The 288,358-nt window shown below is 42.3% G+C and overlaps 1 protein-coding gene and 1 long non-coding RNA gene across 6 annotated transcripts in view; both read left to right on the forward strand.

Moving 5' to 3' along the window:
• LOC141984154 (uncharacterized) overlaps window positions 1-16,968 on the forward strand; it is a 23,075-nt gene extending 6,107 nt beyond the window's left edge. The window contains exon 3 of the long non-coding RNA XR_012638668.1: window positions 16,623-16,968. This is a non-coding gene — a long non-coding RNA (uncharacterized LOC141984154). The remainder of the gene's footprint in view (window positions 1-16,622) is intronic.
• Window positions 16,969-39,452: 22,484 nt separating this feature from the next.
• Window positions 39,453-239,711, forward strand: LCLAT1 (lysocardiolipin acyltransferase 1). Of its 5 annotated transcripts, none has more exons than XM_074949144.1 (6): window positions 39,453-39,627; window positions 124,204-124,372; window positions 132,030-132,228; window positions 146,147-146,293; window positions 170,167-170,283; window positions 235,506-239,711. In XM_074949144.1, exons 2-6 carry the CDS (start codon window positions 124,208-124,210, stop codon window positions 236,006-236,008), a joined length of 1,131 nt encoding a protein of 376 aa, XP_074805245.1. In that variant the 5' UTR covers window positions 39,453-39,627; window positions 124,204-124,207; the 3' UTR covers window positions 236,009-239,711. The 5 variants fall into 5 exon arrangements, with proteins under 5 accessions (XP_074805245.1, XP_074805248.1, XP_074805246.1 ...); XM_074949147.1 differs by lacking the exon at window positions 39,453-39,627 and adding an exon at window positions 40,034-40,079; XM_074949145.1 differs by lacking the exon at window positions 39,453-39,627 and adding an exon at window positions 77,145-77,227.
• Window positions 239,712-288,358: the final 48,647 nt, after the last annotated feature.

The raw sequence follows: 288,358 nt of genomic DNA on the forward strand, positions 1-288,358 counted from the left end.
GGTTGCTTGCGTGCGTGCTCTCTCTCTCTCTCTCTCTCTCTTTCGCTCTCTCTGCAGTCTAAAGAGATAAGGGACCTAGCAGTACTACTAGGAGATCTCCTTAAGCTCAAGTAGTACAGGTCTTACGGTATGTCTTCTTTGCAGAGTTAATTCAAGTTATCTGCACTCAGATTACTTCTCTCGAGTGAGCCTATCTTGAGTGAGCGCTGGTACTACTGTGAAACAATGCTTGTGCTGCTGTGTTCATACTGGAGCTGCACAAAGACTTCTGGGAATACAGGGCTGTTGGCCCAGGCACCGGGGTTAATTCAACTAATTACTAAGTGGATAATGGGATGTTTGGAATAGTCAATGAGCAGAAGGGACTTCAGTTAACAAGCTACCTCAAGCATAGTCTGCTACATAAGACACATGAGGAAATAAAAGGAAGGTTCTACAGGAATGTTTTATCCCCCTCCTGCTTTAAAATATGTGAGGTAGGTTAGTGCTTAGGAGCTTTGAAGAAGCAGCACATTTCAAGGTGGAATTTGAAAGACCATGGCTTCCAGTGGAGAGAGAACCAGGCTGCAAAATGCAGATCTGACTCTGGATTTAAGACTTCCCATGTTTTAGGAGTGGTTGGAATCTGGGGTTTTTCATTGGTCCCATATAAATCCTGCAAAATTAGAATCTGAGCTGAGTTCAGATTTCAATCCACACCCACCTCTGAGCTTCAGAGATGTTCAGATCTGGGGGTTTGGTTGAAGCCCACCTCTTGTTTCCAACATACTGTTTCCAACAAATTGCACTATTTTAATGTCAGTCAGGACTTGCCTTTTCCCATTCAATCATTTGTACTCTAACCCATAGTGAGTTTTTTTCAAACTCACAAGAGCACCCTTGGCCAATTCAATGACTCCCAATTAAATAAAAGCTATCACACGGTATTAGCTCATCACAGCCCAGCACAAAGACTCACCATTAAAACAGCTGGGGAAATTAATCACAAAAACAGAAGTGCCAGCACTGGTTGATATAGCAACGGTTGGGAATCACTGCACTAGATATGTGCTCTAGAGGGAAAAGTAAGCACCACCTTAAACGAAATTCCATCTCCCTCCAGCAAAAATATATATAAAAAAAAAATCCAGTCATCTCTATAACCAAACATGAATCCAAACATTTTTGGAGCTTCTAAATTGTTTCTTCACTTCATGTTTCAGCCACAAAAGGAAATCAAAATGCTAGAGATCAAAAGCATTTTTGCCAGTCTTGTCTAGATCGGGAAAAAAGAATGCCCTTAATGGAGACAGAATTTATGACATTCTAACAAGCGTTCCCATCAGCAGATGTTAACTTCTGTCTGCACTAGAGGCAAAATCATGTCTGACCGCTTGTTGGCTAACATTGTGTCAGACTTCTTTTCCTAATCTAGACAAGGCCAAAGGAAGTCCAGTCCTATTTTTCAGAACCAGGAGTTTCAGAGGAGCTTCCGTTTTCGGATGCCCGTCTGACACCAAAACCAATCTCAGAACCTTTTGAGGCTGTCTCATCGCTGCTTATGAGCCAGATTTCTACCATCGGGGCCAGGCTTCCAGTGACAGGAGAAGGTTCTGGTTATTTTTCTGGTTTCCATAAGAAAGCAGAGTTCAATAAGGCAAGTGAAAGGAGAATTTACTGTTTTATTTATTTTTTTTAAAAGGTTGTACAGTGAGAGAGAGAGTAAAGTTCACCAACGGTAAATATAGCAAAACCAAATGAGTTTAGGTCAAATACTGAGGGCAATAAACATATATAGGTGAAATTTTATGAGCTTTTAAAGGGAGCTTTATGAGCTTGTAGGGAACAGCAGTATAACTTGAACCCAGTAGTGGAAAAACAATGTAATATGAAATGTAGCATATCTAGAAAACCCTGTTCATCTAACCAACACAAAAACGCAAGCAGGATAGGTTGCTATGTCTATAGATCAGCTTAGTGCCTCTCCATGATTCTGATCTGATCACCCTCCCCTACCAGTGTACATGGTGAACCTGACATGGAATGACTCTTGCAGCAGCTGAGGGAGTTGAGATGCAGAAACTCAGTGTGATCGCATACTTTACATGCCACTGTCCCAAACAAAGAAAGAGAGAGAGAGAGGCTCATAAACAGGACTGACCAGAAAAGGGGAAGCTACTGTTCATAAAGGCCCTGTAGTATATTGCCACTGCCAATGAAATCTCAGCCCCCAGCACTGCTTTTCCTGAGGAGGACTGGGGGTTACCTCTCTGAATGCTTGGTGAAAACCATTATTATTAGTAGTAGTATTACATCTTTCTCACGCCAATGTTGGCACACAGGGCGGAAACTAGTCTCTTCCATCTACTTGTCATTTGGTGCTTCCGTCCACTCCATGAGGAACAACAATGTACTAGCTGCTTAAAGATCCAGTCCTTGTGTATGAGACACAAGAAGTCTGCCCCATAGTCCAGTCCTAACCATTGATGAAGTGGTTGGATAGGTGAAATGGAAATTAGATGCCTATAATCTTGCCCTCTCCAAAGTCTGTTTTTTCATAAGTAAATGACATGCCCAGGAGAATGGAGGACTAGTCACTCTGGAAAAGGCCTGGTACCATGCAGACAGGTGCTCCGCAAACTTCTATGCATAGCTGTGTCAATTAGCAGGTCAGGACTGAGGCTTGCTGCTGGATACAGATCCCTCCAGGATTTCCATTCAGCTTTGCTAATACCTCGAGTCTTGATTGATCACATCCCCTGTTTTCAGCAGAGTCCACCAGTCATGCTGAATTATGAAAGTTTTTTGTCAAATAAGGACTAGGATGAGTTCAACAAATGAGGTTTCCTAAGATGATATTTAAACTTAGGTGACCAACTTAGGAACTATGCCACCAAATCCCGCCTCCCTACATGCATGCCTTGAGGTTATGCTAGGAAAAGTCCTTGCTAGACAGTTGACAGTGTCATACTTTGGTCCTCAGTTTGTCCTGCAACCACTTCAGTACATTCAGTCAATACAGCTGCCAGAGGGGTTTGATCCTGAATAACAACCATTACAAAATATTAAAACTGGACCACATTCATCTCTGGTGTGAGCAGGTCTCATTGACTTCAGTAGAGTTGCACTCACTTACAGCAGCAGTTACCTTGACCAGCAGACAAATGAAGGAGTCTTGCAAATCAAAGGAGAGAAAGATGTTGTGACTCACCTGTCCTGTTTGCCTAGAACATAAACATCTGGCAGTGAGTTTTCAACCAGAAGACTTCAGTATACCATAGAACCATAATAAGGGCACAACTTTACTGACTTCTCACTGAGGCAGCATTCACATTAGGTCAACGGGCATCAACACCAAGTACTGGAGTCAAGATACAGTCCTCCTGAGTAAGGACTTCATGATTTGGCCCACTGAAAATATTATCCACAAGGTTACTGACAATGCCAAGCAGGGTCACACAGGTCGCCATGCAAAACACCTCCTGTGGTTCTAATATTTAAGTCTTGCCTCACTTGATTGCATTTGGGTATTTATATCAAAACTGGTTATTGCTAATGCACCACGTATGTACAGGCAGTTAATGGAAGATCATGGTTAATTATTGCTTACAAAAAAAAAATCTCCCGAGAAGTTAGTGTTCGTTGCCCAGTGAGCAGCTCTTTCAAACATAAATAGCCTTGGCCCAGTGTCAGGGAAGCCATGGAATTAGTTTAAAAGAGGGTGAGTGGGAAAAAAAAATCTACATATCCACTTCATTTTTTGCTGGTGATGATATATTTGGCAGATTCCTGTCCTGTTACGAATTCAGATACTGCTCTGTAAGTGCATTGCTCTGTGGCAAAGTAGTACTCTCAGGGTGGCTTTAATGACAAGCTAGAGAATGATGCTTGGAAAATGTGCATCGGTATATGCTAACAGATGTTTTGTGGCTCTACAAAAGTGTAGGATCAACTTAATGGAGGTCTGCCATATTTCATCAGGCGCTTTCTTGGAACAGCATTTTTCCATAGAATCATAACATGTTAAAGTGTTCCTGAGCACGTTCACTAATGCACATGATCCAAACTAGCTGTATAATGGAAAAAAAAATCATCAAATAGATTTACGATTAAACTGCTCAAATGTGGGTTGCTGCTGTTTATGGGGTCATACTCTTTGTTCTTTGTGAATATTCAGAAGGATGTCATTGAAAATGTTTGCAAACAAACCAGCCCACGACTTATTCCTTATTCACTATTCTTTGCTAACTAGTGACCCTTGGATAGTCCCCTCGCTCCAAATATAAATAAAGTTATTTATCCAAATAGGGAGAAGAACAATATCATATGACCTTTAATAATTTAAGTGAATGTTTTCCCAACAACCCATAGCCTGAATATTATTTGTCCATACTATTTAGCGAATATGGCCATATATGGAATATGTCTGCAGTTAATATGACTGCAATGATGAGAATGATTCATGAACCAATGATGAACCCAAAGTTCACTGAATAGCACACACTGAAGCAAAAATTGAATCAGGTCTAAATATGATAGAATGTACCACGTTTGTGTGGGATTGAGTCATTTTAAGCATACCTTACACAGTAAGATTTCTTCTTCTAGTCTCACTATTTTAGATTTGATTGTTTTTTTTTTTCAATTCTGTCCTATTATAAAGAATAGAAGGGTGGCAAAGAAGGAAGGGAAAGTCTTGTGATGAAGACACACATTTGCATTCTGTTCCGGGCCCCTGCCATGGTCTTCCTGTATGATGACGGACAATTATCTCCCTATTAGTTTCTGTCTTAGTTTCCTTATCTCTACAAAAGAGGCGAAATTCGAGTGACACTAACTAATTCACCAGGGCATTTGGAGCCTAAATGAATGATGGGAAAGTGCTTTGAGCACCTCAGATGGATGACACTACGGAACTGTAAATTACTAGCAAAAGCAAAAATTGTATATCAGACATTGTTATGTAATAATCAGACTACACACTGGAAAATTAAAGATTGCATATTAGTAGGCCTTAATTACCCTTTTAAGGATAGTACAATCACTGATAAGAAATATGAGTCTAAATGAGCAATTGCCGTCATGCTGTAACTTGTCTGTCTCTCACAATATGCATATAGTGTTATCTTTCCCCTGTAAAGCAGTAGTTAAGTGGTTACTAATATCTGTTTGGGGTCCTGACTTTCACAACTGCATGACTGTTGTATGACTGTGTTTCCCTGAAATGTTTGCACCATGATACTGGTCAGTTTGGAGCAACTCAAGGGGCAGAAGGATTAGGACTTGATTCAAAGTCCATTGAAGTCAATGGGAATCTTTCTTTTGATGTCAACGGTCTTTGGATCAAGTCCTTACTTATAGCTATGATAGATATGCAGGAATGAGCAGAGAGTTCTTGTTTAGGCATATGATTTGAAGAGTTAATGGGAAAAGTCTACAGCATATGCCCAGTATGTCGTTTTCAAAGGCTAAGTATGCAGTCAAATCAAAACCAATTTCTCTTAGAACAAGGAAGAACACTGCTCCACAGTAAGACCTATTTCCAGCCCAATCTTAGCCTTTCAGCTCCCAGCAGTTTTAGCTGGAGAGCTGTATTTCCTCCCCAGGTTCTTGTCACGGAAAAATAGATGAGCTTATACTTTAAAATAAAAAAAAATAAAATAAAAAAAAAGATACCTTTGTCAGACACCAGAAAGTTTTAGACCAATTGGTGAACATTTCAGAAAGCTATGAACAACTGAAAACAGTGGGTTTGAATGGAAACTCTTATGTAGCCTTAAAGCATATCACATCCAGAGTCTTGATGCAATTATTCTATGTTTGGGCTTTTTTATATTTGATTTCTTTTGCACCTCAATCAATACCCTTGAACTAGAGATGGGTCTGAAACAAAATGTCATATTCAAACACCCCCAAACTTTGGTAAAGTTCAGATCTGGAAGGGATCTTAACCCTGGCACTGGCCTGTATTTTGATAATGGATGAAACAAAAACCTGGATCCAAAATCCCCTGAACTCCAGAAGAGTTTGAATCTGAATCCAGATCTGAACTTTGGCTTTTGAGTAGGACCACTTCTTGCTTGAACTCATGACATGCACAGTGCAATGGACTAAATTAGGTGGCGCAGACAATGTGACATAGAATACAATACAAAGAAAAATGCTAATATCAGTAATTATTGCAGTATGTCACTGTGCTATTTAAAGGCTGCTCACTGCATGCCAAAAAGTGCTCTGGGCAGAGTTTTCATTACAAAATCCTGCCAAAGCACTTCCTAAGGGGATAATGACAAATATAGATAGCAGAGAGCCAGTCTCAATCCATTGCAGTGTATAGCAGCAAAGCACTTGCCTTAGGGTCCATAAGTCTCATAAACCAGCAGATACTTGGGTTGGCTCAACTCCCTGAATTGTTTCTGAATAATTTGGCAGACTCCAGTGAAGGATTTTCAGGTAGCCTTGTGATATCGTATATAACTCTCACTAGGGAATTAGCCACAATCTCACAGCACCAATGTGGCAAGGTTAACCTTTATTTCTAGACCTTGATTAATCAAGATGGACTCTTGTCACATGTCATAGGTCCAGTCAATTATTTTAAAATATATTTTTTTATTGTTTATCCAATGTATAACTTGGCTCTTTGTACCTCATCACCACAGGAAAATCAACAGCAAGAAAAATGTTGTAAAAACTCATCCTTTGTAATAATATCCAGCACGATTCCCACTCATTTGCATGGGCACGAGTGCTGGTAGTTTTGTTACTGGTATTCTGGTCTCTTCTCAATCCCCACGTTAGTGATCTGAGCCCTGCCCCTGCTATTTGATCTGATAGTGCCAACCCTGGCCTTATGCAGAACCTTAAGGGCACAGGGGTTCTGTGCCAGCAGCTCAGATTGTAGGACCAGGGCCTAAGATTATTTTCTTCCCACAGAAAATAGTGCCAGTACTCATACAGCAAAATACTAAATGTAATGGGGCACCACTGCAGTCATAATCACTTATTTTCATGGCCAGTATCAACCAAACTAGAAATGCTTCCTTACGGAATGGCGGAAAGAAAGCAGAGGTGGTATAGTCCTTGCATTGATGCAGTGGCAGAGGGATAGAAGGGAAACAGATTGTGCATTCTCTGTTCAGAGACTAATGGAGGCAGGTGCAGTACCTGCCACAGATGAGTGCAGCTCTGAGGGCTGTTGTAACTTGTGCCATTGCTTCATTGCCCCTGATGGGACATTGCCAGGGTGCAGAATCAGTGGGGCATAAGTCTGCCCCTGAAACACATGCTCTTCCACTCTGATCCACCTGCACCGTTCTCTGCTCTGCCTGCATCCCAGAATAACCCCTGTGCCTCAGGTTGCTGTGGAGATGGCCCAGAACTGCCTCTGCACCTGACATGTGGATGGGCCTTTTCATTTGGGAAAATTCCCAAGGGCAAGGGCGTGGAGGAGGGAGGATTATGTCTGCTCTAACGCCAGCCTACCTGAATACAAAGCATCTCTAGGGCAATGGTAAATCTGGCCCCAAGAGTTTTCATTCACTCTTTAGCTGGACAATTCTTTATTCTGAAATACTCTTACTTTAAAGTCTGTCAGGTTTGTCTCCAGAGGTTTGTCTCTGTCAAGAAGGGTATCCAGAACCTACCTGACCTGAGGAGAACTTATTCAGAAGTGTGGGGAGAGGACCAAATACTCCTTTCTTATCCTCCCAGCCATCCAGAGAAACCAGAGGAGGTTCCCTTTCTCGGAAGTCCTTGAGTTTTTTAACTATACAATTTCCTGCCTTATAAGTGGTTTAATCTTCAGCAAACAACTGAAACAAGGGATCTGCCCTGCAGACTAGAACACCTAGCGCAGAAAGAGGAGGAAGTTAAAGAAAATACAGACGTGTAGAAGAAAGGAGCCATCCCTTCTCCAAGCAAAGAGTGCTATTGCTTTAGGAAAGGCAGGTCCCCTTTCTCCTACATTCTTGTGTTTTCTTTTCCCTTCTTCCCACATTACACTCAATAATGTGGCCTGTAAGGCTCAGCATGAAATAATCCAAGGGAAGGCACAGCAGGCTTCAATCAAGACCCTTCTCTCATCTGCCTCCTCTCCTCCCACTCCACTCTTGTCGCAAGGTAGGTCAACACTTATGGCAGCATGTACAGTATAGACACTGCATGTCCAACTAGCACATGTCTAAACAGCAGTATAGACGGTGAGGGACTGCTTAGGCAAATAGAATAAAGTGACACCAGAACCTTAGGGTATTTACCTCATGGGGCTCTCCACAAACCCAAGCCATGCCTTGCCTGTCTACACTGCTGTTTTTAGCAGTATTGTGTCCCATGGCCTCCCCACTGCTGGAGCCTTTCCCTGCCTCAGTTAAAGACTCCAGCAGAGGCAAAAGGCTCTGGCAATGGAAAGGCAGCGAGGAAAGGCTCCAGTAGCTCCCAATGGGAGCCTTTCCCAGCTGCCGGAGCCTTTCACTGCTACGTGCAGCTGCCCACAGCAATGTGGACACAGTCTGCCTTTCACTATGGCATGTAGCTAAACATACTCTACATACTGCTGCAAGTGTAGACAAGGCCTCAGTGAGATGGATTGCTCATCATATTTGTATTTCAGGCTTCTCTCTAATGCATGCATTGTGAGCAAAAAAATGGTAGAAAGTCAAAATTTCACATTTTCATGGAGATTTTGTTTTTTAAATGTATTCCACAAAATACATCATTACTGTGAAAATAATAAAGCCATAATGGCCCTAATTGTTTGAGAAGAAAAACTACTAGTAAGTGTTCTGAAGGGAACAATTTTGCATTGGCAGGGCATATGCTGGATGACTCAATAAGTCTTTTGTCTCTCTTACATCTGTGATTTCATAGACTTGGGGGCTATAGAGAAAAGATCTGAAGTGTACTAGTTCCACTCGTGTAATCTTGGGAACAAAAACCCTGTTCCCTTGACTTTAGAGGGTAAGATAGTACCTATAACTTCATATACTCAGTAACCTATGTACTGTAGGGAGTGTGTGTATATTTTTATTATTATTATCTTACTATCAGTGCCCAGAGGCCCTGATCAGGATCATGGTCAATTGTGCTTGGCTCTGTGCAAACACAGAGGTAGACATGATCCGTGCCTCAAAGAGCTATCTATATAATCTATGAGAGATTATAAATTGCCCATAAACCTGCCTAAGGGCAATGTATGCAGAATACAGCTGAGTAATCAGTCAGGACAAAAATGCAATAGAGGATTTTTTTTGATGAGCTGATGATGACAAATTGCGGCACCTGCAGTGATTTAAGTATTATGAACAACAAGAAATTCTCAGCTGGGAAAATGTCTACTGTAGCAGTTCTGACATTAGAACTCTATAACAAATTCTTTGTACCTTCTGAAAGTCTGCCAGGAGAGCTGGATTAGTTGTCTGCTACTTGCTTTATTAAATCATCTGCTTTTCTGAGCTCTTGGAGCTGGAAAACAGGAATAACAACATGTTTAGAGGTGTGATCCTTTCTCATGACCTACAAGGATTGTTTCCACCACTCATTCCAGAGGGAGTGTTGCAGGTAGAGGAAATGGAAAAAGCTATCAGGGGAGATAGCTATGAAAGTTGGTTTGGACACATTGATTTGAGGTAAAAACAATGATAATTTCCACTGCCCTACCCTTCTGCTCAAAACAGCAAGTGGACCCCTCAATTAAATTCTAAGATATGTCCTTGATATACTTCTTTCCCTTCATGTTCATGACAAAAGGTAGGTCCCATCCTAGGTACTCTGAGTGAAAAGGGGATCTGGTGTTCCCTACTAGTCCCCATTCACCAACCCACCCAACCCCTGGTCTCATTTCGGCCTCCAAAATGCACTGAAGCTCCTTTGCATTGTGCTTCAAAAGAAGCATCCTTGCAGACAACACAAAGGATTCCTGGTTATTCTAAGACTCAGAGGCCCCTGACACCCATGGCTATGCAGAAACAAGGATGACACATTTTGTGGGGAGGAGAGGACTAGATGAACAAGAACTTTTGAGCTAGAAAAAATCATCCTGATTCACAGCTGGCTGTGTTACTCCAGTTTTATGCCAGTATTCCTTTGATTTTATATAAGTGGAGGAAAGCTGTGGTGACTTAGGTCGGAGATGCGCAGAAATGGTTTTGGTGAGAACCACGGCTGTCCCAACGTGATTCTGGATGTGGTGGTCTAGGTGACTTATCTTGTACATACGGACATCAATGGCCAAGTAACCTCCTGAAAAGGTGACCCCACCATTGATCTAAGTGGTGCAAAAAACATGTTTTTGTGGGAAAATCTAAATATGGGAAGCAAAATCTTGAATTTTGGTGATGGGGAGAAAATAGGGCAGTTAGCCAAATTCAGAATGCTGCCCCAGGAGAATGTGATCATTTTTGCCACACAAAGCTGTGTATTGGCAGATCCCAGATTAGTGGAGAAGCATCCAGACTTGAGGTTACTTGTGTAAACCAAAGGGCACATTTTGAGTTTCGCCCTTCATTGGATAGAGTGCCACCCAAACTCCATTGTCACCTGCCTGGAAGATGTTCACATTGCCCAAGAGCAAAGGCTGAGGAAGCAGCAGCTGGTTGTTTTTTTTTTCCAGCTCCTGAAAGCTCCCAACGTGCATAGAGTTTCTGCCCAGGTAGAGTGTGAACTACGTTTGAAATGAGATCTTTGGCCATTTCTGATCCTCCTTTGCCACAGCAGTGCTTTTTTCCAGGGGCTCAGCATCAGGATCATCTACCAGTTTTCATCCTGCTTTATCACATGTTCAAGAATTTAAAAAAAAATGCTTTCATTAGTTAAGCAAAATGTCTAAAGCGTTTTATGCTGTCAGAGTTGACCTGGTGTATTTGAGTCTGAAACAGCATCAAGGTCACTGTGACCATTAGGTAGTCATGCTAGACTGATCACAGTCACTTGGCTTTTCCTGCTTCATTGACATAGAGCCAAGGCAAAGCAAATGAAATTCATCTTGGGGAAAATGCAAGCTAATACAGTTGGAGAAAAGTGATGTGAAACTCGCAGACTAATGGAACCAAGAAACCCATCCCTTCTGGAAGCAATGAACTGAATACAAGGCTGGGTCTCTTATGTTCGAATCTTGGCCCTGCTGATGACCTACTGAGTGATCTTGGGTGAGCCACTCAACCTCTCCAGGCCTTTATTTCCCCATTTGTAAAAGTGGCATAACCATAGTTACCAACCCAGAAAGTTGCCCATGGAAGAGCCAGTACATTGCTGTCAAAATTTTGATCCCTTCCGGTTCTACAAATGTAGCACAACAACCCGTTTCAGTAGCTTTAGGGAGCTGTGAGGATCAGTGAATATTTGTTTGCATAACAACTTGAAAATGTTACACACTATTCAAATTCTAAGAATGATTATTATTAATTGTTATTATTCTCTCCTCTTCTCCTCCATCCTTCATCTTTTTTCCTTCCCTCATTTTTTTTCTTATCCTCTCCTCTCTTGTCTAGTAAAACCCACCCAATAAGTCTAGGAGAAGGACCACAAGATGAACGGAGCCTCTGCATAATTACATTCTTTGTGCACTGTAGTGATCCAAATGGAGCTTCATTTGCAAACACTAGGTTCTGTCAGCCTTTGATAAATTTGGAATCTAGTTCATTACTTAGCACACGTTTGAGGCTACACAACTGCATAATAAAGAAATTGATTCACAGATTACAGCTCTAAGGCACATGCTCAGAGTTAGCAATTTACAAGCCAAAGTCTGTGGTAGCCTGTGGCTTGAGTGCGGGTTTCACGCCTTCCCCTTTTCTCATTTAGAAAGCAAGTGCCAAAAAGTCATTCTGATAACAAAAACAGAGGTGAATCTGCAATTGCTGCCATTCTCTGTATCTAGCCTGCAGGCTTCATTTTTCGTAGGCAGCTGATTTGCCCACAGTCCATGTGGTTTTTCTACAGCGACAGAAACTGGCCATTGCTTTGTCAAATTGCATTAGTACACCACTGTGGGGGTGAAGGTCAAGGTCAAAGTGTATCTCGCTGTGTCAATTGTGGAAGCAAAAGTAGGTGTGGGACTAGGATTCCTAACAGGGTAGGGGAGAAAGACAACACTCAATTTTAGATCCTGGATAACTCTGATGTTTAGGATCCCAAACAGCATTCAGAATGGCATAGAGTTCTGCTCTGTGGAGGTCACGGTAGCACAGATACTATAATACTCGCTTATAGAAATGGGAGGATTTATTGGAACACTGCACGTAACAATGCAAGCACACACAGGCAAGAATTGACTTCCTCCTAGCCCCTCCTCCCCAAATCAAAACAACATCATGCCAAAACAAGACAACAACTTAACACTAAGAAAAAGATACAACACTGCCTATTGGCGGGGGTGCTGTCTGCATTGATCATTACAGCTTTCCCCCCTTTCGTTTAATAAGCGTTTGAAACTAGTTACAAAGATGCCTATAGCTGGACAGATGGATAAGCAGAGACACCCTGTTTCATAAATATTATCTAATTAATCTTCACCGCACCGCTTCAAGGTTGGGAAGTGGATATTATCTCCATCTTACCAGATGGGAAATTCAGTCACAGAGAAGTTAAGGTCAAAGTTTTTGAACTTGGAAGTCAGAAATTAATTGCCTACTCTACACATACGAACCTAAATCAGCAGCCTGACTTTCGGAGGTGATGAGCACCCACAGCTCCATTGGTTTCAATAGAAGTTGTGGGTGCCCAGCACCCCTTGGGTGTTACCCTAAAATTATTCAACAAATTAATCAGAAAAAGAGAATCAAAAATGCATTCCTCACATTAAACATTGACTCTGTAGTTGATCTGACCACACTCTCTCCTGGAACTTGGGCTCTCGGCCACATGCAGGAGTGTTGGAAGCAAGACACGAGGAGTAATTCTTCTGCTCTACTCTACACTCGCTGATTAGGCCTCAACTGAACTGTGTCCAGTTCTGGGTGCAGCATTTCAGGAAGGATGTGGACAAATTGGAGAAAGTCCAGAGAAGAGCAACAAAAATGATTAAAGGTCGAGAAAACATGACCTAGGAGGGAAGACTTGAAAAAATCGGGTTTGTTTAGTCTGGAGAAGAGAAGACTGAGAAGAGACATGATAACAGGTTTCAAGTACATAAAAGGTTGTTACAATGAGTAGGAAGAAAAATTGTTCTCCTTAACCTCTGAGGGTAGGACAAGAAGCAATGGACTTAAATTGCATCAAGGGCGGTTTAGGTTGGACATTAGGAAAAACTTCCCAACTGTCAGGGTGGTTAAGCACTGGAATAAATTGCCTAGGGAGGAACTGACAGCTCTGCCAACTTGGAGTCTCTGTGTTCCCATAACTCCTGGATTTCTCCCAGTTGTAGAATCTGTTTTGTGGTATTAAACCTCCACTTTGCCCACCTCCCCCTACAGGGCTAAATGAATAATGGGAGGCTCTTGTTCACCCTGTCTATTTTGGGATCTCAAACAGTTCTACTGATAATCACTGCACTAAATGTTTACACTGATAGGAAGCTGGCCCATATTGTCTGGAGATAATAACAGCACGATTTGATATTCAGGAACTGCTGATGATCTCTAAATATAGAAATAGAGTAATTATTGCTGACATGATTGGTTTGAATTCAAAAGCAGATAAGAAGAATATCCATTTCTCCATTTATTTGTAGCAGTTTTTGTGGGGGGTGGGGGGTGAAGCCCTTGTTAGGCAAGCATCAGAGCTGCACAGTGCAAGGGTTCATAATGAGGGGGTTGTTAATGATGGGGCATGATACTTTGTCACTGCAAAAAAAGCACAGAAGCCACCAAAAACTATATTTACCAGTGCATTGCACCTTGTGCAAAGTGACTTCAAAACGCTGCCAAATCACTCCAGTGTCAATGATTGCACGTGGTGCAAGGCAGCAAGGAATCCCACCCTTACACTGTAGGATGTATTGGATCTACTGGAAAAACAAAATGTTGACATTAACTGTAGAGGGAGTTACAGAAACCCATTGTACAAATCCAAGTCCTTGGGGAAGTTGCATAGCCTTGTGCTTCAACACGTAGGTCTGCAACTGGATGAGGACAGCCAGGGTGTACTAAGAACACATCAGACACAGACCGATGCCCTTGAATGCTACTCACTCACAGGGGTTGCAGATGGTCCCTCAGTGCTTCTGAAATGCCACACAGTAAAGTATTATCTTATCCCTCGCTGCTGTGGGTGGAGTACATACTCACTGTCATAGACGGCATCACATGCACACCATGTGTGTCAGTGGAGGGTTTTTGGGGGAGATAGTCTTTCTGACCCTGCATGCAGTCTTAGATCCTTAGAAATCAACTGTCCTACAAAGTTAAGTCCACTGAATAACACTGAATTGTTGTTGGCTTGTTGTTGTTTTTTAAAGACTCTTCCTTCCTGTAACATTAATGGGATTTTGATGCTCCAAACTTGCATACGCCACTTGTCCCTGCTGCACTGGAAGTAAACACATCTAAAGCTATAGAGATCAGTTAGAGGGATAAGTGGCTTTATTTCAAAGTGATGAGTTTAGCTGCTCTTGTCTTAAATATAACCTTGTGAGGAAGAATTCAAGTTCTGTTTGATTCCATAGAAACCTGCCCCCAAATCTCTCCAGGAGGGCATCAAGTTAAAAGCATTACATCAAACCCCGCATTGGCTGCTCCTACTTTGAGGGTATAACATTGTTGCTGGCTGCTTGTGGTGGCAAAAGGCTTACACCAACTATTCCTTTCATAGGTGTTGCATACACCACATTCCTCTAGCCTGGTCTGCAGGCTCCAATTGTGGTCCGTCCTCCACAAGATGGAAGATCTAGCCTGCATTTATAACAGTTTCCCTGACTCTCAGAGGTAACCCACACACCATCTGCTTTTGCCTCATCAGCAGGGCTGCATTAAGCTTAGCAACTAGGTAAAATTGCAGAGCTCCACCTCCTTAGAGGCACACAACCCTTTTCCACAGAAGTGTTGTCACACATTCAAAATGTGTGTTCTTCTTTTGATTATCTTGGACCACTGATTCTTTCAATAGTTGCCATATGCCACACAGCACTTGTGTACCTCAGAAAGTTAACAGGCCCCTTCCACTGTTGAGAGCAATACAGTTTGAATGAATTTGGCCTGCCTGATGGGTCTTCTATGGTGACTTGAAATTAAACCCTCATCCTGGTTGTGCTCTGAACTCAGGCAAATAGCTGTTTTGCAGATGGGATCATAGTTAGATTGCACTGTTACATTAAGGGTGCGGGTGAACCCCCATGTATTTTGCAATCATCTGCTCTGCTGCTGAAATGGAACTCCTGAAATGTGGTAAGGAGGGTTGTTCTAGGATGTGTCTGTTAAAGCTAAAGCTAAAGCTAAGTAGCAGTGGCAGTACCATAAGAGACCCTGTTCTCAGGTTTCCAGCTTGATTCTCCAACTAAAGAAGTTCTAATTTAAGATGAGGCAGGTTGAGTCTAAAAGTGGAGTGGAGCCTGTTTTCCACATGCAACCCAAAATGGCAACATCTCGCGAGAACACCTGATACTGGGAGAATACCAACATTTTGGGCTTAAATCTCACAAGAAATTGAAACCATTAAATGAGAACACAAGCCCATGCCTTGGCCGCCAACCCAAATCTCCGTCTCTTACTTAAACCTAAGCCAGATCCTAACACCATTTCCTTGCTCCAGCTCTACTCCAGATAGATCAGGATAAACTTTGGATAAAAATCCAGACAGTTGGATGAGTATCAGAACCCTATCTCTGGAACATCTGAAATATACCCCTCACGGCATCTCCATACCAGCAAGCTTCTAGAATTAGAAATCCTTTCAAAGAAACCTACTGCATGAAGAGGACTTGACTATGCAACAGGGGCAGCTTAGCTGCAGCAAAGGTGTGTAATAGCGTGAGCATAACATAGAAAGCATAACCAGCTATGTCTCCGGGTGTACTAGTTCTCAGCCAATAAGTGATCCTGTAAAATAGCTTTTCTAGAAAAACAAACAAAACACCAAAACAGGAGTTAGATGCCATGAACAGTCCTTGGGGTTCTTAACCCTTCCATCTGTCTCATGAGTGGATGTATCTTTCCTCTTAGGGTTGTGTGTGTGTGTGTGTGTGTCTTTCCTCTTAGGGTTGTGTGTGTGTGTGTGTGTCTTTCCTCTTAAGGGGTGTGTGTTTGTGTGTTTTGTAAGAAAGCTTCCTACGTTTAGTTGCTCTCTTGACAAAATCTGAATCTAGCCCAGTAATCCTTCCACACATCTCAATGGCCAGATTGGAGCAGACTGTGGAAAACATTCCTGTCTATTTTCAGAAACAGATAAAAGCATTCAGATTACAGAGCACAAATCTCAGCTCGAAACGGCTGGAAAAAGCCACTCAGCACCGCTGTCACTGACCCCCACAAACCCTTTCAAGTAATGAATTTCAGTTGCCTCGCCCCCTCCTTCCCTCCTTCTTCCCCTCCCCCATCACCAGTCCCGGAACGGCTTGCGCTTCCAACATCTGCAAAATGTCATAATTCTGTCCAATTGTTTACCTCACAGGGAACTGGGTGGGAGGTGTTGTGTAAAAGAGGAGAGTTTGTGGAAATTACTATTGATCCAGCTCTATTTTTAGGGCCTTCAGTGGGATCTTTGTTTTGTTTCAGGTACAACAATAAAAAGGCCAAACAATGTTGATGGCCTATTGAGGAAATACAGACACTCACAAGGATTATCCCAGGAACTGGGTACAATAGAAACCTCTCAGAGATAGCACTACACAATGGAGACTGTTTGACCCAGGTCACAGCAAAAGAGATTTCCAGCAAGTTGGAAGAAGATATTAAAGAGGGGAAGTGACAACATGAAGGAACCTCGCTCTCCCTACAACACAACAGCTGAAAATATCAGAGGAAAAAACTGAACTGAGGGGAAGGGTGAAATTTGTTTTGTTCTGTTTGTTTTGAAATTTCCATCTATCTCAAAAGCTCCAAGGACGGAGTGCTCTTTGCAATCAGAAGATGACTGGAATCTGCTCTTTCATCTGAATGCATCTCATGCTCATAACAACTTCCTGCGCTAGTTCCAAAGTCAAATGCTCCATTGTCATGAGCTCCCATGGCATATGAGCCTTTCGCATCATGTATTAGTTCTTAAGATTCGGGATTCAGTAGAGGAGATTATCCCTGATTTAAATGGGTTGTGTGTTTTAGGGAACCCCTGCTGCTTGACGACTCCTGTTCACAATGGATTAATCACACTAGTAGCACACAAAATATTGCACACAATTGTGGCGAACTTATATTGCACTAGCTTACAGAGTAAGCATTAGAAATTATCACCCAGAAGCAGGGCATCCAGCTGGACTCCAGCCCTCAAAAAATTAAACTGGATGAGGATTTACTTTTTAATTGAAAACTTTTATTTCTTTCTGATAAGTTCTGAATGGACCTCAAATAGAGGTGGCTCTTGCCAACCAATAGCAGTGCCCAACATTCATTCCTGTCTTCTCTTCAGGGAGATTCTCCCACTTCTGCACACACTGCATGCCTATTGTTTCTAATAATATTGGGCCTGTTCCTGACAGGTGCTGAGTAAGCACCAACCCAGAAGCCGAAGATGCTCAGCACTTACCTTCTTATATACCAGGGCAATGAGCATGGTATAAAAACCTAGATTGGTAGCACACTACATGATCATGCCATTAGCAAGGGACTGCATTCTAATAACTGGAGCAGGGATTCTAGAAGCTAGAGCTCTTGATATTTAGTCTTAGCTTTGCCACAACAATGTGACCTTGGAAGAGCCCCCTGTCTTGTCTCTCCTGTAAAATGGATACAATAATACTGGACTATCTGATAGGGCCTTTGAGAGGCTAAATTAAGTAAGAGCCTGTCCATACTACAGGTATAACTGGCCACTAGTACAGCTTTCTGCCATGGTGAGAGGCAGGTTACATAGCCTAGGCTGTACTGCTGATCCCTACCATAGTTACAGAATGTGTTGAATTGATCAAACTAGCAGTAAAAAAAATTGTTAAAACATGAAACTCCCAATGAGACAAGAAACGTTGTGTTACCCCATGATTATAAGTGTGCAATGGATTATACTTGTGATATTAAATGTCTGCCAGACACTTTAAGATCCTTAGTTAAAAGGCACTATAAAGTACGATATAAGCACAAAAAAACCTGTGCATATTATTGTATGGATGTGTATATAGATATGTATGTATAAACACATACACACCCAAATATGAGCCCAGCTGAATATGTGAGTGTGCATGTATAGAAATGTGTATATACTACATATATTATGGATGAAGGCCCCCATGCGCACATGCGCACACACTGCCTAAAAGCCTAATATTGAGGATACATCCTTGTTTTCCTCTCCCTGACTTGCTTTTAATTCCTAGGAAAGCACTATAGCTGGTCAAAATTTTATAAATTTTGAATTTTTATAATATTGGTGGGGGGTGGGGGGACATTCAGCCAGCTATAGAGCTGGTTGAAGTTTTTCAACAATCGAAAAGATTTGTTGACATTTCAAAAAATGTCAGAATCACAAAATTTGAACAATCATTAAAATTGGAAAAAATCTTGCAAAATTCCATACTTATTTTTGACCAGCTCTAGCAAAGACCATTTCTGTATAGCGAATGCCATACCTAAAGCAATGCACACAGCTCTGATTTTTCAGCATATATGGTACCAGTGAGAGATGGTATAGAAATTCCAGTATTGCTTATGTAACATTATCTTAATTTCCTTTAATGTGGACAACAAGATTTGTTGCCCTGAGAGATAAATACTGACACCAGACAATGTTTACCTGTAACAATAAATTAAGATGTTCACCAGACTGTGAAACTAATATATCTGTTTACTCATATATTTTGAATGTTTTCATCAGAAAGATCTGAAGATTTTCTGCATTATGGACATGAATTTCAAACATAGAACAGCTTTTTATATCAGCAAAAAACCCTAATGTACTAAAGGCAAGATGAAGAAAAAAATGAAGAAAAAGATGAAGAAAAAATTGTTTATTCTCCTCTGATCCAGTTGGAAGCTAAAATGTGCCAATGATAGCTGTTGGTTCACTGAAAGAAAATAATACTTTTCACTTAGCAGTTACAGCTAGTCAGGATACATACTTGCTTAGATTAAACTTGCTCTAGACTTCGATATATTGACTTCAGAAGAGATGAACAATCAAAATTTACAACATCATCATTCCCTTTGTGCATAACAAAATTAAAAATGTGTTTGGTTTACATAACACCTTTTCAGTCTAAAAGCTCTCAAAGCATTAACGTGTGCTCCACAGAGAAGAGTCATTTTAACCACTGCAGACACGCTGTACCCACCCAGCATGGAACGTGGCAGCAGTTTAATAGTGCACAGCATCATTGCTCAGCAGGCAAGTACAGTAGGGCTGTTTGGATACGTGCCTTTAAAAAAAACGTTTGTTAACAATCCACAGAAATAAAAACAAATAGCGTAGTGTGGATGGGAAAATGAATCTTGAAATTATCCAGCTAAATCCTATTATCTTTAAACACATCACCAAATGTGTTTGGACAGCCAGGAGAACGGAGTCCCATTGATTTCAATGAGCTCCGGATCAGACTCTAAATCCAGGATGAGGTGGACCGAATAGTGGGTAGGGGAGAGGGAGAAAGGGAATTTCACTCCATGGCTAAATGCCCTTCAGTCTCTGTGGTTAGATTGCTTGGGGCTCTTTGAGTTGAAAGCAAAACCTTGTTCTTCCCCTGGAAATCTGTTGGAAGTAATCATAAATCATAGGGCACAGGTGTAATGTGCTCCTTACAGGAAATACTGCTTAGTAAGTAGACCCCATTCTGCACTAAATGGGTCTTCCGCTCCAGGTCTTCGGTGGCAATTTGGCAGCGGGGCTCCTTCCGCTCCATGTCTTTGGTGAAGTGCCCCAAAGACCTGGAGCGGAAGGACCCCCGCCGCCGAAGACCCCAGGCCTTCTGAATCCTCTGGGCGGCCCTGGGGGCGGGGCCTCAGAGAAGGGGCAAGAGTGTTCCGTTTTCTGCAATCAGAAAGTTGGAAACCCTAGCGGATAGGGAAAGATACAACCTCCTGGACAAGCACAAATGGGGAAAAAATAATGAAAACATTCTTGGCAACTACCGCTACCCTCATCTGTCCGTCTGAGTTCCCAAAGCCTTTCAAACCCTTGTGCCTCCAACATGGCCGTACCTTCTCTCTGATGGATAGTCAGTATTCATCCTAATATGTTAACACATCCTGAATGGTACATTCTAATGAGACAACATCACAATCACACACCATGAAAAACTGGGCCTACCTACACAAGCCTGAATTGCTCTACAGACGTTTCATGAAATGCAACTATTGAAATGTTGTGTATAGTAGGTCTGATTCCTGGGGCCACTGTGTCCCCTTTGTGCTGCTCGACTTGTAGCCATTAAAGATTCCATGGCAATATTTGGAAAAAGGAGGGGTGCTTTCCATATTCCTTAGCTAAAACAAATGACTAATGTAGTTTAATTACATTCTGCTTACTTAAATCACCCTTGCGGTGTCAGCTGAATGCTGCAATTGGCCTGTCCCAAAGAGTGTTGTGTAGGGTTACTCTGTGTTATTAAACTGCCCTTTGGTTCCATTGCAGAGGTGGTAAATGACTTTGGTATCTGTAATATTTATAAGGTATTTTGGGATTAAATACAAACTATTATTATGTAAACATATGACCATAAACTCCAGAGAGGAAAAAGCTCTCCAGTAACCCTTTTGGTGAAAAGGGGAAAGTGCTGCCATACAGAGTTTCATGTGCATAGATTGCCTACCCACAATTCCTCTAGTGACACTTGGAGAATCACCATAATTATACATGAACTAGAATTTTGTGGGCTGTGGGCTCCCAGAGAGGCATTTATAAGTTATGGTGAAGAGCTTATTTCTCAGTAGCTAGGGTTGTAGGTGCTCTTGGGTTCCTTTGGTGGGGGCTTTACTGCAGGAGGTAATGCAGGTTGAGGATTTTGTTATGAGAGATAGTACAGAGGACTCCATGGGAAGAGATAATGCAGACTAACAACTTTGCTGTGAAAGGAAGAATAGAAGATAGCCACAGAGCTGAGCATCAGGACCTGCTCTTAAAACCAGGTTCACTGGGTTTTTGGGAAGTAGCCCTGGTCATTGTGCCACATGGACACATTGGATTACTAGGGAATTCACAGACATGGGTAGGCCAACTTCTAGGGTTCTGAAACCCACTTCCTGATTGGCTGATGATTATATATAAACTTCCTGCTTCCCTTGTGGCTTTGTTTGAGCAATAAGTCGTTGCCTGCTAGTTGCTATTCGTATCTGCTTCCCCCTGCCTTGTTGTCTGACCTTGACCCCACCAGCTGCCTGGCTATACCTTCCCCTTGGGTTGGATTGCCTGGCATGAACTCAATGGCTTGTATGAACTCAATGGCTGATTGGGACTGCCCTTTGACCTGCCTGACTCCTAGGCATTACATTCAGTGGACTCTGGTGAGGTCCTGCTTATCCAGCACCCTAATAAAGCTGCACCACTAAGCTGGGTTCAGTGGTGGTGCCTCCAGGCAGGTCCAAGCAAGCAACTCCCTTGTGACTGGACTGGAGACAGACGCTTGGAGTACTCCTTCTTGCTGGTCCAAACTGTGAGTGGGATGACACAAGGTGCCTCCGGTGCTACCCGGTGTGCCATGCTGCCTAGTCCTGTTCTGTTGCCTCACACTCATAAACATGCCCAGGCTGTTTGCCTTCCACCGCGTGTATCTTCTATTCCTCTGCACTTTTACACGCAGGCCATAACACGGGCATCTTGTAGCAGGAGCTTTCCATGCAGCCTTCCTTCTCAGGACAGCTCACCTTCTGAGTTTCCCCCATGAGCTCCCCTTGCTGCCTGTTCCTTCTACTGATATCCCCCAGTTACGTCATTCGCCCAGTGATTACCACGCTGGTGCTCATAATCCCCCAACAGAAAGTGTGTAGCTGCCCACAGCTGAGGTTGCAGTCTTCTTCACGGTGTAGCAACCTCAGTGATCAGGGTGTTGCTAATAGCACTCTGTCATATGGCGATTGGTGGATGGGTGAGGTGGCCAAGGGCCTATTACCTGTGGGATGTTCTCCCTGGTAGCTGAGAAGGCAGTTAGATGGACTGTGGCTGAAGTTAGTGGAAGGGGAGGTATTTTACTCTCTATTTGCATATATATTCTGTTGCTGTGTTTTCCCAAGTTTCTGACACCATTCCCTGTCCCCTAATAACGATTTACATGTTTGTATACAGCTGGAATGCTTGCAAGCAGGGACGTGCTGCCAGGTAAGGATCCCCAAGGGTGTGTGGTTAATGTTCCTAGGTTTCTGGGTGGAGGTTTGAGTTTAGTTATTTGTCAAGAGGGACCTAGATATTTTGAACCTGGCTCTTTTTGCTGCCATTAACCACCTGGCAGAAGGGTTACAGTAATTGCAGCTGGCTAATTTCCTAGGTTTTATCAGCTTCTGCCAAGAGTGGTGTGCTGATGCAGAAGTTTTTCCGGTTGCTAGGAGATACAGCAGGTTGGGACTTGCCTCTCCTGGTGCCCCACCTTACCCTTCTCTCAGTTCCCAACCAGACAAAGTTGCTTCAGGAGATGAGAATGGGGTCAAGGGAAGAAGTGGCATGGAGCCAGAAGTGGCGGCAATGTAAGATGGGAGGTGATTGTGAGGCGAATGGTCTGACGGGTGGGACATTGTTATGAGAGTGCTCTGGGTCTCTACAGTAGACTTTTGATTATCTGAATAACACGGGGTATGTGCATTTTGTTTGAACAACAATTGAGATGGCAGGAGCCATTCAGCAATGAGGTGGCCTCCTTGGCAGTTGGGGGCTCTTCCTCTTCCTCCTCACAGTCCTGACTGGGAATCTCTGCTTTCCCCCGCTCAGCCCCCAACAGCAGGGCTGCAGAGGGATGCAGCCTATGCTGCTGCAGGCACAATGTGTGGGAGAGCGACTGCGATCTTGGAGGGGCAGAGTAGAGACCCCTTGCTGAGATGGCAGCCTTCCCTGCACCTTGCGCCTCCAGGGATTGGGCGTCACCAGGCCAGCAGCAGTCCAGGGAGAGCTCTGCTCTCACAGACCCACTCACTTGGTTCCGTGACAGTGGGGCTAAGGACGACGTCTTGTGCTGCGCAGGAAACATTCAGCAGCAAGGTGGCCTCCCCCACAGCTGGGGACTTGTCTTCCTCTTCCTCACAGTCCTGGCTCTGCTCTATTATCCAAACCTCTGCAATATCCAAATCCCTTCCTTATCCCCCAGCATGAGCTACATGTCCTCTGCAGCATGGATCTCATGCTGGGGCGGGGGACAAGGACAGCATTCAGATAATGTGGAGGTTCATATAAAAGGGTTTTGGATAAATGGGAGTATGCCGCATATATTAGTTGATAAGGCGCCAGTCGAAGGTGCTCAAGAACATGGAGTATAGTTCTTGGGTTTTGTAGGCCCAGTCAAACTTCTTGTTGTGCACTGCAAATGGCTCTCTCTATACAGTTCTTTCCACCAGCTCGTAATAGATGAGTTCCAGCATTATAGTGGTGGGAGTGATGAGAGCAGTAGTCAGGGGGCTTGCTTCTTTCATGGGACAAAGAAACAGGGCAGGGAGCAAGGGTACAAGAGTCAGCGCTGTGCTTACTGAAGACTTAGAATACTCCTTTAATAATTCAGTGCCCTTGTAATAAATACCACTGTATTCTACAGCAACCGCCCCAGACCTGCTGCATCAGTAGTGTAAGTGGGAGTCTTTGGCTCTTTACTATCGAGTATTGTTGTACTTGTAGGATGCATCAGAGCATGGGCAAGTTAATGCTGTAGACTAAACTGTTAGAGAAGTTGAAGATGCTGGTTTCATTCAGTGAAGCTGCAATGCTAATTTTTATCTCCATCCAAAAATAAATTGCCAAAAGGCGAAAAAGACAAAAGCAATTTGTGGAGGAAACGGAAAATATTGTCATGTTTTGAAGAAGGAAATATAAATAGGTACTGTTAAAAGCGGTGGGGAGAAGAAGAGAGAATAAAAATGATTTGACCGTGGCCTTTTAAGATGAGACTCATGCATATAATTGCTTTGTGGGTTGAATTCTTCTATGTAACGAGAGGCCTTTTGTCTTTGTTCAACTGTCTTCTTATACAGATTGGAAATGAGCAACAGGGAAGAAATATGGTATTTTCTTACATGATGCAACAAGATGTTATTCTTCCTGGCCACATGTAAAATAAATTTATGGCAAAAACATGCCAGAAACGCCTGAGGAAAACATTAGCCTTAGCAGAACACTGGTGTATATATATTCTTTTCAACACTGAATAATGGAATTGAAAGCCATTTTTCTTAAAACAGAACCAGGATGAATGGCTGCATTTCACTGGAGAGCAAGATCAAAGTTACACATGTTTCATATGGTGCATCAGGAAAAAGTTATTAAGAAGTAGAATTTCACATGCACACAAAGATAGATATAGATATATATAGGTTATTCAGTATGCTGGGAGCCCATAGAGAGAGAATTTGATTGTTTCTTAGGTTATTATTATTGATTATCTGCATTACCTGCAGCAACTGGACATGCTTCACATGGTTTGGACTGAGTGTACTTAATGTTCCACAAATAAAGGGAAAAAATCATTACTCTCTGCAGCGTTGTCACTAAAAGAAGACAGAGTTGGAGAAAACCAAAGCCTTAGACTAGGGCTCTGATCCAAAGCTCACTGAAGTCTATGGCAAGACTCCCATTGACTTCACTAGGCTTTAGATTTAACTCAAAAAGCCCAGGAAAACAGGACTCACAGTTAGTGCAAAGACTGGGTAAGAGAGTGAGACATCTCATTAGGAACGAGCTTTAAAATTTGGTCAGGTTCAGGCTTAGATGTTTCTCCCGCAGGAATTAATTCCAGTGGGGAGGGTCCATTAATGACCTGCAATATTCAAGATGAGAGGTGATGAAGAGACAAGAGGGCCAAGGTGTAGGTCTATTACACCAGTGTAAATCTTGAGGTAACTCCATTGACTTCAGTGCAGTTATTCCAGACTTATGATGGTGTAACTGAGAGCAGAATATTGCTCTCGCCTGCACCTTTTAATAGAGGTATAGGTAAAAATAAAATACACTAGAAGAGAGAAATTAAAACAACCCTTCCCAGCCCACTGATATACACATGCCTCATTACCATAGTGCAATCCAAAGCTTCCATGTTGGTTAAAATTTCATCATTCACACTCTGGGAATTCTCATTTCCTCTGGACATGCTGACAAAGCTCATTGTTTATTGCTCACAGCATGTCATAACTGCTGGTTTTGCTTTAGATTGCAGTTCGTTTGAAAAGCCACATGCCTATTCTGAAGCCAGCTTGCAGTTGTAAAGTCCCCCAGCGCCTCACTTGGCTGGTGTTCTCTCTCTCATTCAGGACACTGGATCCTGTATCAGATGAGCTAGAACAGAACTACCTTCAAAGCAGTTCAGGATGTCAGATTGAAACTGACCAAACAAAGCTAGATTTTCATACAACCAGGGTCAAATTCTTGCTGGCAGCTGCATTTATAACTTTTCCAGAAAAGCCACAGACTAAGGGGGGAAAAGATGGATGGAGCTTTTTCTGCCTCATTGTTGCTCCCCTCCAAACCCACACAGAGTCTACTTCAAAGGCCCTTCATAAACTGGACCACGGAGAGGTGATTTGGAGATATGGTCTTCATGTTTTCAGCGTACCATTTTCCTGACCCATCAGTGCTCCCCACAGACATCCCGTGCGGATTATTCCTCCTTCTAGCAAGAATGCTATTCAGAGAGGGGCTATCCCTGGTGGAGACTGCTGCACCCATACTGGTGACAAGTTGGCAAGGGTCCAGAACTTGGTCTTTGGGACTGAGGACAGGAGTGGAAGGGAGCAGAAATTAAACGGATGTGCTGCAGCAACAAAAAAGGAAAGAGAGGGCCATATAGATTATTTTGTCAGTAATAATATAGATACCGTTAAAGCCCCCCCTCCACACCAATGTGTGGGGGCGCAATGCAGACGTTGAGGGCTAAACTGTGCACATCAGCAGATTGATAGCAACCTGCATGCATAATTGCGTATGAAGAGATAAGTGAGCTTGCAGAGCTGGGACTTGGGACCAAGGACTTGCTTTGTGATCACAGGCCAATCAGTTAGGTCTTTCACTGGACTCATTTTTTTTCAGTGTCCAGCTTGAGATAACAAGGACCTGATTTTCAGCTGAGTACCTGCAGCTACTACTGAAGCCCCCTCAGCTCCTTTGGCAGGTCAGTACATTAAAAAATTAACAATAATGTTATACCTTGCCTGATTATAGAGTTTTTAATCCAGGGAGCATCTGGAGCTGCAGGTTATTAGCACCGCTGAATATCAGGCTCTAGGTGTCTCAAGCTGGGCATCCAAAATTAATGGATCCTTTTGAAAATGTAGGCTCTAAGCTCTCTGTGCCTCAGCTTACCCATCCATATATGGGGATAATACTTATCTTGCTGCGGTGTTGTAACATTTAAATCATTTGTGCTTGTTAAACACTTTGAGATTCTTGAATAGAACATGGCAATAGAAAAGTAAAATAATAATAGTGATTTTCATATCTGCCAGGATCTGTATTTCCCCTTATTGCTAATCTCATTAACACCTAAACCTACTTCCTTAAGGCCAGGAAGGGATGCAAAGTGTTTTCTGTTATCAACTTCAGATCTGGATCCAAACTTCCCCAAATTTGAGGACGATTTGGATCTGAGGTTTTGGCTCATCTCTAGTTATCACCTGTTACACAGAAAACACTGAACCCTGAACTTGGGTCTCCACAGATAAAAGCCCTTTAAGTTCGCCCTGAACCATAAGTGCGGGAACTAGGAGTGCTGGGGGTGCTGGCGCATTCCCTGGCTTGAAGTGGTTTCCATTATATACAGAGTTTACAGTTTGGTTCAATGGCTCTTAGCACTTCCACTATAAAAATTGCTCCAGCACCCCTGCGCTGAACAAAGTTTTTCTGCACGCAGTAGGTATGATAGGTGAGAACACTTGAGAGTGAGCTGTAGCTCACGAAAGCTTATGCTCAAATAAATTGGTTAGTCTCTAAGGTGCCACAAGTACTCCTTTTCTTTTTGCGAATACAGACTAACACGGCTGTTACTCTGAAACTTGAGAGAGTGGTTATCCTGATGCAAAGGATATGAAGTCAGTTGAAGGCGAACAGTGAAGCTTTCTGTCTACATAGAAATAATGATGGACACACAGAGTGAGACAGACAAATGGCTCACTAACTGATCTTCCAAATCTAGCTATAAATCAGGCCTACTGCTGCCCTACCTGTTTAGTAGCTTGTTGCGAGGACTGAACAAAATATTGTCAGCAAATCTGATAAAAAGAGGGAAGATGTGCTGTAAGGCACTGAAGGTCTCACTGTACCCAGTAGTAATGCTCACTATCTGTATCACTCTGAGGTGTAGTGAGGCTTCCAATGTTAACTCCTTAAATGCCTACCAGCACAGGATGGCTCAGATGACTGGATATGGGATGCACAGACTTCCATCTCTAGGATGTTGATCTTAATCCAGGCCAGGTCTGTAGTGACCAAAAGCTGTTATCACCAGACAGGTGTTGGATGGCTTTGTGAAATGAGCCAGTGGTCTCATACCTGTTCTTAATGAACGGAAGTTTCCTGATAGTAAACACCTGTATGATTGGCATTAATTCAGCAGTGAAGTTCTGAGGTGGTTGTGAACTGGTTATATTCTAGTGGTGGTCCTTGCTTCAATCACCCTTTCCTAGGTCCTTATTTTATCTCATTTTACTGCCATTGCATGCCATGACTTTACATTTCCTGTCTTTCTCTTTCCTCCAGTAGCTTGTTATCTGATGCATTACACTGCGTCTGCCCTGGTGACTAAACAAAATATTTTTATTTTTATTATTATTGCATGATTGCTTTGTCCTTTGTTATTGCTTTGTCTTTCCTATTAGTATACTCTCTGGAAACTTGGATAGGACACCTTGACGAGTATCATGCAAAGGTAATAAAACCCTGGAAACCAAAGTTCTCTTTTGTACATCACCAACCACCTCTTCCCAACTCAAAATCACTCTGATTTATTTCTGGCCCTTTTGCTAACTTGCCACCCAACATGACAGTTTTCTTGTGTCCCATAGACCTGCACATTTGGGAAGCAGCATGACCTAATGGTTAGAGGGGTCTAGAGCCATGGGTTCTGTTCCCTTCCTCAGATCTCCCCATCTGTCAAATGATGATATGACATTTTCCTACCTTTTTGAAGTGTTTTTAGATTCCTGGGCCAAATTCACTATGAAAGTGCAAAGTATTATTATTTTCCTGGGTGTAACTTTGTTTCTGCAATAACAGTCCATTGTCCCGTCTCTGTTTATTGTTATGGTGCTATATCGTCAAGGGATTATAATAATTCAATTGCAATTTCTCACTACACCCACAGGCCCTTACCTAGGTCATGGAGCTTGGTATTAACAATCCAATCATCTATACTTCTATCCAGGGCTCTCCAGCTCTTGAACTTAATGAACTTTCTGTTTCTATGGCTGCTTTCTGCATCTCTTGTTAATGTTTTTGTGTCTTAGTTTCATATCTGTTTTCGGGTCCTGTGGCAGGATCCAGTCTCTATGATCCGTAAGCTTCATTATATGACATTTCTGGAATCACCTGATCTGCGATATCAGTAACTGTTTCACTTGTAAAGACAGATGCACAACAGTTATCTATTGACTCAGCTGTTTGATTATCTTTCTGAAATTCAGGCTGTAATTATCAAAGAGGATGTTTGTGACTTTTGATCCCCATGCTATCACAGGGTGATATCCAGCCATATGTCTCAGGCTAAGGAAGGTAGAGCTCTATTGGTAGCTAGATAACTACCTACATTCTGCAGAAGGAAGCCCTTTCCCTTCTGTACCATTTCTGAAGAAATAATCCATTCTGGTACTGGTCAATATCTTGACCTCCTAATGTTAAACAGCTGCTATGTTTCATGCCAGAAGTGGCTGCATTTGGGTGATGAGTGAATTCACTCCTATGACCGAGTGCCGGATTCTGATCTCATTTACAGTGGTGTCAGCCTGGAATGATTCCCATTAACTTCAATGGTGTCACTTCTGATCAGAATTTGGCCCATCATTTGTAAAGCTCTTTGGGATCCTGAGCCATGAAATGTAAAGTGACTGTTTCATTATAACGGATCCATTTATTCTGTAACCAAATTAACTCTCTTCTCACACTTTTTTGTTCTCACTCTCACAGCCAATTATTTAGAGGAGAAATGATGAATCACAGAAATGGTTTTATACTGTTCCCATATGACCACCAGTAATTTTCTAATGGTGTAACCTAATCGTGAATATTCTCCTAAAAGGACTGTTGGAAGCTCCACAATAGGAGACCTGAGAATCAAACTTAAAAACTAAACAAACTGCCTCAAAACTTGCATCTGCAAATTGTTGTGTGTCCTGACCCTTTGCATTTGCACATTCTACCATGGGCATGCCTTTTGTAAGGAGTAGTTAGAAGTCTAATTGCTATGCATTTGTGTGTGCAAGTTTGAAGACTGGATTTGAAGCCCTTTTGTAATTTTGCCTTTCAAACCTGACTGGACAAAACATAAAAAATATGTATATACTGGAGGAGCAATCCTGCATTGCCTGGGAGATGGCGTGGAGGACTTAATAGGTCTTTTCCACTTCAGAGTTCTATGATTCATGACAAATGGAATTTCTTAGTATTTGAAACAGGAGAGAGACAGATTTAAAATGACCAGAGAGGACTGCAGTGTAAAGTCTTTGTACTATTTTAAAAAAAGGCAGTGCAGGATTTTAGTGCCCTTGCTGAGCGTCTAATAGCAACCAATTCAAATAAACATTCCTGAATTAAGCCATATTGTCTTAACAGATGTGCGTGTGTGTGTGCGGGAGGTGGGGGGGGACAGTTAAATAAATGATCAGTTATTTTATTGTACTGCCTCTCACATGTATACCTCAAGATACCTTTGTAATCTGACAGCAGAAGCACTAGACTCATATTGCTCTCAGACTCTGGTGTATTCATTATCCCACTGTTTCAGTCACTGGATCTGTTGTACAACAAACAGTGGATTTTATTGTTTGTTCCTATGCATGGTCTAGTGAACAACAATCTTATAGTGTCTCCAGAGATATGCACCTTCCTTATTGGCACCAGAAAGATTATACCAGATTACATTAGTGGAGGCTTCCAGCACAGTAAGGATGGTCATGGCCTTCCCTGTTTTGAATCAATGATGGCTCTTTACTTACTGCTGTGCTGATGTCTTTGAGTCAGTTCTGATGTCTCCAAACTGGTTAAATAAATGTTGGTTATTTATGTTATAGATAGGATGGAAGAACACAATAATTTGATAACTCAGTTTGCACATCCTGGGAGATTAGTTACTACTTTTGTTTTGAAATGTATAACATAAGAAGGGTAGAGAATATTACTGCTTTGTATTGTGGGCATCATGGAAAAGGTGAGTTTTCAGGAAGGTTTTCAGGAAGACCTATTTAAAAAGGTGAGGAGAGTGGCTTCATAGACCAAAGTACAGAGAGTGTTTCACATATAGGGCCAGGTTTCAGAGTAACAGCCGTGTTAGTCTGTATTCGCAAAAAGAAAAGGAGTACTTGTGGCACCTTAGAGACTAACCAATTTATTTGAGCATAAGCTTTCGTGAGCTACAGCTCACTTCATCGGAAGTGAGCTGTAGCTCACGAAAGCTTATGCTCAGATAAACTGGTTAGTCTCTAAGGTGCCACAAGTACTCCTTTTCTTTTCACATATAGGTGACAGTATAAAACAGGCACAGAGATGCCTTTGGGGGAAACAGGTCACAGGCACATCTTTACATCTTTGATTTCTTTGGCAAAGTCAGAGGTAGGGATAGCAGGTGGTGACAAAAAAAAAAAAGACTAGTTTGGAGGAAAAGGTGCAGGGGCAGAATTATGTGAGTCCTTGAAGGTGAAAAGAAGGAATGAAATTCTGGTTCCACAGAAATCAGTAGCAAAACTCCCATTACTTCATTAGGGCAACGATTTCTCCCAAGATTTAATTTAACATAATGGAGAAAGGGGAGGCAGTGGAAACCTTCAGCAAGGGGGCAACATGTTAATTCACCCTGGCTACCAACTTTACACTGCAACTAGAATGGTCCTCTATCTGAGGCTCTCAGGTTTCACCCCAGGGGCGGCGAGTTATATGGGCCTGTGGTGCCCAGGCTCCAGCAATATTCAAGGCCCAGGAGCCCGGCTCCACCAATGTTTGGGACCAGGTCTCTCCCCCGGCCCTGCCTGCTGCCCCACGAACCTCCCCCGAGTGTCCCCCGGCCCCCACTTGCTGCCCCCGCATGCTTCCCCCGGGCCCCAGAGCATCCCTGCCTCTCCCCTGCAGCTCGTGCTGCCTCCACTCTGCTGGCTCCCAGCATCAGCTGCCACCGCAGGGTCCTATTGCCCCCCATCCACTAGTGCCAGGGCAGGCTGACCCTGCCCCTGCCCTTCCTCCTCAGGCCATTCCCTTTTCCGGCAGGACCTTCCACCAGCACAGCCCCCTCCCCCCGCAGTCACCTCTCCTGCCCCACGAGGGCAAGGGGCAGCCCCACCCCCAGTGAGGCTACAGTGAGGGGCAGCAGCAGGGGAGGAGGCACACATGTGATGGCCGCTCCCCCCACCAGCACCCACCACAGGGGAGGCGAGGGGGCTTCCTGGACCTGAAAGGGGCCCTAGGAGCACGTGCAGTGACAGTGATGCGAGGTGAGTGTGCTGCCAGGGGGGTACAGGGGGTCCCCTCCCTCAGAGCTCACTGCTGCTGGTGGGGAGAGGGCTGGGGGGAGTCCTCCTCTCTGGCCCCAGCCCTGGGGCAGCCTGTCTCACTCCAAACGCCTCATCCCCAGTCCCGCCCCACCCCAGAGCCCGCACTCCCAGCCAGAGCCCTCACCCCCTGGACCTCAACCCTCTGCCCTAGTCCTGAGCCCCTCCCACACCCCAAACTCCTCATCCCCCCTCCCGCACCCTAACCCTCTGCCCCAGCCCTGAGCCCCCTCCTGCATCGTGAACCCCTGATCCCCAGCCCCACCCCACAGCCCTCACCCGTGCACCCCAACCCTCTGCCTGAGCCCATCCCACATCCCAAACCCCTCATCACCAGCCCCACCCCAGAGCCCTCACATTTTTACATTATTTTAAAATATATATATTGGCTTACAAGGCAGGTGTGTGGGGTCGGGACTTGGACCTGTTCTGGGCACCACCAAAAATTATACAAACTAGCTGCCCCATTCACCCCTTTGATAAGCTGTAACGCCGTGCCACCTAAACACACAATAGTTCTAGTGTAAAAACTCTCCTTCCCTGTGCTACTAAGGGCATCATTCTAATATACTTTCCATGCTATTTGTTAGGTTTTTTTCATGTGTGGATGGTGAAGCTACAGAAGTTAATTTCATTTTTTATTTGTGGCCCATTTCACTTATGATTTATCATGGGCTAGCCCAATTTGCAATTCAGGATAATTTTTAAATCCCTCCCAAACAAGTTTTCATGGAATATTTTTTTTCAATGTACAGTAAACATGCCCTCCCCACCATGCTCTAATTATGTATTTATTAAAAATTAAACCTAGATTCAGGCCATTAATTTGTTAACCTTTGAACAGGTCTAAAGCTTCCCTTCAGCTCCAAACAGCTTTCCATTTGTGGGGTGAAGCCAGTACCTTAATATTATTGTAACAAAGCGATTTGAATTATGCATGCATTTCCAGTCAGTTGGATCCTTCCTTTTTGCTGAATACCGAAAATTCTTTTCTTGTCCTCACTGTTGTCTTTGGCTGTAGAAATTGTACTTTCCATTTTCACAGAAACCATAGGGGCATTACAAATGCATATATAATTTCTGAGTAGATATTTTGGTTTCTAACGCAACAGCTGCACTAATTCATATTATTGGAAGCTAATAGTTTTTAAATTATTTAGAATTAGCACCGTACATTTACAAGTCATCTAGGTGCTTACCTACATGCCCTGCTTTTTCAGTTGGATATGACATTCTACTTCATTTTCTGTAACAAAGTGCTACTGTAAATTATTAAAAATCTGCCATGTTCTACCTCAGAGGTGGCATTTCAATGTGGTGGATAAAGCAATACCTATACAAACTGTATGACATTTCTTTGGGATCCATAAGGATGACAGAAAGAGCAAGAAGTTATTTTAAATCTTCCTGAACAAATTGTTTTCCTTTCAATTATGGACAAAATCCTGATTTCAGTAGGAGTTTGCCAAGTCAGGACCTTTGGATTTGGCCCTCTAATAAGAAGACATTTATAATACCTTACATTTTCCAGCTACATTATGAACATCAACTAATCCTGACACCACTCCTATCAGGTACCTAGATGGTTGTGTTTCTATTTCACAGATCAGAAAATGGAGACGCACAATCATGCAGTTATTTGGCCAAGGATATGCAATGGGTAAGTGGCAGAGCATGGGATAGCACATGAGAAATCTTGGCTCCCAGCCTTGTGTTCAGAGGCCACAATTGTTAAGATGTTACAGTCGTGATCATAAAGCAACAAAGTAACTTGGTAATCAATTTCTGAGAGATTTATTAACCCATGGGAGCAGGGATCTGTTTTGTCCTACAGGCTTGATCCTGAAAGAGGCTAAGCACTTTCACCCAGTGTCACTCCAAATCAGGCCCATGATGATCTGTGACCTTCCCTGCCTAACAAACACCAAAAATAATACTTAGATATGGATTATAAATGTCCCCACTCCTTCCTCCCTTACATGCAAAGTGAATATCATTTCTAGATAATGAATTTCTCACACTGTTTCATGTTCCTGACTTTTTATAGGCAGACTTTGTCTGCCATAGGTGCACATTTGAACCTGCCCAGGAGGCCTATAATTAGTCACCTGTGTAATCAATGGTTGACACTTGCATTTTAATCCAAAGTGTATGTGCCTTTGAAGTCATTCTGTATATACCACTTCTTTCCCTAGCTATTTCTCTCTACCACTTCTAATACTGCAGTTTGTCATCCTCTCGCTCTTATTTACACAATAAATAGACATTGCATTTAACTCCGCAATAGACACTGAAGGGACAATAAGATCTAATGGTGTCCAGGCTCTTGGGTGGCATTCCCACCTCTGCCACTATCCTACCGTGACTCTGATTCTGAGCAGTGAGGCACCGAGCATCTCTTGATTGATGCTGAGCATCCACAACTCCCTGTGATTTGAGAGGGAGATGAGGGCACCCAGTGCCTTGCAAAATCAGGCCCTGTGTATCTTAGGAACAGTCACTTATGTGGGAATTTTCAGAAGTTTGTGTGTGCATAAGTGGCCTGCTGAGTGCTCCAACTTAGGCTCAGCTCATGGTTAGGCACTTAGGATTTTCAGAACAGCTTGTTAGTCATGCCCCAGTCTCTTGAGAAATGTGAGGACTAAGTGCTCCCAGAAGGCAGGTCTGGAGCATGGTTAAGGGGCAGGCCACTCAATCAGAATTTTCAAAACTGCTAAGAGGTCCCCACGTGCTCCGCCAGATGCTGCTGATCTAGTAAACCAGCCTTGACTGACACGCAACCAAACACTGTTGCTTGGCAGAGAGGTCTTGAAGAGGAGGGTAGTGGCATTGCAATTTAGAAAGGTTGTGTGAGAAGCTGAAGAGGCAGGCATTGTTGCCGAAGAGCGAACGTACAGAGAGGAGAAGACAGGCAGGGGAAGGAAGAGTTGTGGTTGTGTAGGGGAGGACTTGTTATCAGCTCTGAAAGCATTCAGAGACTTCAAATGGGTATTTTGTCAGTAAAAAGTGCAGCATTCCTACACAAAATGAGTAGAGATGGAATTCCAACCATTCCCTTTTTTTGGCTGAAATTCCTAAAATGTCCAGTTACTAGTAAACAAAACTAATATGAACTTCCGCATTGTCATCTGTAGATCTCAGAATGCTTTACAAAGGAAGGGATGTGGCAATATCCCAGTTTTACAGATGAGGAAGCTGGAGCCCAAAGAAGTGACGTAACTTACCCACACTCTCTCAGCAACCTAGATCAAGTTGCTTGGATTTTACTAGATTTATTAATTTTGTAACATAAATATGTATGGATGGAAGGAATAAATGAAGGTTAATTAAGTCACAGGACAAAGAAAGGCACTAAAGGTCAGTACATTAAAATCTGAAAGTATTGGCAGTTTCAGGGAAAGTTAAGAATAACCATCTCCAGTACTTTGTTTTAAAATACTAATGGCCGTGGAAATCATTATATGATGATTTTTATATTTCTTTTATACTTGACAGACTATTTCATGGAAGAATCCATGCCTAATAGTAGTAGGCTTTCCCCACCCCCGCAATACAGCACTATGGGGCTTGATTAATCATGGTCCCCATCCGTTTTAGCTGAAAACTAATTTAAAGAAAGTATGAGGAGGAGGGAGGGTTATTAATTCCCAAAAATTTTTCTTACATTGGCAGGCTTATAGAAACCAGACTGGTTCCATTTTCTTTTCAGCCTTAAACCAAAGCCCATAAAGTTTGAGGATCCCAGTGAAAAACTATAGAAACGTACTTGTTTTTAATGGGATGATAATAAAAATCAGGTGATTCCCTTAGTGAAGAAAACTGTTTCCCGATGAGGTGGAAAATATGGAATGTAGCTTATTTGGGAGGGAGGGAGTGATGGTGGTGGTGGTGGGGAGGTAGAGATGGGAACTGTGAGACAGGCTTTAGAAAAGGGACATACTCACTTTTCAAGGACACCTGAGTACCTATGTGATTCATCTCATATTTTGCCAAATAGGAAAAGAACAAATTAAAGAATATTTAGATAAGATAGATGTACTCAAGTCGGCAGGGTCTGATTTAAATGCATCCTAGCGTACTTCAGAAACTAGCTGAAGCAATCTCAGAACTATTAGCAACTGTCTTCAAGAACTCATGGAGATTGGGTGAGGTCCCAGAGGACTGGAGAAGGGCAAACAGTACCTATCTTTAAAAAGGGGAACAAAGAGGACCTGGAGTATTCTAGACCCGTCAGCCTAACTTTGATACCTGGAAAGATTCTGGTACAAATTATAAAACAATCTATTTGTAAGCACTTAGAGGATAATAGGGTTATAAGGAATAGCTGGAATGGAGCTGTTGAACAAATCATGCCAAGCCAACCTAATTTTCTTCTTTGATAGATAGAGCTACTGGCCTGGTGGATGGGTGGGGTGGGCTGGGGTGGGGTGAGGGAGGGAGGAGTAGACGTGATATATAGAATAACAGAAATGTAGGGCTGGAAGAGACCTGGAAAGGTCAAGTCCAGCCCCCTGCACCAAGTAAACCTAGACCATCCCTGACAGGTGTTTGGAGGCTTTTTAAGAAAAGATTGGACAATGATGGGGATTCCACAACTTCCCTTGGAAGCCTGTTCCTAATATCTTGGTTTTAGTAAGGCTTTTTGACACCATTTTCTCACTGTTTATAGAATCGCCACTGAAGCATAAATCTGACTGTAGTTCCTAATGGAGATCTAGATCATACCCCACCACGGAAATACCTGCATCATCATCATCATCATCACTCCCATAACCACATTGGCCTGCATGGGGACCAGGAAACTCTGCAAAATTCCCTTTGCAGAATTTCCTCTAAATGCTTCTGGTGGGGAAAGAAGGGTGGTAAAAAAAGAAAGAAAAGGTAATATTTAGCCTACCAATTTTATGGATCCCCTGAGATTTTCACAAGTCTGTTAGGGGTACGGAGTCCTATTTACAGAGATGAAGCTCATTGTATGTTCTGGGCTTTCAATGGGTATGTCCCTGCTTCCTAGCAATATGGCTCCTATCCACATGCTAATTTGTTGTTGGAAGGTTGTACCTGCAGGGTGGGCTCCACATGTTGGCCCAAATCCTGCCTCAGGACCATTGAACCATAGAATCATAGAAATGTAGGGCGGGAAGGGACCTTGAGAAGTCATCAAGTCCAGCCCTCTGTGCTAAGGCAGGACCAAGTAAACCTAGAACATCCCTGAAAGGTGTTTGTCCAACCTGTTCTTAAAAGCCTCCAATAATGGAGATTCCACAACCTCCCTTAGAAGCCTATTTGGGACTTAACTATCCATATAGTTAGAAAGCTTTTAATATCTAACCTAAATTTCCCTTGCTGCAGATTAAGCCTATTAATTCTTGTCATATCTTGAGTGGACACAGAGAACAAGTGATCACCATCCTCTTTATAACAGCCCTTAACATAACTGAATACTATTATCAGGTTCCCCTTCAGCTCGGGTCTCGGGGGAAAAGGCAGAGCGGGAGCTGGGCCTCGGGGTGGAGCACGGGCAAGGCCATGGTCTGGGTGCCGGTGGCTCCCCACCTTCTTGGGAGCTTCCGTCAGCAGCGCTCCAAAGGTGGTGGTCCAACATACTTCCAAAGGGAGGTGTGCTGCATCTGACATTTCTTGCCCCATTTGGGGAGGCTTAGCTGCCCTAATGCTTCCGGGGGTAACCCAGGCTGAATCTGTGGGTTGGATCTCAGTAAGGTTTGCTATAATTTTACAGAAGTCAGTAAGATTGAGACTGGCGGGGGAGGGGACGACATACACACACACCATAAAGGAGGAACCACAGACCGAAGGCCAAATATTTTCAGGAGGTGCACTGCATCATTGCGCTAAAGATGTGTGTGAGCCTAACGGCTACACCAGTTGTCAAGTTTTCTTTTCTTTCTTATTTGAAGTTGTGTCTGTGCTCAGTAGTAAGGATGCTGAAACAACTGGCTATGTAATACAACTAAATGTTTTATTTAATTGTCAATACAATATCCAAGGCGACCCTATGTGAAAGCAGAAGATCTCCAATTGTCAGAAGTCCCAATCTCTATATATTTATTTTGTAAGGTGTTGTATATATTTTGAGGTTTAGGCACTGTGTTACGGTCTTCATTTTAAAGAAAAATAACAAATCTTTAGTTAGTGATGTTAGTCTAGTTAGGGTGTATTGTAATGGCTGTGCTGTAATAGGTTATCTTTTGTAGTATTGTTCATAAAAAGGAATTTGAGATCATTGTGTGTGCGCGCGCGTGTGCGTTTGTAATAATCTTACGGTAAAGACTGGTATTGGATTCCTAAGAAAAAAAAGAAAGTGAATTCTCCTGTTATAATATCTACTTTTAGTATGTGATCCCTACAGAAAATCCATCTGTGGCCTCTTGCACAGATAGGAATTCATGGTCTGTGCAATTACTTTGTCAGACAGACGAATTCTGTAGCATAGAATTGGTGAGTAAATTGACTTACCTCCCCTCTACATAGGTAACATTCAGAATGCATATACATTTCAAGGGCAATCACCCCCTTGGTGTCTTGGGGTTGCCATCCTAATATCCTCACAGAAGTCTCATAGGCCCAGATCCTCAAAGGTATTTAGGCTCCTAACTTCCATTTATTTCAATTTATTTCAGTGGAAGTTAGGAACCTAAACAGAGGCGCCGAGTTCCCCAGGTCCCCGAGGGCTGCTTGATCCCCACCCTGCCCCACTCCACCTCTTCCCCCAAGCTCTACCCCTGCCCCTTCTTGTCCCCTCCCCTGCCTCTGCTCCTCCCCCTCTCCCCAGCACCTCTTCCCCTCTGCTGATCAGCTGATCGTGGGGGGCAGGAGGTGCTGGGAGGAGCTACAGATTAGTGGGGCCCACTGGTGGGTGGGAGGGCTGGGAGTGGAGGGGGATGAGTTGATCTGCAGGGCTGCCCGGTTGGCATCTATGAACCTAAAAGCCTCTGAGCATCTGGGCCCTGCCATCCAAATCCATAAACCTGGGCTTGTTTGGACCGTCAAATCCACAGCATGGCAGGGAAGTTTGGGTCTGAATGTGCCATTCTGCTGAGTGGAAAGAAAGGCAACACTTTTCTCTCCCCTCCTCCCCCATGCCCATAGAAATCTATCCCCGGCAGTACCAGTGTCTCCGTTTTTTATATTGAGGCTGCATTGCCAACTCTTGTGATTTGAGGGGGAGTCTTGCGGCGTTGGGTGATTTTCCTAAAGCCCCACCGTCTGGAGTCAGGGGATGACGTGAGACTCCCAGCTTGCATGTAAAATAAATACGGGTGGAGCCCATGATGGCTGTGGAGAAAAGCGGGAAACGGTGACCCCCCGCCCAAGGCCCCCAAAGGCAAATATAAACAGCGCCCGGAGTGTTGTTTCTGACAAGTCTCTTGATCACTTTTAAGCCAGGCCCAGGTCTGTTGCGGGGGCCGGGAGAGGAGGGCCAGGCTCGGCATGTGTCAGCACTTGGGTGTTAGCAGCACGCGGTGGGTGGCCGCCTGGCCCGCGAGCTGGGCGCTGTCCCTTTAAGGAGGGAAAGTGGAAGACCACATCTGGCACAAGTGACCCGGAAGTGACCTTTGGGAAGAGGTCGGAGGTCAGGGGTGATCTCGGGGAAGATGGCGGCGGCCTGGCAAGTCTCCCCCGCACCGCGGCGGCCCGGCCGCTGTCACCAGGCCCCCGGCTCCATGAGGGGTTGAGCCTCCGGCTGCGAGGGTGTGAAGGGGGCGGGGAGCCCCGGGGGCTGCGGCCTCCTCCCGCTGCCGCGGCGCAGGTAAGGGAGCGCCCCGCCCGGAATTGGGGCCGGTGCTGCGGGGCGTTCCTCGCTGCCCCTGCTCCCAGAGCGGCGCCGCTTCGCGGGGCCCCGCTGCTGCGTGGTCTGGCACGTCTGCCCCGCCCCCGGTCCCGCTGCGCCGCGGACGCTGACACACCTAGCGGGAGACCCCCGCGCCCGGCCCCCGGGTGCTCCTCTCCCCGCGCTCGGCTGGCCTCCGCTGCAGGCTTTGTTCGGCCGCGCGCCTGTCATGCTCTTGGCGTGCGCCCGAGTGACTCGCGGGTGGTGTTGCCCTGGGGAAACAGCCCTCTGGAGTTGGGCTCCGTGGCGGGAGGCTTGATCTACACAGTCTTACTGTGTATTCGCTGCTGGTTTTGTCGTCAGTTTTTACGCAGCCTGGGTTTTTATAATAAATTCTTAAAACTTTTTGGACTTCATGCTAAATCTCTGTGGTAGGTTGAGTTTTTGCGGTTTTTGTAAATTTAGTAGACTGAGGGGCTGGTACTTCTGTGTTTTGTACAGCCGTAAGCAGTTTGTCTGTGATAAGCAGACAAACTTTAGCATCAGAGAGTGTATTTCCAGGTAGGTGTCTAATTGCTGAGTTTATTTGTTTCCTTAGTATTTTAGTCATATGTCCTATCATCCAGATTTCCCCTTGTACTTGATTCTTTTTATCCTCTTAGTTTTCATCTATTAATTTATAATTACTGTCTACTTAATCCTCTTATCTGCAGACATATTTTCCTTTAGGCACTTTCTCTTTAGGAAGGCTGCAACCTACAGAGACACCAAATGAAGGAATGTTGAAGGAGAGAGCTTGACATTAAATGGGGATATAGTCTATATTTATGAAATTAAAAAAACAAAAACCCTTTCATTTTAATATTCTTATTTCTGACTGTAGTTTATGGGAATAAATTGAAGTTTTAGGTTTACAATCTTTTTTTATAACGTCTGTTCTTCCAAATGAATTAAAAGCACTGATTGTGATTTACAGTATATATAGAGATGAGTTACAGTTTCCCACGTTTGTGTTGCCTTACACATACCAACACGGAAGAGAAAAATTTCTTGAATACTATGACAGTTATTCATTTAGTTCTGCTCACTTGTGAAATCTCCACTGACTGGGTTTTTGTGTGTGAGGAGTGCTAATCTGGTCCCAAAACAAATAAAGCATTTAAAACAGCTACTTCTGTTAAACACATAAAAACTGTTGAAAATGTTGTTAAGGTTGCAAAGTCAATCACTCAGAAGTTAAGAAATGCCAGTATTAATGTGCAACTTTAATTCAGCCCCCCTTGTGCATATGTATTATGATACAGTTTTAAGTACATGATCACATACTATTTTTTCCACAGGACCCCTCCCTTATACAGTGCACAGGATGGAAGGTTCTTATTCAGTGAGCAGCAACTGAATATTTTGTTTTAACTTCACTGTTCAGTGTGTGGCCTGAAGCCTTATTCACTATGCTTCATCCAAATCCTGCTCTGAAGACGCAATTAATTTCCTTGTAGGCTTTTCTGTGGTGTTTGTCACTGTAGTATCTGAGTGATTCACAAACATTAATGAATTCATCGTCACAACTCCTCTGTGAGGATGGGGTAGTATTATCCCTGTTTTATAGGTGGGGAGCTGAGGCACAGAGATTAAGGTGAAAAGTTTCCACTCCTTTTGAGTACCGGATTTGAGATACCCAGGACTTGACTTTTTCCTAACACTGAGCATTATATAGCACTTAATGTTCAAAGCACACCACTAATTAACTTCAGTTGCTTCTGTGAGTGCTCAGCACTTCTGCAAATCAGACGCTAGTGTCTCATGTTAGGCATCCAGAAAATGAGCTACACAGTTAGTGACTACCTGTGAAAAGTTTGGTTTGAGAAACTTGCCCATCATCACATAGGAACTCTGTCACAGAAAGGGATAGACTCTAGTTCTCCAGTGCATTATTCAATTGGCTTACCTATGAGACTGTCCTTTCTGTTCCTGCAATCTCCTGCCTCATTCACTGCAAACCTTCCAACAGCTCATATTCGCACCCTAGCTGTGGCCCCACAAAATTGTGGGAACTCCTCGTCAGGCTTCTCCGGGCACTAACCAAGATGGTCATCCAGCACTCCAGGCGGAGGAAACCTGGACGGGGAGAGGGGGATACTCTGTGACTGCAGAGCCTGTTTCTGCTCACATCTCCAAGCAGAGTTTGTCTGAGCAGTGTCCACTGACTCCTTGAATGCCTTTGAGGGGCAGTGGGTGCTGTCTGGGCTTCTCTGCTTGGTGTCCCCCTCTGGATCCCTGATTTTTACCGTATGACTTTCAGTCCTGATCCTATTTTTTCTCTTGTTGTCCCAAGAAATGAATCGTGGCTTGGGCACAGTGGTTCCTCCCTCTTAATTGAGGGGGCAAGCCTTTACTTATGGTTGGGCCTAGACCCACCTGCTCCAGTGGAACAAATAGCACACACCTTCCAGCTTATGCAATATATGAGACTGAGGGCCTAGAGATCAGGTGTAGTGAAGGAGACTGATTTATCCTCAGAGAAGGTCCATCCTGTGCACTGAATGAGATGGGGTCCCGTGGGGGGCAGTAAGTATGCGATCAGGTAATTAAAGATTCCCCCACCCCTGTTCCCCTATGCTGGTTCCTAGTCCAAATGCCTCTCCATCTCTGGTTCCTACTCTGTGTTCCGTCCACCCCGATTCCCCTCACAGCTCTTAGTCCCAGCCTCTTCTTGGTTTCCCTTCCTACCCCTTATTGCCTCCTCCTTTCCAGTGTCTTTGCCCAGCTAGTCCGTGTTTCTCTCCCCACCCCCGAAGTCTCAAGACACTTCTTTTCTCAATCTGCTATCGCCCTCCCGCTATCTGACTTTTATGTATTCTGTATTAAACTCTGTGATTTGCTTCTTCTATGCTGTCTGGACACTGCGGGTGAGAGGTTGGGAGGAAAGGGGTAAGGAACTGAGCATCAGTTCCACTGTCCATCTCTATCCTGGTCAAGGAAAGTCCAGCATTAGCCCTGGGCTGGAGATGACTTAGTCCGTTACTGTTTAGGGATGGTGCATGCACAGTCTGCTCAGTGTTAGGAGCTAAGAGAAGCTTGAGATGCTCGGCAAGAATATCTTTAGAGATTTTACCTGATAAAATCAAAGTCCTACTGATGACAATGGACCTTGTGTTTGTGTGTATGCAGCGGAGGGGTAGGACTCATAACATCCCAGTTGCTGCCTTAAATGTGGAACCATGGCGTTCGGTCCATAAAATGTTTTAGTTTTGTCTTCTAAATGATTTGGCAGGTCTTGAAAAAAGTCTGCACACCAATGATGGTATGGGAAAATTTGAGAAAAAGCCATCAATGTAAGCCTTCATTGAAAAACAAGTTTCTAGCCCTAAGGATCATGAATAAAATATTCCAAAGGTGACCAGATGCACTGTTGTTTCTGGATAAGTAGCCACTGCTCACAGTTCTCTCATGGTACCTATGAGTAAAAACTCATTCACTGTGCACATGCTTAGTGTTTTTTTTGGGGTAGGGAAAATCTTTTTTTCTACATTATAAAAAAGCAAAAAAGGCCACAACCTCTCTCCTATCAGGGCAAATTGAACTCTTTATAGCTGCAGGAAAACCTACAGTAGAACCTCAGAGTTACGAACACCAGAATTACGAACTGACTGGTCAACCACACGCCTCGTTTGGAACTGGAAGTATTCAATCAGGCAGCAGCAGAGACCCAAAAATACCCAACCAACCAGAGTATTGTTAAATATAAACTACTAAAAAAAACCAAAAAACGAAAGTTTAAAAAAAAAAAAAACATGACAAGGTTTGGAAAGTGTTTCTGTGCTTGTTTCATTTAAATTAAGGTGGCTAAAAGCAGCATTTTTCTTCTGCATAGTAAAATTTCAAAGCTTGTTAAGTCAGTGTTCAGTTGTAAACTTTAGAAAGATCAACCATAATGTTTTGTTCAGAGTTACGAACATTTCAGAGTTATGAACAATCTCCTTTCCCGAGGTGTCTGTAACTCTGAGGTTCTACTGTATATGCACTTATTTCCTATTCTCTCCTGAATGCAGTGTGATGCAAGCCAGCAAGACTGAAGACACAATAGACTTGTGGGGCATTAAGGAATGCTTGGGTAGCTTGTTGCATATTACTTGTAAAATGAGAAGAAATCTTCTCAGGACCTTCCCGAAGTCAGCTTCCCCTGACTTCTCCAAGGAGGAGAGGCTCTCTTGGAGCACAGGTCTCTCTGTATCCCAGCTCTGCGTGGGTGTGTGTGTGTTGTGGTGTGTGCAGAGGTGATGAAGAAGAAAAAACACTTCAGATTAAAATTCTTGGGTTTCTGTGTATTTAAAACAAAATTTACAAAACCTTTAGACATTGCCCACCACTGCTTGTGGACCTAACACTTTGTCTTTGCACTACTGCAGGGGTGGGCAAATTTTTTGGCCTGAGGGCCACATTGGAGTTCCGAAACTGTATGGAGGGTCGGGTAGGGAAGGCTGTGCCTTTCTCCCCCCTGCCACCCTCCCCGGCCGCTCCCTGCCCCTTCACCATACTGCTCAGAGCAGCAGGACTGGTGGCTGCACTGCCCAGCTGGAGTCAGCTGCACTACCCGGTAGGAGCTCAAAGCCCCACTGCCCAGAGCGCTGGCAGCACGGCGAGCTGAGGCTGCGGGGGACGGGGGACAGCTTGGGAGGAGTCGGGGGCTCGCCTCCCTGGCCGGGAGCTCAAGGGCCAGACAGGACGGTCCTGGATGTGGCCCGCGGGCCGTAGTTTGCCCACCTCTGCTCTACTGCTTGAGAACATGAAGTGAAACTAACCATAAATGAATGGACTAGTTTTACTATTCAAACCAAGTGAAATGTAAGAAAATGGCATCAGTAGTAAATAGGGCCAAGATATTTTTTTAAACCTGGATGCCCATTACAGTTAATCTCCTAAATAGAGCTGTGTGAAATTTTTTGCAGTTTATTTGTTGAAAAATGCAGTTTTGGATCAGCCAAAACTATTTGCAGATTTGACATGAATTCGCTGTATAGTTTGGGCCAGATTTTTTTTTTTCAGGCTAGAGTCACGGGGAAGTCGGCATCATGTACAGATGAAGTCAGTAAGAGCAGCTGCTCGCTACCTCTGAAAATTGGACCCATATGGCCTTATATCTCTGCAAAACTTAATTTACACCTTACAGTACCTTCTGAGAGTTAAGAATTATTTCCATTCTGTTTTCTTATGAAACTGGTGGTGATAAATTGCAAATTTGTCAGTAATAGGTATGGCTTTGGTTAGTTTCATAAGAAATTTAAATAACTTTTGGAATCTGATTTTGTAAAAAGTGGTAGTATTTAGATCCTAAAAATGAGTCATTAGTTTGGGAAGTTGAATTTATAAACAATGTTTTGTTATGGGCAACAAATCAATAAATATGTGCTGCGTCTGCTTTATTTGTTGTAACTAAAGCATTTTATAGTTGATCTGCTAATCAAAAGGCTACAAGATTGAGTTGCAAGTTCAAGAGTATCTGAAAACAGCGGGTACATGTAAATCTCGTGGTCTGGCTTTCTGCTTGGTAATATAGCAGTTCCTCAAAGATTAATTCTGGAGACTCTGGTTTATTTTCACACAGACAGACACACACCCCTTTAGTTACCATATACTGCTGACACTTGATTTCATTCTTTCCCTTTATAAGAAACATAGGACTCTATTGTAAACCTTTAAGAAACTGAAGTGTGGCTTTGAGAATGTATAAAGCTGTTTGCCCCATTTCATACAGTAGAGTGTTTGGAAAACTTACATGCAAAGAAGCCCTTCTCCTGAAGTATACATTCTTAAACGCAGCTAAATAATTCTAATCTGAGTTTGCTCTTGATATCGACCATCTTGCAAAAAGGTGAGATCTTATTTAACATCAACAATAGCAGAGAAGTGTCAACCTAAACCAATTCTATCCTACATTAAACATGATCTAACATATCAAATTAATCATTGCAACATTTACAGTTGTAAGTGGTGCAGCATCATTAAATTATGGTGGAACCTGATTCAGGGCTGGTCTACACTACACAGTTAGGTTGACATAAGGCAGCTTACTTTAACCTAATTATGTCAGTGTCTACAGTACTGCCTTGTCCTGCCAATATACGTTCCCTACTACACGGTCATAACTCCACCTCCACGAGAGGCGTAGGGCTTATGTTGGTGTAGTTAGGGCGACGCAGTGTCTGTGTAGACCCTGCATTACTTACTTGGGCTGTTGGCTGTCCTGTCAATTTCATGGCAGGAGCCAGGGTAAGAAGCCCTTTCACAGCTCAGAGTCGTGAAATTGACAAGGCTGCTCAGCTCCCACCAGGTAGCAGAGGGAGGGGGGCAGCTGGACCCCACTCACCAAAGGCAAGAAACTCTGGGCGGCTTCTCCCACCTCCAGGCGGGAAATGTTCAGGGGGAGGCAGCCCACTGGGAGTCTGTGGGACAGACAGGCTCCTGACAGGGGACAGACAGGCTCCTGACAGGGAGCTGCCAGCTGAGCTGAGAGACCTGGCTCTTAGCTCCCCACACTGCCCCTCTTAGGTTGGTGGAAGTGCTTCTGGTCAGGATGTTCACCACCTACCCAAGGAGGGTAGTGTGGACATGCATCACTCTAGTAATTACTGTGGTGGCTGCAAGTCAGCCTAATGTAGGTCGACTTATGTTTCTAGTGTAGACTTACCGATAGTTTCTTGACTTTTGTTTGCATATTTCCAGTGTCACTCTTGTTGCTTTTGAATAATACTACAAATACTCAGCCCTAGGCTCAACAGTATTAATTATAACTAAGGCTACGTTTTAGTCATGGATATTTTTAGTAAAAGTCACGGACAGGTCAAGGGGAGTAAACAAAAATTCATGGCCCGTGACCTGTCCATGACTTTTACTATATACCCCTAACTAAAGCTTGGGCTGGGAGCCATGGGTGCTTGGGGGTGTGTGTGTCTGGGGGCGCCAGGGATGCTGGTGCTGGGGGGGAGAGGTGGGTGATGGCCCAGGACCCCCTGGGCCATCACCTGGGGAGAGGTGGGGCTGGCACGGTTCCTACCCAGCTCTGACCACCATGTCCCTGCAACTTCTAGGAGGAGGTGTGGCCAGGGGAGCTCAGTGTGCTGCTCCCGCCCCAAGTGCCGGTTCCGCAGCTCCCAGTGGCCGGGAACCGCAGCCTAGGAGCTGCAGGGGCATGCTGGTGGGAGTTGGGGACCCCTCCCCCCCAGGTAAGCACCACCCTGCAGCCCAATCCCCTGCCCCAGCCCTGAGCCCCCTCCCATGCACCCAAACTGCTGCTTCTGCTGGCCCAGGAGCTGCCCGGCTTGTGCAGCCCCTGAGCCAGCTGCATCAGCTACTGCAGAGGTCATGGAGGTCACGGAAAGTCACAGAATCCGTGACCTCCCCTTATATTTTGATTGCCAGCTAGTTCCCATTATAAAATATTTTTTGAACATTTTTTGAGAAACTCTAACACTTCTAGTATTTGCAGTGGCACTTTGAAAGTTGTCATGAAGAAACTTCTCTAGCCAGAGGGCTGCCTTTTCTTTGTCCCATGAAATTCTGTGTAGGTTTAGCTGAGTTGTAAACTGCTAATCTTTATTTCCTTTCTGTCAGTTATGTTCCTCAGGAAAATTTTGGCAACTGCCAAAATAATGATTGAACATGAACGTTCTGAAGAACTGGGACCATTCTGCTTCCAAAGCAGTAGCAGCAGCATCCATTTGGCAGTTGATGAGTTTTTGGTATTTGTTTCTAAAGTTGTAAATATACCCAAACGATTGATATTATCTGTACTTAAAAGGGCATACATTAGATTTAGTTGTCTCATTGATTCATGCTTTTTCTAGCATTTATACTGGATGAATCTTTAGTGAGTTTTGTGTGGTTTGAGTTTTTTTTATAATGAAAAACCTAAGTAAATCTTCATGTATCTTTTTTTCCCCACTTAGAATTCTCCTAAAATAACATTTAACTTGTTGCTGACTCAATACAAGCATAGTGGTAACTGAAGTTGAAATTTGCTGTGACTAGTCCTTCTGGCGCATTAAAAAAATCCTCCTGTGATGACATAGTCTCTGCAGAAGGACATTTATTATAGAATTGTTCAGCAATAAAACCTTTAGAATTTGTTGATAATCAATTTATATTCTTGCACCAGTAAAAAAGATGACAAACTTTTATGCTTAATTGTAGAGTCCACAATTCAGAAATAGACAAAAAAGAAACTAAGGTGAATTTGCTGCTTGTGAAGGTGGGGGCCTAATACTGTTGACTTAAAGCTGGTCCAGTGTGGACAGGCTTTTCACAATCTTCCCTGTCCTTCAGCTCTGTCAATACCCTTTCAACACCCTTGCCAACCATTAGAAAACACTGCAGTTGTTATTTCAGCTTATGTTGTGAGTTTACCAGACAATCAGGATTAGCTCTCAGATAGGTGACCTTCAAAGAACATATAGACGTTGCCATAAGTGATATTGGTGATTCAGTATGTGGCACTCTTACCTCCTAGTTCTTCCATTATGAAAACGGGGCGGTATGCTGCTGGAAATGCTGTTTTTTCCCCCCCTTTGACATTTAGTCACTCCAAGCAACTATGATCTGTTTTAAAGAGTCCATGGCACCTTTCATAAGAATCGGGGTGTTGTTTATGCAAGAAAACTAGAAATAATTTTTGAACCTTTCTAAAAAATCCCATGAACCTGCACAGCCTTCCTTGCTGTCCACCATCTGTGAGAGAAACATGGAACCTGCACAGCTCTGCACTATTGTCAAGCTCAGGGTACATGATCCTCTGGTACTGGTAGAGCTGCAAGAAGAACCGCATCAGCAGGGAACATGACTTTTTTGTGGAGGATGGATTGCTGTGGGAAATAGCGAAAATCAGTTCAAGGTAGTTGGTAGTGTTCACAGAGCAACTGGAGTGGTGGAGACCCTCTTCTGGGCCTGAAAACTGAGCACTGACTGGTGGCCTCCAGGCCTTTTACTCACAGTGTGATGCAGCAGTGGCTTGTAAGATCTCATTGAACATGTCATCCTGAGTTCTTTCTCTTCCTCATATGGTTTAGGCGTTGTGCAGGTGTGGAGGAACCACAATGGCATCAGCCACGGGTAATACACACAGCGGTACCATTGTTAGTATAGTCATTATGGAAAGCAAAAGTTAAGGTTCAGAACTCCCTTCCTTGCTCCCTAAAGTTTTAAATAAGACCTGCTTCTTGACACTTCTGCTTTGGATTGCTTTTGTGCTGAACCACTCACCACTAGTCAGAGTGAGTATTGCCTGCCAGGGTGAGGGAAATGAGGAGAGTATTGCATGGTTTCATGAAACGATGCATATAGGATAATGGCACTGTATACTGGTGTGACGTTGCACTCATTAGCATATTTTTATAAAATCATACAGAGTGTGACTATAATGTAATTGGAATATGCTTCATGCAAAAAGTCTCTTGTAAGGTATCATTACAAAGCTTATAATCTACTGAGTGTGGTCATCCTATTTGTATAAATGTATCTGAAACTAGAAATACGAAATATACCTCTGAGGTCCTATTGTAGTTATGCAAAGTGTGGGCCATTAATGGTGGTTTGGAATCTTAATGGCTCCCATTAACCAGGACAATTGACTGTAGATGGTCTGTTTTACTTGTAAGTCTTCCTGTATATGTGTGTGCTGGCAAGTGGGTAATGAAGTCTAACAGTGACATGTGATCATGTCACCGGAACTGGAATCCATCTTTAACCAGGTGCTTTTCCATTGAGAAGGAAGGGTGGGAACCCACAGGGACAAAGGATTCCCACCTTATGCAAAAGATATATAAGTGGGTGGAACAGAATAAAGGGGCAGCCATCATGAGAAATCCCCTAGCTACCATCTGAGCTGGAACAAGGGCTGTACCGGGGAAAGGGTTATGCCCAGACTAGGAAAGCGTCCAGTCTGTGAAAGAAACTTATTGAAACATCTCTGAGGGTGAGATTTTATCTGTATTTGGTTTTATTATTGTACTAGGCTTAGACTTGCATGCTTTGTTTTATTTTGCTTGGTAATTCACTTTGTTCTGTCTGTCACTACTTGGAACCAATTAAATCCTACTTCCCGTATTTAATAAAATCACTTTTTACTTATTAATTAACCCAGAGTATGTATTAATATCTGGGGGGGGGGGGGAAGCAAACAGCTGTGTACATCTCTCTATCAGTGTTATAGGGGGCGAACAATTTATGAGTTTGCCCTGTATAAGCTTTATACAGGGTAAAATGGATTTATTTGGGGTTTGGACCCCATTGGGAGTTGGGCATCTGAGTGTTAAAGACAGGAACCCTTCTTAAGTTGCTTTCAGTTAAGTATGCAGCTTTGGGGCATGTGGTTCAGACCCTGGGTGTGTGTTGGAGCAGACTGGCATGTCTGGCTCAACAAGACAGGGTGCTGGAGTCCCAAGCTGGCAGGGAAAGCAGGGTCAGAAGTTGTCTTGGCAGGTCGGTTGACAGTCCCAAGGGGGTTTATGTGATCCAACCCATCGCAGCTGGTACCATTGTTTATAAGCCGAGGTGGTTTTAGCTAACATATGAATCCCGAGGGTAACAAAGCCATAGAAAGTACAGGTTCTGCTGGCATCCCAAAGCAGTCTGGGCCCAAATACTGCTCTTCTGTGTACCACAATGGTGCCTGCCAAAGTTATCGCCAGCTGGTATGGGAAAGTGTCCAACCATGGAGGAAGAGATAAGGCTGCCATTCCTAAAACCATTGGGAGAGGATTGCAGAGTGCCTCCATGAAAGTTTCATTGAGATCTCTCAGGAAGATTCAAGGGACATCGCTGTGTACATAAACAAGCTGCTCCACATGGCCCTCCCTGCCTAACTGTACAGGGGAATGAAAAGCTGATAATGCTACCTCCCTTTGTTATACCTCTACTTTTTCTAATAAAAAGTGGGTAGCTGAGTGTATCTCCCATTAGAATGATGCATTTACACACTTACCTGAAGGGTCCTCCAAGGTACCATGCTTGACTGACTGGACTGCAGTGGAGTCACAAACAGGTCCTGGCTTGCAGCATAGCTGGAACCCCTAGTCCCATGTCCCTTCTCCTTGTCCTTGCTGTTCATAGCAGGAGTTTTTGCCCTTGGAGATATCCGCGGTGGTCTCCAGTATGGTGGTGGGCTCTCCTCCAAGTATGGCATGCAGCTCTCCGTAAAAGCGGTAGGTCTGTGGCTTGGCACTGGGTTGACTTTTGGCCTTTCTGGTCTTATGGTATGCCTGCTTCAGTTCCTTCACTTTCATGCGGCGCTGTTGCTGATCCCCGTCAGTCCCCTTCTCCTACATCTCCCATGTGGTTTGCTTGCAGATGTCCTCATTTCTGTCTGGTTTGTAGTTGTGCCTTGCGCAGCCTTTTCTCCCTGAGGACCAGGAGATCCAATATCTCCTGCCTGTGCCAGGCCAGAGTGCGTCTGGAGCGTGTAGCTGGCGTGTGCAGCTGTCCAGATGCACACAACAGTGGAGAGCTGCTAGGTGTGCTCACCATGCTGGACAATCAGTTTGTGTGACAGCAGCTGGAGGACTGTTGGGGTCGACATAGGTAATGCAGTGTCTGCACTCGCACTGTGTTGGTCTTAGTATAGTGACTCTGTTTGTGGAAGTGGTGTTACTGTGTCACTGTAATGTAATGCACTTACATTGGTGGGAGATGAATTTAAGTGTAGACACATGCACAGCTAGTTTGATGCAAGGTTGTTGTAACCTGCCTAACTCTGTAGTAGAGACATTAAACTATTTTAACCCATGTGTCTATTCATGTTTAGCATCTGGGTTAAACTGGTTTTTACATTAAGGCATTGTGCTCATTTTAACTAGACTATCTTAAAATTAATTTAATTAAACCGGTGCACTTTCCTAATATAGACAAGCCTTAGCCAGCATACAGTTAAGGTAATTACATTGTACTTAATTCACTCCTGCATTTAGGGATTCTTACTACTTGCACAGAAAACTGCTGTACAGTGTTAAACAGTTACTGCATCTACACCATCTTCCTTTCCTACTGTATCCTCTAGGCTGCTTGATTTCTTTGTGTATCCATTTCAGTTTGTAGAATGTTTTGAGATCATTTTTGATAAGGTTATATTTTGTTTCAAAAGAGAGAACCCAATTTAGTGGGCTCTCTTTACATTTTTATTCTTTTGAAGTCTTTCGGGTCACTCTAAAGTAGTTACACAAACATATATTTGAAAGTTTTTGATATAGAAAAATTAGGCTCTAATTTCCATCTGTAAGTGAAAACTTTATTCTAACAAATTAAGGGATATGGTGAGACATTAAGACTTTTGTTATGTTTATTAGGAAACAATAATTTTTGTTAACTTGAACTGCCTAGCAGGCATTAGGAATGGGTGGAGTCAGTAGTGGTTGAAGCAAAGGATGTGGCTAGTAGGTGGAATCAACTGCTGAAGAAATGAATAGCTGGAGTTGTGGACTGGTTTGGTAGACCCTACGAATTTTTGATAAGATGCTCCAATGAAAAGCTGGCTAGTCAGTTTACTTTTCAGTGTTGGATTCAGTAGGTGGTGGTTTCTCTTCTATACCTTATTAATATGAAGGCTTATCATGCTGCAAACAGGTGATTAGTGCAGCATGCTTAAAGATGAAGGAAGTTGTAGGAAACAAGAAATTGAATGGATTAAAGTAATGAAAACAGATTGTACATTTTTCTGTAAAATAATTTACTACCAAGAGTTGTTAGCGGCAAAATAGAAAGCATTGGTGCTCATCTTAAAATACAGAAATTTCTTTGGATTATTTTATAATGTTGTTATACATAATTTTTCTTGGCTGTGTTTAGAGTATGTCCCGGTTCTGGCCTTCCAGCAGCTCTTTAACATCAGCTTCATTCTGGAGCAGTCTGTTGCCATTGTTGACGCTTCAGGTTTGCCAAGATCAATTTGTGACTATATCAGTTTTAAGAAAAAACAACCCGAAAGGCAAAGACTTGAAAAGAGAGATGGTGCCTTCTCAGTTGCCTTTGATAGGCTGTAATCCTGTGTTTTTTCCTTTGCTGTTTGCAGTTAAAATAGACAATCCAGATTTCTACCGCACATCTCTCACAAGAGTTTGTGTCATAGTTAATTACGGAAAATTGTAGAAGTATTGCAAAACATGAAAGGACCAGACAACTGATTTTAGAATTCTCAAGTTTTAAGAGATCCGTGTTCCTCTCTAGCCAGCTGAACATCAGCTGAGCATGTTTTTGACAACTTTGAACTAGTTTGACTGTAACTTCATAATAGCCATGAAATTTCAGAAAAGCAAATATATTGGTAAAAGTGTATTGGGATTTAATCATAGATGCAAAAGAATAGTCAACCTGACTAGTAGATAGTACTACTGTATGTGATTTATAGAATTGCAAGACTTTCATTTTGGGCAATACCTCTTTAGGTTTCAAATGTGCATATGTCTGCAGAGTGCCTGTAGCATGTGTATGGTGTTCCATTTAATAAAACCTTCATTTTATTTAGTTTTTTAATGGGAGTAGGCCTTTCACTTCCCTCCCATAGTACTCACCCTCCAGTTTGGGTAAAATCACAACAACCAGAATTTTGCAAGACAAGAACTGTCAAAATTTGGAGGTTGTCTGAGCTGCACATCTCTGGGTCACGATTGGAATCTACTTTGGGAATTTGTGGCGCTCTGGTTTCCTTTGACTTCCTTTTTTTGGAATCTTACAGGATGGATTGATTTAAACTGGTGATCTAAATCACCAAATGGAAAGCCTTAATGTAAATCATAGGTTTTTAATCAATTTTCCCATTTTTCTACTTCATTTATTTTCTAAAGAAAAGTGCATTCTCCTTGGTTGATATAGCTATTTAGAAAAGGTTCATTTACAATGATGTAGAGCCTTTGTACCAGATCTAGTGTATTTTTTTTTGCTACCTATGAGGGCACACTATATGTGTATACATTTATTTAAGCAATTATATAACTTAATATTTTTAGATTCTTCTTGTTCATTTTTAGAATGTTAGAAAATGGTGAATTATGGGGTGGAGTCATAAATAGAAATAATTTGAAAACTGAGCCAGTCAGAGCTCAGGTAGAGAGAACCTGTAAAATAGGAGTAAGAGACCATTACAGTAGTTGATCCTGATGAGATGCATGGTGGTGTCTCCTGGAGTCAGAGACCTTGTTCCAACACCTGTGATGACTTTGCCAGTCTCTTGCACCCAGTAAGCACAGCTCCTGGGTCCACCCACAGGATCAAGCTCCTAATACAGTACGTGACCTGTTGTGCCCCGTATTGATAAAGATTGACATCAAAAGTTATGTTTTTCCCCCCCGATTCTTTCTTTGTATAGAAAAGTAGCCTTTAAAGTTTTTGATAGAAGTTCATGGATTCAGCATATTTATTTTTTATTTAAATGTTTTAAGAGATTATAATAATTTTATGCCTTCATTTTGTATTTTGTATTAAATTCAGATTTCATTTTTAAACAGCATTTTTTGAAAAAGAAAAACCTATTATTTAAATAAAAAATCGTTTTAAAAAATCTGTTTTTTTCCCAAATCAATTTTTATCCACCTTGAAGTCTTAATTTGTCTACTACACATTATGTGATGCCTGGTTAAACTTCTTTATCCTATATTGTATCCAAAGCGCACACTAGATCAGAATTAGCATGGGGCCAGAAGACTTGAAGTGACTTCTCAGTCTCTTGGAAATTTGGTTTCTTTGTGGTTAGAGGGGAGGCTTTCCACTAAACTTCATGTTTTGGGTCCTTTCTCTAGTGAATCTTTTCTTATTAAGGTAGTTGTGTGGTTCTAATTTAGTTATTTCCCTTTTAGTGACAAATTAACTCTCTTTCTGGACATCTTTCCCTCTCCATCCCCCGCATCAAGTTAATCAGATCAGACTGGGGTAGTTGTTAATGGCCAAAATGTAACTGTCGGCATAGGGTTGAGCTGGTCCAAAAATAACTGGTCAAATATTGGTCAGATATTTAAAAGCATTAATTTACTAGAACAGTACAACTAACCAAAAAAAGAGCAAGATTTCATGGTTTCCAGTAAGTTTAGCCTTTGATATTTATGGCTAATTATGTTCAAATAAATTCCTTAGTCTCTAAGGTGCCACAAGTACTCCTTTTCTTTTTGCGAATACAGACTAACACGGCTGCTACTCTGAAACCTAAAAAAAACAAGTTACTTTTAATAGTTATTTAACTCAGAAAAATGCAAAAGACAATGAAATGAAGTTTTAATAATTACATTTTTAGCAGTGTTAGGTTAGCATTTAAATGCAAGCATCATTCAAGACTGAATAGTTACAAAAGGAAAATGAAATTAAAGAAATAAAACAGACACATAGTGAATATAAAAGAAAAGTCATTTTTATATGTACTTATGCTAGGTAGGCAGCAGGCCAACTCTTCAAGCATCTTGCTTTCGTTATTTTCTTTATCAGCTTCAAATGCTTCATTTATGTCTTGTCTAGGACTGTCGATTAATCGCAGTTAACTCACGCGATTAACTAAAGAGAGTTAATGACAATTAATTTCAGTTTCAATCACACGGTTAAACAATAGAATACCAATTGAAATTTATTAAATATTTTGGATGTTTTTCTAAATTTTCATATATATTGTATTCTGTGTTGTAATTTAAATCAGTGTATATTTGATTATAAATATTTGCACTGTAAAAATGATAAACAAAAGAAATAGTATTTTTCAATTCACCTCAGACAAGTACTGTAGTACAAGCTGTTTGTTGTGAAAGTGCAACTTACAAATATAGATTTATTTTTTGTTACATAACTGCACTCAAAAACAAAACAATGTAAAACTTCAGAGCCTAGAAGTCCACTCAGTCCGACTTCTTGTTCAGCCGATCGCTAAGACAAACAAGTTTGTTTACGTTTACAGGAGATAATGTTGCCCTCTTCTTATTTACAGTGTCACCAGAAAATGAGAACAAGGCATTTGCCTGGCACTTTTGTAGCCGGCATTGCAAGGTATTTACGTGCCACATATGCTAAACATTCCTATGCCCCTTCATGCTTTGACCACCATTCCAGAGGACATGCTTCCTTGCTGATGATGCTTATTAAAAAAAAAAATGCGTTAATTAAATGTTGTGACTCAACTCCTTGGGGGAGAATTGTATGTCCCCTGTGCTGTTTTATCCGCACTCTACCATATCTTTCATGTTATAGCAGTCTTGGATGATGACCCAGCACACGTTGTTCATTTTAAGAACACTTTCGCTGCAGATTTCACAAAATGCAAAGAAGGTACCAATGTGAGATTTCTAAAGATGCCTATAGCACTCGACCCAAGGTTTAAGAATCTGAAGCGCCTTCCAAAATCTGAGAGGAACGAGGTGTGTCACATGCTTTCAGAAGTTTTAAAAGAGCAACACTCCGATGCGGAAACTACAGAACCCGAAACACCAAAAAAGTAAATCAGTCTTTTTCTGGTGGCATCTGACTCAGATAATGAAAATGAACATGCGTCGATCTGCACTGCTTTGGATTGTTATAGAGCAGCACCCATCATTAGCATGGACGCATGTCCCCTGGAATAGTGGTTGAAGCATGAAGAGACATATGAATCTTTAGCGTATCTGGCACGTAAATATCTCGTGATGCCGGCTACAACAGTGCCATGAGAATGCCTGTTCTCACCTTCAGGTGACATTGTAAACAAGAAGCGGGCAGCATTATCTCCTACAAATGTAAACAAACTTGTTTGTCTGAGTGATAGTCTGAACAAGAAGTAGGACTGAGTGGACTTGCATGCTCTAAAATTTTACATTATTTTATTTTTGAATGCAGTTTTTTTGTACTTAATTCTACATTTGTAAGTTCAACTTTCATGATAAAGAGATTGCACTACAGTACTTACATTAGGTGAATTGAAAAATACTATTTCTATTTTTTTACAGTGCAAATACTTGTCATCAAAAATATAAAGTGAGCACTGTATACTTTGTATTCTGTGTTGTAATTGAAATCAATATATTTGAAAATGTAGAAAACATCCAAAATATTTAAATGATATTCTATTAGGGCTGTCAATCGATTAAAAAAATCATGATTAATCACACGATTAAACAACAGTAGGATATATTTATTTTAAATATTTTTGGATGTCTAGTCTTTTCGTCCTAGGCACCAACTCTGTGAGTGCTCTGGGGCTCAAGCATGCATCCCCCTTCCCCCCCCCCCAAATAGGGGGTGCTCAGTACCTGCAGGGGGAGGGAGAGAGGAGAGCAAGCACCCGCTGGCAAAAACAAAAGTCAGCACCTGTGCTTGTCATCATCAAATTCCTCAGTATCTCTTTATTGCTCTTCATCTGATGAATATTGAGTCAACTGTCACGTGCCATTTTCTTCACTAAGCTTAAATTGTGGTATGTGGTCACAAGATTCCTAGCAGTGGAGGTCTTTAGACTGTTTCTGGTTTTTGAATATATGATCACTCAAACTGACCAATTTAATTCCACACGTAGTAGTACACAGAAATGTTAAAATAATTTGTGCCACTGTAGAGTGCAACGACACAATCTTTCCCACCATGATGAAGGAGAAAACAAGCTGCTTTGATTCAACTGCTGGGATTGCACTCTGCATTGTTTTATGACTGAATGGGCTGCTTCTTGCTTTAGAACTTGTTACCTCCATCAGAATCATTTGTTTGTTATAGCCTTTAAAATTTGCAATAGTCACTGAGGTCAAAAGTTGGCTCTGGAAGCATGGATCAAGAAGGTAGGTAGCATTGTGTGTGGGAGTGATCACTTGATTTTTCCATGATATTAATTTGTCTGTCTGTTTCTCTTCAACTTTTGTAAGTGGGTTGTTCAGTATTCTCACAAATGTTTCTTAATGTTCAGTAATTTGTTCTTGGCATCAGGCAATGTAGGACTATAATTTTTCCATATTCAGAATGGATTGAGCTACAGATTCAAGTAGTGAAATGAATTTTGAGTTTCACGTCCAAAAGACACCATCAAGAATGTCAATGGGATTTACTCAGGGGCAACACCTGGCCACCCCTTCTTCAACAGCAACTGGTTGTAGAGCCTTCTTGAATATTGGAAGATCTTTGAGACATTTAATAGAAGCTGCCTGTCAATTATGAGAAGTCTTACTTGGTGTGGATGAAATTGAGTGCTGTACTAAATGACCCTGAAAATCGCTGCTGATGCTTGGTTGTTTTTTTGAAAACCTTGACAATGCTTTTCACTTTTGACTTGTGAGGAGAAAGTTGTAAGATCTTAAACATCACGAGTGAAAAGCTGCATGGTGTGGGCTGCACTTCCATAACACGGAAGGTGTGGATACTCATTTTATCAACTAAGGCCAGACAGCTTTCATATTAGCTGTTTTTTCAGTCACAACTGAAATAACCTTACGTGGACCCAATTCATTAATTATATGTTTAAACTGATCAGCAATATATTGGGATATGTGGTGATGCTCAGTTGTGCACTGGAATTAGCAAAACACTGGTGGTGGAGTTACCACCATGACATTGATGACACCCTTGTTGTGAATACTTCTCCATCAGACACTGACTAGAGACTCATGAGGAGCTTGCAACAACAGCAGCTTTTTTCACACCCTCTGCTCTGGGCATTCGGAAGCCATTTCCTACTTGTGACTTTGTAAATTGCATGCTTGTGGCACCTTAGAGACTAACCAATTTATTTGAGCATAAGATTTCGTGAGCTACAGCTCACTTCATCGGATGCATCCTGTGGAAAGTGTAGAAGATCTTTTTACACACACAAAGCGTGAAAAAATACCTCCCCCCACCCCACTCTCCTGCTGGTGATAGCTTATCTAAAGTGAGCACTCTCCTTGCAATGTGTACGATAATCAAGGTGGGCCATTTCCAGCACAAATCCAGGTTTTCTCACCGACCCCCCCCCCCCCACACACACACACAATCTGACATCATAATCAAAAAGGCTGACAAAGGAGGTGCTGTTGTTCATATTCCGACCTATTCATGATGACAACAGCACCTCCTTTGTCAGCCTTTTTGATTATGATGTCAGAGTTGTTTCTGAGGCTGTGGATGGCATTGTGTTCCGCACGGCTGAGGTTATGGGGCAAGTGATGCTGCTTTTCCACAATTTCAGCCCGTGCACGTCGGCGGAAGCACTCTATGTAGAAGTCCAGTCTGCTGTTTCGACCTTCAGGAGGAGTCCACCTAGAATCCTTCTTTGTGACTTTGTCCTTACCCATAACTATTTTACATTTGGGGACAATGTATACCTTCAGATCAGCGGCACTGCTATGGGTACCCGCATGGCCCCACAGTATGCCAACATTTTTATGGCTGACTTAGAACAACGCTTCCTCAGCTCTCGTCCCCTAACGCCCCTACTCTACTTGCGCTATATTGATGACATCTTCATCATCTGGACCCATGGAAAAGAAGCCCTTGAGGAATTCCCCCATGATTTCAACAATTTCCATCCCACCATCAACCTCAGCCTGGTCCAGTCCACACAAGAGATCCACTTCCTGGACACTACAGTGCTAATAAACGATGGTCACACAAACACCACCCTATACCGGAAACCTACTGACTGCTATTCCTACCTACATGCCTCCAGCTTTCACCCTGACCACACCACACGATCCATCGTCTACAGCCAAGCTCTGCGATACAACCGCATTTGCTCCAACCCCTCAGACAGAGAGATCTTGTAGGTGTTTGTCTATCAAGCATTCTTACCACTACACTACCCACCTGCGGAAGTGAAGAAACAGATTGATAGAGCCAGAAGAGTTCCCAGAAGTCACCTACTACAGGACAGGCCTAACAAAGAAAATTACAGAACGCCACTAGCCGTCACCTTCAGCCCCCAACTAAAACCCCTCCAACGCATTATTAAGGATCTACAACCTATCCTGAAGGATGACCCAACACTCTCACAAATCTTGGGAGACAGGCCAGTCCTTGCCTACAGACAGCCCCCCAACCTGAAGCGAATACTCACCAGCAACCACATACCACACAACAGAACCACTAACCCAGGAACCTATCCTTGCAACAAAGCCCGTTGCCAACTGTGCCCACATATCTATTCAGGGGACACCATCACAGGGCCTAATAACATCAGCCACACTATCAGAGGCTCGTTCACCTGCACATCCACCAATGTGATATATGCCATCATGTGCCAGCAATGCCCCTCTGCCATGTACATTGGTCAAACTGGACAGTCTCTATGTAAAAGAATAAATGGACACAAATCAGATGTCAAGAATTGTAACATTCATAAACCAGTCGGAGAACACTTCAATCTCTCTGGTCACGCGATTACAGACATGAAAGTTGCTATATTACAACAAAAAAACTTCAAATCCAGACTCCAGCGAGAAACTGTTGAATTGGAATTCATTTGCAAATTGGATACAGTTAACTTAGCCACTCCCAGTCTCTATTCAAGCCTAAGTCATTATGCAAGGTAACGTATTTCCCCTTGTTTTTTCCTACCTCCTACACCCCCTCTCCCCCCGACGTTCTTGTTAAACCCTGGATTTGTGCTGGAAATGGCCCACCTTGATTATCATACAGATTGTAAGGAGAGTGGTCACTTTAGATAAGCTATTACCAGCAGGAGAGTGGGGTGGGGGGAGGTATTTTTTCACGCTTTGTGTGTATGAAAAGATCTTCTACGCTTTCCACAGTATGCATCCGATGAAGTGAGCTGTAGCTCACGAAAGCTTATGCTCAAATAAATTGGTTAGTCTCTAAGGTGCCACAAGTACTCCTTTTCTTTTTGCGAATACAGACTAACACGGCTGTTACTCTGAAACCTGTAAATTGCATGTTAGTTGCAAAAAAAAAAAATTCTAGCGTGTAAAGAATTTTGGACCACATGAAGTGGTGTATTACTGTTATAAATACCTCTAGCAAATGTACGGTCAAATTAATTTTTCTGGTCACGGGATGTTCTGTTCAAATTGTCTTCGTACCAATTTGATGAACATCTGAAGACTTTGCAAGAGTAGGAGTTTTCGATGCTGAAGGAGGCAGAGTAGCAAAATTCTTATTAGAAGATGAAGAAATGGAATTAGCTTCACTTTCATTGTTACTCATCACTGTCTTAATTGAAAGAATGCATGCTTCATACTAGTACTGCTGAAGACATCGGGGAAGGAGAATGTACAGAAGAAAACAAATTTTGATGCAGACCAGCCTGCTCTTTTTTTGTGTGTTGACTGCAGTAATCTAGCTTTTACAGTAGTTGGACACAACACTTGTTGAATTCTTGTGTTTGTCCATTCTAGCTACATGCATCACACATTCAAAAGAACAAAATTTGCACTTAGCTTTAGCTTTAGCAGTTTTTCCATGTCTAATAAAAAAATTTTCTATTCAAATGATTTTGGCTTTCCCAGATTCTGCATAATTTGTAATGCTACTGTTGTTAATTTCTCACTGTTTTTGGAATGTTCTCTAGATTATGAAGTATTTCTAGTATTTCAATCAATCAGTAGCCATTCACTTCTGTTTTTAATTGCTGCTGTTCCAGCCAATCAAAATGTTTTGAAGATACCATTTTTATTCTAGAACATTCCAGCCAATCAAGATGCTCAACTTTCAGTTAGTTCACCTTTTTCCCAGCAGGTGGCATTAGCGTATACTAAAATGAGTGATCAAGACTTAAGGGCTTGTCTACACAGTCCAAACTATGGGGATGTGAATTGTAGAGCGTTCTAAAGTGTTGTTCTCTAACTGCCCCACATAGACCCTGCTGGCATGAACTAAAAGGTATCTAGTTCATGTTGATGTAGTCCCGAACAGGACTTGAGCTGGAAACTGTTTGGACTTCTTTGTTTCTCCTTTTGGTCTCTTTTTAGCTAGGGACATTTAGCCTGGGTAACTCACATGAATCATCTGGTCAATGCTGCAGTTTTAACAAAACTTTAACTGCCCATGGGCTCCATTCTGTAGAGATTAACATGTCCAAGAATGTATAACCCCATCAGGCTGAATCAGTGAAAAGCTAATTTTTCAGGGAAAAAATACTTTTGTCTAACACACTCTTTCCACATCACTTGGTATATTTTGCTCTAAGATTTCATTATGGTTTCTCTTGTCTGGTGATATTCTAAAATTTTAATTGGCCTGCATCCTACACTGATTTCCTCAGTACCTGCATAAGCTGAAATGGGTAATTTGCATTTTTTATGGTAAGTATTAACATTGTATGTATTTGAATTCAGAAGATAATTGCATATCTTGCAAATTACTCAGTGGCTAGTTCATCTTGAAACATTTAGAAATCCATTTTGGTTTCTCATAATTACAATGTTTTAGTAAGACATCTAAATGTGGGACAGCATTTGGTAGCAAGATGCTTGTTTTTTCTAAACTAAGCATGGTTTCTGTGGCTAAATTTTCCTTTCATTTTATAAATATAGATTTTAATCAGTATAGATCAAACTTTTCCAGGCATGTTAAAATTAACATAAACCATACTCTTTCTAAAATATATATTACGAACATGATTGCACATATCTTTGTACAAAATGAAAAAAGTGAAAAAGTTACGATGTTTGTAGACTAATGAGGTTATATTCAGCACTTTTGAAACTCCTTTATGGTTTCTGTGAAAATGTTTGAGAAATTGTATCAAAAATATAATTTGGTATGGTACTAGAAATCTTGTATTAGTACGATTGAAAACATGAATTCTCTGCTGTTGAAGTTTGAAAGAAAGAAACTGCATGGGTTCACTAGTCTTAAAACAGATTATAACCCCAAGTAAAGCAACGTGAAGCCTGTCTAGTTCTTTCCAAACATGTCTGAGCATCTTAAAGACATTTCTTAAATTTTCAATTTTTATCTTGCTCCTGCTTTAACAAGCTAGTGTATAATTAAATTATTTGTGTTCTTAAAAAAAGTTTCTGTGCAAATGTACAGTAAGCACTAAACTTTTTATGAAAATACTGTTGAATATAATGTGCTCTTCTTTTGGGAAGAGTGAGATGTATGTAGCAAGAGAGAATCAGATGGCAATGTTGAATGGATTTGGAAAGCTATCACAACTCCCTTAATTATTATCACAGTTCCAATAAATCCAGCCTGACTCCCAGCAAGCTATAGCCAAGCAAAATAAAGATTAGAACAATCCCCATCCTGTTCCACTAGTGACCACCCTCATTTTCCTCTTTCCCAAAACTAGGAAAAATTGAAACTCTTTATAGTACCCCCCAAATCAACAAGATTAGGCTATTTTGGACCAAGTGAATCCAGGGACCCTCCCAGAGTGTATCCTGCCAACAGCCCTCTCTCACTTATACATAAACAGTTTCAGCTCAAGTATTTCTCCTGATCCTAACTGTGATGGTATGGGATCAGGGAGATAGAGATCCTCTCTGAAGTAAGTTAGAGAGAGAAGATGAGTGAGGTAATATCTTTTATTGGACCAGCGTCTGTTGGTGAGAAAGAAAACTTCTGAGCCACACACAGCTCTTCTTCAGGTAACTAGCACTCTATCTGGTCTATGACCTAACTTTAGAAAAACGCCTCTAACTTCCTGTGGCATTTATCAAGGAGATCAGTTGTATGTAGTTCTACCATATGCTGCTACTAGCAGAACAATCTTTCAGATGGGATTAATATATTTTAAATAGTTAATTTTAACTGGGAATTAAATAACATTTTGCCTTTTTAGCGGTCTCATTCTGAAAAGTATAGAAGAGGACTGTCTTCAGGGTTTAAGCATAGTATTGGGCGGAATCTAACAGCTGTTGAAGTCATATGATGCTCTTAAACTTTCTACAAGTTTGAAACATGTCCTTGGAGAAAGCATGTGACCAATGCCAGACAATCAATGACAAGTGCAATTCATGTGATAGTTGGGAATAAAGGTGCATGATTGTTTCCGTTTCATGTTGCTTTACCTATTAGAATGTAAAGAATATTGTTTGAGAAACCTAATCATGATACCATTTTGACTACAGCAGTAGAAAATATTACAATGATTTATATCATACAAATTGATTGGAAAATTTCTTGGAACCCTTCTTAAATTTTTCCTTTCCTAGCAGGCGTTATTGTTGCGTTAATGGCCTTTGACTGTTCCACTTAAATATGCCTTCAGACAATTGTTCAAAAGTTAGACTTGTACCTTTTTCTTCATGATACAATAAAGTATAAAAGCTTGCGGGGGGGGGGTTCTCTTTTTGCTTTAGAATTCTCAAAATTTTCAACTGTAATCTTTCCTAATTTTGCTGTGAATCTGTAGGTTTTGGTTTGATGGAGCATTGAGCCACATTCCAGTGGGAGATGGGGCTGTACAAACAGGGCAGCCTGCCTTTCACAAGTCGGGGGGGGGAGGGGGGAGGCGCTAACCTTCTTGGTTGGAAACTAACTAAGGATGATACAGGGTTTTTGTTTTTGTTTTTTTTTCCAGGAACAAAATAAATCCTAGCATGGTAAAACTGTTGATAATGATGCAGAAAAGGCCGAATTTTTGAATAAATATTTTTGTGTTGGAAAGATGCAGGATGATGTACTTTTATCACATGAGGATGATGAAATACTTTCCAGTCCACTTGTAAATAAGGAGTCTGTTAAGACAACATCTGCTAGGGATAAGCATTTTAAGGGTTTGTCTACCCTTAAAACGCTGCAGTGGTGCAACTGCATCACTGTAGTGCTTCAATGTAGACACTACCTTTGCCTACAGGATGGCTTCTCCTGTCAGCATAGGTAATCCACCTCCCCAAGAGGTGGTAGCTAGGTCGATGGAAGAATCCTTCCATCAACCCAGTGCTGGTCTACACTGTGGGGTAGGTCTGTATGTGTCATGGGGGTGTGGATTTTTCACACTGTGGGAGGCAAAGCGATAGTAAAGTAAATTCCTAGTGTAGACCAGGCCTTAATCCAAAGGGCAGGATAATGTGCTCTCAAAAATCTTAAAGGGGTTGTGTGGTGTAATATCTGGCCTGCTGGTGTTACTTTTTAATAAATCTTAGAATACTGAGCTAATTCCTGACAGCTGGAAGAGTGCTGATATTGTGCCAATATTCAAAAAGGGCGATGGGATGACACAGGTAACTGTAGGATGTTTAGCCTAACGACAGACCTAGGTAAAATAGTAGAAAACTTGATATGCTTTATTCAATTGATAAAGAACTAAAGCATTGGAATATAACTAAAGCCAGTCAATGTGGTTTTATGGAAAATAAGTTTTGTCAAACCTGATTTAATTGAGCTTACAAGTTTGATTGATAAAGGTAATTGTGTAGCTGTAATAAACTTTTGTAAGGCATTTGAGTTGGTACCACATGACATTCTGATTAAAAAATTAGCACTATACAATATCAATAAAGCAACATTAAATGGATTAAGAACTGGCTAACTGACAGATCTCAAGTACAGTAGAACCTCAGAGTTACGGACACCTCAAGAATGGAGGTTGTCCGTAACTTTGATATGTTCGTAACTCTGAAAAAAGCACAGTTCAGGCTCCAGATCTAGCAGCTGACACTCCAGGCCAGGCTTCAGCAGCAGCTGAGGCTCCATACTCAGCCCCCTCATGAGTTTGCAAGCTTGTCCTCCTCCTGGCAGAGGAATGTGTGTGTGTGAGAGAGAGAGAACAGCGCATCACCTGGCAGATGGGGGGATAAAAACAGCGCATCCGCCTCCCTGCGGGGGAGGTGGGGGGTTTGAAAGTGGTGCAGATCCCAGCGCTGACACTGCTCTGCTGGTCTGGCTCCAGCTGCCTTGGGCTGGCAGCTCCAGCATCTTGCTGTAAGTGGCTGTCCTGTGCGTGGGAGTGGGGATGGGGACAGGGATAGGCAGCCCAGATATGCCTACCTTTAAGATGCAATACAGGTACAGTATTTCCCTTTTTTTTTTTTGGGGGGGGGGGGGGGGTCTCTGCTGCTGCCTGATTGGTAACTTCTGGTTTCACTTGGTGTCCAGTTGACTGGTCAGTCCGTAACTCTGGTGTTCGTATCTTTGAGGTTCTACTGTCGTTTATAAATTATATAGATTTTATAAAAGAATGTGACTTCAAAAATTTAGAAATGCGCAGTGTAAACAACCTATGACATTTATTCAAGAAAACTGAAGACCTTGGTTTAAAGCAGGGTTAGATCTATTTTCATAGCTATTAAGGAGGATGTGCATATGTTGTAGTTCTTAATTATTTTTCACATTTTCCTAAAATATCTGTACTAGAAAACACATGTGCCAAACAAGTCATTAATAAAATAAATTTTTGCAAGGAATGATATGGTAATGACTGATGATGGACCTCCGTTTCACAGTTAAGAGATTTTAAAAGTTTTGCAATAGCATATGGTTTCAACGCTATTACATCAAGTCTAGGTAATCCACAATCTAATGGCCTAATTGAAAATGGTGTTAAAATAGTAAAAAGATAACTAACAAAAACTGAAGAAATTAATACTGTTTTATATATGGCATTATTAAATTACAGGTTTATCCTATAATTACAAGGTTTATGCCATTATAACAAGATTTATCACCTGCATAGTTGTTGTTTAACAAAAGCTTAGAAACAGATTACCTATGTTTTTTCAAGAAGGATGTAAGGAAAAGAATAATTATAAATATCAGTCAAGTTTGTGTCAAAATAATTATTATGATAGAGGATTGCATGAACTACCTTATTTGACACTGCATGGTAGAGTACATATTTATAATGGTACAAAATGAGCTCTGAAAGCCACTGTAATTAGAGGTCATGACCTTATGATGCCATGACTAATAATGGTCAAGTCTATAGTCAAAATCTAAGATACTTGCAGTTGTTACCTGCAAGACCAGACTCTGCTGAAAGAAGAAATGATATAGTTCAGCAAGAAGGGCAGCAAGAAAATGAAAATGCCATCATTCCTCTAAGTAGTAAGAACAACTTGCATAATATAGCAAATATAGGAGTTAGACGGTTATTGCATCATAGGAGACCTGTAAAAAGACTTAAAGAAAGTGTTAAGAGATATTTCTGCTATATGAATAAATGTGTGCTTTTAAAAAATAAATTAAAGGAACTGTGGTGTTTCTGTAACTTTAAGGACAAATTTCAGAGTAGCAGCCGTGTTAGTCTGTATTTGCAAAAAGAAAAGGAGTACTAGTGGCACCTTAGAGACTAACCCATTTATTTAAGCATAAGCTTCATCCGATGAAGTGAGCTGTAGCTCACGAAAGCTTATGCTCAAATAAAATGGTTAGTCTCTAAGGTGTCACTAGTACTCCTTTTCTTTTTAAGGACAAATAGGATCTTCAGAGTGTGGGAGGTGACAGTGAGAAGAGGCTTTGGTTTTAGGTTAGGCTGATAAATTGACCTGAGTTAAAATGCTTTGTATGTATCCAATAAAGACTGTTGTTAAGTTAGTAGCAATGAATAATTAAGTCTAGTGGATTTCTTGAATATAAAACAACACAACTGCAATCTTTGGATGTATAAACATGGGAGTAGTGAGTAGGAGTAGGGAGGTGATTTTTATCTCTGTGTATCATATTGGTGAGACCAATACTGGAATACTGTGAATAGTTTGGGTATCCATGTTGTAAAAAGGATATTGAGGGGAAAACTGGAGAGGCAGAAAAGAGCCACAAAAATTATTTGAGGCGTAGAAAAAAATGCCTTACAGTGACAACTGAAAGAACTAACTCAATCTGTCCAATTTATCAAAAATGAGATTGCGACTTTATTATAGCATATAAATCTTTTCATATGGAAGAAATACAGGGTACCAAGGGGCTTTTTCATCTTGCAGAGAAATACAGAAACAAGAACCAATGCCTGGATGCTGAAGCCATATAAATTCTTATAAGAAATTAGGCTCAAATTTTTAACAGTGACGGTGATTAACCACTGGAACAAACTGCCAGGGGAAGTGGTGGGTTCTTCAACTCTCGATGTCTTCAAGTCAAGATGGGAAGTCTTTCTGGAAGATAAGCTTTAACCAAGTTATACCTGAGTCAAAGACATGATCCTGGCCTCAGTGTAGGGGTAACTGGGTGAAAGTTAATGGCCTGCAATATACGGGAGGTCAAACTAGATGGATACAAGGGTCCGTTTTGGCCTTAATCTCTATGAATGTATGAAAAGAGCACAAGCCACATATTTTGTTTTTTTTTTTCTTTTGCAGGTTGCTTTTAAGTGATTTATTAAGTGGTTTATTATCAATGAGCAGTTGAATGTAGCATATCTTCGAATACGGGAAGCAGTTAGCTTTCTGAATTTAACATGTCTTATTAGAGAAAGGGGTGTATTTGGCCTGGTTTAATCTCTATTAATCTCTGCAAACTGTCTGGGAAGGTGGGAGTTTAATGTTCTTGTCTATGTTTGATCTTTTTATAAAGTTTGGGACTTTAATTTTTAAGAATAGCACCAGTCTGAGTATGTCTTGCCCTCTCCAGTAGAAAAGTAGATTTTACACTATAGTTTCCTTAAAATCTACTTTCATGTCTATTTGATTTATAAGGAGTGTTTCTGCAGAATCATCTCTTTCTAACCATCGCAAGTGGTAGAGGGAGTGAAGATTTCTCAGAATTATGGTTTTGCTTAGAGGACAGAGTATTAGTTTATTAAGAACATAAGGTTTAAATTTATTCCACTTGAATACGAAGTTTTAAATAACAACTTGACAATTATCCACTGTTTCCACTGTTTGTATTTGGCAATATTTTCACTGAAATATGAACATTTTCAGTTCATTTTGTTCTTTGACATCAGTGGTTTTATCTTGGATTTCAGTTCCCAAAACTTGACTTAAAATAGCTGTTTAATTTATATAGGAACTAGAGGCAAACTTTTTTTCCACACTTACATTTGTAATAAAGCTAGGCATGGTGCCTGTTGCAATTCCCCTAATCTGAAGGGAGAATGTCTTACTTATTTCTTGACATGGAGAGACATCTTAGTTTTGAAACTCTACTGGGTGCAAATAGCTGTTTGTGCCAGATGTTGAGGTGTATTCTGGTAATTGTGTACAATAATGTCAACTTCAGCAAGTAAAAAAGCAAAAATCCCAAATGTAAGAGAATGAAATAACTAAATTGAATGAGGTTTCATTTGGGTCTTGCCTGTGGGTGAAATAACAATGGTTATATCCAATCACACATCTTAATAGCTCTTGAATGACAAATACATGCAAGCAATGCCCAGGTTTAAGCAGCTGTTTCCTATCCTTGTTATAGTAGGTAATTTGAAGGATACTTGGGAGATCGTTTGTCTGTGAAACCAAAACAGTTTTGTAGTTTTGATGTTACGGAAATTAAATGTAGGCAAAAGTAAATTTAGTTACCATTCACTAGCCACCATTCCAAGGATCCTGTTCCGTATTGGTAGACCATCAGTATATTCACTTCTGCCTCCCTTCCTCTTGAGAGGAAGACAGTTTTAGCAAATTCTCTTAAAATGTATTACGTCTTACAGCATATAATTCTTATGGAAGATGTAATGAGGTACAGTAGCATATTAAAATATGTAGAGTGTGAGAATACTTTTGAGTATCCCGAAACTTTATGGTGGAATATTCCAGAATAGCTACAAAGTTCCCAAGTATGTTAGAGATTCTTTTCTTGAAATAGAAGCCTGAACCATGCCTCTGTGCGGAGTGCTGCACTCTGCTAGTATCTCCAGACTTTGCAATAAGATAGTCCTTACAGTCCAACTGCCATGTCCGTTTAGAAGCGGTAGGTCATCAACTAAGTCAAAATCTTCAAGGTGAATTGAGGTTTAGGTGTCTTTGGGCACATGAATGCACCTGGCCAGCTGTGCCAGACTGACTTGTTGGTGGAATGTCCTTTCCACCAGATCTCTGAATGGTCAGTGCTGAGAGGCCTAGCAGCCCTCCATGGTGAGAGGTTTCTCATCCTTGTGGTCTGGCACTGCGGTGTTTAGACCTTCTTCCCAGAGAGGCAGAGAAAAGACTCCTTCCTCTTTCTGAAGTTCTGCAGCCACTGCTGCTCATCCTGGTCTTGACTACAACTCTGTCCCAACGGTCTGTAATCAAGGTCATCACTCAAGAGCTGTGCTTTGCTTGTTAAATGTATTTCACAGAGCCGATTGAGGCCAGGGTTGGGAGCACCACATTTGTCATTGAGTTGTAGCATGAATTCCATGTATTTCTAGGCTATGTCTATCCCCAGGAATTATTGCCAGAACCCTTTACACCACCACTGAAGCCACATAATTTGCAAGACCTCAAGAAAACAACTGTGTCTGTGAACAAATAGTGAGCTCTAAGTTGTTAAGTCAATCCTCTGTTTTGAAAATAACTTGTGGAAATGACATCATTTCTTAGGGAATTTTGGGAATTTGACCCATTCTCACATAATTCCTTTGGCCTCCCGGAAACCCTTTCGAAATCTATCACAAGCCAATGATTCAGGGAGCTGTCAAACTGTGGATACTCAGAAGGTAGTCCACCTCACTACTGTGGTGCTTGTGGACATGTAACAGAATGGTAGATGAAATAGTATGTCTGCTCTGCAATGCATGATTGCTCTTTATGTTGGTGCAATCATACGAGTTGAATTAGCTATGGTTTCATGCTCTAGTGTAGACATGCCAATGGTTTGTGTCATGTCTGTTGCAGAATCTCTTCCTGAGATGGGGTGCCCAAGCTCTCTGAGTCTTTATTCATGTCTTTCTTTTAGTTACCTTTGTAAAGTGTTTACACTGAGGAGCCTTCTATTCTGTGAGATAATAGTTGAACCTCACCTGTTTTGGTTGCATTTGTGTGTATAAATATAACATTGTAATATACTGTTATTAAGTAAGCTGTGTCTGCTCAATTCAGTTAGGGTTTATTTTAGAAACATCCCTTGAGGTTGTTAGACATCAGCAGTAGAAATCCAGAGAATATGGCTTCTTTAAAAAAAGAAAATTTACTTTTTTCTTTCAAAATTCAGCAACTATATACTGAAAATGTTATCTTGATAATTAGAAGTTTGAATATGTAACTTAAATGGAGACTTCTAAAATACACTATATAATTACATGTTAGACACTCACTTTGTTGAATTCACTAACCTGCATGCCTCCCTTAAGAGGTTGGAAGAGAAATTCTGAGTCACACTTTGTGTGTGTGTGTGTGTGTGTGTGTGTTTGTGCTGTTTTTGTTTTTTGTAGTTCTTGTTGTTTGGTTACAAATATTTACATCGGGAGCTGGTTGCAAGTATTTGTGAGCTTGCAGGGACCTGTGCTTATATTAGTAACTTGAAGAGCCAAAAACCTGAGCCTTGGAGTTTGTACCTGTCTCTTGCTATTTCAGGACTCTAGAGTGAGAATCCGGTATATACAGAACTTTCAATTTGAAGGGAAGAAGTTTGCGGAGGTCATTGGGGATTGATACACCAAAACCCCACGAAAATCCCTACAAATATCAGTCCCCCACAGAAGCAATGGCCTCAGCCATGGTAGAGAGCTGGAGTATCAATGACAGAAGCGATCAGATATTTGAGGATAAGCCCATCTTCATTCTCTTTTGCCCAATCTGCCCTTTCAACTAGGTAACAGACTTTATGACCGTGTTGGGAGCCACATCAGAGCTGATTAGGAACCAGCAACCATCTTTGGGAGATATCTTACCCTGTCCTCTCAGGCCTGGTCAGCTATCACTTCAGACAAATGGCTGTTGGATAGAGGTACTGTCATACAGATTCTTCACAGCACTGAGTCTCTTTACAAAATGCCTAGCAGTGTGAGCAGCCTACCTGAGAAGACAAGGCATTCATGTTTACCCCTGCTTGGATGACTGGCTGATCAGAGGCAGATCTCAGTTGCAGATAGCAGTGAGCTTGGAATGCCCTCTATCTCTCTTCATCTGGCTGGGCCATCTAGTGAACTATGAGAAATAGTCACTTACCAATCACAGATCATAGAGTTCATAGGAGAACTGATTGAATCCAGATCAGAGAAAACATATCTGCCTGAGGACAGCATCCATTCTTTACAAACACGCATATTTCAGTTATATCCAAACCAGCTATGATAGTATGGGTATGCATTGCAGTGTTAGGCCATATGTGGGGGTGCATGTAGTGATCCCGCTTGCCAGACTTCACCTGTGGCTCCTTCAGCTCTGGCTCAGGTTAGTCTATTCTCTGAGATATCAGACAGAAAGGTCACAGTAACACATTGTCATTGCAGAACTGGCTTAGGGGCAGGAACCCACAAACACATGGAAAAGGGTATCTTTTTCAGTTTTCTCCCAAACAAAGCTGCTAATCACGGCTGTTTTAGGGACGGGTTGGGGAGCTCATTTGGAGCACTTACAAATTCAAGAAACTTTGGTTCCAGATGACATGGGACTGCACACGAACATCCTGGAGCTTGGAGCTATCAAACTGGCCTGTATGGTATTCTTCTCTGTCTTCCAACAGCCAGTAGTGCAGATCTTCACAGACAACATGACAGCCATGTACTAAATAAACTCACCTCTCGGCTTGGAGGTTATTGAATTCTGGACTTGGTGCTCTCAAAACGGGGTAAACACACTGGCACTTCATCTTCCAGGAGTCAGCAACAGCCTTGCAGACATCTTCAGCCGGCAGTCTGATCTGGTCATGAATGGCTTTTGTACAGCTCCATCATGGGAGTGGCATTCAGTCCAGTTGGGATTCCCGTTGTAAAATTGTTTACCACTAAGTACTATGCCAAATGTCAAACTTTTTGTTCCAGAGGAAGTATGAGACCAGGATTGTTGCTGGAAGCCTTCCTCTACTGCAGTGGGACAGAGGCCTACTTTATGCCTTTCGACCGATTCCCAAGTCAGAAGGGACAATGCTGCAATCATTATTGTGGCTTCATAGTGACAGATATCAGCTAAAACTGTCTTGTTACAGATATCCATTCAGCCTCCAATCTAGCTCCCAGACCGTGGTGCTGTGAAATCGGGTTTGGACGGTTAGACATTCCATCCAGACCTGAAGTCTCTGTATCTGATGGTGTAGCTGTTGGCTGGCTAAGTACCATGGACAGACTGTTCCTACAGCCCTTGGTACTAAAGATTCTTTCTGCTTACTACATTTAAAACAAGGTGGTCTTTTGTCTGGGTCTCAGCTTGCCATCTGCCCATGCAGTCATGTTCTGTCTTTTCTCACAGCACAATACCAAAGTATCTCAAAGGATTAATGCACACTTATCCACCAGTTAGAGAGCCTACTCCTGCCTGGGACCTCAATATAGTCTTGCTGAGATTCATGGAAACTCCAGTTGAACCTTTCTCAGAATGCTGCTTACACTACCTCTCCCTAAAGGCTGTCTTCCTAGTTTCCTGTCACTTTGGCTGGAAGAGTAAGCTAGCTTCAGGTGCTTCTAGCGGAACATATTCCCCCCTCCCCCACAATATTCCTTTGACAGAAGGTGGAGCTAAAGTCTCACCCAGAATTAATTCCTAAACTAATCTCTCTGAATTTAATCTAAAACAGTCAATCTAGCTGTCATCTTCCCAAAACCACATGCTACACCAGGAGTAAAGGAATTGCACACATCAGATGCACAGGACTTTCCTTTATTACGTTGACAGTACCAAACCGTTTAGATGGTTGCCCCATCAATTTCTGGCTAGGACTGGGAGATCTAAAGGTCAGGCCATCCCACCACAAAGAATATCAAAATGCATCACCTTGTCTTATCAGTTGGCTGGTTTACCTCTCCCACCAAACATCAAGGCTAACTCCACCAGAGCTCAGGCAATATTCCTCCACCTGTTTCAAAAATGTGTCAGTATCAGAAATCTGCAAAGCAGCAATGTGGAATAACCCACTGACCTTTCTTAAACACTGTACTTTGCTAGGTCAGATGCCAAGTCCAGAAGAGCAATACTTCAATCACTGATCAACTGATGCAGCAGATATTCCTGAAGAAGGTGGGAATGAGGAGCTACTGCTTGCCAGTCACCTACACTGGGTTCTACATTGACATATGCTCCAAGAAGGAAGAATGGTTACTATTTCCTACAGTGACTGTAATTCTTCAAGAAGTTGTCAGCATAGATCCTGTGACTTGCCCTCCATCCTTGCATTTTGGAATCCTCACCTATCACAGGCTTCAAATGGCTGCTCTACCCTTTGCGACAGGGTCAGGCCAGATGGCTATAGGAGAGTAACAGAAGGCAGATATCTACTTAGCCTGGGGCTAATATCCTTTTTCCCTGTGTAAGGTAACAGGGAAGGTTCCAGAACAATCAGGAACCTTCTGGAGACAATTAAGACAGGCTGATTGGCTGCAGGTGTTCTAATCAAGAAGCTGCTAGAATCAATTAAGGCAGGCTAATCAGGGCACCTGGGTTTAAAGAGGAGCTCACTTCAGTTTGTGGTGCGTGTGAGGAGCTGGGAGCAAGAGGTGCTAGGAGCTGAGAGTGAGAACGTGGACTGTTGGAGGACTGAGGTGTACAAGCATTATCAGACACCAGGAAGAAGGTCCTGTGGTGAGGATAAAGAAGGTGTTGGGAGGAGGCCATGGGGAAGTAGCCCAGAGAGTTGTAGCTGTTGCACAGCTGTTGCAGGAGGCACTCTAAACAGCTGCATTCCACAGGGCTCTGGGCTGGAACCCGGAGTAGAGGGCAGGCCCAGGTTGCCCCCAAATCCTCCCAACTCCTGGTCAGACACAGGAGGAGTCGACCTGGACTGTGAATTCAGAAAAACGGCCAAGCTGAGGGCTGCCGTGAAGCTCCAAGGTGAGCAAATCCGCCAATAAGCGCAAGACCCACCAAGGTAGAGCAGGAACTTTGTCACACCTTGCACTGATGGACATGGCTTTCAAACAAATCTGATCACACACCCATGAGGCACCTGTGCACCTATAGTGGGATCCACACTGACAATGTCTTGAAGAACCAGAGTTACTCTAGGGGAAGTAACTGTCCTTCATTCTTTCCAGCAAATTGCACTTAGAAGTTTGCCCAGTAGTGCTGACTTTTCCCCCTTCCTCTGCTTGAGACCATATTTTTAAAAAAATTTTTTTTAAAGATTAATAATTTCCCCATGTTCATTATTTCTCCGCTCTGAATCTTGAAACACAGGGTGTAACAGCCAAAGAGAATTTTTGTGGGAGCTCTTTGCTAAAATATTGGAAGCACATTACTTCCTTGACTAATTGAGAAATAGGAAAACTTAGGTTTAGAAAAGCTCCTTCTTGGTAGCTTTAGGATTTGGTGGAAGTTACTCCCTTCATATGAACAATAAGGCAGCTTTCTTACCGTTCTACGTGGCAACATAAAACAATTATTGGGAACCAAATACCTAAAGTTTTTGCAGAATTTCAATTTAGGAAATTGTGCTTCATTTGTCTATATTGCATGTGCTTTATTCCTATATCAGAGGGGTAGCTGTGTTAGTCTGGATCTGTAAAAGCAGCAGAGTCCTGTGGCACCTTATAGACTAACAGACGTATTGGAGCATAAGCTTTCGTGGGTGAATACCCGGTTTGTCAGATGCATGTCACATGCATCCAACAAACCGGGTATTCACCCACGAAAGCTTATGCTCCAATACGTCTGTTAGTCTATAAGGTGCCACAGGACTCTTTGCCACTTTATTCATATAGACTTTTATTGTAGAATATTGCTTTAAGAGAAATTTCCATTTACTGTTGACTTGAAAAAATGGTCTCATCTAACAAACTTAAAATGTTTTCATGAGAGCCAATGGGACAACACCCAAAAAAATTTAACTTATTGTTGGGGAACTCTTCTTTCTGACAAGACTGCTCTTACTGTTACAGCCTACCAGCCAGTTAGCTAAATGTTCACAATCTGTACTGAAGCTTACCAATTGCATCTGCTATAAGGACTGTAATAACCACCTTCTGTAAATATGTCATTTGCCAGGATTCTCACTCCTGGGTATTATTTTCTTTGCACTGAGACTGGTAGAGTTTTCCCAACTCTAAAAGAACTTTGAACAGATATCAGGATAGAGTGTGAGGCAGGTATGCCGTCCCCTGTAAGTGCTTCTCCTCCATTGAAGAAGGCTTCTCTATGCCAGTTCATCTTGTATAAAAGGTCTTAGTAAAGCTAGTAGAGATAGTGATTTAGAAGAATGTAATAACCTCGTACTGGTTCAGGAGGTACCAGTCTATTGCAAATGGCCAACATTGAGCTCATCAGGTTGAGAGTCTGGCCTTTGATCACTCAGAAATGAGGGCACCTCTCTTTATCTTACCATGGGAGCTCTTTCCTGGACATCCTTTTTACCCCTGTTGGGTAGAAAACCATAGACATGTTATCTTTGCATAGGTAACAGTAACAGAGTAGTAATATCCCTACTCTTACTGTTTGCCCATTGAGGTTTAACATTATCAAGAGCTGTTGGGTTTCCACCAGACTTATGCTGCAGAGGTAAGAACTAAGAGTGAAAATCCTGTTGGAATTCGATCTACAGAGAAGCAGAATTGCAGTTAAGAATTCCATTTTTCAAACACTAAATTACAGCTGGGTGAGCATTTCTACGAAAACATTCAGATAATTTTAAAACAAAACTTGTTGGTATATCCCACAAGGCCTAAAACATTCTTGTTTTCTCTTGCTGTATTAACTTCTTACATAGAAAGGAAATGAATTTTAGAAAGAATGTTTTATATAAGCCATTTGAGACAGTCTGTTAAGGAAATACCAGCTGTCAAGAAAGATGCAGCCAATATTGAGTTATATTAAAAATATTCTTAAGGAAGTATGCGTCCAGAAAAAGTGGCTTAATTAAAGCATTTCAACTACTTCTCTGAAGCAAGGTCACTTAAATTCCAAGTAAATCTCATAAATGTGAAAATCAAGAGGACTTATTTTTTTCTCCCCCTCCTCTCACCTCTCCTTAAGGGAAAAATATTTTGTTTTCTCTTAAGATTGTCTCTTTTAGGTTCTGACTGGGAGGTGGTTCCCCAACACAGCAGAATGAGGAAATGAGTATCTGGTTAAAAATTTTAGTTAGCAGGAAGATCATAAAGGTAAACAGTCACAATGCTTTGTCTTTTAATCCTCAAACTCCATAAATTTGCTTTCATCAATACCTTGTAGTTTTAAAATAAGATAAAATTAATGTTTTAACGAGAGGAAAAAATAGGAAGATTAAACTTCAGGATTATCATATTACCTTTTTTCTGTCTAAATCTGCACCTTAAGAGTAATTAATAGCACTATGCAGTATTGTGTTGCTGAAGCGGAAGAATATAGCAAAGTGCGTTAGATACCCATGAAAATATAATGAGCTAGGATTTAGATAAAAAGCTACAATCGGCTTGTGAAGCATATTAAAAATGATTGGATTTACTATTTTTTTTCCTTTACTTTTTTAAGTTCAGTCTAGACTGTTGGTTAAGGGGTTATACTCTGAATACACAATTACACTGTATTAGCCTGAAACACAAGCTTTTGGGTTAATTACAGCTTTAATGTTTGGTTTGTGCACCCATTAATCTGCTTGTTTTGACCAGCTTTACTCTTTTTTCAATATGTTTATGGTATTTGAAATTATGCTTTCTTTCTTTCTAGGGGGTATTTGTAGAGCACCAGTCACTGAAACATTTGTGTACAATTCTAAGCATAAAGAGAAAAAAATAGGTGCTGAGACCCATGTAAGTACCTAGATATTTATTTTAAAAAATAAATATACAAAGGGCAAAACTATAGGCAGAGTTCGTAGCTGTCTATCGTTAAGGCTTCCGAATGCTTTCCATGATAAGACTGTGTGTTTAATGCATTTTGCCATCCCTGTGAAAATCTGTCCAAGTTATAATAAGCCTCTGAAAATCTCACTTAGCACATGCTCACCCATACCATCTATGCATCAACTAAACTGTGTGTGCGCCATCCTCACAGAGTGACTGAGCATGCTCTATCCCCGGGCTGAAGGGGCTGAGAAGGCATTTCCCTGCACTTCCTTCCCATGACTACCAGGGGCTGCTGTGGTGCGAGGCAGCAGAACTGACTGTAGGGAGACTCCTTTCTTTGCGTTCAGTGCTGTACCTGCTAGTGCCCAGACAGCATGGAGGAGGAGGAAACAGCCTGACTGGAATATAGAGGGCTAAGGGGCAGAGGTAGTAGGGACAGAAGCTGGGGGGAAAGAAATAAGAGCCAGGGGAGAAGGAGGGATAGGAACAGAGTGAGGCATGAGCTCGCTGGGGATCAGGGAGTCGGAGGTAGGGGCAGAATAGTCTGTAACCACTAGAGTACAATTTCCTCTAGAACCTGGAATTGAACCTAGGACACTGTGTGGCTGGCCCATATACAGGATAACAGCCTGCTGCTGCGTCTACCATTTACTTGATTATCTTGCTTTGTAGAGGCGTGTGCTGTAAATCTAAAGGTTCTGACTCTGCTGATGACCTGTGTGAGGATCGTTATGGATCCACAGTATTAAATTCTTGGGTTTTTAGCTTGCTTTTTATTTTTCCACGTAATATCCTATGTATTTAATGTTAAAAAAATGTTGAGGTTGCAAAGTCAAGCACTCAAGATGCGAGAATTAGTGTTGCTTGTAGAATCTTAATTTGTAACTCTTGTTTGTATGTGTTGCAATTCAGAGCTGGCTGCACCTCTGATATTTTCGTGCATCACTGAGTGTGCCTTCTCCAGGTTTTAGACTTTTACCTTTCTGAGGTGGAATCTTGCAATTCTTCCACTTCAAAAAGGTGCTGGGCTGTAGCGCCTTGTGTACCAACTGTGATTACTCAGCAGGCCTGACTGGATTTGGCTGTCCATAGTCTTTGCTTGAGATCTGTGACCAGTGTGACCCAGAACAGGTTTTTCAAAATAAAGTATTGTTTGTTCTTAACAGCAGGAACAAAGCATTACAAGAAAAAGGGCTTTAACTGAATAGTCTATATGCATTTGTCTTACCTAAAGCTTAGGTAGGCTTATCTTCTCCCAGGCACCCCATTCTGGAGGCTGAGGTTCAGTCTGTTTCTCTGTGGTCCCTATGTCATCCTCCCTGTGCTTCAGTGTCTCTGAGTGCAAAGTTCTTTGTTCTATATTCCTGCTTGAAGGCTCCCCACTTCTGAGGTTACAAGTGGGGACCTCCCACTGGGGTCAGCAGCCAGACAGTTGATCTCATCGGGAATAGATGTAAACTTTAAAGGGCGCGATCGAAGGGCACGATGTATGCATTTTCCTGTTAAATACTGATTATTGGGGCAGTCTGAAGCTATGGTCCCCTTCCTTGGGAGCATACCAGTACTCCTGCTGGAATTAACCCTTTGTAATTGTATACCAAACAATACAATAACAATGAAATGGATGGACATGTTTATAAAATGTTACACACATCTCCCACATTCTTCACAGTATGCAGTATGATTCAGCTGTAATCATATACTATTTTTTCAACAGGACTCCTGCTTCTATTCACTACACAGGATGGGCCAGGCTCTGGGGATGAATCAGGGTTGTGTAGTGAAGGAGATGGTTGTCTGTAGGACCCCTGTCTTATTTATTACAGATGTTGCTGGAAGGTGTGTGGTGAATGAGGTCCAACATTTCAGGAAGAAAAAGGATGATTTCTTGGTTCCAACAGTTGAGTGCCACACTGGAACATTTAATTCAATCCCTGGCTGTGCCAGAATTCTTATATGATGTTAGGCAAGTTATGTTAACTAAATGTTTCCCAGGTCATCACTAATTGTGTATTCCTTATTTTCTGAGTGCCCAGCTCTAGACCTTGGTGTCTGATTTGCAGAAGTGCTGAGCACGCACAGCTGCAACTGAAGTCATTTAGCGCTGTACTTTGACCAGTAAGTGCTATATAATGCTAAGCACCTTGAAAAATCAGGCCATCGGCATCTCAAATTGGACATCAAAAATTAGTGGATACTTTTGACCTTACTCTCTCTGCCTCAATTCTTGAGCTGTAAAATGGGGATTCTATCATCTTATCTCACAGAGGGGCTGTGAAAATAAACAGTTGTGAAGCATTTGGATTCTGTGGTTCTCATAACTCTATAGTAAAACATGAACAAATTACTAATTTTAATAGTCCAAGTGTGTGATTAATGAGGATAAAACAAAATATTGAATAGCCACTCATTAAATGAATGTGGTCCATTCTGTGACGTGAATGAGGTGGGCATACTATGGAAAAAATAAAATCTGATTGAGTGGTTAAAGACGGTAGCACAATGCATAGGCAAGAGAAACCTTAATACTGTTCGTTCTTATGTCTGCTTGACTTTTCTCAGCCTTAATATTCTTTAAATGTATTTTTGTGTGTAATCTAAATATATAATTTAAAACAAGTACGTTGGGTGAGGTTAAACCCATCTAAAGCTGACAGTGTTAGCACAGTATGTTATGATATTAAAACTATTGTTTCCTAACGCTGAACTCTGGATGGTGGTATATCGAACCTAGAATGGTCAGTTTCAGACTAAACATTCTGTGGAAGCTTGCCTTAGAAATGGTCATAAACATGATCAGTCTAGAGAAATCTCTCATGTAACTTGTAGATGGAGTTTTCTCTGTTCCAAAGAATGAGCATGGTTAGGCAAACTATTTCAGCATATACAAATTGTCAAGAACCATAAGACCATTACTGAATCTCTAGAGGGCTAACTAATTTGAGGGTTTCTTTATAGAGCAGTTGATCTGGACCTGAAAAGAGAAAGTAATGATGCTCTCCCGATTGCCTCGCTTCTCAAATGCTTTGCTGAACAGTAAAATAGTGAAAGCCATGTCTACGCTGCAAACTTAGGTTGACACAAGTTATATTAGAATAAAGATGCTGCTGTTAGTATATTGCTTGTGCATGTACATATTTGGCTCCTTGTGTCTGTGCTGTGTGTACTCATGAGTGCTTGTGTTGATGCACAGTACGGTGCACTATGGGTAGGTATACTAGTGTGCCGTCTGCCACTGTCCAGCGCACTGTCTTCTGGGAAGTTTTGGCAATGTGTGGTAGGGCAGAAATGAGTTGTAAGTGGTGACTAAAATGGTTTCAGTCCTTCCTGAAGATAGAAACCCAATAAGTAACGATGGGAAAACTGGGCCCATCATAAACCTCACCATCTTTCACTCAAAGTGCATTTTTTTTATCTTTGCCTTCTCTAAAGTTCAGGGGGCTTTAAAAGGGACAGGGGCCTTGTGGTCTCTGTGACCAGATATTTTTAAAAAAAGCAAACAAAAAACCCTCCCCAAATCAGGCACTCTATTGCATACGCTTCACCGCTAGGGAAGTGAACAAATATGTGGCAGATATTAGTCACGTTGCTTAATGCACTAACGGAAGGTGCTTACATACTATGGTGATGAGTGTGGAATAAGAAAACTTGTAGAGTAAACAGGCAGATGTCACTGCATAGGTGACTGAGTCACATTTTAAAGCATTTCTTTGCAACCATAGTGTTTTAAAGAAGATGGCACTCAAACAAAAGTACTGTTACACCCACCCAGGGTAACATGACTCTGTTTGAACCTGAAGTGAAGTGATTTCTCACTTTCTTTCCCAGTCAAGATGAAGGATGCTTATCTATATTCAGAATTTATTAATAACCATATTTTTGCATTGAATACATTTTCATTGTGTATTTAGTGCCAGTCAAACTAGCTTCATCTTTCATGCTTTGAAAGTTAAGGTAAGCCTAATGGCAGACATTTGATTTGAATGTATTTTAATTTAGATGACACATGGATCAAAACACAGTTTTATTCATAAAAGTGATAACAGGGCGAGAGTTCTTCAAACTGTAATCCAAAGAGAATTATTGATTTTTTTTTTAACATGGTAGGGAAGTACTCTAGTTTTTTTTTTTTTTAAGTTTGTTCCCCCATCTCTAAGTGCTTCGTATGACCCCAGGGTAAAGCTTTTCTTCAGCTGTTAGCTAAGGCAAAACTAATCATCTTTACAGTTTTCTCTGATAGTAAATTAGAGTAAGACTACTGAACTGTCTCTGCCAGTCAAAATATTGTATTTGGTCAGACTTCTTTAAGCTTTTCCTTTAGAGACGTAATGTGAAAAAAAGCTGCACCAGGGCTAGTTGTCTAGTTGTCTGTACATTGCTTTTGCCTCTGTCCTACAAGGCAGGTGGAAGTTAATTTAAATCACTTTAAGGGTCAGTCTGTATCACAAAACTAGATCAAAATTACAAGTTATGCAAGGCTTACAGAGCAGTCTCTTTGCTCTGCTCAGTTGAAGTTTGTGGCAGGGAGAGGAATTATTTAAGCTCAGTACCAATGTGAGCACAAGAACAAATGGATATAAACTGGCCATCGGGAAGTTTAGACTTGAAATTAGATGAAGGTTTCTAACCATCAGAGGAGTGAAGTTCTGGAACAGCCTTCCAAGGGAAGCAGTGGGGGCAAAAGACCTATCTGGCTTCAAGATTAAATTCGATAAGTTTATGGAGGAGATGGTATGATGGGATAACACTATTTTGGCAATTAATTGATCTTTAACTATTCATGGTAAATAAGCCCAATGGCCTGTGATGGGATGTTAGGTGGGGTTGGATCTGAGTTACTACAGAGAATTCTTTCCTGGGTATCTGGCTGATGAATCTTGCCCACATGCTCAGGGTTCAGCTGATCTCTATATTTGGGGTCGGGAAGGAATTTTCCTCCAGGGCAGATTGGAAGAGGGCCCTGGGGTTTTTTCGCCTTTCTCTGTAGCATGGGGCACGGGTCACTTGCTGGAGGATTCTCTGCACCTTGAAGTCTTTAAAACATGATTTGAGGATTTCAGTAGCTCAGACATAGGTGGGAGGTTTATTGCAGGAGTGCGTGTGCAGGAGGTCAGACTAGATGATCATAATGGTCCCTTCTGACCTTAATAGCTATGAAAAAAAAAAAAAAGTATTTGAGTGCAAGATTTGGTTCCTGTACTTAATAAATATGTAACAGAAGCTGCATTTAGTTTGGAAAGGTCAGATGTAATATGTCCTGGAGTAATTTTCCATCTATATACTCGGTTTCTTTATCTGAGAGTTTGGAAGTACAGAACTTTGAAAATAAAAAGACAAATTATTCTACTTCATTAAGTGCCACAGGAAAAGTGACAAATGGGTGTTATTACTCACCATTAAATTTCAAACTGCAGCCTGTCATTTTGAAATATCTAAAATCTCTCATGTCCCTGGCGTAGCTGTTGGGGGACCTGTCTACAACATTACCACTAAAAAGGGCTTTTATTTATTTAATTGCATTGCAGTAGCACCTAAGGGCCCCAATCAGGGATGAGGACCCCTTTGTGTCAATCACTGCACAAAATGTCTGTTCAGTGACTAGTACAATGGGACTCTGATTAGAACCCCTAGGCACTACTGCAGTACAAAAAAACAAACCCAAAAATCCACCAACTTTCTTTTTTAGAGGAATTTCTATAGAAAGGATGTTCATTGTTCCCCTAGGATACCTAATTACTAGAAGTCCCCCCTAGTTCGGTCCATGAGCCCTCCCTATTAACTACATGTTTGGTTATCATAATTTTTCCACTGAATGCATCCGGTGAAGTGAGCTGTAGCTCACGAAAGCTTATGCTCAAATATATTTGTTAGTCTCTAAGGTGCCACAAGTCCTCCTTTTCATTTTGCAGATACAGACTAACACGGCTGCTACTCTGAAACCTATTTACAGAACTGTTAGTGATAGCTGGTCTTACAGGCTTTTTCATTGTTACTAGGAGGTTTAAGAAACGTGTATGGGTTTCTAGTTTGCCAACAAAGCAAGCAGTCATTATTTGAGATGTGGGAGATGTTGCCTCCTGTAATCATGAGCTGAAGACAGGCTGTGTCTGTGGCTGTGGATTAAGTCAAGATGCTGAAAGATTGTGAGGCAGTTTACACTGGAATGCCAGACTAGTTTTCTCCACTTGATTTCAGGAAAGCTTTCATTCTAGAATCTTGGATTTATCCTTCAGTACACCAAACAACTTCTATCCTTCTCCTAGTCTTTTCTAAAATCTTACTGCTTCCATTACTAAACATCCACTCTTGCTTTTGTGGAGGGGGAAAAAGAAAATACTGTCAAGTAAAAAACCCATAATTTCATAAAATACGTATCATATAACCTGTCATGCTCTTGGCTGTTGTTACATCTCTTCTTTATCCCATTTCCACACCCCATATCTCCTGTCTGTATTTGTTCATTTAGATCATTTTAAACTGATGGCTAAATATATGTAAATGAAAAGGAACTTAAAATAGTTTCTCTTATATCCTGTGGACCTGTCTAGAAAAGTAGACATTACATTGGTGAAGGAGAGCAAATAACTGATATCAAGAAGGCTGACGTGTTTCATGCATGTTTTGCTTCAGCCTTCACTAAAAAAGGTAAATTATGACCAAATATTCAACACGATTAATATTAACAACAAGGCGGAAGGAACACAAGTCAAACTAGGGAAGGAGTGGGTTAAGGATAAGTTAGATGTAGTGTATTCAAGTCAGCAGGGCCTGATGGAATTCATCCTAGAGTACTTAAAGAACTAGCTGAAGCAATCTCAAAACGGTTAGTAATTAATATCTTAGAGAACTCCATGGAGGACGGGTGAAGTCTCAGAGAAATGGAGAAGGGCAAACATAGTACCGATCTTTAAAAAAGAGAACAAAGAGGACCCCGAAATTATAGACCACTTAGCCTCAATTTGATATCTGGAAAGATAGTGGAACAAACTATTAAAAATCTATTTCTGAGCCCCTGGAAGTTGATAGATTTATAATAGCCAGCATGGCTTTGTCAAGAACAAATTATATCAGCCAACCTAATTTCCTTCTTTGACAGGGTTACTGGTCTAGTGGATAGGAAGGAAGGAGTAGATGTGATACATCTTGATTTTTAGTAAGGCTTTTGAGACAGTCCCACATGGCTTTCTTATAAGCAAATTTAGAAAAATTTGGTCTAGATGAAATTACTATAAGGTTGGTACACAACTGGTTGAAATACTGTACTCAGTGTAGTTAATGGTTTGCTGTGAGGGTGTATCTCGGGGGGTCTTGCAGTGGTCAGTCCTGGGTCCTGTACTATTCAATATTGTCATTAATGACTTGGATAATGGAGTGGGGAGGATGCTCATAAAATTTGAAGATGACACCAAACTGGGGGTGGAGGGATTACAAACACTTTGGAGGACAGGATTAGAATGTAAAACAACCTTGACGAAGTAGAGAATTAGTCTAAAATCAACAAGATGAAATTCAATAAAGACAAGTGCCAAAGTACTTAATGCAGAAAGGAAAAATCAAATACACAACTACGAAATGGGGAGTAACTGGCTAGATGCTAGTACTGTTGAAAAGGATCTGGGGGGTGTAGTGGATCACAAATCGAATGTGAGTCAAGAGCGTGATATAGATGTGAAAAAGGTAAATATCATTCTGGGGTGTATTAACAGGAGTGTTGTATTTAAGACACAAGAAGTATTTGTCCCACTGTACTTGGCATTGGTGAGGGCTCAGCTGGAGTACTGTGTAAAGTTCTGGTTGCCTAACTTTAGGAAAAATGTGAATTTCCAGAGGAGAGCAACAAAAATGATAAAAGGGTTACAAAACCAGACGTATGAGGAAAGGTTAAAAACCTGGGCATGCTTAGTCTTGAAAAAAGACTGAGGGAGGACCTGTTCTCCATGTCCACTGGAGATAGGACAAGAAGTGATGGGCTTAATTTGCAGCAGGGGAAATTTGGGTTAGATACTAGGAAAACTTTCCAATTGTAAGGCTAGTGAAGCTCTGGAACAGGCTTCCAAGGGAGGATGTGGAATCCTTATCACTGAAGGCTTTTAAGAACAGGTTGGACAAACACCTGTGAGGGATGGTCTTGGATACAGACTAACATGGCTGCTACTCTGAAACTGAGGTTTACCTTGTCCTACCTCAGCTCAGGGGGCTGGACTTGATGACTACTCACGGTCCCTTCTAGCCCTACATTTGTATGATTCTATGATCTTTCTAACAGACAGTGGATACAGGAAATCAACAACACTTGTAGCTGGATAAGCTGTTCCTTTTAAACAAATACATCTGCTTTTAACTAGAATCATTAAAAAAATATTTTGTTAGGCTGCATTATGATACAGAACTATTCAGACCTCACACAAGGTTAGAGAAGCTTTTAAACTAGAAACATTTCTGTCTATTTGTATTTTATTTTTATTTCCTCTTGTTTGTTTTTTTGTCAGTGACCGTTGAATGAAAAGAGTCTCATTTTACTGTGATTTCTTCATATTTCCACCCTGAAGACCTGATCCTCTGTGACATCACATTTTATTCCCTGAACAACCTCTTGCAATATCATAAACAGTATTATGGGCTAGAATAGTGGTTCCCAAACTTTAATGTACCACTTTCTTAAAAAATTGAGGTTTGAAGTACCATATGCAAATTTCTCCTTTTTATGCACCTTTATTTTAGGCCTTAACAGGCTTAAATATTTCCAGACTCTTTAGTAAAATAAATGCCTACGGAAGTCTAAAATATTCCATTCTAGCAAGGGCTGGTTGGAAAGTGAAAATTCTGTTTTGCAAAAAAATGTAAGGTTTCAACATTTGTTTTCGTTCCAATATGGAACGAAACCAAGACCTTTTGGGAAATTTTTTGCAAAAAAGAGGCCAACCCTACACTAATCAGTAGTTAGGGTACTCTTATCTTGTTTTGACCAGATCTTCCATTGTGGACCTGAGAAGCCTTCCTGACGAAAGAGTCATCAAAACCTGTAGATTTCCCTGAAAAGTTGTGGTTTTGATCAATTAGCATTTTCCAGCAATTTCTTTCATGTTACAAGAAACAAACGACATTAGATATACTGGCAACTTAAAAATATGATGTTTTAAAACTTATTACCTGCTATTGTTAAAAGTGACATTTAAGATTTCTGATCTTTCAGCTACAGCAGAAAATTATTTTTCTTTCAGGTTTGTGCATTTGATAGCACTTGTATGTTCAGTTTCACTGCTTTGCTACAGGGTTTTTCACACAGTAACCAAGGAGAGAAAAACACCTTAAACCTAGGAAAATGTGGTTATAAAACCACAAAAATTGATAGAGGGTATAGGAGTAAGTGTAGTAACTGACACCACTTTATTTGTGTTTTTAAAAAAGAACTAGCTTTCATTTTGACAGTAACTCTTTATTAAAGAATGAGAGCGAAGAAATGCAGAAAACATGACTTTTATGGGCTTGTTTCTCAAGAAAAAACTGTTCAGTCTTTCTGTGAGGATGTCGCTGCTCTTTCAGGTCCCTGTTCTGGAATACTCCTTTTCCTACCCAGATAGAGCCTTTTGGTGCCTGTAAATTCAGTAAACTTTAAAAAGTGCCTATACATTTTAATTGCCCTTCTTGATATACTTTTGTTTCATTTGATAACATTTTCATTGGCACATCAAAATATTTACCCCACCTATTTTCATTTGCTAACACTGAGAAAAGTAACATTAAATAATGTTAAAATAAATGGCGTGAGTTCTAGGGTCATTGCCCATCTGTTATTTATTTTGATACATGCTAAAGTCCACTAAAAACTGATCACGTCAGTAATATTTCAGCAGCTAAGCAGTGGCTTCAGAAACTAACCCTGCTGAAAATCCTGTGAGATGCAGTTTTGGACAGTGAACATATCAAGAAACTCAGTATCTTCAAACAGTACTTAGGACTCCCTAGATAGTGCACATTCGACAAAGGTGGTAAAGGTCACTTTCTGACCTTGAAACAACCTTCTGCTGTAGATTGCATTGAATTATTAAACCAAATAATATAAACAAAGAAAAACCTTTGATTAACCTTGCTTCTCAAAGTGTCTTGACCTTTATGGAGTCCTACTGGTTGACATTTTTAAGATTGTTTTAGTAATATTTCCTTCCTTTATAGAAGGTTTTATTTGTGTTCTTCCATCTTGTTTATATCTTTTTTTTTCATTTGATATTTCTTCACAGATAGAGCGGTATCTGCATTATGTATCTACTTTGTTATTGTAGGAGAGTAATGATGTGGGCCTTTGTATATAACATTACAGTAATGTAATTTTATAAATAGACACATTACAAATAAAAGGTATAGCAAATAATTACTGAAAGACTTAAAATATGAGGAAAAAACTAAAGGCAGCTAAGCAACTACATAAAACCATTTTAAAGGTCAGATACATATCTACAAGTAAATGAGTGATAAAGCATATAACATCTATTTAGTACTGAAGGTATTGGTGATAACTTCAAATCAGGAAAATAGTTTAAACAGAGATATGTTAATTTTACTTTGTGGTTTATTGCAACTTAATTTTTGTTTAAATTTTACTGTAATACTGCATAAAATACCATTGTTTCCTGATAACTTTGATTCTTACACTTCACTAGATTCTGTGGGGAAAATGACTGTGCAGCCACTTTGGGGAGTTATTCCATGTCCTGGCCACACCAATCTGAAGGATAGGTAGGATAGTGGTACTGATGAGACAGACTAAAGGAACACAGGTTCTTTGTTTGCCCATAAAGCAGAGCACCGTCCCCCTTCTGGATTTCTCCATTTGGCTTCCTTTTTTTTCTCTTTTCCCAGTGGTAGCAGCAAAAGCTACAGAAGGCCACGAATGACCAGTTAGCAAAGAGTCACTGCAGGCGTGGTCTATCTACTACTCTGTACAAACTGTGGTTTTGCTGCTTGAGATTGTAGCTTCCAACAGCTCTTGAAAGGTCACACCAGCAGTGTCTGCTAATATGGCTCCACACCCCTATCCTGCTGTGGCTCCCACAGGAAAGGAACTTTTCAGCACTATCATGGTTAAATCTTAACACTTGGGACTTAAGCCAGTCAATAGTCCCAACAAGGCCTTGCTGTCTTGAAAGGACAATTCCTACATGCCTGCCCTTGCTAGTTCTGTCTTATAAGAAGCCTAAGGAAAAACTAAATCCCCCACGAGAGATCAAAGCTTTTATTTCTCACTTCATCCCCTGGTTTGCAGGTCTCTCTTGCCACCTTTTGTCCTAGAGCCAATCTGGAGGACCCAAGAGCGAGACCCACCACAGCATTCAGTCAGATAGCCCAGAGGAATGGCAATTTTTACTTAAACATGTGGGTGAGGCCCTTAAAACTAAATGAAACTGAGCAAAATTAAGATGCTAGTTCTTGTTATCCCTACTCTCTGTGCCTTTCATGGTAGATTCCAGAAAGTAAAAATCATTGCTAGTCTTCTGTCACATTACCGATAGTCATCTCTCTGGCACATTAACATTGTAAACCACTGACTCTTTGGGCTTAGTTAAATTGACTATCAAGCATTAAAAGATGACTGTGGAGTTTTTGGGCTCTTGAGTAACTATGTCCTCTAATGACCCTTCAGTATTCTTTTTTAAAAAAAAATCAGAAAGTACTATCAGATCCTTCACCTTCACCTTCACTAGGAAGACTTTGTGGTTTTGTCACTGGGTGAGTGAGTTATCTGATACACAGATGATGGCAGTCCTTTTTTGTGGATCCAGATTGTTCAGTGACAGAGTGAATACTGCTTTAAAGGAAAATATGAGAATGATGGGATTAGATACGTGTTACGGATGACCTGAATATCAGTGTTGTAGTAAATAAACAAATGAGTCCCTCAGGAGTTTTAGCACATCTTTGTTTCACCGGAAATCATGAAAATAGTAAAGCTCACCAATAGCTTCAGTACCAAAGATACGTTATGTTTTTTATCACTTATTTAACTTGTAGGTATCTATCTGACCTTTAAAATGCTTTTATGTGGTTGTTTATCTGCTTTTAGTATTTTGTTCATATTTCAAGTCTTTCAGTAATTATTTACCATACCTTTTATTTCTGCTTTTCTAGGTACTGGGTCTATTTATAAAATGACATTCCTGTAATTTTGCTTCAGGGCTTAAGATGACCTCTACCTAATGGAGCCTGGGAGGAAACTTTTCTGGGGGAAGGTTATCCCATAACTGCCTATTTCAGGGTTTCATGTACCTTCCTCTGAAGCATCTGGTATTGGCCACTGTCAGACTAGAGGAGTAGATGGACCACTGGTCTGATCCACTAGTCAAGTTCCTATGTTTCATCCACAGGTCGCTTCCACTGAAGCACTTCTTCCATCAACACAGCACAAGAGATCAAGTCTTTTAGCTCTAGACACCATAGAGCTTCATTCTCCATAACAAGTTTTTTGTTAAGCACAGAGAAGTTGGATTTCAATTTCAGAATCAGCCCTTTCATCAACCAGGAGAGTCTTCCAGATCCTCTTAGGGGAGGCAGCCCAGGAAAGAGTCCTTCAGACAATTCTAATCTCCCTCACTTCTCCAGAGTGAAACTCCGAAAACATCAACAGCATGGGCCAAAATAACAAAGGACGAATTGGGTATTGTCAGTATTTAAAGAGTTTATTTAGTACAATTCTTCTCCTTCCTTCGCCCTGGGATAATTTTGTCAAACCTCCAATAGAATCCGCAAAAGAGAAAAGTGTTTCTTCAGGCTCTAAATTATCTAATTTGGTTAGAGGCCATAATCTGTATCAGAAGGAACAAGAATTATCAAGAGTATACCAACCCTTCTGCAGTCCCCCAAAAAATCCTAGAGCAAGTGCCTGGTCTTGAAGTGGTTCAACGAATACATTTGTTGCCAGAAGATCAAGATAGTAGCTACTTGGATCCTATTCTGTTTTATATAGGTGTTCATACTGCGCACATCTGAATACCTTCTGGTAGTGCATTGAGCAATGTAGCAACTCATCTGTCATGTGGTGTTTGCTCTCTCCTCTTCTCCCCAGAGGGAGAAGCATGTGGAATGTCATCTTGTGGTAGGTTTTAGATTTGTTTTTGTGTTGGTTAAATATACCTGTTGCTATGTGTTTATATTAGAGAAGGCAGGATCAAAGAAGTGCACCTTACATTTGAAGCAGAAAGTGGTAAAGTTTGTGATAATCCTTAGTTCCTGGGGGAGTTCATTCCACAGTCTGAGACCAGCCCTGGAGAAAGTCCTGACTCCTGCACAGACGAGCTTTATTCTTATTGTTGAGAGTTCTATTGTGCCAGTGTGTGAAGTTGTTGACCACGGTCTTCATTCTGGAGCTTTAAATGGCATTTTAGATATCTTTGGGCCCAGGCCATAGAGCACTTTGAATATAAGGACTGAGACCTTGAACTAAATCCTAAATTCTATGGAAAGCCAATATAGAGAGCAGAGGAAAGGCATGATGTACTGTCCGTAGCGCCTGTTGCTAAGGAGACATTCTTCAGTGTTTTGTACTAGTTGGACTTTCCTAAGTGTTTCAGGTTTCATGCCCCGGTATGTTGCACTACTGTAGTCGAGCTGAGGGGTGACAGTCATGAATAACTGAGTCCACGTCTTCGTCTGCCAGGATTGGACAGAGTTCCTACCCAACTGGAGGTGGTAGAAAGCATTACTAACAGCTATTGCTATATGAGAATTCAGCATTAGTGAGGAATCCAAGAGCACTGCTAAATTAGACTGAATTTGACCAATTTTGGCTTCAGTTACATGGGCCTGTAGTTAGTTGGCTTTTGGCTAGATTCTCTGTGAGCTTGCTCAGGAATGACCGATTTGACACCTGGGCAATAGTTGGCTAGGACTGAAGTCTCCAGGGTGAGTAGGATAGCCTATTGCATGTTGGAAGGAGGAAGGGAAGATTCTATATCTGTATGAAGCGTTGGCTATTTTGGAAAGGAGGGCATCAGTTGTTCATGGCTCTTTTACGAGCCAGGAAGGGCCTGAGATTGGATTCACAACTCTTGGGTCAGGATTCCTTTAGGGTGTCCAGAACCTCTTGATGAGTGAATGTATTTAACTCTGGGACTGCAGATAAGCTGTTGTTTGGTGGGTGCAGACGGAGCGGATTGATGCTGTTTGAGAAGGCTTCCCGAGTGTGTGTGATCTTTTCAGTGAAGGAGGATGGATAGCTCTTTGCAGTACTTGATGCTTGGATCTGCAGATTGTAGGTAGATACTCAAGGTTGATGAAATGATTTACTATCCTGGATATCTCCTTGAGGCAGGATTTGGCAGGATCAGGGAGGCTGATAGGAAGGTTTTCTTGGCTGTAATACAGCCTCAGCACAAGACTTGAGGAATTAATTGTATTTCATCCTGTCTGAATCAATCTCTTTTCTCTCTTTATCGAGCACTGAGTGTCAGAAAACCAAGGAGCTCTGTGTGGACAGTGGGGAGGAAGGGACCATTTGGGGGCCAGCATGTCAATGGCCAAGGACAGTGTAGAATGGTGATGATTCACCAGTCCTCAGCTCCTCATCCTATGATGATGTTCCACTTTGTTGGAACTCTTAAACTTTTCATTCCCCAGCCACCTGGGAACTAAGCCTTGGTCTACGCTACCAAATTCCTTCAGTATAACCATATTGCTCAGGGATGTGAATAATCCACAGCCTGGAGCGACATAGTTATACTGACCTAAATGCTAGTGTAGATAGCACTATGTTGGTAGAACGTCTTCTTTCATCAGCATAGCTACTACGTCTCATGGAGGTGGCGTTATTAAGCCAACGGGCTTAGAGTGTCTTCATCAGAAGCGCTACAGTGGCACACCTGCATTGGTGCAGCTGTGCTGCTGTAAATTTGTAGTGTAGACCTGTCCTCACTCAGTCCAGGAACCCTCATGGGCACTCTCCATAGTCAGAAACCTGTGGTCTCCTGATTGATGTCCTGAAATGTTGGAGGGTAGAAGAACAACAATTTAATTTAAATTTTTAATCTGTTCGTTGTAAACCAGTCTCATGACCCTTGGGAATCAGACTCTCACTGTGTTTGAACACTAGGAGTTCATGATACTGCGTATAGTGCATTTTCTGTTCTAGGCACAATATCAGCAATGGTCAAATCTCCAGAGCCTCAAAATGTGAAACTAGGAGGGGCCTTTACATTTCTCATCTTGGATCAGGAAGATCTGTGTTCCTTGTCCTCTGCTGCTGGGGCAAACACCCTAGAGGGAAGTTTGAGCTTGGAAATGTTTATGAACTTGCTCATTGATTTACTTCTCACAGGTGAAATTTCTTTGGAATTTACCCCTTGACTCACTCCCTCTTTGCTTCTATTCAATTAAGTGCATTAAGCTGAGGTGTCCTTAGTGACAAAGAGCTAGCTTTGCCTGCCTGCTGTGACCTTAATATTGCAAGGGTAGGTCCTTTGTGGAATACAGTGTGGCTGCTTTCCTTCCACTTACCGTGATTGGATACTACTCTCTATCCTCTGTAGGAGGGGTGTGCCCTCTTCTTTACTCCCTCCTTGCTTACAGTCAACCTGTTGGTACAGATTGGACAGTTGCTAGAGGATGAAATTTGCTGTCAAGATTCCACAGAGCAAGTAGTCCCAGTGAGATGCCTCCACCTGTTACCCTCATGGGGAATTGAGTGGGGTTTACCCCCATTTAAGTCAGCCATTACCCACTGATATTTGCAGTCTCTTGTGTTGAGCAAATGTGGAATGTGAGGGAATTCAGTGCAGTGTATAGTTACTGATTCAATGAGAATTTTGTTTTCAGTTCATACTAATTTCATGCTACCCGTTGGAATTTCAACACGTTTCCTGTGTGTTGGATCCCTCTCTTACACTCCCCCAAACTCCATCTGACTGTTTTGTGTCTAGAAGCTGGCTCTTGTCAGATTGAAAGGTGCCCTAATTTAATTCCTGTTTCATGGCAGAAAGAACATTGTCCAGTCTGGGTGTGTTTTGTAGAGGTTTCACAAAATACTAGCTTACTCAGTTCATTCCCCAGCATATACTGCAGAAACCCCCCTAAACCAAATGATGAGAGCCATAAATCCACTGCTCCTGCACCAATCCCTCCTGGTCAAACTCCTTAAAACACTCAAAGCATCTAGAACTGGAGTTCTCACAACAACATTTTTGTGGCCCTAGAGTGCAGCTACCAGCTCTTGCTGGTGGCTGCACTGACACTCCTGTGAAATTGACAAGACAGCCAACAGTTGATGTAAGAGATGCAGTGTCTACACAGACACTGCATCGCCCTAACTACACCGACGTAAGCCTTACACCTCTCGTGGAGGTGGTTATGTTGGTGTAGTGGGGCACTTACATTGGCGGGAGGAAGGCTATAGTGTAGACGCTGACATAATTAGGTCAACATAATCTGCCTTAATGTTGACCTTGCTGTGTAGATGGACCAGATGAACCGTCACAGTCTTACTAATCTCACCTCATATAGAAGCTGTTCCATACCCCAATCATTTTTGTTGCCATTCTTTGTACTTTTTCTGATTCTAATATATCTTTTTTGAGATGTGGTGACCAGAACTGCACACAGTATTCAAGATGTGAGCATACCATAGATTTATATAGTGGCATTATGATATTTTCCGTCTTATTAGCTATCCCTTTCTTAATAGTTCCTAACATTCTGTTTGCATTTTTGACTGCTGCTGCGCATTGAGCAGCTGTTTTTAAAGAACTATCTGCAATGACTCCTAGATCTTTCTTGAGTGGTAATAGTTAATTTAGACTCCTCATTTTGAACGTATAATTGGGATTATGTTTTCCCATGTGCATTACTTTACATTTATCAAGTTTGAATTTCATCTGCCATTTTGTTGCCCAGTCAGTCAGTATTGTGAGATCTCTTTTTAAGTCTTCACAGTCAGCTTTGAATTTGATTGTCTTAAGTAATTTTGTATCATCTGCAAACTGCCACTTCACCGTTTACCCTTTTTTCCAGATCATTTATGAACATGTTGAACAGCACTGTTCCCTGTCCTGCTCCTTGGGTGACCCTACTATTTACCTCTTTCCACTGTGAAAACTGACTATTTATTCCTCCCCTTTGTTTCCTATCTTTTAACCTGTTACTGATCCAAGAGAGGACCGTACCTCTTATGCAGCGACTGCTTACTTTGCATGAGCCTTTGGTGGGGGGATCTTGTCAAAGGTTTTCTGAAAGTCCAAGTAAACTGTATCCACTGGACTACACTTGTCCACATCTTTGTTGACACCCTCAAAGAATTCTAATAGACTGGTAAGGCATGATTTCCTTTTACAAAAGTCATATTGACTCTTCCCAATGTATCGTGTTCATCTGTGTGTCTGATTCTTTACCATAGTGTCAACCAATTTGTCTGGTACTGAAGTTAGGCATACCAACCTGAAATTGCCAGGATCACTTCTGGAGCCTTTTTAATAAATTGTTGCGTTAGCTATCCGCCAGTCATCTGGTGCAGAGGTTGATTTAAGGAATAGGTTCAGAGTTAGGCATTATTTTACTCCCTTACTTTTTGATGGGGAGTCTGTTACTAACTGAGGAAGTCACTTCTGTAGTCCCTGCTTGATGAGCCACGTGTGGAAATGAAGCAATAAAAAATGTCTTCTGCTACCTAAATACACACATGTATATGTGATTACATGCACAGACTACATTAAAAGAACATCAATTTTGCAAAGAAACACTCAAAAGTTAGGAAATAACAAAATTAAGGTTGCCTGTGCAACCTTAAATTGGCCCCCTTCACTGTATAAATTATTTTTAATACAATCTTTGATTAAATGATTCCTTCCTTTCTCTGAAGTTATAAGCAACTGAAAATGATCCCTAAGTGGCACGGATTGAGGGATGTGCTGGCCGCCGCTTCCCACAGCCCCCATTGGCCTGAAGCGGCGAACCGCGTGGCCAGTGGGAGCTGCAATTGGCTGAATCTGTGGACACAGCAGGTAAACAAACCAGCCCAGCCCTCCAGGGGGTTTACCATGGCGGGCCATGTGCTAAAAGTTGCCAATCCCTGTTTTAGACTGTGACAATGCTGGCTGAGCTTCCTCTGTTTTAAATTAAGAGAGTTTTACCTGTACTTGGGCAAAAATCGCTGACCATCTAGTTAGGTTTCTTAAAAAAGCATTATTGGTTTTGCTTAAATGTAAAGTATAAATGTTCAGGCCTCTAACTAGCTCAGTCTTTTGGTTTTGATATGCTTGCTGCACATTCTACTGTTCAAGCAAAAATCCTATCTGAGAAAAAACTGCTGTTAAACTTGATTTTTACAATCTTGTTCGGTGGTGCTGGAACAATTTTTATTGGGGGGATGCTGAAGGTGGAAACCATGTATTTGGATTGTTGTTACTACTTCAATTCAGGGTGTGTGGCAGCACCCCTAGTTCCAGCACCTATGATCCTGTTTGTCTCTGAACATACAAGCAGATGTAACTATTTGCTGAGAAGCCAAGTTTTTGTAAATAAAATGCATTCTGCCTGGAGTGTCCCTCGCTAAATTAAACAAATGGAATTTCCCAGCTTGGCCAAGTGCTTTATAGTTCACGTCAGTGTTTACTCTGTACATTTTAGATGACAAATACTCTAAAGTTAGGTAATGCAGTTGCAGCTGAATTAGGAAAAAGTTGTCATTAATGTGTTTCATGGAGAAGTAGAAGTAACTAGTGTCTTATTGTACTCAAGACCCTCCACAGAAGGACATGTAAAATACTGCCCTTTAATGAATTATCATATTAAAATACCATTCTTGAGATGGCCCAGTGGCAAACTGCTTTGAGACAATAGCTGCCCTATGGTATTTAGGATATAAGATGAAATGTGTGTGTGGAAAAGTACTTGGAGCTCTGACAGTGATTTGGGTGATCTCTTCAGGGATGTTGTGGGTAATGGATTATTTTCTGACAAGGACACAAAGTGGAGTAGGATGCAGGTTAATTTCTAGGTGACTTCATTTTTAATTCTTCAGCCAATTTTCTTAAGTAATATTTGCTTTTGAAAAATAGAACTGTATAGCCAAATAAAAAATTTTGATAGTCTAGATGGTGCTTTTCAGAGATGGTTCTGGTTACTGCTGAGTTGCTTAATATGAAATGATAGGTCTGGAAAGTTTTTTATAACAGCTTACCAAAAGTGACAGGTTTTGATATGGGATTCACTTGTTAAAGAATTAAAGGCTATCAGTATAATTAATGCCAGTTGACATTATTTTATGGGAAATAGGTTCTTCGAACAAACCTGATTTCATTCTTTGACATTATAAGTGTGGTTGATGAAGGTGGGTGCATAAGTGTAATAGTTACACTTTTGCAAGATGTTGCCTTAGTTGTGCATACCATTCTGATTAAAAAAAATTAGTGTTGTACAATATTAATAGAGAACATGTTAAATGGATTGAGACCTGAGTGACAGTTCTCAAAGTAATTGTCACTGGGGAATCATTGAATGGGGGTATTTTCAGAAGGGTTTCACAGAGATCAGTACTAGGCCTAATGCTCTTCAGTATTTTCATCAATAAACTTGAAGGAAATATAAAATCACTGCTGAGAAAATTTGCAGATTGGCGGAATGGTAAATAACGATGAGGACAAGGCGGTCGTACGGAGCAAGATGGTTTGCCTAATAACCTGAGCCCATTCAAACAAAATGCCTTTTAATACAGCCAAATACAGAGTTTGATATCCAGGATCAAGGAATTCAGGCCATGCCTATAGAATGGGAAACTTGTATCCTGGACAGCAGTGTGACACTTTCTCAGGGTGCCCAGGACTGAGAGTCACCCCTGCTTCCAGCGAGAGGAAGATTTGCTTGTGTTTAACTGGGTGCCAACTCCCTGATACCAGCAGTCTGTTAGCCACTCAGCCAATCTCATCAGGTCTTTGCTAGCCCTTACTTTGCTTTGCAGGCTAACAACAAATGCCTCCCAACCCCAGAGCCCCTAAAAACATTCCCCTGCAGTGTCCAGCCCCTGTCACTGGACACTCAGAAATTACCAGGTAAGCTGTCCCCAAAGGACCAGTGCACACACCAGCTTGTTTGCTTTAACAGAGGATCAGCTCCAATATAACATCACAGCACTGAGATTATGTTTATAGCGAAAAGTCATGAGTTTTTTTTTTTTTTTTAAATCCAAGGCTAAGGTAATAGGGATAGTGAATAACGCTAAAAAAAGAAACACATAAAACAAAAGTATAACACTCTTCTTAAAATCCAAAGTTACTTTAATAGGCTAAACCCTCATCTACAGTAGTTTCTCACCTAAAACAATCTTCCACCGACACGTCTGGGATCCCCCTTTCACTAAGGCAAAAGGGGTTGTCCTTTTTTGCTTCTTCAGTGAAGGATAAAGAGAGGTTGTTTTGCCAACTTCTTATATCCCCAGTGTTCATAGTTTGGTCCCCAGAGTCACGATTTCCCATGGTATACTGGCTCCATGTTGCCTTCACATCCTCATGGTGATGCTGTGTGCAAATGGCCTTCCACTGTGTTAGCTTACAGTGCCGCTTTTCTTGTGAACCAAGGCAGACAGGTGAATATACATTCTTTGTCTGGTCAAAACCTTCTTGACAACCCTGCTTTGATTCAGACTTTAAAACATATTATATATATGTAGCAGATATACAGTGTATAGTATATACACAACTCCTTGAATATCATCAGTACATACATCTCGCAACAATTATGAGGATCACTGACATAAGAGATCTTTCTATTAGAGACTTCACTTGACCCTCTTTGGAGAAATACTGTGAAAGCAATGTGTTGAATGTAGTGAGTTTGTGAGGCTTGTCAGGAGTTACTGTTGCATCCGATGAAGTGAGCTGTAGCTCATGAAAGCTTATGCTCAAATAAATTTGTTAGTCTCTAAGGTGCCACAAGTACTCCTTTTTGCAAATACAGACTAACACGGCTGCTACTCTGAAACCTGTTAAAGAATAGTGAACCCTTTGCCAGTTGGCATCAATGGGCCTCTGTATCACAAGCAATAACTGTGAGAAGGATTTAGGGGTCATAGTAAATAGATAACTGAGCTTGAACTCCCAATGTGATAATGTGGCAAAAAAAGCTAATGTGATCCTTGGATGTTTAAACAGGGGAGTAGTGAGTAGGAGTAAGGAGGTCATTTTGTATTTGTATACAGCATTGGTGAGACTGATCCTAGAATATGGTGTTCAGTTCTGATGTCAACGTTTAAAAAAGGATGTTGAAAAATTGGAGAGGGAGCAGAAGAGAGCAATGAAAATGATTAGAGGGCGGGAGAAAATCCTTCAGTGATCAGAAAGAATATTAAGAGGTGACTTGCTTAGTGTATGAATACCTTGACGGGGGGCAATACTGGGATATTAATGGGCTCTTTGATTTAGCACAGAACAGGATAACAAGAACCAAAGGCTGGAAGATGAAACCTGAAAAAATCAAGTTAGAAAATCCACCACTTCCTTTGGTAATTTGTTGCAGGGGTTAATCAAACTTGCAGTTAAAAAATTGTGCCTAGTTTCTATCTCTCATTGTCTCCAGATCATGACTGGATTTCTTTTCTGGAATTTATTCTTTAGCCAAACACATTATGCTTCAGTCAAACACAAATTCTTGGACTCAATATAGGGGTATGTAGATAAAATGTAATGGCTTGTGTTATATACAGAAGATTAAATCAGATGGTCAGATGGTCCTTTCTGACCTCAAACTCTGTGAATTTGCTTGTAAGCGAAGCTTAGGTGGATGTTCTAAATACATAATTATATATGTATGGCTAGGAACTGGATGACTCTGGAGACTGCTCTACAGTTAGGTAGATGCCTTTCACCTTCAGGTTACTGATTCTAATGAAGAGTTTATCAGTAGTAACCAAAATTTTACATCCTGTAAAAACTGCCAATTAGAAATTGAAGGCAGAATGCAGAGGTTTTCTTCATATACATCTATTAAGTAACTAGGAATGCCTTTTTAAAAAGTGTCAGGAGTGCAAATAAGGATCATCAGCAGTCTCTCAATATCAGTTTTATAAACTGAAAATAATTTTTCGTATGGTCTATGTATTAGGGTTCGTATTTTTTCACTTTGTGTTTTTGCAAGTAGTATGGGAAGGAGTAGGCCCATGTCAACTTAATTATAATAAATTACTAGAATTATAACATTTTCCAAATCTTTTCAGGCAGTCATGTCATATTAACATAAATTCAGAGAGGTGAAGGATGTTCTTGTTTGTGAAAGCAGAGAACTAGACATCCAACCACAAATCCACATTAAACTTAAAGAATATTGGGCTGGAAGGAATTCAGAGTACTGTTTTTGCAAAAATATCTCATTTTGGAAACCAGTTATTGCGTTAAGTTTTCTGTTATGACTCTCTACACTTGGTTGTGTGTACTTTCCACCGACATACAAAACCGACGAGACCATGAAGATCCTTATTGGCACTTCTTATAAATCCTTTTCGTGTCAGTAATTATTCTGAGAACTCAGATCACAAAAATTAGTCTCAATAACAATATGAAAAATAGGTTATCGGAAACCCCAATTATTTTCTTAAACTGTCTTTTATGGCAGTGCTTCATAGAGTGTAGGTGTGTGGCAACAGTAGCTACATTTGTCTTATGGGGAAACCTTTAAACAATAACAGGAAACCCTGTTAGGGTACCCTTTTCAAACAGATGGGACTTGTAAGATATGACTTACATAATGGCATTTTCCATTTGAAAAGATTTTGTTCTAACGTAGGTGGGATGGTTAGGGAAACCCTGACATGAAAATCAGTTCAACTTTTCCTATTGTGCATGCAGATTTTACTCATTCTACAATATTAACAAGCATGGATTTCAGGCCTCTGAAGCTTTAGGCAGGTGAAGCTTATGGAGTTGTTGTATTTAAAAAAAAAAAAAAAAAAAAGTGAAATGTTTTCAAATCAACAAATTGCAATATGGACATGCTGAATTCATATGCTAGGTAACTAACTATAAAGCTGCTCCTGCCAGTCCAGTAATGACTCCTATGGCTGATGATTAGTTATAGTTCAAAAGTGACCTGCTAAGGGACATAAATGTTTGTTGCCTTATGATGAATAAAGATGACTGGCATTCTTTTTCATTTTTTTTTCTGCTTATGATTTTTATATTAAAAATTTAAATCTTGTCTACTCCGGAAGAATCTGTAGACAACTCATGACGCCTGGTAGGATTATGGCAATGTGTGTACCAATAAAAGTGAAACCTGATTGAGGATGAAATAAATTTAAGACTCTCTAAACTCACTGGTTTTTGTTAACATTTATTTAACATAAAAGCTTGGAGAAGAAGCTGTTTCTTACATGGGCATGTAGTGGTCTGGACACTACTCAAAAAGAAAAGGAGGACTTGTGGCACCTTAGAGACTAACAAATTTATTTGAGCGTAAGCTTTCTTGAGCTACAACTCAGTAGCTCACGAAAGCTTAGGCTCAAATATATTTGTTAGTCTCTAAGGTGCCACAAGTCCTCCTCTTTTTTTTTTGCGGATACAGACTAACACGGCTGTTACTCTGAAACCTGGACACTACTCATGATTCACACCTACACATGATTCATTCCACCACAATGAAGGCAATTTATGTGTATCCCTACTCACCCCTTTCTTCCTTGCAATTCACACTCCCCTTGTGGGACCGAAAATTCAAGGTAAGAAAACCACTACTTAAAAATCAACACCACTCCCTTTTCAATTAAGGGCTGAAACAGCTGTTTGTACAAGGAGTTATTCAATTCTTTGAAACAAAAAATGGGAAGACCAGAGCTAAAATTCCGGATATTTCTGAGGAGCAGAGCAAAACATTTTTTTTAAGATTAAACAAACTTTGAGATTTCTTTAAAAATACCTACAGTAAAGTCACTTTTTCTTTGCATTAAATAGACTTAATTTGAATTACTTATTAGAATTTATGACAATGGGCAACTCTTAATATATACACACAATTTTGTTTTATTTGTTTTCTGCAAAGAATTAGAGAGGAAGTTTCTTTTCACTCAAACAGAAACCTCTATAGAAAAAAAGAGAACTATCCTATTAACATTTTAAATGTTAATCTTTTGCCAGAGCTTTGCTTGGTTTTGGGACATCTTTCTTTTATATAGGTGCTTTTCTTGACACTTTTCGCACTTTCTCCATGCCAAGTTGTCCTCTGGATGCCTCAGAATCATTTGCAGTCTATCTTGAATATAGACTCCCATTGGCCCTTACTTGCCTGAAAAAGTTTCAAGGTGGTGTTCTTGGTTCATTTACAAGTTAACATATTCAAGTTTGGGGTGACTTTGCTGAGATGGTACTGTCTGCTTTCTGCATTGTTGCTGCTGTAATTTAGTCTCTATTTCTGTTACAAACGCCACACTTCCAGAGGGTTTAAACAGGGCTACAATATTTTCAGAAAGTTATACGCAGGGCAGGAGCAATTACCAGTCAGGTGTAAGGATTTTGGTGCCCTGTAAGGATTTTTCTTTACTCCCTTACTTTGTCTCCTTAAAAGATAGGAATCAGTCGTAGGGAAGTGATCTTCAGCCACCTGGGCTGCTGTCTTGGATCCAACACATTGTGTAAACTATGCCTGTAAAGGCTTTTAAAAAAAATAAAATATCTAGCTTCTGTTTTCTGCAGCCATGTTTTACAGGCTTCTATACCTCAGTGCCTTCGGCTTACACTGTGAGCTTTCCCCGCAGCTGCATTCTATCAGACAGCAGGAAGTGTGATGAAGCCAGAGGTAGGGTCTCGTTTTTTTTTGTTAACTTTGCATGAATACTGTGTGTATGCTGTCAGTATGTCCAAAAGGCTGAAGCATTTGCTTGACCATTTTTAATTATGTATGTGCTGGTAATGAGCTCCATAGTTAAGGTTGGGTTCAGTTTTTCTACTTAAAGCAGGGACTGAACCTTCTGTGTTGCAGGAAGAATCTTCCTCAAATTTATAGCATGTAATCTATAAGCGACTGTTAATTTTCTTAATATTTTTAAGTAATTGTATGAATTAGTTTGAGTTAAAATTTTCTTAAAGGGCTCAATTTTAATTTTAAGAAATTACTCTTGGGTTTTTTGGGCCCTTCAAACTAACACTTCTTACTAATTCTTCAAACTTTCCCTATAACTAGAATTCAGTGGAAAGGCTGGGAATAGGCATGTTTTTGGGGGGAAAAAAATAGCCGGCAGAACTTTTTGCTTAATAATGAACAGTGTGATTTATAACTTTGTCAGGGCCAGTGCAGAAGCTTACCTCATTAAGTAGTAGTGTTGTGACATCAGAGGTAATTCAGCCAATCACTGCCATTCCTCTCCAGTTAACTTACATGCTGCAGTTCTGTTGGGTGGTGAAGTGATTCTGTGAAGTGATGGGACTGAACACGTCAAGAGTTCTCATTGGTAGATAACATGATAAAACTAAAAGATAAACTTGGAAATTGGTATACAAAACCATCATATTGTGTATCAGTTAAGGTTGGTCTCTATATAACATACGTAACATAAAATCACAAAAGCAAGGAAATGAGCAATTAAGACATATTGTAGGTACCATTCTTCTCTTTACTACTCAGAGAAAGTCTTCAATAGCACAATCAGCATACACCACACATTGCAATCTTAAATCTGCCTCTGTGGGATGAGGGAAACGGGGATATGGGGACTTGGGTACTAAAAGTCTGGGATCCTCACAGGAGCAGAGTCAGTAGTGTGATGTGTTGGGCTGTATAGTGGATTTGACATTAGTGAAGTCTGTGTCAGTTGGTGGAAGGGTAGTGTGTATGTACTGTTAGATGTCTCAACTATTCATGTACTTGCTTTTATAGGGGGTATAGAATCATAGAATATCAGGGTTGGAAGGGACCTCAGAAGGTCATCTAGTCCAACCCTCTGTTCAAAGCAGGACCAATCCCCAATTTTTTCCCCAGATCCCTAAATGGCCCCGTCAAGGATTGAACTCACAACCCTGGGTTTAGCAGGCCAGAGCAGCACTGAGCTATTTCCCTGCCGCCCCGCCCCTGTTATGTTTAGAACACCCTTAACTAATCACAGCCTCTTAATATTTTAGGAATCACTGAAAAATACCATCTCAGTTTAGTTTAAAAAAAAAAAATCCAAACAAGCCTCTTGCATAGTTTAAATCAATTGTCAAAATTACCCACTTAAATCTGACAGAGTTATAATTGCTTGTGATCCCATTTAGTTATTTTACTGAAGATAATGTCTGTTTTAATCTTGTATCCTCCAGAGTACTAATTTTATCTTGTGTAAGTATCTAAGTGCATTGTGTTTCAAAGATTAATTAAAATCATTGTTGGCAAGGATGGGTGAAAATGGGGTTTGCTGAGGATCTAATCTTTTTCTTGCTTGATGAATGCCAGTGACTTATTTTGGAGAACATTGTATCCATGATGAAAATTTTTTTTCACTAGTTGTAAATCTTAAATGTTGTTGGAAACGCTGTGCATACCAGTAATTCACTTCTACTCAATTTATCTTCAAATATCTTTCTCGTCACATCACTTTTTATTCCTTTACAACCAATTCCACCACTTCTTTCCCTCATCTAATTCATTGAAAGAAGGGTGAAGAACATGGGTTTTTTTGTTCATCTATATAGTGCCTCAGTCACTATAAATGAAGCTTCTGGACTGTTAATTGAGTTCAGGCTGATTGTGTAAAAGAGCACATTGTGCTGCTTCATGTAACTGTGATCCAGTGCCTTTCCATCACTTTCTTTTCCTTTTGGCATTGAGATGTTCCATTAATTCTGCTTTGTGCTAAGTCCATCACTTCCTTCCCTCCTCGTTAACATATGGCAACAGCAGAAACAAATGGAAGGAATGATTTGTGGGGCAGAAAGTGGTGTTAAGTTGTTGAGTGCCAAATAATTTTAAATAACAAAAATTACTAAGTATACAGTCCAGAGAAACAAAAACAAGCAAGCATTAAACAATGGTTACTTCCACTACAATCCCTTCTGTGTATCTTTGTGGAGAGCTTTCGACAGATTATACTGTAAGAGTGGGTCTACTGGGTGTGGCAACTCTTCTCAAGGCAAGTTGAGACCAAAGTATATTAAACCCCAAATGGGTAGTGAGTCCTGTCTTAATGTAACAGAGATAACTGAAACAGTTTATAAATGGACTAAGGAATTTTATTTAGGGGTTGGTGAGTCCTGTCTGGTTTATCATGGATAACCTAAACAGTTTGTAAATGGGCAGAGGTAAGTGATTTTAACTATAAAACCGAAGAAACACTTACTTCAGTTATATTTAATAAAAAAAAAAAAAGGCCGCTCAAGGATCAGTCTTGAGACTGGCACATTAATGAATATTCAATCTTAAATTCACGTTAAATCTTACTGTTTCTCTCTGTTTATCAAGGTTAGCTTATGGCTCCTCTCCAGGAGTAAATGGTCTAAACAATTTGGTGTTTGAGGAGAAGCTGTTGGTGTCTTTTAACTAGAATAGCTAGTCCATATCACGGTAAAATTATTAGAAGAAAAATGTAAATCCGAATCCCTTGGCAGTGCTTTTGCGAGCACCACTCACCAGGGACGGTGAAGTCTCTGTGATGTTGTGTTGCAAAAGCAGTGCAAAACTGGAAGGTTGGTGCTGCTTGGGATGGGTAGTGGCTTTTGATTCTTCTTAGCTATCTTGCTTGCTGCTGCTGCTTGCTTACTTCTAGAGATAATCATTGCAAATGTAATAATACATGAGAGAGTTAAGGTATGTAGGAGTGCATATGGGTAGGGGAGGGGAGTGAGAGTGTGTCAGTTCAGGGGAATTTATAATTTCTGTAGTCTCACTGAAGATGGAAGGCATACCTCTTTCAAATATCAGCTGGAGTTAGATATCAGCTGCTTCACATTTCATTATCTCAACACCTTCACGGCATAGTCATGGTGGCATCTGTCACGGTTACCAGACTAACTGCACAGCTGAGCCTTCCTGGACTGTGAGAGCACCCCTTCCATGTCTAAAGCCTTGAGCTGCCACCTTCTTTCTAAGTGGAGCCATGTGATTCTCCTCCTTTCAGAGCAGGCTTTGGGCTGCAGTCTCTAGGTACTAACTATGATTGTGTCAGCAGGTCCAAGTTATGTTCATTACTTGCAGTTCTGTGCTATCTGGCAGTGGTTAACAGTGACCAGACAGCCTTCTTAAAGCAAACTAATTTATTTAGAGCCAAAGTGTTTAAAAGAAAAATACCTTTAAAAGCAATAAGAATATATAAATGTCTGGCTCACCAGTTGTCTACCTGTCTTGCACATGACAAGTGTCTGTCTTGGGCTCCAGGGTGGTCTGCATTGTGGCGGTGGGATCTCCGCCAAGTAGGGCATGCAGCACTTTGTAAAAGTGGCAGGTCTGCAGTTCAGCCCCTATTTGACTGTTTACCTGCCTCGCGTTCTGGTATGCTTGTTGCAGTTCCTTTGCTTTCACACACCACTGCTGCTGATCCCTGTCATGCCCCATCTCCTGCATCCCCCATGCAGTCTGCTCATAGAGGTCCACATTTCTGTAGCTGTGCCTGCACAGCCTCTTCTCCCACAGGTCCAATGTTTCAAATAGCATTATATCGCTGCATGATATGGAACTTAGTGCATGGTAGCAGAGTCCATGCGTCAACTTAGTGTGCGGCAGGCTAGAGCGCTGTGCATTCACACACTGGCTTGCCATGCATTAAGTCTCTTTCTGGACAAACTCTTAGAGGCACAGGACAAAATTTCACTGGTGCACATTTAGATAAGTATTAATACTAGTTAAAAATGCCAGATCCATACATCCTCTTGGCCATTTTGTTTTGGCCTTGTCCACACGACAAACAAACCAACAACTCCCCCTTGGTTTATGTGTCTCAGTCTTTAGACCATATGCAAAGAAGCCATCACTGTTTGTCATGGGAATGAAGCTACAGTGAGTTTCCTTCAGAAGTTTTGCTGTTGCTTCTGTGGCTGTTAAGTAACAAATCTATCATTTCTAATGACTGAGCAGTCACCTCTTAAGCATAAATGATCATCAGGAAAATATTGCAGTTTACATAGCTTTTGAAATTATTTTAAATTGGAACAAGTTTTAGTTTCAAAGTATCATGCATTTTAGCTTAATTTTTGAGCCTTATTCCTAATAGCTGGCAACCACCTGCCAAATTTCAAGTTCCTGCTCCAAAGCATAGAGCTTCTCAGTGCAACAGTTGTAAGAATTTTCTTAATGTTGGCAAAATAATTTTTTTTCCTCTGATACTATTTTTGGAAATGGGTGTCTGTCTCAGGTTTTGTTTCAGCTGACATGGAAAATTTCAGCCTGAACAGTGTGTTTGGCAAAGCAACTAAAAATAGGGTCTTACAATGGAAAATGTTAATTAAGGTGGCCTGCAGGACGCACTTCCATCTGTACCAACATTCTTAGTCAGCGTGACCTGTGAGATCAGTGAAGATGTCTTTAGTTATCTTTTCTATTCAATCTCTAAATTTTACTTAACATTGAAAACCATTGAAGCCCTGATCCTGCAAGTGGCTCTACATTGACTTCATTGAGGCTCAGTGCCACAGCCAGGGGTTTCCCCATAGAGATCTATTTGCAAAATTGGGGTTTAATTGCTGTTGTCACATGGTAAATTAATAGGCAGTGGGAACTTAAGCTGGTGGCATCAGAAAGGACCAGTCCAATGGGCTTGCTTAACAGTAATTCTTTTAAGTGGTGTTCTTATTATCCCTCCCCAAATGACTTAAAAATAAGTAAATGAGAGCTGGTTGGGTTTACAAAGGTGGGGTCTAGTATGACCAGTCTAAATCCCCAAATTATTCATTTATTAAAACACATACATTAAAAAATGAAAAAATAAAGGTCATTTTGGGTACTTGTTTATGATCTTGAATTTTTGTATGGCAGAAGGGGCAAAGCTAGGTACCCAAATTCCATTGAAAGTCATTTTGAGTAGGTTGCCTTACTCCCTTTTGTGCCTTCAAAAATCTTCCCTTCCATTTTCATGACTCTTGCACTTTTAGGCTACATGATAGCAGTCATAGTAGAATTTCCCATGACACAATTACAGCCCCAGTGATGGTTGATGGCTTTCATAGTCTGTTACACTGTCTGGGTGAACTGTGCTCTGACTCCTGGCTTCATTTTCTCCAATTCTCTTGTGTTAATAATGCTGAGCATAGAATGCCGATCAAAACTGGCTTCAAAACTTCTATCACCCTGTTGACCTTCTGCTTAGCAAAGTTATTAAAAATAAAGTAATTCCTCGTGGATGTACCATTACGAAAAGGGGAGAAATGCAAGTTATGGTTTCACAAGCTGTCAGCCAGACATTCAAAATGGTCAAACATAGCAAAGGCATTAGAATCTTGGAAACTCAAAACCTTAAATCAAGCTTAAGGAATGTGTACTGGCTCAGATGCAATGTATGTAAGGGAGAGCTGAAGATCCTTTACTGTTTTTGGGGACATTTGTTTTGACCTTTGGCACTAGGAATTGAACCAATGTGCTGAGCATCAAATTTAAATCTTTGCCTCAGACTAACTATGCTTTAGGGCTTCTTTGTGTGTGTGTTTAGCAATGAAATCCTCGTTCTGGCAGAACAGAGAATGGTGAAACTGCTACTTTTAATGCCATTACTAGGAATAGCTGTGAACTGAGGCTCTAAGGGTACTATGGTAGAGGGAAGAACTGCTTATTCTAATAGTTCTTTCAAAAATGTCTCCCATTAAAGATGATAGCTTTCTTTGACAGGGCATAAAGGCTTGTGGATAGCAGGGAAGCAGTAGATGTGGTATATCTTGACTTTAGGAAAGCTTTTGATACAGTCTCGCATGACCTTCTCAGAAATAAACTAGGGAAATGCAACCTAGATGGAGCTACTATAAGGTGGGTACAAAACTGGTTTGAAAACTGTTCCCAGAGAGTAGTCATCAGTGGTTCAGTCATGCTGGAAGGACATAACGAGTGGGGTCCTGCAGGGATCAGTTCTGGGTCTGATTCCATTCAATATCTTCATCAAAGATTTAGATAATGGCACAGAGAGTACACTTATAAAGTTTGCGGACGATACTAAGCTGGGAGGGGTTGCCAGTTCTTTGGAGGATAGGATTAAAATTCAAAATAATCTGGACAAACTGGAGAAATGGTCTAAAGTAAATAGGATGAAATTCAATAAGGACAAATGCAAAGTACTCCACTTAGGAAGGAGCAATCAGTTGCACACATATAAAATGGGAAATGATTGCCTAGGAAGGAGTACTCCGGAAAGGGATCTTGGGGTCTTAGTGGACCACAAGCTAACTATGAGTCACCAGTGTAACACTGTTGCAAAAAAACCCGAACTTCATTCTGGGATGTGTTGGCAGGAGTGTTGTAAGCAAGACACAGAAAGTAATTCTTCCGCTCTACTCTGCGCTGATTAGGCCTCAACTGGAGTATTGTGTCCAGTTCTGGGTGCCACATTTCAGGAAAGATGCGGACAAATTGGAGAAAGTCCAGAAAAGAGGGACAAAAATGATTAAAGGTCTAGAAAACATGACCTATGAGGGAAGATTGGAAAAAAATGGGTTTGTTTAGTCTGGAAAAGAGAAGATTGAGGGGGGACATAACAGTTTTCAAGTACATGAAATGTTACAAGGTAAGGTGTCAAGGTTCCTTCCCCACTCTGAACTCTAGGGTACAGATGTGGGGACCTGCGTGAAAAACCCCCTAAGCTTATTTTTACCAGCTTAGGTTAAAACTTCCCCAAGGTACAAACTATTTTACCTTTTTCCCTCGGACTTTATTGCTGCCACCACCAAGCGTCGAACAAATATATAACAGGGAAAGAGCCCGCTTGGATACGTCTTTGCCCCCAAAGTCCTCCCAAGCCCTACACCCCCTTTCCTGGGGAAGGCTTGATAAAAATCCTCACCAATTTACATAGGTGAACACAGGCCCAAACCCTTGGATCTTAAGAACAATGAAAAAGCAATCAGGTTCTTAAAAGAAGAATTTTAATTGAAGAAAAAGTAAAAGAATCACCTCTGTAAAATCAGGATGGTAAATACCTTACAGGGTAGTCAGATTCAAAACATGGAGAATCCCTCTAGGCAAAACCTTAAGTTACAAAACAGGAATATACATTCCATTCAGCACAACTTATTTTATCAGCCATTTAAACAAAACCGAATCTAACGCATATCTAACCAGATTACTTATTAACCCTTTACAGGAGTTTTGACCTGCATTCCTGCTCTAGTCCCGGCAAAGGCAACACAGAGACTGAGAGAACCCTTTGTCGTCTCCTCCCCTCCCCCCCCCCCCCCCCCCCAGCCCCACGGTCAGCTTTGAAAGTATCTTGTCTCCTCATTGGTCATTTTGGTCAGGTGCCAGGGAGGTTATCTTTAGCTTCTTAACCCTTTACAGGTGAAAGGGTTTTTTCCTCTGGCTAGGAGGGATTTAAAGGTGGTTAGCCTTCCCTTTATATTTGACACAAGGAGGAGGGGAAATTTTTTTTTCTTAATCTCTGAGGATAGGACAAGAAGCAATGGGCTTAAATTGCAACAAGGAAGGTTTAGATTGGACATTAGGAAAAAACTTCCTAACTATGAGGGTAGTTAAGCACTGGGATAAATTGCATAGGGAGGTTGTGGAATCTCCATCATTAGAGATTTTTAAGAGCAGGTTAGACAAACTCCTGTTAGGAATGGTCTAGATAATACTTATTTCTGCCATGAATGCGGAGGACTGGATTAGATGACCTCTCAAGGTCCCTTCCAGTCCTATGATTCTGTGAGTCTATGTCAGTGTTCCATTATTTATCTGTTTTAATCTTCTGAATTACTGTAAATTCTTGAAGGTTGCTCAGCTTTTTTTGTTGTAGAATAACATTACTGGCAAAGTAGGAGAAAAACTTAATGTCTTTGTATGACATAGGATATGATTTTCAAAAGCTCCATTCTGATTGGGACTTTTTGCTTGAATGGCTTTAATTTGGGGTCTTGGGATCTCGTCACTGTACAAAATGAGAACTAGTTTGTTTCCTTTTACTTCTAATATACATGTATTATGATTATTTTGAAACAGACTCTATCTGTCTAGGGGGCAAAAGCTGTAAAACCCTCTTTCAGTTTAAGGATAACTTAGATTTACATTAAGGGCTTATTCATCTGAGGAAGAGTGACTTGCTTTTGGTAACTGTCAGTCAGAAGTAGCTTTTTCCTCCTGTAGACTGGACCTAGCTTTGAGCCTTAGATCGTCTATTATCTACATCATAAAACTTCAGAAAGTGCCCTCATTCTGTGTTTGCCTGTAGGTTATTTAGAGGTCACTCAGAACTGACATTTAGTAAACACTGAGCTTTTTTGACTGTTTCCAACCTTAAAAATAAACACACCTTGAGGGTTAGTACAGTAGCTATTTTTGCTGTGATTAAACTTCCTATCCTTGATGCATGGGCAGCCAGGGGGCTCTTGCTTCCTAATGCTTGTAAAATGAAAGCTCACTAGGCCATAAGAAAAGGAGGACTTGTGGCACCTTAGAGACTAACCAATTTATTTGAGCATGAGCACTAGGCCATAGTAACTTACAGGGTAGCCTGCGTAGAGTAGGTTTGTATTTCAAAAGCTGTGAAACAGATACTTGGAATTGTTCATGTATGATTCTGTCAAACTTAGGCGGTTTTATATTGCAAAAGTTAGAAGCCATGTTTGATTAGTTTTTTCTCCCTTGGCATTTCTGTCTACTGCTGGTCAAATGCAGATTGTACTAGATTTTGTGAATTTATCTAAGAATAAAAATAGGCTTCTTTCCATAAATCAGTTTTCAATTGAGCAGTTGTATTCTCACCATAGGATTGCCAACTTTCTAATTGCATAAAACCGAACACCCTTGCCCTGCCCCTTCCCCAAGGCCCCGCCCTTGCTCCCAAGTGGGCTCCAGGGTGGGGCCAGAGATGAAGGGTTCAGGGTGCAGGAGGGGGCTCTGGGCTGGGGAAGGGGGTTGGTGTGCAGAAGGGGGTGCAGGCTCTGGGAGGGAGTTTGGATGTGGGAGGGGGCTCAGGGCTGGGGCAGGGAGTTGGGGTGCAGGGGGGTTCGGGGTGCGGGCTCCCAGTCGGCAGCGCAGTGGGACTAAGGCAGGCTTCCTGCCTGCCCTGGCTCCACACTGCTTCCGGAAGTGTCAGCATGTCCCCGGCCCCACTCTGGCTTCTAGGCACAGGGACCAGGGGACTCTGTGCGCTGCCCACACCTGCAGGCACCGCCCCTGCATCTCACATTGCCTGCAGTTCCCGGCCAATGGGAGCTATGGAGTCGGCGCTCAGGGTGGGGGCAGTGTGTGGAGACTCTCTGGCTGCCCCTGCGCCTAAGAGCCACAGGGACATGCCGGCTGCTTCTGGGAGCCGCGTGGAGCCAGGGCAATCAGGGAGCCTGCTGTAGTCCTGCTTCGCCGCCGACCAGGCTTTTAGCAGACCGGTCAGCGGTGCTGACTGGAACCACCAGGGTCCCTTTCCGACTGGGTGTTGTGGTCGAAAACCAGATGCCTGGCAACCCTAATTCACCACCTGTTGCTCTCATGAAGGCTTTATTAGTCTAATGAAAGGTTTTGAAGAGTAAAGGCAAACGAGTGAAAAAACATTGTACCAATTTGATCTTTTCCTAACTGAATTACCTACTTACAATATCTAATGGCTGAATTGCAAAGAATAGCCAGAATTCTTTACCATTGGAAAGAGATGTAATTGCTTAGCAGAACAAATTAAATATCCTATTGAATCTTTTATTGAATTATAATAGTCAGATTAAGTCTTGGCAATCAAAGTGAGACGATACATTTTAAGATGAGGTAATATTTACTGAGGTTAGTTGTACTCTTTATTTTGTGCAAATGTAAGCTAGTGTCTATGCTGTGGGAGAGGGTCAAAGATGCATTTACTGTTAATTATAAAAATATAGGACTGGATACATTTCTCTTAATCCTCTACTTTATCTCTGATGCCTTATTTAAAAAAAGTAAATGAAGTTAGTTTTAATGATGTGGCACGTGTTTATTCCACAGAAGCAGTTTGCACCACAGGGTAACAGACTTGGTAGGCCTGTTTTGGAAAGGCCAGGTTTTAAAGAACAGGATCAAGAGTAAGATGTGTTGGAAAAAAATGGTTTGAGGAAACTTGCGAAGCGACTTGGTTGCATTGTGTGAGCTTCTGTGTCAGTCTGTGTTTGTAAAAACCATTGCGTGTTTTACAAAAGGGCATGCTACTTTGAAATCATAGCACTTTGAGGATCTCAAAACAATATTGTCTGTCAAGTTCTCCATATAAGTTATATCCATTTTACAGATATATGAACTGAGACACGGAGGTGAAGTTACATGCCGAAGTAGAGCTTGAAATGGAAACAAGTTCTTCCTCTCAAAGTGTTATATGGAATTCTGACATTAAAACATGGTGCTGTCTAGGTGCCAGTCTCCTGTTCTAACCCCAAGGTTAATAAAAGAGCTGGTCAAAAAGTTTCTGACAGATCAGTTTTCCACCAGAACATGCTTATTCAACAGAATTGAAACATTCCACGGGAACATGTCGACTCCGTTTAAACTTTCTGGCTGGTTTCTTGTCAGCCTGCCTCGCTTCCTGTCTCCCACGTGGCCTAGTTAGTGGACAGCCAGTATCCCCATATCTCTGGGTTGCCCGCCTGGTGGGCTGCCCAATTCCCATGCTCCTGGAATTGTCCGCCTGGCAAGCTCCCTGGAATTACTGGGCTATATAAACTCCAAGGCTTTCTGGCCGTTTGCCTGGTGGGCTGTTGAGCTCCCCTGCTTCCTACCCAGCAGATGAGTGGAGCAGGCTGCCCCCTTAGGTGGCCATGGAACTGTCCAGAAATTTAAGAGGAAACCTGTTTTGGTTTTCCAAACCGAATTTTTCTAACATTTCTGTTCCATGAAAAATATTGCATTTCCCTCTTGTTCTGATTTGAAACTAATGTTTTTCAGAAATTCAGAATCTTCTATCAGAGGTGAATTTTGATTCCAGTACAGCTCTAGTTAATAGTTTCTGAAAGAGATGCTGGACTAAATAGACATCAGTTTGTAGCTAACTCACCTACTGCTGGATAAGATTTCTGTGGGAAGGTGCTGTAAATTGAGAGTGAACTGGGTTAATGAAAGGGATTCCAGGCTTGCTGTCAAACTCTCTGGTTGGTTTTAATTGAAAATTGTGTGTAGTATTTGGGTGCTTAATTAAATAACCTTTAGTCAAATAACTATTGACTAAAAAAGGATGCAATTGAATCCATAGTGTTCCCCGAATCAAGAGGATTAATAAGCAGGCAGTTTTATTGCCAATGGTTATCACACTGAAACATTATACTGACTGTTAAGAATTCAAGTTAGCATTGTTGCCTTAGTAGCAATAAAGAACATTGTTTTGTTTATTTAGTGATGTAATAAAACTTGATTTGTCAGCTGTGAAATTTCAGATATTGGACCTGTTTAGTTATTACATAAAGTGTCCCTGTTTCTTGGGCAGTGTTGCTTGATCCATATTGTAGGTTAAATCTTGTTTACAGTGAATTTGGCAGACAATGAAGCTTAATCTGTTCGACTTTTTAAAAAAAAAATTTTTTTAAGAACTTCAAATCATTCAGAAACTGGCAATGAAATGTGAAGTGTGAGTTCAGACTTGACTACTGTGTAACTCCTAGCCACCTTTAATTTTAGAAGCAGATGAGCCATTTATTTTTAACCAAATAATAGGAATATATTTCACATCCTCTCCTCCCTTCCAAGCCATGGAATTCTTCACGCATCAATTCTGGTTTGTAGTAGAGAATAGACTTCAAAAATCCTGTTTTAAAACATTTTGGAAACATCATCATAACAAGTTCTGGTTTGGCAGTCATTTCAGCTGTACCTTGAACAAAAATATGTAACTAATAGGCAAAACATGAGCCAAAGACTGACCACAACAGAATACCTCTGCTTTATATTATTATTTAAAAAAACACTGTTCACATAAAATATTCTTAAGTGGTTCAAGAATGGATTCTCGTAAAACTGAAGTTTACAAAAATGCAACTGTTTTGGAAAGTTATTTCTGTCCCATCTTAGCAAAGAATGTTTAAAATTAACCGAAATGTAAAACAAAAATGATATTTTAGGAATTACTGTTGCCCGTTACCTGGAGACAAAAAATATTTTTGTTCTGCTGTGACAACAAGAATATGTGAATGACTCCAATAACTTGGAGTTCTGCCACAAAATAGGTGAAAAATTACAAGCCCAGTACCAGGGTAGCCTCTTTCTAATAGTGTGCAGCTTCAGACATGAATCGTAACCTAATCCTTTTCTGTCCTTCTGCATGCACCCCCACCCCACAAATGGAAAGTGATGTTGGAGTAAGCCAAAGCTTTTACGCATTACTGATAAATCAGAAGTGCTGAGAATATCATTCCTACCATAGAAAGATATGGTTGTCAACAGCAATAAAAAAGTACTTTTCTACTTGAAAAACATTTAGCTGAGGAACGGAACAGAACTTCCCTCCTGATCCTTTAACGCATGAAGCATGCATCTTCCTTATGAAGCAGTGATGATAATAATTGAATTATTTTTCTAGGTTTTTTTTGAGCTTTGCAATTTTTAGTTCTTAAGTCAAAAACAGAAGGGACAGTTATTTGATCATGTTTTGCAGTTACAAAATAATGCAAAAACATCAGTTTGTATCTGGAATCGATGTTTGTTAAAGGAAATGGATGGGTAACGTAGTTCTCTGGGCTAAATATATATTTTTTAAAAAGAACAAGAGAGAGGCCCCTCTCTGTTGCTGAATGTTAACTGTCTGAGCCTTGTGTTGACTGCATTTTCAACTGGTCTTCATAATGATGACCCATGCAGGTACTGTCTGGGAAAACAAATATGCTCCAAATCCAGAAATGCAATAGACTGAGACTCCTAATGCAAAGTAACATCAAAAAGATGGTTGATGTTTTTTCTAGCTTAGTTGACAGGTTTGTTCTATGCCATATAAACCCCTTTGGTGGGAGAATCATTTATTAGTATCTGCTGAAATGTTGCCTTTAGAATTACAAATGTAATGCCTTAGGTTTATGGTTTTTGGTGGTGAGGGAGTTTAGATATTCATGCTTGCCATGATTTTGTAACACACATTAATATCTGGCCAATTTAAAATAGTGGTTATAAACTTTGCCTTGAATTTGCCTACTAGTTTTATACTAAATGTGGGTGGCACATAACAGTTCTGTATTTTTTGTAGCCAAGTTGTTTTTGCAATGTAGCAAGAAGTTAGTATGTAAGTGAGAATCAGATTTTGATAACCAAAGAATAGATTCCTAGTAAACTTACCTCTCCAAGTTGAAGTAAGAATTTGATTAGTATTTCTTGTATGGTGTGTTGTAGCCATGTGCGTACCAGGGTATTAGAGAGACAAGGTGGGTAAGGCAGTATCTTCTATTGGACCAACTTCTATTGGTGAGAGAGACGAGCTTTTGAGCTACCCAGAGCTCTTCAGGTCTGGAAAAGGTACTAAGTGTGTCACAGCTAAATACAAGCTTGAACAGATAGTTTAGCATAAGGGACATATTTTAAGGGACTATTCAAGGAAAAGTTTGCCATTGACACCCCTAGAGTCACAGGAAAAAATGGAGGTTTAGTGGGTGACAAATTGTTGTAATAAACCATAAAGCCAGTGTCTTTCAAAACCAAGATTTTTAGTCTCTAGCAAAGTTATGAATTTCAGTTTCCTGGCTTGTCTTTTAAAAGAGTTGTGCAGGTTTCTTTTGAGGATGAGGACTGATAAGTCAAATACAGAGTGATCACTTTGTGAAAAGTGTTCACCCACAGGTGGCATGGTGTTTTTGTCTTTTATCGTTTTCCTGTGTGAGTTCATTGAGAGTGTAGTGTTTTGATTTTACATTGGACAGAGAAGCTTTGCAGAATGGTAAAAGATTGTCTGCCATCTTCAAATGTTGTGGGTTTATACTTGCTGCCTCTACGCCACTTCCAGCTGGTCGGAGAGATTTTATCCCAGATCTCTGTCTTGTAATAGTCAAATCACAAGCTCACATGGCTAGTTAAAAATATCCATTTTGAAATGCACATCTGAAAGCTTTAGTTGAAATTTGAAATGCTAGATTAAAATATTTAAGGCTTTAAAATATTTTTAGGAAGTATGTGGAATGCTATATCTGACCTCCCTGTCCTCATCTACAAAGGAAACCTGCACAGTACCTTCAAATGATGAGCCTGGGAGCTTAAATTCAAGACTTTGCTAGACACCAAAAATCATGGACTCAATAGAGACTCTGGGCAGGTATACATTCCAGATTTACAGCAGCACAGCTGCACCACTGCAGTGCTTCTGGTGAAGATGCTCTAAGCCAGTGGTTCTCAACCTGTGGCCCATGGGCTGCTTGCGGCCCAATCAGTGCACAGCTGCGGCCCATGTGACATCCTCAGGGCCATACAGGTAGTATTGGATGTGGCCCACAATGGTAAATAGGTTCAGAACCACTGCTCTAAGGGCTTGTCTACATTACCAAGTTTTGTTGACAAAATTTATGTCAACACCCAAAAGTTGACAAAAATTGTCGAAGGGTGTTCACACTTGCTCCCTCTGTCGACAGATCACGTCCACATTGGGGACACCATCATCAACAGGGTGAGCAATGCACCCTGGTTATGTATCCCACAGTGCAGTGTTGTGGGAAGGAAGAGCTGATTGCTGCCCATCTTGGGATTCTCTCCGAATTCTCCCACAGCCCCCTCAGCTGCTGTGAGCAGCATCATGAATAGCTCTGTGAGCTCTCCATGCTGCTGTGTTCCTAGTGCAAGGCAGAACAGGAGCATTCCAATTATTTGCTCTTTGTTTGTTCCCCAAACGGAGCTTTGAAAGAGGACGGGTGCATGCCTGCAGGGTAGCAGATATCAAAACACTGAGCAGAGCAGTCAGGGCAGGCATTGTGGGATACTGGTGGAAGCCAGTTCTGTGGACAAAACAATCAGCAGTGTCTACACTGGCTATTTGTTGGCAATAAAGGGAGGAGTAAAGACAAAAATCTCTCGTAGGGGTGGAAGTTTTTTGTCGCCAAAACGGTGTTTTTCGCAACAAAAGTCCCATTGTAGTGTGTACGCTCTTGCTGTTTTGTCACCAAAAGGCAGTTTTTGGGGACAAAACTTGGTAGTGTAGACAAGGCCTAAGCTAATGGCAAAGAGTTCTCCCATCAGCTTAATAACTCCACCTTCACGAGAGGCGGTAGCTATATCGGCAGGAGTCACTCTTCCATCGACATAATGCTGTCTACATTGGTGTTTAGGTCTGTATAACTACGTCGCTCAGGGATGTGGATTATTCACACCCCTGAACGACATAGTTATACTGCAGTAATTTTGTAGTGTAGACCAGGACTCTAGTTTGTTTTATCACAACAATCTATAACCTATTAATTCTCCTTTGTCCTATGACTGTATTGCCTTACCTTTTCATTGTGTGTTAATTATGTCGATTACTTATGAATCCCCAAGTGACAAATTAACAATCTGAGGTTTGGAAGGTTCTAGTCCCAAGATCAGGCACAGTGTTGTTAGAATTAATTGTAAATTGGGAATCCTGATATGTATAGTTGCAACATCTTCACACTTAGGAAAAAGCTTCAGAATTTTCAGTAGTTTTATTAACACAATTAGCAAAATCACAAACACTCCAGCCCAGCAAGGTAGGTAGAGATAATACAGAAAGAGCATCTGAGCATCATATACTCATATCATCCCTTGCAGAAAAACCTAAGGGTTAGTTGTCACGATCATCATCATTACCACCACTACCACCAGTGGTTGTCAGCCTGGTATCTCCCATGGCACACAGGCCGGGATACAGCTTTTATAATGTGTTACGCTGATGTAACTATGCCTAATGCACATCCTTTTCCTTATTTGGACTTCCAGACCCCACTGATGTTGGGGTGCCCTTCTCCTGTAGGTTACTAGAACTTTTACCTCAAGCTTATTAGCATATATATTAATTCGTTGCCATGGCATTCTTGTGGTTGGACATCTGCTGGTGGTGCTATCTTAAAATATCCCAAGCTGATAGCAACTGGCATCTTGTGCCATCTTCCTGTCAGCAGTTTAGTCATTACAGTATTCTTTCTTGTGATACCTTATGATCTAGAATTACTTGTGGCTACTGCTTATGCTAAGGCTTTTTAGGCCTTGATTAGTTTAGCTGAGCTATTGTCTTACAGGTCTTGAAGCTTGTAGGCTCATTACTTTACTGCCTTAACTTATACCTATGCCTTACCTAGCAAATACCTATTCTATGGGCTACGCTGCAGTTGTATTAATTGCCCAATTCATTTTGGTTTCTTGCAGCATGTGTTAACTCCTTGTGCTTAACAATCTTGTACTTATCTGTGACCTCTGATTACCTTTTCCAGACCTGAAGAAGAGCTCTGTGGAGCTTCTCTCTTTTGCCAAAAGAAGTTGGTCCAATAAAAGATATTATCTCGCTTACATCATCTCTCTGAGAATCGGGACTCTTTTTAAGCACTATAACTTTCTGAAAAGAAAATTCCCCTTGTCTACTCTAACTTCAATTGTTGAAACATTCTCTAGTGTTCTTGTACTTTGCTATGTTGTCTTTCTTTTAATAGTCCATAGTCTGTTGTGTGATCACACAGTCTGATAATATTGGCTAAACCAAAGAAATATAGAGGTTTTTCAAAACTCTAAGGGAATACATTAGAGATTTGTTTTCTATTGCTTGCGTGCCTATTTCCTGCTACTAAATGTGATCTAAAGAGGCCGTACTCTATCTTTGTTCTCAAACAGAAAGAAAGTTGAACTGGAGTTTGGGGTGAGCGTACATATCAGTAATTTCAGGATAAAAAGCATATGAATGTTCTAACTCCAAAGACAAGTATTATAAATTCATGAAATTAAGATATAAGGTTAAACTAAGAAGAAATCCAAACATGTAAAAGTCGTGAAAATTTACCATTAAGGTATCCAAATGATCTTAACTCTGCCTTGTAATGGCACCAATCGTACTTTATCTGTAATATTTTTTTTAGTTAAGGTTTGTAGGATAAGACCTTTTCTCATGTGATTGAAAGTAGGTCTACACGGCAATTAGACACCTGTGGCTGACCCGTGCCAGTTGATTTGGGCTCACAGGGCTAAGGCTAAGGGGTTATTTAATTGTGGTGCAGACGTTTGGACACAAGGCTGGAGCCCAAGCTCTGGGGCCCTCTGACCTTGTAGGGTCCTAGAACCCGGGCTCCAGCCCAAGCCCAAATGTCTACACTGCAATTAAACAGCCTATTAGGCCAAGCCCCATGAGTCCGAGTCAGCTGGCATGGGCCAGCTGTGGGTTTTTAATTGCAATGTAGATATACCCTTAGTGTTTTTCAGAATCTTCTCCATACATTTTAGTATATGTTGTTTAAGATTAAGGACTCCTTTTTATGGATCTAAGAATTTTATGTTTTGTAAAGCCAGTAAAAATATGCAGTGACCATAGCACTTCCATTGTCTCATCTTTCCTTTTTATCTTTTTGATAACATCTTAGAAATTCATATTCTGTGTCTGAAGAAATATTGAAAATCCCCTATTTATATAGAAGGCTTCCCATCCAAATATTGTAGGGCCCGTTTCTGTTTAATTGATATGATCTGACAAGATCAAAGAGCAAAGTGGTATGGCTGCAAGGTCTTTCTACAGGCAAATATAGATAGAAACCCTGGTGTTTTGAGCAATGTCCTATCCATGAATAAAGTGAATTTACTGTCTCAGATTCCATAGTTATTTTTCATCAATAGCAAGTAGTAACAGAATCTGTGAGCTAGATTGCTTATTCTGAACTGTGTTCGGATTCTAATGTAAGCAAAAGGCTTTTCTGGAAAATAAACAATTCTCTGTTCTCTACTTGCCCTCTATCATTTGCACTATATTGTCTGTGGGGCTATAGCCAGATGCCAAGAACCATCCTAATACATTAAATTAATTTGGAGAGAGAAGCCTTCCCAAAATTTTAACCTCCAATGATATTTTGTGCAGGAATTGGTATAACCATAACATGAATAGTCTGAGTTTTTCTTTTAAACTTTCTATGCTTACTTGACTTGGAAGCTTCAGCAGAATACTGTCCTTCAGAGGCACTTTTTGTGTAGTCTGTAAACTACTAAATAAGACATTTTTGCCACCTACATACCTTGGTACTTCTAACAGTAAAACCTCTGATTTACGACAGCAAATATATTTTACGTAGTATTTGACATATGTATCATCTTAAATTCCATTCATATTCAAATCCTGCTGGAGGCCCATTGATTTCAGTGGGTGTAGACTCAAGCTAGTCGAATGGAGCAGCTGAAGTGAGGGGCAGAAGCAGCAATACTCGTTTTGTACAGCTTGTTTGGTAATGTTGTTGCCACATACTAGGGCCCTACCAAATTCACGACCATGAAAATCGTGTCACGGAACTTCCATGGGGGAGGCTAGTGTTTCCCGAAGTGGAGATCCTGAGCCAAAAGGGAGTTGCAGGGGCATCACAAAGCTATTTTAGGGGGGTTGTGGTATTGCAACCCTTACTTATAAGGTGACTTCAGACCCGGGTGGCTGGAGAGCGGCGGCTGTTGGCTGGGTGCCTAGCTCTGAAGGCAGCGCCTCGCCAGCAACAGCCCAGGAAGTAAGGGTGGCAATACAATACCATGTCACTCTTACTTCTGCACTGCTGCTGGCAGCGGCTCTGCCTTCAGATGTGGGCTACTAGTCAGCAGCTGCCGCTCTTCAGTGGCTTAGCTCTGAATGCAGTGCCGCCGCCAGCAGCAGCGCAGAAGTAAGAGTAGCAGTACCGCAACCCCCCCGCCACAATAACTTTGTGACCCCCCCAACTCCTTTTTGGGTTGGACCCCTACAATTACAGCACCGTGAAATCATGACACTTATGATTTTTAAAATCCTATGACCGTGAAATTGACCAGAATGGACTGTGAATTTGGTGGGGCCCTACACATTATAGATAAATAGAATCCAAGTAATGAAATAAAAGGCTTTTTTGTCCCTCTTAATTAGGCAATTTCAGTGGACTTCAAAATCAGTGTGTGCTTTGTCTGTATAAACACAATGAAGCATACTGAAGGGCAGAAAATGTTGAGATGTAGATAGAAGTGAAATCCTCACTAAAACAGTATCAGTAATGGGTAGTGGTTGACTGTAGTCTTCATCTAGAAAAGTATACCTGAAGGCAAGAATAGTATCTGCATAATCCAAAAATGTTTTGATGGAAAAGTTCAGGACTTCTCCTAAAATTTTAGAAAGGGGTGGGAGTAAGCCAACAAATTACCTGTTCCAACACTAAAGAAAATTGGAAATAAACTGCAGTTTAAATGGTTGAATTTTTGGAATTTTTCTACAAGCTGACGAGAGGGGGACATGTAGTTTCAACCCCAAGCAATCTTTCTACTGAAAGAGTAGTGTGGCCACTGCCTCTTAAGTATTTGGGGGAAATTTGAGTTGATTCCAGCTTCATGTCACACAGGCATATCTCTGTGCTTGGGGAATCCCTATCTGTCTGCTCTGGGCAGCTTTAAGACCCTTTGTGCAACTGGAAGAGTGTGCAGGAGACGTAGCAAAGCTGAAGATCTGTCTCAAGGACTTTAATTTCATTGTCATATTGCTAAGGGAATCTAAGCCATACAGGGGACAGGGCTCTTAACATTCAGTAAGCTTTTTCTTCTTCCAGTCCAACTACAGTTAGCATGTTTACTTCTGTCTTCTCATCTCTGTGTGTCTCTCTCTAACCTTTCTTGCTTCCTGTATTTTTTTTTCTTTCCTTCCTTGACTTCCCTTGGCTTCTTTAATTTTCCCATCTCCCCCTGCTACCATTACTTCAATTTGTTCCCGTGTAGCTTCTTCAAAGACAGAGAAACTCCATAACACAGTGTAGATGGGGAGATGCTCTTGCATGACAGTGCTGTTCAGGTGATACCAGCAGCAATAGTTTAAAATTTGAGAATTAATCCTAAATTGTTTTTTTAATTGATCTTGGTTATATGACTGGGCATACGCTCCAGGAAGGCAACCTCAATTCAGAGTTATTTCCCCAAGATACGCCTGCTTGAGTGAGTGAAAAAAAATTCTGTGAAACTGTGGGTCCAGTTCAAATAATTGAAGGTGACAGAAGAAAAGGTCTTAAACCTGGTCTCTGTAGAATTTTAGAGCAACACCATGAAATACCGAAGCTAAGTTTGCATGCATGACCTTAACTCTGCCCTCTTTTGTGAATGCTTTATGACAGTCCTTAATTACATGGTCACTACTTTTTCTCAAACGCAACATATGCAATTTTATAGCCTTAACTAGATATATGTAGCAGCTTGTAACGTTTCATTATTGTATGCTTTCAGTATTGTCACTGTCAGAATAGTGCCACTATATCTTGGACATTTAATATGAATTCTCTTTTATCAAAGTATTAAAGATAGGCACTTTAATAATTTTGTCAGTACAACTGTACTGTGGTCATTGTTAGGTTTAGTTCTAGATGTCTGAAGCTTTAATTAGAGGTTGTGTACAGAGCAACCTTAATGTTTGATTATTATTGCTGCTATGGAATATAAATAAGGCTTGAAAAGATGCTTAACATCAAATATGTGTATTGCAGTGTACAAGGCTTAATGGCTTACTTTTCCATTGCTCATTTTAAAATTGAAAGGTCCAGCTTCCTGTTTTCCTTATCCTAAGTGATTGTCTGTCTGAGCTCTTTTATAATTCCTAAAACTGCCTGTTGGAGAGGAATTTAGTAAAGTGGCTGAGAAATCTGACTTCTACTTAACTGTTCATCTCAGAAACAAACAATTTGGTCCTAAATAGCTGAAAACAGACTATTTTTAGATTCTAATTTAGACAACATTTCCAGATTTGTTTTGTCATAGCATGGTGTCTGCTAAATTGGAAAGGCTCGGAGCCAACAGAAACCCTTGGGGTTTGCGTTGATTGTTCTACACTAATCCATTAAGAATCTCTCTGCATTATATAGTTTAGATTTATAACAAATAGCATGGACACTAGAATATTTTAAGTCTAGACTACTGATTTATAAAACCAAAGGCCCTCTTATGTATGCAAAGATCAGAAGTTAGCTATAGTGAGACATTGCAACCTTTTGATGATGATTCTCTTCATCTGATGGCATAATCTGGAAAATAACAGATAGGACCAGTAGAAATGTAGAAGGAGCTTCAAACTGGGTCACAAGCTCCGTTGGCCAGAGTGGGCTTGGAATATTGCAGAGGAAGTTCATTTAGTCCCTATACAGTGTCACAGGGAATAACACTTTGTGTTGCTCTTTACTGATCCCTCTAATCTTTACTTGGGGTGTTGATGTGTTCTGAAGAAAGCCACATGTATTCATTCTGCAGGTGGAAAAGGGGTTATTGTAACTTTGGAAGAGGAAGCAAAGGGGGGAAAATAGGAAAACCTTGCAGGAACCTCCCTCTCCTAACCTCTCCCATCAAATAAGCTTAGTATTTTGGCAATGTTAGAGGCAATTGATCAAAAGTGTTTGACAGGACAAATATCCTTCTGGTTTTCTGTCCTCTTTGTAATTTTATATAATAAAAATAGCATTGAGGAGACTTCAGAATGCAACGCATTTTGTATTAAATGGAGGAACTAATTGAAGATAAAGTTGATATAATTTTATGGCTCTCTTACTGTCCCAAGCACCTTAAAATTATTGTGTTTGTTGATCTCAATACCACTGAAGTGTTGCCATATCTGAGGTAGAACATCGCAGTTATTTAATAATGCATCACAACATTATCTAATATTTTAGGACAAAAATGAAAAGCACCATATCCAACTGAAACTGTAGGTGTGAGATGGTTGAAGATTAAGTACTGTAGGCAGAAAGTAATTACAAGTGTTTATCTAACTGAATGCTCACTTTGTCTTTCAGAGCCATGGTGTCATGGAAAGGGATATACTTCTTACTTGCACTGTTCTTGGCAAGTTTTTTTGGGAGCATTTTCATGCTCAGTCCTTTTCTACCTTTGATGTTTGTCTCCCCGACCTGGTATCGCTGGATCACAGACCGCATCGTGGCCACCTGGCTCACACTCCCAGTGGTAAGTTGCAAAGTCTGTGTAATTATTATAGGGGGAGCTGTTAGTTTCCCTGTATTTAAGTTGCCTAACACTTTCCATTATAAAAGATTCTTGTGGATCTTAGTTCACTGTATTATACTGTTATTCACTATTATTCACTGTGGATCAGAGTTCACTGTATTATACTAGATTTCGCTCTTTGAACCATGGGAAGATGGAAAGTATCTCCCTTGTAGTATTGGAACTATCCCTCTTGTATGTACAACATATCAAACTTTTAGTATTACTCTGAATGAGAATACCGTTCAGTTAAAGCTTCTCTCCTTTTTGGCACTTTTATCCTTCAGTGATTAATTCCCACTTTTCCTTCCTTTCTTTCCTCCACCCCAACCCTCCTCCAATCTCCACAAAGCAGTGCAGCTGCAATCACAACAGCAAGTGGATATCTGATCATGTGACTTTTTTTAAAAAAAAATCTGTTTTGGGTTTTGAAAAAGAATGATTTGATCAAGGCCCAAAGCAGGGTTATAAGAGGGGACGTGGTGGAGTAGCTCAGCGAACCAAAGAGAACAGAGCATAATATAGTACTTAACTGCTTGGAAGTCAGTGATGCTGCTTAGTGAGAATGGCTGGAGTACTAGTGAACAGGTGTTTTTTACTTCAGAACTTACTAGAGAGGGTCTCTTTCCCATGCCCCAAGCCCCTAAGAATCATGCTTGGGTACGTGTTGGTGACCTTTGCTGTTCTTAGTTTAATCCTTTTAGGATTTACACAAGCATTTTAGTTCCTCCAGCCAAATTACAAAGGCAGATAATATCAGGTCAGCAAAAGGAACCTTGTCTCAGAAGTGACTTTTTCCTTGGTTACTCTACAGCTATAAGAGTCAGCAGACCCATTAACAACACACTTTCCTCTGACTCTGTTACGATACTGAAAGTTACTGTGGACAGAACCTAGCTGTGTCCCTATGGCTGGGCTTAATCAGTACAGTGGTTCTTTTGCTTTTTGTGCCCCTTCCCTCAGTTTGTGTTGTCTTTTGAGGGCATTTGCACGTGCAAATGCACCATTTGATGTTTCCTAATTGTGAAGAGGCTTTTTCCCTTCAGGTAATGAACAGAATCTCAGGAGGTCTTTTAATCTTTCTGAAATACAATGCTACGATGGCTAGCAGCACTTTGTTGCTTCCAAGGCATCCATTCCTCCATAGGAAGATTAATATCTTTATTGAGTACAGATCAGTTTCTATTTTCTCTGCCTTGAAGTATTTGGGCTACTTTATGTGCAGCTCATAGTTTGTTTATTCTTCCCACCATTACAAGGATTATTACAATGCTACAAAATCAGGAATTAAAAATTAACAGCTGAACAAAAACATTTCCCATTAACAGTTGAATAGTATAGGCCACTTTAATCTTTTGTGGACATGTTTCAAATTCAGTTGGTAGTAATAATGTCAGAAGTCTGACCCTGTGTTTGTCTACCAGATTTCTTAAAATAGCTAACTCAAGAAACTGGGTACCAAATTTCCATTCAATTGTAGAGTTGGTGTTTTTGTGTTTGGAAATCCATAGAAGCTCCAAAGTTTCCAATACTGATTATGACATAGCTGCTTTTCAGATTTTTTTTCCCTAAAATGTCCCTTCAACTTAGAATACTATTATGTATTAAAATTTCAATGTGAATGGCAGCTTAGTATCTGGAAATAGTAGCAGTGGTAGTTAGAAGTATTGCTGAGAACTATCTTAAAGAGCCCTTAAGGAAAGACAGAAATAAAGCTCTGACTCCTTATAATGGAGCTTGGTCTTCATCCTGCATCATATCCAGCCTTGTGCGCCTCCCAGCCCCCAGACATCGGCCACTGAGCAACTGCAGTGCCCTATCAACTTCCATGGCTCACTTGTCCCCCCAGGTCTTCAAGGGAAAGACCTGCAAGCAAATCTGGAAGACCTTCATCCAAGAGGAGTGGGGCCAGATCTCCTCAGAGAGGCCATTTGAAAAGGTCTATGACTCCAAGGAGCCTAAGCCCTGCAAAGGTTTCCACAAAGGCTTCAAGCAGTCTTGGTACTGAGGAATCTTCTGTACCTAAGTCCTCATCTGCTTCCAATGTATACAGTACCCATCACTCAGTATTGAAGCCATTGGTACCATTGAAACTTGGACTAGAGTCTGCTGATCCTCAGCACTGTGCTAAGAAGGCAGTATGCTCCACATCTTCCACAGCCTCGTCGGTACCTAGACTATTGGTACAGCAGGTTCCGGAACAGTCAATAAAACACTCAGTATCTCTCACCTCTATGGCTGGGACTTACCAAGTCACCGTGCTGGCTCACCCAGTACCGCAAGAGTTCCGGTTCTCAAAGGACCTGCTTATTTCCGAGGAACCTGAGTGTCTTCTATTGAAGTCAAGATTCCTGGTACCACAATCAGCATTATCCTGGTATCCCCCCTTTCACCGGGATTGCCTACCTCCCTGGTACCAATACATTATGAAAGATGGCTGATTCCTCCTCCACCACACTATGAAGAGGAGGGTTCTTCAGATTCCCAAATTTTTGTTCAGGGTTCTGCTGACTACCTACATTTGACTACCTGGAACCTGCACCTCCTTCGAACTTCTTTCTCCCCAGATGAGGCTATCATCCCCCCTGTATCACATTGATGATTTAAAATACTTTCAAGATCCAATGAAGAGGGTAGCAGACACCCTTCAGATCCCATTAGAGGAAGTGCAGGAAACATCGCACAAATGGCTTGACGTCTTGCAGACATCATCTTCAGCATGGGTTGCCTTCCGTATAAATGAAGCACTATTAAAACCTGCCAAGTTCATGTGTCAGTCTCCTGCTATTGTGTCTCCCCACCACCACCCAATGGCAAAAAGACCAGACAAAAAGTATTATGTCCCATATAAGGGCTTGAACTTCTTATTTTCCCCACACTGAACCAAATCCTCTAGATGTGGACACAGTAAATGAGTGTCAGAGGCAATACTGTTTGGAGACTACACCCCATGACAAGGACCACAAATCCCTGGAGTATTTGGGTGCAAGAGTTACTCTTTTGCTACTTCACAATTTCAAATTGCTAACTTTCTGTTGATTCTGGCAAAATACAGTCACGTTAATTAAATTAAGTTTAGCTCTTTCATTGAACATCTACCACAACAGCACAAAGAACAGTTCCAAGCCTCCATTGCAGAAGGGTGGCTCTTGACTAGAACAACCCTGCAGGCTTCTCTGGATGTGGCTGATATGACAGCTTATTCCATTGTTATGGCTGTAATAATGTGCAGGTATCAAGACGTCAGTCCCTTTCAGTGGTTCCTTTCATGGTCAGTGACACCATGTATAATTCGGTGAATACTTTGAAGCTCTCCAGGGTGATTCTTTGTTTGCTGGATGGATATATATATATATATATATATATAATATATATATAAAGCCTGCAAACAAAAAGAGGCTTAATCTATCTCAGGTGGCGCAAAGATAATCTCCTTCTCAATTCTCCACTTTCCATAATCTTTGGAGCACCTAGGGAAGAAAAAAACGCGTTTCAAAGGGGAGAATCTTCAACTGCTACAGCAAACTCGACTCAGCAGCTAATGACAGCCAAATGTTCCTTTTGACTCCTTGGTCAAGGGCCACAATGTGCTGATTTCAGACCTTTGTTGCACCATCTTACACCAGGCAACTTTCCTCCTTTTGGGAATGGTCTCTCCCATTTTCACGCCTTAGAAGAGCAGATTACCTCCGACAGATGGGTCTTGGAGGTTATAACTTTGGGAAATTCCATTCAGTTCCACTCCATGGCTCTTTCCTCATCCCTCTTGAAGTACCTCTCTGAAGCAAGAGGCTCTGTCCCGTCTCTGTGTAGGAGCAGTAGAACCAGTTCCCACTCCACACAAGGGAAGAAGGCATTATTCTAAGTACTTCTTAATTCCCAAAAAGAAGAATGGATGGAGACCAATTCTAGATCTATGGATGCTGGATACCTTGGAGTCAAGATGGCGACATTCTCAGTCATCATCCCATCTCTGGATCCCGGGGACTGCTTTGTGATCCTCAGCCTTCAGGATTCATATTTTCATATCACAATACACCCTTCTCACAAGAATTTCTGCACTTCATGGTGGGGCAGGACCATTACAAATATCAGGTCCTTCCCTTCAGGATAGGCACTACTCCCAGGGTATTCACAAAACTCATGGCAGTGGTGGCTTTAAAACTTCTCAGTGGGGAGTAATAGACTTCCCTTCCCTTGCTGATTGGTTTCTTAAGGGATGTTCCTTCATCATCAAACTGGCATTCAGTACTATGATTCTGTTAAACAGTTGGTTTCCAGCTCACCTTCATGAAATCCTCCTTCCCACTGATTCAGAGGTTAGAGTTGATAGGGGCCATGCTGGACATCTCCACAGCCAGAGTTTATTGCTAGACAATAGATTCCTTACACTGTCACATCTGATGATGTCTGCAACTTCTCGGGCATGTGGCAGCATGTACTTTTGGCACACTTCATGACTGATCCTCTATATGCTGTCTTTTTCAAAGATGGTTTCTCTTTGACCACATCCATACTTTTAACCCAGAGTTACTTTGGATTTTCATATCAATTCATCTCCCAGTATTCTACCCCAAGCCTCGCTGGTCAAAACATGAAGTGATCCTTCATAACTTCGATGTCAGGAGAGCATTGGTTTAATTATCTGGACAGGACTAGACTTTTTTGATCCTCCCTAGGGTTGTTTGTTTCTGTTGTGAACAAAACTATAGGGGTTGCTGTGACTACCCAGAGGCTTTCTAAGTGGAGGTTTCTGTTTACATACTCACCTCTTATGTGGATGCTAACATATCCTGCCCTCCAAGGTCATCGTTCATTCTACAAGATCGTACTCCACATCTGTAGCCCTGCTGGAGGGCGCGTCTATTACAGAAATTTGCAAGACTGCTACATGGGCTTTGATTCACACATACTTGTCACACTATGCCTTGCTTGATGCATCCCAAGCAGATGCTGCCTTTGGCTCTATAGTCCTACAGACAGTCTTAGACTGAGTTCCAAAGAACCTCCTTCCTTTAAAGGGTGCAGCTAGGGAGTGACCTCAAGTGGAGCACCCACAGGGACACTACTTGAAGAAAAAGAGGTTACGTACCTTGTTCGGTAACTGAAGTTCTCCAACCTGTGTGTCCCTACAGGTGTTCCACTACCCACCCTCTTTCTCCTCTGCTTCGGATTCTCATCTTGGGGCTTTGCAGTGCAGAAGGAACTGAGGGCATTTAATCTGCGTGGCCCTGTATATCCTTGGTACAGGACAGGAGAACGTGTAGGATGTATGCACGAGCCAAACAACCACTGCTACTGAAAATCTCGAATGGAAGGCGCGTGCACTATTTGTACACCTCAGGTGGCATGCCCATAAGGGGACACATCTCGAAGAATTCCAGTGACTACACAAGGTAGAAACCTGTCCTTTTGGCAAAATTCCATTTAGCTGGAAATGTTCCAACCAGCTCTACTTAGATTCTTAAGTTTCTAATCACTTATTAAAATGATACTTAGGCTTCTAAGTCACGTAGGCACTTCTGAAAATTTTATCCTACATCTCTTCAGATGTGGCAGAGCTGCTTTAGTCTGAGAAGAATCTCATAAATAGAATTGTTATTAGAACAGTGTGTGGCCAATATTGTAATTTGCTTAGAATGTTTTTAAAATGCTCAGAATGAAAGCTGCTAATGTCTCATTAATAAGAGATAGAGAACTATTAGTGTTTCTCATAGACTTTAATTGCAGGAAGTTCAGATGATTTATTTTTAAAAGATCCAATAATTAGTGTTTTCATCTAATTCTGTAAAAATAGAATTTAAAGTAATTAATAAGTATTTCAGAGTTATAAGCAATTCATGGTGTGGCACTTATTTCCTTAGGGAAATATTACTATGTAGGGAATATTCATCATAATTTGACAATTACTTTGGATGCGGGAACAATCTGTTTGACTCCTTCAGATACATTATTGCATGGTAGCAGACTGGCTAAATTTCCTTTTCTGTGTTACCTTCCCAAGCATTTTCACAAACCCACAAAATAGCTTGGGTTTCCAAAATTTTCTTCTTGTTTTGAGAAATGAATTTTTAATTTAAAATATGTATAAACACAATCTGTGCTTCAGAACCCTAAAGGAGCTGAAAAAGCGGATAACAATTTTTGTCAAACTGACTGCTTTTTCTTGTTGATTAACTCCCCTAAGCCTATATTAAGCCCCTTCTTCCCCACTTCCCGGGGACTTTCTCCTGCTTCAGGGTTTCCTCAAGACTAATAACACCTGGCAGAGAGCACACAGCTCTCTTATTGTTTAAGTGATATATGTACATGCTTTCATCAATTTGGTCAACATCTAATAGGTTTATCAAACCCATCCAACAGAAAATTAAATTAGTTTTAGCGATGAGAAAGATCACACACTGCAATCAATACATCTTAACTGTTTTCCACTCTGAAGCACGTAACTTGCTCTACTTTTACAATGGTTCATTACTATCCTTTAACACCAACAAGTTGCCTGTACTATAGTTGGTTGAGTCACTTTTCATTACTATTTGGGACTTATTATATAGTGCTTTTCATCCAGGGATCTCAAGCTATTTGCAAATATAAGCATTGTACCAGTTTTACAAATGAGACATGCTGAGACACAGGAGCTAAATTGTCTAAGGACTCATAGCACGCCAGTGGCAGAGTCACAGACAGAAACCGGAATCTCCAGACTCCCAATCTTGCATTCTCGTCTCTTTTTTTTTTTTTTTTTGAGTCCGAAGTTTTCCGTTTTGTATCAAGGACATATGAGCTTGAAAGCACTTTTCCACTTTGGTTGTTTTACTTTTTCACAAATTGCTCTTTTCGCTGTGATTAGGTGTGTGGTAGGTTATTTAAAAAAAAAAAAAGGCTTTCTTTTATTGTGCAATAGAAGTGGCTGAGTCCCCCTAATGGATGGTCACCAGGCTGTTGTAATTGTCACAATTTGAAACTGACATAAATCAGTCCATCACAGTGTGTTCAAGTTTGTCTGGGATTTCCCATTTTCAGACTCATTTTCTGTCTTCACTTCTAGCCATTCTTGGGGATGAGAGTGAAGCATGCTGTCGTGTTGACCCTTCTGGCTGAGGGCATGACTTGGTACGTTCTAGAGCTCTTCAATGCCATGCTAGTATTGACCGTTCAGTCACTCACATGATACATGAGGCACTTTCCCTTTCCTGCTAGGGAATTTTTGCCCTGCAATGGTCCAGACCCTGCTGGATCATATTAAAACCTGCATTTTGATTCCCACGTACCAGTGCAATACACTATTGGGTTCACAGCTCATTTTAAAAAAGATTATTTTTAGGCAAAAAAGGTATTTGTATATGATATCCAGATCAGCAAAGAGTGGCTATTTGAGAAGTGCTGATTATTGATTCCACCTCTTTAATTAGGGACAATAGCAGACAGCTATTGTGTAAAAATTGACTGACCTTCAATAAGAAAACAGTTGAGGGAAGTTCACTGTTTTCTAATGAAGTTGTGTGTTAAGAAATTAGTCAATGAAAATTTATGTCTGTTGTCAGTAGACTAACAGACTTGCTTCCCTTCCTCCCTCCACCTCGAGTGGAAAGTCATAATATCAAAATCTTTCTTCTAGGCTTTGCTGGAGATGGTGTTTGGCGCAAAGGTGGTTATAACAGGTGATGGGTTCATCCCCGGAGAAAGAAGTGTCATCATCATGAACCACCGGACACGAATGGACTGGATGTTCCTATGGAATTGCCTGCTGCGATACAGCTACCTCAGACTAGAAAAAATCTGTCTCAAATCCAGTCTCAAAAGCGTTCCAGGATTTGGTAGGTCATCTACAGTTTTAATGGATAAAAGAGAATTAGTAATAAAATACAATATTTCGCTTTTCTAATACCACCCTAACCGCCGCTTCAGCTTCTACTTCAAATTTAAGATCAGCATTTTCCCACTCTGTACAGATGCACTTGTCAGGCTTCTTGTTTCATTAACTAGCATGTGCTACCAAAAGAGTGAGTGAGTGTGTGTGTGTGTGTTGTGGTGGTGGTGTTGTGTGTGGTTTTTTTGTTTTTTAAAGCTTCCTGTGGACAGGTCAGAAAACAGTGTTCTTTCTAATAGCCATAGTTTTAAATTCAGGTGACAGAAATACACTGTACAGTATATTAAATAGCTTAGTTTTGTCCTTTTGTTTGAAATTGTTACAGTGATGTAGGCCAGAAACTGGTTTGGGCTGAAGATACTGAAGAGAGAATTTTTTGGCTGATTTGAAATAATTTTTCATGCAAGTCGTTTCAGAATAAATATGCAGATTTATCTGAAATAAACATGTCTTTTTGCATTTTATTAATTTTTTTTAGATTTGTTTGACATCTCTCACAAAATTACTTTGTACAGGATATGTATCAGCTTTCTGAAGTCCAAAGGGTAACCTAATTTGTGATTCCCTTTTATCAGTCCATTTACTTGAATAGATACTTTTTGGCAGTAGTACATATAATTCTGGGAATAGTGAGTGATTTGCTGAGCAGTAGGGGGAGCTCTCATATTGTGCCACACCAAAATTACTTTAAAAAAAAAATCACGGTTTAAATAAAATTGTGACTGTGTAAGCGATATTTTCGACCAATATATATAAATTCTGTGGTAGAGTAAATAGTTGTTTATTCTTTTAAGTTACAAGAAGTCAGGATATTGTAGATGCATCTTGTACTCTTGTATTGCATTACAAAAGATTTTGAATTTTTTTCATAATTTGAAAAATGATTTGGAAGTAAATTAGAATGGGCATATTTTTATCTTCAAGTGACAGCTGTACTTGTTTGTTTGCTTCTATGGTATTTTCCAAAGGAATTTTAGGACATGGTCCATGTGTACAGTAGGCTTGCGGATCCAAAGGATATTCTCCCAGTTAAGTACTGTATATTTTTATAACATTCGGGGTTTGACAGAATTAGAATTCTCTAAACATACATTTAAAGAACAAATCCTGAGATTGGAGGTTATCCATGCCTTCCAGTAATGTTTTGTCAGTGAACAAAAAGGCTAAGGGGTTATTAGGAGGCTTTGAAGGTAGCTTTTCAGTCCATTCTTCAGTGTACAATAACTCCACACATCTAAATGTACCTTCCAAAACACACAGCAGTCTCTTGTGTATGTCCGTTATAATTTCAGGAACAGTAATTTATTTTTAAATGACATGGAGCTAACACCATATTGATCAAAGCAGGAGATTTCAGTTAGACTGCATCCTTACCTTACACCATAGTTGTGATGGTCTTAATTCAGTGCATGATCTGACTTTAATATAACACTGTAGCAGAATAGGAGGTTAAAAGACTCTGCATAGGATTACAAGGCTCCCATGCTGAGCCAGCCTAAATTCAAATGCTTGAACACTTCAAAAAAGATGCAGAATATTGTGACAGACCCCTGGGGTAGAACCTGAAACTGTGGGACCTCTGAGTCCCCTTAAACTCTTCGTCCTGGGCGCGCTCTCATAATGCTGTGCTAGTGATAAGCAGCAAACCCCTCTAGATGCTGTGATCAATCAGCCATCAACATGTGGAGGCACACATCTACCTAAATTGCATGAATGCTTTCTAAGCCACTCATGAATTATACACGGAGAGACTCCAGCCAATTTCCCAGCCCCCGCCCCCCTTGCATCCCAGTAATGTACCATCTTACACTGCTCAAGACCTTCTCTCTCTCAAGACCTTCTCATTAATTAGTTTGCCGCTTTGTCAAAGGAAAGTGGACATGCACCAGCCTTCGTAATCGGAGCAGATTCCCCAAACACTCTCTAGACAAACTTAGTGGTAAGGATAAAACATTACAATAAGTTTATTAACTACAGAAGGATAGATTTTAAGTGTTAGACATAGAGGTCAAAGTTGGTTACATAAGAAATAAAAATAGAAATGCAGTCTAAACTTTCACAGACCAAGCAAGATTTGAATCAAACAGCTTTTCTCACCCAACTGGATGTTCCGGGCAGTTTACAGTTCTTAAAATGCAGGCTGAATTCCCTTCTCAGCCCGGGACCAGTTTCCCCAGTTCGAGATCTTTGTCTTCCAGGCAATCTTCCAGGTGTTGAGATGGGGGAGGAGAGAGACCAAGTGGTGATATAATTGACCCTCATTTACACTTTCTCTGCAGGTGCTAGAAAGATCCTTGTTGTGATGTGGGGGTTAGGTAGCCCCCATTGTGTACGTGCCTTCTCTGTGGAATCTCTGGGAGAGTAGATTCTTCTTGATGGGCCATCAACACATGTCTGGCTGGTCCTGATGTATATCTGTCTTGTCAGTGTTAGTTGCCCCTTTGTTGCCAATGAAAGGCTAGCTGTGGGCGTTTTCCACTTACCACATATTTCAGAAACAAACATATAGCAATATTTCATAACCTCACATACAATGATAGTATGTACAATTCAACAGGATATTAATGTTCAACAGATCAAGACTTCTTAAATGATACCTCACAAGGCATGCACTGTACAAAACATATAATCATATCACAGTGGTGAATATAGGGTTTCCAGGGTGCTATTTTGAGATACAGAGTGTCACGAATACTTACTGCTGACACATGCAAGCAAGTGGATTTTGTTCGTTCCAATCCTTATCTAAGGGGGCAGAGAGAACTAATAGCTGACATAGAGGAGGTCTGCAGGGAAAGCTGAGAAACAGCCAAGTTTGGGAAGAGCTTTATTTAAAGTGTGCAATTTTAAGTTTAAAGCCAAACTCTTGGAAAAGGGAAGTTTGGACAATTCTGTGGGTAAAGCGGGTTGGTTTGTTCAAAGCAGGACAGGCACTGTACCTCTTTCAAAATAGTTGCCTCCTCTCCTTTGTTAGCCTGTGAGAATTCTCCCTCATTCCTGCCCATTTTACACGTAACTAGTTACTGTTGCATATTTTGTAAGATATATGGAAAGGAAATTCATACAGCAAAAACTGTGTGTTTAATGAGTTCAGGATACAGCAGGACGCACTCCACGCAACCAAAACCTTAAAAGTCGGGAAATGAGAAATTAAGTCTCACACACCCTTTGCCACCTTCACATTGCCTACAGTTGTGGAGGTCAGTAACACTCAGCACTCAATAAGGCATTCACTTTCATCTAAAACAGATAACAGAGCGATACATACCCCAGCTTAATCAAACTCTTGTTCTTAAAGCAAAATCTTAACTTTCTTCTTACTCTGTTATGCCAAGAAATTACCTGACGTGAGCTGCAGAAGAACTAATGTTCTTTGTGTACATTAATCTAGAGAAGAGCCACATGGAGTATCTTCAAAGTAGGCTTGATGAATTATTAGAATATGAGCTAATGAATAGACCCCAAAATAGAAGGGATATACTTCTGGCCCTATGTTTAGAGACCGACTAGTAAATCGAATGCACGGCTAAAAGGCAGTGCTAATAGTAGGGTATTAGTTTTGTGGCACAATGGAGTTCATTTTACAACAGTTCGGCTGGTTGGAGCTGTACGGAAGGGACACCATTGCTACTTGCTGTGAGATGCTTTAAACTAGCATGCAAGAAAATGCTGTGCAGAATCTGGCAGAAAGGGAAGGAGGGAATGAAAAGTGAGATGCATGAATCCAGCAAAGATATGCACATGGAGACTTTCTATAGGAACTTGACTGAAACACAGTGCAGCAGCAAAAGCTGGTGGGGGTTAAATACAGAAGGGTAGGGATTGTTAGACATCAGTGGGAGCAGTTTATGCTTCATGTCAATCCTGTGCTTTGCTTTTCAGTGCAGATTTTTAAATCCATGTCAGGACTGCAAATGTATATTCAGTAAATCTTGTGATAAATATCAGTAGGAAATTGTGGCCAAGGAGTGTAATTATACATTCAGCCAGGCAGTGTAGAAAATCTCATATTTTACCCCCATGGCCCTACCATGTGATATGAAAGGCTTTTAATTGGTACTAATAGCTGAAGAAAAGTCTTCAGCAGTTTTGCAGTTCTGTTTTAAAAAGCCTTTGCCCATTTTGTAAGCCTTTAGCATTTAACCGAATCTTTTAAAGGTCACAAGGAAAGACAATTTAGAAATCCATGCAGTGCCTCATCGGTGCCTTGCGGATGTCATTGCCACCGTTTGTTAGTCGTCAAAGTATAATATTTCAAGCCAGAAATTATTTAGAATTCTGAAATTAAAATAAATTCTTCTCTCCTAGTACCTTTCAGTTTAATCTTTTCAGATGAATACCTTTACATGAACTAATTGTACTTGATTAAAAATAAACAAATACAGAGCATTTGATACATTTACAAAAGGCAATTGTTTTCATTCTTAGGCAGCTACATGGTGATCAGTACTTTAAGTATTTCATTCAGAATTGTGTTCAGCATGGGGTTATGTGTAACACATTCATCTGAGTATCTCTGAGTACTTCATAAACATTAAGCCTTGCAACATCCTGGTGCTAAGTACCATCCCAATTTTAGAGTGGGAAAATAAATTTGAGAGGTTAAGAATATTACCCAAATCTGATAAATTAGGGGCAGACCTAAGGCTTGAACCCAGGAGTGCTGATTCCTAGTCCCCATCTTTAGCTAATGCACTCTTTGTGCTTGGGGTTTTATTTGTATTTGGAGGCTTAATATGCAGAGGAATGTATGTTTGGAGGTGAGCAGAGTTAAAATATCTGAAACATGATTTAACAACTGCATACTGCACATATAAGGACTTTCTGTTTAAGAAATTTATATACTTACTTTGCTGATAGATGATGCCTCATTAGGAGTTTTTGGGTCACTTTTTATAGATGTTTACAAATTATTAATTTACAGTACTTTAATATACAAAAAAACCTTTGAATTGATTATATGCGAGTTGTTTCTTTTTTAATGGATGGTCTTTTTGTTCCCGGAGACTATATCTCTGGTTTAATAATGCATGCAATAAAGTTTCCAAAATGCTATATTAAATTTCAGTAATCTCAATTTCAGACATATTACTGCAGCATTTCTCTACTACTTGCCAAAGGCATGGTCCCCAGGAATCACTATTTACTTTGTTGTTCAGCTGTTGCTGCAGTTTCTTATATCAGTGGTTCTCAACCAGGGGTCCGGGGCCTCCTGGGGGGCCCGTGAGCAGATTTCAGGGGGTCCGCTAAACACGGCCAGTGTTAGACTCACTGGGGCCCAGGGCAGAAAGCTGAAGCCACACCACACAGGGCTGAAGTCCGGGGCTCTGAGCACCAATACCTGAGGCCGAAGCCGAACTTAGCTTCACGGGGGTCCCTGTGGCATGGGGCCCTGCTTGCTACCCACTAATGCCAGTCCCGGCTTTTATACGCAGAAAACCAGTTGTTGTGGCACAGGTGGCCCGTGGAGTTTTTATAGCATGTTGTACAGGGGGGCTCGGGGGGAGGGGGGGAAAAGGTTGAGAACCCATGTCTCAGATGACATCATCAAAAACTACTCTGGCACGTTTTGCAATCGCAGTTCTCTAGGAGGGTTTCTAACAGCACTGGCAGTTTCTTGCGTATTAAAATCTAATAGAATTTCCCTAACTCTCCTCTGAATGTGCATATACAAACCTCTGTTCTCACCTCGCTTTTTAGCAAAGATTTAATAGCAGATTCAATGATAAAATGCAGGGTGGGTGTCTCGTATTACTAAAACTTGATTACTTTCTCAAAATATACTGCAGAATGCATACTAAAATTCACTTACTACTTAATAAAGTGTTGTAAATAATTGGAAGTAAACTGTAATGTCAAACAAATGGACAAAGAATGATTTCAAGTATTGTCTGTCTTTTTTTTAATCACTTAACTGGCCAGTTCTCAAAACTCCTGACGTTCAGAATGCGTCTCCCATTCACAAATATGAATCAGTGAGGTTCTGCTGGAAGCAGAATGTGTATTTTAACCATCAGTGATTTTCATAGGGTTATAATAGTGGATGAAGGGACTGCAATGATACCTGGATTTTAGGGGAGCATTTGGTACAGTATCTCAAGCTTTAATCGAAAAAATAAATTAAAATTGGCTTTAATCTGAGCACAGTTATATGAATTGAAAAGTGGCTCAAGGACCATAATCCAAGTATATGTCCGTGAGTGAAACGAGGTATCCAGTCGCAGCTGCCTGGATGCGTACTGGGCCTTGTTTCAGTTTATGTCTTTGTTAATGAGGTGGAAAAGATTAAATAGTACATTGATTAAATTCACAGATGATAGGAAAGAGGATGGTGCTGCAAACATCATTGATGATGGACTTATCTCGTGTTAAGTCCTTTCATGTTAATGGAAAAACACAAGTTGACACATCTTGAGAAATATAATTTGAAATATGGATAGTCCAGGGGAAGGCTATCAAAGAATTCATCAGAACTGTTTTCACAGCATTGCAAGACTTGCTGTATTCTAAAAGCCTGCCTGCTATACCCGAAGACAGGGAAGCATAACAAGAGGGCAAGAAGAGGGAAGGGAAAGGTGGGTGAGGTAGACAGTATGTTGGTTGGGAGAACAGAGATCAAAGCTGCTGAATTTAAGAGAAATGAGGAGTAGTGTCCACTATGGGCAGTTATTTGCAAATCCTAATTGCTGTATTCAGCACTCAGGTACTACCATGTTGACTTCTAAAATGGTCTTCCATACAAAGATCTCAAAGCATTTTACAAACATTAAGGACTCCATGTTTCCAAACACCCCAGTGAGATAGGGGTGTGTGTGTGTGTGTGTCGATAGATAGATAGATACACACACACACACCATTTTAAAGATGTGTAAACTCATGTATGGGAAGGTCAAATGATTTGCTCAAGGTAACAGAGCAAATCTAGCAGAACTAAGACTAAATTTTTTCCCCAGACTCCCTTTCCTTTACCTCTTGACTATGCTTCCACTTCATTGACCAAACCTTTGGGTCAGTTACATAATCGGAGTAAGGGACCTGTTAGCTCCCTGTTCCTAAGTATGGTGGTTCTGTAGTGGCCTGAACACGATAATAATTGGTCTTGCAGAATGGAAAGAAAGGACTCAATGCCTGCTCTATGGGACCAAGGTGCAGTCACAGGGCATAGATTGCTTGTAAATTGTATCCTCATCTCCCACCCATTAGTCATCCCTTCTCCGCAGAAACCCTTTCTCCCTCTTTCCTCATAAAAGGGCTGTGGAAGTAAATATAGACCCATGACTCCAGTAATATCTGAGGAGCAATTGAAGGGGGTGATTCAGGGTGCAGGATCATGGACTCTTCTGAGTTTTTTTTTTTTAACCCATTTTTGTGGATTCACTAAACAAACCAATCCTCACTTATTTTTAATTTCTCTATTGCAGAGGAATATGCCTGTAAGGAATAGAATTTTTATGTAGAGTGGAAAAAACACAGGAGTTACTTCCTTTCTAGTTTAAAAAACCCAAAATTTACTGTATGTGTATGCACATATATGTAAAATGCAACTCTCAAGATAATGCCGTCAAGGTAATTTTAAATATATATATTCGAAACAAGGGTGAAAATAGCATTTTACATCCAACTCTGGTGAAAAGGGCCAGGCAATGGGTAGCAAGATTGTGCTGCTGTTCAGAAACACAACTATTATGAGATTGAATATCTACTGTACCACTAGGCAACTGGAAGTGATATGAACACTCTGGAGTCATGCATTTCAACTAATTGCTGAGTGATAATTCATTAAAGGAATGGACCAAGTCAAATGACAACTGTTCAATTCATTATATACCTATTAACTAAGCATTAGAGATGAACATGGTAAAAACATTACCATGAGAGGATACTCTGTATCACAAAGATTGGTACAAGAAGAATTTCTTAATTAATGTTTTACATGCGTCAAATTAGAAAAATAATTTAAGAATTGCAATGTTTTAAAATGTGATTTGATTATGGTACTTAGAGCTGACACTAACTAGAGGAAACAGTTAAATATCTCAATTGAAGTGGCTTTTCAAATCTATTTTTAATGTTCCTTTACTAACCAGAATTTGTACTAATCAGAATTAAATACAGTGCAACTCTGTGTTCCCATCTCAAACACCACGTGATAACATTTTTTCACTATAACATTCTTCTCTTTGGCAGAGCTTGTAAATGGGAAGTATAAATGCTGCTGAGTGTTACTTTTAAATCAAGGAGATCCACAGTTGTGCCCCATTTATAACTGTCAGTGCAATGAAACAAATTACATAAATAGCTGTTAATGAACCACTGCTATAATCAATATTTTGTGTACACAGAAATCAGGCATGTGCAAGTGACTCCTACCGATCTTTGTGCCTATGTGGTGGTGGTACATCAGAGGCACCGATTAGAATCAGGCTCCATTGGGCTAGTCTTGAACAAACTTATACTTACTGCCCTAAAGCGTTTCTGATTTGAAACAAGAATCAACAAGTGTGTCTGACAAACAATAGAAGGGAAAGGAAGAGAGAGGATGGCTGACAGTGATAAGATCCCACAGCTACATATGTTAGTTCTCTGCACAACTTGGTAAGTCAGAATCACTGATTTATGGGGGAAACATTTTTGAATTTAGTATCTGATATCCCAGCGGCCCAAAACTGAGTGCCTGCTGGTTTGCTGGATTTCTTATTGACCTCATGGCTTTTGAGGGATATGAAAGAAGAGAGTGTAGTGGCTGTATGGGTTCATTCTGTGAAGACTTTCAATGTGTAAGAAGAAAGTATGGAGACATGCAAGAGCGAATTGGACAGCCAGTTCAAGATTGGCATAATTGACAGAATGGAGGAGGAAGGTGTGAAGTATGATTAGAAAAAAGCAAATAGTTTGGATGAGGCAGAGTTGTGAAGAGCCTTAAATGTGAGGTTAACTTGTATTTGGTGTGGTGGAAAACCAGATTCTGGAGAAAGGTGTGGGGGTGACAGACCAGGAAAATGAACTTAGTGGCTGTGTTTGCCCTCTCCTCCAGTCTGCACTAATCTGGGGGTTGGAGAGGCCAGAGAGGTTGGCAGTAACCAAGATGTGAGATTATGAGGTCTTGGACAAGAATTCTAGCTGTAGGGACAGGATTCAGTTTTGCTTTAGAAAGATATGGAGAAAAGAGATTCCAGGACTTGGATCTCTGGCTTGCTGGAGAGAGTCAAGTCAGATGATACCCTGGATGTGGGTTTGAGGGTTAATGTTAACAGTGCCAGAGAATAGGCAGAATAGAGAGGATTTAGGAAGATATATGCTATTTTGTGTATCACATTTTAAAATTTAAGGTGGTGTATCATGTTATAGTAATTCCTATAGGAATACCACAACTTTGAATTTCTTGCCATATTTTCTGGTTAAATATCAACAATAAATGTTGCAATAGGGGAGGCTTTGGCATTTAAAATTTTTTTAAAAATCTGTTTTTGAGACACTGTCTTAAAAATGTTCAGTGAACTTTAAAGAATGACTGGCTGTTTTTTTACCAAACTTCTCCCTCTCTGTGCTCCCTTCTCTCCTCCTACCTCCTCCCCCCCACAAAAAATGAAATGTTTGGACTAAGAACAAACATGAGAAATTTCATCCTGAAGTGTGTTTTGTCCCTGTCTCCCTCCACCCATTGAAAATAATGTTTTTTGGGGGGAAAGGGGGCTTTGAAATTAAAATGTTTCCTCAGTCGTAACTATATAGAATTGTTAATGTAATAATGTTGTGTGACTACTGGAGAGTTATGTATGCTAAAGTTGTTTTATCCTCGCCCCAGGTCCCCAGAGCAAATTACTGCCTATATGCAATATATTTCTCCAATTCAATAGTAGCATTTCCTCTCCCTTGCATGTATGATCATGTGACGGACTACAGTATGTAGTCAAGCCACAATAAAACCAAGATAGGTGTGAAAAATAGACTGTGAGCATATGCGTGCTACTTACTCTAGCAAAAAACAAAGGTTAAATGTCTTTAATCAGAATTACCCTGGAATTGAAACCAGCATCTATCTTTTGAGTCACAAAAAGCTGACTGAAAAGGTCATTGTGGCCAGCTGCTGCATGTTTCTACAATGCTAACCACATAGTAAGCTTGAGCGAGAGTTATATAATCTGTTAGTGAATGCTTTTGAGTACATTTGTGAGTTAACGTTAGGTATCAGAAATGTCAGGTATTACAGGCATAGTATTTATTTTGGCAAAGAAATGGAATTGCATTATTTGGTTTGGACTAACTTCCCTGTTTTGTTTGTGTTCCATATTTTCCCGTTTATCTTTCCCGTGAACTTACAAACCCAAGGGCAAGCTTTTGCTTTCCAGTAAAAATAAACATTGATTTCTTTCAGACTAGCAAAATTCCTGATGGCCAGGAGTCCCAGACAACCAAAAACATAGTCCAGACAAGAAAAATTTAATTACTGCCTATTAGACAGTATGTTGAGCTGAGCTTTACAGGTGACTGAACAGCATGTCTCACCTCACTCTGCAGATGAGAAGGTGCTTCCTACGTGTTTATTTTTAAATACCACTTATAAGCAGCAGTTATCAGTTGGCACATTAATGAATTCCTCCCATAGATCTGCCCATCCTATTTCACCCCAAAATACACGATGTATGTGTTCTTCCAATGGTGCAATATGGGCCGTTTGCCTTCATGTGACAGAGACAAGAAAACCAAGATGGCACATTTTCACCTTACTTTTTTTACTGTAACCTTACTGTTAGTTTCCTGTCTCCCCTGTAAACTCTGTACTTTTAAACTCCAGGCAGAGATCTAAAACCCTTCCAGATCTGCAGGATGTTTTGAGTTTCAGGCGCAGCTAGTACCATCCACATAACTTCTAGGGCCTAAGCTGCCTGGAGGAAATGGTGGGGAAGGTCTAGTGGCAAGTTTTCTCCCGTCTCTTTCCAGCAGCAGGTGGGACCAGAGGTAAGTCTCTCCTAGTGGGCTGTTGTCAGCACACTACCAGCAAGTCTCCAAGTGAGCACTTTCTTTGCCTCTCGTTTTCCTCAGGCTCTGTAGCTGTGAGAAATCTTGTTCTGAATAACTCAGACCAGACAAGCTAGTTTCAAGACTCTGTTACCAACCAATATAATAAATTCATAAATTGTAGTTTTGTATGAGTTAATTTAGTGGTGGTAGTAGCAGGATATTAAATGTATGAAGTGTATTGGCTGAAATAATTACACAAAAGTGAAAACTACCAGAAGCAAAAGAGCAACATTTTTCTTTCATTAAGGTGCCTCTTTCCACCTTGTCCCACTTGCCTGTTACTTCCTCAAAGTTCTGCAAAGGGTATTCGTTTTACATATATTCCCAGTTTTGCTTCTGTGGGGTTTGTGTGTGGTTGGTTTCTAGAACTTGGGAGAAATTTGAAACTTTCTCTTTCTTAGTAGGGTGGACCTGTAACAGGCAAGACACAACTTGCAACTTCTTACCCTGTAGTCCTCCTCCTCCTTTTGTTGTCACATTGTGTCAAAGTTGATGTTAGTCACTGTGTTGACCAGTGACAAAAAAGTAATTATGCAAGTAATTTTGGGCAGCATTTTGAGGCGCAATACCAGTTAGCTTTTCCCTCTGCTGCACACTGAATGTCCAGTTTTGGCATCAGTTTCTTTGTTGTATAATATCATATACCAGCGGCTTTAAAAAGAGTGTGTTCATTATTTTCCCCGTTTGATTAAGTACATCCTTATAGTTTCAGTACACTCTTGTACACAAATTGTGGAGTTCAGATGAGATGAGAACAACAAAATGGGATAGCTTGTAGCCTGTTTGGGAGAGAAAATAGGTTTTTGAAACTAGCACAAGGACTGTTTAAAAACTAAGCTCTGAATAGTTCATTTAAAATATTTATGGCACATTCTTACACTATAATAAAGGCCAGTGCTAAGAAGAAATTGTAAATAAAGCTACAACTTAATTTGGTCGTGGTCATGTGAGGGAGTTTATTAAAGAAAATTTTGTTTTAGTTTGTCCTTCTAATTATCACCCCAAAATGATCCTTCTAAACACTATATCCATATGACCAGGTCTCTGTTCTTAACTGCCATTGTTTTGGCACAATTTGTACTGATTGTAATATGTTGTTCACGTTGAATGTGGAAAGCTGACTGCTTCCTTTTGAAAGCAGTTTCTCCTGTATATCCTGAGCCATGTCACTGAAAGTATAGCATGGGTATTTAGGCTCTGTCTACGGTTAAAATATATACGGATCAATGTTCCCTCTAATTTTTGACAGGCCGTGTGCGCAAAAAATTTCTTCTGCGCAAATGTTTGTGCGCGCGGTGTTTTGCCATGTGCACTGGGTTTAGGATCTGTGTGCGCACACACACGCACGCACAGCTTAGAGGGAACAGTGGTACTGATATAGCAGTGTCAGTCAGGGGTATGAAAAAACCCATGCCCCAACAGACATAGTTATGCCAACAAAAACCCCAGGGTAGAAGCAGATATGCTGACGCAAGAGTACTTCTGTCAGCATAGCTAACGTCGTTCAGGGAGGTGGAGTCCCTACGCTGGCTGGGAAGTTCTTCCTGCCAGCGTTTGTTGCATCTACGCTAGGAGGTTATGCTAGCATAGCTGTTCCATCATAGACTCTGTCATGTAGACTAAGGCCTGGTCTACGTGGAAAAAAAATTAGGTCATCTTAACTATGTTGCTTAGAGGTGTGAAAAATCCACACCCCTGAGTGGAGTAATTAAGATTCTTCCATCAACCTACCTACTGCCTCTTGGGCAGGTGGATTACCTGTGACAATTGAAGAACCCCTCCCATCAGCATAGGCAGTGTCTACACTGAAGCACATATTGTTGTGTAGTAAATCATGCCAAAAAGATGCACAAGTGGTTTGAAAGAGAATTGCATGTGGCCCCTAACTTGGAGATTATGTATGGTTATGTCAATTCCGCTTGTTTAATATATCATCTTGATGTTAGGCATAAATCCTCACAACTGTATTGAGACTTGCATGTGCATGAGGAAAGCTATACCTCAAATTATGCTATAAAGTAGTGCAAAGGGAGTACTGCTTTATATTATGACCTATTAGTGATAAAGTAATTTATTGGAAGTTGTATGCATCAGAAACCTTGTAGCACAAATTTCTTGTAATGTCATAAATATTTTCAGTATGACATGTATTTACAAATATTTGAAATCCACTTGTATATACTTTTTATTTAATTGAGGAAATGTTTTAAACAAAATATTATGCTCTTAAACTTTAAAACTTGCATTGTGCCATCATAACCACTTACATTTATATAGTGCCTATTCTTCCAAAGCACTTTACAAACTGAAAGTGACATGGACTTTGCTGACCACTGAATAGCAATCACCTCTGGTTTAAGAATGTTATAGCAACTTTGCATAACAACTTCAGACAGAAAGTGAAAAATACAATATCCTATTGAATTTGCAGTGGAAATAGAGGTTGGCAGAACTTGGTTACCAGAGTTAGAAATTGTTTAGACACAAAGACTAGTGTCACTGTTGTGAACAGTGAATTGAGGTCTTTAATACCACATCCGCAGCATAGTGTCCCCTAACTCTCTGTTCTGGGGTTTGGGTTTAATAAAGGGAAGAGTTTTACCATATGGGTAATGAACACCTCTTCCAGCAGCACCAAAGTGCTTCTTGAAAGTCCACCCCGTCAAGTAAGGCCCCTATTACAATACAAGATGGCTTTTCTTATGAAATTCCATACAGCTGGAGGCACAGTTTTTCTTCAGTAGTTGGGAAATAAAAGTTTAACCTCATGGATGCAAGCAAATGAAAAACGTACAATGAAATGTTACTAAATATATATATATATATTGTTAAACTTACTCTAGGTTGGGCAATGCAAGTTGCTGCCTTTATTTTCATTCAGAGGAAATGGGAAGATGACAAGAACCACTTCGAAAATATGCTGGATTATTTCTGTGACATTCGTGAGCCACTGCAACTCCTCATCTTTCCTGAAGGAACTGATCTCACAGGTAAATTAATTATTGTCTCCTCTTGGATGTAATTAGGTAGAAATTTGTATGTATTAAGGAAATAGTTCCAAAATGTAAAAAAAAGTATCACGTGACTATGGATTCTCATGAACAGTAAATGTTAATAGATAATCTAGTATACCAGTGTGACGTGTTGGATCACAGAAACCCCTTGGGACTGCTACCTCATGTGCTGAGACTACCTCTAAGCCCGTTTTCCTTGGCAGCTCAGGACTTGAGTACGCTGCCTGGTTGTGCCAGACATGCTAGCCTGCTACAAACACAGATCCAGGTCTGAACCACGTCCCCCAGAAGCTGCAGGCTTAACTGAAAACAGCTTAAGAAGTGCTCCTGTCTCCAACATCCAGATATCCAATTCCCAATGGGATCCAAACCCCAAATAAATCCGTTTTACTTTGTATAAAGCTTATACAGGGTAAACTCATCAATTGTTTGCCCTCTATAACACTGATAGAGAGAGGCACAGCTGTTTGCTCCCCCAGGTATTAATACTTGCTCTGGGTTAATTAATAAGTAAAAAGTGATTTTAGTAAATATAAAGACAGGTTTCAGAGTAACAGCCGTGTTAGTCTGTATTCGTAAAAAGAAAAAAGAAAAGGAGTACTTGTGGCACCTTAGAGACTAACCAGTTTATTTGAGCATGAGCTTTCGTGAGCTACAGCTCACTTCATCGGATGCATAGCATATCGTGGAAACTGCAGAAGACATTATATACACACAGAGACCATGAAACAAAACTTCCTCCCACCCCACTGTCCTGCTGCTAACAGCTTATCTAAAGTGATCATCAAGGAAGGCCATTTCCAGCACAAATCCAGGTATTCTCACCCTTCCCCCCCGCCCCCCCCCAGACACACATACAAACTCACTCTCCTGCTGGTAATAGCCCATCCCTCTTTGAAACCTCTCTTTATAATGCACATGATAATCAAGGTGGGTCATTTCCAGCACTAATCCAGGTTTTCTCACACACCCCCAAGTGTAACGCAAGTAAAGTAGGGGCGTTAGGGGACGAGAGCTGAGGAAGCGTTGTTCTAAATCAGCCATAAAAATGTTGGCATACTGTGGGGCCATGCGGGTACCCATAGCAGTGCCGCTGATCTGAAGGTATACATTGTCCCCAAATGTAAAATAGTTATGGGTATATTGATGACATCTTCATCATCTGGACCCATGGAAAAGAAGCCCTTGAGGAATTCCACCATGATTTCAACAATTTCCATCCCACCATCAACCTCAGCCTGGTCCAGTCCACACATGAGATCCACTTCCTGGACACTACAGTGCTAATAAACGATGGTCACATCAACACCACCCTATACCGGAAACCTACTGACCGCTATTCCTACCTACATGCCTCCAGCTTTCACCCTGACCACACCACACGATCCATCGTCTACAGCCAAGCTCTGCGATACAACCGCATTTGCTCCAACCCCTCAGACAGAGACAAACACCTACAAGATCTCTATCAAGCATTCTTACAACTACAATACCCACCTGCGGAAGTGAAGAAACAGATTGATAGAGCCAGAAGAGTTCCCAGAAGTCACCTACTACAGGACAGGCCTAACAAAGAAAATAACAGAACGCCACTAGCCGTCACCTTCAGCCCCCAACTAAAACCCCTCCAACGCATTATTAAGGATCTACAACCTATCCTGAAGGATGACCCAACACTCTCACAAATCTTGGGAGAAAGGCCAGTCCTTGCCTACAGACAGCCCCCCAACCTGAAGCGAATACTCACCAACAACCACATACCACACAACAGAACCACTAACCCAGGAACCTATCCTTGCAACAAAGCCCGTTGCCAACTGTGCCCACATATCTATTCAGGGAACACCATCACAGGGCCTAACAACATCAGCCACACTATCAGAGGCTCGTTCACCTACACATCCACCAATGTGATATATGCCATCATGTGCCAGCAATGCCCCTCTGCCATGTACATTGGTCAAACTGGACAGTCTCTACGTAAAAGAATAAATGGACACAAATCAGATGTTAAGAATTATAACATTCATAAACCAGTCGGAGAACACTTCAATCTCTCTGGTCACGCAATCACAGACATGAGGGTCGCTATCTTAAAGCAAAAAAACTTCAAATCCAGACTCCAGCGAGAAACTGCTGAATTGGAATTCATTTGCAAATTGGATACTATTAATTTGGGCTTGAATAGAGACTGGGAGTGGCTAAGTCATTATGCAAGGTAGCCTATCTCCCCTTGTTTTTTTCCTACAAACCCCCCCCCCCAAGACGTTCTGGTTAAACTTGGATTATTGCTGTGCACATTGTAAGATGAACTATTGCCAGCAGGAGAGTGAGTTTGTGTGTGTGGTTTTTGGAGGGGTGTGTGTGTGGGGGTGTGTGTGAGAAAACCTGGATTAGTGCTGGAAATGACCCACCTTGATTATCATGTGCATTATAAAGAGAGGTTTCAAAGAGGGATGGGCTATTACCAGCAGGAGAGTGAGTTTGTATGTGTGTCTGGGGGGGGGCGGGGGGGAAGGGTGAGAATACCTGGATTTGTGCTGGAAATGGCCTTCCTTGATGATCACTTTAGATAAGCTGTTAGCAGCAGGACAGTGGGGTGGGAGGAAGTTTTGTTTCATGGTCTCTGTGTGTATATAATGTCTTCTGCAGTTTCCACGATATGCTATGCATCCGATGAAGTGAGCTGTAGCTCACGAAAGCTCATGCTCAAATAAACTGGTTAGTCTCTAAGGTGCCACAAGTACTCCTTTTCTTTTTTCTTATTAAATATAAAAAGTAGGATTTTAAGTGGTTCCAAGTAATAACAGACAGAACAAAGTAAGTTACCAAGCAAAATAAAATAAAAACACCCAAGTCTAAGCCTAATACAATAGGAAACTAAATGCAGGTAAATCTCACCCTCGGAGATGTTCCAATAAGCTTCTTTTACAGACTAGACTTCCTCCTAGTCTGGGTCCAGCAATCACTCACACCCCTGTAGTTACTGTCCTTTGTTCCAGTTTCTTTCAGGCATCTCTTTGGGGTGGAGAGGCTATCTTCTGAGCCATCTGAAGACAAAATGGAGGGGTTTCCCAGGGCCTTATACAGTCTTTCTTTTGTGGGTGGAAATCCCTTGTGTTCTCCTGTGCAGAATCACAGCTACAAGACAGAGTTTTGGAGTCACGTGGGCAAGTCACATGTCCATGCCTGACTCAGTTCTTTACGGCTGATGCCATTGTTTACATGTTAGTTTGAACGTTCCCAGGAAAGCTCAGATGTGGATTGGCGTCTTTCAAGGTCCATTGTTAGCTAAGTACACCCAATTACTTGAATAACCCCTTCACACTATGTTGACCAAATCTGCCTTATATGCTTCCTACAGCAAACACTTTAAATACAAGCATAGAGCCAATGCTCATAACTTTAGATATAAAAGTGATACATGTAGACAAATAGGATGAATACATTTAGTAGAACATAACCTTTCCAAAGATATGTTACATGGCATATCTAGCATAAAACATATTCCAGTTATGTCACATTTGCACTCATAAGCACCAGTATGTTTCAAATTGGTACTATATATGACTTCACTCAGGGTTTAACCAATATTTCCTACTTCAGATGAATTTTTGGTAAACTTCTGTTAAAACTTTCAGTTCCATTTGGATGTATGATGCTTTGAATAGGATAGGTTGTTTTTTAAAGTCTGACAAGATTGTGCAACCAAGGGTAAGTCTTTTGGCCTATCTGTTCTTGAGTTTTCTCCACTGGTGGGGGTAATAATGCTTACCTCCTTTTCTAAAATGCTTTCAGACCTATGGAGAAAAAGTGCTAGATAAGTGCTTATTACATTACTTTTCTCTGCTTGGTGTTACAGGGAAAAACTGCCTCAGAATATTGGATATAGTTGTTCTTAGGGTTATACAAATATTTTATAACTATCTTTTTTTGTAAAAGGCAAACTTTTTAAAAACATTTCTCTAAATCAAGTGTTAACACATCTACTCCACTGAACTAATTTATATTGAATTAGAAGTTAGTAGTATTTGTTGAATCTTCAGTAAAAATAACCACCTTTTAAATATAACTAGTTTAGGAAGTCCTGTGGTAAGGTGCTAACCAATGCTGATTATATTATAGCTCTTTTTATAAATTCTTTTTTTCCTAACACTTTCCCTTTCTTTAGGTATGGCTTAGGCTGTGTCTACAATAGAGAGCTTACAGCGGCGCTGCTGTACCAATGCAGCTGCGCTGCTGTAAGCTCTATAGCGTAGATGCTCTATGCCTAATCTACTCTAATCAACATAATTAATCCACCACCAATGAGCAGCAGTAGTGCTGTGTGGGCAGGAGTTCTCCTGCCCACATAGCACTGTACGCACTAACGCTTATGCTGGTGTAATTTATGTTGCTCAGGTGGTGGAATATTCATACCCCTGAGCAACATAAATTTTGCTGACATTAGTGATAGTGTAGACATAACCGTAGTAGTTGCTTTTGGTAGTAGAGTCATGAGGATTTGACTAAGCTGGTCTTTCACCAATGAGCATGTGATTTAAGAGCTTTGCTCTAGATTCTACTCCAGCCACATACTCTGGATTTTATTTTGAAGCCAGGTCTGAAAATATTTTGCTTGATTTATCAGTATCTAAAGTGTATTGCTAATTTTTCTCCCATTCCCCATATCCCCAGTGAGTTTATAGATGTTTCTGGCAGATGAGCATTTATAGTGCCCGAAGGTACCGTAATCAGATTTTAGGAGGTTATAGAAATTTTCTTAATCTGATCCATGCTCCCAAAGGATAATGAGTTGACTGACTATACTTAGACTATACAACTTCACCTGACATCCTCTTGTTTAAATTTAATAAATTTGCATGTAGAGCAAGGAAGGAAGATAGAAAAAAAAATGCATCCATTCATCAACACCCTGCTGTAGGTTTTTTCTTCCATGGAGGGAGTAGCTTTCCAAATCCTAAATTCCTGGAGAGAATTCCCCTCCTTTAGCTTAGATCCATGGGTTGAAATCCTGGTCCCATTAAAGTTAATAGCAATACTCCCTTTGACTTCATTAGGGTCAGGATTTCATTCCTAGCTTTCAGAGCTGTTGTTGCCTCCTCTAGAATCTTGAAAGACTTTTTTCCCTACTATGCTTCCAAGCCACTTCACTTCTAATCCTCATCATTCCTTTGCATGAAAAATAGATTTTAAAGAATGAGGAAGAGTTTCCTCTTTATTTTTCTGATTTGTAGTTAATAAGGAATTGGTTGTACACTGAGACAACAATAGCCTCTTCACATCCATGCTGTTAACATTGACCAAGGGCATGGCTGCCTTGAAGGATTAAGTAAGTCTCTGAGAGACCATACATTGAACCAGTTAAGGAAAAGAAAAGGGCAATGCATATGCCCTCTGCAATAATAATACAAAGACCATAGCCTGAACTTAGACAAATGGCACAAAGACCACCAAATAAGAAATTGATTGTGGTCAGATGTTTCACCTATTATCAGAGTTTCTATGCATATTGTTTTTGCTGCAAAGAATAGAAACTCAAGAAGAATTAAGCTATTTCTCTAGTAGCAGTTTTCTTTTGCTAATGTGCACATATACTTACATCTCTCTGGTTCTGATCCTGCACTGTGTTCCATGTGGGCAACTACCTGCACCACCCAGTGTCCCATTGTAATCTGTCTAACCTTCCCTTTCTGGGGTAGATTATTGAAGAGGTATTGAAATTCCATCTTCAGCAGCATCTGATTATTCTCCATTTTTTAACATTCATTTTTGGTCTCATTAGTTGACAGACTGCAAGGCAATAGACCAACGTCATACTGATATGGTTTAAACTATCAGCCTCCATCAATACCATTGACCTTATGGTGTTTGTGTCTTGTATCACTGCTCTTGGAGAAGTCCCAGTGGGTTGGTGGGCAAATGCTCTTCTTCCCATAGGGACGTTAGTTAAATCTCATGGGATTAAATCTAATGTTCAGTTTCTTCTGGCTAGCACACTTCTGTCAGCTTTGGCCCTTTCAGAGTAGTTGGATTGCTCATTCTGGGCAAGTGAGTGTGGATGGATGGATGTGCTCCATATTCTTGGGGAAATGTTGAAGTCTCTTTATCTAAATGTTGTGAAGGGCAACCAGATCCTTTAATGGTCTGAACCTTGATGGACCAGCTTGTGAACTCCTTGCTCATGCTCATGAGCAGTTGTTAATACAAATAATCCCTTTGATTTCAGTGAGTTAACTGCTCTCCAGTGAAGGCTTGCAGTCTGGCCCTATGTGTTTAGTAGTGATGATTGTTTTTAAAATGGTTTAATGTTTGTTCTAAACATCTATAGTTTTCGGTGTGTGTCTTGTTTCTTATTGGCACCTGAATTACTAGTACCCTCAGTCTTCACACTTTGCTCCACCAATCAGAAAATCCCTATGCCAAAATTTTTCTAGAACAATCTTACTTCTCTGCCAGAACTGCGCTTGTCTACACGAGAAGTTATATAGGTGTAATTACAATGATATAGTCTGACCTCTATAACTACATTGATATAATCCCAGTGTGGGCACTCTTATTCTGGTGTAAGAATGGCTTTTTTCCAGTTTAGAGACCCAAACTAAACTGGAAGAGGCACTCTTATACCAGAATAAGAGTGTCTATATGGGCAGTTAGCTATAGCATTTCAAATCCACACCCAGCCTTATACTGATTTAACTTCCCCATGTAGTTGTTCCAATCACAAGTTAGAAGCATTCCACAGAATCATGTCTCATTTTGTACAAAGCAGTCATTTTAAAAAGCTAAACCTGATGTCTTGCGTTCTAAACTACCAAAGTGATTGCTACCTTGTACAATATTAAAAAAAAACATTCTGGAATTCTTGCTATTAAAGTAAATATCTGTCTCTGTCTACCAGTGATTGTCTTTTTATGTGAACCATTAAAGTACACATTTTAAGATAGTATAGAAGACTTGGCAACACCCCTTTGCCAATTAATTCTGAGCAAGAAAAAAGGTATGCGAAGTTATCAGTGATATTACGTTTAAATGAAATGTTACGTGAACGTATAGAAAAATCACTTTCAGGAAGTTGTTATACTATTAACATATCACCACTCATTTAAACCCCATGTTTCATCTTTTAGATGATATAAAACAGAGCTCCTGTACTCTTGTGGTCACTACAGATTCCATGGCACATTTTGCAAGAATAGAGGCATTGTCCTGGCCAAATTATGAGTTTGGTGGCTACTTCTGATACTGGGGATTATAGGTAGAGAAAACTGGATACAATAATCTTCTTGTACTTCACTGTATGATTGCTGTGCACTGTTAAACGGCTGCCATTTTCCATCCAAAGGTTATCTTCATGACAGTGGTAGCTGAAGTGACTTCACCTTACGTAAAAATTTTATAATGCTTTAAGATCTTTTGGGCAGGTCTTACATAAATATAAGGCATGGCTGCGTTTTACTGTTGAAGTAATGATCCATGCATAAAGTTTGTAGGGCACTTTTAGAATGAAATATGCTATATAAAAATATGAATAATAGTAACTGTTTTCTTTTTCATAAACAATTTGCAAACTATATGTATAAGGGCTGGGGAGAAAATTTTTTGTTTGGTCATCATTTCCACTTTAAAATATTTTGAGTTTGGGCAAAATGCATCAGATTATTTCCCCCTTCTCTTTTCTCCCTCTCCCTCCCCCCGGTACAAAATTCTGTTGCAAACACACTACAAAAAAGAACCCCCGAACAAATAACAGAAGAACAAATAGTTGCTCTTTCTGAAATCCAGAGCTCTACAAGAATTCAGAGCAATCTTATGTCCAGTGCTTCAGAAGCTTCAGCATAGCCCACCTTTTTACATGTTCTCTTGCTTGAACTCTTTGCCCCCTGTCCCTCAGCCCCAAAGAATTTTTAATGACTCCTTTTTATAAAACGGTCTAGTGACGCATGGTGTAGCCCAGATCTCTGCAGGAGTGTTATGATATTAAATACAGGCTGTACTCTCTTAGGAGTAACTGCGGTGCCCCATTTGTTCCCTCTCTTTATGGTTTTCCATTGAGCACTGCGTGCTGTGGGACTACAGTGAATGTTCTTATGTGTTCAAGGGCGCTGGTAATACACGATCTGATGCATAATAACTAGAAAATGGCATTAATGTCTTTAACAGTTCTCAGATAGCAAAAATAAGAATAGTTGCACAACATGTCCTTAAGTAGAATGTTAACCGTGCATAAATATGACTGCGATGGACACTGTGCAACCTCCCAAAATAGATGGATAAATGAAGCTCCTTAATTAAAAGGGAAACCTAACTGAGAGTGGTCAGTTATTCAGGTTTGTTATGTGGGACCAATGATGGTTGGAGAGTATATGAAGTCTTGAGAGCAGTGGCATGAGTTTTCAGCCCAGGCCAGATAGGAGGAAAAAATTGTGGTGCTCCTATACTTAATTCTACCGGCTGGTGATGCCAAAATGAAATGCCACTCACAGTTAGTTGTTCAACTTTTCATGATATGGCTGTCGTCCTTCTTGATTGCTCTGATCAGGATCACAACAGCTGCATTTAAATGGTCATAATTGAACTTCAGCTTGAACACCTAATTCAGATGAATGAGGCAGTTCACAACTCTTATGTTCCACTTAAATAAAGCACATAAAAATGTGCATAATTTTAAGCATGTGAGTAGTTCTGTTGACGTGAATAGGGCTACTCAAGTGTTTAAGGTGGAGCCTGTGCTTAAGTGCATTGCTGGATGGGGTTGTGGAACTATTGTTTTAGGTAATCTGCAGATTATGCATACACAACCTCATGGGTTACACATGGTTCATGTTTTGAAGGCTTTTTCTGTGACCATGAAATCTAGAGAGTTACATAAAAAAAGTAGATCTTGGATTACAAAATTAAGCTATCAGGGAAAAGTATCAGTATGCTAAAATGCTCTGAGTTTGTACATTGTTCATTGTTTGGTTTTCAGTAGTAAAACCAGCTTAATGGCTCATAAAAGCCCATAGCTCCCAAAGTGAATTGAGCCCTGAGTGATTACTATGAATTTCTTTCTCTAGCCTCTTTAAAAGTTCATGAATTTCTTGTCGCACCTTATATAACACTATCCAGAGCAACACAACAAAATTCAGTGAAATATGTGGATTTCATTACGATAGTCTCAAACTTTGAGTGCAGGGCTTTACAGAATCCCACAATCACATTTCGAGGTAATTATCCCGATCTTACAGATGATAAATTGAGGCACATAGTGAATAAACTACTTTCCAAAAGTGGCAGAACCAGGAATAGGACTCTGGTCAGAATACCCAGATCCTTATGCCGCTATTTATTATTTAACATTTATACTGTAGTAGCACCTAAAGGCCTCAGCGAGTCTGGGTCCTATCTTGCTAGGCATTGTACAAACATAGAGAAACTGATAATTCCTACCCCTATGATTTTATAATCTAAAATACAAGATATAACAGCTGGATGAGACAAACAAGGGTATCAGAGTAAGGGCAGAGGGGATACTTTTTTTTTTAGTCTAATAGGATGTGTGAAATTTGTAGAAAAAGTAATCTCAACTTACCCCCTGGTTATTTACTGTAAGCATTAGAGATGAGGCATTCTAACCATTAGAGACACCCCCTCCCTTTTATAGTTACCCATTTAGACAGCCTGGGTCAAATGTATTTCTGCCTATGTGAGTGACACTTTTAATACAATAAATATTTTAAAATATACTCGGATAAAAATAACAGTGTACGCACTGAAAGACATCACAGAAGCAAACAGACTCTGACAGGAGACACCCGCAAGTCTCAAATAATGTCAGTGTATGTTTCTATCAGACAGTGAACGTACCCATGTACAATTTGAGTACACAAACTCAAATGCAATGTGCATCTTTGTTTTTAGGGCATGTTTCTTTAGGATTTACTTTATAGAGAAACTGAAACAATCCTAAAGGCTTGGTCTACAATACCAACTTATGTAGGTATAACTATGTGACTCAGGGGTGTGGAAAACCCACACCCCTTAGCAATGTAGTTATACCGACCTAACCCCTGGTGTACACAGTGCTGTGTCGATGGGGAGGCTTCTCCTGGGGGGGCTTCTCCTTCTCAGGGAGATGGAGTATCTATGCCAGTGGCTCTCAACCTTTCCAGACTACTGTACCCCTTTCAGGAGTCTGATTTGTCTTACATACTCCCTAGTTACACCTCACTTAAAAAGTACTTGCTTACTTCAGACATAAATCAGACATAAAAATACAAAATTTCACAGCACACTATTGCTGAAACATTGCTTACTTTCTGATTTTACCATATAATTATAAAATAAATCAATTGAAATATAAATATTATACTTATATTTCAGTGTATAGTATATTGAGCAGTATAAACAAGTCATTGTCTATCTGAAATTTTAGTTTGTACTGACTTTGCTAGTGCTTTTTATGTAGTCTGTTGTAAAGCTAGGCAAATATCTAAATGAGTTGATGTAACACCCTGGAAGACCTCTGTATATCCCCAGGGGTACATGTACCCCGGGCTGAGAACCACTGATCTAACGCCAATAGGAGAAGCCCGCCCATCACTATAGGTAATGTCTTCACTAAGCGCTACAGCAGGTCAGCTGCACCCGTGCTGCTGCAGTGCTGCAAGTGTAGACAAGCCCACAGTTAGCTTTTGAGTCAAACTGCTGCATACTGTATGTTTAATTATGTTGTCAAACATTTACTAACTTCAGTGACAGCTGTAGACAGGAGGCTCAGAAATACTCTGTTACTATGTGAACTTGAAGATTTTATAATTAATTCTTGTAATCTATTTTGGTATAGTTCATAGCTTCCAGAACAGAATTTTCACTTAGAAACCAATAGTCCATGTACTTTTTCAATGCTCTGTCATCTGAAGTTCTTATGCCAACACTTCAGACTGCAGTTCATAATACCCATCAAATTGAGTCTTATGGATATCCCTGTTACATTTTAGCTTGGAAAAGAGGTCATTAAAATTCCATGGAATGTTTAGTCTGTTTTACTTGTAAACGGTGAAAGGCTTAAAAGAATGGGAACCATTTTGGCTATCTGATAGGTGAAGGGTAGCAGACAACCTCAGTTACATTGTACATTTTAGTATTTGAAATGTTTACATACCAGACATTCATTAAGTTCCAGTTTTGCTTTACTTTTGAAACTGCAGCTCATTGATTTCCATAAAAATAGATCATTCTGCTTATTGCTTCTCTCCTTCTTCTTAAATATTTACTGTATAACTTGAGCTTCCTGTATTTAATTATCTAAACTATAATGCCTCGGTAGAAAGGAAATATCATTAATATGAACTACCAAGTTAATGTCACTTGCACTCCCTACCTAACTACCAAGTTAATGTCACTCGTCTTGAGGGTTGCCTTGCATGTCACTCTGGCTGCAGCAATTCTTGGGGGATGCACCTTCTTGTTCATGACATTTTGACATTACTCTGAATGGAGGTAAGATTCCACACACTTTTTTCCTCCCTTATCTACCTCTAGGACAGTTTGTTGGAAATGAACTAAGCAGAAGTCTGAGTCATATTCTTTTGATAAAACAAGCTTTATTATTAATAGAGGGAAAATCAAATTAACACAGAGAACTTTGCATAACATACCTCATCTGAATTCTTTGCAAAGCTCCGTGGGGTACATGCACCTGGCTTAGTTGCAGTGAAAAAAGAAAATGCCTTACATTTCTAGAGCCTACTGTCCACTCTTTCCGCTTTCATCAGGCAGCCTGAGCCACTTACTCTTTCTGTTTCTTAGGCCTTGTCTAAATGTGCAGATTGACAGATTTGGGTTAAACCAATGCAGTTTGCATGTGTAGACAAGGCTTTATGCCCCTCTACCAAGACCTATTTGTCAAATCCCTACTCAGTGGTTTTATTTGATCTTGGAGGTGTTCTTTCCTGACCCTTAGCCACCTTAATAAGGCAGGGTGATTGAATTTTGATTTGTGTGTCCATTTTTCTCAGCTTAGGTGTTAGGTCATGTTAACTCAGTCTATCTGTACACATTGAATGTTAGTCTCTCATCTAAGTAGAATGTATTTGCCTCATAAGTTTCTCTTACCAATGTTTCCACTTGCTATGAAATACAAATTGACAGGTATGAAATTCTGTGTCTGGTGTGATAGATATGGCAATTTCCTGCAATATCCTGAACAAATCTTGTTGAAATAACTTTCATGTATCTTAAGAGTTTGTTATATTAAAAATGAAAATGTTCATGTATTATTGTGGGATTGTATGTTACATCTCTGGGGGAGACACGACTAATGTAAACCCTGAGAAGTATTATAAGCTTCAGGGACACTTTTATTCAGGGACACTTGTTTTTAATATGTTTTCTCTGTGCTTTCATCTGAGGAATAAATGTGCTTGCTTAGAAGGAGCTGTGCGGTAACTTAACTGTGGGCAATTATGCTGTTTTATAGCTTCCGGAGAGAAGGCAAAGCAGGCCTGTTTATGCATCTGATTTGCTGGAGAACTCACAGTGTAGGCAGGGAACTTCTGCAACCTGGAAAATCAGGAGGGAGACACAGAGACAGAGAGTGACAGCTGAGGAGCCAGGAGCCTAGAATGGGTGCCCTTGCTAGACAATAGAGGGGAAATACCAGCTGCAGTTACCCTGAACTATGGTGGCAGTGTATTTGGCTCTGTAACAGTGTGAATTATATGCCAACAGCTGTGAAAGCAAATATTGCTTTAGCTCTGAAATAGCACAGAGAAAAGTCTTGACAGTCTTTTTGGGGAAGGGATAGCAGAAAAAGAGAGAGGGAAAATTAATTATGAACAGCTGAAGAAATATTGGCTGGTTGAGCTATGCAAAGAAAAGCAGCTCAAAACTGAGGAGCGGACAAAGACACAGCTAGTTGACTTGCTGTATCCTAATGACCAGAGGAGGAATTATGGTCCAAGTTCATGGGGAACATGAGCCCACTGGCAGAGGGCTCAGCAGGCAGGGAAGCTCTTGGAGCTAGAGCGACGATGTCAGTTCAAGTGAGAAGAGGAGAGCCAGTGCCAGCACAAGGAGAGGGAGAAGAAGAATCATCAGTATCAGCTTGAGATGTAAAAACTGCACCAGCAGGACTATAGTCTGATAGATGAAGCCAGATCCTAGGAACCTTTCCCAATGGGTGGCATAGACTCCAAATTACTTCCTTGCTTTAGGAAGGGGGTTCACATGGATGTGTTTCTGAAGGTTTTTGAAATGCGGTGTAAATTGAATAAGATGGGGCAGAAGGAATGGTACAGTATCTAGCTCCACTACTGTTAGGGACAAAAAGCCTTGTCCATTTTCACACATACGGACAAAGAGGACTATAAAGATTATGAGCTCAAATTAGGAGTTAGGTAGTGGTTTCAGTTCAAATTAGGGGTTAGGTAAGGAAATGGGGAACTGGTTGGGGGGTGCAAACTCAATGAGGCCTACGAATTAACAGGCATTGAACGGTTCTATAAACTCTGCACCTCGCCTCTCCATTCCTCTCTCCCCGCTCCCTGAAATCATGATTAATAGACAAGAATCCTAGAGAAGTGACCGAACCTGGGAAATGAGCTAACCAATATGCAGACGGTCTGAGAGGAAAATCAAGGGAGATGGGGACAAAGCTGACCCACCCAGAAGGGAGAGTCAAACCGGTTAAACCAGACCTGGGGAGGAGGCAAACCCTAACAGGCCCAAAAAAGGAACCTGGGGAGTTGATATATTTTTATTGCCACAAGTCTGACTTGCTGGGTAACATACAGTGTAGGCAGGGAGTTGGGCAGCCTGGAAAAGATCGTCAGGAGGCAGAGACATGGGTCTCCATCCAAGAGTGGTGTTGGCTGAGGAGCCAGGAGCCTAGAGTGGGTGTTCTTGCTGGCCCATGGAGGGGGAATACAGGTGATAGCAGGTACTACCATATGTTCTATCATTGTGCTGTCAGAGGTAACCTTTTTTTCCCCCTCTTCAGTCTTTGACTTATAAATCAATTTGTATGCGCTTTATTTAGTAATTTAAGGCACAGTTTGGCAGTCTGTTCTCCCTATTCAGCCCTCCAGAATATGCTAAATGTCCTCTCAGTATGGATGGGACATGAGGCCTGCTCCAAGCTCACATCTTAATTACCAGGAGGGGTACCAAGATGTACAAAGGAGTAGGGGAGGTGGGATGACGGCAATATCAGTAACATGACCTATTTATTCAGTGATGACTGTTGCACGGATCCTGGGTGGGAGGGAGGAAATTAAATGTCACAACTTTAACGTTAGTACCTACTTTTGATCATTCAACTAAAAATTAACTCCTAAAAATAGCTTTGGGCTATTTTCTTTACTGTTTCATTTGAAATGGGTTCTTTGATTTTGTTGTTTTTATTATTATTATTATTTTGTTATGTAATTCCACAATAGAAGATTGTAGTGGTGATGGCGAGTCCTGAGAGGTGGCATGGTGAAACTAATACCGAAGTAACTGCAGTTCTTTCAGATTAACTTATTACTAAAGTTCCCAATTGATATTAAAAACATTTAAATAACATTAGTATAATTTCTAAAGTATACTCAGTCCTAATCAGTGCTTCTCTCCCAAAGACACATGAAAGAGAAATTCATATTGAAAGCCATGGAAAAAATTGAGGTCTGCTGCCTTTAAGCCCATTGGGTTCAGTTTTCAAAAGCATCTTAAGTGACTTAAATCATTTTAGGTATACTTGAAAACTATATCCATCACCAGTATGTGTCTGTACCTCCGTTTTTTTTTTTAAATACATCAACAGGTATTCTAAACACACCTGTAGGTCTTGTCCCATAAATGTCAATATATAGAAATACTTTGCGAAAATTCTACTGGCCTGGTTGATATTGCATGTGGGAAAGGTGGATCAGGTTGCCCAGCATTGCTATAATATGCAGTAGTAAGGTATCAAGTGTATATTTCTCCCTTTAATGTGCTATTATGAGTCAGTAAAAATCATTATCCAAAATTAAATGTTCACAGTTTACACTGTTAGTACTTAGAATTATTTTGAAGCCAAACTATGAAATGCTGAATGGCCACCAACAAAAAGATGGATTGCAAAGACTTTTGAATTTCTTTCCAGCAAAAATATGGCAAATGCTAGGAAAGACTCTCATACAAATCTTACCATAATCTCATGAGCAATGCGAAATCCAAGTGTGAAGTATTTCCATGTGCTTCAGACTTGATGTTTGTTGTAGTTTCACGAGATTGATATTATCTTCTGCCAACTTTTTCCTTTCTTGACTCTTTACATCTTTCAGTATTCTTTTGGGTAAAATTCCTGTAGACCCTAGTTGGCTCCATAGATTCATAGATATTTAGGTCAGAAGGGACATTATGATCATCTAGTCTGACCTCCTGCACAACGCAGGCTCCAAAGTTCTCTGAAAAAAATAGTTCATTTTTTTAAAAATCTGACTCTCAATAAGCAAAATTCATATTTTTGCCTCAGCAGTTTATCAGATCACTGCATTTTTCTATCTTTCAATTCAGAATATTCAAATTAAAGGATGTCTGACAGTAAATCAGCTCCAGTTCCAACTTCTGTGGTGGTCTTAGCATATATAATTTTAAAGTGACTTCTTGAAAAACACAACGCTTAATTTCAAAATAAATCCATTGGGTGGAATGGCAAATAGCATGCTGTCCTTCCTTCCTTCCTTCCTTTTTTATTTATTTTTTTTTAAAGTAACTTGTTGATTCCTGGTATTCCAAGTGGCAGAGTCTGAGAATAACAGAGGTGTGATGCTTACAGTTTCTATGATAACTTTTATGTATATTAAGAGCATCACCTAGCCACCCTTCAAAATCGGCATGGAAACTCCCTCAATCTTTGTCACTTGCTAGTATAAATACTGATCCCCAACAAACGTATGGAGAGTGCTCACTGAATGAATGGCTGTTGAATTTTATTACTTATTAATTTTGTGATTGTTTCCTTCCTTGATTGACCAGGGCAAACAACCACCAGCCTCAGTTTCCCTACTCTCCCCCCCCCCCCCCCCCGTGGGCTACACCTAACTTCTGTCATCCAATGCCTTGGCCTCATTGGTACCCTTGGCCAGCTTGCCACTCACCCTCATGCTTCTTCCACCAGACCACAAGTTCCTTCTGCGCCTCCAGCTCCATCTACTTGTAGAGGACCTGAACCCCGCTCTGAAGATGTGGGCCAGGGACCATACCATGATTCGCCGAACTCCAGCAGCTCCAGACAGAGCCCTCCTGCCTCCGCCTCCACAGCATTTGGACGACCTGAAGCAGTTCTAGGAACTTTTCAAGAGGGTGGCAGTCAGCCAAGACATCCCTTTAGTGGAGGTCCAGAAGACACAACACAAACTCCTCAAAATCCTTCAACCCTCTGCACCCTCAAAGATCGCGCTTCCCATAAATGACGCACTCCTAGAATCAGCTGACACTCTCTGGCAGACTCCAGCCTCTATCTTACCAACTTGCAAAAAGGCTGAATGCAAATATTATGTTCCTGCTAAGGACGTAGACTTCTTATTCTCTCACCCACAACCAAATTCTCTGGTAGTGGATGCAGCGGCTCACAGAACAGAACAGCCACACTACCTGCCTACCCCGCAAGACAAGGACCTCAAGCGTCTTGACACCTTGGGCTGCCAGGTTTATACCTCCTCCACTTTGCAATTCAGAATTGCAAACTACTGCGCCCTACTTGCAACCTATGACTTTGATAACTACAATAAACTCTTTGACTCCCATATTCCAGAGGACAGGAGAGCAGACTTTGTCAGTCCTTGTCGAAGGCCAGTTTGTTTCCAGAATGGCCCTCTAGTCATGGCATCTCTAGACATGGCAGATACAGCTGCCCAAAATACCGCAACTGCTCTGGTTATGCGCAGAGCTTCCTGGCTCTCTGCATCAGGTATCCCCAAAGATCTGAAGACCAAAGTGGAGGACCTCCCCTTTGATAAAGACAAACAATATCTTTCATACCATGAAAGACTCTAGAGCAACCCTACGAACCTGGGCTTCTACCCATCAATTCCCAGGAGACAAAGGTATCAACCTTACCAAAGACCTCGTATACAAGAGTATCACCGGCCTCAGAACAGACCCTATGACATGCCTAGGAATCGCCCTAGACCTCCTAGGTGCAGACAAAACCAAGCACAGACAGCTACTTCCCACCCACTGGGAAATAAACAACAAATTTGAAGCATTGGTCGAGGGTCTGCAGGACCACTCCTTGACTCCACTGCCTACTTGCTCATTTGGCCACCGCCTCCAGGCTTTCCATCATTTCTGGCAGCAGATTACACAGGACCGTTGGGTCCTAGAAATAGTTCAGTCCAGCTACTCCATCCCTTTTATATCCCACCCTCCTACCCTTCCCCCTTTCCCATCCCTCTTCAGAAACCTCTCTCATGAACACCCACTTCGCGTAGAAGTGGATCACCTTCTCTGGATAGGTGTAGTGGATCCCATGCCGACACAATGTCAAGGAAAAGGGTTCTATTCCCTCTACTTCTTGACCCAGAAAAAGACAGGGGATGGAGGCCTATACTAGACCTACGCCAACTGAACAAATTTGTAAGAGTACAAAAATTCAAGATGGTCACACTGGGCACAATAATACCTGTGCTGGAACAAGGGGACTGGTTCACAGCCCTTGTCCTACAGGATGTCTACTTTCACATATCCATTCATCCGGCCCACAGACGCTTCCTATGCTTCACAATCAGACACGACCATTTCCAATACAGGGTACTCCCTTTTGGACTCTCCACAGCACCAAGAGTATTCTCCAAAACCCTAGCCGTAGTTGTGGCCCACCTCCACAGACACGGGATCATACTTTTCCCCATCAAGATTATTGCCTCATCAAGGGCAACTCATATGATGAGACGCTTCGAGTTACTCATTTCACCATCTCACTCTTCCACAGCTTGGGCCTACAAATAAACATCCAAAAATTCACCCTGAAGCCAACACAGCAGATCTAATTCATTGGAGCTCACCTGGACTCAGTTCAAACCAGAGCCTCACTACCACACAATAGATTCCTCACTATCTTACACCTCATATGCTCTCTCTTTGTCCCAGGATACTGGCAAGAATTTGCCTACAGCTCCTTGGACACATGGCAGTCACCACCTACTTGGTCAAGTGTGCCAGGCTGCACGAGATGTCTTCAGGGTTGGCTCAACTCAAACTACAAACCCAGCAGGCACAGCTCTGCACGCTGCTAACTCCTCCAGCGAACGTACTAGCTTCCCTGCAATGGTGGACAAGACCAGAGAACCTTCGCATAAGCGTTCCCTTTCAACAACAATCCCTCATGCTCACCACGGACGCTTCCCTGATCGGTTGGAGAGCGCATCTGGAGGGACACGTGGCACAAGGACGCTGGTCTCTGCCAGAGACGCGTCTACACATAAACCTCCTAGAGCTCAGAGCTGTGAGACAAGCCTGCCTCCACTTTCTTCCCCTTATAAAGAACAAATCTATCCAGGTCCTAACGGACAATATAGCGTGTGTGTTTTACATCAACAGACAAGGGGGAACTCGATCGCACTCCCTATACCTGGAAGCCATCTGATTATGGAATTGGTGAATAGAGCACCACATACAAATTGTTGAGTCGTACCTACCCGGCTGTCACAGCACTACCGCCGATACACTCAGCAGACACTTCTCTAAAGAACACGAGTGGGAATTGCACCCCACGATACTACAACAGCTCTTCTCCCAATGGGGCACCCCGTCAATAGATCTCTCTGCCACAACCCAGAATCGCAAATGCCACCTCTTTTTCTCCAGGGCGGGATTTGGGACTGCATCCCTAGGAGACGCATTCCTCGACCCGTGGAACAACTCTCTCCTGTATGCCTTTCCACCAATCCCTCTAATACACAGGGTCCTACGCAAGATCAGAGACAACAAGGCCCAGGTCATACTCATTGTCCCGGCTTGGCCAAGACAGACATGGTACCCTTACCTGCTCCACATGTCCACCCGTCCTCCACAGACTCTCCCCAACGGACCAGATCTCCTTTCCTAGGATAATGGACAAATTCTTCACCCCCAGCTCCAGAAACTCTACCTGACAGCATGGTTCCAGACCCATGAATTAGCCTGTTCTGAGCAAGTCCGATACAGCCTCCTGCATAGTAGAAAAGACTCCACTCATAAAACTTACCTGCAGAAGTGGAAGCGATTCTCCCTGTGGTGTTCAAACAAACATTTATCACCCCATATCATGACCCTTCCTAACATCCTAGACTATCTCCTGAAACTAAAACAGGATGGACTTTCACTCAGCTCCATCAGGGTACACCTAACGGCCCTTACTACCTTCCATGATTCATTAGACAGATATTCACTCTTTGCCTACCCCACTATAAAACGCTTCCTCATGGGCCTACAAAATCTCTACCCCGAGATTTATCCATCTGCAGCTGCATGGAATCTCAATCTCGTTCTTCACGGTCTTATGAAACCTCCATTTGAGCCCTTAGCTACTTCATTTCTTCTTCTTATGTCCATGAAGGTAGCCTTCTTGGTTGCTATAACATCAGCAAGGCGGGTAGGGGAAATCAGCACCTTGATGGCCTCCCTCCCTATACAACCTTCTCCAAACACAAAGTTACCCTGCAACCCCATCCTAAATTTCTCCCTAAGGTGGTATCAACCTTCCACCTTAACCAACCAATATACTTACCTACATTCTATCCCAAACTTCACACAACTCCACACAAGGCAATGCTGCATAACCTTGACGTCAGATGAGCACCGGCCTTCTATTCAGACAGGACTAAATCATTTTGTAAGTCCTCCTGCTTATTTGTCTCACTACCAAGCGATCAAAGGGTGCGGCACTTTCTAAACAATGACTTTCCAAGTGGATCTCTGACTGCATCAGATCCTGTTATCGCATTCAAAATGCTCAACCACCCGAAGGCATCAGAACTCATTCTACTCGAGCCATGTCAGCATCCATTGCTTTCCTCCATAATGTACCCATTCCTGATATCTATAAGGCGGCCACTTGGTCATCTGAACACACATTTACTAAACACTATGCTATCACACAGGATACCACGGCAGTCACAATAGTAGGCCATACAGTACTGTCTACAGTACTCACTGCCGCAACTCCAAAGTCCCACCAGCCTTAGTGGGTACTGCTTCACATTCAGCTGGAGTGGAGCAGTACCCACAGGGTACTTCGTGGGTACTGCTTAACAGGGACAGCACTCGAAGAAGAAGAGAAAGTTACTCACCTTGCAGTAACTGAGGTTCTTCGAGATGTGTCCCCCTGTGGGTGCTCCGCTCCCCGCCTTCCTCCCCTCTACTTTGAAGTTCTATACTGACTTCTCCATGGTAGAGAAGGAACTGAGGGGGGTGCGGGATGCGTGCGCTCAGGCAGATTCTAACGAGACCGAGAGACAACAGCTGAGTATGTGCGTCCCGACCATGCACTGCTACCAAAGATCTCTGATCAACGGCGCCAGGACACACCGTCACCTGGAGTGGAGCACCCACAGGGGGACACATCTCGAAGAACCTCAGTAACGGCAAGGTGAGTAACTTTCTCATACTGGTTAGTCTGAAAGGCAATGGTATCCATGCACCAATGGTTAATTAAATTTTTTGTAGGCTTTTATAGCAAAGGAGAGTTTTAAAGGAGGGCTTTGAAGGAGGATAATGAGGTAGCATTGTGGATGTTCACGGAGAGCTCTTCCCAAGTGAGAGGGACTGCCAGGGAGAAAGTACAGAGGTGGTTGGTTGAAAATGTAACAAGTGATGGAGGCCCCAGGTCTTATTTACTGCACACTATTCAAACCCTGCTCTGAAGATAGAATGAAGTTCCTTATGGGCTTTTCTGTGATGTCTCGCTAAAATATGAGTGCTTCATGAACAGTAATGAATTTATTTTCACAGCCCACTGTGAGGTGAGATATTATTTATCCCCATTTTACAGATAGGGAATTGAGACATAAGGAGACTACGGTCAAAAGTGACCACTAATACTGAGTGCCTAATCTGAGATGCATGGGGCCTGCTTTTCAGGCTACATAGCAGTATGTGATACTTAATATGTTCAAAGCACAACTCCCATTGATTTCAGTTGTAGCTGAGTGCTCAGCCCGTCTTAAGTTGGGGATCCAGAAAAGGAAGAACATACAATTAATGACTACCAGTGAAAAGTTTCGTTTGTGACTTGCCAGGTGTTACATAGGGACTCTGTGGCAGAGATAGAATCCAGTTCCCCAGGACAGCATTCAGCTGTCTTAACCATGAGACCACCCTTTCTCTCCCTGCATTTCCCTGCCTCATTTGTTACACACTTCCCAACTTCTGCAACAAATAAAGCAGGGGTCCTAGAGACAGCAGTCTCCTTTAATACACAGACATTACTCATTCCCAGAGCAAATTTTCCAGTGGGAAAGCAGTATGTGACCATGTAATTAAAGACTGTATCATAAGGCATTTGCACCAGGGGGTAAATTAAGTTTGCACATGCAACCGTAATTCTGGCATTTCCTAACTTTTGAGTGCTTGACTTGCAACCTTAATAAAGTTCTTTTAACATAGCTCTTTTGGGATGTTATATATAGATATTGTCTGCTCATCATCCTTTTCATTGACTGATCTTTTTCTAGTTTTCCAGTTTTCAAAATGTCAGGAACACAAATAGTCAAACACCAGCTAGAACCCTCAGCAACAAGTTCTGTGTCTGCTTGCAGCTCTCTGTTGTCATATGCACTCTGACTGCACTAAGCCAGGACCACTCTTGGGCATCTCCTCACATCAGTCTGAAGTTCCCCCTTTTATTTAGCAATATGGGAAGGATAGGAAGGCTGCAACTTCCCAAACACCCATTCATGATTCCCCTCTCATTTGGTGCAGAGACCCTGCCTAGATTAAAATTGTTTCTCTAGACCTCTATCAAAGGTAGGGTATTAATGAAGTTAGCAGAACTGTTTTAAAACTCTTCAAGCATGGACCAGTTAGCCATTGTGGATGAGGGTTCTCGGTGAAAGATTTTTTCAGCTATTTTAATGTTTCTCAGATTTCTTAGGTTTGGAAGCTTTTCTTTTAACTATAATGTTTATTTTAATGTAGCTTTATGCGTTGGCAAATTGGAAGAAAATATGTTTGGACTCTTTTGGTTGCATTAATTACTTGTTCCCTGGAAGTACTCCATAATATGCCATAGTGGTCGCTGAGTAGTAGCTATTATTGTCTCCAAATTAGGTGGTCAGTAAGCCTCTGCTCCACTGTTAATTTTTTAAGGGCAACATCCATGAAAGATTGTATGCTGTATCGTATGTAATGCATTTTTGCTTGTTAAGTTGAAAAATTATTTAGCACATTGCTATTGCATAGTATGTTCATTAACCAACGGGAGGTTCTCTGTATAAAGTAACATATCTACCGGTGAGCAATAGAGAGAGCATGTGGTTTAGAATAAAAAGAGGCAGACTTGGCACAAATGAACAGAGTGCCTTACTAACACAATGATTGGGACTAATCTTTACACTCATGCCTTTGGTTTTTGTTTGACAAATGAGCTAGGTGACAAAGCTTGACGAAATTAAAAGGAAAAGAAATTATCTGTACTTGATCAATTTTGCTAGCTTATTAAGCAATAACGGGCTTTCCATTAGCATTCTCATCTTTATTCTCTGTTAGCTGTGGTTGATTCTAATAAATTCTACGTGCATTGGGTTTTGTATTGATCAGATGCAGATCTTGTTCCACACCTCTGTTGCTGGACTGTCCCCTTTTGAACACCAAAGGTGTTGTATAATAAATACATTCAATTAAATTGTTTTTCCTCATGTTGGCATGGGGAGATCCTAGGTGTCTTTTGTCTTAGTGACCCTGAAGATGCAGTGACACCAATGGAATGCAGCAAGCAAGGCTACTTTAATTTGAGCAGACAGTTTGAAGAATTCTCCCACACGTGCTATAAAACAAGTGGCTTCATGTCCACTCGTCAGTTTTTCTTTTTTGTATCTGTTTTGGTTTGCTGAGTGGGATGTGTAGTAATTATTTCTGAAGAGTTGTGCAGTTACCTTGCATACAGGATTCTTGCTGCCAGACAGTGAAAATCTTTACTTCACCAGGTTTTCACCAGAACTGCTTTCAGGTGGCTTGTGAATACTGTGCTTACAATAGCAAGCCCGTATTGCTGCAGAGGGGAATTGGTTGAAAATCTAATATACTGTATATAAGTGCAACTCAAATTTATGACTAGACTACTGACTAAAGCCTGTCAAGTTAAAAATGAGTAAGCTGACTGTCAAGTGTTGATCTAGTGCAGTTGACTAATTGCTGCTTGTCTACATTTAGAAAACATAGCTTTTTTTTTCCCAGCTGGGAATAAGGTACTTATAACAATTCTGTTTGACACAAAACATTGATTTAAAGGTTCTCAATTCATAATATCAAAGCTTACACTATTACAAACTGTACCTTTTGAGTTAAAATGTCATTCCAGTTTCCGGCACTTATGTAACTTGTACATTGCAATAATCATTTTATTATGTCTTTCATTATATAGCTTTGGTAAATGTGAAAGACAGGTTAATTAAGAGTACACCAAAGAGTAAAAAGATTTTTTAAAATAATCATATAAGGAAAAAACCCTCACAAGTTGCTGTATCTCATGGTATTATGAATCTAACCAAAAGCACTGTTATAGTCTGCTGCCTTCAGAACAGTGCTACAGTGATGTACTCTGTGTGCTGCTGTTGTATTGGGGGCTGTTATAATATTATGAAACTTTATAACTCCTTCTAATATTCATGTTTTTAATGTTCTTTTTTTTAAATCTTTAGCCAATACCAAAGCCCGCAGTAATGAATTTGCTGAAAAGAATGGACTCCGGAAATACAAATATGTCTTGCATCCACGAACTACTGGTTTCACTTTTGTAGTAGAACGTCTAAGGGAAGGTAACATTTCTTTAGATATATATTTACCTTTCTCCTCTGCAGCTTCAAATAACTAAACTCAGGAAAGCCAGATAATTGACTTTAATAAACTAACTACTCCAAAATAGTATTAGAAATGCAATAGATACCCCATATGAGAAGACAACTTTCTTGTTTTCTGCCATGATTACGGGGTTTGTAGTATGCTGAGATTAGCGGCAGTCTTGTGTTTGTGGATGTTCTAAATTATATTAATATCTTATAATGAGACAAGAAACCACTCCCTTGCTCCAAAGTTTTTTTTAATACTATAGCTTGGTTAATGATTCAGTGCAGGAAAATAACTTTGGAAATCTCTAAGTAAGGCTAGCCTTAATGTCTGTACCTGTACTTAATCCTGGGGGAGGATTATTATTACTATTTATTTGTATTGCAGTAGCACCTTGGGACCCCAGTCAGTGATCATGGCTCCGTTGAGCTAGACACTGTATAAACATATAGCAAGACTGTCTCTTCTCTGAAGAGCTTATTGTCTGTCTATAAAATGGGGCACCAAGTGACTACAATAAATAATCAAGGGGAGCATAAAACAACAGACTACTATGAACAACATAAGCAGTGGGTCACAACACAGCATTGTTGAAATTTTAGTAGGCAGCTTAGGTTTTCACATACATTGCATGTTCTTTGTCTAACTTGTGGTAGTATGTAGTTCACTGTTACGTACACAGTTTAAAGGTTTGATTTGCTTAAAACTTCCAACAGTTAGGTCTGTCTTTGCTGTATTAATGCTATTATCTTGGGATCCTTTTTCAATTAAAGCAAGATTTTCAACTTGAAATCTAGTCAATTAAAAAAAAAGTTTAAAATCATTTCAGGTACTATACTTGTTGTGGGGTCACCTCCCCAATCCTTGTGGTTTTAAGTAATTTTCCTGTATTAAAAAATTGTTTTTTCTCACGTTGCTGTGTAAAAAACATGCACAAACAGGGCAACTGATTATAAAGGGAAAACACTAAAAGTGATTTTATATGAAGTACTGTCAGATGTACAAAGTTGGAGAAAAAACCTGAAAAAACTAGTTTTTCTTCTGGTGTTTCAGATGCTGTAATTTTAAGTGTTACTTGTTTCTATAGGAGGCACATTTTCAGACAAATGAAATGTTAAATTGAAATGTCCTTCCAACCTCACTATTAACATTAAAGTATCTATGTATCTGTAGGTACGTCTACAGAGCAGCTATACACATGCTAGCTCTGAGCTAAAATAAGCAGTGTGGCTGTGGCAGCGCTGGTGATGGCTGTGGGTAGCCAACTGGGTGCAATCCCATCTGAGAAATCTAGGTATGTACTTGGATGGCTAGCCCAAGCGGCTGCCCTTTCTGCTGTGTCACACTGCTATTTTTAGCACACTGGCTAGATCAGAGCTAGTGTATGTATGTCTATCCAAGCTGAGAATTTTACCTCCGAGCTGCAGTGTAGATGGACCGTGGGGGAGAGCACTCAACTATTAGGTAGTCTAGCCTAATACTTCCCATTATAAAACCTTTATTTTCAGTTGCACAGAATTGTGAAGAAAATTAAGACCCCTAACATTAAGGTGCTAGCCCTCTCTTCACTGTTTCCACACGATTGTAATGGATAGCAGTTACAATAACCCCAGAAATAGACTTGGATCTTCATTCTTGCTTGTGATTGCATACTGAAGGATGGTGTGTGATTTTAAGATGGGGAGGTGGTGATGAAAACTTAAACATCATGTTTGTGTTTGAAAATATTCTTGCGCCTGTATGACAACCTTAATGCCCCATGGTTTCCCTGTGAATAAATTTTGGCTCATGGCAGTTTTCCATTCCTCATGCTGAAGTGCCTTCACTTCAAGCCTAAATACATTATTTAGTTCCGAAATAGGTCAGTGAAGAGGGGGAGAAATGCCATGAAGTTTAATTGCCTTTTTAACTTTGAAAAAATAAATTTAATTTGGCAAGAACCCTGATTAATATGCATTGCAAGTTGTATTATGAATGAATTACCTGTTACGTTATAAAAATAGCTGTTTGTGACCAATAAAAGTACTTGGAGAAGAAGCTGAAATAATAACCTTCAGGAAAAAGTTACTCACATCTCTTTGCATGAGTTTGGGTCTTAATGTGAGGTTTTCCTGAGTTTTATAATAGGAGGCAGATTACTGACGCTAATTATTAGCACTTTCTGTGCAGCTCCCAAATCATGTGAACGCACTTCTTCTTCCAGCATGGACTTAACTTTTAGACTCTCCTAGTTTCCCCAGCTCTCTTTTATGTGGCCACGACTTACATCTGCTTTGCCTTATGTGCTCCCTATGTGAAACTGCTGCTAGTGTGGTTTCTGACTCCTTGCTGGGATTATGGGAACTAGGCAAATCCAACCTAACCTTCCCTAGCTGCACCAAAAATAGGCTGGCAAGTAGGATTGTTCTGGCAGAGCAGCTTCCCCTCTGAGCGTGAATGCATCACGTTTGTTGCATATCCCAGCTCTTTTATAGCTACAGGAAGTGACCCCGAGCTCACTCTCAGACTCAGGCCCTCATACAACCTGAAGATTGCTGCTAATTTTTGTCCTGATCAAATTCCAATAAGAGGGAGACATCTTGTCATCCCAGTTCTAACAGGTTACATTACTGTTTTTCCTCAAGTAGTATTAATTCCATTCCTGTAAGCTTAAGTGTACCCTAGAGTAAATATAGACAATTAGAGTGCATTAGATGCATAATTAGTGATATATCTGATAAAGTGGTGACTGCAATTCCTGCTGCTTTTGAAGCATGAGGAAGACTTAAATTTAATTCTGAATTGATTCTTGGAGAAGTGTTTTCAGTTTTCTGCTTCTACTCTACAGTAATTGTAAGCAGAATGATATAGTACAACTTCAGTCATTATTTTTCTCTACATCTTAAAAGAAAATGCAGTTGCAAAATTAGGAAACTGAAGGAATGCTGAGAATGTATGTTCTGTACATAGGTGCTGGAACTAGGGGTGCTGCTGCCCCCCCTAGCTTGAAGTGGTTTCCATCATACATAGGGTTTACAGTTTGGTTCAGTGGCTCTCAGCACCCCCACTATACAAATTGTTCCAGCACCTATGGTTCTGTATGCTGTTAGTTTTAATTTTAGTGACTGTCAGATGAAGGCATGGGAGATGAGTGAGGTAGCAGCAGAAAGCTGTACGAGAAATGAATAGGTGGAAAAAAGAAGTGTGGAGTACAACTAGAATATATGTACTTCTCATATTCAAGTAAAGAAAAATCATCTGTATCCTGATAGTAATAACTGTGTTCTTGGTGATGTCTGAGTCTCAGCAATAGCTAATGCAGCTTTGTTGTCGCCTCCACTGATCTTTGTTGATGAATAGCACTCAAGCTATCATATTAACTCTTCTTCCCAACAGGCCACATCTGGGAATCGATTTTGCAAGATGCAGAGAGCTCTGGACCCCATCTAGCAAAGCACTTAAGCATATAGTTAAACTTAAGCATGTAAATAGTGCCATTGACTGTTCATGTGGTTAAAGCACATGTTTGAGCATTTCACTAGATGGGAGCCAGAGTGCTTAGTACTGTGGAGGATCTTTGTTGAGTGGACTAACCTCTGAAATACTGTCTGACGTACCCAAAACACAGTGGCTTTCATTTGGTTTGCCATCGGCTGAAAGCTGTATCAAAAAGAAAAGGAATGTGTGATTTTTTTGTTTCTAAGTTAACACATTCAATAAGCTGGACCAATGTGCTTTCCTCTGCTGTTTTGAATTTTCTAGGCAAAATGACTAATCATTGCTTCCAAGATTTTTTTCATTGTAAATGGGTCAAGTATGTTGATGCAGCAGCCTTTTTATTATTTTACTTCAAGGGACACTGCCAGGTTTGCTATTTCTAAGAAGTCTGTCTCATGAGTTCTGAATTGGGTTAAACATGGGATTTTAAAATGACAAATTTCCATTTTAGTAATCCAAGATGTTCCTAACAGAGGGAAAAGATTTTTTTTTTAAAACACAAACAATACTATTTTTCATCTTATATATACGGTTTGCTTTTTGTAATTCACTTGACTTGCATAGTGAAAAAGAGTAGTCACTTTAAGTTACTTTTCACTTTAAGATTCTTGTACAAACAATGCTGGAGTATTTGTCTTATTTAAATCCAGCTAAAACTCTTCACCCTATATTATTTTTAATAAAATGAAGACACTTCTATTTGTTTTTATAAAATCCTTTTAATCAAAACTAAATTTTGAGCCTAAAATACATCACAGGCAAAATGTTAAGGTGGGAATTTCAAAATTGCTCAGCGTTGGTCTATATCTGCTCCTGTTGAAAGCAATGGGAGTTTTACAGTTGAATGCAATAAGAGCAGAATTAGGCCAATGCTAGGTGTTTTTGAAGATCCCACCTCAGGGCACATTTTGTGCTTGTGAGCGAGAGTCAGAAAAGAAGCTCCTAATAGGAGTCATAATTAAGTCTGTAACTGATTTTTCATTGTAAACCACAGTTTTGGGTACCTTCTAAATTGCTTCCAAAATTCCTTCCTGCTAAGAAGTTTTGAATGGGTGATCTATCTGAAGAATATTTTGGCAGAACTTGGATTGAGTCAGGCAAATTTATCTCCCAAAATATGGGATTTTGAAAATGAGATGTACAGGAACTCCTTCTTTTTTTTTTTTTAAGTCCTTTATTGAGCTCTCTCTCAGAAAAAGCTTGAAATCTGGTTTTGTTTTTTTATTGTTCTTTCCCAGATCTAGTATGTGCGATCACTTCTGAAAAGGTCAAAGTTTACTTTTGATTACAGGCTATTGGGTATTGCTGGGGTTTTTTTTATAAAGCTTGTCTAAAGCCAAGTTGCATTGAAATCTCAGCGAGTTAAAATGCTCAATTTCAAGGAGATTGAAAGTCCATAATAGTTGATTTTGACTTTTGTGTTGTCTAATTTCATTGAATTACATGTATTATCTTGACATAACATCTATAATTATTGTAAATAGTCTGTCAATAAAAATAAAACACAAATGTTTTCTTAATGTTTTCTTAAAACCACCAAATGATTTTTAAATACTTTCTGAAAACTCAGGAAATTCCCAGATTCAATTTAAGATATAGTTAAGGTTGTACATAAATATTATGTGAAAATATCATTAGAACATAATTATTAAAAATTTGAATAGATCGTTTATAATTGTTTTTACAAACAACTTTAACTGGCAGGGCTCATTTTCTATTTGTCCATCAACAATCCCTCACACCCAACACTTGTTCCTCAACCACATTTCAACACCACAGAGCCTCAGTTATCATACATTAAATATAGTAAAGTATAAAGATTCATAGCTGATGGGGTTACCTCAGGATTTCCGCTTCAAATTTTAACTCTGGTTCATACTAAAACTAACATGAACATGCTGCAGATAAGATCTTCCAACTGCCAAAAAAGCAAAAGAGATCAAATTTAACATGTGCCTTCCTCCACTTCACTTGCTTGTTGACAGCAAGAAACATGAACATCTCACCTATCTCTCTACAATCAGTCCAAAAACAAAAGTATTTTTTTGTCTGAAAATGAGTAGATCTCATATACATACACACTCTCGTCTGTTCAGAAATGAAAGTAGATATCTTCTGGTATCTTTGCCTGAGCAGTAATTGAATTGCCTTTCAATGATAGCACTGAATACCTACATATAAAGAAAAGTGTTCTTTTCTTGGCAATATATTTGGATATTTATATGCAGACTGTAATTCCTGTCTGCAAAGAGGGTTAGACTCCAGTGGAGCAGTTGGTTGGCAATTTTGTAGATTCCTACAGTACTTCAGAGATGCTTTCTGGAAACTATTTTGCAAATTCCACCAGTGTATGTAAAGCATATTTATACACTTAATGTTGGCACCAAATATTAGTGCATAATTTTCTGTACTTGTGTAGTATCTTTCGGTATGTCCACAGAGCAGTTAAAAACTCACAGCTGGCCCAAGCCAGCTGCCTTGCTTTGTAGATGTTTAGGCTCAGGTTGCAGCCTGAGCTCTGAGACCCTCCCACCTCACAGGTTCCTAGAGCCTGGGCTGCAGCCTGAGACCAAATGTCTACACTGCAATTAAACAGCCCCTTAGCATGAGCTCGAGTCAGCTGGCTCAGGCCAGCCATGGGTTTTTAGTTGCATTGTAGACATACCCTTTTAGCCAAGACCTAAAAACACTTCATATAAACTTATCCATAAATAAATCTTACAACATTATCCAGGACAGGTAATTGTTGTTAATAATCCTAGTTCATTATTTCCTAAAAAGTTGTCACAACTCTGTTACTGTTTACCTCCTCTGGTGAGATCTGGAGTGCTCAACCAACTTGACAGCATATGCATAGAAGTGGAACCTGATTGGCTATCGTTACATTCACATCCCGGGAAGTGAATATAAGATGTTTATTTTAACCTGTAAAGTCCTAAATAGTTTAAGGTCTAGCTGTTTGAGGCACCGCTTTCATATTTTTATGCTGTGCCACAGTTATAGTCAGCAGAGTCACTCAAGTAGGAACCCCTTTGTAAAAGAAGGAACTACAGAAGGGTGTTCAGAGTCTCAGCTTTGGAATTTACTAACAGGACCTTCATGTCCTGTAACAGCCAAAATATTCTGAACTTTGGAATATGGTGCAAAGCCTGTTTTCTTATTTAGGCTTTTGAAGAGAGCTGAGCATAAGGGATGTTGTTATGGGTGTGATGGTGTATTAATGGGGAATATTAACTTAATAGCTCTAGATGGCCATTTTCTGATTATGAAGAAGCTTCTGGTCTTTGTTTCAATATTATGTCAAAGGCACCTAAAGCCTAGGATGCATGCTATTTAAGACAAAATCGGAGTGCATTTTTCTCTTAGTATATTAGTTTTAAAAGGAAAACTGTTACACTTTTGAATTTCATAGCCATAATAGAGAGATTTCTGTATATAGCAGATGAAAATGCTGAGAATGTATAGAACATTAAATATCTTCCTATAATTGGTAAATATCTAAGGTTTATTTCCTCTCCCAAGTAAATCTTGGATGAAGCACAGAAAACTTGATACCAAAGGAGAAGTCAGTATTTGCTTATTGAACAACATATTGTGAGGTGCTGAAATCCAATAATTACAGCAGGCAGTTTGCAGGATTATGCCCATTTTTACTTCTGGGTAAATTAAGGCACAGACGGTGTGACCAGCTCAACACTCCACATCAAGTCAAAACTGGGAATTATGGAGAGAAAGTTGCATTGTTTAGTGAAAGCTAGGTCATTTTTTATAATAAACAGAGTACTGACTCCTGAGGTGATATTCTGACCCCATTGAATTCAATAGTAAAACTCCCATTTACTTCAGTGAGGCTAGGATTTTAGGACATTCAGTGTCCTGCGCTAACCACTAGATATGTGTATGTTCAGCAGACTTGCTCAGTATGGGCTCTGGCCCACTCGTGGGAACCGGTCAGTTTTTGTGGAAACTGAAATGAGTCTGTTTTGAAAATAAGAACATGCAAATAGATGCACGGGAATTTTTTAGGTCCCCTGTCCGCTTGATCCAGCTTCAGGTAGAATTTCTCATTCATCCAGCAGGGTTGCAGGACTGAGCAAAGTTTCCCCTGCAGTGACTCCCAACAACTGGCCATGAAGTCAGTGAAACTCTCCTCTTCTATTTACAACACTCCCTGTGATGGTACCCATCCAACGTTGTACCACTCAGGACGACAAAGGGAGCAGATGTTCAAAAGTTTGAGAACTATTAGTGTACAGTTGTCAAGTGTACATTTGTCCTTCCCCACTCTGAACTCTAGGGTACAGATGTGGGGACCTGCATGAAAAACCCCCTAAGCTTATTTTTACCAGCTTAGGTTAAAACTTCCCCAAGGTACAAACTAATTTACGTTTTGTCCCTGGACCTTATTGCTGCCACCGCCAAGTGTCTAACAATATAACAGGGAAAGAGCCCACTTGGAAATGTCTTTCCCCCCACAATCCCCCCAAGCCCTACACCCCCTTTCCTGGAGAAGGCTTGATAAAAATCCTCACCAATTTGCATAGGTGAACACAGACCCAAACCCTTGGATCTTAAGAACAATGAAAAAGCAATCAGGTTCTTAAAAGAAGAATTTTAATTGAAGAAAAAGTAAAAGAATCACCTCTGTAAAATCAGGATGGTAAATACCTTACAGGGTAATCAGATTCAAAACATAGAGAATCCCTCTAGGCTAAACCTTAAGTTACAAAAAGACACAAAAACAGGAATATACATTCCATTCAGCACAACTTATTTTATCAGCCATTTAAACAAAACAGAATCTAATGCATATCTAATTAGACTGCTTATTAACCCTTTTCAGGAGTTCTGACCTGCATTCCTGCTCTGGTCCCGGCAAAAGCAACACAGACAGAGACAACCCTTTGTTTCTCCCCCCTCCAGCTTTGAAAGTATCTTGTCTCCTCATTGGTCATTTTGGTCAGGTGCCAGCGAGGTTGTCTTAGCTTCTTAACCCTTTACAGGTGAGAGGGTTTTTCCTCTGGCCAGGAGGGATTTAAAGGTGTTTACCCTTCCCTTTATATTTATGACAACATACAAATATTGTTCTTAATAAATACTCTTCTGTAATTTTCAAGTAGAAAGAATGGTGTTAGAGGTGTAGTGTATGTCATCATAATTGGATTGATGCATATTTAAGTGCTGGAACTAGGGCTGTAAACGGTATTGCCGTAGATATATAAATAATCTGCTTGCAAATTGGAACGTGCATGCCTTGTTATGTCTTCTGTTTTTAGTAGAAGACTAGTAACAGATTAGTTCATAAAAAAAAAAAAGACCTTGTTTAAAAAAATCGTTTTATCACTAAGCATGTCCCTGAAATTCAAAGCAGGCTGTTGTGCTTTATTACAAACACTGGAAATTGTCTGAATAATCTAAAGTATGGGAGGATTTAGCTTTCCAGATTTGTCTGTTAACTGTGAATAATAACAGGTTTCAGAGTAACAGCCGTGTTAGTCTGTATTCGTAAATAGAAAAAAGAAAAGGAGGACTTGTGGCACCTTAGAGACTAACCAGTTTATTTGAGCATGAGCTTTCGTGAGCTACAGCTCACTTCATCGGATGCATAATAGTTTTCATGTCTTTCTAACAACTCTGTTGAATTTTATTGACTGCATATTTTGCATTTGGTGCTGCTAGTTGTAAATTAGATTGCCTTGGCAATAAGAAGTATGTGACAGTAAGAACATAAGAAGTATGAGAAGAACATAAGAAGTATGTGACAGTATAGAAATGAAGTCATGAAGCTGTACTGCCGAGGGTCCAGCGTCTAAAGATAAGAATAGCCATGCGGAGTTGGAATAGTGATCTATCTAGCCCAGTTTTTTGTCCTGACATTAGTCAGTACCTACTGTTTCAGAGGAAACTATCACAGGGTGACACTGCCCTTTAAGAGAGAGCAGGGCCAATGCACCTGTGCTGCATGCTTGGACCAGGTTAGATTTTAACAGCGGGCCCCTGGGGGCGAGAGGAGACCCAGGGAGTCAAAGCTAGGAAGCTGCAGGAGGCAAGAGCAGCAGTAATGCCAGGGTCTCCTGGGAGAGGTGGCAGTGAGAACGTGAGAGGTACTGTTCTGAAGAAAAGCCCTGACTGCCGGTGCTCGGGGAACAGGGCACAGGAGCAGGACTGCCAGACTCCCTGGGTAGGGGAAACAGTGAGAGCCTGATAGATAAAGGAGAAACATCCCAGGAGCTGGCTGTTTGGACAATAAAACTGCCTAAAAAAGAGAGTGGGTGTGACAGTAGATCCTTTACAAGATGGGGAGAAGCCCTGCTTTGTTACTCTACTGTAGGCAGTTAAGGGATAACCTGTGCACTTGAAAATCTCTCTCCAACCCCCAATCATTAGAAGTTGGTGTATGCCCTGAAGCATGAGGATATATCTTTCAAAATTCTTGGTTTGTTTTTGTTTACAGCTATAACTGTGGGTATACTTGTAATCCATATCAATGTGTAAACCTTTTAGGAATCCAGAAAATCTCTTAGTCTCAATTATATATTGTGTGGGGAAAGTGTTTCCTTTTAGCAGTTTTGAATTTGGCACCTCTTTAAATTTCCTTGAATACTCCCTTGTTGTATTATGAGAGGGCAATTACAAGTTTCTAAACTACCTCTTCTTCTTCAAGTGATTGCTCATGTATGTTCCACAATATGTGTGCATGGTCGCCACGTGCACCGGTGCCGGAAGTTTTTCCCCAGCAGTACCCGTAGGGGGTGAGCGCCCCAGTGACCCCTGGAGCTGTGCACTCCCCCCACCCTCAGTTCCTTCTTGCCGCCAGCGAAGGTGCGTTGGAACTACGCTGCTTCAGCTTTGCTGTAGCTCGTCCCCAGAACTGTTCGTTCGTTCAGTGTTGGTACCTGTAGTTAGTTAGCTGTTTAGTTAGTTCAGTTAGTCAGAGAACCCGGGCCGGGGCATGCCCCCTACCACGGGTTTTAAGTTGTGCTGCACTTATAGGCGATCTATGCCAGGGAGTGACCCACATGCAGACTGTTCGCGCTGTTTGGGAGAAACCCATATAGCGATGGTTGCAAAATTTGTAAGTAGTTCAAGCCTCGGACCGAGAGAGAGAGGGACATTAGGCTCCGGGCCATTCTCGTGGAGTCGGCGCTGATCCCAACTCTGACGCACCGCTCCGAGCCAGCACCGGGCACCATGGTGTCGGTGCACGGCAACCTTCCGGTGCAATCAACCAGTCAGCACCGCTCCCCGTCCACGGGGCATGCCAAGAAGGCCAGAAAGGCACCTTCTTCACAGCGGCACCGAGGGAAACCCAGGTCAGAGGCTAGACCCATGTCGGGCTGTCCTTGATCCCCACCGGCCTCTAGGCCTCCAACTCACATAGAGCGGAGTAGCCCAGCCCCTTCAGAGCAGACTTCCCCAGATGTCTGGATGCCATCCACGGCAGAGGCCCTGCAGGCGGTCCAGGACATCATGTCTATGCCAGAACCAGGAGCACCACCGATGATGGCCTCACACTTCAGGGGCAAGCCGCTGCTGGAATCTCCACAGTCACCTCCAGCTCAGTACCAGTCTCGGTCCAGGGAACGTTCCCAACACCATTCGCCGCCCAGCGACTGTTCAGGGCAAAGTCCAAGTGGATCGCCCTTGACTCCCACCAGACTTTCTGGTTGGGTTCCGTCAGACAGAGACTCTCAGCACCGCTCCACGTCAAGGAATGAATACCGACAGGACCGAGGCAGGCATCACCAAAAGTCCTTGTCTCAGAGAGTTTATTGCAGCTGGTCATTGCAGCCAGTCACGGCACAGACGTCGACACCGTTCCCGCTCGGAATCCCGCTCCAAGACTCCGCCAAGACATCGCCTCCGCAATCCCGGGCGTCGATCGTCAGCGTCTTGCCATTGCGGGTCTGCCCATCGGAGCCGATCACAGAGCAGCTGTTACCAACGGTACCAGTCCTCCACTTCGGGATCGCGGTCCCATGGTCGGCGTCGCTTCTGGCACCGCCGCTCCTTTCTGTCCGGGGACAGCAGCAGGTCGTACGTCAGCCTGGTTTCCATTCGTAGTCGTCAATCGATGGGCCAGGCCGAACAGCAGGCCCCGCTGGTGCCACAGCAGGTGCAGTGGCACCAGGCTCCATGGCCGGCCCAATGGTACCAGTGGGCACTGTGGACCCCAACACAGCCCCCGGTGGGGGCTCGCTCGGTGGCCGGAGCCTCGGAAGCACTGTCGGACCCCCTCTCCAGACCTCCAAGGAAGGAGTCGGTGGGACATACATCCTCAGCACCATGCCCGGAGACCGACCAGGTGGTGGACCCTCTGGTACCGGCGGACACCCAGAGTACCGCACCAGCCTCCTCGCCCTTCCCGGATGAGGCGATTATGGCCGCGCCCCCCTCTGTCCTGCAGGAGGACTTTAGGGCCCACCAAGAACTCTTAAAAGGGTGGCAACAAGCCTCCACCTCCAGGCAGAGGAGATGGAGGAGCCCTCGGACTCCCTGTTTAATGTGCTGTCTTCTTCAGCACCAGGCAGGGTAGCCTTGCCTCTCCATGAAGGGGTGGCAAAAATTTCAAATGCCCTGTGGCAAACACCGGCCTCGTTGGCCCCCATCTCTAAGAAGGTGGAACGCAAGTACTTTGTACCTGCCAAGGGACATGAGTACTTATACACCTACCCGGCGCCCAACTCCGTGGTGGTCGAGTCAGTCAACCACAGGGAACGGCAGGGCCAGCCAGCCCCTACCCCGAAAAATAAAGATTCATGGAGGCTGAACTCTTTTGGAAGAAAAATGTATTTGTCCTTGAGCTTCCAGTTAGGAGTGGCAAACCACCAGGCTCTCCTGGACTGGTATTAGTTCAATCTGTGGGGCTCCCTGCCCAAATTGGAGGACTTGCTCCAGGAGCACGATAGGAAGGAGTTCAAAGCGCTGGTGGAGGAGGGTATAGCAATTGCCAGGGCAACCCTGAAGCCAGCTTCGGATGGGGTGGACACAACTGCGCAGTCCATGGCCTCTGCGGTGTCCACAAGAAGGGCATCGTGGCTCCTGCTCTCTGGGCTGTCTAGCGAGGTGCAGACCTCCATGCAGGATCTCCCGTTTGACAGCAAAGCTCTGTTTGCAGAGCAAATGGATACAAGGCTGCATGGCATACAGACTCTGGGTCTCTATGTTCCGGCTCTGGCTAAATCTAAGTTCAAGCTGCAGCAGACTCCCGCTCAGGCCACCCACCCAAAATACGAGGCCGCCCATAAGAAGTCGCGGGACTATAAGAGGCACCCTCAGAGGCAGTCTCAGCCTGCTCTCCAACCTAGGTCCTCCAAGAGCAAGCAGGCGGGGAAAGGCGTTTTTGACTGGACACTCAGGGGAACCCTGCCAGTTCTCATCAGGGATCCACCCTCAATAAAGCTTCCTGTCTCCAGTTGGTTGTGTGCTTTCCTCCCGGAGTGGTCGCAGCTGACCTCGGACCGATGAGTCCTCAACACCATCTCCCGGAGCTACACCCTCCAGTTTACTTCCTCCCCTCCCAACCATCTCCTGCCCCCGTCCCTCCTGGGGGACCCCTCGCACAAAGCTCTGCCCGAGCAGGAGGTGGGGCAGCTCCTGGGCCTAGGAGCAGTGGAAGTGGTGCCCAAGGATTTGAAAGGCAAGGGGTACTACTCCCGCTATTTCCTTATCCTGAGTGCCAAAGGGGGACTCGGGCCCATCCTGGACCTGCAAGGTCTGAACCAGTGCATGGTGAAGCTCAAGTTCCGCATGGTCTCCCTGGCCTCCATGTCCTCCTTGGATCCCGGGGACTGGTACGCAGCCCTTGATCTGCAGGATGCGTACTTCCACATTCATATATTCGAGGGGCACAGACGCTTCCTCCGTTTTGTGGTGGGGCAGAATCACTACCAATTTACAGTCCTCCCGTTTGGCCTGTCCACTGCCCCCAGGGTGTTTACAAAATGTATGTCGGTGGTAGTGTCCTACCTCAGGCGCCGGGGGGTCCAGATCTTTCCCTATCTGGACGATTGGCTGGTCAAGGGCAGCTCCCAGTCACAAGTGAGGGATCGTGTGATGCTTCTCCTGTCTACATGCACCACTTTGGGCCTGTTAGTAAACAACACCAAGTCCACGTTCGTCCCAGTTCAATGCTCCTGGATGCCTCATCGGCCAGAGCCTCCCTCCCACTGCACAGGTTCAAGACCCTGAAGGGACTCATCAACACGGTCACAAGATTCCCGGTGACAACAGCCAGCGCGTGCCTCCAGCTCTTGGGTCACATGTCAGCATGCACATATGTGGTCCGTCATGCCAGACTCAGGATGAGGCCCCTCCAGCTCTGGTTGGCCTCGGAGTTCTCCCAGGCCAGGGACAGGATGGGCGAAGTCCTCACCATACCCGACTCGGTGATCGCCTCCCTATGGTGGTGGTCCGCCCCAAGCAACATGCTCCAAGGGGTCCCGTTCAGGGACAGGGCCCCATCGCTGGAACTGGTGTCCAATGCATCGGACCTGGGTTGTGGGGCCCATGTGGGGAACATTCAGACCCAAGGCCTGCAGTTGGCTCAAGAGCTGACCCTACACACAAATGTCAAGGAACTCAAGGCGGTATGGCTGGCGTGCGTGGCCTTCCGCTCACACCTGGAGGGCAGGGTGGTCAGGGTCCACACGGACAACATGGCCTCGATGTTCTATATCAACAGGCAAGGCGGGGCCTGCTCCTCTGCCCTCTCCCACGAAGCCCTCAGGCTGTGGGATTTCTGTGTAGCTCACGTCATCTGCCTAAAGGCTTTCCATCTACCTGGCGCGCAGAACAAGTGGGTGGATCGCTTGAGAAGGGACTTCTCCTCTCAACACGAGTGGCCTCTCCACCCGGAAGTGGCTCACAGGCTTTTCCAAGTGTGGGGGACTCCCCAGGTGGACCTGTTCACAACTTGGCAGAACCGACGCTGTCTCCAGTTCTGCTCCAGGGTGGGACTGACAGGACCTCCTGTCCTGGTCAGGCCAGTTTCTCTATGCCTTCCCCCCATTCCCACTGATCAGCAAGGTCCTGATAAAGATAAAGACAGACAAGGCTCAGGTCCTCCTGATTGCCCCGGCGTGGTCCAGGCAACATTGGTACGGGACCCTCACGTCCCTGGCAGTTGTTCCACCATGGCCGTTGCCATTCCACCCGGACCTGCTCTCCCAGGACCAGGGCCACCTTCTCCACCCCAGCCTAGCAGCTCTCCAACTCATGGCGTGGCTGCTCAATGGCTAGGTAGGGAGGAGAGGACATGCTCAGAAGGGGTTCAACAAGTACTGCTAGAAAGCAGACGGCCCTCCATGCGCCGTGCCTACTTGGCGAAGTGGTCCCGGTTCTCTAGATGGGTGGGTGAACGGGGTGTTTCCCCGGTGGCTGCCCCAATCCAGCTTATCCTTGACTACCTTCTCCACCTTAGAGCCCAGGGCCTGGCACCCTCATCAGTCAAGGTGCACCTGGCGGCCATATCGGCCTTCCATCCGCCAATGCACGGCCACACGGTATTCTCCCATGCTGTGACTGGCTTGTTCCTTAAGGTGTTGGACCGTCTTTTTCCGTATGCTAGGCCCCCGGTCCCGCAGTGGGACCTGAACCTGGTGTTGGCCCGTCTCACGGGGCCCCCGTTTGAGCCACTAGCCACGTGCTCCTGGTCCCACTTCTTGTGGAAGGTGGCCTTCCTGGTCGCGATCACGTCGGCCAGGCGGGTCTTGGACCTCAGGGCCCTGAGTTCCGAGCCCCCGTACATGGTTTTTCATAAGGGCAAGGTCCAGCTCTGCCCACACCCTGTGTTCCTCCCGAAGGTGGTCTCTGCCTATCACAATGGGTCAGGACATTTTTCTGCTGGTCCTCTGCCCCCAAGCCCCACGTGTCCAGTGAGGAGAACTGTCTCCACACGCTCCATGTGCGACGGGCTCTGGCTTTCCACCTCGAGCAGACCAAGCTGTTCAGAAAGTCCTCTCAACTGTTCATCGCCTCGGCTGAGCGCATGAGGGATTCGTCAGTCTCCATTCAGCGGCTTTCCAACCGGATCACTTCATGCATCCGTACCTGTTAGGAGCTGGCGGGTATCCCCCTGCCACCGATTGTGAAGGCACACTCGACTCAAGCGCAGGCCTCGTCGGCTGCCTTCTTGGCCCACGTCCCCATCCAGAACATTTGTAGGGCCACACGTGGTCTTCAGTTTACATGTTCACCTCACACTATGCGATAGTCTCCCAAACCAGGGACGACGCCGGGTTCGGCAGGGCTGTCCTCCATCCTGAAAACTTGTGAACTCCTACCCACCTCCAACAGATATAGTTTGGAATCACCTATTGTGGCATACACATGAGCAATCACTCGAAGAAGAAAAGACAGTTACCTTTTCCGTAACTGGAGTTCTTCGAGATGTGTTGCTCATGTCTATTCCACATCCCGTCCTCATTCCCCTCTGTTGGAGTTGTCTGGCAAGAAGGAACTGAGGGTTTGAGGAGCGCGCAGCTCCCCTTATATCACGCCATGGAGGCGCCACTCCAGGGGTCACTGGGGCACTCCCCCCTACCGGTACTGCTAGGGGAAAAAATTCCGGCACCGGTGCACGTGGCGAGCACTCACACCTATTGTGGAATAGACATGAGCAACACATCTCGAAGAACACCAGTTATGGAAAAGGTAACTGTCTTTTCTTTACTGTCCATTAATTTGTATAGTTTTATCCTGTTCGCTCCTATCTGCTTCCTTTCTAAGGCAAACAGTCCCAGTCTTTTCACACATGCATCAAAAAAGTGTTTCCCATCTCCCTGATCATTCTCTTCACTGGTCTCTGAACTGCTTTTATTTCTACCGAATTCTTTTTGTGAGCTGAACACAGTACTCCATTTGAGGGTATAATATTGATTGATACAACTTGATGTTGTCATTTATATTTGCAAAGTATGACAGAAGCCCTTTTCCCATTTCTCCTTGTTGCACACACGTTTTAGGTGCTCATTAGAAACTTTGTAGAATCAATCAAAACATGTCTCCTGAAGCAATGCTCTTGGGCTTCGTTTATATTTGAATCCTGGCTTGTGAGTAGCTGAAACGCCATGTGGCAAATCAGTTTCTGTTTACCTCTTCTTGGGTTATTAATAGTGACTCTGGTCTCCATTTAAAAATAAAATCAGCATTTGCCAGTAGTTACCACATTGTGGTATTTGAGACTGTGTATTCAGAATAAATACTGTATATGATAACTGTGTTGTAATGTTGACTTTTCAATTGCTTCATCTGAAGGTCTGGAACAACATTACTAGTCAAGTCACATGTAAAAATGGGCTGCTCGGTTGGCTGCAGCTGAGGTCAGGAAAACTGATTAATCTCTTACAAAGTGAAAAGATTTTTCCTCTGTATCTCCAACTTCATCTCCTCTTCAAAACATTAACAAACGATGATATTACAGCAGTTTATTCTGTTAAGAGAGTTGGCCTGATCAATTGAATGGGAATGAATCTAACAACTTATACATTCTTGTTTAACTTTGGCCAGCGCTTATCTCTTGTGTTAATTCAACCTGATACTCACCTCAGTGTAGGTCATCTGATTCAAAGATTGATTCTGTCTGTAAGTTTTTCTACAGTAGCCATCACAACAGTATAGCAAGAAGAAGTGCAGTAGTATCTTTAAAATAAACAAATACCTTGGCTTTCAGCACTCCATTGGGAAGTGGACCCTTCAATAAGTTGTAGAACGTCAGTCTCTTTTTTGTGAGTTTATTCACAGCAACACCTTGTTGGCTGACTCAGTCCTAATGAAGTTTGCAAGCATTTACTCAAATTAATCTTAAGGAGACTTTTTGACAAACAGAGTAGCTACTTGTGGTCAGGAAAGACAATAGCTGAATCTTTTGCGAAGTTCAGTTGTAGTCATTATTCTCCTTAGCAGGCAGCTGCTGCTCTACCATGTTGCAGATAGGTGGTGGTAGGGTGCAATGACTGACTGAATTATTGCTGGAGTTGGGATTATTTCAGCTAAATGGAATAATAATGCTGTGGTAGAGAATATATTTCCCCTGGCATCGCCGGAAGATCTGCCAAGACTTCCCTTGTTTTGAGCTTTGATCATTAAGGCAGAACAGTTGTTTCAACAGCAGCTCTCAAGTAGAGAGGAGGCTAAATGCACTTTCCCAATACTAAAGACCATTGTAATTTTCAATTGCAATAAGGTGCTTACAGATGGCTTCATTAGATCAGTAGTGGCTTGTAGAAGCTGATCATGCTCATTCTAAATGATGAGAGCCACTATGCCAGGGATTCTCAAACTGCTCCATAAACCATTGATGCTCTGGAGACCAGGCTACTCCTAGATGCATCTGTTGTTATTTTCAGCTGCTAAATTGCATTCAGACAGCTACAAGTATATTGCATACTTCTCCTGATACCACTTTTTCATATAAATAATTGCTGTAGTCATTGCAAAGATGTTATGTAATTGTGAATGGGAAGGAAGATGGGATAATGTTTCATTTAAAATTACGTCCACACTATGAAAAAGTTTGAGCCCTTGAACGACGAATATTTCCCCCCAAATCTATATCCAAGTGAGTACTAAAATGAATTTCTTAAGAACCTTCTCTACAGCAACATTTGTCTTAAATATCATTGTGTTAGTGGTTTGTTTTTTCTATCCTTCTTTTACTCCCAATGCACACAGAAATTAGCCTAGTGCTATAGTTTTGTGAGCTGACTCACATCCTTGAGTTTGACAAGCCATTTGCAGAGCTCTGCTGCGGAGATGTTGAGAGCAATGGCTCATTCATGTTGCCTGGACGTTGCTATGGGTACTGGAATTGAAAAGCCAAAAACATAGAGGGCAGGGGAGCTTGGGAAAAGGTTACAGCAAAGTATAAACTTTTTAAAAATAGATTTTTCTCAGAACACAAACTTCAACATAAATTCAACTCTTTACCTAGTTCACCACCTCAGATTGTATCTGAAATATTGTCATCTTTCTGACTTTATTTTACCAGCCTTTTTCTGAACTGTTGATAACTTCTTAGGGTGCTGGAGCACAATAAGCAAAATAAGGTCTTTGCTCAGAGTGTTCTCAACACACACTAATAAGTATGAGAGCAGTTTTCCATAATGTATATTGCATCAGCAGGCATACCATGGTGCTTATGTGAAGCACTGTGCGAAAGGAATAGCTTATATTTTATACATCACCTTTACTTCTGAAGACAAGTGTTTTACAGACTGTAATGGCATATAGTTTGAGTATGATTCTTCAGAAAACATTCATCTTAATTTCTGTTTTCTAAACAATAGTTTCCAATTATGAATTAGAGGACTGGATTTATATAAGTTTTACAAGTAAAGGGGCCACACAATATTCTTTGTCTCCCCGAGTCTACATTGTTAAAAGCAAATGGTTACAATTTAAAATACAAATTTCTATTTCCAATTAATATTTTTAGATCTGTACAGAAATGTTAATATTTTTGTTTGTTGACCTTGTAGCATAATATTGTAAAGTGGTTTCTCTGAATTATTAAATCGTTTTAGGACTTTTGGTCCAAGGAACATTTTCTTTGATTCATCCCAATGGTCAATTACTAATTATACCACCCGTAATGCAAACAGCTCATCTTTGTGTGTTTTGTTTTTGTTTTGATTTGTTGGCTTTTTTGTTGTTGGGTTGGGTTTTTTTGTAGTAGCTTAGGGTGTAAAAATAACAGCCAAATAGATTAACTCTTTATTTAAAGGGAGGTCTTATGAACATAGTTATAATGGTAACTGAAAATATAGGAAATCCTACCAAAAAGTGTGACCATATTATCACCAACTCCTGTCTCAGATGCCTTGACATTTTGTTTGGTTAGTGCTAGCCCATATGATGCACCCTGATACTTCCAGGAAAACTTAGGACTGTACCTCTTAAATACGATGCTGTCCGAGTACAGGTATTTAACATGCACAGTAATAGCACTCTCTGTACAGCTGTGTAGAGGGCAGTGATCTCTGAAAGAGTTCGTTAAATCAGACCTTTAGAGAAATGTATGCATTACATATAGGGCCTAGTTACATATAGGAATGCTATAAAAAGAGAATGCTTGTTTTGCCTAATAACAGGTTTGACCTTGTCTGCATTTATTCTTTTTCTAATTTCCCAAAGCAAAGTTAGGCAACACAATGGTTAAAATGCTAAGTACCAGTCTACAATAATGCTCTTATCATTGTTTGTACTGGGAGAGCTGTAATGGTGGGAAATTTGAAAGAAAAGTCTAGCATAGGCACACCCTTTTAAGACTTCCTTTTCTTTAGGAGCTTACAGGTAAATTTAGTTTTTTCTTGTTTCAGTTTCCCTTTGTTCCATCATCATCCCAGTCACCCTGTTCTTGGAAAAGATGAACAAATTAGGTTGATCTGCTAGGATCCACCCTGTGAGGTTATTTTAAATGTGAACATTTGGCTCCATCCCAGTGAGAGAACGAGCTGATGGGTCAATTTATTTCCCCTGTCCTTTGAGACATTACCCTTTGACTCACTGCTGTCCAAGAGGAGTGGAACATTCAGAATAATGGCTGTTCTGTCAAAAGACTATTAACCTGGACCGTTATAAGATAACCAAGGAGAATGGTTCTGGCTATGTGGCAGTTTTTTCTGTGGGGGTGTCTTGATGCCTCTTGAGTCAATGACACTGCATTTTTTACTAATGAGTTTATTTTTCTCCCCCTCTATGAGTTGGTCAAAAGGCCACACAGTGTTATTCTGGGATAGTCCATGAATGACTGGAGCCTAGCAGTCCTAGAAGCTAAAATTAGGGTGCAGTGGGAAGGAATTAAAATTCCAATCAAACCTATCCATAGGGGCAACAGAGATGGCTAGGAGGAGTCGAGCATAAATGCAAAAGACTAAGGGGAGATTTTCAAATGCACCTAATGGATTTTGGAGCACATGTACCATTAAAAATCATTCCAAAGAAATTAAAGTCAGTGGGACATGTGCTCCTAAAAAATCTTCCCAAAAGGAGTCTGCATCCACGTGTTCTCTAGCTTCATGCATACTGTCCCTTTTGCTTGGGATTTCTGCCATGACCCAGCCCCCACCATAGTTCAACCTTCACCTTTCTGAAAATGCGTCTCTTCCAAAAGTCCTATAAACTCCAGTTTCCTGAATGGAAGTGTTAGTGAATTAGGAAACTGAAAATTAAAATGCAAGCACCAATCAGGGAACTAAGCAAGGTGCATTCTCAACTGCCATTTGGATGCAGTTTCTCATTATTTTTCATACCTTGTTTATACTTCATGTAGATAGCAAACTATCCAAGGTATGGATCTTGTTTTCATGTGTCTGTAATGCACCTAGCATGCTGTTGGCATGAATAAAATAATATTATCTGTATTGTGTAGCGGCAGGAGGTAGCCAATAGTCCAGGTCAGAGTGCCGGTCTCAACCAAAGACATATGGAATTCACAGGTCATTAATATGACTTAGTGGTAGAATCTGCAGTACTGCAAATATTTAATAAACCTTTTAATAATAAATTCCAAGTCATACTGAGAAGCGGTGGAGATCCAACAGGATTTATGATACCTGTGGTGTTAATGAATGCAGCTGGTTTCCCCCACACACTTCAAAAATATATAAATATTTCCATTTCATAATAGCAATAGGAGAGTGCACTTCCAGGGGGTTATTCTACTTGTGTGGCTAAATTCACTTTGCATTCAGCCTGGAACCTCTCAGTACCACCTGATGTGTACAGTAATCACCCAGCAATGCATTCCTGTCATGTCTTTTCATATAGATAGTAATGGACAGAACAAAATTCATTAAAATCTAACAGTTAAATGCTAAAAGAATGTAATAAACCTATGGCTCATATGCTCGTTTTCTCTTTAGGGGTACAATGTGCTGTAAAGAAAGCTGTGCATTTATAGAAGAGTCTTTGAGACTGATTTCAATGGCATGATGTTTCCTTTAGAGAGTCTGGATTGGAAAGCTCAGTAAGAGGGACCTCAAATGAAAAAAACATACTAATGCAATTATAGGAAACAAATATTGAACCAGTACAGGTAGATGGAGTAAATCAAGGCATCAGTACCAATACAGGAAACTATCATGGTCTCTTGCTAGAAGCCCATGGTTACTTGTAGTTGGTATAAAATGGACCAGATCACGGTGTCTAAAGAAATTCCAGGCTCCAGTATGAGGTGCTCCATCTTCATCCAAAAGGCCAGTAGTCTCCAGGGGCTTCACTTCTTTCAAAGGTAAAATGAAGAGAAAAAAAAAAAGGTGAACATTTAGATTGCATAGTTAAGGGCTCAGAAGTCAGAAATTAAGTTAAGATGGAACTCAGCCTCCTTGTGCTGCATGCATTTCAATAATCTTTAATGAAATTATCATCATATTCTTTTTTTAAAAATACTGTGCCTGACATACATAGATCAGCATACAATTCACACATCATATCTTGTAGTACTGAGTTGGTGGGGAAAGGTTTTGTGTTTGTTGCATTTGATCAAGTAGTGAAGATTGGTATTGGGGGGCAGAGTTAAGGTTGTACTTTCCAGTTTAACTCTGGCATTTCCTTTCTTTGGAGTGATTAACTATGAATCCTTAATGTTCCCTTAAAATAAGTTTTTGTGTTTAATTTCCTAAAGTTTTAAAAAGAAAGTGAAAAGTAAACTTAGATGGAGAGGCTTTTATCTTCTAGGCTTTGGAGCAATTCTACCTTCCAAAAAAACAAGTAGACCAAGCAGATTCCATCAGATGGAACTATCTCCATGGAGTTGTATTGAAATAGTTAGATCAGTTTGTTTTTCATATTCAACCTTATTTCCCACCTGTGATCACGTGATTAAGAGGTTTTAAGTAGAGCTGGTTGGGAATTCAGTTTAGTCTAAAAATGTCAGTTCATGAAACCTGAACTGTTTCATGATAACATATCAGGTTTGAACCTTTAATGAGCCACAGGCAGCATTCCAACAGAATCCTGCCTGGCTTCCCATTAGCCCTATTGCCAGGGTTCATGGCAACCCCACCATACAGGCTATCCTAGGGTCAGAGACCCTGGAGCTTCCCTACATTTGGAGCCGGGAACCTGAAAGTTCTGGGATGTGGTTCCAGGGCAGCCCTGCCATGTGGAGTGCCCCAGGTCACAGACACCCCCCCCCCCCCCCCCCCGAGCTTCCAGACTGCGAAGCTAGCTGGCTTCCTGGGCTGCACCAACCCGTATCAGTATGGCAGCACAGGAAGGCAGCCTGGGGGCTCCAATCCAAGACAGTCTGGAAGCAGGGCTACCCCAGAGCCACAGATCCAGGAAGCCCTGACAATTTGAGTGAAATTTGCATAAGTCTTGTCAGTTTCATGCTGGCCACCATTGACAATAGGTGTGAAACTGACATGGATCATATCAGTTTCACTCAGCAGCTGTTGGAGTGGATTCAGAAAAACTATGTCCATGTTTCTGAAACAAAAATATTTCAGAATTTCTGGTTCATGGGAAATTTCGAAAAAATCGATTGTGGTCTGAATTGGAACCAGATTTTGAAACAATGACATTTCTTGTGAACTGGAATTTCAAGTTTTGGCCACCTCTAGTTTCAGGTACATCTGATTTTCACTGCAGAAATGCTCCTTCATCTGATTGCTTTCTGTACTACTGCTTCTGGACATATGCTGTCCCAAGATACTGTAAAAAGAAAAGGAGTACTTGTGGCACTTTAGAGACTAACCAATTTATTTGAGCATAAGCTTTCGTGAGCTACAGCTCACTTCATCGGATGCATACTGTGGAAACTGCAGAAGACATTATATACACGGAGACCATGAAACAATACCTCCTCCCATCCCACTCTCCTGCTGGTAATAGCTTATCTAAAGTGATCACTCTCCTTACAATGTGTATGATAATCAAGTTGGGCCATTTCCAGCACAAACTCGAGTGACTTTGTGTGTGTGGGGGGGGGGGGTGAGAAAACCTGGATTTGTGCTGGAAATGGCCCACCTTGATTGTAGGGAGAGTGGTCACTTTGGATGAGCTATTACCAGCAGGAGAGTGAGTTTGTGAGTGTGTGTTTTTTGGGGGGGGTGAGAAAACCTGGATTTGTGCTGGAAATGGCCCACCTTGATTTTCATACACATTGTAAGGAGAGTGGTCACTTTGGATAAGCTATTACCAGCAGGAGAGTGAGTTTGTGTGTGTGGTTTTTGGAAAAAGGGGGCGGGGGTGAGAAAACCTGGATTTGTGCTGGAAATGGCCCACCTTGATTATCATACACATTGTAAGGAGAGTGATCACTTTAGATAAACTATTACCAGCAGGAGAGTGGGGTGGGAGGAGGTATTGTTTCATGGTCTCTGTGTATATAATGTCTTCTGCAGTTTCCCCAGTATGCATCCGATGAAGTGAGCTGTAGCTCATGAAAGCTTATGCTCAAATAAATTGGTTAGTCTCTAAGGTGCCACAAGTACTCCTTTTCTTTTTGCGAATACAGACTAACACGGCTGTTACTCTGAAACCAAGATACTGTGCTACTCAAAGACTGTACTAATATTTCTTCAGTATTGTAGCGTGAGAGTAGTACTACATACCACGGGACTGCAGTACTGGAGATGAAGTAGTGTGCTCTGACACACAAAAACACAGGCACCTAAATCTTTGTTGCTATCAAATCCAGATGTTATACCACAGTAATCTAACACAGAAATCTGTTTTAAAATATGTGGGTAAACAGATAATATACTGTAGGAAATAATCCTATGCTAGTCTGAATGTTTGGACAAGATAAGATAATTAATAGAACTTGAAATGGAAGAGATTTATCTGTTAAAACACTTTATCTTTAAAGTGACTTTGGTTCCTCACTGACTTTCTTCACTGTGTTGTGCTGCTACTTTATGGGGTAAAAAGTCTCATCCTGCCTCCTTCTGCATGGAATTTGCTATGCAAGTAACCAAATGCCACTGTCAACATTGAGAACCATCATGTTAAACGGAACACCAGCTTACTTTAAGCCTGAAATAGGATAATTTTGCTAGGATTTTCATTTGAAAAAAATTCTAAGTAGCCAATTATAAACAAATAAAACATGAGCAATATGTTGGTCAGACCTTTTTTCACAAGATCAACAAAAGCTGTTGAAAAGCACATGTATATTTTATTCCGTCTGTCAGTCATTGTAGTTAAAATGGAAAATTCTGTAGAGCCGAATGATAGTACTAAGTGGATTAGCATTTGTGCTTAGTTTTCCAGTGGTTTGGCTGTATTAATAATGCAACAGAAGGACAGGATATCCTCCAACTAAGTCAGTTTGAAATAAAGGTTTTCATTAGCATTACAATGAGTTATGCAGAGTACTAAACATACTCGCTCATTAGAAAAAAATTTTTTTTGGTGTTTAATATAACTTCTGGATGATTTGAAAGAGTATCTAAATGTGACTGTTACAGGAAATGTGTTTATCTATAGTGGAAGGATAAAAAAATTTCTTATGTTGTTGTTGTAATTTATAAGATGTAATTTTTAGCTCTGTTTATTTCAAAAGTATGTTCAAAACCAGCTAAATACACTAGGGAGGCTAGTTAAATAGAAATAAAGCATACTTTAAATAATTCCTATCTTTAATTCTTAAGATCTGATTTTATTTTTTAAATTACAAGCCTTAAATGGCTGACACTGATGTGAGATGAATTATTCTCTACTTTCCGTACTACTATGCCTTGGTCAAAAAGGCATAGCAACAAATGTTTGGTGTCTTATAGTCTGTGTGCAAACCTGGACAAAGATAGCAAATGTTTTGATGTATCCACCAAGGTAAAATGAGATTGCAGCCGTGTGGTCTGGAAGCACTAATGTTTATCAGCAGAACTTGAGAGCTACAGCAGATTCTCTGGATGCATCATGCTCAAGATGAAAGACTTAATGGGTAAAATGAGGAACTGGATGCCTTTTTTAAAACAAAAAAATTGTCCCAGACATCAGAACATTTGAGATGAGAAAAATCCATATTTATTGATAGCGGTCAAGCCAAACCAAACTTCAGAACAGAGTGCTCTGTTCTGCTAAAACAGAGATGGCCATCTGGCAGCCTGTAGCATTTTTGAGATTTTTCACCTCCTGCAGTGTACCTCATCTCAAGCCATGAGTTTAAAGGTTAGCTTGATGTCCATCTGCCTCTGTGCTAGGCAGCAGTGCCTCCCAATTGAATTGCTGTGCATTCTGATGTACAAGAACTTGGGAGAGTCCAGATTTTCCCTTGGGAGACCAGTGGGATCTTTTGTGAGTGCCTCTAGACTTAATTACTATTCCTACCTGCCTACTAGGCCAAAAGTCCTAATACGGTCCTCCCCACCAAATCACTTTTCACTGCCCACTCCCAGACTTCTGCCTATGGAATGGGCTTGATTTTCACTACAGTGTGTGCGCATATGACCTCTCCACACCCCGAGAAGATGAAGCTGGTTATGTTTTTCTCATTCCTTATCCTCCACTTCCTACACCATTCTTGTGGGTTTTTTTTAAACTTAGAGCCAAGAAAAAGCATTTAAGAGCACCAAAAATCAAGGGAAACGGCAAAGTAAACAAAATTCCAGAACTCTTGCCTATTGGAGATTTCCTCCTCCTACTCCTTGATCATCTTTGGAGTCAGTCTGACAGAGGTGTTGCTTTTTTACTCTGAGGACCCAGAGAGTCTAATAAAAAAAGTGCAGTATACCCGGGATGACAGCAAATCAGCCAGTAATCCCCCCAAAAATTCCAGTAAATGAAGAAATAGGATTGTACTTGGATGGTTGTACCTGTCGAGACAGATCCTGGAAGGAGAAAAGCTATCTGAAAGAGTTTGGTCCTATCTCAGTGAGGGATTTGAAGATAGGCTGCAAGAGATGGTCTTGATGCAGGTATTACGGGGTGAAATTCTATGGCCTGTTATGCAGGAGATCAGATGATCGTGACTATTCCTTCTCACCTTAAAATCTATGAATGAAATCCTACCCAATTGAAGTCAGTGGGAGTTATGGCATTGCCTTCAGTTGCACTAGGATTTTATTTTGTGAATATAGGGAAACCCTGATGATGGAGTGAGGGGGTTGGTAGGTGAATGTGGATCAAGATATTTGACTTTTTTATTATGCCATTTGTAGCTATCTTTTAAAATACTTGCATATAACAAAACAGACATTGATGTGGGTTATTTTTAATGTGATATGGTTTTCACTGACCTGAACCCTATGTGTATTGGCCTGCCTTACGTAGCTGTGATGTTAGTGAGGTATGCTGGGATATTGGACAATATGGGAGCCAGGTAGTATGGTTTCAATGATAATTAAAATGAAGGAGATGCAGGGGGGAAATCAACATTAGGTTGTTTGTATTGAATCCTCACGTTAGCTTTGATGGAGTAATCATTCTGTAGATATTTCTGTAGTGAATAAAATGTACCCACTTAATTTACTCATCTTCTATAGGTATGTGACTTAAGAAAAAGAGTAGCAAAATAGAGAAGGGGAAAAACTGCAACTCATCTATTGAATGGAAACTTGATGTTAAGATCATCTTATGTTTCACTGTCTGAAACCCAGTAGGAGTTCCAGGAGCTAATTACCTAGCAGTGGTCGGTGACATGGAAATATATTAAATATACATAGATGGCTAATCGTGAATACTTGATGCAAGCAAAAGAACAGTCTAGTTAATTTTTATGCAAGTTAGGTAAATTTTAAGGTGGCAGTATAATAAATAGACAAAGCAATAAAATTGCTTTGCATTAAAATAATAGCACAAAGCAGCAAAAGCAAAGAAATCCAAGCTGAAGTAGACCCTTTCTCCGTAACTTCCCCTGTTGTGTGTAGGTATTTTAACATGTAGTGCATGCTCCAAGATTGCACTCTTCCCAGAGGCATCTGTTATCTAGAAACAACTAAACAAGTTAACTCTTTGGAAGCTTGGTCTAATTCCGTGGTTGATGATCTATTCAGATTGTTGCAGTGATCCAACAAATCATTTCTTTCCTTGAGATATTACTTACTTAATGAAGCCTTGTAAACGGTACCCAGAAACCACTGATTGGCACCATTATAAATGCTTGCATTGTAATTAAAATATATATGTGGTAGCTAGCTAATTTCTAAGGGTTTGTGGGAGCAACTAGGGGAACCAGGGAACAGAGAGGATTTCCAACTTCTAGGAATAGGGTGGGCTGAGAATTAGTTTTGCCTTGACATCATGAATATCTGGCTGTGAAATGGCAGGAGAGGTTGTTTAAACTCAAGGTCAGGCTGAGGATATGGAGGAACCACAGTGGATCACTGGGCAGAGAAGCAGATTCAGAACAATTTAAACAAGGAGAAGGAGGCAGGCTGCCATCTTGGGTACTGGAGATTCATTCTGGTGCTTGGTAGTGGGGAAGAAAGGGAAAGGATGAGGAGAGGTGGTCTGAGGGAGTTGATGCTCCATTGGAAATGGGGAAAGTTCTGAAAGAAAGTTTTATTTCTCTTTAACTCCTATCTACAGAACACTGAGTGGATGGAGGATACTTCGGAATGTTGCTTCTTATAATTTTATTCAAATTCAAGTATAATTTGTGTTTTTAGTGTGTTTGTTTGCAAGAAGTCATGGTAACTCTACAGGAGAGTTACAACTCTAGATTGTAGATTGAGAATTTTTAAATTCCTCTTGGAGCTGTTAATCCCTCGTGTGCATACTGAGGTAGTTTTTAAAATGTGTATTAATGTGTATTACAAAAAAACCTCTTGAAAAAGTTACAGAACTAATACCTGTGTGTCTTTGCCTTCTGTTGTGTCTTGGCCTTTTAATTTTGAATACAAATACCAAAAGCATGTAAACAATGGCTGTCAACTTGTGGCTTGTGACAAAGTGCTCGGCATGGAACTGCAAATCTGCTCCCATTCTTTCTCTCTCCAGTCTGCTGATGAATTAGATTTGTTTAGCCACCACTCAGATGCCAGAAGTGTCCTATAAAGCCATAGTTGTACATGCTTTTGAATTACATATGCTATTGTTGAGCACATTTTTCTGGCACTACATAATGAACTCGCATGTGCAAAGGTCTTAAGACTTGTCTACACTTAGTGCTGCAGTGGTGCAGCTGTAGCACTTAGTGAAGATGCTACCTACACCAATGGGAGAGTTTGTCCTGTTGGCATAGATACTCCACCTCCCCAAGAGGCGGTAGCTATGTCAACGGGAGAAGACCTCCTAGTGACATAGTGCTGTCTACACCAGGGTTAGATCGGTATAACTGCATTGCTCAGGGGTGTGGCAACGTAGTTACACTGACCTAAGTTTATAGTGTAGACCAGAGCTTAGACTAATAAAAGCTTTAACACTCATAACTATGGCAAAATACAATGTGTTCTTCTTAATTTGTCCAGATCTTGTATGTGAAGTGTAAGTCCAGAATAAATTGATGAGCTGGTTATATAAACACCTGAGAACAGTTTGACATGAAAATAATACCCAAACTTAACTGTATGGTTGCTATTGGGTGCTCCTCTAATAAATAACAAGAAAGGTACGAGCTGGTCAGTGACTCCACCAAGTTGGAGTCCTACCACAAGGAGTAGATTTGGGCTTCTAGGCAAAGGCGAGTGAAGCACTCCTCTGGTGAAAGCTTGATATGCTCCCTCTTAAAAGATAGGGAACCCTGTCTCATCTTGCATCTTCCTTCAGCAGCCAACACCAGCAAATCCAAGAAGCTGTTTTCTTCGCACTCCTCCCCTTGGTGGCATTGTAGTGTTGCAGAAAGGCCAGGAATGAAGAGGATGGCTGCTGCCATTTGCAAATTGTAGCACACAGGCACAAAAATACTCTTTGAGCTTTATTTTTAGATCAGATCACCAAATCTGGGCTGGTGGACAATTTTTACTCCTGGATCACAATACTGTATGTTGGCATTACACTACACAAACGGAATCTAACCATCTAAGGCCAGTTTGTCTTGCAATATGAAATGTCTTTTCATAAAAAGAATGGGAGGAATTTTATTGCTAATAATGTGTTATCCCTTTATGGGTAAAGCTATTTTGTTCTCTTCCAAGACGAATGCAGCTTTCACTGGTTCTAGGAAGGGATTGCTGTTGTGCTACTTGCATAGACTTTCAGGGTAGGCATAGATTGGTGTAGCTCAGCTAAAGTCCATGGAGCTTTGCTGATTTATACCAGGCAAAGTGGCCTTCGGCTTTGCATTCCCTTGCTTTTAACAAAAACATTAGGAAACAAAAACAAACATTCTAATTTTACTTTCCATCTTAGCTTGAGGAAAACAAATATAAATCAAGAAGCAATGTTTAAGAGATTCATTGTCTGCTTCTGAACAAGTCCCATGATTTGGGAGGGAGGATTCACTTTTTCATTGAAGAATTGTGTGTGGCTGAATCACCAAGCCAGACAAAGGCATAGGTACATAGTGGAATTTTCAAAGGTGCCTAAATTGGTCAGGCACCTGACTCCCATTTAGGTTTCCCTTTCAATAATCCCACTGTCTGCGTCTGCAGGTGCCGAAATATCTTTGTAAATCTGGCCCATGGAAAATGAAACTATATTTTTTATGCTTCCTATTTTTTTCATCCACCTTAACTACATCCCTGAAGTTGCAGGCATTCACTGATGGCTCCAGTCTGGAGGTTGGAAGAGGTTGCTGAGATTCTAAAGCTTTATGTGTATTAGTCAGAGGAAAGCATTAGTGCATGGCAAGTCAGAATTAAATATTAGGTTCCAAACTTTGGTATTTCTAAATTGCTAGTACCATTGTAAATATAGGATCTGGGGACAGTTGAATATCGTCACCATTTCTTTCTTTTGTCAGGGCAGACTTTTTTTCTGACTCTTACTGAAGTTAACAAAAACCATATGTAAATCTTACTCCTGAAGTATATAAATAAAGTGAAAGTGGTAATTCGTGACGATGTTTAATTTTTATTTTTAGTCTCTGCTTGAGATTGTCCAGTACTAATAATGTATAAAAAGGCATTTTCTTGCTCGTATGTAGTTTAAAAAAAAAATTCATTTGCAAGTAATACTATCCATTCTTTTTGGGGGTATTATTTGATTTTTGTGTGTGTGTGGTAAGCTATGGAAACTGCCTGGAGTAATCAAATGTTCTGTTCTCTGGAACTGTTAATCCAGGCATCAAAACCACTTAAACTGAAATTAATAAGCAGGTAACAAACCATAAATTATACTGTTCAATAGACACTGTTCTGATCACAACACAGGAACACTTTTGATACAATCATCTACGTGGTTTGTGCACACCTCACAAACCTCACATGGTCTTCTCAAGGAAAGGGAATACAGAGGAAATCGCTGTTTTTCTTGCTCTACCTGAACCGTTCAGTATATTCAGTAATTAGAGTTAAAATTCTTGCAAAGATTATCAACCAATGAGATTCTATAATATTTCAGCCCATCTGTACAAACAAAATTGCTGTGCTTGTAATAAACTCTGTGGAAGCAATGGACCCTTTTTATTTTACCTATCTGGCTGTATGACCCAAGCAAGCAGGTGCCTCTTCCAGTCAAAAATTGAATGATCCATGTATCTAACCAATCAAAAATCATCCTCAGAGGATCTTTGCAATCTTCTAAAAGTAAACTTTTATTTTTACTTACCTACTGGTTTTTTTTTATAATTCTTATTCTGCTAGAGATTCAAGAAATCATATGATTTTATGCTAACCAGTATAGTTCATTTGTAAAGACGTGATGAGTTTGGATTCTTGAACAAATACGATACATTCTGTTATAGTGGAATATAAAAGGGAACAAATAGGTTTTTGAGAGTGAGTGAATGAGAGAGAACTTGTAAAAGGGCAATAAACTTTCTCCTTCTCTTCCAGTTTCAAAAAGCTAGGCACAATTTTCTGTTCTCCACTGAAACTTGTCATTCAAAGCCTCAGCCAGCAAGCTGTTTCCTTAAACCAGTTTAAGTCAATTCAGCCATTTCAGTAGTTGATACAACTATAAGAAATATGTCTAATACAGTTTCCCATATATAGAAATGTATGGAGAGAAGAATGAAAAACTGCTTCCTCTGCTTAAACTCCTTGCTTCCTCTGGTCAGGAAGGCACTTAAATACCTGCTAACTTTAAACATGTGCTTAGCTGCCTTCTTGAATTAGGGCCTCTCTCTCTGTCTCTTCACCTTCCTTTCCAACTTGCTCACTTCTCTGAAGACAAAATTGACAGAATCCAACAGGTTCTCTTCAGCCTGTACTACTCTTCCTTTTCTATTCACTTCCTCTTCACTTTTGAGTTTAAATTGTCTCTCTAAACCAGTGGCTCTCAAACTTTTTCACTGGTGACCCCTTTCACACAGCAAGCCTCTGAGTGTGACCCCCCCTTATAAATTAAAAACACTTTTTAATATATTTAACACCATTATAAATGCTGGAGGCAAAGCGGGGTTTGGGTGGAGGCTGACCGCTCACGACCCCCCATGTAATAACCTTGCGACCCCCTGAGGGGTCTCGACCCCCAATTTGCTCTAAACCCTCTGCTCTAAACTATCTGTAAGACCCAGTGCAAATTGTGATAACTTCTCTCTTTCCCCCTCCCACCCTCATCCCATTTAAATGTCCTTAATGCTTTGGGGTTGCACAGGCTTTGATTTCCAGTGCTGCCCAATTTACAGGCTCAGATGCAGTTTCAGCATCTGGTTTTTCTTTTGAAACCTGTTTTTTGTGTTCAGCTCTTCCAGCTGTCACACGCTGGGTTCTTCAGGGAAGACTGTAGCTTTGAGGCTCTGGAACAAAGACTGTGAAAAATTTACCTGCTTTATGTAACTCACTTTGGCTCATCACCATTGAATTAGGAAGACTCCTGTCTCCTTTAAAGCTGTTTGTGTATTCTTGGTGTCTTTCTTTTGTCCAACAGAGGTTTTCATATATTGAACTCCCCTAGCAACTTCTCCTATTATATTAAGGAATCTTGCAGGTGAGCAATATAGTTGAGACCAAAAAGACATTGTCTTTCCCAGCTTGACCACTTAAACATTCTGATATGGGGAAAAAACATTGTTTTAAAGCAGTTAATGGCGTAGTACAAAACCCCCTTTCTCCTTACCCTTTCCCAAACATCTTATAGTCCTCTTAAAATTAACCAACTTAAATACAAATCTGCCCACATAGATGACAAGTAAAGTTTTATTCGTTTCAAATTAAACCATATAAAAGGCCTAGTTCAAGGTCTAGGCACCGTGCTATCAGTTTAAAATACAGACCAAATTCTCAAAAACAAAATAGCAGCACGCTGCCGCTGCCACTGCCACCCTCATAAAGCAAGTCAGCAAGAAAAACATTGTAGAAGAAAATTCCCCACTGTTCATATCCCCTCTTCCCCAAATGCCTGTGTAAAAAGATGGATTTTGCAGCCTACCCAGGAGGTCAACAGACTGGGGAACTGAATTTTGAAGCTGAGGACCCTTCACAGAGACTATCCTTCCAGCAGCTCTCTTAAGGTATGTCTACACTGCAGTCAAAACCAGCAGCTGGCTCAGGCTGTAGGGCTGTTTAACTGTAGTGTAGACTTTCGGGGTCAGGCTGTAGCCCAAGCTCTGGGACCCTCCCATCTCTCAGGGTCTTAAAGCCCAGGCTCTTGCCTGAGCCCAGAAGTCTACACTGCAGTTAAACAGCCCTGCATCCGGAGTCCCAGAAGCCCAAGTCAGTCGGCACAGGTCGGCTGCAGGTGTCTAATCGCAATGTAGACATGCCCTCGCCTAACAAAGGAGATCTTGCTCAGATGCTTCCACTGGTCTTAACTATGGCAGTATGCATCACAGAGACTGCCTCAGGTAGGCTGGTCCCAAGCCACTTGTGGTTTTATAGGTCCTCACTGACATGTTAAAATCCACCCAAAAGCAAAAAAACAGCCAGTACAGATCCTGGAGCACTGGTGCCACAGATACATTATGAGGAACTTAAGAATACGGTGGGTTTTGTGTTCACTAACTTCAGTTTCCAAATTGATACAAGACCATGGTAGAGCCCATGGCAGCAGTCTAATCTAGAGATAACGAGGTATTGATCAGAGTAGCGGAGTCTGCATCTGAGAGCAAAGATTGCAATGTTTTGGCTGAACACTGATGGAAGAGGCACTTTCTGGTCACTGCTACTATTTGATCGTCCAGAAGTATGGAGGAATAAAAGCATTTATTAATTGAGAATCCCATATAACAGCTGCTAAATACCCAGCGGAGGCTACCAAACGTACAAAGAGCCTGAACTCTTGCTGGAAAGACCATGAGAACTGAAGGTGTTTGAGAGAATGGCAAAGATCTGAATTGGTTCTTAATTTCTCCAGACTGCTTCACCCATCACCAATTATAGCCCCACAACTGAGAGTTCTGCTTTTTTGTCTCAAAATAATTTTTCTTGTCTTCCTCCTGTGTTTTTTGTTTTGTTTTGTTGGTTGGTTGGTTTTTTTGGCCTTAAAATGGATGTTAATATTCATGTATTGTCTGTTTTTATTCAGTCTTACTTCTTCTGAGTTTACCAGTAGAGGCCTCCCACTGAAGATACCGTATATTGAAGGGTATCGCTCCAAGACAGAGGTTACCAAAAAGGGTGTGACTTCGCGGGGTAAATTTAGCGCGTGCACATCTTATTAAATTTATGACTCATAAAATATTCAACTTAATATTTCACAGAATGGCCAGCTGACCCTCATTTTGCTTGTGCTGATGGATGCCCTGAGCCTTTGCCAAATACTTTTGGAATTACGTTCTCTGGAAAATGTGTTATAGTCTATTAAAAACTGGAAAATGGCCTTTTCTCCTCTCTTCTCTCTTGCCCCTATCCCCAGCCATGTCCTTACTGACTTCTTGTCTCCTGATCATTAGGCAAAAGTGTTCCACCTCCTGTACTCCCCAATAGTACTTGGTATTTACATTTAGTAAAATGTTCTTTTTTTAAAAAACTTGTCATTGAGTGTCACTTTAATAGTGGCTTAGTATAACATTATTTAGGACTGTAAACTGCTTAATAGCCTATTATTAAAACCACACTGGCTATAAATTTGCCAGGATGTGTATGTTTGCAACATATGATCCTGCAGGATTCTTAACCATTTGTTTCCTGTTTATGGACTGAAGTATGCCATCAGTGGGAGGAGACCAGTTGGAGGCTGAGTAATGTCACCATTTTCGGCTGGAATTTGAATCATATCACATATATTAAACTTTGCCTCTTCAGCTTCTCTGTATCAACATTGTCTGGTTTGACGATTTAATACAGATCCATTTAGTGTGGATTAAAGATTTGATTAGGAAATCATTTTTTAAAATTTTTCATTGCACGACTAAAAAAAAAAAATGATGAGAAGGCTTTTCTGCCTGCTGATAGAATTTAAGAGTATGAATTTAAAAGCAATGGTTTAGGATTCTTTCCAGCTTTCCAGCAGTAAAGCTTGTTGAGAGACAATCAAGCCTGGCAAAAGATAGTATGCTTAACGTGTAACACTTTCAAAATTGCACAGCTAATTTGCAGTTGTAGTTACTATGATTGTACATGAAAATTCTGGGATTGTGCACACAAATAGCCAATAGTATCTAATTGACCCATTGTGCATGTAGTTACCCAAAATCCATATTTAACTACAGTAACTGCATAAGCAAATTATGTGTTAAATTATGATTGTATTTTTTCATATGTAACTATGTGCATCCATCCTCAAAAATCTAGCATAATATTTAAGAGAATAAGATTTACACAGTTCAATGCCTCTGCCATTAACTTTTGTCTCTGTATTGGTATACTTCAGGTTTTGCATTATTTGTGAATGACAGGAAAAACAGAGAAATGAAAGATGTAGTTTAAACAGTGCAAATGAAGAAGCAAGTAAAGCTTGTACACTGGAGCTGGGGGCATGATTTGCAGCTTGTGGAGATGTAATCATGCTACCTTTAATCTAGCTAGCTCACTAAAACTAACAAAAGTGAGGATTTGGTGGCAGGAGCTAGCAAAGCATACCCCAGTGGCTGGGCAGGCTTGTACAGCCCGTGCTGGAAGCCTGCACCACAGTGGCCTCATTTTTAGTTTTAGTGAGCTAGATTAAAGCTTGTGCAGATAGGTCTAAAGGAGCTGAAAATTATATCCTTGGGTGTAGTGTAAACACAGTCTAAGTGGAAATAATATGGTGATCAAGACAGCGGTGGCTGTCCATGTAAATGCATGACAGAGTTTCAAATTGCTCTTTTTCAAAAGTGGATATTTGGCTCATGCTATTGCTTTTTTCCTTAGGTGGTAGTTGAGAGCGCAGTTTTCCATTTCCAAGTATTCAAGTCATTTAATTTGATTTTATGTAAATAATAGTTTACAGGTACAATTATGAGGGTTTTAAAAGTATTCCTCAAGCATTGAGACCCCAGTCTAGCAACCAGGTCTGTGATTGGGGCTCTGCATAGATGTAGAGGGCCATCCTTGTGCTTACTGACTCCAGGATCAGCGCATGGACAAGAGGAATCAGGTTTGGGTTTTATATAATTAACTTACTTTTAGTTTCATAGACACAGAATCATAGAAATGTAGGTCTGGAAGGAACCTCAAGAAGTCAAGTCCAGCTCCCTTAGTAAACCTAGACCATCCTTGGCTGGTGTTTGTCCACCCTGTTCTTAAAAACCTCCAATGGTGGGGATCCCACAACCTCCCTTGGAAGCCTACTCCAGAGCTTAACTACCCTTATAGTTAGAAAGTTTCTCCTAGTATCTAACCTAAATCTCCCTTGCTGCAGATTTCTTATCCTTGTTCTTGCAGTGGACATGGAGAACAATTGATTACAGTCCTCTTTATAACACCCCTTAATATCCAGTCTCCCCTCAGTCTTCTTTTCTCAAGACTAAACATGGCCAGTTTTTTAAACCTTTCCTCATAGGTCAGGTTTTCTAAACCTTTTATCATTTTTATTCTCCTCCTGACACTCTCCAGTTTGTCCACATCTTTCCCAAAGTGCAGCACCAAGAAATACACAGTACTCCAGCTGAGGCCTCACCAATGCCAAGTAGCGCGTGACACCTACCTCCTCTGTCTGACAACACGCCTTTTAACCCACCCCAGAACATTAGCCTTTTTTGCAACTGCATCACATTGTTTACTCCTTATGTGGTACACTAAATCACAGATCATGTTAGAGATTAATGATTGTAGTGAAACACTAGGATGACTGATAGCTGATAGTCTACATTTCAGAAATTATGGTAAGCGGTCCTGTAACATAACATCACAATTCGCAAGACTGCCTTTGAAAAAATAATCAGACTATAAACAGAAGCTAGTTTAACATTCCTAGCTTTCCCTGCCAACTGAAGGGCCAGGAATGAAAAGCCTGAAAAATTGCCCCACACAGAGATTTTTAAATCAAATAATATACAAAAATCAAACTGTGTTTGAGGCAAAGCACAATTTCTTCTTGGAGGGGACAACATAGCTCTGCCTTGGTTCAGCTCCTTCCAGGAAGCCCTGGTCTTTATTTCTTGTTCACCTAAAACTCCCTTTGACTTTAGTAGGAGTTTTGTTTGTATAAAGAGTGAAGGCTCTGAAAGTTTACAAAAGGTGGTGTTTAGTCCATTTTACTTTCTCCCTAGGGGCTCTCAAATGCAGGATATTGCAGAATTTGAAATGATCACCCCTCTTGTTCGATGTACATGTAAGGATATTGGATTGCAAACCATTATGGACTGCAGTATCACTACTAATTGGATACCTCCCAGCCCTGTTTCCTTTTCATCCAACTCACACTCTCGTTTCCGTGCTTTCAGTGCTGAGATTTGGACATGGATGGGAGCAAACTAGGTGTGATTGAATTTGCACAAAGTTAATGTGATGTTGTGGGGGCGAGAGGGGAGAATGCATCTGGAAGAATGGAATAGGATTGTGCCTACACCTTCAATTGGATTTGGGAAGGAATGCTGCTCTTTTTTCTTATGGTCCGCAGCCTGGGGGGCTTCTTGCATCTTTCACTGCCTCTGGAAATGTAGCAGCAGTTGCTCTCAATGCCATCCTCTCCCCATGCATCTGTGGCTAGTCAGGAGTTTGTGACCTTCCTTCTCAGACATGGATTTTGCCATGTTTATTCATGTCTTTATCACCTCCTAGGCTGGAATAGTATAATATGTTCTCCTTGGAGCAGCTCTTGACAAGCCTCAAGAAGATTAAACTGGTGCAGAATGCAGTGACATGCTTTGTGTGTGAGTAACAACGGGCCTGATTTTTCAGAAAGATTGAGCCCCTGTGACTCCTAATGAAGTCACTGGGAGCAGCAGATGTCCAGCACCTCTGAAAATCAGGCCTTGTGAGCCAATGACACTAATGGCCATCCTCTGCTCCAGCTATGTTGCTTGTTCCAGATGTGATTCTAGATGATAAAATAGTAAAGAAAAAATGTTTCCCAACTCAAGATCCAGGTGCACTGTAGGAGAGAGCAAAGTTTTGCTCATCTCTGCACTTTATGTCCACCAGCACAGAGGCTACAAGCTGGAGCCTGGGTGCCCTGCCATAAAAAGACCAGGCTGCTCCCACATTTGCAGAATGCTAAACCTCTTTGGTGGGTGAAGGGGATCGTGTGAGAGTGTACTGGAAATGCTGAATCTAGTGGCACTGGAGACAGGACCCGATCACGAGGAACTGCTGATGGAGGGAAGAGAGCTTAATGGGTGAGTGGGATCCTGCCCTATGTTGCGGGAGGGGGAGAAAAGAGCTGGGAAGGGGGCTGACAGGAAATGATTGGGAGTCCAAGTGTTGTAAGCTAGTGTTAAGCATGAGAAGGGGAGTCAGGAATCCTCTGCTCTCTCCACTAGCCACGTCCGCTGCCAGAGATCTGTAGTGAAGTACATAAATCCGTGATAAAGGGGACCATGTGTGGACAGCAGTATCATACTCCACAATAGTGAGTGATGTTTTGGGCTTTGGGGCACTTCTGTGGGGTGAAAGCAACCACCAGCATTTGATTCTAAGAATGTAAATTTTTAAAACTGTATTTTCTGAAGTGGGACAAGACAGGTCTAAATAGTATATGGGTTTTTATTTACATCACACTTGAACAGATGTGAGATCCAGGACATAGCAAGCTCCCCAGTAGCCTCAGCTCTCTAATATGAGGACACCAGATATGAGGACTTCACATTCAAGCTTGTCCCATGGGATGGATTGAAATCCATTGGTCAGATGGACTTATTTGCCTGTGTAAACAATCAGTAGTTTTACTAATACTGTAGCTGGCATCAGAAGGCCTTTAACTCCCAGCTGTTCCTCCTGACAGCTTACTCCAGATAGTCACTTCCCCTGATCCCTGGAATTTCTATCTCAGGGCCCAATGTGATTGTCACAAATTTCTTCCAAACTTTCTTTTTCAGCCTCGCTAATGAGATCTCTAGCTAGAGTTGGAGAATCCCAGAAACCCGACTGACATGTAGGAAAACCTCCCTTTACTGCATGGTATCAGACATTGGAAGTTACTTCTGGCATTATATTAATGTTGCTATGTTACCACGCTTGACGTCCTTTAAATCTAATTATTGAATCCTAAAGTCCAGCTATGTGCTTTTGCCTCTGTCTCTAAAGAAGGGGAATGCAGATGTAGGTGCTAGCATTTCTCCAGTCTCCAGAGGCACAAGATACAGCAGTTGCTGGCATAGGTGCTGACTCTGTGGCTGCTCCGGGGCTGGAGCACCCACAGGGAAAAATTGGTGGGTGCTCTGCACTGACCAGCAGCTCCCCGCCCCACCCCCCTCCGCTCCACCTCCTCCCCTGAGCGTGCCATCTGCCCACTTTTTTCCCCCTAGCTTCCAGCACTTGCGCCACGAAACAGCTGTTTTGCACGGCAAGCTCTGGGAGGGATGGGGGAGGAGCTGGAATGCTGCATTCCCGGGGAAGAGGTGGGGCTGGAGTGGGGATTTGGGGAAGGGATCCAATGGGGCAGGGAGGGGATGGAGTTGGGGCAAGGACTTTGGTTAAGGGGTTGGAATGGGGGTGGGGCAGGGAAAGGGTGGAGTCGGGGCGGTGCCAGGGGCGGGGGAGCGCGAGCATCCACCAGTGCCGAGGAAAGTTGGCGCTTATGGTCATTGGTAGTTCTTGCCTGGAAGGCTGGTGTCCACGGAAGACCTGCAAGCAATCTGCTATAGGTGATAAACAGCAGCAGCTATAGCATACAGAGAAAGTCAGGGCTCACACAGGAAGCAATAGTTTTCTGTGAAATCCAATTTTTAAAGCAGCAAAGAGCTGGTAAGAAGCTATGCTCAGTTCTCTGTATACCAGCTCTGTGAATGTACAACTCCCTATTCTGAAAAGGGAAAAGGGAAAAGACTCCACATGTAGAATAGACTTCGCTGGCAATATCACCATTGCCATTCATCAGCACTACAGAGTGGAGATTAGAAAGGGCCTGGCATGGATGGGTGAATCAACTAACTTCCTTTACTTCTCTTATCATGCTCCGTTCTATAGTGCTGATTGGTTGTGGTAGCAGCAGCTGACTGCATGCCAGGACATCTCATGAAGTGAGAAATGATGACTGGGGGATTGGGACTGCATCATCATAGACCTGTAAAAGTGGGGACGGAGTGGGAATTAATTTTAAATTGATAGGTGGGAGGAAGTGGCCTGTAATGATTAAGCCTGTTTTGTGAGACTGAAGAATATGCTAGAGGGTGAAATAGTGTAAAATTTCTTCACTAGGTTTCACCCATATTCTTAAAGGTATCCACCAGCATCATTACTTTGATGTCAATGTTGAAGTCTAATGCTTGGGAACAAATGTATTTATTCATCTCTATGAAGATAGAAAAGTAATAAAATATTAAAGACATTTAAGAACAGTGTGCTGTGTATAGTATGCTGAGGTTATGTTGAAGCTGAGCACTTCACAGTATCTGGTGGTTGTGCGTTTCCATCAGTCAATCCTAGTGTGTGACACACTTTCTGTGCCAAAAAAGTCATTTATACAGAGGCTAACTTGGATTTATGATTTCCCACTTCAGCTCTGTGACACCATCATTGGACCTAATCACATTAGCCACGCCATCAGGGGCTCGTTCACCTGCACATCTACCACTGTGATATATGCCATCATGTGCCAGCAATGCCCCTCTGCCATGTACATTGGCGAAACCAAACAGTCTCTACGCAAAAGAATAAATGGACACAAATCTGACAGGAATTATAACATTCAGAAATCGGTAGGAGAACACTTCAGCCTCTCTGGCCACTCAGTAAAAGATTTAAGGGTGACAGTTTTGCAACAGGAAGTCTTCAAAAACAGACTCCCAACGAGAAACTGCTGAGCTTGAATTAATATGCAAATTAGATACCATTAAGTTGGGTTTGAATAGAGATTGGGAGTGGCTGGGTCATTACACATATTGAATCTATTTCCCAAAGTTAAGTATCCTCACACCTTCTTGTCAACTGTCTAAATGGGCCATCTTGACTAGCACTACAAAAGTTTTTTTTCTCCTGCTGATAATAGCTCATCTTAATTAACTAGCCTCTTACAGTTTGTATGGCAACTTCCACCTTCTCTGTATGTATATATATATATATATATATATCTTCTTACTATATTTTCCATTCTATGCATCCGATGAAGTGGGCTGTAGCCCACGAAAGCTTATGCTCAAATAAATTTGTTAGTCTCTAAGGCCACAAGTACTCCTGTTCTTTTTGAGGAGTGTTTCTCTGTATTGATACATGAATGAGCATATCTTGCAGTTAAGCCCCACATTGGGACTGCTGGAAGAGCTGCTGCTTTATCATTTTCCATAGCATACAATGACTTTGTTTACATGTTGAAAAATGTGTTGGAGGAAATAAGACTGAAGTCCCTTTTTTAACTTAAATATTTTAAAAAGGCTACTTACCAGCCTAGACATGTTTGCACACAGCAGTATCTTCTCATTTATATTCAATCATAGTCACAAAACAAGCCTAGCTTAGACTAGCTGAGGATATAAACTTCATTTTCATCTCATTAGGCCACCTGGAAGCAGCAATCAGTGAGTAGTCCTGACGTCAATGGTCTCTCTACTTCATTAAAATGTTAATTTCATGGCTTTAATTCCCTTTGTAAAACGTGCTGCTGCAGGACACTATATGCAGATTTATTCTGAACCAGACAAATCTGCATGCCATATTCATTTTTATTGCCCTAGGTTTCCTTGATTGCTATATTGCTATTTTTAACCATTCCTGTTTTTACAAACTGCTGTAAAAGGATGTTTGTCAGACCAACAAAAATGTAAATATTTTTTAAACGGTGAGCCCTTTGAGAATTTATCAAGATTCATGAATTCAGAATGTCATACATCTAATGGTATTTGTGTTCCCCCTCACACACACACACACTTAAAAAAAAAAAAAAAAAAAAGTGCTCAAAGAATGAGACAAGTAGTGTTACTGGCTAACCAGTTCAGACAACAATGGATCATTAAGGAAAAACGTGTTGTAAATCAAATATCAACATAAGTCAACTTTTATGTCTGCATTTTTTTTAAAGAACCTATTGATGTCTGGACAGAATGGTGTCCTCAAACTCTCCATCAATTTTCAAATATCTCCTGACAACATATATCTTTCTCTCTGGCCACACTTAATTTCTTCCTCTGTTGCTTAACTCTGTAACACATTTTCATTTCTATAGCATATTTCAAATGTATAACTCATTGAGCTAGCTCAGATGCTTCTGACAGAAGCAAGCTTCCAATGCTGGAGAGGAAAAGTAGCCACACTTCCTTCTGTCCTTCTCCCCATATCCCTCAATAATATGGAACACTTTTATATATATTTCAAAGTGGTGTACAAACAAATTCCTTTCAGTATATCAGTGATGTATCTAGATAAGTAGTATACTTTTATTAAAAATGGTAACATTGAGACAGAGATTATGTGCTTGTCCAAGACCACTTAGTGTCCGCGTAGCAGGGTGGAGCTCCTGCCTCTGCTGCATTAAAAAACCACTCCGAGACCTTGAGGTTCAGCAATTACTGGTGCAGTTTATTTACAGCATGCACTCCCACCACCTTCTCACCATATACAGCTTGGGTTATAGCCTTAAGGACTTCTCTGCTTCTGCATGCAGGAGAGAAGAGCTACTACTCTCCTTGCACTCTCTGGCTTCCCCTCTTCCTTCCTTCCTCTGGGCCTGTATGTAGCCCCAGGCTAATTAGACTGGCAGCTGTTTCCCATTTGCCAATCGGGGGCAGATTTCTCTAGCCAGCTCCAATTTACCTCCCTTAATTAGAGCTGGCATGACAGAGGGCTGGCTCAAGAGTTCCTGCCCAGCACCCTGTCACAGTCTGAAACAGGATTATAGGAGGGTTCTGGTTCCTGGTCTCTCATTTAGTCACCAGATGATTCTACTTCTCTTCTAGTTCTCTTTTAAGTAGCTGGCATAGGGGTATCTCCATTGGGGAGTGCCATATATTCGCTGCTTTAAGAAGCTGCCAAAATAGCCTTTAAGAGACAATACAGTGGCGAGTACAGGAACTACAGTAAAACTGTTGGACAGACCATTGCATGATCCCCTCCAAACTTTTGTTAGTAATTAGACTAGTGCATCTCAAGTCATCATCTAAACCAATCAAATGGCTCAATGTAAAGTGATTACAAGATGAAGCTAACGAGCACAACTCTCTAATGACATTACAGCAGCTTTGTCTGATCTTGCTGGCTTGACTACTAGTGCTAATGTAAATAGTGAGTGGGCGACTTTTCGCAACGTGGTATATTCTCACAACTTTGGGTACAGCAAAACGACGTCATTGAGATTGGTTTGACTAGAATGATCCAGAAATTCAACAGATACTCACTAAAAACGGTGAGATGCATTGTCCAATTCTTGTATCCTATGTCCCTGTCGGCACAGTTATGACATATGACATCCAATCTAAGCTTAAAGACATGCAGGATCAGTGGTGAAATGCCACAGCAGATGAAATGTAGTGCTATGCTGACCATCATGAGACCAAAGATTTCTATGCTGCTTTAAAAGGCGTATATGGTATTACACATACCACTACTGTGCCTTTGAAGAGTGTGGATGACCTAACACTGATCGCTGACAAAGGAGAAATCCTTCAGAGGTGGTGACAGCATTTCAGTGATCTTTTGAATGCATGGTCCAACATCACAGACAAGGCACAAATAAGGTGATCAGTCAATGTGTAATGAGAACATGGACACAGCCTCATCCCTTAACAAAGTCAGCACTGCAGTGAGGGTCATGAAGAATTGCAAGGCCCCTGGATATGATGGCATTCATGCAGAAATATTCAAGTATTATCAAATGATGTTACTACAGATAAGAAGCTGACAAATCAGATCAACAAAGCCAGTTAATCATTTGACAGATTATCTGGCAAAGTCTGGTAACAACATGGTATTAAGATTCAAACTAAGCTAAATATCTCTAAAGTGGTTGTGTTGTCCAATTTGTATATATGCAACAGGCATCACATTAAGCTTCTGGATAAGTTCCATGTACAACTTATTTTGTATCAAGTGTATCAGGATAAAGTTAACAGTAATGAGGTTCTGGAACACAGTCATGCCACAGGGGTTGAAGCCATGCTTAGCCGGGCTAGTCATTTACTGAGGATGGATGACACCAGAATTCCCAAGCAGTTGCTATATTGTGAACTGAAAGTGGGACGCCACATATGAGGCAGCGTTCAAGAAATGCTTGAGGAACACACTGAAGCCGAACTTGAAACAGTGCAATGTTGACAACTGAGAGTCATCAGCAACTGACAGCTCACACTGGCAAGCAGTAGGCAACAATGGGGTGACAGAGTTTGAGATTACCCGCCATATGGATCTTCAGTCACAGAGGCGGAGTTGTAAACAGAGGTAGGACTCAGCAGTCACAGATTAGAATCCCTTCCTCAGCATCAAGCTACCGAGGCACTTCATGCAGAAAGGACTGCCACTCGCGCATCGGTCTTTTAGCCACAACTGTACTCGCAGGATATAAAACCATCATCAGCATCAGGTCACGAAGGATAACAACAACAAAAACTCGACAGCTTTGCAATTGTTATCAAAGCACTAGCTGCTTCCCAGGTCGGGGGAAGAGGTGAAATAATTGAGCAAAAAAAGTCTATCTAGAGTGTCACTAAATAAAAGATAAGACTTTTTATTTTGAAAGTCAGTGCAAACCCATGGACTCTTGCCAGCCTTATTCCATTTTGGGTTTACTGCCCACAAGGTCATTTCATCATGAACACTGTCATAATTCAATGTACTAGTCACTTGAAAATGCAAAAATGTGCCAGGGTTTTAGTCTTCTGATGGAATTATTCATTCATTACCACACTCGGTAAAAATAATGCTGTGAAGACCTCTCAAGTTCATAGCACTGGTATGCTAGAAAAATATTCCATTATCTAGTCTCTTTATGTGAGACGTCTGCTATTGCAGCAATGCGTATTCACCCCACTAAAGCTAGATGCTGATTAGATGGTATTTGACATACAATATATTCTAGAAACTGATCGAGAATTTCTGTCATTTTGGTATGAAGTCCACTTAAACACACAGTACTATGATATTTGAACAGAAATTATTAGTGTGCTAAATGGATTTTGCTGTCAGCCTTGACATTTGAAAGGCCATTTTTAAGATCATATACCGTAGCTAAAGTTGCTGTAACCACTTATCTGTTTTTAACTCTAGTGATACTATTATGAGAGAAGAAAAATATTATGAAGTCCCTCTTATATCTATTGCCTTTGCCCCACTTGCAGGTTTCAGAGCACTCCAATGTTACTTCGGTGAAAAAATAAAATCAAAACAATTACAGCTAATGTCAGTGACTTGAATGGGAGAGCAGATAAAAGTATTCTCTCAACCCTATGTCTCTTATTTTAGTGCCCTCCAAAACAGAGGGGACACATGTTGACAGGATTGTGGAGTTACTTTGCATTGCCATTGCTCATGCAGAAAGTATCCTGAGGACTTCCCTTTCCAGCACTGTTAATTGGACATTTCTTCCCCCAGAACTAGATTAATTTTTTCACTTAGAAAAGTAGATCAAAGCAACCAGAGTTTCCACGGTTGCAATGTATCTGTCGCTAACCTGCAAAGGAACAGCAGAGCCTGCCTAGGCTAAGAGGGGAGCACTTGTGTTGTCCATGGCTGGTGAAGTCAGAGAGCTGGTCCTTGGCAGGCAACAGACAAGGCTTCCTCACACTAAGGGCAGGTGGTAGAATGGTGCCTCACGATCCTTATTACCCCAGGGAAGTGTCACATGTCCACTGGACATGTTTTTTTTTGGTAAAGCTAAATATATCTAAACAGTGGAAAACAATCCGACATCAACAGGATAGACTAGATAACTTAAACAGGACATTTCCATCTCAAATTTCTATGAACTAAATTGAATCAAAGCCCAAATTGATTTCACCTATAGTTAAGGCCCTACTTTAATCGCAGAATGATTGTCAAATAATTGCGGCTGAGTTGAGAACAAGATGTGGAAAATAATGGAAAGTAATAATGGACTTTTATTGTCTGTAATTGGCGGTAATTTGGTAAAGCCAGAGAAGACCTGTGTTGTAAGAAAAATTTGCTGGAATAATATAAACACTCAAGTATTATGTGATGCCTGCTAATTTTTTTTGTTTGTTTTTTTGGATAACCAGACGTTTTGTTGTAACTGTATTACAGTCATTAATGTGTGGGGCTGAAGGCAGGATCCACACCACTGTCAGCTCAGATAAATGGGGTTCTACATTACTAATGGGAAAAAAGTGTGTCTTGCAAACCTCAAAATGTATGCAAAATTGTGGACTGTGCAAAGTAAGCTAATTAAAGTCAAAGTTGCGATGGAAGCCTAATATTGCGGGATCCGCAATATTGCAAATTAAGTAGGGCCTTACTCTCAGAGTAATTTAGGGGTTTTATATATGTGTATACTATATATATTTGCTATTTTGTGAAAAATCTATGATAAACATGTTGCTATTAACTACCTTTAGAGCTGTGGGGTCCCAAGCCAGGTAGGCTACAATGCCCCATCTGGACTCAGAAAGATGTGAGTTTATAGCAGGTGTTTTCATTAAACACAGTGAAGTTTTTTTGAATTCTGTTCGAAGATGACTCGAGAACAGTAGTACCCAAAATTTTCCCAAGTGAATCTAGCTTGGCTAGAGCCTGAAGTCATCAACTAATTTTCATTAAAATGGAGCAGATAGCACCACCCACATCTTTAACATGGAGGGGACAGTCCAAAGATTGTAAGACCTGACAGGGAATGATTCTATTTGATCTGAACAACCCGACCCACTTGGTTCAAGAGGGAGCACTGTGTACTGGGACAAATAGTCTCTCTAAGCCTTGCCACTTCTCTTCTAATAATGAGGCCATACTAAGAGATGTATATTTAGCCCAGGGCCTGCTCTTTGGCCACCGCTGAAATAGAGGCTCATTCTTTCCTTTCCAGATGGGCAGTCTGACAGTGTCAGTTTTGAAAACAAAGGAAGATTGAGGCCCAGAAATTAACCTCTGTCTGGTAAAGATATAACCATTTAGGTACTCTCAGCAGGCTTCAGTTGCTTTAATTTAAAGGAACTGCTGAGTGCAACGTTGCGTTAGAACACACCAAAGACAGATTTTTTTTTTTCTACACAGACAGACTTTTCCACTTCTGTTTGTATAAACTGCTTATGATCACGCATTCACATATTTGGTAGCAATGCCAACTGCCTGATATTTTCATGGGTCCTATGAATTGCAGCATTCTACCCCGCACTCGGTTCCTTGCTTTCTCAGGACAGGTTTCTTGCAGCTCAGGATTTCTGACAGAGCTAGAAATAATGCATCAGTTCTGGCATCTTGATGCAACCAGTGGTGAGCTGGAGCTGGTTCGCGTGAACCGGTTGTTAAATTTTGAAGCCGGTTTAGAACTGGTTGTTAAAGGGGTGGGCAAACTCCGGCCCGCGGGCCATATATCCGGCCCATGGGACCGTCCTGTCCAGCTCGCCTGAGCTCTCACCCGGGGAGGCTCCGCTGAGAATCCCTTTTTAATTTTTACTCACCCAGCGGCACTCCGGGTCTTCGGCGGCACTTTGGCGGTGGGTCTTTTGCGGCGGGTCCTTCAGTGCTGCCAAAGACCCGGAGCGACTGAAGGAACCAGTTCTTCAGCTTTTGGCAGCTCATCACTGGATGCAGCTATTGGTAGTCTGAGCTGCAAGCATTGGTGTGCAGTTCTGACTGCCGCCAGCAGGGAAAGCTAGCCCTTGCCAGGTCCTGTGGCGCCTGTGCCCTGGCTGAACATGGGGGAAGCTGCAAAGGCAGCTCCTTCACTCCCCACATAGTGCTGTACTGGGGTGGGAGAGCAGCGAAGGCGAGTAGTGGGGAGGAACCCAGAGTAAGGGGTTCAGAGTAGGAACCCAGGAGCAAGCCCCTTCCTTTCCAGCCCAAATGTGCTCTTCTCACATCTTGCACTATCACTAGGCTCATAATATCCACTATGAGAGGGAGCAGGGACAGTGGCCTGGGTGGGGACGAAGAGAGCTGAGCAGAGCAGGAGACAGAGTCCATTGGAGGGAAGGGGCTCAGCAGGGCAAGGCCTAGGGGACAGAACCAGGGCATGGGGCAGCGCCCTGTGGAAAGAACAGCTTGAAAGTCCTCGGGGCAGGCGCAGGGTGGGGGCGTTGGTGACATGCCCAGGGGGACACAGGAAGGTGCTGGGGAAAAGTCCTTCCAATCAGTCAGAAGGGAAAGGGGGGTGGATGTTTTCCTGTGTGTGTGTTGTATATTTCAGATTGCGTCCCCTGAGATGGATGCGCACACACAAAGGAGCAATTACCCAGAGAGTTAAAAAATCAGAAAAGACCCCGAAAAATTCATTTAAAAATAAATCATGATTTTTAAGCCAATTTCCTGAGTTTTGTGGGGGATCTCTTTCATGACTTTTAAATTTGCTGGATTGGCAGCACTGCATGTGGGCGAGAATTCACGTGGTAGTAGAAACTTAAGGTGGACTGGGGATTTTTGTTTGATTTCCTAATGCTGGTGCTTTTTAGAGTTTATGGAAATAAAACCAGGACACACTACAATAAACTCCTTAATCTGAACTCATGACCCTGAATAGCATATTTCCATGTGGTGATCAAACTGGTAAGGACTATTGTGCCAATAGTTAAAGATTGTGACCAGGAACTGAACTTTGCATTCAGTTAAAAACAGAAACAGCAGAAGTTAAAAACATAAAATACCTACCAACCATCCCATCAGCTTTGGATTTATATTTAAAAGTAGCTCTAGGCCCAAAATTAAGACTTGATTTTAAAAATTGTTTTATAAAATTTAATCTGAATAGCAATGTCTTCATTTACTTCTTAAAGTGCAATTCTCTGAAAAGTGATTCTGTAAAAATAGCATTGTGGTGCTCTAGGTCAATGACTCCCTATCAAATATGCTGTGTATACATGTAAAGTTGTTTCTTCCCACTCCCTTTACCCTCCAAACTACTAGTCCTGCAAACTGAGCCAGTGATCAGAGAGTTAAGCTGGGTTCTTTCCTTCTTGTGCATCATCACCAGTAATTAAAATTCTACATTCCAAAAGGTGCCCTCAATTACACCTTTGGAAACTTTGTCTTCAGTGAGTTTGCAAAAATGAAATTGAGTCCACCTTTGGCTCTTCAATTGCTACTTAGTTAACAACTGTGTGCATGAACCAAAATAGAAACTAGCTCATCCTGCATAGATATTTAGGCTCTGTTGTGCCAATAGGAATGAAAAGTAAAAAATATTTGTCACTGAGGACAACAGTTAAAATTTTGAATATGCACAGGCATCCAGATATATATGTTGAATAAGTTTCATTTTTGCATAGCGCCTTTTCAGAATAGAAGCTTATTTCAGTGTTTGTGTCTGTAACATGTGGATTTCCACCACGCTGGGGGAATCCTAAGGCAGCTGTATCCTCTAGGTTTATAGCTGGTTTACACCTGTGGACAGCACAAAGCAGCTGGAGTGGGGGGCCCTACTTTTTAGTAAGGAAAATGAATGTATAGCCACTGCCTCTTTTAAGGTTTAAAAAAATATACCTGTAGGATTAGCAGTGCCCTGTTTAACAGAAATAACGGGGCGGGGGGAGAGAGAACCTTTAGCACCAGACGGTATTCATTTTAGAAGCTCCAATTTGTCAGACTTTTTTTCTTTTTCTTTTTTTTTAGTGTTGCATTTTGTTTTACTTTCCCTAATGAGCCTAGTGAAAAGCAATTGTACTAAATAAATCATGTGCCTACAAAGCAATATATCACAATTAGGATTCCATTATAGTTTAATTAGCCATTCCATTATTAAATTGATGTCTTCGGCTTCCTCCAGGTCTCGGGCTAATCTTGAAACAAATTCTTCTTTGTGGACAAATATTAGTCAGTCATAATTAAAGAGTATTCATCGTAACTGAGGCTTTTCATTAAATGCTTTTCTGATTAAGATGGCTCCCCAAGTATCAGACTGATTGAATGAATTTAGTAAGATTTGTGCACTCATGTATCGTGGTCTGGTAGAAATTGTTTTAGCACCAGAGGATTAAGGACAAGATCATCTCTCCGTCCATCCTGTCATGGACCTAACTATCCTTTATCTGCAATGTTATATAAACTGTACTCCGTGTCACTCTATATTGTCAGGCAAGTGTACCATATACCTAGTCAGTCAATCATCAGAAAGAAAGGCATATATGGAGTAGTAATGATGGCTGGATTGGAAAATCCGGGGGGGGGGGGGGGGGAGGTGTGTTGACATTAGCATATCTTTATAGAGTTCAGTGTTAAGTGATTTTAGAGGATCTGTTCTGTTGACTAGTTCAGCACCAGAAGTTTGTGAGTTAATTGAAGCTCAAGTGCTTCATCTGCCTAAAACTGATTTAATTCAGGGAGATACATAGATAAGCCTGTTTGTGTGTAAATGCAGCTCAGCTGGGAACTCAAGCTAGTAAACAGACGTGCTTATTTAGAGGCACTTCTAGTGGAAGAGTATGGAATGTGTTCAGAACAAAATGCTTGTACTGCATTTAAAAGAAGGAAGGGCAAAAAGATGACCTGTTTTTAATATACATACATACATTCAGAGAGCGAGAGAGAGAGAGAGATGTTATAAGCCTATGATTGATCAGATACCAAAATTATGCTCTGTGTTTTCATAATTATGGGTGCTGTTCTGCATTCTTCTCACTGCGTATGCTGAAATGAAAGCAAGGCCACTGTGGCCAAGAATGGGAATTAGAGAAAATTGGTGAGGCATGAAATTCAACAGATTAGCTCAGGACATTGGTGGAGACAGTCAGTGTGAACATTTGAGGTAGCTGCTAGCATCTTTTCACATCTACTTCTTTTTCAGCAGTTCACATGTTTGTTTTTGACTCAGTATCAGCTATATTTTTAACATTGGACCTCTCTGCATCTGAAAGTGTTTTTTGCTGTTGCTTATGTACGCCAAATGCAATGCCACTGTAGACATCCTCTAGCCAAGTGATACTCAGACTGAGGCTCGCAAGATGCAAGTGGCTCCCTAATGTGTCTCCTGAAGCTCTTTGCAGCACTTGCTTTCAAAACACTGTGTGATTTAATTATTAACCAATCTAAGTTATTAACGAATCAGGATGCTTTTTACTATGTTATTAACCAATTGTTTAGGTAACGTTGATCACTAATTTGGCTCCTGAACCACTGAGGTCTGAGAATCACTGCTTTTAGCCCATCTGTAATAATTTGCAGTGCCTAAACTTCCTGCTGATTCAGGATTGTTTTCCCTGTAGGGCTCCTGAAGGCTAGACTGATCTTGAGTGATGCTTGGGACAGTCAGTGAAAGAGGGCACGGTTTGAAACAGTGTAAGGTCACTGGGTAGCTAAAGAGTACTCTCTAGTGGTTGACTTGGGGTAGTGAAAGAAGTTTAAAGCAAAGGATGAGGTGGTAAGAAGAGATAAAGAGTTTGGCTGGAAATCTAGATAAAAGAAAAATCCAGAAAAAAAATCAAATGTGAAGTTCATATCTGGAGTCTTCTAGGGAATTAACTTAATCATACTAGAAGGGTTTTAAAATCTAATTCTACATAGGCTGGTTGTTTTGCTTATTGTTGCAGTGCAGTATTCAGAGTGACATCCTTCTGTTGATGTGTTAAACTAAAGTTCCTTCTGTGTGTCTGATGGAAGTTAAAAATTCCTTGGCTCTTTCTGAATAGCGTTGCCAGGTGTCTGCTTTTCAACCAGAACACCCGGTCGAAAAGGGACCCTGGCAATGCTGGCCGGGCCGTTAAAAGTCCGGTCGGCGGTGCAGTGGGGCTAAGGCAGGCTCCCTACCTGGCTCCGCGCGGCTCCCCGGAAGTGGCGATATGTCTCTCGGCTCCTAGGCAGAGGCATAGCCATGGGGGCTCCGCACACTGCCCCCATCCTGATTGTCAGTTCCACAGCTCCCATTAGCTATGGTTCCCAGCCAATGGGAGCTGCAGGGGCGGTGCCTGTAGGCGGAGGCACCGCACAGAGCTGCCTGACTGCGCCTCCGTGCCAAGAGACATGTCGCCGCTTCTGGGGAACTGCCCAAGGTAAGTGCCTCTTGGAGCCCTCACCCCGAACTCCCTTCTGTGCTCCAACCTCCTGCCCCAGCCCATAGCCCCCTCCCGCACCATATCCCTGCCCCAACTCAGAACTCCCTCCTGCCCCTGAACCCCCTGCCCCAGTCCAGAGCCCCCTCCTGCACTCCAAACCCATCATCCTCGGCCCAATCCCAGAGCCCACACCCCAGACGGAGCCCTCACCGCCCTGCACCTCAATCCCCTGCCACAACCCAGAGCTCTCTCCTGCACCCTGAACCCCTCATTTCTGGCCCCCTCCCGGAGCCCTCACCCCCCTCCCAGAGCCCTCACCCCCTCCCACATCCCAACCCTCTGCCCCAGCCTGGTGAAAATGAGCACGTGAGTGAGCAACAGAGGGAGGGGGGAATGGAGTGAGCAGAAGCGGGGCCTCAGGGAAGGGATGGGGCAGGGCAAGGATGTTCGGTTTTGTGCAATTAGAAAGTTGGCAACCCTATTTCTGAAAAGAATAATGTGACTCTTGTGTCCTGGTCAATATTTGTTCCATTATTTTACTGATACAGTAATTGCGAGGATCACTCTCTTCTGAAGATCTGTACCATGCTGCTTTTTCCCTCTAATCATAGAATCATAGAATATCAGGGTTGGAAGGGGCCTCATGAGGTCATCCAGTCCAACCCCCTGCTCAAAGCAGGACCAATCCCCAACTAAATCATCCCAGCCAGGGCTTTGTCAAGCCTGACCTTAAAAACTTCTAAGGAAGGAGATTCCACCACCTCCCTAGGTAACACATTCCAGTGTTTCACCACCCTCTTAGTGAAAAAGTTTTTCCTAATATCCAACCTAAACCTCCTCCATTGCAACTTGAGACCATTACTCCTCATTCTGTCATCTGCTACCACTGAGAACAGTCTAGATCCATCCTCTTTGGAACCCCCTTTCAGGTAGTTGAAAGCAGCTATCAAATCCCCCCTCATTCTTCTCTTCCGCAGACTAAACAATCCCAGTTCCCTCAGCCTCTCCTCATAAGTCATGTGTTCTAGTCCCCTAATCATTTTTGTTGCCCTCTGCTGGATGCTTTCCAGTTTTTCCACATCCTTCTTGTAGTGTGGGGCCCAAAACTGGACACAGTACTCCAGATGAGGCCTCACCAATGTCGAATAGAGGGGAACGATCACGTCCCTCGATCTGCTGGCAATGCCCCTACTTATACATCCCAAAATGACATTGGCCTTCTTGGCAACAAGGGCACACTGTTGACTCATATCCAGCTTCTCGTCCACTGTAACCCCTAGGTCCTTATCTGCAGAACTGCTGCCTAGCCATTCGGTCCCTAGTCTGTAGCGGTGCATGGGATTCTTCCGTCCTAAGTGCAGGACTCTGCACTTGTCCTTGTTGAACCTCATCAGATTTCTTTTGGCCCAATCCTCTAATTTGTCTAGGGCCCTCTGTATCCTATCCCTACCCTCCAGCGTATCTACCTCTCCTCCCAGTTTAGTGTCATCTGCAAACTTGCTGAGGGTGCAATCCACACCATCCTCCAGATCATTAATGAAGATATTGAACAAAACCGGCCCCAGGACCGACCCTTGGGGCACTCCACTTGATACCGGCTGCCAACTAGACATGGAGCCATTGATCACTACCCGTTGAGCCCGACAATCTAGCCAGCTTTCTATCCACCTTATAGTCCATTCATCCAGCCCATACATCTTTAACTTGCTGGCAAGAATACTGTGAGAGACCATGTCAAAAGCTTTGCTAAAATCAAGGAACAACACATCCACTACTTTCCGCTCATCCACAGAACTGGTTATCTCGTCACAGAAGGCAATTAGATTAGTCAGGCATGACTTGCCCTTGGTGAATCCATGCTGACTCTTCCTGATCACTTTCCTCTCCTCTAAGTGCTTCAGAATTGATTCCTTGAGGACCTGCTCCATGATTTTTCCAGGGACTGAGGTGAGGCTGACTGGCGTGTAGTTCCCAGGATCCTCCTCCTTCCCTTTTTTAAAGATGGGCACTGCATTAGCCTTTTTCCAGTCGTCCGGGACCTCCCCCGATGGCCATGAGTTTTCAAAGATAATGGCCAATGGCTCTGCAATCACATCCGCCAACTACTTTAGCACTCTCGGATGCAGCGCATCTGGCCCCATAGACTTGTGCTCGTCCAGCTTTTCTAAATAGTCCCGAACCACTTCTTTCTCCACAGAGAGCTGGTCACCTCCTCCCCATGCTGTGCTGCCCAGTGCAGTAGTCTGGGAGCTGACCTTGTTCGTGAAGACAGAGGCAAAAAAAAGCATTGAGTACATTAGCTTTTTCCACATCTTCTGTCACTAGGTTGCCTCCCTCATTCAGTAAGGGGCCCACACTTTCCTTGACTTTCTTCTTGTTGCTAACATACCTGAAGAAACCCTTCTTGTTACTCTTAACTTCTCTTGCTAGCTGCAACTCCAGGTGTGAGTTCTGCTACCTTGCCCCCACCTCCCCCCCAAGTTTTCAATGACTTTGAAAGAGACAAGGGACAAAATAGGTTAAAGGGTCATCCCTGATTTAAAAAAATATATATATATATTTCTGTACATGTACATTAGATACACTCAGGAAATTCTTAACCGGGATGTGACTGGATCTCAGAACTATAAAAGGTAACTGTATCTGATGGGAGTGGTTTTGGAGGAACTCGGAGAAAATTAATTCAATTTTATTGACTGGACAGGGAAATCAGAACAAAGTGTAGTCCATTTTAGTCTGCATATTTTAATTGGGAACAGTAAAAGCTATCTTTCACTGTGTAGTACAGTGTGATGATCTGTCTTTCACGCAGTGGAAAAAAGGTATTGTTAACACAGTGAAAATGGTCTCTGATTTTAAACATGGTTAATATGGCAGTTATATAATTTTTTCAGAAAAGAAAACTTCATCGGTCTTTGTGTATCCAGCCTTTTGCAAAGCAAACAATTGAGTTTAACCATTAACAGTGTGAGGTCAGACAGAAATGAAAGTGGAACTCTTAGTTCTAACAAGTGCATAACAATACCATTTAATTACCCTCCAATGACTTTTACTGTGTGTTTTAGTTCCAAAGAGTGGTACTATTAAAGTTTTGTGAGCTTAATTCAGTATACAGGATTATTGGTGTAAGGTGACTGGTTGCACTGGCGGAGCGAAAGGATTCTGAATGGGTGGTGGACTTGATCAGCCAAATACCTGTCTTTGAAATCAGTACCATAAAACAAGAGAGGAATAAAGTAATGCCCTGGACATTGTTCCCAGAAATTCACAAAATTAAACGAAGAATAAGCTTGAGTTGTTTATACATGTCAGGGTCTTAGTGATTAAATATCTGTAGCCATCTATCACTCTTGAAGAATGGTTTGTTCGTTTGGTTTTTTTTACAGTACTTGCGTTTTAAGAAAATACCTGGAATTCCCAGTTTAACTTTTTTATTCAACTTTTTCATTTTGTATATTCTTCTACAAATATTTCTGTTTGGGTGCAGGAGTAAATCTGGGGACTCTTTGCAAGGATTTTATTGCAGTAAAGTGAATTAATCACAATTATTCTTATCTGAGTTTATGGGGTGTTTGCCAGGCAATTCATATTAAAACTTAGGAGAGTTGGGCAGATGTATACCAGTACTTCAGTATCTGACTAGTCCTCAGGTAAAACATCACCGTCTTATTAATAGAGAACATTCCACAATTAGTTTGTGATAGTAATAGGGACATACTGTGTTCTTAGAGATGACAATGTAACGGGGCTATGAAAGCTTTTATCTTATAAAACCTTATAACATATATGTATGTAAAATAGACATTCAGCAGGGGAGGCGGGGAAAGAGCAATTACACAACATGGGGGGGGGATAAACAAGATATTTTCATTATCTGGGATTGACAAATGTCGCTTACAAGTGATAGAGTAAAGACCAGCGAGTTAGTTATGCCTGGTCATCCTTAGTGACTGAAAATAATGTGCTCCTTTTATTGTCCCCTCCCCCTTCCACACTCTCCCCATGTGTTTTATTTATGCTTCAGTCAGCTCTGGCTCTGTAATTCATACAGTAGCACTTCAGAGACAGGGAGGAAGGAGAGAGTATTGCTCTGAAGACTAAAGCGCAGCTGCCAGGTTGTCATTCTCATAAATGCAACCACTGTGTCAACAGCAGAGCAGCCAGCTCACCACTCTCCAGAAACTCTTTCCTCCCACTTGCCCTTAAGGGTCTCTTTTTCACACCGCGCGAGGTACATTTCTAAAGGCAGCTTGGATTTGCAAAGCTGACAATTGTCAGTGCATGCTCTTGTGGGCAAGTTGACCATGGTATGGGCTATAGTCTGGTCAGAAGGCCCAGGTTCTCGGAGGAAAAAAAAAGGAGTAGACATTAATAGAACAAGTGAGATGATGCTCAGCAAATTGAATTGAGTGCTGTAACCCAGCCTTCTTGTTCGTTCTGTAAATGGTAGGTGAATGTAAGAACATAAGAAGGGCCATACTGGGTCAGACCAAAGGTCCAGCCAGCCCAGTATTCTGTCTACCGACAGTGGCCAATGCCAGGTGCCCCAGAGGGAGTGAACCTAACAGGTAATGATCAGTGATCTCTCTCCTGCCATCCATCTCCACTCTCTGACAAACAGAGGCTAGGGACGCCATTAATGGACTTCCTCTCCATGAATTTATCCAGTTCTCTTTTAAACCCTGTTATAGTCCTAGCCTTCACAACCTCCTCAGGCCAGGAGTTCCACAGGTTGACCGTGCGCTGAGTGAAGAACTTCCTTTTATTTGTTTTAAACCTGCTGCCCATTAATTTCATTTGGTGGCCCCTAGTTCTTATATTATGGGAACAAGTAAATAACTTTCCCTTATTCACTTTCTCCACACCACTCATGATTTTATAGACCTCTATCATATTCCCCCTTAGTCTCCTCTTTTCCAAGCTGAAAAGTCCTAGCCTCTTTAATCTCCCCTCATATGGGACCCGTTCCAAACCCCTAAGGAGTTAAGTTGATGTAAGCCATCTTGCATTGACCTAGTCATGCATTTGTCTACACTTAAATTTGTCTTCCACTAAAGTATGTGCCCTGTTACGGCAACACAGGAACACCACCTCCCCGAATGGTGATGAGCCATGGTCGATGTACTGAGGTCAACATGACGTGAGTGTAGATGCTGCTTTACCTATGTTGACCCTGACAGTCCTCCACCAGACATCCCACAGTGCCTGACATTGACTGCTCTGGTCACAGTTGTGAACTCCACTGCCCAGGGGTTATAGAGGCCGGAAGCTACCCCGCCTCCCTTTAAAACCCCCCATACTGTTTGCTTGTGCCAAGCTTACCACGTGGTCCAGATTGCTCTTTATCAATCTAAATGGCAAACCAACATTGAATGTGTGTGTTTCTAGTAGGGTCCTACAGGGATCGATTCTTGGCTCTCTGTTATTTAACACATATCAGTGACCTGGAAGAAAACATAAAAACATCACTGATAATGTTTACAGATGAGACAAAAATTTGGGGAGGGGTAAATAATGAAGAGGACAGATCAACGATACAGCGCAATCTGGATTGCTTGGTAAAATGGGCACAAGCAAACAATATGCATTTTAATGCAGCTAAATGTAAATCTATGCATCTAGGAATAAAGAATACAGGCCATACTTACAGGATAGGGACTCTATTCTGGGGAGCATTGACTCTGAAAAGGATTTGGGGGTATTGGTGGATAATCAGCTGAATATGAGCTCCCAGTTTGATTCAGTGGCTAAAGGGTTAATGCAATCCTGTGATCCATAAACAGGAATCTCAAGTAGGAACAGGGAGGTTATTTTACCTCGGTATTTGGCACTGGTGCAACCACTGCTGGAATCCCATGTCCAGTTCTGGTTACCACAATTCAAGAAGGATATTGATAAATTGGAGAGGGTTCAGAGAAGAGCCATCAGAAAGATGAAAGGACTGGAAAACATGCCTTATAGCGATAGCTTGAGCTCCTTGAGTCTATCTACCTTAAAAAAGAGAAGGTTTAGGGGTGACTTGATTGCATTCTGATCACATGGGGAGCAAATAATTAATAATGAGCTCTTCAGTCTAGCAGAGAAAGGTATGACATGATCCAATGGCTGCAAGTTGAAGCTAGACAAATTCAGAATGGAAATAAGGCATAAAGTTTTACAAGTGAGAGCAATTAACCCTTGGAACAACTTACCAAGAGTTGCGGTGGATTCTCCATCACTAACAGTTTTTAAATCAAAATTGGATGTTTTTCTAAAAGCTCTGCTCTAGGAAATATTTTGGGGAAGTTCTGTGGCCTGTGTTATACAAGAGATCAGATTCAATCACAGTGGTCCCTTCTGATCTTGGAATCTGTGAAAATCTACTAAATGAGGGGTTTTATAATGGACTTCAAAATCAGAGTATAATTTCCTAGTATAATTTCCTTTTTTTCTTTTTCTTTTTCTTTTTTTCCCCCTGGCTGGCTTCAAACCGAGGTAGTTCTGATTTACGTACTGCTAAATCTGGTGTTAGACTGAAAGCCTACATGCTGTTTATATTTGTTTAACGTAGGACGCAGGCACAAAGGTATGCTGATAGCCAAGGCGAATTTGGGATATAGCATATATCTTTTGTTGACATCTAGTCTGGAGACATACAGTTACAGTTCATAATAGTCACATTTATAAGTGTACAGTTCCTCTTCTTCACCAGTAGTGAAAATAGTCAAAATTTTCCATATTGTAAGAGAACAGGCCTCATTTCTTCGAACTCCTTCCTGTCAGCGGGTGGGAATATCTTCAGAGCCATCATGTTGCTGCGGATGTGGAAAATTGAAGAGGTTCACTTGATCGCTCTAGAGTCCGGACTGGTACAGAGACTTCCTGTGTTCTGTTTATCAAGGCTAGCATAAGCATTCTGCCTTTCTTGTTCGCTTATTTGACTGCTAAGTTTCTACAGAAAAGAATCCCAATAACTATTGAATTGAAAGTGGTTGAGATGAACTCAGACTGCCATGGCTGTTTTAAAGAGGGATGCTTGAAGTTATAAATCCTCCCAAGACTTATACTATCCATCTGTGGTTGTAAATCCTTGAAGTTGCTCCCCTCAGATTCTGTGTTTATAAAGGAAAATAACCAAAAGTCTTTCAGCAGCCAAGGCGGTAATGTTTTCCAGTAAGCAGGTTTTGATAGCTTTTGTTTTAATACCCAACACCGTGTGTGGTTCAAAGTTAAGACATAACAATCTTAAATCAGATATTGTCAGATAGCAATTAGCCTCACTCTGCTAGTTACCATCTATGTTTTGATTATGTAACTGATCAGTTTGTTCAAAGGAATGCCTCAAAATGCATGGACCAGCTCCACTTTTTAAATCTGACAGTCATATGTATATATTTTTAATTGTGGTAGTGCCTAAAGAACCCTATCTGGGCACAGGGACCCATTGCATTAGTGTAGCCAAAAAAAAAATCCCACCCCCCGCAAAAAGAAAAACTCAGACACATTGACTTCACCGTGTGAGCTGTACAATGCAGAGCCCTGCAGCCATACAAATTGGAATCAACGTGACCATATATCAAGTACCATGTTGTGATGTAACGAAAAATTGGGATAAGATCTGAAGTACCACGATCAGCTCTGACCCGGGGCGTCGTGATTAAGACTACATTTTAGTCATGGGTATTTTTAGTAAAAGTCACGGACCATAAATAAAACTTCATGGTCCTTGACCTGTCCATGACTTGTACTATATAGCTTTGACTAAACCTTGGGTGCTCTGGGGCAGGGGGCAGCCTGGGGGCGCTGTGGGTGCTCTGGGGAAGGGGCGCCGCGGGTGTTCTGGGGGAGGCGGTGACTGCACGTGGCCCGGGATCTCCGCTGCTCCTGGGGGAGGGGCAGGCTGCAGCACGCAGCCCAGGACCCCAGCTGCTGCTAAGGGGCGCAGAGGGGAGAGGGGGGGCGCGTGGCAGCAGCTGGTGCTGCTGGCCCAGAGGCTGGCCGAGCTACTTTGGCGTCCCCTGGGCCAGCCACACTGGCTGTTGCAGAAGTCATGGAGCTCCCGGAAAGTCACGGAATCTGTAACACTCCCTGACGGACTCACACCCTTAGTAATGATATATGTGACTGAAATTAAACATAGTGTCAGGGACAGATAATGTAGGGACAAATAACCTCTGAGGGCCTCACCTGGGTTGAAGATGGAATAGCCACCAATGTGATTGTTTACACTAGAAATCTGCACAGCATTTGGACTCAGATTTTAAACCTCTAACATTTTGAATAGTTCCATTCCAGTGTTTAGGCTTGGGTCCACCTCTAATTTATGGGCTCATTGAAGGGCACTTTGGGAAGAGAACGTCTATTCAGCATGCCCTCAAAATACCTGCTTATATAGCAAACCTTTTACTTCGCAATGACCAGCTCGGTGTTGGTCACTTACAAGTATCTGCAAAAAATGCCCCTCGTGGTAACCTGAGTCACATCTGAAGAACTCCTGTCGGTGCTCCAACTCCCAGTTGAACCTCATACCACACATAATAGGTCCATGGAATCATTCTCCTGTATACGTCTGCATGGTCTCTGGACTGTGTTATCTTGAGGGTTCCTCCCCAAGAGCTGAATGTTGCTTTAAGCAGTTCACAATACTTATACTGGCTCTGTGTTGTTCTCTTGATAAACACGTTTGAGAGAAGTTTAAAATATTTAAAATCCTGACTCTGTCTTCATGCTAAAAAAAGCTCCCTAAAAGTCAGGCTGACATTATTTAACACACAGATTTAAATGTAATAGCATTCTGCCTGAGATAAGTTTGTTTTGAGTCTAGTAAGAGGCTCTTGGTTATAAAAATTGAGAAGAGAGAGATTTGAATCGAGCATCTGGGATAATGAAAGAAAAAAATGCCTTTTTCTCTCCCTCATAAAAACACTTTTTTTAAAATAGAGCAAGTGAAGTTTTACTGCTGATGCTATAACTTTGGCCACAAGCCCAGTTGGAATTACTTGTATCACTTCTACCAACTTATGACTATAAGGCCTAAAGCTATTGACTTCGCATTGCAGTTATTTGAAGAGAAATGTCACACACTGGTCAATCCTGGCATATGAACAACTTTAAGTGGAGCACCAATATATCTCAAAGAAATATTTATAGAAAGAAACGGAGAACTAGGCTTTCAGGATGTTTTGCAGCTTAGTAACTGTTAAGTAGCTGGAGACTAAGATACGTATTACTCAACTGTTTTGGCTTTCTTAGCTGTGTAGGAATGATGATGAACAAGCTTTCAGAATCAGTTAGCATCTCTGTGCTGCAGTTTCTATTCCAATGCACTGAGAACAGCATCACTCGCTGGTAATAAGGAGCCTCATTCCCATTATTGTCTTAGAGCAGTATTTCTCAAACTGGGGGTCCCGGCCCAAATGAAGCTCACAAGGCTATTGGAGGGGAGTCGCAGTATTGCTACTCTTACGTCTGCACTGCCTTCAGAGCTAGGCGGCCAGAGAGCGGTGGCTGCTGGCCGGGCACCCAGCTCTGAAGGCAGCACTGTCATCAGCAGCTGCACAGAAGTAAGGGTGACATGGGATAGGGGACGAGGGTCATCACAGCCTGAAGGGGGGCCCAGCAAAAAAAAAATCTGAGAATCCTTGTTTCAGAGGGCTCTGAAAGCTGCTGAAATTTATGTGTGTGTCCTGATCGGCTGAAATACCCGTCCATCAACTTTTACTCTCACTTTCTTGGTTATCTTAATTTAGAGAGTTGTTAAAATTAGATTTCAGATGTGAAACACCTATTTGGTTCCCCCCTCCCGCCCCACCCAGTAATAATATTCATAGCTGCATAAAAGTAAAGAAGGATCTTCAGAAGTTAATAAATGCCAGTTTTCCCAAGCCTGCCTCATTAGGCACAGGTAACTAGTCTGAGCTATAAACAAGTAGTCCTGTCTTATTCAGTTATTGTCTCATTGGAAACAGTTTTAGTGGTAATTAGAGCAACATGACTCTTAAGCCGCATTATGTCTTGCACTTGAAATGTGCGAAAGCAGGTCCCTTAAGAAGGGATTTAAATTCAGTGGGGGAAAATACTACCTGCTGCCTGACTAACCTAGTTGTGTGCCCCATAGTAACAGTAAGCTGCAGTTTGATTCAATTCTCATCAATGACATTCTGCTAATGCCCCACTTACGAGGCCACTCTGCTATCTTCCCATACTAATAGAGATGTGGGCCATCCTCTAGAGCGATACGGTAAGATATAGGATGTAACATGCATGAACTGAAACAAAGCCCAGTAATCTAAAACTTCTCCATGTACTCAGCCCTAATACCGCTCTCCTCCTGGGGTGTCCTGCCTTCTTTAAAAATTAATTCTGATGAGCTACAGCTTAGTTCTCTCCTTTGTACGTAGTCTCCTCTCCCCTTTCTGGTTGTTCCCATCTGTCATTCCTTATTTAACCACTGTAATCCCTTCTTAGCTGCTTCTAGAATACGACATGTCCCCATTGTATCTTGAGCCTTGTCCATTTCTGGTTGCCCTGCAGCTCTCCGATACCCCACTCTGTCCACTGTCACCTTCCTTCTTTTGTTGGATGACAGGCAATTTCCATTCATTCTGATCCATAGGCTGTTAGTAAGTTTCCACTCTACACGTGGGATGAGCCTGCATTGGCGGGGGGGAGACAGAGGCAGCAATAAGGAAATGGTTGCTGTGAAAGTGTGCTGAGGTGGGTGCCCTGCTCAAAAATTCACTGCCCTAGCAGCTGTCATTAAAGGAGCTTCACCCGCTCCAAAGGATTTTTCTAGTTTCTGTTGCAGTAACATTTGAAAGCAGGTTCATTCAGATAGCACCTGGCTGTGATAGTGTTGCCCTTTTCATGTTAATAGATGTCACTGATGAATCAGTGGAAAACATTCAGAACCTTTTTGTTAAAGTGTGCAGTGTAGATCCAGCAGCTTACTGCAAACAATAATAGGAGAAGGCACGCTCCTTTCAATAGCTATTAAATAATTGGCTGGAAATTGCCATCGCCACATGCTTGGCCTGCCAGAAAATTAAACCCTCCAAGACAAGGGACACGTTTAGAAGGCTCTAATCCTTCTGCATATTAAATCATATATGTCTGTATTTCCTATATCTGATATGTTTCTATGCTTTTTGGTATGTTGAGCCTGTCTTTGAAGTGCCCGAGTCATTTCTTCTGAAGTCGCTTTGATGCGCTTATCACCCTGCTATGTTGGGGAAACAGTGGTCTAGTAGTCTAACCATGTGACTGGGAGTCAGGAGACCTGGGTTCTGGCCTGAGTCACTGTGTAAGTCTTCTAGCCATTCTTTGCCTCAGTTTTCCCATCTACAGCATAGTTAAACATTACTGGTCCCATTTGTGTAAAATGCTTTGAGATCTGCACTATATCATTAATTTACAGAACCAAAGGCAAGCTCGGCACTTTGCAGTATAGATAAGACGCGGTCTCTGCTCTGAAGGTTTCTGTCTAATGTCAGACGTGATGCAACAAAGCAGGTGGGGAATTTAACAAAATAGCAGTGCCGAGTTTTGTAAGAAGAACAGAATGGGCATCAGTAATAATACATGGATATTCAGCAAAGGCTAGTACACAGCATGGTACAATAAATAAAACGATGTCACAATGTGTGTGGAATATTATCTATTATTTGTGTAGTATCTTGATTATTAAAAACATCTGCATCATGCCATCTAGAAAGGGTGATAATGGCAAACTGATTGCTCAGCAGACACATGGTGGAAGTGATGGAGAGGGAGTGGAGAGCTGTTGTGTCTTCAGTTAGAGTGGTATCTCTTCCTTGGTATAGTATTTGCCTGTTAAGGGTTTTGCTGGGTCCATTCCTAAGTTGGATTCGCATTGAGCAGTGGTGTTCAGGCGCTCTTGCCTTAAGGCCTTTCCTCTGATACAGATCTGGTCATAGTTATTGCACCCACGAACAACCCTTCGTCTTTTTAGTTTCTAACTCAACCTATTCTGCTCTGAGACAACCAACAAAATAAAAGCAGCAACGCCCGATAAATTACAGTGCTGGCAGAACTTAACTTTAATGTCACGTCGAGTGCACTGGGCACCTATTTTTAGATCAGTTCTAGACTAGCCAAGTTTGCTTTATCAAATCTAAAAAGAATGTTGTCTGGTATGAAGCAGCAGGCTGAGAGGATATATGGAATAGTGCATTGTTCTAAAAATTAGTATTAATGCACAGGTACAGCAGTAAAACTCATCTTAACAACATTTGTCCACACAAGTGGATTGATTAGATTAGACATAACGATAGAAGGGCTGGGTCCTTTTGTCAGTGTCCCCCTTTAATTGCTAATCCACAATTGCTTTTAAAAGTGCATTCAAATACTTAGCTATACCCAGTTTAACCAAAGCTTTATCTCCCAGGTTTGTACTTTGTTGTTGGGTTCGCCTAATCTGGAATCCCATGAAGAGTCCTCAGCCTCTGGCAAAGGCCATTTCTAGCTGGCACTCAGAGCACTGACTATTTACGTGTAAAGGGGCTGTGTTAATTGCAATACAGTCCCTGCAAAGCTGTCCCCCATCTTCTAAAATGCAGTAAAGGGACTCCTGATTTAATGAACTTCTGATCATTTTTCTGCTGTATATTTGTATGTGCTCTCCTCCCCCCAAGACCGGCAATAAATTAGAATTGTACTTGTACTGCTTTGAGTCAAATTTTAAACTGGATTCTTTTACAACCATTATAGTTATTGTACTGTGTGTTACAGTTGTTAGGTCAAAGATAATTTCAGTTTGCAATGTAATGAATGTTCTTCAAAAGTATGTGACCACAGTAAAATACAGTGAATCAAACCCTATTTTGATTTGAAAAAGATCAGGCATGTGTATCCTAATCTCTCATTGAAATAAGACTTTATCCTTTTACCTATTCTGTTTTAGAATCCTGGATTAGTATTTCTTCTAGTGAATGTTATTTTGTCCCTACAGGTCTTCGCTGTAACCCAGAGACAGAAAAAACAGAACAGTGATTAGGAAATATTGACCTGCTAGCCTTAAAATATTATATTTATATGAGTAGAATACTCTGAACTTGCTAATGAATCTTTGTGAATTCTACCATGATTTTGAGTTTTCAATTGTACCCTGAAGCTCTAATCAGTGGTAATTGTCATAGAAACTGTCCATTGTAGTGTCTATATTTATCTAGTTCTCAAAAATGTTTCCTATAGGTAATAACCTTGATGCTATCCATGACATAACTGTGGCATACCCTCAAAACATTCCGCAAACAGAGAAGCACCTTCTGAATGGAAACTTCCCAAAGGAGATACATTTTCATGTCCATAGGTATCCAGTACAGACTCTGCCAACTTCCAGGGAAGAGCTGCAGCTCTGGTGCCAGAAGCGTTGGGAAGAGAAAGAAGAGAGACTCCAGTTGTTCTACGAAGGTGAAAAGTACTTTGATGTAACAGGGCGAAGCATAATTCCACCTTGTAAATCTGAGCTCAGGGTCCTAGTGGTTAAATGCATCTCGCTTCTGTACTGGACATTGTTCACACTAGGTATGTTTGTGTTGCTGTACTTGTACAGCTTTGTGCGATTGTATTGTGTGACTGCAGTTATCATTTTTGTTGTGCAACAAAAAATATTTGGTGGGCTGGAAATAATTGAACTTGCATGTCATCAATATTTTAATAAACGACAGAATGGATATGGCAGGAAAACAGAATAACAAGTCTAGTGCTGTTATAGGAGAGGGAGGTAAAGGATGTTTTTGAGACTTACCACAGACTTTGTAAACAGGGAAGTGTTTTTGCATGAAAATTGTCTTTTTTTTTTTTTTTTTTTTTTTACACTACCGCCATTATTTGTTAAAGGTATTTTGCACTTATTCTGTGAAAAGGAAATACTAGTTACGGCTATGTGTGAAAACTATCGTTTTTATCTTTGAATGTAATTTCTATATTGCTCTTGCAAGCAGCTAGCAACTGCTGCATACTGTAGCTATGAAACAACTTGCTGGATTATTTAACAATCATTAGGATGTTAATAAATGTGAGGTACACTGAACTTTTTAAAACTGCAGATCCAAACTGTTCAGCTAAGGGAGACAGATCTGAGATTCCTGTACAATCACGTTGGCCTAAACTAAGCACCAGACTTGCTCATTTAGCAACTAACATGTGTGCGCACGTGCAGTCCTAACATTTTCACATTTATTTTAAACCCTTTTCCCACACACTTCCCCAAACAGGACTGAGCATACTGCTACCCAACCCCGCTGAAAAAGTGAGACACTAAATGGGGATTCTAACTTGGGTGTGTCATGTTGTGGTGCAGATAGGGCCATCCACTCTGCCCCACTCTGACTCTAAATTGATTTTTTTGCATGACCTACATTTCTAGGTTTGGCTCCCTCAGTGTGCTGTATGGCCGTCACCTATGTAATAGCCCTTACCTCTGGGAGACTTGCACGTATTGTAGTACTTCGAGTTGGTCCTTCTGCTGAAGCAAAACCAGCTGGGGGCATGTTGCATTCGCTAAACAGCGAGCAGATGTTAACAGTTTCTCTGTATAGAAGAAACTTGTCTGAAAACAATACATCTCTTTTGGAGAAAGTGAGAGGTCTTTTAGTTGAAGCTGCTACTTTGGCTTTTAAAATGTTTTCGTCGTCGTTTTAATCTTTAATGTCTACAGTAGGAAGACTGCTTTTTTCTGTTTGCACATCAGTGTGACCCTCTAAAATTCAGCCAAAGCCACAGTTGGTTATCTCCAGTTATATGGCAGGAGAAGTGTCTCAGCCTATCATAGCACAGGACAAGCTACACTATTTCTCTTCCCAAACACAATATCCTTCTTGACTTCCCAGTCACGTCATTCCTCTTCTACTCAGGCCACTCCTCTGCACAATCTTTCACTGTTTAGACTCTCCCATTGAAAATTTATCCACGGCCCTCTCCTTTTATGTGGCATTGGTGGAAAGTCAGAGAAATCAAAGGTTTTAGGCCTTTCAGACCTTACAAGGTAGCGGATGCTGGATTTTTTGATGGGGCTGGTTCCTGTCAGATAATAGGAATAACATTCATGGCAGCAAAGTATATGGAATAAACAATTCCAGCACTTAAATTCCCCTGCCTGACTTTGGCGGTCAACCTCAAAACAATGTATTGCTTTGTATATTCCAGTGCCACAGAACACCCCTTACTTACTAAACTTGCTGCACAAAAGACGTCGAAAATGCTTGTCTATATCAAGGTAGTCTGGCTCACTATGTGGAATTATATTACTTTGAAATCTAGACATGTGCAATCAAGAGTTTGTCATGTATAAAGCAGAACCACTCAAATATTGGTTCATCATTGCAGACAAATCATTTTTCTTTTAAATCTCAATACTAGGCATGTTCTTCAATGCGTTTGAATCTAGGGCCACTGTTGGATGAAATTGCCTACCTATATTTAACTATCCCTTCCAAGGTGACAGCTGTTTTTAATCCCCGCTCGTAGCGACTAATTAGTTATTATGCACAAGTACTTGAAGCCATCTGTTTTACTCCATGAATTTTTTTAAAACCTTTTTTCCTTTCTAAAAATGGCTTCTAATTGAGGCTTAAGTCTCCTAACAAACTTCCTCTTGTATATTTAGAAATGCATGAATAAATAGCTTGATGGCTGGCATTGCATTGTCATGAATGCAGCAGAAAAGGAAGGTCTTTCTACACTTTGGAGGGGGGCGATGTTTTTGATGCAGTTCTATTCTAGCAAAAATATGGTTGCTGGTTACATTTACATCCCATCATTTTCTTTAAGATAACACTCAATTTTGGTCAACTCCCTGCACTTCCAGCTATCTCTCATCCTGCAATGGGAAAAAAGTCTTTTTTGTCTAATTTAAAGGCTTTTTACCTGTCCAAGGCTTGGGCTCTTCATTCATGCCTGTAATAATGATTGCCTGCTCCTAGAGCCGTAACATAGAGCCCGAGTGAGGATTGCAGAGCTCAGACTTCTCATCATTAACACACAGATCAGCTGCATTCCTTTCTGCCCTTACATGAACTTTGGGATGTCTTAAAGTGAATCAGAAACCTAAGCTGGAGTCTTGTTCGCTCACATTTCTACTACATTTTTTAAGTCTATTTTGTTACAGAGTTAAAAACTCTTCAAAATTCTAACATGAAACTGTAATGGATAGTGGCCTTTAAAGAGACACTATACATCCCATTGAGGCCAAATCTGTAATATACCCTTAATGTGGGAACCAACCTCCAAATTGTAACTTGAATTTCTCTCGTGTATTCACCATTCTTTTTATTTATTTTTTTTAATATTTTTATGAAGAGCCACAAGTTTAGTGGCATGTAAATACTACATGTTAGGATTGCCTGACCCAACAACACAGAGCTGCACAAGTTAAGTAAAAAAATTTCTCACAAGCAGAGTTGAACTCATTTCTGAGGCTGATGTACAAACGTGGAAATTAACCAGAAAGCCACATCTATTTCCAGATCAATTTGAGATGTAAGAAGGAGAGATTGTTTGGAGCCCAGGTAATAAAAAAAGAGAAAGTTGGTAGGAGGCAGGAGATGCGTTGCTCAATAGATTTGATCAGAAAATGGGGAAAATTCTTTGGGAAAATATTCATTTTCCACTTTTTATTGAAATGTCACTTTTATCTGGCCAACTTCCAAGAGATGTTTTTTTCATTCCGCCTTGTTTGTTTAGTTGAAACTCCACACACTAAAGCTGCCAGACCGCTCTCTTTTTAACATCTCTTTCCTTTGAAATGTTTCCATTGCTGCTGGATTGGAAGGTTCTGGTGCTCTGGGAATCAAACACATTGATCTTTCAAGGGAAGCATATTGGCAGCAAGAGACCTCTCACTTCATTAGCACAATTTCTCAGAGCTACCGTTCTCTTTCCTCCCAATAGCTATGCCCTGTGCGTTTTACCGTCACTCTACTGGGTTAACATGTCTGTTAGATAATACATTTCTTGAGATAAATGATGTGCTTAACCTGCCTTTAAGGGTGCTGTTCATTTTCCTTAGTCAAATGTTTCCTTATCAGAATTATGGGTCTCTTTCTCTTCGCTCAGACAGAAGGTTGAACTGTTCAGTCTGTGTTTGTCACCAAGCTCATTCATCAGTCTGAGACTGATCTTTTTTGTGTTGAATGTTAGTAACATGGGAACCATTCGTGGGTCTGTAACGTGTTGTGTTGATCATACTAAATGTAGTCTGTAGTTCTGTGCACTACACCAATCTCAGATGTTTCCAAAAAGGAATCTGTGTTTTTATAGCTTCATTTTATAAGTACGTTGTATGAAAACAAACACTGGGATAGAACAAATCTACAGAATAGCCTTAGTTTTCAAAGTCCACCGATACGTTAGAATGTTTTAGCCATGTATCTGTTACTTTCTCTACAGCAACAATAAAGACTTAGTGCATTTACGTGTTTCATTTAATTGTTTTCTTATGCATAATATCAGTTCTATCAGGTGAAAGTATTCCACATACATCTCTAAGGGACAAACCTTCTCTCCAGTCCTACAGCCTTTTATTAATGGAGAGTGATTGCTATTAAGAGCCTCAGTCAATAGGGTATGGCTGTTGAGATATTTAATTATATACCTGTTTAGTTACTAAATATGAAGCTGGAGAGAGACACGGTCTCACCTAAAGTCTTCCTTTTAACTTGTTTGTGGAAACCCGACACAAAAGAATACAGAGCATCCCACAAGTACAGCTCCAATTTTTGAGCTTTGTTCCCAGGACTGGTTTCAGAGTAGCAGCCGTGTTAGTCTGTATTCGCAAAAAGAAAAGGAGTACTTGTGGCACCTTAGAGACTAACCAATTTATTTGAGCATAAGCTTTCGTGAGCTACAGCTCACTTCATCGGATGCATACTGTGGAAAGTGTAGAAGATCTTTTTATATACACACAAAGCATGAAAAAATACCTCCTCCCACCCCACTCTCCTGCTGGTAATAGCTTATCTAAAGTGATCACTCTCCTTACAATGTGTATGATAATCAAGTTGGGCCATTTCCAGCACAAATCCAGGTTTTCTCACCCCCCCCCCTACACACACACACACAAACCCACTCTCCTGCTGGTAATAGCTTATCTAAAGTGACCACTCTCCTTACAATGTGTATGATAATCAAGGTGGGCCATTTCCAGCACAAATCCAGGGTTTAACAAGAACGTCTGGGGGAGGGTAGGAAAAAACAAGGGGAAATAGGTTACCTTGCATAATGACTTAGCCACTCCCAGTCTCTATTCAAGCCTAAGTTAATTGTATCCCATTTGCAAATGAATTCCAATTCAACAGTTTCTTGCTGGAGTCTGGATTTGAAGTTTTTTTGTTGTAATATAGCAACTTTCATGTCTGTAATCGTGTGACCAGAGAGATTGAAGTGTTCTCCGTCTGGTTTATGAATGTTATAATTCTTGACATCTGATTTGTGTCCATTTATTCTTTTACGTAGAGACTGTCCAGTTTGACCAATGTACATGGCAGAGGGGCATTGCTGGCACGTGATGGCGTATATCACATTGGTGGATGTGCAGGTGAACGAGCCTCTGATAGCGTGGCTGATGTTATTAGGCCCTGTGATGGTGTCCCCTGAATAGATATGTGGGCACAGTTGGCAACGGGCTTTGTTGCAAGGATAGGTTCCTGGGTTAGTGGTTCTGTTGTGTGGTATGTGGTTGCTGGTGAGTATTTGCTTCAGGTTGGGGGGCTGTCTATAGGCAAGGACTGGCCTGTCTCCCAAGATTTGTCAGAGTGTTGGGTCATCCTTCAGGATAGGTTGTAGATCCTTAATAATGCGTTGGAGGGGTTTTAGTTGGGGGCTGAAGGTGACGGCTGGTGGCGTTCTGTTATTTTCTTTGTTAGGCCTGTCCTGTAGTAGGTGACTTCTGGGAACTCTTCTGGCTCTATCAATCTGTTTCTTCACTTCCGCAGGTGGGTATTGTAGTGGTAAGAATGCTTGATAGAGATCTTGTAGGTGTTTGTCTCTGTCTGAGGGGTTGGAGCAAATGCGGTTGTATCGCAGAGCTTGGCTGTAGACGATGGATCGTGTGGTGTGGTCAGGGTGAAAGCTGGAGGCATGTAGGTAGGAATAGCGGTCAGTAGGTTTCCGGTATAGGGTGGTGTGTATGTGACCATCGTTTATTAGCACTGTAGTGTCCAGGAAGTGGTTCTCTTGTGTGGACTGGACCAGGCTGAGGTTGATGGTGGGATGGAAATTGTTGAAATCATGGTGGAATTCCTCAAGGGCTTCTTTTCCATGGGTCCAGATGATGAAGATGTCATCAATATAGCGCAAGTAGAGTAAGGGCGTTAGGGGACGAGAGCTGAGGAAGCGTTGTTCTAAGTCAGCCATAAAAATGTTGGCATACTGTGGGGCCATGCGGGTACCCATAGCAGTGCCGCTGATCTGAAGATATACATTGTCCCCAAATGTAAAATAGTTATGGGTAAGGACAAAGTCACAAAGTTCAGCCACCAGGTTAGCCGTGACATTATCGGGGATAGTGTTCTTGATGGCTTGTAGTCCATCTTTGTGTGGAATGTTGGTGTAGAGGGCTTCTACATCCATAGTGGCCAGGATGGTGTTATCAGGAAGATCACCGATGGATTGTAGTTTCCTCAGGAAGTCAGTGGTGTCTCGAAGGTAGCTGGGAGTGCTGGTAGCGTAGGGCCTGAGGAGGGAGTCTACGTAGCCAGACAATCCTGCTGTCAGGGTGCCAATGCCTGAGATGATGGGGCACCCAGGATTTCCAGGTTTATGGATCTTGGGTAGTAGATAGAATATCCCAGGTCGGGGTTCCAGGGGTGTGTCTGTGCGGATTTGATCTTGTGCTTTTTCAGGGAGTTTCTTGAGCAAATGCTGTAGTTTCTTTTGGTAACTCTCAGTGGGATCAGAGGGTAATGGCTTGTAGAAAGTGGTGTTGGAGAGCTGCCGAGCAGCCTCTTGTTCATATTCCGACCTGTTCATGATGACGACAGCACCTCCTTTGTCAGCGTTTTTGATTATGATGTCAGAGTTGTTTCTGAGGCTGTGGATGGCATTGTGTTCTGCACGGCTGAGGTTATGGGGCAAGTGATGCTGCTTTTCCACAATTTCAGCCCGTGCACGTCGGCGGAAGCACTCTATGTAGAAGTCCAGTCTGCTGCTTCGACCTTCAGGAGGAGCCTATCCTAAAGGATGACCCAACACTCTCACAAATCTTGGGAGACAGGCCAGTCCTTGCCTACAGACAGCCCCCCAACCTGAAGCAAATACTCACCAGCAACCACATACCACACAACAGAACCACTAACCCAGGAACCTATCCTTGCAACAAAGCCCGTTGCCAACTGTGCCCACATATCTATTCAGAGGACACCATCACAGGGCCTAATAACATCAGCCACACTATCAGAGGCTCGTTCACCTGCACATCCACCAATGTGATATATGCCATCACATGCCAGCAATGCCCCTCTGCCATGTACATTGGTCAAACTGGACAGTCTCTACGTAAAAGAATAAATGGACACAAATCAGATGTCAAGAATTATAACATTCATAAACCAGACGGAGAACACTTCAATCTCTCTGGTCACACGATTACAGACATGAAAGTTGCTATATTACAACAAAAAACTTCAAATCCAGACTCCAGCAAGAAACTGTTGAATTGGAATTCATTTGCAAATGGGATACAATTAACTTAGGCTTGAATAGAGACTGGGAGTGGCTAAGTCATTATGCAAGGTAACCTATTTCCCCTTGTTTTTTCCTACCCTCCCCCAGATGTTCTTGTTAAACCCTGGATTTGTGCTGGAAATGGCCCACCTTGATTATCATACACATTGTAAGGAGAAAGAAAAGGAGTACTTGTGGCACCTTAGAGACTAACCAATTTATTTGAGCATGAGCTTTCGTGAGCTACAGCTCACTTCATCGGATGCTCACGAAAGCTCATGCTCAAATAAATTGGTTAGTCTCTAAGGTGCCACAAGTACTCCTTTTCTTTTTGCGAATACAGACTAACACGGCTGTTACTCTGAAACCTGTCATTGTAAGGAGAGTGATCACTTTAGATAAGCTATTACCAGCAGGAGAGTGGGGTGGGAGGAGGTATTTTTTCATGCGTTGTGTGTATATAAAAAGATCTTCTACACTTTCCACAATATGCATCCGATGAAGTGAGCTGTAGCTCACGAAAGCTTATGCTCAAATAAATTGGTTCGTCTCTAAGGTGCCACAAGTACTCCTTTTCTTTTTGTTCCCAGGACTGAGACACCAAAACTGCCAGGAAACAACTGTGGCCTGGAAGAGCATGCTGGCTATCAGCATACAGATAAGCTTGTTTCAGATCTATCCTATCCATGAGACTTCAATGTGTTTTCATTATGGGATGTTAAAAGGGTCTGTCTTGTTGTTACCAATAGCATCAGGGACAAAAAAGTCTGACAAAAGGTTCTAAAATTATTAAAAACCCCATTTTTAATTCATTTTAACTCATAAATTAACTAACTAATTTACCTGTCAATTCTCAGAAAATTAATTCAGTACCCAAAGAGTAAGTGCTCGAGGGGGATGCACTGTGTGTTCTTCATATAAAACAAAGGGGTTGAATCTCTGTGTCAAGAGCAAAACTCATCCTTAACCACAGACATGACTGGCAATTCCACATTAGAGGAGTCCTGCCCCCTCAAGTAGAAGGAACGAGGACCCTCCTAGCTATTTTAAAAACAGGGATAAAATCTAATGACTTGGGACTTTTTGACAGGTTCAGAGCATTCAAATAACTCAACACAAAGCAATTGCTGCTGTACCGTTGAATGGGTTCTCACCTCTGAGAAGATACTGCTACCTCCCTTTCAGCCTAGATTCAGTTTCAGGTAGCATCTTGGGTGCTGTAGATCATCTGCTTCACATGACATTCAAGAAAACTGATGTATCCCAGTGGTCCTGCTTTCCACAGCCCCAAACCCTTTTTACTTGTTAAAATTCCTTGCTGCTGACTCAGTAGCAGGTGAGCCCTTCAGTCCCCAGGAGCATCAGCTCTGACTGAAACTGGTTAGGTCAGACATGTTTCCCAGATGAATTTGTGGATGTCGGTCTCTGCACACAGGAGTTGGTTCCTTCCCGACGAGGGAGGAAAAAATTGGTTCCTATTAGTTGCCCAACCACAGGTATGTGCAAGAGTGTGCAGCCAGCTGACTGCTGAGCTCTTACAAAGATGACAGCCGGCCTCCACGTCCATCTCTAACTCGGTTGGAAGGATTGCCTAGATCATCCGGATGAACAAGCCACTGAGACTGACAACTGCCCTGTATTCTAAGTATCATCAACGGGACTCCAGTAACATTTCTTTTAATTAAAAAAAAACTTTGCCGCAGCATTAAATATGAAAAAGGAAACTGACCCTTTCCTTGACTTATTGCAAGGGAATAGGGCATGAGCCAGATGCTTTCTTACCTCCTGTTCTCCTCATGCCTCACTGCTAGCTCAGAATTGTTCCCTACAGTTATGTTCCCATGTGCTTTGCACTCTTGTTTTACATGATCCACAACTTCCTTGGGAGACTATTCCACAGCCTCATTGATTTCACCATTAGGAAACCTTGACTAATAATCAGCCTAAATTTTCCTTTTAAAAAAAAAAAAAAGTAATCCTTGGCCCTACTTTGTCATTCTTTATACTATGCCAGGAGAGTCTTCTCTCACCTTTGGTCAAGTAGCTGTCAACTGTTATGTTTCTGCTTAGTCAAACTATATAGAGAGAGGGCTCAGTGCTGCTGTTATTGAAATCTCTGTCAAAACTCCCAGTAACATCAGTAGGAGTTGGACTAGGCCCTTAATTTTTACATATATTTCCTCACAAGTCAATCTATCCAGCCCCTACATGTTGTTGTTTTTCTCATTATCCTCCAATGTGTGTGTCTGTCTGTCAGGTGCTGAGGTTCCCAGAACTGTGTGCAATATTCGAAAAGCAACCTCACCAGAACCAATGAAAAAGGGGCTGTCTGACCCACCCAGGATGTGCTACCTCTGCACGGGAGTTGGGAACAGGTGCTAGCAGGCCTGGCACTCCTACAACAAGGATTGCTCACCAACACAGCATCAGGAAGTGAATGCATTTTCTTCCCTTCCTGCCCCGAACCCTGTCCAAGTATGTGTCGGGTTAGTGGGAGCAGATCCTGGGCTGGAGGGAAGTGAGAACATGTGGAGAGACCAGTGCTGAGTGCAACGTTTCTGGTGGCCAGAACCGGCTGGCCTGAATTGCCTTCTCACCTTGTCTGTCAGTGGGGAGGAGAAGAGGGCAAGAGAAAGCTTCCCCTGGTCTGCAAGAAAGAGAAATAACCCCCTGGTCCTTTAGAGGGAAGGACCAGGCAGGACAAAAGCTCCCCACTGCCCTGGCTCCTGCTCCCCATCCCATAGCCATCAGAGGGATACAAAAGCTGCTTTGCTCCAGTGTGTCTCCATGGACAAGAATCCCGGGGGAGGAGGAGAAGAAGGTGGATGGAGCAGGGAGTGAGATGCATTGTGGGGTTAGAAGGAGAAAGCATGAGTAACGCTCCCTGTCATGTTCCTCAGTGACTGGACTCTGGAATAACACCCTGAATGATTTTGTTGCCCTTACTTGCCTGCAGTGGTCCCTCTCCTTCAGTCACTTTCCCTGCAGATCAGCTAGCAAGAGGAATGCTTGATGATGAGCAAAAAATACTCTGCTGTTTAGAAAAATGATTAACGCAATGAAATAAAGAGATTAATAGAGCTACTGAAAAAGCAAAGTATGGGGAGGAGGTGAATGAGGTAATCAGCTGCAGGGAAGGGCACAAGGATTCTAATTCTGCGTCTGGACTTGATCTTGTCTGCGGTTTTGCTGCTGCTTTTTCAGCCCCAAATTTCATTGGCCTCTTGAGAGGCAGAGAGGTCTAGAAGACTGGGCACACACCTGGAAGCCAAGAACCTCCCAAATTCTAATCCCAGTTCTGCAATCAACTGTGTGGCCTTGGACAAGTCGCTTTGACCCTGCTTCAACAGCACACTTAAGCATGTGCATGCTTTTAAGCATGTGCTTTAATGTTTTGCTGTCCAGGGATGGACTTTAACATGTGCTTAAAGGTAAGCACCTGCTGATCTGCCTTGCTTAATTGAGGCCTTAATCGCTCTGCCTCAGTTCCACCACCCTTAAAATGGGGACAATACCAATTCCAGAAGTGTCATGAGAATTCATTAGAATGTTCAAATGCAGTGAAGATCGGGTAAGGATTCGAATTGTTTGTCTTGGCAGTTCAATTTTTATGCCTAACAATCTAGGCAACGTCCCTTTCTATTTGCTCCTTTCCCCCCCTCTTTTGGTAGGCAAAAACGTGTTCCTGCCTCTTGTATGCAATGCTTTGCACAGGCAATTGGGGGTGAGAGGAATAAACTTTAGCCCATTACACTGTTCCAATCTGACTTGGGGAAAAAAGTCTGTAAGATGCAATATTAGCAAGATCTGGAAAGAAAATGTCAGGAGGAGAGAAGGCAGGGGGCCTTCCTACCCAGCTCAGTGGAGACAAAAGCAAAGCGCTTCATCATTTGCTAGGGTTCCACAAGAACAATGGCCGAACTGGGTGTCTGATTAGGAAAGGCAGATTACAATAGCCTTATTGACAATTACTAGTGTAGATGACAGATAAAAGCAGCACCTTGGCAGGTCATCATTAATTATCCATATACATTTATGTAGCAAGCTTGAAAAAAGGCTTGATGCTCTGTGCTGTATGTTGTCACCATAGACACGTAGACTGGTGTTTCCAAAGGAACCTAAGGGAATTAAGCACCCACTCCCACTGAGATGTCATTGAAAGACCAACTGTACCTAACTTCCCTTTGAAACCTCAGCTGCGGTGTTCATCGCTCAATGACTTGGCAGAGTGCAGCTGTTGTACAAAGTACAGGGGCTAACACTGAACATCGGGTCTGCGAGAGAAACTCTGAGCCAGGCCCTCACAAAGTGTTGCTTTTCTTCTTCTCCCTTCTTGTTATTGTGGCTAAACTCCTTGTACAATTTCAGAGACGAAGTTCCTGTCCCAGTCTTTAGGGAAGAATAATAGTGGGGGAAGAGTGCAGGGGAAAGGAGAGTCAGTCCCTGAATTGAGAATTAGTCACTGGGAACTAGATCATCTTTATTAGCCTCTCCAGCAAAGCTGTGTCATAGCTAACTGGGATTAGCAACTCATAAGGATGCAAGGGAAAACCTGACCTCAGGACTGTTCTGACGTCAGAGTCGGCCAATATACTGTACGTGGGTAATAAAGAACAATGAACAAGCAAAGGGATAGTGTGCTATTTCTGCAGCCTTAGCACTACAAGTGGTGAGTTCAGCCGGTCACAAGCTAAGCAGGCTTGGTCACTGCTTGGATGGAGATCTCCAAGCGAAAATCCAGGATGCTGCAGAAAGTGGTGTCAGTGGCCCCCCAAAGAAGCGATATTCCCCCTAAGTCAGTACTGAACAAGTGCCCAAGGGTAGAGTTGGGGAGCAATTGTGGTGCTGCCTTTCAGGGAATGTCTACACTGCAGTCGCAGGGTGTAACTGCACCTTGTGTATACCTGACCTAGCTGTACTCTAGCTAGATTATGTCCTAGAGCAGTGATGCTGTGGCAGCGTGCGCTTCCGCATAGGCTAGTCCTGTGGGTAATTACCCAGAGTTCCCAGTGGGCTTGTACAGCCAGACTGTGAGCCACCGAGGTGGCACAGTTGTGCGGTAACACAGCTGCAAATGCCCCAGAGAGAATTCCCCTGGCATAAGGGAAGTCCCCGAGTCATCTATGCCACTTCCAGGACCTGTGCCTCTGGCCCCACCTCCCTCAGCTAGAGGGCTAGAGAAGGGGGATGGCAGAGCTCCTCTCCATGAACCCTCCACTGGTGTAACTTAGAGCTGCCTGGCAGCAGCTCTACACAGAGTCAGGGGCAGGGCTGGGCCTTGGAATTTGGGGCACACCCTTTACTTCCACCTCTCTGGTACAGAGAGAGCAAATGCACCCCATAGACTAAATAGGCCAGAAGTCAAGTGTCTTCTGAATTAGCCACACTTTTGCACTCTAGGTGGCTGAGGTTGTTTTCTTTGCAGGAGGCATTAATAAGGTGTTAGGTTCCTGGCTCTGTCACTCACTGTATGAACTGGGACCTCAGTGTCACCATTGGCTCAATGCGGGGTAATGATACTTCCCTACTTCACAGGGCATTTGTGAGGCTTGCTGGCTTAATGTCAGTCAAGCATTCTGAGATCCTTAGATGAAAAGTGCTCTAGAGGCAGACACTACAGTGTCCTGCTGATGCTAACTGTGTATCTTATGCTTGTCCAAGCTGCCCGGCTTGCCTGTGTGTCTGGAAGTTATTGCAGATCACTTTTAATTTCCGCTGCATTTAAAACCAGGGGGTGAAATCAATCTTGGCCTAGTAGAAATAGACAAAGGGAGGTGGAGGAATTGTATTCCCAAACTCGGGAGAAAGCATTTCACCGAGGAGTTTAGGGAAGAGTGTGGGGAACCCTACAAACAAACAGTGTCCCTGTATGGCACTTGAGCTGTAGTGTTTCCATTTTCCATCTTGATGTCAGTCACCCAGCTTAATCAATCAGCTTAGAGAATTCATGGTCTCATTCCAACATGAGCTCTGCTGCTCCTGCACAGAGCACAAAGATAACTCTGAACCTGGAGTACTGCCAGAGATGCCGAATTTACTGAGTCATTAATTAGGTAAATATGACAGGAAGTCATAGAAAGTGTAAGGTATTCAAAAAGCCAGCAAGGCTTCACTTCATACCCTTGGCATAGGTACTTCCTATTTGTATTCCGCACTCAGCATGGAAGGTGCTTATTAGGCAGGATATTTAATTAAGCGAATCTATATTTGTCAAGATTGCATAACACACGCAGATCGAAAGTCAAATACCCAGAAATTGGGAAAATTTTAGTTTCGCGCGTTGAATCGACACAGTGGACAATTTAAACAGGGGTTTAGCTTCCAGAAGGACATTGCCTAGTGCAGAGAGCAGGGGACTAGATGTCAAGACAACTCTGTGTCCTAGTCCCATCTCTGGTACTGGTACCTTGGGCCATGGAGAGGTCACTTAGGTGCTCAGCATCTCAGAAAAATGAGGCTCTAAACTTCTCTGGGCCTTATTTGGCCCATCTCTAAATTGAGGCTAACAAGTCTCTTACATGAAAGTTTGTGAAGTTTGCTCCATGTTCATAGACGTTAAAGAGGTTAAGACACTGGACTGGGACTCCAGAGCTCTGGGTTAGATTTCTGGCTGTTGCACATACGTCTTGTGTGACCCTGGGCAAGTTGATTAGTCTCTTCATGCAGCAGTTCCCCAACTGTCTAGTCTACTTAGCTTGCAAGCTCTTTAAAGCAGGAGCGTCCTTGCTATTTGTACATCACCCAGCACAGTAGGGCTTGTAGACACTACCATTATACAAATAAATACTCATATCAGTGCCTTTGATGAAAGGTGTCATAACTGTGTTTCCATTTCACTTCTAATCAGCTTCTCCCTTTGGGGGAAGATAGAATCACAGCTCTTCGCAGGTTCTCCAGGGATGAATTATATGCAGAGGGAGTATTTACCTGTGTACTTTCTGACTGTGACTAAGTGAACCAAGGAGAGAATTCTGTTATATTGTACAATTCTTGCGGGCAGGGCATCCTAGATGGCAAGAGAAAACCATTTAGTATCATCTTGTTTTCTGAAAACAATCAGGTTGCCCATCTACTAAGGCCATGGAAGTTTTTAATATCTCACACCTATATCAACTGATGGCACGCAGGTCTGCAAGAAGAGTGCGAGATTTGCCTAATTCTTAGGAACATAAGTCCCATTCCAGATCAGACTGGTGGTTTCATCTAGTTCAGTATCCAGTCTTTGACCAGTGGCCAGCACCACAGAAATGTGCAAGATGCCTGAAGCATTGTAGCAATAGGTCTGCTGGAGATACGGGTATGGTGACTGTATCAGTGCCACAGTGCCTGTTGCTCCACATCTCAGTGCAGATCCCCAGAGGAAAGCCTGTAGTTTGCATTTCTTCTACAGAACACAAGCTGCTAAGAAACCTAAACAGAAATGGGCCATGACTTCCTCTTTAGGCTGTGGTACCACAGGGTGTGATTAAGCTTATTTAGGGACCACGACAGCCTTTGATTCATAACAAACATGGACATTGATTAGCGCCATCTGTGCTCCTTTCTCCTAACTTTGTTGACAGGAAACTTTTCATTTTACAGCATCCTATATCTTGGTATGACGTGATCTAGGTAATGCTTTTGGGTGTCTGTCTACTTACCTCCTCATCCCGCTATGTTGGGAATGCCCTATGACCTACAGAGACAAGATGGGTGAGGTAATATCTTTTATTGGCCCAACTTCTGTTACTGAGAAAGACAAGCTCACCAACAGAAGTTGGTCCAATAAACTATATTACCTCACACATCTTGTCTCTAACATCCTGGGACCAACACAGCCAGAACTACACTGCATACTATAATCTACAGTCATTTTGACAGCTGCTCAGACCACTTGGAAGGAGCCACATGCGAGAAGTCTGATCATGTTGCATTTGAGAAGACACCATATTATGAAGACTAGTACGGCCTGTTTGCCTTGAAGCTTAAGGCCTGTAAGCCAGTTATGCAGCTTCTGCCAGGCTCAGAGATATGATCCTATTCCCTGGCCAAGAAAACCAAACAGGAATTTGTTATCCCCTGATAAACTATGAGGAGAAGAGTGAGGAGAGTGCTGTGACCAGATGCAACTCAATAACAGGTGAACAGGGATCATCTCCAGGTAGGGTGCTGAAAACCTGCGAAAAACAATACATGGGTGAGAAGACAAAGTACCCAGGGATCCAGGGCACTGCCAGATGGCAGGTGTGGCACTAGCTGAGATGTAGTGTGTGTATACGGAAGTGGTTGAGCCTAGAACGAAGTTTTGTCCAGCAGACTGGCAGAAGGTAAAGCCACCGAATCCAGGGGAAACATCTGCTCTAAATGCTGACCAGAACAGGAGCAGTATGGACCCCCTGAGGAACACCGTGTTTTATCTGGCCAAGGCTCAGATGACCTCTCGCTTAATAAGGGCCCCCTTTAAAGTGTATTAAAGCCTATGGAAAGACAGTAGCTCCTAGGAGCCCCAGTCATGGACCGGGATCTGATTGTGCTAGGTGTTATACAAACATAGACCAAAGAGCACCCCTCCCTTTGCAGTTTTATATTGTACCTGGGCAGTTTCTAGTGTCTGAAATGTTACCTTTCAAGCTTCTGAGTATTAAGTATGCAGAGCTACATATACTGAGCTAAATTCTGCCTTTGATTATACTTGGCCAAACCCACTGACCTCTGAGCTGTGACAGAAAGCAGAATCTGGACCCTGGAGAGTCGTTTGCGAGTCTTTGCTAATCTTCTAAATCTCTGTAAGACACTGTACATCCTTGTTCTTCTGTCAGTAATTTCTTCAGCCATCTGAGCTCAAGTGCCACTTAACTAATTTCAACATCCTGCCCATCACAGGGGACAAGCTGATGAGTGTATTTATTAAAGATGGTTCAGATTTGGTTCTGCGAGATACAGGGCAGCACTAAGCCATTCATTGCAGCTTTGCAATGAGGCCCTTGAAGAATGTACACATGAAGGCGAGGCATCTTGTACTGCTATTTGGTTAGTTACTAGTCACGGCTGAACTGGCATTAGACACCCCAAATGTTCATTGCTAATTGTGGGATACAAAAGAAAAGACTCCAAACCTCCACTCCAAATTCTGGCCAAGCAGGAACCGCAAACCCTTTCTGAAGTTTTTAAAAAAAAATAGATCTGTTTGAAAATCAGTCCTGACTCGTGAGTTTCAGGGTGGAAGGGAGCCCCCATAAATGATCGGTGGGGACTCCCCCATCTGTGATTACTATTGTTAATTAGTGCCCAGCAGAGATAAGGGCCACGTTGTGCTAGGTGCTGTACAAACGCAGTGTAAGACTGTCTCTGCCCCAGATAGAAATCAGAATAGCGAGACTGTGACCAGCCCAAAGTCACACAGGGAGGCTGTGGGTAGAGTTGGGGATTGACTCCAGAGAGAGGATGGTCCAGTGCTTAGGGCTGTAGCCTAGGAGTTGGGAGCCCTGGATTCAATGCCATGCTCTGACACAGACGTTCCGTGTGACCTTGGGCAACTCACTTGGCCTCTCTGTGCCTCGGTTCCCTATCTGTACAATGGAGATAATAGCACTGTCCTACCTCACAGGGGTGTTTTGAGGATAAAGGCATGAAGATTGTGAATTGCTCAGATCCTAATGTGACAGGGGCCATATAAGTAGCTAACATCTCCTAAATATTGGCCCAAGCCCGTCCTTCCTCTTCACTGTGGAAGTCCAATGCCATCCCTGGCTGCTTCGTGGGGTATGAAGATTTCAGCAAGCTGTACTAAACATGTAGACATGTCTCACTCCTCCTGAGGGCTCTTCTCCTCTCCATTTGTGGGGAGTGTCCTGCTCTCCTACTTCAGCTCTCTTATTTGTCGCTCCCCTTCCAGGCAGAAGAAAAGGGATGGAGAAGAGGTGGAGTATTGCTGATGGGTGTTCAGAAGGCCTTCCTAGGCGCCTATCGAGCTCTGTCGCTCTGCCATTGTTTGCCCGCGATCTGTACTATACGGTCTCATCCAGCACCTGCTGAAGTCAGTGGGGCTCTTTCCATTCACTTCCGTAGCATCGGATCAGGCCCTCGTTGCTGTTCCTAGGGCTGCATCAGCACAGCACCCGAGCAAGGTAGCCTGGATTTTCGGTGATTTCCGGGCTGCGGAGGGCTCTCAGCGCCTGCCAGGCTTGGACTGTGCTCCATGCTGCCGCGACCCTGCTTTGCACAGCTCCCTCTGTGCACTACAACCGACCTGTCGGGCCCGATCCTGCAAGGCTTTATGTGCCCCTCCATTTCCCTGGACGTCCACAGGCCGCGAGGCTGCTCAGCATCTCACGGGATCAGGCCTGCCCGACCTGAGCCTTTTTCACTGACTTCCATGGGCGCAGGGTTGGTCCCAGAGCGATGGGAGTCAAGCATTTTCTTTCAGACAGGCACAGAAGCTGTTCTGTAGGGTGCATGTTTCTTGGGCAATGTGATTTATTCTGAGGAAGGGCTGTTCTTGGCAGCATTCTCGCTGCAAATTTTTCTCTTCCCTCTCCGTTCTCTCTGTAGATAACTCAGTTGTCCCCTCCTCCCTCCACTCTTTCCCAGCACGAGGCATGGTCCTTTCCTGCAACAGCTGCTGAAATTGCTTTTTATTTTTAAACCCCTGGGCTACAGAAGAGCCACCTTCATCGTTCGCCTGTGGACCCTGCAGCTTTGTGTCTCCGACCGACGCAACTGCGGATCGTCGAAAGGGAGGTGACACGCGTGAGGAAAGAGGGAGAAGTGGCTGCACAATGGACAAACAGCTGGCCCCGTTCCCATCTACAATAGCATGTGAATTCCAAGAGGCTGCCTCACCCCTTATGGGGGTGTCTCTCCTGAGCAACAAGAATTACCAGCCTGTTCCTCTCCCCTGCAAAGGGGTGAGGGGAGGGGAATACATTCTCACCAGAGCCCTGTGGCAACGGGCAGGTTTTCTCCTAGTACTGTACTTTAATAAAATTCCTGCAGGGAAAAGAGATTACAGGCTATGCAATCTTATTTGCTATTTCTAGGCTGTATTTCAATAATCCCCCTTTTTAATTTTGCAGCCTACACACTGACGCAGGAGTTCTTTCGCGCTCACAGGCCCCCTGCCTTTCGTCAGCGTTGGTCCAAGGAGATGCCTGCGGGAAATGAGTTCTGATGAACGGTTGGATCCAGAACCAAGCTTGCCCCAAGGTCAGTTGTCTTCAGATCTGGGGGGTTGGTTCAGCCCTGGTATACACAGAGAATGGCTAGCCACAACATTTAGATCCTGAGTGTTCAGAGGAATTCATCCCTGGAGGTTTGTTTTGGACCAAATGACCCTGTCTCCTGTGCATGCAATGGTGAATGAACATGTGAGGTTCAGTTTGGCTGAACTAAGTACCAAACAGTTCATTGGAGCTGCAAAATTAGCTTCTAAATTTTATGACAAAAGGCTTCCTTGTACGTTTTCTCCTACTTCCTGCTCAGGATTATATAGTAAGTACAGCTTGAGAGGATATGAGCATGCCTCACGGCATTGGGGGGCTTTTGCTTCTGGCTGTGGCCAGAATCAGGACTCACCAGGTCTGCATGTCAATCAAAAAACGGCGAGGGGCAAATGTTATCCCAAATTTCCTACACTTCAAGGACACTTTCTTTGAGTCTAGGGTGAAGGTTCAGGGAGGCCTCTGATTTTATCCAAACCATCTGTTTATCTATGGCATTTATACAGCTCCGGTCACTGTAGGATGGACACTTCACTCCTCAGTGCTCTTCTAGTTTCAGCATATTGTGCTTTATTCCCTTTCCCCCCTTCCTTGAATGTCACTTACGCAGCGATCACTCACCCGTCACTTGGATACAAGACAGACGGAACATCTACGCAACCTCGATACACACAAAAAAAGGCACTCGCCATGCTAGAAATAAGGGTGACTGAGCTGATTTGGCTAAGCCCTGAGGAAAGAATATCACACTATGCTACAATATGGGAGCAAAATGTCACCCTTTAGGATAAAGAGAGTGCAGGGCTTTGGGCCCATACGCTGTATTCTAGAATATTCTGAAGCTGTGCCTATGGCCAAACTCAAAGTGCTGGAGGCGAGTCAGTACATGGGCACTTCACTCTGAGTCTATAGTGATCTAATTCATGAACTGACCTTTTGCCATCTTCCAGAAAAGGCTGGAATTTGGCTCGCTAAGTGCGTAAAGCTCCAGGATGGCTCTTATATTATCCAAAGGAGTGCAGCCATCCCTAAATCATCTGCACTCACTGGAATGACAGAGCCTTTTGTGCCTCCTCCCCCATGCTCTTGTGGCTGCAGGTGTTTTGCTGTCATACTCTGCTTCCTTGAGAATGCTGGGCTGTGTATGCTACAAAGCCATCTGGCCCTGCCCATCTGTGTCTCATGGGACTCCAGACCCGCCCGGAGGGCTGCTCGTGCTGCAGGTGGCTCCAGACCTGAATTTCTGAACATCCTGTAGATTGCAGGGTGTTAGGCTAACACTACGTCGCTGCATTGATCATGGCGTTCGTGTGAATGACATACGGCTTAAAAAATACAAACCCTTCTGCTCCTTTGCCTCTCACTCAGTGAGAACGCGCCCATGAGGAGTGACCCTGGTAAAGACCATTCTAATTAAAACAGGAGAATCTGGGTGAAAGGGGCCTTTTTTTGCAGTAGCAGCTGCTGTGTGGAGGAGAGGACATGCATAATCTACTACTCGGGTGATCATACGTCCCATTCTGGCCAGGACAGCCCCCTTTTTTAAGCCCTGTTCCAGACGTCCTGAGTTTTTTTGGCAGAACTGGCCATTTGTCCCATTTGCTCCATTTTCTTCCAAAAAAGTGGGGCGTGCCCCCCAATGGGGTGCTGAGGAATGTTCGGGGGTGGGGAGTGGTGATCCCAGCTCCATGCGGCGGGGCTTGGGTGAGCAGCAATACCAGGTGGCTTGGGCCAGGCCCGCATGGCAGAGCTCGGGTCAGCCCCGCACAGTGGGTGGGCAGCTTGGGCCAGCTCCACGTGGCGGGGGAGGCTCGGCCAATGGCTCAGGCCAGCCCCCCACGGTGTCCTGTTTTCACTTTGAGAAATATGGTCACCCTACCGACGACCCTTTAGCTCAAGTGGTAGAGTGCTGTGTTCTTGATGCTGAAGGTACTAGGTTCTATGCCTGCAGGACAGGGGCGGGGGAGCATGTTCATGCAAAGTAACTGTGACGCAACATTTAAATGAAGTCCCCTTCCCCCCTGCAACAGAAATATTTCCCCCTAAGAATCTCTTGATTAATTCATATTGGAAATTGACAAATCAAAGAAGTGAACGCACTAAATTCAATAGAAACAGATGAAAATCAAATCATGCCTGGTCTGATGCAGACAGCGATGTCACAGAACAAAATGACTGCAGACAAATAGGCCCTCGGCCTAGAGGAGCCTTCATTAAAATGTGCTGCGAGTATTATTAAGTAAAAGAACCTTGATTTGGTTTGAAAGATTTGGCCACTCATATTCAATATCATCTCAGTAATGTAATCTTAGTAGTTGCTTTAAATGTCAGCCTCATTTGCTACATCTGCTTGCTAGGACTGCTGCCCTGAAATGAAAACCAAAGCCTCATTCTCCATCAATAATTGTACCCCAGAAGCCGTTTGAAAGACAATAACTGCACAGGAGAAAACAATTGCATTCATTTCCTGTGGATATTCCTGGTGGACATACACACTGCGATAGATTAAAGTCACAGGATGTGAAAGGTGTGACTATAACAAAAATAAATTACACCTATTGTGGAGGTAGCCAATGTAGAGGCTATTTCAAATGCAGCAATCTGCGTGATCCAGTGTCTTTTGCCGATATGTGATCGGCATTTGACTGAACACTGGGTCACATTTTCTGCTGTTATAAATGGATATAGCTCTGTTGACTTTACCTCAGTGCACCCCTTACACCAACAGCGATTTTGATCCATTATAACTAGAGATGGGCTTGTACCAAATATCTCCACACCAGCATCTCTCATATTTGGAGTGTTGCAAAAGCCAGTCTCAAGTCCACATTGACGTTTCATGAATGGCCCCTGTGTCTGTAACAGACCAAACCAACCTCACCATCAAATCACCCTCTCGTTCTGGGATGTTTGAAATCTATATCCAGATCTAGACTCTCTCTCATCTGTGTAGAGCCTTGATGAACACATGGTGGGTCTTAACAGACTGAACAGCTCAGGAACCAACAAACTAAACTGATATTTGGGCAGGTTCAGATGAATGCATCAAGTTTGGGAAGGGATCACCTCCTCCATCTTTTGTCATTGTGACACACTAGATGTCCTTTATGTGACTTTGCAGCTTATTCTGTTGTCTAGTTGTTCTTATAATTAGAAATTCCGTGGTATATTAAGTGTAGCAGATGCTCATGTATCAGTTACGCTCCACTCCTCCTTCAAATTACAGGCGCTAGATGGTAGCACTATCATGCCTTAGTTGGGAGGATATGCTATTCACTGCTCAACAGCAGCGTCCCTGGAAACTGAAGGAGCAAGACAGACAGGCTTCAAAGAGCATCTCAGTCAGTCATTCTCAACTAGGAGCATGCTGGGACTAGACTACAGGGCCATCCAGGGTGGAAGATAGTGGGAAAGAATTCAGAGTCCACCAGTGATACAAAGGACACCTTGTCTCACCAGGAAAAATCTTACCTCACAAATAGGATCCATTATCTTTGCTTTCTTCCAGTGAGACCCCTTGATCCACCACATCAAAGGTCACTCACAAACCCACAACCAAACACCCTTATCAGCCAAGAAAAATAAACTACATATTCCAGCCAAGGCCAACTCAGTGTACCGTGGCCCACTTGAAAATGATGGTATATATTGTTTTCCTGGAAGTGCTTTACAGCTCTGCAATTGCCCTTTCAGGTATCTAGGACAAGAACAGCGGGCTGGAAACTGAGATGGAGGGTCTGTGGTCTCAAAAGCAGTTGGAACAACATCAGAGAAACCAAGGGAAGATTTATGACTGAATGAATAATTGTTTCAGCAATGGCAGTGTGCCCGCGTAGGCAGGCAAGCCTGCGGAAGGCAAGGGTCCAGAGAGCAGGTGGTCAAGTGCCTTCGCTGCAAACACTTTCACTCACGCTGATAAAGAAACATCCTGAAAGCCATCAAAACAATTTCTCTGTGAATTAGACAGTGTCTGCGCAATTCACAGCTGAAGGCACCAAGCAACTGCGCTGTAATGGAGTCAATTTTCTCCTTGAAAGTACTAAATATAAATCTTTTCATAGGTATCCACCGGCAGAGCTATTTTTCCCCTCTGCCAGCTGTTGAAAACCATTTCTGTGAGTCCATATTTGAGCTTTCCTCTGCTATCATACAGCTATTGTGCAAAGCTTGACAGCACAGATTTCATCGCCTGTTGGAGCACTTGGGAGCTATATGGCACACAGGGAAATCCACACTGCCACTCTTTGCCATCGGGGGAAGTGTCAAGTGAGTCTGCCAGCTGGCTAGACCTGGTCAGTGGGTGCTTCTGTTGTTGCTCGGGGTCAGCACAGCTGAAGAACGTTCCATTGGCTCCCCATAAAATGGCACAGGAAGCTTTGGAGATCATAAAATAGAAACCAGTGTGGTACACTGGTGTTGAGGTACCTGCTATAAAGAGATGGATAAAGGCACTCTATGGCAATATGTTCCCCTAGATTCCATCTCTATGGCAATATGTTCCCCTAGATTCCATCTCGTTTCTGCTGTCCTCCCACTGACTACCTCTGTTGAGATGTCATGATGTAGTGCGCTGGCTGATAATGTGTACCACTGGCTCTTAAGGGACGGACCTCCTCCAGTGTTGGGGAATACGTCTCCCCTGAATGGTAGGGATTCACAGAGGTTAAGTCCTAATAGGTGAATAGCAAAGCTGACTTCATTTTTGAATTAAGTGCTGGTTTTTGTGTGGGTTGCTGCCACTAACCAGGCAGGGAAGGGCAAGGTTCAGAGCGCTGTTCCTCTTGTCACGTGCTGTAGGTGTGGTGCAGCTGGCATAAATTAGCAAAAGGTTTTTAATGGAGTCAGCCCTTCTCAGCAGTGTTGCTGGGTTGCTGTACAATATGAAGCTGAAAGCACGTGCTGCATTCCAACCAGTAATTCCTTAAGAAGAAATGGGCCCGGATTCTGATCTCACTGAAACTGGAACAAATCAGGAGGAACTCCACTGAAGTCAGTGGCACAACACTGGGATAAAACCAGTGTGAATGAGAACCCAGTTCCATTTGCTGGAAAAAAAAAATAAGGACTAGACGCTGAAGACATCAAACTGGTTACCAGAAATAGAGCTGCTTCCGTAGCCAGGGTGTTGGTCACTTTACATGTATGCATCAGTTTATTCAGTGTTTCAGAGTGAAAGTGGCTCTGCACAGCCTACAAAGAAGTTGGTGAAACTGCCGGGATTCCCTGTTCATTCCTGTGCAAAATCTGAGCAAACAGGTGGATCACTCACCAAGCCACTGCTCTCTCCTGATTCAAGTTCCCGCTAAAGATGCATTTCCTCTGTGATGGCCCTGGGGAATCTATAACACAGCTTCTGAAAACACCATGTGGCATAAATTGCTAATAAACCAAATCCTTCCCCTCTCTGGGTTTCCCAGTGTGTTCTGTCTTCCCTGGGCCTGTCTTGGCATTGTCACCTCTTTGGGTCAGGGATTGGCTTTTTTTCTGCCTTGCACAGGTCTAAGCACATTGGGAGCACTTAACAATTAGTAATGATAGCAATAAAGATAGCTTTGCAGGGTCAGTCTGGGCTTAGATGCTTCATGTCTTGTGCTCACCTATACAGGGTTCAGCTGGCTACTAAACTTGAGGCCAAGAAGGAATTTCCACCTGGATCGTTGACCTTGTGTTTGGGGGGGGGGGGGAGCATTGCCTTTTCCTGCAGCAATGAGTAGAGATGTAACAAAAACAGCTACATCTGCTAGGATCCGGTGGGTGTGTCCCAATGGATCAATCGCCCATGAGGATGGGGGTGCATTGAGCTGACTTGCAATAGCTTGTGTTTTGGGGCGGCCCACTTGTGCTCCATAGTCTCAGCCTTTATTTTTAAGAAATGGCATCTCTAGTCCTTATAGCTGAGAATATTGACCTCAAATGTGAGCTCAGTGTAACTGTCACGAGTTGATCAGGATTCTAGTGGGATGTGATGTTTTTCTTAAAGCCCCAGGACGTGCAGAATGTGACTACCTCAGAAATTCAACCTTCATTTTTTTTTTTTTTTTAAATGAACTTTTAATCCCTGTGGCTGCAGGATAAGCTTGAAAACTCAACCCGTGAAGCTAGACGGCAAATAAAAAAGACCCAAACCATTATCTGGGGGGGGTGGGGCTGACTCATGATTTTGGAATGTTTGGGGTTGGCAATAATGAATATATGGCCCAGAGCCTGAAATGCGAGCTCTCAGAAATGCAAACTGGTCAATTCATCCTGGTGGGTTGTTAACTCTGAGACCTATCTGTGATCATTTACATGTCATTGTTGACTATTTCACTGCTGGTCAAAGGAAGAAGAGGGACGAGTAGGTTCCCAAGATCTGCTATGAGCTGGATTTCCTTGTGGCATCTCACCTGGGTGGAGCTTGGATTGTGGGCACAATTTAGGAAAGTCCAACTACTACTTCCCCCCCAGTTCAATCTCTGCCTGTGATGTGGGAACACCTTGGTACGTCCCATCTTCTTTGCTTTTGTGACAGCAGTACAAGAGTGTCTTCAGTCCATATCCCCCCTAAAATGTAAAAAGCGTAGCCAATTCTGCTCCTAGTGAAGGCAGAGGAACAGGATTGGCCCAATGCCTTCGGTTCTTGCTCTACTGCCTACATTTTCTCAGTGGAAAGTGGAGAGCATATTCAAAGGACAGGGTAGCAGAAGCCAGCCTGTTCGGGCTGCATGTGGCTTTCCAGGGTGGAGAGAAAAACACAGCCTCCCTCAAGACAAAAGAGGCAAGAAAAGAGATTCGTGTTGGTTGGGTGAGTCTGATAGTTTTGAAAAGCCACAGAAAGCAGAGGGGAAAATACACAGGGAAACCAAAATACAGATTCTTTGTATAATGCCAGCAATTTTCCCTTTCTTCTCTGTGAAAAAAGAAGCATGAATGTGCAGTGTTAGGATTTGCTCTTTCAACAACTGAGTCAAACGCCATCTAAATAACACAGAGCTACACAAAGAGATGAAGGACATGTAATGACAATGTTTTGTCATTCTTCTCTGGGACTAGATGGATGTAGAAAGGGGGAAGGAAAAAAATTGCATTAGGATTCAGATAGGCTTTTGATGGCAGCCATTAAATGAGATTTAGGGGGTTATTTTTAAACCTAAACCACGTGTGCTGCTCCAAACATGAGTTAACTGGCAAATTATTTGAATTTTTCCATTTTCTTTATTCCTGGGGACATGCTGACCACATATGCAGGCTCTGTACACTTGAGAGAGAAGACAAAGGAAGAATTAGAGTTCTGCAGTATACCAGGGCACAATAAATAGCCACAGAGCAACAGCTGTTATTCATACTCCAGTACAAACATTCTTTGGGAAATCTCCTTTTCCTACCTTCCTTTGGGGCAATGAACAGGGATTATTATTTATCATCAGGGGTTTGCTCTTCCTGTGTGTTTGCAAAGCACCTTAAAACAATGGGGCTCTGATCCTGAATATGATCTCTGCGATACAAGTAATAATAACTATTCTCAAAATGTTCTTTGTGCTGTATAAGACTCGAAGGACCAGCTCCAAAGCCTACCGAAGTCAATGGGAAAGGGCTTTGGGTCAGGCCCACAATGAAGATGGGTCCTGCTGTGAGCAGCTTATGATCAAGAAGACCGACACAGAGGGGACAGGACCAACTAGGAAGACCAAAGGAGGAAATAACTTGGAGAATTATTTTCCCAGGGGTTATCCATTAGAACCATGTTGGTTTAATCTCGCACAATCACATTCCACCACTGGGAGGCGATTTCCCTCCCAGAGAAGAACATCCCACCTTCTTTACTTATGAAGGAGAATCTTGTGCTTGGAGCACAGGCTGGTGAATCCAGAAACCTGAGTTCTGTTCCTGGCTCTGCTACTGACTCCCTGTGTACCCTTGGCAAACTCACTTCACCTGTTCATGCCTCATTTTTTTTCCCCATCTGTAACTTGGCCAGAGTCTGGAAAGAGGATGCCTGGATTGATTTTGTTTTTATGATGTTTAATATCTTATTTCAAAAGAACACCAGCGGAAAAATGTTCTCCCTTTTGAAATGGTTCTGTCAGGTGCAGCTGCTGCACTGCCCAGGCTAGTGGTCTGTAGGCCAGGGATGTGCTGCCGTTCTGCTACCGCCATAACAAACGACGCTGCTGTGTCTCTCGGAGCCGGACCTGGAGCAGAGCTTTCCCAAACTGCAGGTTCTTCTGACCTGGTCCAGCCTATGGTACAAGTCAGATACAGAAGCTATTCAGATTAGGCTTTACACTAAGGTGTTTGGCTCATAGCCCCTCTGGGGTTTAAGTGATGCAGAACCCGTGTGCTGCCTCTCTGAACAGAGGTGATTTTCACCCCATGTAGGCAGAAAGTGGATTACCTCTCTCTGAAACAGCTACAATTAGCCCACTTCTTTGTAGCCTCAGGTGGCACGTGACCAGGATTCATCCCTGAATTTGGTTTGCTGGTTGGCTCATTCGCTTCCCCGGCCCAGGCCGGGTACTGATGGGAAGCGCTACATGAAAGCTGATCCATGCCCCCCATTAGCCCACTGTCAGAGGCAGACCCAGTGGGATCCTGGGTGTTAGAGATGGAAAAGAATTATTAGATCATGCAGTCCATTCCCTGCAAACATCAATTGACCCAACAGCTGCATTTCAAATGGATAAATATCCTTCCCATAATGTGGCGCACCAGAACCACAGTGGCCCTTTTTGCTGCCATATTGGGTTGCAGCCTCGTCTTTGATTTAACCTTTCAGATTTACTTGTTTTCAGCTCCCCCCGCCCACTGAATCCCTGTAGTCTGGATTATTTTTCCCTCAGGTGCACTTGCCCATGTTCAATCTACATTTGGTTTCTAAATGCTCTGGGACCCAATGCAGTGTTTTTGGTCACTGTAGTATTTCCCAGTGTCTCCTGTTCTACTGTCCTCTGTAGGGCTGGTCAAATGTTAGTTGAGAATAAATCAGCTGATGAATTTAGCCTTTTTTTCATTTGAACATTGGGCAGGAACCAATTCTAATCTCTTCAATTGTGTTCATGGCCAAAACTAGCCATCAAATGTACCTAGCGAGATTTTCTTCTATATGACCTTCCCCCTTACTGCTTGTGATTCTTTCCCTTCTTCAGACACCTGCAGCAGATACTCTTTATGCAGCTGACAGTGGCTCTGATGCTCGTCTGGCAAATGAAGAGAGGTGGGAGGCTATTCAAGGTGTTTTCAGTGTTCCTCAGCTCCCCGGCAATTGCTTCTAATAGCTGGGGGACAGTTACTGCTGGAGGACTGTTTGACTTCTGCACGTGTCTGAATCCTACAACGTGATCACGGGCTCTGCTGATCACTGTGCCCGATACCAAGGCTGTGGACAAGCTAAGTCAACAATATCCTTAATTCCAAACATCTCTCTCTCTCTCTCTCTCTCTCTCTCTCTCTCTCTCTCTCACACACACACACACTCTCACACACACACTCTCACACCCAGAGCACTGCAGTAACTTGATATTAAGCACAGAATTAAGAATTGTATTAGTTGGTCCATAAAGGATCTTGCCTCATCTGGCTTCCTGGATGTAGGCAACCATTACAGTTATATTTAATTACAGTTGCTTCAGTTACTTGCTGCTGTTGTTATTATTATCTATCAGTATTACGTGATGGGGGATTTAAAAAAAAATAGCCTTCCCAACACACACGAGCTTGATGCATAAAAAGAGGAAAGCCACCATTGCAAATTTCCCCATGAGTCACCATTAAATCCTGACCACGAACCAACTCTGTAGGTTTGGGTAACCAGCTTTGTTAAACCCTCCACAGAATTCCTGCATTTTAGGTGCTCAGATACACTCATTTGCCATTCACCTCCCTTAAAATTCTCATTGTGCCTAATAATTAATTTATAATTAGTAGTAGGGGAGCAAGTTGAGGCTGAAGTTATGAGCCCTGGGAGTTGAATCATTTGAAAGTGGGGAGGGAAAACTCTGCAGCATAAAGACATTATTTATGAGGCAATGACAAAAGAACTAGCCAGAAGATCGGCACTCTCATCCCTTTTGCTCATTCCTCAAGAGAGAGACTGCAGTTTCATCCTCTTAGCCATAAGCCTTGTCTAGACTGATGTTTTGCCTCAATTTCAGGAATCAATATAGCTTTGTCAGTGCAACTCCCGAGCATTTCAGCCAGGGGTGACCTCCACTGGTACAAAAGGCAGCTTTGCCTAGGGGCTGCACTGGAGCAGCTAAACCCCTGGCTGGCCACTGCTGGCTGAAATGGCAGCAAGCCCCCCAGTCTAGATAAAGCCCACAGCTCAGTGGCAGATCTGCTACTGGGGCACCTGGAGCCCTAGCCCTACTCAGAAAGATAATCAAATAATGATCAAGTAAAATACATTTACCTTCCTCCCCGTTCTATGCACCATTCGTGGCTATTAGCTTCTTACTTTGTTGCTTCTGTCTTCCAGGGGAAGGATCCACGTGGGGGAATTGGGGATGAGCTACTGCTCCAGTGCCCCAGACCCACGAGGGGGTCTCCAAAGCAGCATGCCCGTCATTAAAGTGCCAGCACTTAAGCAATCCAGCAACTTCAGCAGATATGTTAGGGACACTTGTAAAAGTGCCTTTAGGTACTGAGCCCATGTAGCTAACCCACACCGAGGCTTACAGTAGGGTTGAAAGTGGGGGCTGTTAGACCTGAAAAAAAAAAGAAAAAGATAAGAGCCTTCATAGCTCGAGCAAAAGGACTAAATCCTCTAGCAGGAAGCAATAGCAGACCTGTAAATCTCTTATGTGAAGCAGCCAGTGGAGGGGGACAGGCTCAGACTCTCTTAGTGTATTATGGCTCCTAGCTTCAGCGTTGGGCACAGTGATCGGTGTCTGCATGCAGAGAAGGGTGGCTACAGTGTCCCGATTAACTGTCTGGCCTAGAGCTGCCACTGCTAGGGCTGCTATCCAGCCGTGAACCTCTGCAGCTGACGCCTCTGTGTGACATTGAATAGAACCTGAAATAAAGCTGTTCTCTGCAGGGCTAGAAGGAAGTTATGAGAAGTGGAATAGCCAGAGACCGTCACAGAGGTGGTGAAAAGAAGGACAAAATTGTGAATTAGGGCCCCTGCGCTATTGGTGGCATTTCGGGATATTCCTCCCTCACATCCTTGTATGGAAATAGCCTACAGGCCATGTCCAAAGTGCTTGGAGCCAAAGCCTTACAGACCAAACTTCCCTGAGGTCAATGAGCTAATTCCCGAGTCTGTACACATCCCTGCCTGATTACCATCATTAGATTGCAGTTGTGCCCATGAGGTGCTTGGTGCTTTCCAAACTTGTAAGAAGGCCCAGGCCCTGCCCCAAAGAGCTTAGAGTCTGCAAGACAGAACCAGCCAAAAGGTGGTGGCAGGGAACACAACACACAAGCAGGATGGTGGGAGTGGCAGCTGGCGCGCACTTTGGTTCTTTTCCCAACTGTCCTGCCTCCTGACTATGAGTCGGGTCATTTCTTGGAGGCTTCATGACACGTCAGGCTTGAGGGAGGGATCTGATCAATAAGAGGGAAGCAGCCTGGTGTGTCAACTTGGCTGCCTATGGGGCAGAGTGGAAGAAAAGGCGGAGACGACTGTGGGATAGTAGGATGAGCAGGATTTCAATGTTGTCCTCGCTGGCAGAATGGAGGGGGACATGGAGCACCAGGAAAATAGACAGGGCCAGAGATATGGAGAGCCTTCTGTAGGGTGACAAGATGACTGGAGTTTGATGTGGTAGAGAAGTGGGAAGCCAGAGGAGGGATTCAAACAGAGGGTGATGCAGTCAGTTCGAGGGGCTGGGAAGATGACCTTGGCAACTGCATTTTGCATGGATTATGGTGGGAGGGGCAATAAAAGAAGAGGTCACCGTAAATCAAGGCAGGATTGAGGATTAGAGTTTTTGATGTTTGGACAGAGAGAAAAGCTCAGATCTTAGAGACAAAGCTCCTATGGGAATCAGTGAGGCCAAATCCCTGAAGTCTGTGCTCAGTTTTTCACTAGTTATTACTCAGGTAAAACCCCACTGACATGAACGGGAGTTTGCCAGAGAACAAATCAAACAAAAATGAAGCAAGTACTTCCATGTTTGGCCCAGTAGGAACACTGTTTTAAGTTGCAGTGTTTCGGATGGTAGAACTCAGTGGTATATTTTTATAAGGACCTTTTTCTGTTCAGCAGCTAAAATTCTTGTGAGTTCTCTCTCGTGTTCTCATGTGCGTGAAGATCATGGGACAAGTCTCTCCTGTGCTGAAAGCTAGTTGGGGAAGGGCTGTTAGGGAGTCAGTTATGACTCCTTGATGCTCAAATTTTCCCTGCTCCAGTGCAAGTTACAGTAGCCTGTATGTTGCTGTAACTGATGACAGATGGCAATGAGCCCTAAGGGACTGCATACCAGCTGGGAATTAGCAAGTGGAGCATCCTTCCCCAGCTGGCTGGTCTTCTGCCCTGCCATGCCCCCTACTCTGAGAGGAGGGGAGAGTGGGCATAGAAGCTAGCTCTGCCAACATTATGGCTGCTGAGACCCACACGGGACAAATCCTCAACCAGCCAGCTGTGGCCAGATTCTGGATTCTTCAAGCCACTTAGGCAGCATCAAGGGGACAGAAGTAGAACAGAGAGAACCGGGCCCAGCTGTGGTCAGCAATATTATAAAATAGAAGCCAAAACTAAGATACAGCACATCTCTCTGTTTCTCTCCAGCTTTCCTTGGTAAGTGATCCAAAAAGCCAAGTAAACATACAGATCCCCTGGGATCTTACAAAACCCACTGCCCAGAGGTGGGAAACCCTTTCCTTCTCCCTGTCTTTTCTATTCTGGCCTGTGCACATTCACTTCTAGCTGCATTCATCTGATCTGTGTGTTGAATGGTGATGAAGTGACATCACCATGGCAACAACGTTGATTTCCTGGTCCCTAGCAACCTGATGCAAGCTGATGTAAAATGTGTGCTTGTTTCCTGTGCTGGCTGATCTTTTTTGATGTATCTATGAGATTTGGTTTTGTGGGTTTTTTCCCCCTTGGCTGTGCCGTGACATCGGAAGCATGAAGTGTGGTTTTATGGAGGATGGAGCCAGTTCTGTATAAAACAGTTTATTTTCTCTGAGATTAGTTCTGATCCCAAGACTTAGTGTGCTTAGGGACACTAATATACCCAGAACCCTTTTATAGTCCTGATTAATGTTTATCTTTTGTTGATTGTGTTTATCTGGGGTAAAATAGACCAGAAGCAGAGTAAACTACTAAAGTACCTTCTGTGGTTGTCTCAAATCGTGCCTTGTGTTTCCCATGGGAGAAGTAGACTAGTGGACATATTAACACTATTATTGTGTTTGGGTCACTTGCAAATTAGTCTCATTTTCTAAATATCAGCATTCTGAGGGGCAGCTGCATTCTGAATTTGTGTGCACCATTACTGCAGATGGGATATTTGCATGTACAGATGGCCAGTTAGGTGCCTAATTGGCCATTCGCACATGTAGCCCACATTGATCATGGGAGTCTTTTTCCTCTCTGGTGGTTGGTCCAGAAGATAAAAGAAGATAAAGGCTACTACAGGCTGTCAGCTAGGGAAATTTCTCCTTTAATTTAAGCAGGGGAAGCTTATACCTGTAGTTGAGACGGTCACAAATTCAAACTCTGATGATGGTCCAAGCATTCTGGTAGTTACAGATCTAAACATGCATCTCTAGCACTTAAGCTAAAGAAGTAACTGAGTCCAGAATAAGAGGAGGAATGTATAATTCTTCAGATTGTCCACTAGAGGGAGACATGATCACACAACCTCAGCCAGTCTATTACAGCCCAATACACCATATGTTTTTGCACCTGCCATGTGGCACCTAGGTATTGAAAATCTGTCCCTCAGAGTAAGGAGAAAAATTAGAAATATAACAAGTGAGCTTAATAAACATCTTATTTTAATTGCAAAACTGGGAGCAAAAATTCTGGGCTTCCAGATACCACCTCCCCCCCCCCCCCCATTTCACTGTCAAATGGAATGGCCAGGGACAGCTCATACAACCAGAGGAGAAAAAGATAGGGACATTACAACATCGGAACATACTCTGATTGCCTGGTCACATCCTGAGACTCTAACATTGAACCAAGGTCATACAGGCACAATTTCGGTGGCTCAGTCTATTCGCAGAACAGGTGCAGCATTGGCAGGGCAAACTTCTTCACACTTCTCCATCAAAGTGCCTCCACCGTGGTCGAGAAAGACAACCTGGAGATGATGGGGGAGGGGAGGCAGGGATTCAGTCTCCTGGCCCATCTCTGCTGAGACAACCAACAAAAGACGCAACAGTGTCATGGCTTTTGTGCTTTGGACCCCTGTGTGGTCCAGCAACTTGTTTAGCAAAAGTCAGTAAACACTCATCAGATAGTAACAACTTTCAGTCATTATCACTGGATTAGAACTGGTGATTTACTTCTTGCTTAATATTCCATTTCTCATTTCCTGAAACATCCATATCCTCTTGGGTCTAGGACTTCACTGGTCTTGAATGCAGCATGAGCAGGAAGCTCCCCACTAGATTGGGAAGAGACCATTATTTTATTCACAAATCCTATTCCTCTCTTTACCTGAGCAAGTAGCTCCTGAAAGGCAGTGGAGTGATTGGGTGTCATTGCAGGTGGGAAGGGGAGGGAGAGACAAGTTGTAGATAATCTGCGTAGGGAGAGGCTGCAAGCCCTGAATGGAATGGAACTGTGCTCCTTGAACACTAGCTCAGAGGAGATGCATTAGGTGCAAAGTGAAGGGTCTTGGCATGACCAGTAGAACCATAACTACTTGGATCAAGCAGCCAAATACCTCTGCTTAAAGGAGCCCAGGGGCAGTGGAGGCTATAATAGTAGCGGAGGGGCAGCGCCCCAGTTTGTGGCTGGAAAATTTGGACCCCTGTGCAATAACAGAACAGAAAGCCCAAGCCTGTTAACTTCTGCTTTGCACAGGGAGGGACGATTGGGTCCTGACTGAATTATCCACACATCCCTGCCACAACATCTAAGGAGTGCTGATAGTAATAAACACCTCAAAGAAACTCACTTGCGGTTTCATAAATACAGAACTGTCTGATTGTGAGGAAGTGCATTAGAAGAACCATGACACATTTGCTTCTCGGGTTTCCCCTCATCACATCCACATGCAGATGAAGGAAACTATAAGGAGCTTGATCTGCATGCTTTTATCCTCCCAAAGCTGTATTGAGTGGCTGCATGAACCATTTCTCAAGGATGCTGTGTGTTGTTTAGAGACGGCATTCTCCAAACAGCCCCTGCATGTCAGTGATGGTAACAAAGACGGTCCTCATCAATGTTTGCTATCTGGCATTCACTCAACCATTTTTTATACAGTGTTTGCTCAAAAGGCAAAAAAGAAAATTGCTCAAAATTTATTTTTTTTATTTGCCAGGAAAATACAGAAAAGCTTGAAAACCAACTCAACAAACCAGTGATGCTTTCTCTCAGTCAGCTGGGATGCAAGTTTTCTAGGCACTGGCTCCGGTAGAGTTTCAGATCTTAATAGTCATTTCCTGTTAACGTTTGCTTTGGAGCCAAGAATGAATCATCTTCTGACTCTAGATGCTCTTTGCTGCTTTTCAGGAACCATGGTCACTCTGCAAGTTACTCATTTGATGGCTGCTCTGGGTGTATATGAAGTGGACTGGAAAAGCCTGCCTGGATATCTAGTTGTCAGCTTTCGGGGGTTGTGTATGTGAATACATGACCCCAGAAAAACTCTCCTTGGGGACATATCTCTGAGGGGTTCTGGCAAATTTTTGAAAAGCTGCCACTGGTATGATTTTGTGGCTAGCCCTTCTCCTCTCTCGCCACACCCTTCTCCCCTGCTGTGAAAAGCTCATTCATGGCTCCTCCTCTTCCTTCTCCTTCCCATTTCCACCTTAAAATTCTTTTCTCTTATTTTTTTGTTAGAACCTGGAGTTTTCATCCCGTTGTTTTGTTTCTATGTCAATTTTGCACAGCCCCAGAGAAATACGTTTGGAGTGGCACCTGGCTCCTGCTGATCAGCTCAGGATGCTGCACTGCTTGGCCCTAGTGGTTTGGATTAGGTATGCAGTAGTTATTAGGGCTGGTTGAAAATTTTTGACAGAAAATTTTCAATCTGTCAGAAAATTGAGTTTCCAACTAAACATTTATTTTTTCCAAAAAGTGTCTCTTTTCCATGGAAATTTTCAACTTTTCTGCAAAAAATCCAAACACATCAAAAGAAAACAAAACAATTAATTCAGAAATGCTGCTGCAGTGCCTCATGGGAGTGTTGGTTTGACTGCCTTATGCCTCCATTTTCCTTTACAGGCCAGGTTCCCTAGTGGAACTACATCTCCCATGATGCACCACAGCCAGGGATTCCCATTGTGCTCAGCAAGAGAAGCAACTGTGGTGTTTGGTGGGAGATGTAGGCCAGGCAGGAAGCCTGGCGCCTCATGGGGGCATGAGGCACCCAAAATACAACTCTCATGTGTCAGCATTTCCAAATAAAAATTTTCATTTCTGGGAAGAGACAGAGGTCTGGGAAAGGGTCGGGCTTGAATAGCTGGCTTGGCTTCTCCCACTGCCCTTCTTGTTGATGCTTCTCTCTGATTTTGTCCAGGGAAGCAGGGACCTTGTGGGCTATTCTCTGGGGGAGGAGGTTGGCAGGCCCAGCCCATGTGTTCTGGGTGGTATGAGCCAGGGGAGAGGCAGAGGCCTCTAAAGGCCTATTGACCCTAGAATCTGGGGTCGAGGAGAGGTGGGGAGCAGCAGGCTTCCCCTGACTTGCTACAGTTGCCTCTCTGGGCCAAATTTCCAAACTACTGCCTGCATTTGTGTGCGTGGAAATGGGTTGTGCTGAGAGTTTTGGCTCCCTTTGACTTGGGCGGCTACTTGGGCAGCAGCAGTGGCATGCCGGAGCCCCCCTCCCAGAGCAGCAGCCGCAGGAGCCCCCCTCCCAGAGCACCTAAGTTTTAGTCAGGGATATTTATATAGTAAAAGTCATGGACAGGTCATGGGCCGTAACTTTTTGTTTATTGCCCATGACTTGTCCATGACTTTTACTAAAAATACCCATGACTAAATTGTAGCCTTAATTATCATGTGATGAAGCATTGTTCTAGAAGGGACTGGATCTCTATATCATAGCCCTCATTTTCAAAATTGCCTCATTTCTGCCTCTAGTGTCGCACCTGCAGTTTTGTCCCCACAAATGCAGGTAAACCTCTTGTGGGTGCAATCAAGTCATTAGCAGCGACACTGATATACAATCCACAGGCTGATTTGTAGGCACAAACCCTTCAGCTCTCAAAACCAGAGGCCACTTGTCAAAAGGGTAGGAGAGATCTTTTCTATTCAATTATTTGTAATCCTTCTGCCCGTCAGAGTTGGCAGCAACAAGGGCCGGGTTCAGTATCTAGGGGTTCCATTCCAATAACACAATGCAAAACCAGCTTGAGCCCCCACCCAGTGACCTGGGACAAATATATACCACCACCGCTGGGCGCCTCCAAGAGGCAATACTTCCCCTCTCGCAAGCACTGAGTCTGAGTGTAGCAAAAAGCCTTTTAATAACAGAGAGAAACAATGTGACATTATGTTAGGGGAACACCACCAACAGGATTCATAACACAACCCATGAGCAAAAACCCATCCTGAGCAAATTGGGCCGTGTCCTTTCCCTTTGGTTCTTGAGTCCAGCAACCCAAAAGTCACCCAAAGTCCCAAAACTCCAACAACCCAAAAGTCTCTGCCCCTGGTCAGTGCAGCCCCAGAGTTTGAAAATTTATCTGCAGAGTTTTACCTCTCAACCTGGGTGTAGGTGAGAGGGTTAAGGGGCACCTTACATGGTCCGAAGCCTCTCCATGGGGCTCCACTCCGCTCTACCAGCTGTTCCATGAATCACTCTGCTCTGCCAGCCCCGCCGTGAGCTGCTCCAGCAGCTGTTCCGCAAACTGCTCTGCAATGTATCTTCAGGCTCCCCCACTACTTAACACAACACTCAGTGATTTCAGCTCTTAGTAAGTTTAGCTCTTTCGTGATTTCAGCTTGTAGTAGGGGAGCCTCAGTGCTGGTGCACCACTGGCCCAAAGTGAACTCAGCTCAGCAGCCTGTAACTAGACTCCTAAAGGAATCAAAATTAGCCCTGATGTTCCACAGTGGAGAGAGAAGAAAGTGCAATTGGCATGTAGGGGCCCATACCACCAGGTATTAATACCTCTTCCCAACCTCTCTCAATTCACTGAGAATTGGAACCCATGTCTCTCGCGTAGCGAGTGCTACTTAGTTGATGGCAAGTCCCTCCATCATAACTAAAGGCCAAGTACAGTTCCACTGTCTTTGATTCACATAATCAGGATAATAACAGTTTATTCTTCCTGCCCCAGTAACAGAGAAACTGGGGATCCCACAGCAGCCAAAGTGACCATTTTGGCAGCTATGGGCTCATGCTAGGCGGGGTGGGTGTAAATGCAAATGAGATCAGCCCCTGAAGTTCTTTTCCACAACTTGCCACAACTCACCACCAGATGTCAGGGTGGAGCTCATCCTGACTCTGCTTACATCTATAGCTGGCTGTATACACTATATCCAAGTGATTCATAGTCTTTCTGGCACTCTCAGATTAGTTAAATGTCTGTGACAATATGTGCGTAGGGGGAGGTGTGTGTGTGTGGGTGGGGAACACGTGTTTACAACAGCTAGTCTCTCAGTGGTTATTTTTGGATGAATGGTTTATTCTTTCCTTTCTAATTGCTTTGCTGTCCAATTCATTCATAGAAAACTTGGGAGCTGAATTAGTTTGCTTCCCCACTGGGAGTGACAACGGCAGTGCCCGGAGAGGCCAGAAACACATTTCCTGGGCAGGTCTGATATTTGCAGGGAGGAGATTTGTTGTTGCATTTTTTTTAAAGGACTCGTTGAAAAATAAATCTTTCTGCTTCAAAATTGATCTGCTTGGTTGGTTGGTTTGGCTGATTGATTTCCTGGAAATCTTACACAACTGCATTCGAGGCCTTTGGGTTTTTGTTTTTTCTCCCAACCACAGCGTTCGTCTGGAAGATAAGCAACATTTGTGAACTGAAGTCAACGATCCAGACAAAGAAAGATCCAGGCATCTCCTTAATAGATCGTTGGCTCCTTTGTGCACATTTCAGACTATTAGCATTCACCATCTGGTGGACTGCATTGTCCATGTTTGTTGTAATACCCCATTGCTCTCGTTTCTTCCTGGCTTCCTTTTGCAGCACAACATGGTAAGGCAACAAAACTTGAGTCATCTACACCCACTGAGCTGTGCATTGCTGCCATGGCCTAGTGGTTGGAGCAGGGTATTGGCAATCAGGACTCTTGGATCGTATTCCGAGCTCTGACAGTATCTCTGGCTTTGGGCAAGTCACTTGTCTTCTGTGTCTCACATAAAATAGGGAGATGATGATACCTATCTCAAAAGGATGTTGTTGTTTATTTGCATTACCACAGCATGTAGGAGCCCCAGTTATAGACCAGAACCCCATTATGCTAGGTGCTGTACAAACACCAAACAAAAAGAGGGTCCCTGCGGCAAAGAGCTTGTCTAAAAAGTGTTGTGAGGACAAAATCAGTAACTGAAAGTGCTTTGAGATCCTTGGCTGGAAGGTGCAAGAGATGGGCAAAGTATCATTCTAATCAGGCTGCAAATACTATGGGAAATGCCTTTCCTGCATAGTCCTGGGCAGAACTAATGAAATGCAGAGACTTACAAAACCAAATAATAACAAAAAGAAAAGGAGGGCTTGTGGCACCTTAGAGACTAACAAATTTATTTGAGCATAAGCTTTTGTGAGCTACAGCTCACTTCATTGGATGCATTCACTGGAAAATACAGTGGGGAGATTTATATTCACAGAGAACATGAAACAATGTATGGTAACACCCATTGTTTCACTGAATGCATCCGATGAAGTGAGCTGTAGCTCACGAAAGCTTATGCTCAAATAAATGTGTTAGTCTCTAAGGTGCCACAAGCCCTCCTTTTCTTTTTGTTATTATTTGGTTTTGTAAGTCTCTGCATTTCATTAGTTCTGCCCAGGACTGTGCAGGAAAGGCATTTCCCATAGTATTTGCAGCCTGATTAGAATGATACTTTGCCCATCTCTTTCTGCGGATACAGACTAACAAGGCTGCTGCTCTGAAACAAATAATAACAGTGATCGAAAAATTCAGCATCTCCAGCACTGAGCAAAAGTTCAATTCAATTCAATTCCATCTCTCAACTCGTTCTCCTAGCTCTTTCCTCTGACCGTAGGGCAGTGGTGCCCAAACTTTACCTGTCTTGGCCTCCCCTCCCCCCACCCCCCCAGTAATGCAATCTGTCCGTGTCCCAGGCCCCATTACCACACAGTTGACTCAGCAGAGGAGGCTGACGGCAGAGCTGGGGATGAGCAGGGGCTGGGGCTAGAGGTGGAGCTGGTCTGGAGCTGGAAAGGGAATGAGGACAGAGTTGAGCTGGGGCCAGAGTATGGGGTGGAGCGGACCTGCGGCTGGGGCTGGGCTGGGGGAGGGATGCTGGAACAATTTTTATAGTAGGGGTGCTGAGAGTCCTCATGCTTCTCTGTGTTAAGACTGAAATTTTTGGCAACTTTGTCAGCATATTGTGATGGCAAATTTTGTGTGGTAGCCACTTCTCCACTAGGAGATAGGCTGAGATGCAACAAATTCATTCCAGTTACTGCAAACTAGGGCTGAGTTCAAGCCAGCAACCATTTTAGATTAGCACTTCCCAAACTATGGCTCGCGGTGCCAAGTGGGGTAGCACTTTCAGCGGAAGGGGGCTGCAATCCTGAGTGTGCTCTACAAACAAAATGGGGTCCTCCACATGGCATGACCTCACATGGATAGTGTGGGTGTGGTCACGCTGTGTGGAGGATGCCATTTTGCTCTACAAAATGGCGACCTCCATGCTGCCTGTGGTGGGGGGGTGCAAGAATTAACAAAGTGTCAAAATGGGGTCAGATAGCCAAAACGTTTGGGAACTACTGATTTAAGTGAAAAGCTCCTTATCCTATAACAGATTCCCTACCCAGTCATTTGTCAAGCTTTTCCCTTTCTCCAAAGCGCAAGATACATTCTCCAGGGGCTATTGGGCCAGATCCTCAGCTGATGTAAATCAGCATAGCAGAGGAACCACCCCATTGTTCCAAATTGTTGATAGATTCCCCTCTGTGATCTGGCCTGAGATTGGGCTGTGAAAATATTCTCCCCCTCAGATATGCTCCCTTACAGAGTTGTCACAGATTAATCTGTTTATTTATGATTTTTTTCATATATACAAACTGAAGGATGTTTTTAAAGTTGAATTTCACATTGATTGTCTTGATTTCATTGCTTGATTTAACACTGATTGGGCAATTAAAGAAATGAAAAGATAATCACTTGTTCACTGAGGAAGTAGCTGGTTACTCATTCCCCTGTGCTTCTTCCTCTTGAATGAGAGGAAGAATTGTCTAGTGGTTAGAGCAGGTTGGGGTGGCAGGAGACCTGGGTTCTATTCCCAACTTAAAGCTACTTCTGTATTCTCCCTAGCAGTAAAATGGTAATAAAATATTTACTCAGCTTTGTAAGATGCTTTGAAAGCCTCAGGTACATATAATGACTGCTGCTCGTATTAGAGTATGACTACTACTGGAAATCAGTTTCCACATGTAGGGTTCAGGAGACATACGAGGGCAAGTTGGCATCTACTTTCTCTCCAACTGTCGGCCAAGAGAGCGTGAGGATATTCTGTTGCTCGTTCTGCTTCCTTTGTAGCAGAGTGCCAAGCTCGGCTGTCCTGGGCTGTATCCTCCCAAGTCATTAAGACCAGCCCAGCAGACTGCATGTGCTTCTTGATGCAGTCCTAGTAGCGGAGTTTGGGACGGCCAACCTTCCTACTGCCTTTTTCAGCTTCACTTAGGTAGTCAATTGTTACCCATCCATATGACATGGCCAACCCAGGTCATTTGCCTCCCTGCTACCATGGCTTCCACACTTAGCATGGCTGCCAGTCGTAGTACTTCATGTTGGTGATTATTGTCAGACCATTTGATACCCATTATGCGGCGTAGGTGGCATTGTTGCCAGCAGTTAAGTTTTTGGATATGGCGACAGTAAAGGGGGCAGGTCTCTAACGACTCTAGAAGACCAGAGAGCACAACAGCTCTGTAAACTTGGCATTTTGTGGACACTTTGACCTCCCGTCTTGTCTATAGTTCTTTTTGTAGATGACTGAAAGCTGAGGCAGCGGACTTTACGCGTGCAGAAAGTTCTTTGTCAATGCTGGTGTTGTCAGTAATTGGGCTATCTAGGTAGTAGAAGGACTTGGCATTGTTTAATTGGCAGCTGTTCCATTGTATTTCTGGTGGTGATGGCGGTCATGGGTTTCTGCCGGGAGATGGTTGGTACAGGATTTCTGTTTTCTTTACCTTATTACAGAGGCCAAAGGGGGACACAGCATGGGCAAAAGAATTCAGCAAATGTTGCAGGTCATTCTCGGAAGGTGCGACAAACGCTGAGTCGTCAGCATACAGTAGATCCTTTACTTCACTTTGCTGGGATTTGCTTTTGGCCTCGAAGCTAGAAGTCTGCCATCGAATCATGTTGTTAGAGTGACACCCGTAGCGGTGGTACGTGCAGCCACTTCTAGCACTCCAGCTAAGAACAAAGTAAATAACGTAGGGGCAAGGACACCGCCCCGTTTAACCCCAGGGGCTACAGGAAAGGGATCAGATGAGTTAGCACCAGTGATACATGGGCCTGCATGTTGTCATGGAGGCAGCGTATAAGGTTGATTACTTTGTCTGGGCAGCCAAACTTCGCAAGAAGGCACCGGAGAGCAGAGTGTCTGACAGAGTCGAATGCCTTTCTAAGATCGAGAAAGACAACGTAGAGGGGCATTTGTTGTTCAGCAGCTTTCTCCTGTAGCTGGTGTAAGGTAAATATGTCAGCAGGTATATATAAATGCTAAGTATTTATCATTTGTAGTAGTATTTTGTCAGTGCAGAGGTAACAAAAGAGGAGCACACAGGAAAAAAATTACAGTGCTATACAAATCCACCAAATACATTGCCCTACATTTTCAGAAATAACTAGTGATTTTTAATGCTTCAATTTTGGGGTGTTCCACTTTAGACCCTTTAATGAGCTCTGGTTTGCATCAGTGCTGAGCTCCTTCCCCCTGGAAATCAGGCCTCTTCAGAGCATCTCAAGTCAGGCAAATGGAGGCACCCAAAATCACTAGTTACTTATGAAAATGTAGGACATTGTTTATTATTCTTAAAAAGATCCTGAGGGTAGAAATATTTGAATTTGCCCATTTGTTTTGGAGCAGTAGGGTCACCTTTGGTAAACACAAATACACAGGTGTGAGCTAAGTCAGTATTTTCTTGACTATTTATTCTGACCTGAGCAATTTTAAGGTGGTTCTCTTGGACTGTGAGGTGCCCAAGAGGTTCCCTCACCAGCCTCACCCTCACCAGAAGGAAGCAGTTTCCTGTTTTTCACGGCTACACCCAGGTTGAGGACAAGCATAGGGCTGTTGTGCATCATTAGCAATCCCGTGGTCTCCAAATAGCCTTAGGAGAGAAGTCATAACCTCCTTAGCTCTCTTATGAGATTGATCTATTATGATGGAACATGCTGCACAAGGTTTTGATGTTTCCATTAGCACTGGAGAAGATAATTCATCCTCCTCTTGTAGGCTGAAGGTGGTCAAGATGTACTACTGAGCAGCACAGTTTGCCCTGAACTCTAATCAGGACAGAGGTCACCACAAAGAGTTAACAAAGAGATAGCAGCGATGAAGCAGAGAGGTGGGAGACAAATGAAGCCTAGCTAGCATATACTATAAATAGCTACTATGGCAGAGTGATCCGTCATGTATTGAAAGTACACGTTTTAGTCTGCCTAAGATGTGAGATCAGAATCTACAGCAATTCGTGTCAAGGGCAGAGTTAGCTCTGACTGTGGTGATAACAAGCTTGAATTTGATGCAACAGTGGATGCGGAACCAGTTGTTAAGATTACGGTGGTGCCTAATTTGTTCCAGACTCTCTCCAAGCAGAGAGGAAGAGACAGTTCCTGCTCTGAAGACGGAGCCCTGTGACTGGGGGTTGTTATGATGTGGGCAGGGGGAAACAGTCCAAAGGACAATTTGTGAGTAAAATTCTGACTACTTCAGATCAACTGCAGCTCATTTTCTTGTTCCCGCCATTGAAAGTAGCAAACCTCCCCCCACCATTACCTGAATGACCTTGTCTGCTCTGCTGCACACACTTCTGGGTATGTGTTCAATCAACTCCTCTGGAGAGAAGAAGGGTACCAATGGCATGAATGTGACACTACTGGCTAGAGATAGGGAAGGTGGCCATGTGATGAAGGGCCTACATTGCAACTCAGATGATCTGGATTCAAGCCTTGCCTTTGTCACAGGCTTCCTGTGTGGCCTTGGGCAAGTCTCTTAATCTCGCTGTCTCAGTTCCCCATCTGTAAAATGGGGGTTACTTTCTGTGGGGTCTATTTAGATTGAAAACTCTTTAGTGTTGGGCCTGTCTCTCCTGTGTTTTTATACAGCACAGTGGAGTACCAATCTTGGTTTAAGAGTCTATGGGTAACGTAATGCAAATATTAATAATGCATTGTCCACTCCTAACAGGGCAGCTCTGAGTTGGGGATGAGGAAAGGACAGATTTATCAGCTGAAGTCAATGGAGATGCACCCAGGGTGTAACTGGTCTGAGCTGCTTTCTTGACAGCTGTCAGTGAGATGCTTATACTTTGGGGGAAGTGAGGGGTGAAGATGAAAGGAGTTGGGGAAGTAAAAGACGAAAACAAGGGTCAGAGCAAGTGGCAGTGATTTACCCCCCAGGCTGCTCATTCTGTACATGTTTGAAAGCTGTCTTCAGATAACATATAGGTCTATATTTATCCATGAGAGAGAGCGAGTCAGGATATTTTTGTACTGAGGTCATTCTGACTCACTCTCTTCAAATGGTAGCTCTTTTCTTCAAGAAAATCAATGCTCTCCCTCCTTCCCTCTCCCACACCAGCACCGTACTCATAGCAGGAGCATTGGATTCCTCTCTCTAATTACAGTCTGCTTGTTTCAAGCTCTAAACCTCACTGCCCTGCTTCTCACTGGGGAAAAGTTCCTTCAGGCAATTCAGGTGGCACTGATCTCCCCTTCACTACCTGTTATATAAACCCATGATCCAGCTGGTCTCCCTTGCTTTCAAGGCAGCTAGGCAGTGTAATAAGAAAAGGGGAAGTGAAAGACCTCTCCCTAGGACAAGTTCCCAAGAGGCTTTGGCTTAGTTTAAGCGAGACGCTACTGTGACATGAGAAGTCAAAAGGATTTTGTAAAATACCCAGGATGCTGCTCACTCCCAGCTAAGTGATGGTTGTGGTCTGAGGTCATTTCCTATTCTGAGGTAATTTTGAAAGGTTTTTTTTTTAACGAGGGGCAAAGAGTTAGTCAGTTACCTTACCTGAAAGTCCTACTCAACGTAACCTGAAAAGTAGGTGAGACTCCTTGTTTGCTTCACGTTACCATGAAGAAGATGGCAATGCAAAGAGGACTGTCCTAAAAGAGAGGTGTCAAACTCATTTGGAGGAGAGGGACAGATTCTGTGTCTAATAAAGGCCTGTGGAATTGCAGGGCTATAAACTTGCACTATGTATAGGGACAGGGGAGTTCACCCCTCTATATCATTGTTTCAGGCTGTCTGCAGACTCAGGCAGATATCACTGTATCGGTTACACGTGGTTTGCATTTGGGAGGTCATCATTGTCTCCATGAGGGCTAGAAACTTGCTTTTTATTTTAAATGAAAGCTTAGATTCAGGTGAATCTGAATAGGTTATGTGATCCACAAAAATATATTGTGTGGACCACATCCAGCCCTTGGCTTGTATGTTTCTCTCCCCGGTCTAAAACTAAACATGGAGAAATTTGAGCTTGACATTAGTCCTTGATGGTGACAGAACTCAGCATTAGAACAAGCTACAACTGAGCATAGACCCAAGATACATATGACCAGACTTGCCAAATAAACTAGATAGTTGACCCTAAAACACATGCCAGTTTTACCTAAGATAGATAAAGGTATCTACCTCACCTTCTGCCACATTCCTTTATACTTCTCTGTAATAACTTTGGGAAATACCTCAAGTACTTCAGATACTTCCTTTGTTATCTTAGACAACTGGTAAATTCTGAAGGGCTCTCATTGTAGATAGATGGGTAAATACTGATAGGTATGTATATATTGGGCGTGGGGAGAGATATTGATAGACAGATAAATACCAGCAGATAGATGGACAGAGCATTTGGATCCAGTCAGGATTTTTCCCAAAGTCTGGGGGAGTTGGGCTTGGTCCTCTGGGACACCTGCAAAGTTTGAATCTGATTCCAGCTTCTGAACTTCCCCCAAAGCTCAGGAAGGTGTTTGGATGAGGGTTTCAGTGCAGGTCCCTCTCTAACAAATGTAGGTCTTTTCCATTTCTAACATCTTCTAGGATGTCAAGAAAGCTGTGGTTCTTTGTGAGACCCCAAGAAGTGGTGATGAACCTCTTTTTTCCCACCTTCCTTGCCTTCCTGTCACCAGTAGCCTGACAGATTTCATCCAGCATTTTGAAACCCTCTTCCCTCAAGGAGACTCACACGGTAATGCTGACATTTCTCGTCTTCAATGCACTGAGCCTACAAAAATGCAAAGCTGTAGTTCTGCAAATTAAAACAGCTGCATCCTCCCTCCCTTTCGTCTTAAATTCAGGTTGTGACCCTTTGCGATGAAGATTACATTAACATAAGAGAAAAGGTCAGGGCTGCAAATTAAATCTCATCCTAGCTCAGCTTGCAATCCAGGAAGTGGTGCAACCAGCAAATCTGGGCCATCACTGAGCAGGATACATCTGAAAGAGTGAGAAAGGCTCTGAGAACAAGGCCATGATCTTCTCTGGTGTAAAAGAGAAACCGGGCTGTTAGCAAAGACTACTGATCAGCTGAATTTCAAAGGTCTGGGGATTTGGTTCAGATAAGCATCCAGAGCTCTGGATCCTTACCCATACCATCCAAACAGGTTCACACTGCAATGCACTAGGAATCTCATTTCAGCAGGCTTTCATGATATTTTAGCAATGCTGCTCTCAGGCCTGGCTAGGACTCAGAAAGGCACAATATGAATAATGTTAAAAAAAGTTATTTGAACATTGCTGAACCTCAGAAAACATCCTGCTTGACTTTAGGGTAAAAGTTGAGTCCGTTCTTATTTTATCCCAATCAGGTCATTTTATTTTTCCTCCTGCCTTCCTCTGGAGCAAAGAGATGAGGTCACTTTCATGCCCCAAAGCCTTTGTGATGCCCAGGCACAGAACTGCCAGCTAAATTGTACCCCAGGGATGTTTCAAGACCTTTTTCTTCCACTACGAAGCAATAGTCAAAAAATATACGTAACCAGAGGGTTGTATCTCACATGTGCTCTGATAAGACACACCTTTGCATTTGGGGGTCTGGAGAGAATTGGGCTTGGATTGTAATTCCCCAAACCCACACCTGCTCATAAGGTTTTGTTTTGGGATTGGATCTAAAATGAGAATCTGGTTCCAGTTTATATGAAGCCTATGTCAGAAATCTCATAAAATGAGTTGGTCTCTGTGACTGGGTGGACTAGACCCAGAGGCCCCCTGCTGGAGGCCTCAGGGTTCTGCCACACCCATCCAGGAAAGGACCAGTGGAGTCAAGTCTTTCGAGTGGCCTAGAGAGACTGCAAAGGGTTAGCCAATCAGAGAGACTGCAGGGAGCAGCAAATCAGGGCCCAGGAGGGCCATATAAAAAGGAGCTGCAATATCAGAGACAGGCAGTTCCTTGCTGGAGTCGGAGGTGTATATATGGTTCTCCTGGCTGGCCAAAGGGAACTGTGGCATCATGGACAACTCATTGCTGGCAGGGACTGGGGGAGTGAGGAAGAGCTCTTGGCTGGCTGTTGGGCCTGAACATATAAGAGACCTGAGGTAAGGGTGAAGCATTGGTGAAGTCTGGAAGTGGCCCAGGGAACAGAAAGCAGTTTTGTTAAAGAGACATGGTGGTATGTGGCTGCTATTCTTAGGGTCGCTGAGCTGGGACCTGGAGTAGTGGGTGGGTCTGGGTCCCCCACGTAGGCCACTGGGGAAGTGACCTACAATTGGACAGTGATAAACTCCCCAGAAGGAGATCTGAACCATTAAGAAGCCCACCTGTAGAGGTGGGGCCAGAACAGACTAGAGATGGTGAAACCATTTCCTCCAGGAAGGAAATCCTGGGAGGTACAGCCTGATACCAGGGCTGGGCCTGTTTAAAGACTGCAGACACACCTGACCGGAAGGGGGTGCTCATGAGAGGTGGTTGACATGCTCATAAATGTCTACTATGTGGTGCTGAAAGTGGATAAGATTTTGGCATGGTTGAATTTGAACCCTAGCCCTGACTCAGCTTCATCTGGAATCTGAGCATTGCCCCCTCAGTCCATTTCTAGGCATTACTCACATACAGCTTCCTTACACTGGTGAGTGAGAGCCTGGCCTTGACCTTCTTGTATGGCCATAGTGAGACTCCCTGGCTAGGCCTTCGCTGCCACAAAAGGGGTGTGTTACATGTTAGGTATCCTGTTGTTAACAGCAATCTTGCTGTAAAATCCTAGATGATAGGGGCATCCCCAGAAATGTGTCATATGGAACACACAGCTAAACCACTCTCACTTGACTTAGCATGGCACTGCTCAGATTTGAGCTGGCAACACCTCCCATTGTGACATTGGGGCCACCAGGCCAAATGTCAGTGAGTGGCATTGTGACCTGCTGCATGGGATTGCAGCATCACTCAGGCTTGACCTAGCAGCCCTTTCATTGTGATGGAGGTGTCACAGGGCCAAATTTCAGTAATCCAAGTCACAAACTACCCCATTGTCTTCCCTGACACATTGGTTGCCTTGCTCCTGTCAGTGGTATGCACCGTGCGTAACATGCATAAAGCTGTGGGCGCCATTGCTAGCAGAGACAAGGTTCTGTAGTTTTTCCTGCAGGGTAGCTAGGTGAGGTCGGGAGGAGGGGGTATAGTGGTGGTCTCACCTAGCTACACTCCGGTAAAAACTTCCAGCACCTTGTCTCCACTAGGACTTTTTACAGTAAAAAAAAATCCACCTTTTTTGGCAGTGAAGACACAGTCCGTGTTTCCATTCCAAGCCATCATCACCGTCCTCCTGGAAGCTGAGTTCCTTTAGCATAAAAGGGGTGAAGCATGTGGTGTTTTCCCCAGCAATGGATTTAGGCATATAAAATCTCTCGGCCTCACAAAGGGGTGGGAGGGTGGTGGTGGTAGTGTAAGGGCTTGTCTACACTTAAAACACTACAATGGCACACCTGCACCACTGCCCCTGCGCTATTGTAATGCTTCAGTGTAGACACCATCTACATTGATGGGAGGGATTCTTCCATCACTGTAGTTACTCCACCTCCCTGAGAAGCAGTAGCTAGGTCGACAGAAGAATTCTTCTGTCTACATAGGGGCTTCAGTCAGCTTAACTATGCTGGCCAGGGGAGTGGATCCCTGACCCACATAGTTAAACTGACCTAATTTTCTAGTGTAGATCAGTGACCTCTGCAGTTGTTTCATCCCAACCTCATCCTTGGAAGTAATGGCAAAATTAGGCTCCACCCAAGCCACTCCCAAAAAATATGGGGTCCTGACTGGGGTCAGTAAGGACTCATAAGGGAAATGCCTCTTAATGAATCACCATCACAACTGCCAGAAGCATCCTGTGTTTTTGTAGAGATCTCTCAGCTAAACTCTAATCAAACCCATCAGTGGTTTAGCTTGGGAGCTCAGACAAGCTCAGGGTCCCTAGTGTCACAACTGCACTCAGACAAGGATCTCTCACACACAATGGAGTTCAGCAAAGGTCACTGGGGAACTGACACTTACCCCCTCACCTCCCCCCACACACATACATCCTATTTCTTGTGCTATGAAGCTCAGATATGTTATCTGGATCTGTTCTTTGTCTCTATCTTCAGTCCCATCAATCACGGAGCAAATACATCAAACAAATCAGATATTATCTAATGCTTGCAAGAACAATATCCTGCATAGAACAGGGATTCTGCTGGTGTCTAGTATACAGTGTCTGCCTCACAATAATTGAGGGATGAAACTTAGTTTGTATAAATAAAAGAAATCGGGTGATGGCTTGGAGGTTGTAACAGAATGCTAAACAGTATTATCCTGTTCCACCACTTGGTGGTGTCATGTATCACATGCCTTACCTGAGCTTTCAGAGTAGCAGCTATGTTAGTCTGTATCCGTAAAACTAGCTGAGCCAGGAGTGCATTAAGGATCTCTTGGAAGAGACAACTGGTATATTTCTCTATAAAGGAAGCTCTGGTATATGAGTTGGAGCTGCTAGTGGCAGCCCTGCAACCTACTGTGTACGTGACGTACATGACAATGAGGCACACACATTTCGTGACCACCTTTGAACAGTTTGGTTTCAATGACTTGCCCAGCACCACATGCCAACTCTGTGTCAGAGAGCGGGGATAGAATCTAGTGCTGGACGGTGTCATTCAATTACCTTAATCATGACACCACCCTGTCTCTCCTGCAATCCCGAGCCTCATTCACTACACACCTTCCAGCTCTGACCCCAGTGCACCTGTGTGGTGTTAGGCGGCACTATCATTGCTGGACACGGTTTCTCTGGTATGCTTGTTGCCTGATCTATGGAGTGTGTATTAGTTGTACTGATTACTTCAGACTTCCCAGTTAATACTCTGAGGTTGGATAGGTTCTTGTCCCAAGATCAGCCCCAGTATTAAAATTACTGTTCAGTTGGGTACCCTGATGTGCATAGTTTCAACACTCTCACTGAGGAAACCCCTTCTGTATCTTAATAGTTTATTAGTACTGTTCACAGAGTCACCAACACTCTAACCGAGCAAGGCAGATACAGCTAATACAGAATGTACAGCTCAGCAGCCATATACTCTCTCCAGCCCTTGCAGAACAACCTGAAATGTTAGTCACTGTCTTCCTCATCACCAGTGCCTGTCATCCTGGCATTGACACCCCCAAGGACTCCATCTCTCTCTCCCCAAGCACACAGGCTGGGATACAACTTTTATAATACGTTATGCTGGTGCCACTATGCCTAATGTATATTTAGTAGGGGTTTCCTCCCCTTCCCTTATTTGTATTTCCTCACCCTGCTAATGTTGGGGTGCCCTTATCCCATAGATTAGGTCTATTAATGACCTCAGCTTATTATCATATGTCAATTTGTTGCCATGGCACTCTTGTGATCAGATATCTGTGGATGTTTCTATCTGTAGCAGGGTGCTGCTGCAAAAGCACCTATTAGCTCCTGCTCAGCCAGCTCCAATCAAGAGAAATAGACTGGGGCTGGTGTAACAGGCATGATGCCTGGCCTGGGGATTGGCTGCACCTGTGGGTCTGAAAGCCAACAGTTATAAGGGCTGGGAGCCAGCATGAAGTAGGGCTGCCAGGAGAATGGGCAGGCTCCTGGCTGTGAGCTGACTGCTAACCAAAGAGGGAACTAACCCTGTAAGCCTCGTAAATAGCTGAACACTGGTGGTGGGAGAACTGTGTGCGTAAATAAAGCCAAGGGTGCTGTATAACAGGAAGCCTCTTTGAGCTTTATTGGGGCAGCCAGTGGGCCCCAGCAAGAGGGGTGGGCAGAGGACCCTGTTATACGTGGGGGCTCATCCGGGATCTGAGGCCAGAGATACAGTTTGGCGACCCGGCAATGGAAGGCACCCTGCAGTGGCTCACGGAACAGCATGGAGAGATGCAGAAAGCACTTCAGGCGTTCTAACAGTCCCACCAGGTGGAGAGGCAAGCTCTACTTGCGTGGCCGGCGGAGCAGCAAGGGGCATTACAGGACTTTATTAAGGAGCAAGCAAGGGTGCAGCAGCAGCTCCTGCAGAAGTTGATGAGTCCTGCAGGGGAGAGGGCACCTGGGCCTCAGCCTTTGTAAGATGCCCCAGCCGATGACCCTGATGCCTTTTTGGGCACCCTCGAGCAGGTGGCCTTGGGCGTGGGATGGGACAGGGCAACCTGGGCCCTGCGGCTGGCCCCCTGTCTGGCTGGGGAGGCGCAGCCAGCATACATGGCCCTGACGGAGGCCCAAGCTAGGGACTACGATGCAGTGAAGGCAGCGATCCTGGACCACCACGGACTTTCGGCTGAGAAATATTGGCAAAAGTCTCGGGCAGCCCAGTGGGTGGGGCGGCGTGCGGCCCCGGACCTTTGCCCAAAGGTTAACAGACTGGGCAATGAGGTGGTTGAGGCCTGATGCCCACACCATGCCACAGATAATGGATCAAGTGGTCCTTGAACAGTTTGTACGGTGTCTACCCAATAGTGTGCGGGTTTGGGTGAGGTGACATCAGCCAGCCACCCTAGAAGCCATCGTGCAAAGAACGGAAGAATATGCAGAGGTCAACTTCCTGTCAAGGGAGCATCGGGCCCTGCGGGACACAGAGGGGGGCAGGAAAACCCATGAGCACCACAGGGGGAAGTTGGTAGACAAGCGGCGGGAGGAGCCCCAAGGGACCCCCTAGCCGCTTGGGGAAGCTCATATGCTGGTGGTGTGGACAGCCAGGACATAAGAGCCGGGACTGCCTGGTGATGGAATGAGGGGCGGCTGAATTTTGTGGTTGGACTAAGATTAGGGGGTGGAAAAAGAGCTGCAGGCTGGCCACTATCCCAGTGTGGGTTGGAAAAAGACCCCAGAGGGGTCTAGTGGATACGGCCTCCGCTTGCTCCCTTATACAGCAGCGCTTAGTGAAGCCACATTGGCTTATCCCTGGGGAAAGGATGCTAGTGGAATGCATCCACAGAGATAAGGAGTATTGTTCCGTGGCCCAGGTACCTCTGGAGGTGTAGGGGAGGTTCGCTTGGAAGCGGGTGGGAGTAATGGGGGGGTTGGCCTACCCCGTGGTCCTGGGGGTGGACTGGAACCCTTCCCCAAAGGGGAGAGGGGGTCCGAGGAGGAGACCCCCAAAACAGGAAAGAGAGAGAGCCCTGGAGACAGGGGACGAGGCCCGTACCAAGGTGGGCCCTGGGAGGGCGGAGTGCCCACAACCTCCAGGGGAAGAAATTGAGACTCCTCGACAACATAGCCAAGTTGGGGATCCTACGGGAGTGACCAAGGAGGGGATGAAGCTTCCTGGGCAGGACCCATCAGGGGAGGCAGAGGGGATCCCATAGATTGAGACGGAGAAGAGGGTACAGAAAGATCGGAGGGGGGAAACCCAAGAGGGGGAGACCCAAACTCCAAGGAGTGGAGGGCCCGATCCTCAGATCGGGGCCAGGCTTGGGGTAGGGGGCTCTGACCCGTCTCCACCACCAGAGAACAAAGGGGAGCGTCTGGGGCAGCCAGCCCAACTGTGCGACTGGTGTGAAGACCTCTGGGTGAGCGTAGACCTGTGGGGTGCCCCGCCCCCTACCCAATGTGCCTTTTGTGGATGGGGCATGCCGAAACCCCATGAGACAGAGCCCAGGGATCACCACACTGGGCAGGGGGCCGATCCCAAGAGTAAACCCCCCCCAGCCCAGGGAAGTGGGGCCGAGGAAGAAGAGGCCTGGCATCAGCTTAAGGGAGGAGGTGTGTAGCAGGGTGCTGCTGCAAAAGCACCTAATTAGCCCCTGCTCAGCCAGCTCCAATCAAGAGAAATAGACTGGGGCTGGTGTGACAGGCATGATGCCTGGCCTGGGGATTGGCTCCACCTGTAGGCCTGACAAGCCAACAGTTATAAGGGTTGGAAGCCAGTATGAAGGGGGGCTGCCAGGCAAATGGGCAGTCTCCTGGCTGTGGGCTGACTGCTAGCCAAAGAGGGAACTAACCCTGTAAGCAGCTGAACACTGGTGGTGGGAGAACTGTGTGTGTAAATAAAGCCACAGGTGCTGCACAACAGGAAGCCTCTCTGAGCTTTATTGGGGCAGCCAGTGGGCCCCAGCAAGAGGGGCGGGCAGAGGACCCTGTTACACTATCCCAAAGCTGGTATCAGTTCAATGTTCTTGTGGTTATTTGGTAAACCCCTGAACATACCTTGCCCAGTTCCTCCCAACGCTCAGAGTGACTGTCGGGCCATCTATTTGTGCCGAAGTTCATAGGCCTCT

The sequence above is a fragment of the Natator depressus genome, chromosome 3 (assembly GCF_965152275.1).
Source record: "Natator depressus isolate rNatDep1 chromosome 3, rNatDep2.hap1, whole genome shotgun sequence".
Classification (NCBI taxonomy): Eukaryota; Metazoa; Chordata; order Testudines; family Cheloniidae; genus Natator; species Natator depressus.

Bases quoted from the DNA above. Each gene is read 5' to 3' on its own strand.
- LCLAT1 (XM_074949144.1), top strand. From the start codon at position 124,208: ATGGTGTCATGGAAAGGGATATACTTCTTACTTGCACTGTTCTTGGCA. The intron at 132,229-146,146 runs GTAGGTCATCTA...AACTTACTCTAG, and splicing joins CAAAAGCGTTCCAGGATTTG to GTTGGGCAATGCAAGTTGCT. The intron at 146,294-170,166 runs GTAAATTAATTA...TTAAATCTTTAG, and splicing joins TGAAGGAACTGATCTCACAG to CCAATACCAAAGCCCGCAGT.